Source organism: Hypanus sabinus, chromosome 26 (genome assembly GCF_030144855.1).
Source record: "Hypanus sabinus isolate sHypSab1 chromosome 26, sHypSab1.hap1, whole genome shotgun sequence".
NCBI classification, from domain to species: Eukaryota; Metazoa; Chordata; class Chondrichthyes; order Myliobatiformes; family Dasyatidae; genus Hypanus; species Hypanus sabinus.
Genome location: NC_082731.1, coordinates 13,835,391 through 14,123,748, shown reverse-complemented (window position 1 = coordinate 14,123,748; position 288,358 = coordinate 13,835,391). Strand labels below are relative to the sequence as shown.

General features: G+C 47.1%; 7 protein-coding genes and 2 pseudogenes across 20 annotated transcripts in view; 8 read left to right on the top strand and 1 right to left on the bottom strand.

Annotated features, from left to right (window-relative positions):
* Positions 1-37,538: 37,538 nt before the first annotated feature.
* LOC132381652 (zinc finger protein 239-like) lies at positions 37,539-44,237 on the top strand. 3 transcript variants are annotated; one of them, XM_059951251.1, is made up of 3 exons: positions 37,540-37,632; positions 42,586-42,728; positions 42,975-44,237. In XM_059951251.1, the coding sequence occupies exon 3, from the start codon at positions 43,437-43,439 to the stop codon at positions 44,034-44,036; it is 600 nt and encodes a 199-aa protein (XP_059807234.1). In that variant the 5' UTR covers positions 37,540-37,632; positions 42,586-42,728; positions 42,975-43,436; the 3' UTR covers positions 44,037-44,237. The 3 variants fall into 3 exon arrangements, with proteins under 3 accessions (XP_059807235.1, XP_059807234.1, XP_059807236.1); XM_059951253.1 differs by having other exon boundaries at positions 37,542-37,632; positions 42,583-42,728; XM_059951252.1 differs by lacking the exon at positions 42,586-42,728 and having other exon boundaries at positions 37,539-37,632.
* Positions 44,238-64,584: 20,347 nt separating this feature from the next.
* LOC132381656 (zinc finger protein 850-like) lies at positions 64,585-125,796 on the top strand. 4 transcript variants are annotated; one of them, XM_059951260.1, is made up of 3 exons: positions 75,989-77,535; positions 80,850-80,856; positions 87,137-89,705. In XM_059951260.1, exons 1-3 carry the CDS (start codon positions 76,268-76,270, stop codon positions 88,559-88,561), a joined length of 2,700 nt encoding a protein of 899 aa, XP_059807243.1. In that variant the 5' UTR covers positions 75,989-76,267; the 3' UTR covers positions 88,562-89,705. The 4 variants fall into 4 exon arrangements, with proteins under 4 accessions (XP_059807240.1, XP_059807242.1, XP_059807243.1 ...); XM_059951257.1 differs by lacking the exon at positions 87,137-89,705 and adding an exon at positions 64,585-66,154 and having other exon boundaries at positions 76,332-81,341; XM_059951259.1 differs by lacking the exon at positions 80,850-80,856 and having other exon boundaries at positions 75,988-77,599; positions 87,191-89,705.
* A 9,984-nt stretch (positions 125,797-135,780) lies between these two features.
* Positions 135,781-159,805, bottom strand: LOC132381662 (zinc finger protein 850-like; annotated as a pseudogene).
* On the top strand, positions 142,486-148,893 carry LOC132381600 (gastrula zinc finger protein XlCGF26.1-like). Its single transcript, XM_059951103.1, has one exon. The coding sequence runs from the start codon at positions 144,500-144,502 to the stop codon at positions 145,991-145,993; it is 1,494 nt and encodes a 497-aa protein (XP_059807086.1). The 5' UTR covers positions 142,486-144,499; the 3' UTR covers positions 145,994-148,893.
* A 9,225-nt stretch (positions 159,806-169,030) lies between the features above and the next one.
* Positions 169,031-172,554, top strand: LOC132381618 (gastrula zinc finger protein XlCGF8.2DB-like). The gene has a single exon (XM_059951143.1). The coding sequence runs from the start codon at positions 169,296-169,298 to the stop codon at positions 170,367-170,369; it is 1,074 nt and encodes a 357-aa protein (XP_059807126.1). The 5' UTR covers positions 169,031-169,295; the 3' UTR covers positions 170,370-172,554.
* A 1,064-nt stretch (positions 172,555-173,618) lies between these two features.
* LOC132381582 (zinc finger protein 583-like) lies at positions 173,619-175,744 on the top strand (annotated as a pseudogene).
* A 5,412-nt stretch (positions 175,745-181,156) lies between these two features.
* LOC132381660 (zinc finger protein 850-like) lies at positions 181,157-190,891 on the top strand. 2 transcript variants are annotated; one of them, XM_059951263.1, is made up of 2 exons: positions 181,157-182,904; positions 188,191-190,891. In XM_059951263.1, exons 1-2 carry the CDS (start codon positions 181,400-181,402, stop codon positions 189,353-189,355), a joined length of 2,670 nt encoding a protein of 889 aa, XP_059807246.1. In that variant the 5' UTR covers positions 181,157-181,399; the 3' UTR covers positions 189,356-190,891. The 2 variants fall into 2 exon arrangements, with proteins under 2 accessions (XP_059807246.1, XP_059807247.1); XM_059951264.1 differs by having other exon boundaries at positions 181,157-182,929; positions 188,300-190,891.
* A 23,676-nt stretch (positions 190,892-214,567) lies between these two features.
* LOC132381644 (zinc finger protein 239-like) lies at positions 214,568-263,421 on the top strand. Of its 8 annotated transcripts, XM_059951230.1 has the most exons (6): positions 214,568-214,929; positions 216,059-216,159; positions 219,503-219,728; positions 219,825-219,985; positions 238,326-238,457; positions 255,769-263,421. In XM_059951230.1, the coding sequence occupies exon 6, from the start codon at positions 256,354-256,356 to the stop codon at positions 257,092-257,094; it is 741 nt and encodes a 246-aa protein (XP_059807213.1). In that variant the 5' UTR covers positions 214,568-214,929; positions 216,059-216,159; positions 219,503-219,728; positions 219,825-219,985; positions 238,326-238,457; positions 255,769-256,353; the 3' UTR covers positions 257,095-263,421. The 8 variants fall into 8 exon arrangements, with proteins under 8 accessions (XP_059807213.1, XP_059807217.1, XP_059807216.1 ...); XM_059951234.1 differs by lacking the exons at positions 214,568-214,929; positions 216,059-216,159; positions 238,326-238,457 and adding an exon at positions 252,477-252,695 and having other exon boundaries at positions 219,589-219,728; positions 255,769-255,869; positions 256,295-263,421; XM_059951233.1 differs by lacking the exons at positions 214,568-214,929; positions 216,059-216,159 and having other exon boundaries at positions 219,589-219,728; positions 255,769-255,869; positions 256,295-263,421.
* A 23,600-nt stretch (positions 263,422-287,021) lies between these two features.
* Positions 287,022-288,358, top strand: part of LOC132381581 (uncharacterized) — a 206,082-nt gene continuing 204,745 nt past the window's right edge. The window contains exon 1 of the mRNA XM_059951077.1: positions 287,022-287,816. The gene's annotated coding sequence lies outside the window, so the exon portion shown is untranslated. The remainder of the gene's footprint in view (positions 287,817-288,358) is intronic.

Below are 288,358 nucleotides of genomic sequence, written 5' to 3'. Positions count from 1 at the left end.
AATTGTCTCGGCTTTGTTCCTGGCTCGACACTGACCAGAATCCAATCATGTGACCTCCCCACCACCCCCCCCCCCCCCCCACCACACCGTGCCTCTTAGTTTCTGGTTCCCAGCGGCTCTTCTGAGTCAGCAGGGGGTCCTCCCAGAGACTGATGGGATACTTGGCATCTCACTGGCAGCCACAACCTGGACATTACCTGGTGGAGAGCTCGAGTTATGGGGAGGGATTGGAAAGTGCGGGAATGTATTCCTGGAGAGAATGAGGCTGAGGGGTGACTGACAGAGGTATTTAAAATTATAAGAGGCACAGACAGTGAATATAGTCAGAATCTTTTACCCATGGTCGGAGTTTCAAAAGTAAGAGGAGATAGGATTAAGGTGGGAGGAAAGAAGATTAAAGATGATTTGTGGGGAGTTTTGTTTACACCTGATGGAAATATTTAAAATTCTGAGAGCCACGAACAGGATAGTTTGTCAGAGTTTTGCTTCCCGGACGGAAATATCTATTATTCGAAGGAATAGTTTAAATTCAGTGGGAGACATTTTAAGGGATTAATATTATTGTTTTTACACAAAGGGGCACAGAAGACACGGACTCCGGAAGTAGCATAGACCGACACGACAGCAACATTTAAAAGACATTTCCACAGACAGGCCGGGAACAGAGGGAGCCAGCCTCGTGCAGGGATCTGTTAAACGGGCACCATGTTCAGCACAGACACGATGGGCAGAAGGGCCTGTTCCTGTGCTGTACTGGTCTGTGTGCTTGATAATTGGGAATTAATGCAGTAGGAGGTAAAATCATTTAGAGTCACAGTTTGAGAGGCACTTCCATAATAGTTCTACAGCGGATGCAATCTTACTGGCTCTCCGCTCGGCCTCCGATTACTGGACAATAGCAATACTTACACCAGGCTGCTACTTACTGACTATAGCTCAGCTTCCTACACAGTCACACCCTCAGTTCTACTCAAACGACTCTTAAACCCGAGCTCCTGCACCTCCCTCTGCAACTGGATCCTTGACTTTCTCACCAGGAGATCACACCACATGCTGCATCGTCAAAGCAAACAGCATTACGAAGGACCCCACGCACCCCTCATACAAACTCCTCTCCCTCCTGCCATCTGGCAAAAGGCTCCAAAGCATTCAGGCTCTCACAACCAGACTATGTAACAGTTTCTTCCCCCAAGCTATCAGACTCCTCAATACCCAGAGCCTGGACTGACACCTTGCCCTATTGTCCTGTTTATTATTTATTGTAATGCCTGCACTGTTTTTGTGCACTTTATGGAGTCCTGGGTAGGTCTGTGGTCTAGTGTAGCTTTCTCTGTGTCTTTTTTTCATTACATAGTTCAGTCTAGTTTTTTGTACTGTGTCATATAAACCATGGTCCTGAAAAACACTGTCTCATTTTTACTGTGTACTGTACCAGCAAGTTATGGTCGAAATGACAACAAAAGTGACTTGACTTGACAGTCTGTGTGGATCGGAAATGACGTCTCCACCTCGCTGACGATCAACACTGGCGCAACTCAAGGACGCCCGCTCAGCCCACTGCTCGACTCCCTTCTACACCCACCACACAGCTCAAACACCGTCTGCAAATTTGCTGACGACGCAACTATTGCTGGCTGAATTTCCGATGGCAACAAGGAGGCGTACGCGAGTGAGATTGTTCAGAATGGCGTCAGCAGCAACAACTGAGCCCTCGATGTAAGACCAAAGAAGTGAATGTGAAGTCGAGGGAACACACACCAGTCCTCATCGAGGGATCAGAGGTGGAAGGGGTGAAGTTCCTGGATGTGAAGATCTCTGAGGATCTAGGTATCCTGGGAGCCAGCATATTGATGAAGGCTTGACAGTGCATACACTTCATGAGGAGCCAACTCTCACAATGTCAGCAAGGCCAAGGGACAGATTGTAGATTCAGGAGAGGGAAACCATTGGTCCAAGAGCCAGTCCTCATCGAGGGATTAGAGGTGGAGAGGGTCAGCAACTGTAAATTCCCAGGTGTCACTGTGTCAGAGGATCTGTCCTGGACCCAGCACACAGGAAAGAACATCAGCACCTCTACTTCGGCATGGCATCTAAAACTTTGACAAACTTTCAGAGACGGGTAGCAGAGAGTGTAATGACTGGAAACACCAACGCCCTTGAATGGAAAATCCTATGAAAGGTAGTGGATTCAGCCCAATTACATCACAGGTAAAGTCTCCCGGCCACTGGGCACAACTGTATGAAATGCTATAGAAAAGCAGCATCCTTCATCAGGGATAACCACCACTCAGGCCACGCTCTTTTCTCACTGCGTCTCAGAACTTGCACCACCTGGTTCAGGAACAGTTACCACCCCCTCAGCCATCAGGCTCTTGAACAAAGGGTTAAACTACACTCACTTGCCCATCCATTGAGAAGTTCCTACAACCAATGATCTCACCTTTATCTTGTTATCTCATGTTCTCATTAGTTATTACTATTTAAGACCATAAGGTACAGGAGCAGAATTAGGCCATTTGGCTCATTGGGTCTGCTCTGCCATTTCAACACAGCTGGTCCAAATTTCCTCTCAACTCTGATCTCCTGCCTTCGCCCCATATCTCATCATTCCTGACCAGTTAAAGAATCGATCAACCTCTGCCTTAAATATACATAAAGGCTCGGCCTCCTGAGTTGCCCGTGGCAACGAATTCCACAGGTTCACCACTCCCTGGCTAAAGAAATTCTCCTCGCTCCATTCTAAAAGGACGTATTGGAGCATAAAAATATTATGGAGTATAAAAGTTGTATTATTTGCTGTGTAACCAAAACTATGTAGTCAGCTTGCTATGGATGTAACCAAAATGAAATCCTAGGAATGTAGAAGACAATGGTGTGTTAAAGGTAGCTAAAGAGATGTAGTCAGCTTTGAAACTTGCTATTTGCTATGCATGTACTCAATTTAGCAGGAGAATGCAGTATTAAGAATGTAAACTTGCTATTTGCTAGAGAATGAAATCTTAGGAATGTAAAAGACAATGGTGTGTTAATGAGAGGTAGCTACGAGATGTAGAGAAGAACATAATAAAGTCAATGGGGCATACGTGTGGTACCTGTGAAACTAAACCAGGAGGTTGATATAAAAAATGCTATGTACAAGGATCGGTGGGCAATCAGCAACTAGCTCAATGACTGTCTCAGCTTTGATTTGCAAATTAAAGTTTAACGCTTCTTGAAGAATCTTCTGCGTCTCCTGGTCATTTGTGAGGCACGAAAAACCACGACAGATGCCCCTCCATTCTGAGGCTGTGTCCTCTGATCAGACTCTCCCACCACTGGAAACATCCTCTCCACATCCACTCTATCTGTGTCCTCTGGTCCTAGACTCCCCCACTATAGGAAACATCCTCTCCACATCCACTCTATCTGTGTCCTCTGGTCCTAGACTCCCCCACCACTGGAAACATCCTCTCCACATCCACTCTATCTGTGTCCTCTGGTCCTAGACTCCCCCAAAACTGGAAACATCCCCCCCACATTCACTCTGTCTGTGCCCTCTGGTCCTAGACTCTCCCACTGTAGGAACCATCCCCTCCACATCCACTCTATCTGTGTCCTGTGGTCCTAGACTCCCCCACTATAGGAAACATCCTCTCCACATCTACTCGATCTGTGTCCTCTGGTCCTAGACTCCCCCACTATAGGAAACATCCTCTCCACATCCACTCTATCTGCGCCCTCTGGTCCTAGACTCCCCCACTATAGGAAACATCCTCTCCACATCCACTCTATCTGTGTCCTCTGGTCCTAGACTCCCCCACTATAGGAAACATACTCTCCACAGCCACTCTATCTGTGTCCTCTAGTCCTAGACTCCCCCACTATAGGAAACATCCTCTCCGCATCTACCCTATCTGTGTCCTCTGGTCCTAGACGCCTCCAGTATAGGAAAGACCCTCTCCACATCCACTCTAACTGTGTCCTCTGGTCCCAGACTCCCCCACTATAGGAAACATCCTCTCCAGATCCACTCTATCTGTGTCCTCTGGTCCTAGACTCCCCACTATAGGAAACATCCTCTCCACATCCATTCTATCTGTGTCATCGGGTCCTAGACTCCCCCACTACAGGAAACATCCTCTCCACATCCACTCTAACTGTGTCCTCCGGTCCTCGACTCCCCCACTATAGGAAACATCCTCTCCACATCCACTCTATCTCTGTCCACTGGTCCTAGACTCCCCCACTATAGCAAACATCCCCTCCACATCCACTCTGTCTGTGCCCTCTGGTCCTAGACTCCCCCACTATAGGAAACATCCTCTCCACATCCACTCTATCTGTGTCCTGTGGTCCTAGACTCCCCCACTATAGGAAACATCCTCTCCACATCCACTCTATCTGTGTCCTCTGTTCCTCGACTCCCCCACTATAGGAAACATCCTCTCCACATCCACTCTATCTGTGTCCTCTGGTCCTAGACTCCCCCACGATAGGAAACATACTCTCCACATCCACTCTATCTGTGTCCTCTAGTCCTAGACTCCCCCACTATAGGAAACATCCTCTCCGCATCCACTCTATCTGTGTCCTCTGGTCCTAGACTCCCCCACTATAGGAAACATCCTCTCCGCATCCACTCTATCTGTGTCCTCTGGTCCTAGACTCCCACACTATAGGAAACATCCTCTCCGCATCCACTCTGTCTGTGTCCTCTGGTCCTAGACTCCCCCACTATAGGAAACATCCTCTCCGCATCCACTCTATTTGTGCCCTCTGATCCTAGACTCCCACACTATAGGAAACATCCTCTCCACATCCACTCTATCTGTGTCCTCTGGTCCTAGACTACCCCACTATAGGAAACATCCTCTCTGCATCCACTCTATCTGTGTCCTCTGATCCTAGACTCCCACACTATAGGAAACATCCTCTCCACATCCACTCTATCTGTGTCCTCTGGTCCTAGACTCCCCCACTATAGGAAACATCCTCTCCACATCCACTCTATCTGTGTCCTCTGGTCCTAGACTCCCCCACTATAGGAAACATCCTCTCCACATCCACTCTATCTGTGTCCTCTGGTCCTAGACTCCCCCACTATAGGAAACATCCTCTCCGCATCCACTCTATCTGTGTCCTCTGGTCCTAGACTCCCACACTATAGGAAACATCCTCTCCACATCCACTCTATCTGTGTACTCTGGTCCTAGACTCCCCCACTATAGGAAACATCCTCTCCACATCCACTCTATCTGTGTCCTCTGGTCCTAGACTCCCCCACTATAGGAAACATCCTCTCCACATCCACTCTATCTGTGTCCTCTGGTCCTAGACTCCCTCACTATAGGAAACATCCTCTCCACATCCACTCTATCTGTGTCCTCTGGTCCTAGACTCCCCCACTATAGGAAACATCCTCTCCACATCCACTCTATCTGTGTCCTCTGGTCCTAGACTCCCCCACTATAGGAAACATCCTCTCCACATCCACTCTATCTGTGCCCTCCGGTCCTAGACTCCCCCACTGTAGGAAACATCCTCTCCACATCCACTATCTGTGTCCTCTGGTCCTAGACTCCCCCACTATAGGAAACATCCTCTCCACATCCACTATCTGTGTCCTCTGGTCCTAGACTCCCCCACTATAGGAAACATCCTCTCCACATCCACTCTATCTGTGTCCTCTGGTCCCAGACTCCCCCACTACAGGAAACATCCTCTCCACATCCACTCTATCTGTGTCCTCTGGTCCCAGACTCCCCCACTACAGGAAACATCCTCTCCACATCCACTCTATCTGTGTACTCTGGTCCTAGACTCCCCCACTACAGGAAACATCCTCTCCACATCCACTCTATCACCATTCGATAGGTTTCAATGAGGTCACCCCTCATTCTCCTGAATTCCAGTGAATAAAGGCCATCAAAAACTCTCCGTAGGACAAGCTATTCAATCCCGAAATCATTTTTGTGAGCTTCCTTTGAACTCTCTCCAGTTTCAGCTCATCCTTTCTAAGATAAGGGGCTTAAACCTGCTCACAATACTCCGTGGAGCCTCACCAGTGTTTTATAAAGTTATGACATTACTTCCTTGTTTTTATATTCTAGTCCTCTCGAACTGAATGCTAACATCACATTTGTCTTCCTCACCACAGACTCAACCTGCAGATTAACCTTTCAGGCAGGCGGTGGCCAACCTTTTACATTCCATGCGTCAATTTTTTCGCGCACGAGTTCGGTTGCACTGTGCAACCCTTGTCCCCCCCCCCCCCCCCCATTCAATTCACAAACAATGCACTACGGTTTTCCTGCCGCTATAAGTAAGAACTCATTTTCCCACCGTTCATTGAATTCAAGCTTACTATCACTTTCTGCTTTCCTTTTGCATTGTGATGGGTAACTGAATGTAAAAACAAGGCTTCATTTTTTGAAAAAGTGCAAAATTGCAAATGTTCACAAAAGATGAGCAAAGCACAACTCCGTAGCGCAGGAGTGTCGGTTGTAAACTGACTGGTAAAAATCTGCGACGTACCGCTGGTACAGACGCCTGGCGCCTCAGGATCAAACAAATATCAAACGTGTATTGAACAGTTATGGAACGACCGCAGAGCAAAAGTCCGTCTTTCCTAGATTAACTCATCGAACATTTTTTAAAATAGAAAACAGATTAATGTGAAAGAAGATAACATTCGCCAAAAGATGGGCACGAAATAATAAAATCGCTACAGATTTATTCTCAGTAAAACCCATTTCTAGCTCTAAGCTACTTGAATTCCTGTTATAGGTTTTTTTCTACAAATCGGTTTTTGGTTCATACTTTTTGCAAGAGTAGGCTTACTTTTTTATTATTAACACTGGGGTGCAATGCGCCACCTTTGACGCATGCGCTATAGTTTGGCCATCCCTGCTTTAGGAAATCCTGCAGAAGGACTATCAAGTCCCTTTGCACTTCAATTTTGTTTGTATTTTCTCTCCATTTAGAAAATAGTCAACCCTTTCATTTCTTCTACCAAAGTGCATGACCGAACACTTCCCAACACTGTATTCCATCTGCCATTTCTTTGCCAATGCTTCCAAACTAACTCCTTCTGTAGTCTCTCTAAAACTACCGGCCCCTCCACCTATCTTCATATCATCTGCAAACTTTTCAACAAAGCCATCAATTCCATCATCCAAATCGCTCACATATGATGTAAAAAGAATCAGTCCCAACACAGACCCCTGTGGAACACCACCAGGCACGGACAGCCAGCCAGAGAAAGGCTCCCTTTATTCCCACACTTTGCCTACTGCCAGTCAGACACCACTTTGTCCACACTGGAATCTCTCCTGCAAACCACGGCTTGTAGCTTGTTAACCAGTCTCAAGTCAAGGCCTTCTGAAAATCCAAATACATAACATCAGCTGATTCTCCTTTTGTCTATCCTGCTTGTTATTTCTTCAAAGAATTCCATCAGGTTTGCCAGGCAAGATCTTTCCTTGACGAAACCATGCTGACTATGGTCTATTTTATCATGTTTTTACCCTGAGACCTCATCCTTAATAATCGATTCCAACATCTTCCCAACCACTGAGGTCAGACTATAGTATCCTTTCTTCTGCCTCTGTCCCTTCCTGAAGAGAGGGGTGACATTAGCAATTTTCCAGTCTTCCAGAACCATTCCAGAATCTAGTGCTTCTTGAAAGATCATCATTAATGCCTCCGTGATCTTTTCAGCCATCACTTTCGGAACCCTGGGGTGTAGTCCATCTGGTCCAGGTGACTTATCTACCTTCAGACCTTTCAATTTCCCAAGAACCTTCTCTCTAGTTGTGGTAACTTCACACACTTCATGCCCCCTGACACCAGGAACTTCCACCATACTGCAAGTGTCTTTCACAGTGATGATTGATGCAAAATACTTATTCAGTTCATCTGCCACTTCATTGTTTCGCATTACTACCTCTCCAGCATCGTTTTCTCGTCTCTCTTTTACACTTTATGTCTCTGAACAAACTTTTGGTTTCTGCTTTAATATTATTGGCTAATTTACTTTAGTATTCCATTTTTAACTTCTTAATGATTTTTTACTTGGCTTCTGTTGGTTTTTAAAAGCTTTCCAATCCTCTAACTTCCCAGTAATCTTTGCTCTATTATATGCCCTCGCTTTGGCTTTTACATTGGCTTTGACTTCTCTTGTTAGCCATGGTTGTGTCATTTTTCCTTTAGAATACTTCTTCTTCTTCTTTGGAATGTACATATCCTGTACCTTCTGAATTGCTTCCAGAAATTTCAGCCATTGCTGCTCTGCCGTCATCCCTGCCAGTGTTCTTTTCCAATCAATTTTGGCCAACTCCTCTCTCGTGCCTCTGTAATTCCCTTTACTCCACTGTAATACTGATACATATGACTTTAGCTTCTCCCTCTCAAATTTCAGGGTGAATTTAATCATATTATGATCACTTGTCCCTCAGGGTTCTTTTACTACTTAAGCTCTCTGATTAATTCTGGCTCATTAAATAACACCCAATCCAGAATAGCTGATCCTCTAGTGGGCTCAACCATGAGCTGCTCGAAAAATTCATCTTGTCGGCATTCTAGAAACTCCCCCTCCTGGAATCCAGTACCAATCTGATTTTCCCAATCTCCGTGCATATTGAAATCCCCCTTGACTACTGTGACATTGCCCCTTTGGCATGCATCTTCTATCCCCCGTTGTAATTTCTAGGCCACACCTTTACTACTGTTTGGGATACACATTCAACTCCTATCAGAGTCTTTTTACTCTTTCAGATCCTTAGCTCCATCCACAATGATTCAACACCTTCTGACCCTACGTCACCTTTTCTAATGATTTCAATTCATTTTTTACCAACACAACAATGGCATTCCCTCTGCCTTCCTGCCTATCCTTTCGATACTGTTACGAAATCCCGTAACTGGATCACTTACCAGCAAAGATAGAGAGGTCCGTTGAAGTCTGATGGCACTATTTTTTAAAGTCTTTATTTATGAAAGGGGCACAAACGTAAGATTAATACAAACACTCAGATAACATACGTAGTCACTACTTAATCTAAAAGCGCGGGTCTAATAATAACCATCAATAAGAAACAGCTCGATCGTTTGTCTAGGGGATAATATTTCCGATGGAAATATAAAAGTCACTCCAATTCCTGCAGGCTTCTGGCTTTCGGGGGGGGGGGGGTGCCGCTGGGTTTCCACTTGTTGGAGAGAGAGAGAGATTGGTGAAAAAAGAAAAACTTGCCCGGGTCTTTATGAAGCAAATCTGTTGAATCAGGGGAGCGGGCTTCCCCGTTGTTAGCGAAAAGCGTTTTTCCGGGATTCCAGCCACAGACTCCAGGCCCGGAATCTAACGCACGTGGCTTCCTTCAAAATGGCTTCCCGCTACGACGAGATCGCTAGAGTGTCCTCTGGTGCGTCTGAAGGGGTTGTTCCCCCCCCCCACAGACCCTCCTTTATACTTCCTCACGGGGTCTCTGATGTCAATCAGGTTGGGATGATGCAATCTCTCTCTCAACCAGCCCACTTTGCCCAAGGGCTTACATGTGGTCTCCATGAGACAATAGTCAATGTCGCCTTATTTGGCATCGCGGAGGAACGCGGTATTCAGCACGTCTCTCTCTCTCCCATTTCCTGGGTCTACTGACCCCCCCCCCCCCCAACTAGTGCTCTTGCGATTCTCACAAAGGAGGGGGCTGCAGACATAACAATACAATGAGTATCCTTGGACGTTAAGCTCCCAGCTATAACCTTCTTTCAGCCTTTATTCAGTGATGCCTATAACATCATGCATGCCAATCTTTAACTGCGCTACAAGTTCATCCACTTTATTCCATATACTGAGCACATTCAAATATAACACCTTCGGTCCTGTATTTACCCTTTTCAATTTTGTCCACTTTTTACGTCCCTGTTGACTGCAACTCTGTCCTGTCAATAGCCCCTCCTCACTACACATCGCCTCTGTTTGTAAACCAGCTACCTCATCTTCAGCACTCTCATCCACCTTCCCTACGATACTTTTTACATTGAAATATCCGCAGCTCAGGATTCATCGCACCGTGCTCAACCTTTTGATTCCTAACTTTGTCTGAGATCTTACCACCATCTGTCTCCACAACCTCTCCACTAACGATTCTGGCATTCTGGTTCCCATCCCCCTGTAACTCTAGTTTAAACCCCACATGCAACATTAGCAAACCTTCCCACTGGGATATTAGTTCCCCCCCCCCTTTCAGTTCAAGTGCAAACTGTCTCTTCTGTACAGGTCCCACCTCCCCTAGAAGAGAGCCCAATCATCCAAGAGTATTATGCCCTCCCTCCTATCCCAACTCCTCCTCCACCATGTATTAAACTGTATAATCTTCCTAGTTCTAGCCTCACTAGCACGTGGCATGTGTAGCAATTCTGAGATCACAACCCTGGAGGTCCTGCCCTTGGCACTGCACAGGATCAGAAAAAGTTGCAGGGAACTCAGCCAGCTCCATGATGGACACTACTCTCCCCAGCATTACCTGGAAGAGACAATGCCACAAATAGGCGATGTCCATCATGAAGGATCTCAATTACCCAGGACACGTCCTCTTCTCATTGCTACCATCAGGGAGGAGGTACAAGAACCTGAAGACACACACCCAGCATTTCAGGAACAGCTTCTTCCGCTCTATCGCCCGATTTCTGAATGGACTTTAAACCCATAAACATTTCCTCAGATTTTTCCCTCTCTTTTTGCACTAGTTAATCTACTTTTTTAAAATTTCAATGTAACTTACAGTTTTTCCGATTATGTATTGCAATGTTCAGCTGCCACGAAACAACTGATTTCATGGCATATGCCAGTGAGGTTAAACCTGCTTCTGACTCAGAGACGCAGAAACAGACGGGGTACAGAAGGGTGTGCGTCCCAGTCAGGCGAATGGTCAGAAATGTCCAAAGGACCTGTCTCCAGTCAGTATGTATCATTTGTCTCACCACGCCGAATTATTGGAAAGATGTCAACAAAATAGAGAGAGCACAGAGGAGATTTACTGGAATGTTACCTAAGTTACAGAGAAAGGTTGAAAAAGTTAGGTCTTTATTCTTTGGAGCGGAGAAGGTTGAGGGGGGACTTGATAGAGGTATTTAAAATTATGAGGGGGAATAGATAGAGTTGACGTGGATGGGCTTTTTTCATTGAGAGTGGGGAGATTCAAACAAGAGGATATGAGTTGAGAGTTAGGGAGCAAAAGTTTAGGGGTAACACGAGGGGGAACTTCTTTACTCGGAGAGTGGTAGCTGTGTGGAATGAGCTTCCAGTAGAAACGGTAGAGGCAGGCTCAATATTGTTATTTTTTAAAAATTGGACAGGTGTATGGACAGGAAAGGAATGGAGGGTTAAGGGCTGAGTGAAGGTCGGTGGGACTAGGTGAGAGTAAGCGTTTGGCATGGACTAGAAGGGCCGAGATGGCCTGTTTCCGTGCTGTAATTGTTAAATGCCTCTACACAGCAGCTGTGTGAAATGCTGGCAACGATGAAGGGAAACGCGTGGGAGAGACTGTGCATCCGTTTGAGGACCCCAACTCTCTGATAGAGTCTTAATCTGTGAGTGTCCCCAGCCCACTGCAGGGAGGTGGGAAGGGGTAGTCAGGGAGGTAAAACATACCAAGCCCAAGCACTGAGAACAGCCTTTCTGTGTCTGTCCTGAGGGGTCAGGCTGAAGTGGTGGGGGTGTGTACACCACAAACATCAGGGTGGAATTCCTCCCCGCCCTGCCTCAATGTTCATCCCAGGGGCCACCTCAGCCTATGTTTACGCAGGTGGGATGACTGTGTGAACCCTCTCCCGCAGTCAAAACAAGTGAACGGCCTTCTCCCTGGCGTGAACTCGCTTGTGTCCCACCAGCTGGACGGGAAGAGTAAATCCTTTCCTGCGCTCGGAACAGGTGAATTGTTTGTCCCCAGTGTGAAGTTTACTGGTGTCTTCAAAAGCTGGACGACTGAGTGGATGCCCGCCCTCACGCAGAGCAGATGAACTGCTTCTCGCTGGCGTGTCAGCAGGCAGGGTGATCAGTTCGAGCAGGCGAACGGTCCACAGGTCCCTCAAACCTGCGTCCTCACCGATTAACCGGACTCCGACAACCCACACTTGTTCCTCAATCACACTTCGCGTGTTCACCAGAACAGCTCAGTTCCTGTCATCGCACCGTTCTAAGCTTTGAACAAAGAAATGCCAGTTTTATATAACATTGTCTAGTTGGATAGAGTGATCCTTGCTACACTTCTGAACACAATCATCTGCATATTTAAGTACCAATCATAATACATATTTCAGGTGTAAGTAACCAATGAAATTCATGTGCTAAAGGCCAATAATACGAGAATTAGTTAAATAACGGTCCAGTAGTAAGTGTTTCAATGGAATCCTTGCCTCATCTTTGTCTCTTTTCCAATTTTTTATTGAACTTTTCAAAGACAAATACATAGCAGCATAAAGGAAGTGGGAGTATATCGTTGGCAATTAACACGTGTGAGTAGAAACTGTAAGTAACACCAATATAATTAACCTCCCAAACTCTTAATATAGACATGACACAAAGAAATAAAAAGATGAAAAAAAATACCCCAAACTGAAAAATCAAAAATAAAGTCGAGTCAAGTCGCTTTTATTGTCATTTCAACCACAACTGCTGGTCCAGTACACAGTAGAAACGAAACAACGTTCCTCCAGGACCCTGGTGCTACCTGAAACAACACAAAACTACACTAGACTTCAGAGCTACACGGACTACATAAAGTGCACAAAACAGTGCAAGACAGTACAATAATTAGTAAACACACACAGTAAAGGGAAAATTACAAAATAATAATAAATGATGTAAACAATGGTTTAGCAGGAACTGAGAAAGAAATGAGCAAAATTTGCAAAAGGAGTGGAGTGGTCTTCAGGTGTGTGTGTGTGTCTGTGTGTGAGTGTGGGATGTGTGTGTGTGTGTGTGAGTGTGTGTGTCTGTGTGTGTGAGTGCGGGATGTGTGTGTGTGTGTGTGTGTGTGTGTGTGTGTGTGTGTGTGTGTGTGTGTGTGTGTGTGTGTGTGATGTGTGTGTGTGTGTGTGAGTGTGGGATGTGTGTGTGTGTGTGTGTGTGTGTGGGATGTGTGTGTGTGTGTGTGTGTGTGTGTGTGTGAGTGTGAGTGTGTGTGTGTGTCTGTGTCTGTGTGTGTGTGTGTGTGTGTGAGTGTGTGTGTGTGTGTGTGTGTGAGTGTGGGATGTGTGTGTGTGTGAGTGTGAGTGTGTATGTGTGTGTGTGTGTGTTTGAGTGTGGGATGTGTGTGTGAGTGTGAGTGTGTGTGTGTGTGTGTCTGTGTGTGTGTGTGTGTGTGTGAGTGTGGGATGTGTGTGTGTGTGTGTGTGAGTGTGGGATGTGTGTGTGTGTGTGAGTGTGTGTGTGTGTATGTGTGTGTGTGTGTGTGCGTGAGTGTGGGATGTGTGTGTGTGTGAGTGTGTGTGTGTGTGTGAGAGTGTGGGATGTGTGTGTGTGTGTGTGTGTGTGTGTGTGTGTGTGTGTGTGTGTGTGTCTGTGTAGGTTGGTGTCAGTCCCGGCTCTGGGTATTGAGGAGTCTGATAGCTTGGGGGAAGAAACTGTTACATAGTCTGGTTGTGAGAGCCCGAATGCTTCGATGCCTTTTCCCAGACGGCAGGAGGGAGAAGAGTTTGTATGAGGGGTGCGTGGGGTCCTTCATAATGCTGCTTCCTTTGCGGATGCAGCGTGTAGTGTAAATGTCAGTGATGGCGGGAAGAGAGTCCCCGATGATCTTCTCAGTTGACCTCACTATCCGCTGCAGGGTCTTGCGATCCGAGATGATGCAATTTCCGAACCAGGCAGTGATGCAGCTGCTCAGGATGCTCTCAATACAACCCCTGTAGAATGTGATGAGGATGGGTGGTGGGAGATGGACTTTCCTCAGCCTTCGCAGGAAGTAGAGACGCTGCTGGGCTTTCTTTGCTGTGGAGCTGGTGTTGAGGGACCAGGTGAGATTCTCAGTCAGGTGAACACCAAGAAATCTGGTGCTCTTTACGATCTCTACCGAGGAGCCGTCGATGTCCAGCAGGGAGTGGTCGCTCCGTGCCCTCCTGAATGGTCAACAACCAACTCTTTTGTTTTGTTCACATTCAGAGACAGGTTGTTGGCTCTGCACCAGTCCGTTAGCCGCTGCACCTCCTCTCTGTAAGCTGACTCGTTGTTCTTGCTGATGAGACTCACCACGGTCATGTCATCAGCGAACTTGATGATATGGTTTGAACTGTGTGTTGCAGCACAGTCGTGGGTCAGCAGAGTGAACAGCAGTGGACTGAGCACACAGCCCTGGGGGACCCCCGTGAACTAAACTAAGAACTAAAAACTAAATAAAGCTGGGCTATTCTATTATATCGGATAAAATTGTTAATGTCATCAACTCCAATCCTCTACTCAAATTAATAAATAATATAAAGGAATTGGAAAAGGTCAAATTACATTCTGTGAAAGTATTGGATAAATGACCTCCAAGTTTCTTCAAATTTAACCAAGGGATCACTTCTAATTTTTTCCAAGTTTAAACAGGATATGGTTTGTGGAAACCATTGCGATGTCGACCTCATCTTTGTCTCGTCCTGGTCACCCTGGTCGCCAGGCTTGAGCAGAAAAGTTGCAGAGAGGAGAGTTCAGCCTTTAAGGGCCACGTTCAGCCTGGGTGAGTGCACTACGTCCGCACACTGCCCGTCAGCCCGGCTCTCAAGGGCTTGTTTCAGCTTCTGACCGTACGCTATTGGCTCTCTGTCCAGTCAGCACACCACCTTAACCCTGGTGTTTCTGCCACTTCCACAGCTCCTGCAGGGCTAGACAGTTGGTGAAGAAGGGTGGAGTTCCTGGAGTGAAGGAGGCAAAGGAGGTGATAGAGGTGTTGAACACACCCGATAGAAGCAGCTTAAATTAATAGACAGGGTAGAGAGCCAGAATATTTTTCCCGCGCTAGGGGACTGTACTTTTCCCCGTGCAGGAGGCCGTATGTTTAAGATGAGAAGGAGTTTTTAAAGAATCAGCTTTTGTCACCATATACATCCACACTCAGTGGCCTTTTCATTGGGTACACCTGCACACCTGCTCATTAATGCCAAGATATCATCAGCCAATCAGGTGGCAGCAAGTCAACACATAAAAGCATGGAGGCATGGTCAAGAGCTTCAGACATCAGAATGGGGAAGGAATATGATCTCAGTGACTTGGACTGAGGAATGACTGTTGGTGCCAGACGGGGTGGTTTAAGCGCCTCTGAAACGGCTGATCACCTGGGATCTACACGCACGGTATTCTCTGGAGCTTACAAAGAATCGAGCCAAAAGCAAGGAAGCAGAACGTCCAGCCAGCAGCAGTTCTGTGGGCGAAAATGGCTTGCTAATGAGAGAGGTCGGAGGAGAATGGCCCGACGGTTCCAAGCTGACGGGAAGGCGACTGCAGCTCAGCTAGCCACGCGTTCCAACGGTCGAGTGCAGAAGAGCATCCCTGAATGCGCGACACACCGACCCTTGACGGAGAAAGGGCCAGGGCAGCAGAAGACCACGAACACACTGGTTACTTTGGTAGACACAGGAGGTGCCCGGTAAAAGAGTGTAAATGCACTAGGAATTTGCTACGAGATGTTGGTCAGGACGCCAACATGTAGTGAATAGAGCATTCGAGAATTATAATGAATTTAAAAGGTTTAAAAGTTACAGGTTGAATTACAGATATGGATTAAAATATGCATGGATATCAGCAAGTATTTAAAGCGAGATAAAAGGGGGTTTGAAGTGAATTTCTTTCACACTTTATGGGAGTTATAGATAGGACAGTCCGAGCTTTTCAGAGGAGGGCACATTGCGTTCTGGAGGAACTCTGGTTAGGAGGCATCTGAGGATCCTCAGTTTTACAGGTGGAGGATCTCTATTAGGACCAGTTCGTCAGTCTGTCTCCCAGGGTGGAAAGGTCAAGTAGTGGAGGGCATGGGTTTGTGAAGGGGGGCAAAGGTTAAAGCTGAGACAGCGGGATCTCCCAGTGGCCACAGATTTTAATTCCACGTCGCATTCCCATTCTGATATGTCTATCCATGGCCTCCTCTACTGTCAAGATGAAGCCACACTCAGGTTGGAGGAACAACACCTTATATACTGGCTGGGTAGCCTCCAACCTGATGGCATGAACATTGACTTCTCTAACTTTTGTTAATGCCCCTCCTCCCCTTCTTACCCCATCCCTGACATATTTAGTTGTTTGTTTTTTCCTCTCTCTCTGCCCATCACTCTGCTTGTTCTCCACCTCCCTCTGGTGCTCCCCTCCCACTTTCTTTCTCCCAAGGCCTCCCGTCCCATGATCCTTTCCCTTCTCCAGCTCTGTATCCCTTTTGCCAATCACCTTTCCAGCTCTCAGCTTCACCCCACCCCCTCCGGTCCTCTCCTATCATTTCACATTTCCCCCTCCCCCTCCTGCTTTCAAATCTCTTACTATCTTTCCTTTCAGTTAGTCCTGACGAAGGGTCTCGGCCCGAAACGTCGACAGCGCTTCTCCCTATAGATGCTGCCTGGCCTGCTGTGTACCAATGGCATTTTGTGTGTGTTGTTTGAAGATGATGTTCTCTTTAAAAGAGTCAGTGGCAGGTGCCTGGTTTGTGCTGCCAGTGCAGGTGAGGAAGCATTGATGATAACGATACCGGAAAGGCCCGTGGACAGGCAGCGAACGATGGTATAAAGACCGCACGCAGGTGCTCGGAGAGGCCGGTGAGGACATGGGTAGCTGAAGAGCTCATTTCTGTGGCTCGATGCCGACCTCGGTGCTGCCCCCTCACCTTGCGCAGTTTCCTCCCGCATCCTGACGGTGCGCGATTACTTGCCTGCTGGAGGTTGCCCCATGTGTGGAGGCAGCGGCGAGTGGTGGAACCTGGGAAGGGCAATAAAATGGAGATCGGTGTAAAGGAATGGTCGCTGGTCAGCACAGCTGCTGGTTCCTGTCCTGCCATATGAGGTCCATGAGACATAGTGGGAAAGAATCAGGCCATTCAACCCATCAGGTGGATTCTACACTTGCTGATTTATTATCCCATTAACCTGTCCTCTCCCCATAACCTTTGTCCCCCTTACTAATCAAGAACCTAACAACCTCCGTTTAAATATACCTAAAGACTTGGCTGCCACAACCATCCATGGCAATGAATTTCACAGATCCACAACCCTCTGGCTGGAGAAATTGCTCCTCATTATCATCACTGAATAATTGAATGAACTCTGCCAGTTCACACTCATTCCTCAATCACACTTGTGCTGAAGGAGATCAGCTTGGACCCTATCATCAGATTGAGCTGATGTTTAAACAAAGAAATTACAGTTTCTTAATATAAAATTGCCTAGTTGCACTCAGATATTGATCCAAAAGAAACTTTGTACACTTCTGAATCCCATCATCTGCAAATTTAAGTACTAATTATAATAGATATTCCAGGTGTGAGTAACTATTTGAATTTGTGCGTTAAGGGCCAGTAACACTTTAGTTAAGTAACTGCCCAATAGGAAGTGTTGCCTGAGAATCCCTCACTTGGATTTTTGTCTTGTCCTGGTCACACTGCTTTGACCTGGCTTGAACAGCAAGGCTGTACAGCGGACAGTTCGGCTTTCAAGGGCCGCGCTCCGCCTGGGTGACGACACCACGTCAGCACGCTGTCTCCGTCAGCTTATCACCTTGACTGTTGCCCCAGCGTCCAAAGGCTCGGCTCAGCTTGACACCCTGTGCTGTCCGCGCTCTGTCCAGACAGCTCTCCGCTTTAACCCTTACCTTGCCTGAACTCCCACACTTCCCCACCGTTGTCCACCTCATTGAATTTCAATAGCACGCTCCCTAGTGACCTCGTTGGGAGAGGGTGGTGGTTGGATCATAATGGAGACGGCCTCTTCTAATGAATTAGAACCAGCAGGGATAAGCTTCCCATTTCCCACTGCCCATTCTGGCTACCAACAGGGAGAGGTGCCAGGCGCTGATGGGGTCCTAAGTAACTCCAGTCCAATCTTGTTGACTTCATCAGCTTCGAACTGCATCAGGGATTTACGTATAACCCTCCTGGCCAACAATGGCACAAGTACCACTCTTCTCAGACAGTGGGAAGCCAGGTGCCAACTGGTTCCGGAGGGCCACAGTGTGAATTGCAACCATCGCAGCTGAGATGTCTTTGACGGTGAAATGCAAGGCCAAGTGTGTCTCGGGCAACATGACTGTGCAGTCCAGGCCCTTCAGCCCACTATGTGTCAACCTTTAAAATCAACCTAACCCTTCCCTCCTACATAACCCTCAATTTTATTCTATCATCCCTGTGTCTATCTAAGAGTTGATTAACTGCCCCTTATCTGCCTCTACCACCACCCGTGGCAGGGCATCCATGCACCCAACACTCGCTCTGTTTAAAAAAAAAACTACCTCTGATGTTCCCAGCCCCCTATACTTTTTTCCAATAACTTCAACAAAACGCCTCCCCCCCCCCCCCCCACCATATTAGCCATTTCCGCTCTGCGGAGAAAGTCTCTGTTTGTCCATTCAGACTATGTCCCTTAACATTTGTACACCTTTATCAAGTCACCGGACATCTCCTACCTCACCCCTGCCCTGTGCATACTGGCTGTCTACACACTCAGTCCTCACAAGGGGTTCAGATCCAAAACATCCAGCATCTTCCTGACTCCGCAGATGGCACCTAATCTGCTAAAGTATCTCCAGATATTTGACTGTTCTGTTCCAATTTCTCCAATGTCTTTAGTCTCCAGAATGTTTATATACTTTCAAAGGCGTGAAATCACAATACCTCACTTTGCTGTATCTGTATTTCACACTACGTTCCTCAACTGTATTGACAATATTCTGTGAAGATAGCTGCAGAATTTTCATTATTCATCTTCCTCATATCTACCTCCCCCTCCACACATAGGTCGGTGTCTCAGTCCCACCTGACTCCTCTTGCTCTTTGTGTAATCTCAAAAGATCCTTATTTTTGCTTGCCATTATACTTTCACACTCTCAGTACTTTCCAAATTTCCCTTTAAATTTTACCCTGACACTTTCTAAACCCCTACAGGCGTCCTGCAATATTGAGCATTCAGTCTCTAATACAACCTTCCCACCTTCACTTTCTTCCATCCACTCTGCCTCTTGTCGTCCAGGTCTCTTTGGTTGAACATCTTTATCCTGGACCTGTTCCCTCTGCCTCCCAGTGCTCCAACACCCATTCAATTAACTGCTTCCTATTCATTTTCTGTAACTCACTGCTTCGTCTTGTAAAATTTGTTTCGCCTTAGTAAAGGAAATACAACTTCAATTTTATCTTCAGATGAATTTTACCTCCTGATGAAGGGTCTCAGCCCGAAACATCAGCTGTTTACTCTTTTCCTCAGATGCTGCCTGGTCTGCTGAGTTCCTCCAGTATTTTGTGCATCTTAGACCATCGGACATGGGAGCAGAATCAGGCCATTCAGCCCATCCAGTCTCCTCCACCATTCCATCATAGCTGATTCTAGATCCCACTCAACCCCTATACTTGCCTTCTTGCCATATCCTTTGATGCCCTCACCAATCAGGAAACTATCAACTTCCACTTTAAATATGCCAACGGACTTGACCTCCATCACAGTATGTGGCAGAGCATTCCACAGATTCGCTGCTCTCAGGCTAAAAAAATTCCTCCTTACCTCTGTTCTAAAAGGCCACCAGTCAATTTTTAGGCTGTGCCCTCTAGTTCTGGATACCCCCACCATTGGGAACATCCTCTCGACATCCACCCTATATAGTCCTTTCAACATTTGGTAGGTTTCAATGAGATCCTCCCCTTAATAATTGTAAAAAAAAATTGAAAATTTATTTAATAATTAATAATATTTTATATTAAATAAAATTTCCAATTTTTTAACGATTATTCTGAGGAGTTGTGGTTTTTTGATTATATTGTGTATATATAACGGCGCAACATTTTACCTAGTCTGATGAAGGGTCTCGGCCCGAAACGTCGACAGCGCTTCTCCCTATAGATGCTGCCTGGCCTGCTGTGTTCCACCAGCATTTTGTGTGTGTTATTGTTAATGTTGACAACGCTTCTCCCTGTAGATGCTGCCTGGCCTGCTGTGTTCCACCAGCATTTTGTGTGTGTTGTTGTTAATGTTGACAGTGCTTCTCCCTGTAGATGCTGCCTGGCCTGCTGTGTTCCACCAGCATTTTGTGTGTGTTGTTGTTAATGTTGACAGTGCTTCTCCCTATAGATGCTGCCTGGCCTGCTGTGTTCCACCAGCATTTTGTGTGTGTTGTTGTTAATGTCGACAGTGCTTCTCCCTATAGATGCTGCCTGGCCTGCTGTGTTCCACCAGCATTTTGTGTGTGTTGTTGTTAATGTCGACAGTGCTTCTCCCTATAGATGCTGCCTGGCCTGCTGTGTTCCACCAGCATTTTGTGTGTGTTGTTGTTAATGTCGACAGTGCTTCTCCCTATAGATGCTGCCTGGCCTGCTGTGTTCCACCAGCATTTTGTGTGTGTTGTTAACATTTTACCTAACTGATTCTGACAATATATACTTTTTTTTAAACTGCTGTTATATATGTCTTTTGTGTTATCTGTTTGTTGAACTTCTCCTCTGATTTGTATATTCTTTACTGGGAAATCAATAAAAAGATTGAAAAATGAAATGAGATCCTCCTGCATTCTTCTAAATTCCAGTGAGCACAGGTCCAAAGCCACCGAACGCTCCTCATATGTTAACTCTTCATTCTCAGAATCATCCTCATGAACCTCCTCTGGACTCTCTCCAATGACAAGACAACCTGTTTGAGATACCACGTCAAAACTATTAACAATACTCCAAGTGAAGCCTGACCAGTGCCTTACAAAGCCTCAGCATTATCTCCTTGCTTTTATATTCCATTCCCCTTGAAATAAATGCCGACATTGTATTTGCCTTCTTTACCAGACTCAACCTATAAATTAACCTTCTGGGATTCTTGCATGCAGATTCCTAAGTCCCTTTGTACCTCCGATATTTCAATGTTCTCCCCATTTAGGTAACAGTCCGCACTATTGTTCCTTTTACCAAAATGCATTATCGTACATTTCCCAACACGGTATTCCATCTGCACAAGTCCTGCTGCAATCGCATTGCTTCTGCAGCATTACCTGCCCCTCTTCATATCATCTGCAAACTTTGCCACAAAGCCATCAATTCTATTATCTGAATCACTGACAAACAATGTTAAAAGTAGCAGTCCCAATACTGAGGAACACCACTAGTCACTGGCAGCCAACCAGAAAAGGCCCGGCTTTATTCCTTTTCACTGCTTCCTGCCTGTCAGCCGTTCCTCTCTCCATGCCAGTATCTTTCCTGTAACACCATAGGATTTTATCTTGTTAAGCAGCCTCATGTGTGGCACTTTGTCAAATCCCTTCTTAAAATCCAAATAAATGACATCCACTGCTTCCTCTTTGTCCACCCTACTTGCTACTTCCTCGAAGAACTCTAATAGATTTGTCAGGCAAGATTTCCCCTGACAGCAACCATGTTGACTTTGACTTATTTTGTCATTAGACTAAGTACCTTGAAATCTCATTGTTAATAATACACTCCAACACTTTCCCAACCACTGAAGTTTGGCTAATTTCCATTATTTTGCTTTCCTCCCTTCTTAAAGAGTGGAGTGACAGTTTCAATTTTCCAGTCCTCCAGGACCATGCCAGAATCAAGTGAGTCTTGGAAAATCATGACCAATGCATCGGTTACCTCCTCAGCAACCTCCCTCAGGACTCTGGGATGTAGTCCATCTGGTCTAGGTAACTTAACAACCGTAAGACCTTTCAGTTTGCCCAGCACTTTTTCCTTTGTAATAGCATTGGCACTCACTCCTGCTCCCTGACACTCACGGACCTCTGGCACACTGCTTGTGTCTTCCACAGTGATGATTGATGCAAAGTATTCATTAGGTTCATCTGCCATTTATTACTATCCGACCAGCATTATTTTCCAGTGGTCCAATATTAACTCACACATCCTTTTTAACTCTTAATATAACTGAAAACTTTTAGTACCCTTCTTTATATTATTGGCTAGTTTGCCCTCATATTTTCTCATTCTCCTTCTTACAGCCTCTTTTTAGTTGCCCTTTGTTGGATTTTAAAAACTTCCCAATCATCCTACTTCCCTCTCACTTTTGCTACCCTATATGACCTTTCCTGGGCTCTTATGTAATCTTTAACTTCCCTTGTCAGTCACGGATGCCTAACCCTGCCATTTGCAAACAACTTTGTCTGTGGACACATCTATCCTGTGCCTTGTGAACTATTCCCAGTAAAATCAGCCACATCTGCTCTGCAGTCATCCCCACCAGCATTGTCTCCCAGTCCACCCGGGTAAGATCCTCGCTCATGACTCTGTAATTCCATTCTGATACATAAGAAACAGGAGCAGGAGTAGGCCATCCGGCCCATCAAGCCTGCTCCACCATTCAATAAGATCACGACCGATCTGACCATGGACTCATCTCCACCTACTTGCATTTTCCCCAGAACCCTGAATTCCCCATACTATGCAAAAATCTATCCAATCTTGTCTTAAATAAATTTACTGAGATAGCCTCCACTGCTTCATTGGGCAGAGAATTCCACAGATTCACCACTCTCTGGGAAAAGCAGTTCCCCCTCATCCCCGTCCTAAATCTACTTCCCCAGATCTTGAGGCTATGTCCCCTGGTTCTAGTCTCACCTACCAGTGGAAACAACTTACCTGCCTCTATCTTACAGACAATAGGTGCAGAAGTAGACCATTCGGCCCTTCGAGCCTGCACCGCCATTCTGAGATCATGGCTGATCATCTACTATCAATACCTGGTTCCTGCCTTGTCCCCATGTCCCTTGATTCCCCTATCCATAAGATACCTATCTAGCTCCTTCTTGAAAGCATCCAGAGAATTGGCCTCCACTACCTTCCAAGGCAGTGCATTCCAGACACCCACAACTCTCTGGGAGAAGAAGTTTTTCCTTAACTCTGTCCTAAATAACCTACCCCTTATTCTCAAACCATGCCCTCTGGTACTGGACTCTCCCAGCATCTGGAACATATTTCCTGCCTCTATCTTGTCCAATCCCTTAATAATCTTATATGTTTCAATCAGATCCCCTCTCAATCTCCTTAATTCCAGCATGTACAAGCCCAGTCTCTCTAACCTCTCTGCGTAAGACAGTCCAGACATCCCAGGAATTAACCTTGTGAATCTACGCTGCACTTCCTCTACAGCCAGGATGTCCTTCCTTAACCCTGGAGACAGCGTACAAGACAGCAGCAGAAGTGAACCCAAGTCACTGACACTGTAGATGCTACACTACCACGCCGCCCACTTTGATTTTGTCAAAGGCCTTGTTAAAGCCCATGGCTACTACCTGCATTCAATTTCATGAGTAACCCCCTCAAAGAAATCAAACTTATGAGATAGATTTCCACCTTTCGGAAGGTGATTCAAGAGCTTGAAGGCCCGGGCTTCCTGACCTAACAGCAGCTTCTCTCCACTGTCGGGCTTCTCATCCAATCACCAGTTTCACATCAACTCCCCGTTGTTTTTCAGCTCCTAGTTCGACCTCGCTCAGTAATTTCCTCATCACCACCTTAGCAGTTCTTCGAGATCCAAGCCCGTTCGTATCACAAACGATGCATCTCACTGCGTGTTCAAAACAGAAAGTGGGAACTCTTCCTGTGTGTTAGCAGCCAACAGGTGTACTGGGGGCAGCCCGCGAGTATCGCCATGCATTCCGGCGCCAACGTAGCTTGCCCGCAAAGCTCAGCGGGGCAACACAAACCACAGCAGCAGCAAAACAAATCCCACCCCCCCTCACCCCAGCCAGGACAGGCCGTCCACGTTGGCCTCCAACCCCCAGGGGATTCTGATTCCCAGACATCGCCTTCGGCTACCCCAGCAAACTCACAGACTTGGGCCTCAACTTCGGGGCTCCAATTCGCGCCCCCCCCCCGTGCCTCGATCCTTCAGGTTGCACTAGGATCAGCTCCATTCTGCTGTCGTTGGCTCATTATTGTAGTAAACAACTAAGACTCCTCTTCCTCAGAAAGCTGAAACAGGCCAAACTCCCACAAAAGCTGTTGCTTAACTTCTACAGAAGCACACTTGAAACCATCCTGACCGACAGCGCCACCGTGTGGTGTGCCCGCTGCACAGCCGCTGAGCGACAAGACCTGCATCGCGTGGTGAAGGCGGCCCAGCAAATTGTCAGGATGGAGCCCCCAGGACTGGACTCCATCTACTCCAGCAGACTCAGGAGGAAAGCAATCAGCGTAACCAGAGACACCACACACCTCAGCCACTCCCTGTTTGACTCCCTGCCATCCAGCAAAAGGTTCAGGACAGGAAAAGCCAGAACAAGTAGACTGAGGAACAGCTTCTACCCCAGAGCTGTGGTCTCCATCGCACCACTCCCACAGAACAATGACTGAAACTGTGAGCACACACATGCACACACAAGGACTCAAATACTTGCACCAACCGCACTTTGTGCATTACTGTGATATTCTGGTGCAACTTATTTTCTGCTATTTATCTATTTAATACCGTTTTTCTATTACTGTCTTGTTTTTATCTACCGTTTTGTTTGATTGCCTGAGAGGAAGCCAAACAGAGTTTCATTGTATCTGTGTACAATGACAATAAAGATCATTCATTCATTATATTATTGGTATGTATTCTGTTTTTCAAATTCAGATTCAATTATTTATCACATCAAAAGATACAGTTAAATGCTTAGTTTCCGTTCAAAGTAAGTTTATTTTGAAAGTACATAACGGCCCCCGTATATAACTTTCTTGCGGGCATTCATTCACAGTAAGTACCAAGAAACACAGTAGAATCAGTGCAACACACACACACACACACACACACACACACACACACACACACACACACACACACACACACAAGACGGACACACAGCCAGCGTGCAAACGACAACAAACTCTGCAAACACTAAAGAGAAAGATCCATAATAACCGATAAACAAGCAGCGAATATCGAGAACTCGAGATGGAGAGTCCCTGAAAGTGATTCTAGCTAGTTGTGGGAACAGTTTAGAGATGGGGTGAGTGAAGTTACCGCTCTGGTCAAGGTTGGGGGGTAATGACTGTTCCTGTGAATGTGGTGGAGAGAGTCCTGGGGCAGCAGTGAGAAAAGAGCATGGTGGGGGCCCTGGAAGAGGGAGGTTGCTTTCCTGCGACCGTGCTCCGTGTAGATGCGCTCAGTGTTGGGGGAGGGTTTCACCTACGATGGACCGGGCTGTCTCCGCTACATTTTGCGGGCTTTTCGTTCAAAGGCATTGGCGTTTCCACACCAGGCCACGATGCAACCAGTCAACATACTCTCCTCCGCGCATCTGTAGAGGTTTGTCAAAGTTTTAGTTTTGCAGACTTCTGAGAAAGTCCAGGTGCTGCCGTGCGTCCTTTGTCAAGGCGGTCACAGCACATGCCGGGCCCAGGACACGCCATCCAAAAATAATAATGCTGAGGAACTTAAATTTGCTGGCCCTCTCCAGCTCCGATCCCCCGACGAGGACCGACTCCAGATTCCTCCTCCTGAAGTCAATAATCATCTCCTTGGTCTTTTGCTGACGTCACTCAATCTCCTCCTACATGCTGATTTGTCACCACCTTTGATTCGGCCTACAACAGCGGCGTCGCCCGCAGGCTGAAGGATGGCACTGGGGCTGTGCTTAGCCTCACAGTCGAGCAGAGCGGGGGCTGAGCGCACAGATGGAGATTGGGGTGGAGATGTTGTTGCCGATCCAGACTGACCGGGAGCCGAAAGTGAGGAAACAGGGGATCCAATTGCACTAGGAGGGGTGGAGGTCGAGGTCATTTGCAAGGTGACGATGGTCTGGAGTACTGATCTGCAGCAGCCTGCTGTCCAGGGCTGAGTGAAGGGCCATTGGGGCCGCATCTGCTGCTGTGATGGGTAGGCACTGGAAGTTGGAGCTGACCTGAGTCAGGAGTTCATCACGGGCCTCTCAAAGCCCCCCATCCCAGTGGGTGTAAGTGCTACTGGGCGACTGGCGTTGAGGCACCCGTGTAGCGGAAACCTGCTGGGGGGGCAGGTGCGTATCTCAAACTGCTGAAAAGACATCAGTGAGGGACACCCGCGAAATGCTGGATGAACTCAGCCGGCCCGGCAGCATCTGTGGAAAGAGGGCGAACAGTCGAGGCTTTCCAGTCCTGATGACGGGCTGCTCGCTGACACCTCGACTCCTTACCCTTTTCCATCGACGCTGCCTAGCCGGTGTGATGGCATGAGCACCGGACTCCGAGGCGAATGGTCCCGAGTTCAAATCTGGCTAGAACAGTCGAGTTCTACGGACACAAGGAGCGGAATGGACCAACGACAAAAATGCTGGCTGGCCTGAGTTGCTTTGCATCTCCTGTTTTTTAACGATGTCGGTGAACACTCCGGACACAGTGCCCGGCCAGGTTACCATGTCTGGGCCGGACGCTTTCCGCAGGTTCACCCTCCCGCGGAATGCTCTCGCGTCGGCGTCCGACACTGAAATCACGGGGTTAGCGGGGGCTGTGAGAGTCCGTGAAGGTGCCTCCACACTTTGTCGGTCAAAGCGATCATTAAAGGCTTTTTGAGCTCACCCGGGAGCGAAACCTTGTCATCAGATATGCACCAGGATTTATTCCGCAGCAGGTGAAAGCATTCCAACCCTCCCACGTGTCTGCCGAACTTCCTCCGGCGCTTCCAGTTTGGTCCGAAGTCTCACTTCGTTTGGGAGGTGGCTTCTTGCATTCCGCTCCTTCGCCAGACCTAAATGCCCCGCAGACCCGGCCCGGCCGCAAGGCTGTGGGTCTCACGGTTCATCCTGGGCTTCTGGTCGGGGAAGGCCGAGTGATTTTGTGGGGAAAGACTCGTCTACGACTGTGTTTATAAAGTCTGTGGCAGCCTTGGCATGATTTGTCCAGATCCTGTGATAATTGCCCTGTCCCCTGGCTCAAAGCAATCCTCCAGCTGCTGCTCCGCCTGCCACCTCCACCTCCTCATTGTCCTCACCTCTGAGGCCCTGCTCTTTAGCCTCTGCCTGGAGGAGGTCGTATTTCAGTGCTGAGTGTGTTGGGACCCTGGTGCTGCCAGTGACTATATTGGTGATAAGCGGGCAGAGGTTTCTCAAAACAAGCTTGTTAAAAGTCCCCGGCAATGATTTGGAAGGCGGCGGGGAAGGCCGTTTCTGGTTTTGTTAATCGCAGCTTTCGATACACCGAGTGCCTGCGTACCGGATCGTGGCTGAGAACTCTCTCAACAGCGACGTTAACAGCCAATGTAACTTAGGGATGTGCTGGGAGTAGCCCACACGTTGTGGCTGCAACGTAACATACCCGCCTTGTCCACAGAACTAACTACACAACAACCAAACAACTATTACTGCCCCCCCCCCCATACACACACACACACACACACACACACACACACCGCTCCAACCCCAGGAGAGGGCATCTCCAGCTCCAGTGGACTCACGGATCTGCAGTAACGTTCCCTATAATTACCACCCTGCCTCATTCAACCCTTCCCCATTAAGCCTCAGAGCTGGCCACAGAGCCACGGCCTGGTGGGTCATTTCCCATCTCCCCCCCCCCCATTCCCAGCAGTACCCAAAGAGGTTGCTGAGAGTAATGGCTACAGGGGTAACCTGCACTGATTTCTTAATCCCCTTACCTCTCCTGGTGGGCACCCATCTGCTGTCTCCCATTTCTGTCACTTGCCCACCAACACTCCTTGAGATAAGGCCAAGGGCAGGCCCTTTCGCCCAAGGGACTCTCCACGATGCTTCAAAACACCCCCTGAACACATTTTACAAATTCCACCCATCTCACTAAAGCACGGGATCACAGTTCACCAACAAAACCTGAAGTACTTAATCCAAATATCTCCCGAGTTCATTGCGGACTTTTATAAGCTTCTGTCACGGGGCACCAGAGAAGCAGGTCGATGAATGGAAAGGTCAGACTGTCAAGATGTGACCCAGCATCTTATTTTTAGATACAAGACCAGAAGACACACACTCAGCAATTCAGGAACAGCTCCTTCCCCTCTGCCATCCGATTCCTAAATGGACACTGAAACTTCGGACACTACCTCACTTTAATATACAGTATTTCTGTTTTCGCATATTTAAAAAAAATCTATTCAATATACATAATTGATTTACTTGTTTATTTATTATTATTTTTTCTCTCTCTGCTAGATTATGTATTGCATTGAACTGCTGCTGCTAAGTTAACAAATTTCACATCACATGCTGATGATAATAAACCTGATTCTGATATGGGAGCCGAATTAGGCCATTCAGCCCATCGAGACTGCTCTGCCATTCGATCAGGGCTAATTTATTTTCCCTCTCAACCCCATTCTCCTCCCCTCTCCCATAATGTTTAACACCCTGACTAATCAAGAATCTACCAGCCTCCACTTTAAATAGACCCAATGACTTTGCCTCCACAATGGATTCCGCAGATTCCCCACCCTTTGGCTAAAGGGATCCTTGCACCAAGGCAGGGGTTCTCAACCTGGGGTGCCCACACCCCCAGGGGGTGCGACAAAGAGTGTCTTGTGTGCTTGAGTGACGAGTCACGAGTCATCACAAAGCCAGCTGCCAGTGTGCCTTGAGAAGTGGTAGTAACGTTTGTCCCAAGCACACTCCAGTCTCCCGCTGCCGAGTCAAGAGAGACATAAACTCACTCCAGTCTCCCGCTGCCCGAGTCGAGAGTGACTTCTTCATCTTCAAATGTGATATTACTTTTGTAGGGGGTGCGAACATTAATCAAACATTTCCTAGGGGTGTGGGGCATAGAAAAGGTTGGGAACCACTGCTCTAAACAGATGTCCTTGTATACTCAAACTGTGCTCCCTGGTCTTAACTAGGCCTTTCAATATTCAATAGTGCTCATTGAGACTCCCCCCTGGTATTTCTAAAATCCAGAGAGTACAGGCTCAGAAGAGGCAAAAATTCCTAATATGTTAACCCTTTGTGCCTGGAATCATTCTCATAAACCTCCTCGAGACCCTCTCCACCAGTACATTCTTTTCAAATCTTTTTATTATTATTATTAAAAAATAGCACAAGTACTTCGAAGTAACAACATTTTACAACGCTTCAAGGGAAAAAAATTATCTTGAAGATTGAAAATTTTGTGAATATAAAAACCTACTAAGGAAAAAAGTGGAGAAGAAACTGATTGGAGTACAACCCCGGAGCCATGCGTCATACAAAAAGCTTCTAAAAATAAACATCAAACCGCCAGCAGCCAGTACATTCTTTATGAAGCTTCCTTCATTCTCGCATCTTTCCTCTAAAACCATGTCTCTCATCTGGTTTAACAGCCTCACGTGCAGGACCATGTTAAAGGCCCTCTGAACATCCAAGTAAACAGCGCCCGCTGACTCTCTATTGCCTACGCTGTCTGCTATTTCCTCAAAGAATTCCAACAGATTAGTCGGGCAAGATTTCCCCGTGAGGAAACCATACCAACTTCGGCCTATTTTATCACGAGCCTCCAAGTACCCTGAAACCTCAGCCATTTGTAGCCAACTCCAACATCTTGCCAATCTCTGATGTCTGGCCTACAATTTGCCTCCCTCCCTTCTTAAAGAGTGTGGTGACATTTGCAATATTGCAGTTCTCTAGCACCCTTCCAGAACGTAGTAATTCTTGAAAGTTCATTACTGATGCCTCCACAGTCTCTTCAGAACCCTGGGGTGTCGCCCATCTGGTCCATGTGATTTATCAGTCTTTCCATCTTCCCAAGCACCTTCTCCTTCAGAACATTGACGACACTCAATTCTGCTCCCTGACATTCTCGAATTGTCGCCATGCTGCTGTGCAGACTGACACAAAGTATTTATTCAGTTCGTCTGTCTGTCTGTAATGTTAAAATTGTACAAGGCATTGGTGAGGCCAAATTTGGAATATTGTGTACAGTTCTGGTCACCGAATTATAGGAAAGATATCAATAAATTACAGACAGTGCAGAGACAATTTACTAGGATGTTACCTGGGTTTCAGCACTTAAGTTACAGAGAAAGGTTGAACAAGTTAGGTCTCTATTCATTGGAGCGTGGAAGGTTGAGGGGGGATTTGATTGAGGTATTTAAAATTTTGAGAGGGATAGATAGAGTTGGCGTGAATAGGCTGTTTCCATTGAAAGTAGGGGAGATTCAAACAAGAGGACATGATTTGAGAGTTAGGGGGCAGAAGTTTAAGGGAAACACGAGGGGGTATTTCTTTACTCAGAGAGTGATAGCTGTGTGGAATGAGCTTCCTGTAGAAGTAGTAGAGGCCAGTTCAGTTGTGTCATTTAAGGTAAAATTGGATAGGTATATGGACAGGAAAGGAGTGGAGGGTTATGGGCTGAGTGCGGGTAGGTGGGACTAGGTGAGATTAAGAGTTCGGCACGGACTAGGAGGGCCGAGATGGCCTGTTTCCATGCTGTGATTGTTATATGGTTACTCTGTCCACCCCCCCCCCCTCCGCTTTTGCCACCTCTTCAGCATAATTTTCCAGTTGTCCAATACCCACACTTGCTTCTCTTTATAGCTGAAAATCTTTTAGTAGCCTCTTTAATATTATTGGCTATTTTACCTTTAATCTTCTCAATTTTTTTAGTTGTCTTCTAAAAGCTTTGCAATCCCTCTAGCTTCTCACTAACTTTTGCTATGTTACATACCCTCTCTTTTATTTTTATGCTGCCTTTGACTTCCCTTGTCAGCCATGGTTGCCTCATCTTCTCTCTGGAATGTTTCTTCTTCTTGGGAATGAACTGATCCTGCATCTTTCAAATTGCCCCCAGAATCAGAATCAGGCTGGATCTGAATCACTGGCAAATGTTGCAAAATTTGTCGCCTTTACAGTGGTAGTACCATGTAATACCTAACGTTAGGAAAATGTCATCAGTTAGAGTAAATATATAAAATAATTAAATTCAATAAGTAGTACAAAAACAGAAATAAACAAAGTAGCGAGGCAGAGTTGATGGGCTCCATGTCCGTTCTGAAATCGAACGGCAGAGGAGAAGCAGTCCCTGAATCATTGAGTTTGTGCCTCCCTCCTGACGGTAGCAAGGAGAACAAGGCATGACCTGGGCGATGCGTGGTCCTTAATGATGGACGCTGCCTTTTTGAGGCATCGCTCCATGACGATGTCCCAGCTACTACAGAGGCCGATGCCCCGATGGAGATGACGAAGTTTACACTTCTTTGCACCCCCCTTCCCCCAATACCAGACAGTGATGAAGCCAGTTAGAATGCCCTCCACTGTACATCTGGAGAAATTTGCAAGCGTCATTGCTGACATGCCAAATCTCCTCAGACTCCAAATGAAGGCTTAAGATGGCTGCCTTGCCTTCCTTGCTGCATGGCTGTGCTGGATCCGGAGTAGAAACTCAGAGATGTTGACACCCAGGGACTTGAGGTTGCTCGCTCTCTCCGCTTCTGATCCCTCTACAACATATATGTCAAACTCAAGGCCCGCGGGCCAAATCCGGCCTGCAGTGGAATTATCTTTGGCCCGCGAGATAATATCTAATTACTATTAAAGCTGGCCCCAGTAATCGAAGCGCCTAAGGCGTATGATATGGCTAATGCTGAGTTTATTCAGGTACCAGGTTTTCAGGGTTTTTAGTATTTATTCGGTTTCCCTGGTTTATTTCCTGAATATCATTAATGAATAATTTTTTTCTCTATTAGAGCTGGCCCGCTGGTATGTTGCATGCACCACTAATACTACAAATCCCACAATGCACTGCCAGTGCATTGCTCACGCTTGCCTTACTCTCTCATCAGCATCCTTATGGCGCTAGTCACGTGTGGTCAACTTTCAGCTATCCCTCACCCCAAAAATGGCTGAACGAAAGGTGGACTTTGAAAACAGGGGTTTTCAAGGCAGGTGGGAGGCAGAGTGTATGTTCGCAGATATAAAGGGCAAACCTGTTTGTCTTGTGTGCGGAGACGGTGTGACTGTAATTAAAGAATATAACGTAAGACGACACTATGAAACGAAACACCACGACAAATACAAGCATCTGGACAAGAAGCAGAAGCCCGCGATGTGCGGTCAAAAGAGTGGATTGGTGGGCAGGATCCGGGAGGAAAACGGCGCAGGTGAGCTGACAGCTTATCACTGCATCAGACACCAGGAATCTTTGTGTGGCCAAGCCTTGAAAATGGAACATATAGTGAGCACCATAACACGAGCGGTTAACTTCATAAGAGCCAAAGGTTTAAATCACCGGGACTTCAAGTCGTTTCTGGAGGAGTTGGGTTCAGAATATAATGATTTGCCCTATCACACAGAGGTGCGATGGTTAAGCCAAGGAAAAGTGCTGAAAAGATGTTTCGAGTTGCGTGAGGAGATCTGTCAGTTCATGGAAAGCAAAGGGAAAGACACAACAGAGCTCCGAGATAAAAAGTTGCTTTGTGAAATGGCGTTTCTGTGTGACATCACGAGCCATCTCAATGCGCTCAACCTGCAGCTTCAGGGTTGGGGTCGTGTGGTCACAGACATGGACGCTGCAGTGAGGGCTTTTAAAACCAAGCTGCGCCTGTGGGAGACGCAGATGCTGCAAGAAAACTTGAGCCATTTTCCGTGTTGCCAAACTATGAAAGAGCAGGTTTCTACCGCAGTGTTCCCACGTGCAAAGTTTGCTGAAAAACTTAGCATACTTGGGGCCGACTTCACACGGCGATTTGCCGACTTTGAAGCTCAAAGAAGCAGGTTTGAACTGCTCAGTAATCCATTTGCAGCTGACGTGGAAAGCGCACCAACCAACATGCAAATGGAGCTGATTGAACTCCAATGTAGTGACACACTCAAGGCAAAGTATGACTCGGTGGGCGCTGCACAGTTTCTACGTTTCATTCCCGACACAATGCCCCAGCTGCGTACCCAAGCTGCTCAAATGCTCTCTATGTTTGGCAGCACATATCTGTGTGAACAACTGTTCTCTTTGATGAAGATAAACAAAACATCACACAGGAGTCGTCTTTCTGATGAACACCTTCACTCAATTCTGAGGATTTCCTCAGCTCAGAGCCTGACTCCAAACATTGATGAACTTGCATCCAAGATGAGATGCCAAGTATCTAGCTTAGACTAGTGTGAATCACAGAGTGTTGGCCTGTGGAAAAATGTTTTCATTAGAAATTACTCCGGAAAAGCTGCAGATAAAGCCATAAGAAATAAATGCAACTGATTTTTTATTTATTTAATGTTCAATGTTGTTTTTGTAGGCAATAACCTAAGCTTTGTTAGTTCCAGGTTAATATGTGTAATAAATTCATTTCAATAAGTTTTGCAATAAACGCTGAACCAGTCCTCGACTTGTACCGATTTTTAAATTTTGGCCCACTGTGTATTTGAGTTTGACACCCCTGCTCTACAAGGACTGGTGTGTGTACCCTCGTCTTACCCACAATCAGTTCTTTGGTCTTACTGACGTTGAGTACAAGGTTGTTGCTGCCACACCACTCAACCAGCTGGTATATCTCGCCCCTGTACGCCCTCTCGTCTCCGCCAACAATTATTGTGTCATCAGCAGATTTATAGATGGCATTTGAGCTGGTGCTGGCCACACAGTCGTGGGTGTCGGGAGAGTAGAGCAGTGGGCTAAGCTCTACAGTTATCGTTCCCTCCTCTCCCAAACCACAGTGGTTCCCTGTAATCATTGGCTTCATCAAGACCTGTGTGGATGAGTGTGTGCCTTCAAGAACACACCAGGCATACCAAATCAGAAGCTGTGGATGGACCAGGAGGCTTGGAGTCTGCTGAGAGATAGATCTGCGGCATTCAAGACCGTTGATATGGAACTCCGGGAGAGGTCCGGGTACGACCCGTGGAAAGCTAGATTAAAAGTGAAAAGGCAGCCCTGGGTAACGTTAGAGACAGAATTGGATGCATCTCTCACATGGGAGTGTTTTCAGGCCGTTACTTCCTACAAGACAAAAAGTAACGTCAGACCTAACGCAAGATGAACTGCTTTGAAGTACACCCTGAAAGGGAAAATAAAACTTTACTTATGCAGATTGCTGCAGCTTCCAGTGATCCTGTGATCTCTGTCTCAAAGGCCAATATCAGAACATCTTTCAAGAGGGTGAACAGTGGCTGGAGGAGGCATGGTAGGGTAGTGTTTGGCACAAAGGTTTACAGTACCAGCAACCTGGGTTCAATTCCCACTTCTGCCTGTAAGGAGTTCTCAAGTCCATGTGGATTTCCTCCAGGTGCTCTGGTTTCCTCCCACAGTCCAATGATGATTGGTTAATTGGTCTCAGTAAATTGGCCTGTGATTGGACTAGGATTACATCAGGGGACTACTGGGAGGAGTGGCTCAAAGGCACGGCCTATTCCACACTGCATCTCATTACTGAAATAAGATGTCGGGCCCTGATGGTTGACCTGGTGGGGCACTGAATGCCTTTACCAAGCAACTGGTTGGAATGTTCTTTATCTCTCGCAGCTGCTGCCAAAGGCTCCCACCTGCTTCAAAACTTATCAATGATACCCATGGCCAAGTTGAGCAGGGTGATATCGATCAGTAACACTCACATCTTCTGTGATGAAATGCTTTGAGAGGTTGGTCCTGGTTAGGGTTAACTCCCGTTTGAGCAAGAACCTGGTCCTGCTGCCATTTGTCTGTCTCCATAATGGGTCCACAGCGGATGCAACCTCATTGGCTCTCCATTCGGACTTGGATCGCCTGGACAACAGCAATGCTCTGCTCATTGACGGCAGGTCAGAGTTCAACACCATCAACCCTTGTAGGTATACAAGATATTAAGAGGAATAGACAGAGTGGACAGCCAGCGCCTCTTCCCCAGGGCACCACTGCTCAATACAAGAGGACATGGCTTTAAGGTAAGGGGTGGGAAGTTCAAGGGGGTTATTAGAGGAAGGTTTTTTACTCAGAGAGTGGCTGGTGTGTGGAATGCACTGCCTGAGTCAGTGGTGGAGGCAGACACACTAGTGAAATTTAAGAGACTACTAGACAGGTATACGGAGGAATTTAAGGTGGAGGGTTATATGGGAGGTAGGGTTTAAGGGTCGGCACAACATTGTGGGCCGAGTGGCCTGTACTGTGCTGTATTGTTCTTTGTTCAGTACTAATCAACAAGCAACCGGATTCTTGACTTCCTCACAGGGAGATCACAGTCTGTGTAGATCAGAAATAACATCTCCTCCTCAATGATAATCAATAGCAACACTCTTCAGGGGTGTGTGCTTAGCCCACTGCTCTACTCTCTCTACACCTACGACTGGACAACTAGGCACAGCTCAAACACCACCTGTAAATTTGATGATGACACCACTGCTTCGGCAGTGACCTTGAGGCACACAGGGGTGGGATCGATCAGCCGGTTGCGTGCTCTCGCAACCACAACCTCGCACTCAATATCAGGAGTACTGTGCTCAGTTCTGGTCACCTCACTACAGGGAGGATGTGGATACTATAGACAGGGTGCAGAGGAGATTTACAAGGATGTTGCCTGGATTGGGGAGCATGCCTTATGAGAATAGGTTGAGTGAACTCGGCCAGGGCTGAAATGAGGGGGCACAATTTTAAAGTGCTTGGAAGTAGGTACTGAGGAGATGTCAGGGGTACATTTTTCACACAGGGAGTGGTGGGAATGTGGAATGCACTGCCAGCGACAGTGGTAGAGGCAGATACAATAGGGTCTTTTAAGAGACTCTTAGATAGGTACATGGAGCTTAGAAAAATAGAGGGCCATGTGGTCGGGAAATTCTAGGCAGTTCCTAGAGTAGGTTACATGGTTAGCACAACATTGTGGGCCGAAGGGCCTGTAATGTGCTGCAGATTTTCTATGTTCTATCTGGTTTATCACCAATGACTGTAGCAAATTTCTACAGATGTACCGTGGAGAGTGTTCTAACTGGTTGCATCACCAGGCACCAATGCAAAAATCATAAAAGGCTGTAGAAGGTTGTAACTTAAGCCTGCTTCATCATAGAAAAATAGAAGGCTATTGGGCACTGGCCTCCCCACAATCCAGGACACTTTCAAAAGGTGGCATCCATCGCCCAGGAAATGTCCTCTTCCCATTAGTACTATCAGGTAAAGGAGCCCGAAGACCCAACTTCAGAAGCAGATTCTTCCCAACCTCCATCAGATCTCTGAATGGACCGTAAACCCATGGAAATACCTCATTATCCCACCAGACAAGACATGCCCAGGAAGATTGTTTCCGATGTTGGGGAAGTCCAGAATGAGGGGTCACAGTTTAAGGATAAAGGGGAAGCCTTTTAGGACCGAGATGAGGAAAAACTTCCTCACACAGAGAGTGGTGAATCTGTGGAATTCTCTGCCACAAAACAGTTGAGGCCGGTTCATTGGCTATATTTAAGAGAGAGTTAGATATGGCCCTTGTGGCTAAAGGGATCGGGGGGGGGGGGGGGGGGGGGGCGGGGTATGGAGAGAAAGCAGATACAGGGTTCTGAGTTGGATGATCAGCCATGATCATACTGAATGGCGGTGCAGGCTCGAAGGGCCGAATGGCCTACTCCTGCACCTATTTTCTATGTTTCTATGTTGCCTAAAGAAGGTCATCGAAACGTCAGTTATAACGGAAACCTGTACCCGGCTGGAGCCCGAGGGGAGTTTATCCATTACATCGTTGTAGCGCCATTTAGTTTTGTAGCTTATGGTAATTTTCCTGCTGCAAGAAGAGAAAAAATCGCAGTTCCCAGATCAGTTATAATAATAAATCTGAATGGGGGAAATCAGGACAGGTACCAGGGCTGCCAATCCATTTATCCTATTGTTATCAGACTACTGAATGGTTCCCGAATGGTCCCTTCACCTCACGATCTTCCCCGTTATTACTTCGCACTTTACTGCCTACCTGCTCCGCACCCTCTCTGAAGCTGTTGCACTTTATTCTGCATTATCGTTATATTTATGTACTCTATCAATGACTTGGCCTGTCTGAACAGGAACGCAGAGCAGGTTTTTCATTATACAGGCGGCAAGATGGCATATCAGTACGTGTAGTACATTACAGCTCCAGCAACAGGGTTCGACTGCGCCGTTGAATTTAAGCTTCCGATGCTCCAACGAATATCTGGGACACATCATGATCACGTGTTGCACTGTCTGTGGGAACTTATAAAAATCACACCACCCAGTCTCGTGCTTACTAGCAGGTATAAAAGTTAGGTAGAAATCCAGTCCACGTCCCCGTCTCGCCAAACACACATTTTCCCTGCCATTCCTTCCCAAAAGGCGCCTCCCCAGGACAGGTGAATCAGTCACAGGGATGTAATTTGATTTGTTGGTAGGCTGGAAGAGCCTGTTACGGTGCTGTAAAAGTATTACTAAATAAAATAAAAAGGAAAAATAAACCAATTTTCCCCCAACGAACAATGGGGACCTCCTTACCCACAGTCCCATGCGGCTCGGAAACCGCCCTGCGTGGAGCGGCTTCGCTGGTGCGCGTGTGAGCCGGGTGTGCGCGGTGCATCCTGGGTGGGGCCGGGCCGGGCCGACGCCGAGCTGGAGGTGGTGGAGGACGGTCCCGGGCACCGGCGGCCGGTGCGGGGCGAGGGGGGTAAGGTCCGGGCGCGGTTTCCGCGGCACGTCGGCTGGCACCTCGGGCTCGGCGTGGGGTCTTGGTCCCCGGCCTGCCGGTGCCGTCTGCCCTCCTTCCCGTCGCGGCCTTTCCGTGCAGCTGTTCACGGCGCCGGGACCCGAACCCAACGGGGAGGTCGCGCCGCAGCCGGCGGGGTTCGGAATCCCGGGGATTTCTTCCGCCGGCCGCACTTAAATGACACCAATGTACCCGCCCCTGGCATCCCCCGTGGGCTTTCCTCCAGTTAGTATTTTTGATATATAGATACGGCACGGAATAGGCCCATTAACTCGATTTAACCCTAACAGCACACACAAAATGCTGGGCGAACTCATCAGGCCACTGGCTTCTCGCACTTCCAGTTTAAATTCCATGCGGAATGTTTTGGAGGGCCAAGAACTGCTGCCTGACCTGCTGAGCTCCTGCCGCAATCTGCGTGTGTGTCGCTCGGATTTCCAGCGTCTGCAGACTTTCTCGTTCATCGATGTAACCCCAACCCATTCACAGGACTCTGCGACCGATTAAGCGGACATGCATTTCTCGGGGAAGACCTTTTTAAGGACTGCAGGGTTAAACTCCGGCACCCCGAGCTAACAGCTGATTATGCCCCTCTGTATTCGCCATTTCTACCCCGGGGGGGGGGGAGGGGAGGGGAGGGGAGGGGGAGTCTCTGAGCTGTACATCTTGTCACCTTGTACCCACCTCTGTGCCCGCCTGTGTCCCCATTTGGCCCAACTCTCTCTTGAACAGTCCAAACTCTGTACCGCTGCTTCTCCAAATGCCGGTTTCACTGTGCTGTTCGTTTTCGGCACCGTTCTGTGAGAGGTCCAGTCGTCGACCCTGTGCGATGTGTGGGGGTTTCTCTCGTCCCCCGCTTTGCTCCCACAGCCCATGAGGGCAATCTAATGGGGCTTTCAAATCGTGATTAGGTTTGTTGGCGGCTGGCCTGCCAGCTGTCGTATCATTAATGGACCCGCCTTGATCAGTTTCTCCGGCGGCCCCCAGTGCGCACCACCCTCTGCGTGATGTAGTTGACCCTCAGGCCCCTTCAAATCACCCAGAGCAGAGGCTCCCCGCCATGAACCAGTACCATTAAGCAAGTGGTCACCCCTGCCCTAAAGCTATAGACATCAAACGGTGTCCTGGGCTGCAACTCATGAAGTGAAGCATTCAGTTCTGCCGAAGTACTATAGTGAGCAGCGCTGCAGGCTCCCTCCCAGCACCCTGCTTTTGTGTGCCCCCCCCCCTTGTCTTGTTGCACCCAACTCCATTTCCCACCACTTGCACCTGGTTTCTCTGGGTGGGGGCCCAGATTGTCTGCGGCTATGACAACAAGAAATCAAGGCTATAATTGGACCTGATTGAGTTTCTCATTCAAATGGAGGGTGCAACAGTTCAATCTGGAACCAGTGTATTATGCCTAAACAATGGGGTGAGGGAGGGTTTGGCTCGCGTGGACTGGTACACGGCTGTACGGTGGGACGGTTGAGGAAGAGGGGAAGATTTTCAAAGAGATTTCTCACAGTGCTCAACAAACATATTCCAGTTAAAAGCAAGAACAGTAAGGGTGGGGAGTGCCAGACTTGGATAACTAAGGAAATAAAGGAAGGCATCAAATTAAAAGCTCATGCATACAAAATCACCAAGAGTAGTGGGAAACTGGAAGATTTGGGAAAACTTTTAAAAGCAACAAGGTACCATGAATCGAGCAGTGAAGTCCGTATGTCGACCCTTTGGGTTTTCTCTCGTCCTCTGCGTTCTTCCCACAGTCCATGAGGCCGACCGGGTAAACTAATAGGTCGTTCAAATTGTGATTATGAAAATAAACTAGCACAAAATATAAAAACGGATAGTAAAAGTTTTTCTAATTATATAAAGCGGAAAAGGATGGCCAAAGTGAGCCGAGATCCCTTGGCGGACAGGAAGGGGGGATTGATATTGGGTAATGAGGAAATGGCTGAGGGTTTGAATGACTATTTTGTGTCGTTATTCATGGTGGAGGACACGTCTAACATGCTGAAGAGAGATGATGCGATGGGAGGCAAGGAACTTGATAACAATAGCTATTACTAAAGAGGCAGTGCTGAGCAAACTTGTGGGCCTGAAGATAGACAAATCCCCTTGTCCTGATGGAATGTATCCCAGCAAGAAATGGCAGAGGTTGTAGTAGAGGCTTTGGTGATGATTTACCAAAATCCAGGCGGATTGGAAGAATGTCACGCCACTGTTCTAAAAAGGATGTAGGAAAAAGGCAGGTAACTATAGGTCAGTTAGTTTAACATCTGTAGTTGGGAAAATGCTTGAAGCTATCATTAAAGTTGAAGTAGTGAGGCATCTGGAAAGAAATGGATGCGTCAGGCAGATGTAGCCTGGATTCAGCAACGGCAGGTCCTGTTTGGCAAACTTACTGGAGTTCTTTGAGGATGTAACGAGTACAGAGGATGGAGGGGAACAGAGGGACGTTATTTACTTGGATTTCCAGAAAGCATCGACAAGGTGCCACATAAAAGACTTGTCCATAAGATAAGGATGCATAGAGTTGGGGGTGAAGTATTAGCATGGATAGAGAAATGGGTGTTTCTCGGGTTGGCAGTCAGTGGTGGGCGGTGTGCCACAGGGGTCGGTGCTGGGTCCGCAAATGTTCATGATACACATTACCAATCTGAAAGAGGGTGCCAAGTGTAGCGTATCTAAATTTGCTCATGACACTAAATTGAGTGGAAAAGCAAATTGTGCAGACGATACGGAGAGTCTGAGAGAGATATGGATAGGCTAGGTGAGTGGGCAAGGGTCTGGCAGATGATGGGAAATGTGAGGTCACCCACTTTGGAAGGAAACAGTTAAGGCCAGATTATTATTTAAATGGTAAAAGATTGCAGCATGCTGCTGTGCAGAGGGACTTGGGAGTGCTTGTGCATGAATCGCAAAAAGTTGGTTTTCAGGTGCAGCAGGCTGTTCTGAGGAGACTGAGGTCCTTTAACATCTGCCGGACGATGCTGAGGATGTTCTACGAGTCTGTGGTGGCCAGTGCTATCATGTTTGCTGTTGTGTGCTGGGGCAGCAGGCTGAGGGTAGCAGACACCAACAGAATCAACAAACTCATTCGTAAGGCCAGTAACGTGGGGGTGGAACTGGACTCTCTGATGGTGGTGTCTGAAAAGAGGATGCTGTCCAAATTGCATGCCATCTTGGACAATGTCTCCCATCCACTCCGTAATGTACTGGTTAGGCACAGGAGTACATTCAGCCAGAGACTCATTCCACCGAGATGTAACACTGAGCATCATAGGAAGTCATTCCTGCCTGTGGCCATCAAACTTTACAACTCCTCCCTCGGAGTGTCAGACACCCTGAGCCAATAGGCTGGTCCTGGACTTATTTCCACTTGGCATGATTAACATTATTATTATTTAATTATTTATGGTTTGATATTGCTATATTTCTTCACTGTTCTTGGTGCGACTGTAACAAAACCCAGTTTCCCCTCGGGATCAATAAAGTATGTCTGTATTAAGAAGGCAAATGGAATGTTGGCCTTCATTGCTGGAGGGATTGAATTTAAGAGCAGAGATGTTATGCTGCAACTATACAGGGTGCTGGTGAGGCCACACCTGGAGTACTGTGTGCAGTTCTGGCCTCTTTACTTGAGGAAGGATGTACTGGTTTTGGAGGTGGTGCAGAGGAGATTCATCAGGTTGATTCCAGAGATGAGGGGTTAGACTATGAGGAGAGATTGAGTCACCTGGGACTGTACTCTCTGGAATTCAGAAGGATGAGAAGAGATCTTTTAAAAACATATGAAATTATGAAAGGGACAGATAAGACAGAGGCAGGAAAGTTGTTTCCACTGGAAGGTGAGAAAAGAACTAAGGGATATAGACCGAAGATTTCGGGGAGTGGATTTAGGACGGGGATGAGGGGGAACTGCTTTTCCCAGTGAGTGGTGAATCTGTGGAATTCTCTGCCCAATGAGGCAACGGAGGCTACCTTAGTTAATATATTTAAGGCAAGGTTGGATAGATTTTTGCATAGTAGGAGAATTTAGAGTTCTGGGGAAAAGGCAGGTGGAGATGAGTCCATGGTCAGATCAGCCATGATCTTACTGAATGGCGGAGCAGACTCCACGGGCCGGATGGCCGACTCCTGCTCCTATTTATTAGGGTTTTATTATGTTTTTCTAGCTGGGGTTTGCATGCTATCATCCAGCCGGTGCTCCTTCACCTCCCCCACACCCACACTCACAGTCCAGCCGAAGGGACACGGTTCACAGTGCTGACTCCCTGTTCCCCTCTCTGGAAATTGCCCGGCTTGCTGAGATCGCCCAGCATTCTGTGCACGTTGGGCAGAGGCTTCTTGAATCACTTACCAGCCAGTGCAGGACTGTCCTCTGCCAGTCTCTGGGGAATTGCTTCCAGAATCACTAAGAATCAATTGCCACAACAGCTGGATAGATATTCTTCAGGGCCTTGGGATAAATCCTCAGCCCTTCCGCAAGTCAAGATTATTGTCATTTAACTATATTCAGGTCTATAATGTATATAGGAACGAGACAAAGTTCCTGGAATCAGGCTGCAAAGCACAAGCAGTGCACATAGCAAATGATAACTTGTGGAGATAAGGATAACACCCATAGAAGAATCAACACATAAATATCAAACCAGAGGTACAGAACAGATTAACCAGTGACACCGAATGCGATTGGGCAGGGAGTTGGAAACCTATTGGCCTGAGGAAACAAACTGTTTCCCATCCTGACCATTCGTGATTTTATGCATCAGAGTCTCCTGCCTGATGGTGGAAAGTCAAAGAGGATGCTGGATGGGAAATAAGATCGTAAGGCAGAGGAGCAGAATTAGGCCGTTAGAATTGGTCTGTTCCAACAAGGCAGATTTATTTTCCCTCTCAACCCTATTTTCTGCCTTCTCCCAGTAGGTTTTAACGCCCTTACTGTTAACGTCAGCTTTAAATAAACCCGAAGACTCTGCCTCCGTAACCTTCTGTGGCATGAATTCCACAGATTCCACAGAAACGTTTTCTCCATGTCCACTCTATCTGGACCTGTCTATATTTGATAGGTGAGTATGACAGAGGCTTTTTTATCTTATTCACGTAAGAGAACAGAAGGACCTCAGTTTAACGATGTTTTAATCTCAAACAGCAAAACCCTCAGTAAATGCATTGAATTTCCTGGCTGTCTTTTCATGGAGTTAGACTCGAGTGGCCGGATTTAGCTCCAGCTAACCCGTAGTTGACCAGAGAAGTAAAGGAAATAACCATTTGAACTGTTTTTTGGTGATGACCGTGATGAATTTCTCTTTCAGGGTTTTAAAGAGGGAGAATATGCTAGGAGGAATTTCAAACCGATCTGCAAGTCAGGATCTTGGAGGCTCTTTCGACTGGACGTTATGGGAGGAGGAACACTCGTTCTGCCCCGGGCACGATTTGCAGACCGAGGTGTGACGAGGGCCGTCAGTGATGCACCCCTGAGTGAGGGGCTACCAGAGCTCTCGCTGTAGGACGAGCTGTAGCCGGTCACGCACGGCCCGGGGAGAGCTGCGGTCACAGCGGGCGAGACACCGAGCACACGCTCCAAATGGACGGATTCCGGTTGGAAGCCCTGTAATTATCCTCCGGCAGTCCGAAAGTCCCTGACACAAGTGCTGTTCTGAGTTTGATGGCCGGAAGCAAAGCAGTCGCTGTGAACATTTGCATTTGTGCTGCGTGAGTGTGAAGGAGTTTATTAATTTCTCTTCCTGTTGAAAGCAAACACTGCCTTCACACTAATGAAACAGTTTCAGTGTTCCGACTGTGGGAAAAACTTTAAACGCTCTAATGCCCTGATAACGCACCAGTACATTCACACCGGAGAGCGGCCGTTCGTCTGCTCAGTGTGCGGGAAAGGATTCACCCACTCGTCCCACCTGGTGAACCACAAACGGGTCCACACCGGGGAGCGGCCGTTCATCTGCTCCATGTGCGGGAGGGGGTTCACTCAGTCGTCCAACCTGCTGACCCACCAGCGGGTCCACACCGGGGAGAGGCCGTACACCTGCCTGGAGTGCGGGAAAGGGTTCACTTACACGTCTCAGCTACTGAACCACCAGAGAGTGCACACCGTGGAGAGGCCGTTCACCTGCTCCGTGTGCGGGAAAGGGTTCAATCAGTCGTCCTCCCTGCTGAGACACCAGAGGGTGCACACCGGCGAGCGGCCGTTCACCTGCTCCGTGTGCGGGAAGGGCTTCGCCCACCCGGGCAATCTACTGACCCACCAACGGGTCCACACTGGCGAGAGGCCGTTCACCTGCTCTGTGTGCGAGAAGGGATTCACTCAGTCCTCCCACTTGCTGAGACACCAACGGCTTCACACTGGGGAGAGGTTCTGACCCTTAAACGTGAGGAAAATGTAAACATTGCAGAGGCTGGGAATTAGAATCTGCAATCGTTGCTGCTAACGTGTCCAGGATTGACTTGATGTGCAGTTGATCTCTTTAACGTTAAGAGTCAGATTAACCAGCCTGTAGTTTAATCTCCTTGAGTCCAAGTCAAATAAATTGGTTCTGTTTGAAGCAAACAATCTTGCCCCATCTATTCATGGTTTTGAATGCGGAGGTACAACAGGCCACCGAGGCTGGAATCTGGAGCAACAGGCGCTGGAGGAGCTCGGCAGGTCAGGCAGCATCTGTGGAGGGAAATGGATAGTCAGTCCTCTGGGGCGAGTCCCTTCACCTGGACAGGACAGAAAGAGGGGAGATAGCCAGCATACAAAGGGGAGGGAAGGGGTGGAACAAGAGCTGCAGGGTGATAGGTCGATCCAAGTGAGGTGGGGGGAGAGGGTGGAAGTGATACTCAATATATCTTTCAGGTCTCAACTCTTTGGTGCCATGGAGAATGTGGGGGTTTTCCGTATTAACTCTTTCTATTGCTGTCACACGAACCGCAGTGCAGCGGAATAAAACTTAAATCCTTCACAGTCAATTCAAGGCAAGAGCGCATTAAGCCAGTGCAAGGCACAATATTGAGAGATTGAAGTGTTACAGAGGAAATTCAGTGCAAGTACACAAAGGCATGCCGAGGTGGACTGAGATCCAAAGTCCATCTTATCACTCTCGGGGACCGTTCTATAGTCGTGTGACAGGGGCCCAGTCTGTCCTTGAGCATGGTGATGTCTATTCAGGCTTTGATATATTCTCCCCAAAGGGAGGGGCAGGAGGAGTCTTTGATTATGTTGGCTGCCTTACCGGGGGAGCAAGAAGTGTCCACAGGGGTTAGTGGGGGGCTGGCTTCCGTCATGTCCCCACAACTCGGTAGTTTCTTGCAGTGGTGGGCAGAGCTGCCAGCGGGCTCGGCATGGTGACTGGCAATGAAGCAGCCCTCAATCGTTGGCTCCTGCCCTCCTGGAACGCAGGGACAGAAGCCTGTCGAGCAGAAGCGCAAAAGGGTCACTCGCTCTCAATTCCTAGTGTGATTTACATTCTACTTGGTCTTGTTTTAAAATTCAACCATTTTGGATAAATTTAAGACTTTTATTGGAACAAATTGCTGGAGTACAACTCCCACATAGTCCAGTATTATTTTTATTAGGAGACATTGAAGGGACAATACCGAAACTTAAATTGAACAAGTATCAGAAAAAATTTATAAAAATTGCATTGGCAGTAGCCAAAAAAGTAATTGCAGTTAGTTGGAAATCTGATTTATATTTAATTGTGGATCGTTGGAATAATGAAATACATAGTTGTACTCCACTTGAAAAAATTACGTATAATTTAAGAAATGAATATGATATATTTTTGAAAATTTGGCTCCCATACTTACAAAAGATAGGATTAAATACATAGGTCCTTTGAAGATAAAATTATAGTAATTGGGGAAAGTAAACAATAAATACCAAATTTATTTTGAACTCCATGGAGCATGTGGGGATCCTCCGATATCCAAGCAATCTTTCTCTTCTTTCCTTTTTTTTCTTTAGATAAGGGTTAAAGGGGGGAGGGTTAATATTATCTTTCTTACTATTTTACTATTACATTTATTCTTTGTAATTTCTAAAATTAATTAAATAAGTAAATAAATAGAAATTCCTAGTGTGAGAAGTGGCTGGTACAATATATTAGCATTTTCCAAGTGGTACGGTCACGTCTGCATGTACCCAAATCTTCAGTTATACACAAATATAAAATTGTAGCAGCAGTTTATTATTCAGCTACAAGATTATGAATGGGGTCATAAATTTGGAAAGTCAAGCCGGCATTGACCTGCTCTATGGATGGTAGGATGGTGTGTAACGGGACAGGGCCACGGTCCAGTGAAAGTCGAATCGCACGTAGGCAGGTTGGTGGAAAAGCTGTTCAGCACACTGGCCCTCGTTCAGGACGTCGAGTACCGGGGCTGGCACATTAAGTTGCAGTCTTGGTGAGGCGGCGCTCGAGGTAGGTAATGCGTACAGTTTTTGTCACCCTGTCGTAGATAAGGTGATTCAGCTGGAAAGAACAGATGACGAGACTGTTGCCAGGACTAGAGGGTCTGAGCTACAGAGACGAGCTGCTCAAGTCATGGGAGAATGCGGGGCGGCCTTACAAAAATGGTTAAAATTACGAGATACATGGATAAGGTGGGTGTTAGCAATTTTCCCCAGGGTAGGGCAATCCAGAACTAGGATAGATTGATCAGGGGTGAGAGGGGAAAGATTTAACAGACCCAAAGGGCAGGGGGTGTAGTTGAGGTAGGGTCAGTTAAGGAGCACTTGGACTGGTACAGGGGAGTGGGGTGTGGCTTGGACAGACATGGGCCAATGCAGGACATTGGGACTAAATGACTAGGCTGACAGGCCTGTATTCTTACACGATTCTTAAAGCCTAAATATATTAATCGTAGCTCAAACTCAAAGGGAAATACAACAGTCGGCATTCTTTGTTCTACCCAGGATGTGCCAAGACCATGAGCAGAGTTAGGCCGTTTGGCCCAGTGGGTCTGCTCCATTATTCAATCAGAGTTGGTTTTTCCACCTTCTCATAACCCTTAACCCCCTCACCAATCAAGAACATGTCAATCTACACCTTAAATATGCCCAGTGACTTGCCCTCCACGGCCTCTGTGCCAACAGATTCACCATTCTCTGCCAGTTGAAATACCCCTCATTTCAGTTCCAAAGGGATGCCCCTTTATTCTGTGTCTATGTCCTTGGATCCCGTACTCTCCTGATAATAGAAACATCCTTTCCATGTCCGTATTCTCAAGTACCATACTAATAACATTCTTCGGTTTAACTTGTGAAGACTCCTCGTCAGCACACCTCTGTGCTCCCTCTTTGGCTTCATGCAGACGTGATATTTTGCCCCTCTGTCCTCTCGCAGTCAGAAAAATCTGAATGATTTCCAGTTCTGGCTCTCCCACCATGCCTGAAACACTTTTTGCCTGTCTGAGCCAAACCCAGCCCTGCGGGTAACACCATCTTTGGAACTCCACAGGTCCAAGACCTCCCTTGCTTGTGCCGTACAGCCCAGTCTGAGCTTGGTTCGATCCCCGCGCCGCAGAAGTCAGGTAGACAAGACAAGTCTCCCTCGATGGGCACATTAACTCTGGTTCAGAGTCCCATCGGTCCATCGCGCGGACACGCTAACGTGCAGTGAAATGCATTAATGACTGACGCACCGAAGGATGTGCTGCAGGGCAGACTGTAAGGGTCGCCACCCATGTCAGTGCCAACAGAGCATGCCCACAGTGCTTGGCAGAACACAGCCAGCAACAAAACAAAACAGCAGAACAAGTCTGTTTCCTCCCTCTCTACACCCCTCGCACGTGGACAGTCATCCAACTCCAGGACAGGCCTCCAGGCTTCACCCTCCATCTTCAGCATCGAAGTTCAAAGTAAATTGATTATCAAAGTACATAAATGTCACCATACGCAACGCCGAGATTCATTTCTTGCAGGCATAGCCATAACAGAATCAATGAAAGCCACACTAACTTGGGTGTTCAGCCAGTGTGCAGAAGACAACAACCACTGCAAATACAGAAAGAAATAATAATTAATAAATAAGTAGTGAGAACATGAGATGAAGAGTCCTTGAAGGTGAGTCCATAGGTTGAGGGGACAGTTCAACGATGGGGCGAGGGAAGTTTTCCCTTTGACAAATAAACCCTTCTCAGGCTCTAGCTGGGTACAGGTATTGATTGTCAGCAACGTTTCGATGACAAACTCTGTCATCTTCAAGTCAAGTCAAGTCACTTCTTATTGTCATTTCGACCATAACTGCTGGTACAGTACACGGTAAAAACGAGACAACGTTTTTCAGGACCATGGTGTTACATGACGCAGTACAAAAACTAAACTGAACTACGTAAAAAACAACAACACAGAGAAAGCTACACTAGACTACAGACCTACCCAGGACTGCATAAAGTGCACAAAACAGTGCAGGCATTACAATAAATAATAAACAGGACAATCGGACAGTAAGCTGGTGTCAGTCCAGGCTCAGGGTATTGAGGAGTCTGATAGCTTGGGGGAAGAAACTGTTACATAGTCTGGTCGTGAGAGCCCGAATGCTTTGGTGCCTTTTCCCAGATGGCAGGAGGGAGAAGAGTTTGTATGAGGGGTGCGTGGGGTCCTTCACAATGCTGTTTGCTTTGCGGATGCAGCGTGTAGTGTAAATGTCCGTGATGGCGGGAAGAGGGACCCCGATGATCTTCTCAGCTGACCTCACTATCCGCTGCAGGGTCCTGCGATCCAAGATGGTGCAATTTCTCAACCAGGCAGTGATGCAGCTGCTCAGGATGCTCTCAGTCTTCAGGGATGACGCCTGGTATGTCTAGATTGGTGGTATCTATACCCCATAGTCTGTCCCTTCTGATTGGTTAGTTCTTAGCCAATCAGGTTTCTGCTCTTCCACCTTTGGTTCAAGAGCCTTATGGTTAAGGCTTAATAACAGTGTCTGAACCTGGTGGTGTGAATCCTGAGAGGCTCCTGTACCTGTTTGACGGCAGCAGTGAGAAGAGGGTATATCTTGGGTCGTGGGGGTAGGAACAATCCCTGGAAAAGCCAATGGCCTGAACTCCATGCTGACATACACTCATCTTCCGTTCACATGAGCTTCCAATCCCAGGACCACTGTCCTTTGAGCCCAGAGCAGAGGTGCGGTCCGCGGCTGTCCTTTGTCACTTTGAGTGCTTTGTAGAGGCCCAGAATACAGTTGCCCTTTGTCACCTGTCCACGTTGCTGGAGCTAGAGTGCAGAGCAGGGCGCCCAAGTCCAAGGTCCCCACATCCCTGTCCTTAAACCATAACCCGACCCCTAGTTCCCCTCTCTGTCCCCAAAACCATCTCTATGAACTTCAAAAAAACACAGCGCTTGAGCCGTGACCTCAATGGACACCACAGCTTGGTGCTAACTTGAATGTGCCCATGGACTCCCCCCCCCCCGTTCTGTCCCCAGCTAACATGACCTATGACCTTGCTATGATATCCCATGCTAAGCATCTTACGGTTCAAGGTAAAGTTTATTATCGGAGTACATACATGTCACCACATACAATCCTGAAATTCTTTTTCTGCAGGCAGACTTAGCAAATCTCTAGAACAAAACTGTAGGCGACAAACTGCAAATGCAGATATAAACAAACAATAATAAATAACAAGCATGAGATAACAAGATAAAGGAGTCCTTAAATGAGTGTAGTTATCTATCCTCTTCTGTTCAAGAGCTTGATGGTTGAGGGGTAGTAACTTCTTGAACCTGGTGGTGCGAGTCCTGACACTCTTGTACCTTGTACCTGATGGCAGCAGCGAGAGAAGAGCCTGGCCTGGGTGCTGAGGGTCTTTGATAATTGGCCATGTTTCATGTAAATATGCTCAATGGTTGGGAGGCTTTTACCTTTTGATGTACTGGGCCAAATCCACCACCTTTTGCTGGATTTTCAGCTCAAAGGCATTGGTGTTCCCGGGTTGTGATGCAGCCGGTCACCACACATCGATAGAACTTCGCCAGGGTATTTGATGACATGCTGAACCTCCGCAGACTCCTGAGGAAGGAGAGGGGCTGTTGTGCCCTCTTCACAATTATATTTATATGATGGGTCCAGGACAGGTCCTCTGAGATAGTGACACCCAGGAATTTAAAGTTACTGATCTTCCAATGAGTACTGGCTCATGGACCTCTGGTTTCCCTCTCCTGAAGTCTACAATCAGCCCCTTGATCCTTTTGACTTTGAGTGAGAGGTCGATGTTATTCCACCACCCATTCAGGTGTCCAAACTCCCTCCTGTATGCTGATTCATCACCCAGAACAGTGGTGTCATCAGCAAATTTGGATATACTGTTGGATCTGTATTTAGCCTCACAGTCATAGGAGTGAAATGAGTACACAGGGGGCTAAGTACACATCCCAGTGGTGCTCCTGTTCTGATGGAGATTGTGGAGAAAATGTTTTTGCCAATCCGAACTGAATGGAGTCTGCAAGTGAGGGAATTAAGGGAGTATTGAGGCCCAGCTCTTGGAGTTTACTGATTAGCTTTGGGGGGATGATGGTGTTCAATGCCAAGCTGTACTCGATACAGAGCATCCTGATGTGTGCACCTTTGCCACCCAGATGTTCCAGAGGTGTGTGAAGAGCCAATGAAATAGAATCTACTGTAGACCTGTTGCTTTGGTAGATGAACGGGTGCCTCTCAGACAGGAGCCCCGTATCAGTGACTCCGACGCTCCGCCAATGGCTTCTCTGAAACCCGCTAAGCCAGCCCAACCTATAAGGATGCGAAAGTTCTCACTGCTTGAAAAGGAGGCCGGTCACCGTCCACATCACGCCCTGAAATATGGTTGCTCGGAACAGATTGTTGTCGGCGTTGGGGCGTCCGAGCCTTGTCTTAGTTTGTGGCTCTCCCCGAGCTGTAACTGCGCTTTTCCATCGCTTGGTTGACTCTGCAGATGTCTCCACTATGGGTGTCATCAGATGGAGTAGGTCGCAGGATGACACATTCTACTGGGCAACACGATACCGAAAACCATCCTGAATAGTCTCATAACAACCGAAAAGGTTGAAATTTTGTTAATATCAATATCTACTAATATCCTTAATAATAATGTAGTATTAATTATTTAAAATATTAATAACACACTTAGTCATTATCTAATAATATTGTCCAGCTGAGCATTGCGGGCATGCTGTGTCAGAATGTGTGGTGACAATTGCAGAATACCCCCAGCATGTACTTGGGTTGTGTCGGTTGTCAACACAAATGATACATTTCACTGTATGGTTCAATGTATGCACAATAAATAAATCTTAAATATCAATAATTTTATTGCAAACTCCTTGGTCTTTTATACTGACCACTCCTTGGTCAGTCTTTATTTTTATGGTTTTCCATCAATTCTATTGTATTTCCTGTAAATATCTCCAAAAAAAATTGATCTCAAGGTGCTAATCCCACAGTAATCCCTTACAACCCTTCACACTATCCAAAACACCTTCAACCTTTGTGTCATCAGCAAATTTCAGATTCCTCATTCAGATCATTTATAAAAATCACGAAGAGAAGGGGTCCCAGAACAGATCCCTGAGGCACCCCACTAGCGACCGACCTCCATGCAGAATATGACCCGTCATCAACCACTCTGCCTTCTGTGGGCAAGCCAGTTCTGGATCCACAAAGCAATGTCCCCTTGGATCCCATGCCTCCATACTTTCTCAATAAGCCTTGCATGGGGCACCTTATCAAATGCCTTGCTGAAATCCATATACACTACATCTACTGTTCTACCTTCATCAATGTGTTTAATCACATCCTCAAAAAATCCAATCAGGCTCGTAAGGCACAACCTGCCTTTGACAAAGCCATGCTGACTATTCCTAATCGTATTATGCCTCCCCAAATGTTCATAAATTCTGCTTCTCAGGATCTTTTCCATCAACTTACCAACCACTGAGGTAAGACTCACTGGTCTATAATTTCCTAGGCTATCTCTATTCCCTGTCTTGAATAAGGGAACAACATCTGCAACCCTCCAATCCTCCAGAACCTCCCCTGTCTCCATCAGTGATGGAAAGATCATCACCAGAGGCTCAGTAATCTCCTCCCTCATTTCACACAGTAGCCTGGGGTACATCTCATCCAGTCCCGGCAACTTATCCAACTTGACACTTTCCAAAAGCTCCAGCACACCCTCTTCCTTAAAGTCTACCTGCTCAAACTTTTCAATCCACTGTAAGTCATCCCTGCAATCACCAAGTAGTGAATACTGATGCAAAGTATTCATTAAGTACCTCAGCCATTAAGTGGTTCAGTACACACTCTAACTGTCACACTTGATTGGTCCTATTCTCTCAGGTCTCAACCAACAAGAGGGGAGGCATGAATAGATTTGATATTCTGTAACAATCAGGATATAATTTTGAGTAGGGAAGTTATTGAGCCTTTAGGAACAAGTGATTGTAACACAGTTAGTCTCGCAGTTTTTTGAGAGAGTATATCAGTGAAAACCAAAGCCATTGAATTGAAGTTCAGAACAGCAAACTTTCGGCAGATGCAGCAAAGGTAGACGGGAAGGAACTGCTTGACATTTAATCAGATGAGGAGCAATGGGATAGATTTAAAGGGGTAACACATGCAGTGCAGGAAATGTTCATGCCCATGGTCGTGAAAAGTAATTAAAAACAACAGATCAACTACATAGATGAATAAAGTTTTATATAAAAGTTATTGAAGAAAAGACAGTTATATAAGGGATACAGAAAAAACAGTAATGACACTAACTGTAGAGCATATGAAAATACGAAAGCTATAGGCAAGAGGCAGATTGTCAAAAGGCAGATATTGCTAAGATTGACCCCAAGAGATTTTTTCAATACTATAGTCATGAAAGAAAAGTCAAGGAGGAAATTAAAGTACTAGGAATAATAGTGGAGTGTTAAATTATGCAGAGAAGGACATAACTGATACTCTTAACTCATATTTTACTAACGTATTCACCTGCAAAGGCGTTCGCTTTATGCCAGTAAGTGTAGAGAAAAATAGGGTCATTTTAAGTGACTTAGGAAGTGAGGTTGTGCTTCAGCTGAAAAGGCAGAAAATTAATAAATCTCCAGGACCAGGCAACAGATATCCAAAGAGTATTTAATGAGCTCTGTGATTACATATACAAACCTCTCACGTGAATAGTCAGTGAAGACTAGTGAAATCCCTAAGGACTGAGTACCCCAAAGGCACATCTTTAGAAAGAGGTGACAGAGGGTCAGAGAATGTTCAATCTTTGTGGGCTGAGTTAAGAAACTGCAAGGGGAAAAAAATGGGGATCATACATCGGCCTCCAAATAGTAGCCAAGATGAGGGGTTGAGATTGCGAAGGGAGCTGGAAAGGGCATGTAATATGGGTAATGTCACAATTGTAATGACTACAATATGCAAGGGGATTGGGAAAATTAGGCTGGTGTCGGACTGCAAGAGAGGGAATTTGTCGAGTGCCTATGAGATGGCTTTTTAAAGCACCTTGTGCTTGAGGCTACTTAAGGAAAGCCTATCTTAGATTGGATGTTGTGTAATAATCCGGATCTTATTAGGGAGCTTAAGGTAAAGGAACCCTGAGGAGGCAGCAATCAGAATATGATTGAATTCCTACTGCAATTTGAGAGGGAGAAACACACGTCACATGTATCAGTGTCACAATGGAACAAAGGGAATTCCAGAGGCATAACAGAGGAGTTTTCCCACGTGGATTGGAGTGGGATACTAGCACGGATGATGGCAGAGCAGAGGTGGCTGAAGTTTCTAGGAGTCGTTCACAAGACGCAAGATAGATATGTCCTACAGAAAAAGAAGTTCTTAAATGGCAGGGTTAAGCAACTGTGGCTGACAAGGGAAGTAAAAGCCAAGGAAAAGGCATATAATGTAGCAAAAGTGAGTGGGAAGTTGACTGATTGGGAAGTTTATAAAATCCCACAAAAAGCAACTAAAAAAACCATAAGGAAAAGATGAATTATGAGGGCAAGCTACCCAATTATATAAAGCATGATACTTAAAGTTTTCAGTTATATAATGAGTAAAAGGGAGAGGACAGTTGATATTGAACCACTGGAAAATTATGCTGGTGAGATAGCAAAGGGGGACAAAGAAATAAGGGATGAACTTAATAAATACTTTGCATCAATCATCACTGAGGAAGACACTAGCAGTGTGCCAAAGGTCCGTGAGTGTCAGGGAGCAGGAGTGAGTGCCATCGCTATTACAGAGGAAAAAGTGCTGGGCAAACTGAAAGGTCTTATGGTGGATAAGTCACCCGGACCAGATGGACTGCATCCCAGAGACAGCAGATGCATTGGTCATGATCTTTCACGAATTATTTGATTCTGGCATGGTTCCAAAGGACTGGAAAATTGTGAATGTCTCTGCACATTAAGAAGGGAGGAAGGCAAAAGAAAGGAAATTACAGGCCAGTTAGTCTAACCTCGGTGGCTGGGTAAGTTTTGGAGTCTATTATTAAAGATGATGTTTCGAGATTCTTCGAGACTAATGAATAAATTAGTCTACTTGGAGACTACTTTCTGTGAAGGGAAATCTTGCCTGACAGACAAATCTGTTAGAGTTCTTCGAGGAAGTAACAAGCAGGGTGGACAAAGGAGAGGGACATTTATTTGGATTTTCAGAAGGGATTTAACGAAGTGCCAAACATGAGGTTGCTTGACAAGGTAAAATCCTATGGCATTACAGGAAAGATACTGGCATGGAGAGAGGAACGGCTGACAGGCAGGAGGCAGCAAATGGGGATACAGGGGGCCTTTTCTGGTTGGCTGCCAGTGACTAGTGGTGTTCCTCAGGGGTTCATATTGGGACCGCTACTTTTCCCATGGCCTGTTAATAATTTGGAAAAAAGTTAATGGCTTTGTGGCAAAGTTTACAGAAGTTATAAAGGTAGGTGGAGGCTCAGGGCTCAGTGCTGAGGAAGCACTGCGATTGCACCAGGACTTAGAGAAATTGGAAGAATGGGCAAAAAAGTGGCAGATGGAATACAGTGTTGGGAAATGTATGATAATGCATTTTGGTAAAAGGAACAAAAGTGCAGACTGTTATGTAAATGGGGAGAAAATTCAAACATCAGAGGGACAAAGGGACTTAGGTGCCCTCGTGCAAGACTCCCAGAAGGTTAACTTACAGGTTGAGTCTGTGGTAAAGGAGGCAAATGCAATGTTGGCATTAATTTCAAGGGGAATAGAATATAAAAGCAAGGAGATAATGCTGAGCCTTTACAAGACACCAGTCAGGCCACACTTGGAGTATTGTCAACAGTTTAGGCCCCGTATTTCAGAAAGGATGTGTTATCATTGGAGAGAGTCCAGAGGATGATTCCGGGAATGAAGGGGTTAACATATGAGGAGCATTTGGCGACTTTGGGCCTGTACTCGCTGGAATTTATAAGAACGCGGGCGGGTGGGGGGGTGGGGATCTCACTGAAACCTACTGAATGTTGAAAGGACTGGATATGGAGAGGATGTCTCCTTCGGTGGGGGTGTCCAGAACTATAGGACGCAGCCTCAAAGCTGAGGGGCAACACTTTAGAACAGAGGTAAGGAGGATATTTTTTAAACTAGAGATTAGTGAATCTGTGGAATGTCCGACCACAGAGAGCTTGTGGAGGCCAAGTCCGTGGGTATATTTAAGGTGAAAATTGAGTTTCCTCATCAGTCGGGGCATCAAAGATTATGGTGAGAAGGCAGGTTATGCAGTTGAGTGGGATACAGAATCAGCCACGATGGACTGGTGGAACAGATTCGATGGGCTCAATGCCCTAATTATGTCCTTATGTCTTATGCTCTCATGGACTGGAAATGGGTTAATGTTTCCCTGGTATATAAGAAGGGTGACTGCACTGACTATAGACCAGCAAGCTTAACGTGTATCATAGGCAAGATAATGGAAACATTAATAAGGAATGAGATGGAAAAGCAGATGAGAAGAACAGACATGTTACCAAAAAGCCAGGAAGGGGAAATCATGTTTTGTTAATACGCTGGGGTTCTTTGAAGACGCAACTAAAATTTATAACAGTTGATATAACTTACTTGGACTTCCTGAAGGCTTTCAACAAGGTACGCCACAAGAGATTATTAATCAAATTACAGGAGGTCGGGATTCAGAGTAAGGGTGCAGAATTGGCTTAAAAACAGAAAACAAAGAGTTATGGTGAAGAGGATCATTTTCACACCGAGAAGATGTTAAAAAGGCTATACTGCAGGTATCAGCTTTGGGGCCACTGCTGCTTTTAACTTACATGGATGATTTCGACAAGCACATAACAAATAAACTGGTAAAGTTTGCTGATGACATAAAATTAGGGAGACAGGCTGATAAAAAGTCATTGAAGCATTCGGGCTCTCACGACCAGACTACGTAACAGTTTCTTCCCCCAAGCCATCAGACTCTTCAATACCCAGAGCCTGGACTGACACCAACTTACTGCCCTCTACTGTGCCTATTGTCTTGTTTATTATTTATTGTAATGCCTGCACTGTTTTGTGCACTGTATGCAGTCCTGGGTAGGTCTGTAGTCTGAGCCCATCGAATCTGTTCCACCAGTCCATCATGGCTGATTCTGTAACCCACTGAACTGCGTAACCTACCTTCTCACCATAATCTTTGATGCCCCGACTGATGAGGAAGCTCAATTTTCACCTTAAATATACCCCCGGACTTGGCCTCCACAGCTCTCTGTGGTCGGACATTCCACAGTTTTTTCTGTGTTGTTTACACGTAGTTCAGTGTAGTTTTTGTATTGTTTTATATAACACCATGGTCCTGAAAAACGTTGTCTCATTTTTACTGTGTACTGTACCAGCAGTTATGGTCGAAATGACAATAAAAAGTGACGACTTGACATTCAGGAAGCAGAACCAATACAGTTAGATCTAAACAAGGAAATTAATGTAAATACCTTGAGTACTGTGTACAATTTCGGTCTCCATATTGTGTGAGAGATGTGAAGGCATTGGAAAGGATGATTAGACTCATCTCAGGTCTGTAGGGTATGAGCTGTGAAGAAAGGTTGAAAGAATTACATCTTTTTAGCCTAAGCAGATGTAGGATGAGAGGAGACAAGATAGAAGTGTTCAAAACCCATGAAGGTTATAAATACGGTGGACGCCAGCTGCTACTGCAAAATGAATCCAGCACTGAGGACATGAGATGACAGGTGGTTAAAGGGAGATTTCAGACTAACAGCAAGAAGAATTTCTTTACACAGCAAACTGTGGACATGTGAAACCAAAGACCTTGTTGTGTATTTGCAAGTAGTACCTTAATAGACTTTCAAATCTAAACTGGGTAGTTATTTCAATGCACGATGTGAGTAGGAATTTGGCGAGCTTTGGGCTGAACAGCCTGTTCCTGTCAAAAACTTTCCAATAGTTTCTAATTAGCATTAGGAGGAATCGCAGAGCGGACTGGGCTGTCTGCAGCAAGGTCAGTGAGTGAGTAGGCAACAAGAGATTGGTTCGGTCTGCCTTCCACTGATCTCTGTGTGTTATAATGGGCATAAAACGTGACGTAAAGGATGAAGTTACTGCAGTGGGGCCATCTGCCAGAAACGGCTAAACCGCCCAGAGGTGGCCTCGGCATCACTGGCACTTCCACTAAGCCCCTGATACTCACCACATTTTGAAAGGAAGTTCAGTTCGCTTCCTTGGTGAGCTCACACTCTATTTCCACTCAGAATTTGTCGACACTTATTTATTCATTCACTCAACTGTACAGTGCAGGCCCTTCTGCCCCTTTGAGTCATGCTGCCCCAACAACCCCGTTTAACTCTAACCTAATCACGAGGCAACTCACACTGACCAATTAGCCTACCCGGTAGGTGTTTGGGCGGTGCAGCCGGAGAAGGAGTCACAGGGAGGACATACAGAGATGCCGGAATTGAACCCAGAACTCCAACACCCCGAGCTGTAATAGACTCACGCTAACCACTGCGCTACAGCGGTGCCCTTTTTTATGACATGTGAGTAAGAGCTGCCTAAAAAGCCAGTATTATTTTATATATAAAGACGCGCACACTCACCAATGGTTATCGACGGGTAACACACACAAAATGCTGGTGGAACACAGCAGGCCAGGCAGCATCTATAGGGAGAAGCACTGTCAACATTAACAACAACACACACAAAATGCTGGTGGAACACAGCAGGCCAGGCAGCGTCTATAGGGAGAAGCACTGTCAACATTAACAACAACACACACAAAATGCTGGTGGAACACAGCAGGCCAGGCAGCATCTATAGGGAGAAACACTGTCAACATTAACAACAACACACACAAAATGCTGGTGGAACACAGCAGGCCAGGCAGCGTCTATAGGGAGAAGCACTGTCGACATTAACAAACAACACACACAAAATGCTGGTGGAACGCTGCAGGCCAGGCAGCATCTATAGGGAGAAGCACTGTCAACATTAACAAACAACACACACAAAATGCTGGTGGAACGCTGCAGGCCAGGAAGTATCTACAGGGAGAAGCACTGTCAACATTAACAAACAACACACACAAAATGCTGGTGGAACGCTGCAGGCCAGGCAGCATCTATAGGGAGAAGCACTGTCAACATTAACAAACAACACACACAAAATGCTGGTGGAACGCTGCAGGCCAGGAAGTATCTACAGGGAGAAGCGCTGTCAACAACAGGACCTGACGAAGGGTCTCGGCCCGAAATGTCGACAGTTCTTCTCCCTATAGATGCTGCCTGGCCTGCTGTGTTCCACCAGCATTTTGTGTGTGTTGCTTGAATTTCCAGCATCTGCAGATTTCCGCGTGTTTGTTATCGATGAGTAATTGTCTTCATTGCTTTGGTGCACTTTGGAGAATTCGGAGTATTGTAGCATTTCTAAGTGATAAGCAGCCTGGAGAACTAATTGCCTCTGCTAAGCCTGACATATTTCACCTGCCAGTCATACTTGAAAAACTGAATTTATAAACAAGATCAATTACTAGGAAAGGCCTGCAATCTCGTACCATAAAAAGTGGCTATTTCCACTTTCCCTGAAGAACCCAAACTTTTCAGCAGCAATTTTGGACATCGTGAGTTTACACCATTTCCCTTACTGGCCACTCTTACAGTAGAATCGCAAGATGGCGGTCTAATTGTCTATCTGGGCAATTTGAAACAACTGCTCCCTGATGGGGAATTTGGGTTCAGGGACCAACTGGAGATGCATTTGGTGTGAACATGAGTGACGTTGAATGTCTTATTGAGCTTCCGAGTGAAGTAAGAACTCAAGCAAAGCTCAAACGCGGCAGGTAAAAACTTATGAATAACTACTGATATTCAGAATAAGTTTCCACAGCTCTGGGAGAAAGCAAAATAGTTTTTAGATTAGATTCCCAGCCTATTGTCTAGTCAAACAGCGTTTTAGTCAAGTTCCTTGTCTGCTCATAACCATCTGGATTTTATGAAAAGAGGTGATCTTCGACTAATGTTAACTAGGTTGCAATCAGATATTCAAAAACTGGCTAGTTTGCTCCAGTTACAAAATATGAATACTCAGTAAAACCCAAAGTAACAATATAAGTTATCGGTGGTTTGAACTTGTTTTGTTTTTCATGTACGCCTGTAACTGTGATTAACACTAATAATAACCTGGTAAAATATAAATATTGACTGTACATTTGAGTAATTAGTCGAGTCCAGCAGAAACCAGGGAGGATGGCAGCCACAGAGGTAAATACAACTCGCGAGTGAGCCTTGAGTGGAAAACGGCCGAGAACCTCTGCTCGAGACAATCTGAAATGCCTGTTTTCATAGTTCTCAGAACTGAGAACAAATCAGAGAACAGAAATACCTACAACACACACAAAATGCTGTCAGAACGCAGCAGGCCGGGCAGCATCTTGCAGCAGAAGCGCTGTCGACGTTTCGGGCCGAGACCCTTCGTCGGGACAGAAATACATCATCACGGTGCACATCTTCGATCCAGCCCAAGGCTAAAGTGATAGCAATTATCTCAGATATGAAATATTGACACTTTGTCCGATAATCTTTTCTTAATACTCACCTGAAAGTTTGGAACATAAACAGAAACACCTGTACGAATCGTCACGGGATCTTCTGAACCGTCTGTGTAGAATCCATTATATCTGCCTTTCATACATTGCTGAATTACCTGTGTCACTGATAAACAATCACTCCTCAGCCTGATACTTCCCTGAGGGCCCAAATCAGCCACAAGCGAGGGGAAACACTATGGAGGAGTGACAGAAGGGGGAACACCGGGACCATTTTCCACATTAAGCCAGCCAAAGTTCTATGCCCATTCATTCCCACCCACCCAGAACTGGAGATCTTATGAATGAAATGCTCCCAACACTCCACCGATGTTGGCAACGTTGGACGGTCAACTTTACGTTCTCTGACTTTAACCCGGTAAGCCGTTGCTAACTATAAACTGCAGGTGTAAAGATATTTCACCCACCTCTACCAGTAATGCCAAAATCAGGGGTGATTTAATAGCACAACGTTATCATCTCAATGCTTGGGTTTGAACTTTATCATGGGGCTTTAAGACTGCCAGTGAGACTGACAGATGAACAACACATCCGTAATCACAGACAGATCTGATTAAAACAATATACGTTAATATAAGTGATGTCATACTCACCCACCTCCCAAATCACACCGAAATAAGCCATTCAGCACGTTAAGGGTGCTTTTACACTTCTCTAGAAATTTATTCCCATGCACCTTCCATGTCAGCCTTTTGTCCATCCACATACCTGGAAACTTTACCACTGATTCTTGTTTTAGAGATTTACCGTATAATCTGAGATCAATTGTGGGTGTAATGATCCTTTCAGAAAAGCAAATAACTTGAGTCTTTGCAACAGAAAATTTAGTCCCCTACGAACGTCCCCATTACTTCATTAATAACTGTCTGCATTTACATATAATTTATGTAAGTTATATATAAATGTATTTATATATCATTTACATAAGCTATATAATTTATATTCCTGCCTTTCTTCCACACTGCCACTCTCTTCATCACCATGTAATTACTTTGAAATGCTTGAGCCAAAAATTAGGAAAACATCATTAATCATACTATAAAAAGGAGTGGGCTACACACACACTCCCTCTGGAGTCCCATTCTCTATCTCATGCTCCTTAGAAAATGTTGTTCCCACCGTATCTTGTATCTGTCTGCCCCATAAAAAATTTTGAATCTAGTTGAACATTCTACAACTTATTCCCAGCTTTCCTACTTTAAGCAGCGACCCTTATGTCCATAAGATATAAAAGGTTTTTTTTCCTACATCAAAGAAACTATTGATTTGTTATTAACTCTGGGCCTTATGAATATCAGATTCCAAACTTATCACCGAGTCCAGTGTCATTCTCTAGACTGGTGTACAGCTAATTTTCCACAAAATAAGAAAGTTTTGCTATAACCATTCATTCCATGATCATACAGACATGTGGAGTTAGTGAAGTATTGTGAGTCTGTAACTGGATCGATCCTTGCCAGGGTTCAATACAGGGATAACAACCGATAATTCCCAGAACACAGGAAGCCGCCCTTCAACCCGTATTGTATTAAAGAATTCCAGGACCAATATGCTTCGAATCATGTGAGCACATTATCTTACCCAGGTGATGTCTGACCAGCGCTGTGAATGCAAGTAAGATTTGGAACATAAAGAAGATCTGCAGATGCTTGGAAACCAAGCAACACATCAGAAATGCTGGAGGAGCTCAGCAGGCCAGGCAGCGTCTACGGAAAGGAGCAGAGTGGACATTTCAGGCTGAGGCCTTTTGGCAGGACTGGAGAGGAAAAACACAAGGAGTCGAAGTAAAAAGGTGGGGCGGGCAGAGACAAGGCCAAGAGAGGAAAAGTGGGAATGGAGAATGGTGAGGTGTCGGGGGGGTGGGGGGGCAGCAGCATTACCAGAAGTTCGAGAGATATACGTTCGTGCGAAGAGATTGGAGGTTACCCAGACAGAATATAAGGTGCTGCTCCTCCAGCCTGAGTATGGTCTTGAAGTTTCGGGCTGAGAACCTTCATCAGGACTGGAGAAGAAGAAGGTGAGGAGTCAGAGTTAGAAGGTGGAGGAGGGGAGGAAGAAGCACAAGGTGAGAGGTGAAACTGGGAGAGGGGGAAGGATGAAGTAAAGAGCTGGGTCGTTGATTGGTGAAAGAGATACAGGGCTGAAGAAGGCGGAGTCTGATAGGAGAGGACAGAAGGTCATGAAAGAAAGGAGAGGGGGAAGGAGCACCAGAGGGAGGCAATGGGCAGGCAAGGAGATAAGGTGAGAGAGGGAAATGGGAATAGGGGATGGTAAAGGGGGGGCAGGCATTACAAGAAGTTAGATAAGTTGATGTTCATGTCAACAGGTTGCAGGCTACCCATGCAGAATATAAGGTGTTTCTCCAACCCGAGTGTAGCCTCTTTGTGACAGTAGAGGAGGCCATGGACTGAGATGTCGTAATGGGAATGGGAAGTGGAATTAAAATGGGTGGCCACTGGGGAGATGCCGGAAGACAGAGTGTAGGTGCTCAGTGAAGCTCAGTCTCCCAATCTGCGTCAGGTCTCACCGAAATACAGGAGGTCACACCAGGAGCACCGGACACAGTAGATGACCCCAACAGACTCACAGGTGAAGTGTCGCCTCAGCTGGACGGACTGCCTGGGGCTCTGAATGGTGGTGAGGGAGGAAGTGTAAGGGCAGGTGTAGCACTTGTTCCGCTTGCAAGGATAAGTGCCAGGAGGGAGATCAGTGGGGAGGTAAGAATGGACAAGCGAGTCACGTAGGGAGCGATCCCTGTGAAAAGCAGAAGGGGGGTGGTTGAGACGGTTGTGGACAGTGGTGGGATCCCATCGGAGATTTGGAATATTCTTTTTCTTTCCTCAGCAATCTGAGGATTCCTTGCCAAAACTGTTTCTCTACAAGACCTCTCCACTTAAATTAGTTGAACTACGTACACTGACATATGTTTTTGCGAATAACTCTGCCGTTTTCAGAGTCAGTAACTGCAACTTTCCCACAATACAAAGCCGGTAATGCATCAAGTTTTGTGACTCTCCCCATTTTCTGTATCATGTTCCAAGCTTCCCCAAACTGGATCTCTTTTCCAGGACTACCACAGTATGTTCTCCAATACATTCTCCTTCCCTTCTCACTACTTTTCTAACTACAGCTTGAGCTCTTTTACATCATATAAAAGCTGAACAGGAGTAACTCTGCCCAAATTTTCTAAAAGCTTCATTCCGCTCCTTCACTGCTCTTTTACATTTGTCTGTCCACCAGGGAACAGTTTTCCTTTTATTATCTCCCAATGATCCAGAATTCGCTTCCTTACCTCTGGAGTTCAGTACAGAGCACAAGGTATTACTACTCAACTCGATATCCTCCAAAACCAAATGATCAGGAAATCTACTTTCAAATAAATCATCAAATATATCCCAATGTTTTAAAATCCCACCAGGGATACGAGAACCATTCTCTGATACGCATCTATTCCCGTTATACAAACAATGGGGAAATGATTACTCCCCATTGTTGCATCGTTAATGACTTCAGAGTTAATTCTTCTATCGTTGTATGTTTTCTGCAGCTTTTAATATGTTATTTTTCTGTCCTACTTTTAGAATGACACACCTCTTCTGCCATGAAAGTAACAAATTTTTAGTTTATCAATAATCTACAAATCCTTTAATATAAAACTATGTGCTTTACACACTCACAAAATGCAGATGGAACACAGCAGGCCAGGCAGCATCTATAGGGAGAAGCACTGTCGACGTTTCAGGCCGGGACCCTTCGTCTGGACTAACTGAAAGGAAAGATAGTAAGAGATTTGAAAGCAGTGGGGGGAGGGGGAAATGCAAAATGATAGAAGAAGACCGGAGGGGGTGGGATGAAGCTAAGAGCTCACTTTCACCAATCACCTTTCTGGCTCTCAGCTTCATCCCACCCCCTCCAGTCTTCTCCTGTCATTTTGCATTTCCCCCTCCCCCTCCTACTTTCAAATCTCTTACTATCTTTCCTTTCAGTTAGTCCTGACAAAGGGTCTCGGCCTGAAACGTCGACACTGCTTCTCCTTATAGATGCTGCCTGGCCTGCTGTGTTCCACCAGCATTTTGTGTGTTGTTGTTTGAATTTCCAGCATCTGCAGATTTCCTCGTGTTTGCTTTACACACTGACACTAATATAACTGTATTTTGATGGTGATAGATATTGACACAGACTTCCGTACACACTTGCAAATTTCTACAGATGTACAGTATCATGGAGAACTTTCTGACCAGTTGCATCACTGTCCGGTATGGAGGGGCCACAACACAGGATCAGAAAAAGCTGTTGAAAATTGTAAACTCAGTCGGTTGCTTCATGGGCACTGGCCTCCCCGGCACCGAGGGACACATTCAAACGGTGATGTCTCAGAAAGGCGGCAACAATCACTGAGGATCCTTTCACCCTGGACTTGCCCTCTCTTCATTGCTACATCACGGAGGAGGTACTGGAGTCTGAAGATACTCACTCAACATTTCAGGAACAGCTTTCCCCCTCTGCCATCAGAATTCTGAATGGACACTGAACCCATGAATTTTCCTCTCTTTTTAATTCTTTTTTAGAAAATTTAATTACTGTAATTTATATTTTTATTATCATGTGTTGCAATGTCCTGCACCATGAATAGACCAGATTTCACGATTCTGCATTTTCTGCAGAGTGTCTGCATGTGAAACCATGAACACTACACCATAATTTCTTCCTCTTTTTAACTTTTTTGAAAAATATATACTTACTGAAATTCACGGTTTATTGCTGGAAAACAAATTTTCCGATGGGCATCCATCATTAACGACCCCATCATCCAGGCCATGCCTTTTTCTCATTGCTACCATCAAGATGAAGGTACAGAAGCCAGAAGGCACACACTCAACGACTCGGGAACAGCTTCTTCCCCTCTGCCATACAATTTATGTGAGTGACAATGAAATCAATGGTCGACCAGCTAACCATAATCCCTGGCGCGTCAGAAATAGCACCATCGATACAGGAGGGCCTGCCTGGTGTCGCAGTGCATCCTGGTCAGGGCATCGGCGGAAGTTCAGGCCCAGGTCTGGCGTCGAGGTCCATTTCGTCCGCATCCTGGGGCTCAGCTGCGGGCTTCCGGAGTCTCCAGTCAGTTTCAGCCGCAGTGTGTCCGGGAAGGAGGTAACAGATTTACAAACCTCCCCTCTGTCAGCCCCGCCGGTCGCACAGTCCTGTCTCCACAGCCATGAATCCCTATCAGTGTCCCACCTGCGGGAAATGCTTCAAGCAATCGGGCAGTCTGATCACACACCAGCGGGTTCACACCGGGGAGAAGCCGTTCACCTGCCCCGACTGCGGAAAGTGCTTCGCACACTTCTCCAACCTCGTGGCCCACCAGCGGATCCACACCGGAGAACGACCGTTCACCTGCTCGGAGTGCGGGAAGGGGTTCACACAGCCATCGGAACTGAAAAAGCACCAGCGGGTTCACACCGGGGAGAAGCCGTTCTCTTGCTCGGACTGTGGGAAGGGATTCAGCCGTTCATCTGCTCTGCAGATCCACCGGCGAGTTCACACGGGGGAGAAGCCGTTTACTTGCGCTGAGTGTGGAAAGGGGTTTATTGTATTATCAAACTTGGTCAGCCACACGCGAGTCCACACCGGGGAGAAACCGTACATCTGTTCTGAGTGCGGCAGAGGGTTCACACATATATCTAACATGTTTACACACCAGCGAATTCACAGCGAGGAGAGGCCCTTCACCTGCTCTGAATGTGGGGAGAGATTCACTCAGTCATCACACCTGACGACCCACCAGCGAATGCACACCGGGGAGAGGCCGTTCATTTGCCCTGAGTGTGGTCAGGCATTCACCAATTCCTCTTCCCTTTTGAGACACCGGAAAATCCACGCTGGGGTGAAGCCGTTCACCTGCCCCGACTGTGGGAAGGGTTTCACTTATTCGTGTGACCTGCTGAAACACCAGCGGGTCCACACCGAGGAGAGGCCGTTCACCTGCTCCGAGTGTGGGAAGGGCTTCATTAATTCATCTGAAGTTTTAAAGCACCAGCGGATCCATACCGGGGAGAAACCGTTCACCTGCTCCGAGTGTGGCAGAGGGTTTGCACATATATCCAACATGGTTAAACACCGGCGAGTTCACACTGGGGAGAGGCCTTTCACCTGCTCTGTGTGTGGGAAGGGATTCACTCAGCCATCTCGCCTCGTGAGTCACCAGCGAATGCACACCGGAGAGAGGCCATTCATCTGCTCCGAGTGCGGTAAGGGATTCACCAATTCCTCTTGCCTTTTAAGACACCAGAAAATACACACCGGGGTGAAGCCGTTCACTTGCCCCGACTGTGGGAAGGGCTTCACTAGTTCATCTGATGTGTTAAAGCACCAGCGGATTCACACCGGGGAGAAACCGTTCATCTGCTCCGAGTGTGGGAAGGGATTCACTCAGTCATCTCACCTGCTGAGACATCAACAAGGCTGTTCATCTGCTCCGACTGGGAGAAGGGATTCAGCGCTTCCTGTTAACTGTTGAGGGACAAGCCTGTTCTGTGTGTTTCATTCGGTCATCCAATCTGATGAGGCACCAGCGAATTCACACCAGGGACAAGATTTTAAAATGCCTCGTGCGGAATAAATATCCACACGCAGAGCGATTCTTACATGGTTATGGATTCTGCAGTTGCTACACCAGCTAATTCTCCGGGAATTGACTCTGGTGATTGGGGAAGATGCCTTTATTTAATAAACTCTAGAACTTGCTGAAGTTTGATATTCTGAAATCTGTGCCGTAAACAAGTTCTGTTTAAAATGCCGTTTCGTGTCTCCCCATGCGCAAAGACAAGTCGATGAACCCAGTGGGAGCCAGGCTGGGTACACCGGGGAAGCTCCTGCCAGTGTCGACACCCGCTCCCTCGCAGCGCCCTCTGCAGGAATATCATTGCAACTCACTCTGCCCGCTTGCGTCTCCGCTGCCCAGCTCAGCTTTTCCTGAACGGTCCAACACTACTGTAACTTTCTGATTGACAAACCATCTCACGGTTTTTCCACGGGTGCACATTCCGGGCCACACCATCTTCCCTCAGATACAGAAGCCTGAAGACCCACACCACAGGGTTCAGGTACAGCTGTTTCCCTTCAACCAGTCAGATCCTTAATGACGACTGCAGTACAGCAACGCTATAATGACTTTACACTGAAATTGTTGATATCGTTGTTTTTTTTTTGTGTTGTTTCTTGTAAAAATGTTTTCCTTGTGAATGCTGCTTATCTGATTCTATGAGCCTGTGATTCTGCTGCAAGTTTTTTATTGCACCCATGCATGCATGCACTGGTGCAGGTGACAATAATCTCGACTTGGTCTTTGACAAACCTGAGGAGAGGAAGAGCACAGGTTGGACAAGGACACAAAGGTCTGGGGACGGCACAACACAGGATGAGTGCCCCACGGGTACCGGCTGTGATTGGTGTGAAGCCTCAGAGCAGAGTGAGGACCCATTGGGTGTCTCCTCAGGGAAACAGGGTGAGGAGCAGGAGAGAGATCCGCAGAGGGGTAGAGTTTAGACAATGATTCCAAGCGAGTCCCCTGCCTGAGATCATCAGGTTCTGTGGGGTTAACATGTGGACAGGGGACGGGAATCGGACGCCAGCTCCCCTGTCATTCTCTTTCCAGAAGACACAGCACGGCGGTAGATTATGGGATGCGAAGACAGAGCGGGTGGAGATGGGAACATGGGAGAAAGAGTTCCGTTCAGATGGCATGTCTGGGAGGTAATTTCCCCAGAGTGTGCCGGGTGTCAGGTGAAATGAGGAACTTGCAGCAGCATCACTGGCACAAACCATCAGGTAAGCAGTGCTCACAATGTAAACAAAGACGGTGCACAATTTTTACCAGAATGCAGTCAGAACAAGAAATCCTTTGTAATGCAAAGTGGTCGTATAGCTGTTGTACTGAGGTAGTGATTAGCGTTGAGCTGGTTGTTTCATTCAAACCTATTGGAAATGGAAAGCCCTGAATAGGATGGACGTGGAGAAAATGTTTCTGATCGTGGGAGAGTCTTGGACCAGAGGGCACAGTCTCAGAATACAAGGGTGTCCCTTTAGAACGGAGACGAGGTGGAATTTCTTTAACCAGAGGGTGGGGAATCTGTGGAATTCATTGCCACAGACAGCTGTGGGGGCAAAGTCTTTGAGTATATTTAAAGCAGAGGTTGATAGTTTCTCAATTAGTAGGAGTGGCCACTGTCCTCCTCGCTCGAACCGGTCTAACAGTAATGTGAATGGCAGTTGGCGGGAGGGGGGGCATCATGGCCACGTACAGACCAGTTCAACCCCTTTTAAATTCCCCCACCTAGCTAAAATAATATCAAGAAGTCTAATGTTTTTCAGAAGGGCAAATGTGCACCAAGATGCAAAGTTCAAAGTAAGATTTATTCTCAGCGGACATGCCTCACACCACATATGGCCCTGAGATTCCTTTCCCTGCAGGTGTACACAGCAAATCTAGAGAACAGTAACTGTAAACAGGATCAGAGAGAGAGCGGAGAACTGTGAAAATGCAAAATCAAATAAATGGCCATAAGTAACAAATAACAACTGCATGCAACAACGAGATAAAGAATTCTTAAAGTGACCTCATTGGTTGTGGGAACATCTCCAATGATGGGTGCAATTATCCTCTTTTGTTCAAGAGCCTGATGGCTGAGGGATGGTGCGAGTCCTGATGGCAGTGGCGAGGAAGGAGCCTGGCCTGGGTGCTGACGATCTCTGATGATGGATGCTGCTTTTCTGAGACAGCATTTCATGTAGATGTGCTCAGTGGGTGGTTGTGAGGGTCTTACTGAGCCGAGCCCATGACCTTTTATAGGACTTTCTGCTCAAAGGCATCAGTGTTCCCATACCAGGCCACAATGCAGCCAGTCAATACACTTGTGATATACGTTAGATTATGTAATGTATATGCTTTTATATACAGGCAGTGATATACTAACAAGCTTTCCTTTTTAAACTATCTGCCGCAAAGATCTCAAATTAGCAATTAAATGTTTTGTTTGCACCATTACGTCTGCATTCAGACAATATATGCTGCACTGTTTTTTAAAAATATTACTCATATAAATAAAAAAAGGAATGAAAATATGGTATTTAATAGAACTCTGAGAGCAATGAATGGGAAAGCAGGCTAGATGATGCAAATGAGCCTGTGTGTGGGGGGGGGGAGGGGTGCAGCGTGTCAGACATTATCTCTGCTCCTGTTTGACCACACACAGGTCACCGTTCACACCCTACAGTGTGGCCCTGAGACCTGCTCCACATCCACCCCCCAGTTACGATTATACAGTGAGTAGGTGGGCGAGACCCAGCAACGTTCTCCGCCAGCTAGTGATTATAATTACTTTGTTATGGATAACTACATGTTAATGGAGAAGTATCCACGTCTAATTCAACATGAAGAGATTACTATGAAAAACCGGGCATGGCCTGTGCTGTAGTAATCTAACTGAAACAGTTATGAGTATTAAAGAATATTCTTTACCTAGGAAAGATCATCAAGGTGCAGGAGCAGCCTTATACATGGGAGAGAATTTAAACATGAGGTTGCTTATGACAGGAGGTGAATTGAGACGTAGTGAAGATATCTGGGTGAGAATTGAAAGCTATATGGATAAAGGAATAACATTGGGTGTATGTTATAGACCTACTAATTCTGATTGTGATTTTCATAAACAACTCTATCAGAATATTAGAAAAGCATGTTCTGGGAGTGATGTTATAGTTATGGGAGACTTCAATTTCCCAAATATTGAGTGGGAGAACCCAGTGACCAATAGACTAGAGGAAAGTGAATTCATTGAGTTATTGAATGATTGTTTTCTGATCCAATATGTAAATGCACCAACAGGAGGGGAGGTCTGAATAGAAATCAGGATAGGATTCTGAGTATCGAAGTTGTTGAGCTTTTAGGAGCAAGTGATCATAGCATTGTTAGACTCAAAGATTTTTGGGAGAATATATCAGTAAATACCAAAGCCATTAAATTGATTTTTAGAAAGGCAAAGTTTGTGCAAATATGGCAAAGACATCAGAAGCTAACCTGGAGGGAACTGTTTGATGTGGAGTCAGTCAAGGAACAATGGGGTCGATTTAAAGTACAGGAAATGTTCATACCCAAGGTCAACAGAAGTAATTAAAAATGATAGATCAATTGCATGGATAAATAAAGATATACATTAAAAATATTGAAGATAAGACAGCTATATAAGGAATACTTATATATTCCTTGTGCTTCAGCCTGTCTTAGATTGGGTGTTGTGTAATCATCCAGATCACATTTGGCAGCTTAAGGTGAAGGAACCCCTTGGGAGGTAGTGATCATAATATCATTGAATTTATACTGCAATTTGAGAGAGAGATGCATGTCAAGATGTATCAGTATCACAGTGGGATAAAGGGAATTAGAGAGGCATGGGGGAGGAGCTTGCCCAGGTGGACTAGAGGGGGATTCTGGTGGGGATGATGGCAGAGCAGAGGTGGCTGAAGTTTCTGGGAATAATTCACAAAGTGCAGGATGGATATGTTCCAAGAAGAAATAGTCCTCAAATGGCAGGGATAGGCAACCATGGCTGACAAAAGATGAAATACGAGGGCAAATTAACCAATAGTATATAGCAGGATATTAAAAGATTTTTTTAGTTATGTAAAGAGTAAAAGGCAGGTGAGAGTTGATATTAGACCACTGGAAAATGATGCTGGTGAGATTGTAATGGGGGACAAAGAAATGGCAGATGAACTTAATGAGTACTTTGCATCAGTCTTCACTGTTGAAGTTACTAGCAGTGCTAGCCAAACTAAAAGGTCTTAAAGTGGATAAGTCACCTGGACCAGATGGACTACACCCCAGGTTCTGAAAGAGGTTGCTGAAGAGATAGATGCAATGGTTATGATCTTTCAAGAATCACTTGATTCTGGCATGGTCCCGGAGGACTGGAAAATTGCAAATGTCACTCCACTCTTTCAGAAGGAAGGAAGGCCACAGAGAGGAAATTATAGGCCAGTTAGCCTCAGCTCAGAGTTTGCGAAAGTGGTGGAGTCAATTACTAAGGATGAGGTTTCATGGTGCTTGGAGAGTAGTGATAAATAAGTCAAAGTCAGCGTGATTTCTATTAAGGGAAAAGTTGCCTGACAAATCTGTTAGAGTTCTTTGAGGAAGTTACAAGCAGTGTGGACAAAGGAGAGGTCATTTATTTGGATTTTCAAAAGGCATTTGATAAGATGCTACACATGAGGCTGCTCAACAAGATAAACCCGATGGCATTACAGGAAAGACTCTGGCGTGGAGAGAGGAACGGCTGTAAAGCTGGAGGCAGTGAGTGGGGATAATCTGGTTGGTTGCCAGTGACTAGTGGTGTTCCTCAGGAGTCAGTATTGGGTCCGCTGCTTTTCACGTTGTTTGTCAATGATTCAGATAATGGAATGGATGGCTTTGTGGCAAAATTGCCTAGCACTTTTTCCTTTGAAATAGCAATGGCACTCTGACACTCACAGAGGATACAAAGACAGTAAGCAGTGCTGAGGAAGCAACGCGATTGCAGAATGACTGGGATGAAATGGAACAATGGGCAAAAAAATAGCAGGTGGAATACAGTGTTTGAAAATGTATGGAAATACATTTTGGTAAAAGGACCAATAGTGCAGACTATTATCTAACATCAGAGGTGCAGAGGGACTTGGGAGTCCTCGTGCAAGATTCACAGGTTCAGGCTATGGTAAAGAAAGCAAATGCAATGTCGGCATTCATTTCAAGGGGAATAGAATATAAAAACAAGGAGATAATGCTGAGGCTTTGTAAAACACTAGTCAGGCTGCGCTGGGACTATTGTCAACAGTTTTGGGCCCCACATCTCAGAAAGAATGTATTGTCATTGGGGAGAGTCCATAGGAGGTTCATGAGGATGATTCCAGGAACGAAGGGGTTAACAGATGAGGAGCTTTGGGCCTGCACTCAGTGGAGTTTATAAGACTGTGGGGTGGGGGGGGGGGGGATCTCATGGAAATGTTGAATGTTGAAAGGACTAGATAGGGTGGATATGGAGATGTTTCCTATGGTGGGGGTATCCAGAACTAGAGGGCACAGCTTGAAAATTGAGGGGTGACCCTTTAGAACAGAGGTAAGAATTTATTTTACCCAGCGAGTAGTGGATCTCTGGAATGTTGTGTCTCAGTGGAGGCCAAGACCATGGGTACATTTAAAGGAAATACTGGTACTTTCCTGATCAAAGGTTATGGTGAGAAGGCACTCGCTGTGACCTCAGATAGCAGCAAGCATCTACAGTCTTGTTAAAACAACACACACAAAATGCTGGTGGAACACAGCAGGCCAGGCAGCATCTACAGGGAGAAGCACTGTCAACATTAACAACAACACACACAAAATGCTGGTGGAACACAGCAGGCCAGGCAGCATCTACAGGGAGAAGCACTGTCAACATTAACAACAACACACACAAAATGCTGGTGGAACACAGCAGGCCAGGCAGCATCTACAGGGAGAAGCACTGTCAACATTAACAACAACACACACAAATTGCTGGTGGAACACAGCAGGCCAGGCAGCATCTACAGGGAGAAGCACTGTCGACATTAACAACAACACACACAAAATGCTGGTGGAACACAGCAGGCCCGGCAGCATCTATAGGGAGAAGCACTGTCGACATTAACAACAACACACACAAAATGCTGGTGGAACACAGCAGGCCAGGCAGCATCTACAGGGAGAAACACTGTTGATGTTTCGGGCCGAGACCCTTCATCAGGACTAACCGAAAGATAGTAAGAGATTTGAAAGTAGTGGGGGAAGGGGGAAACGCGAAATGATAGGAGAAGACCAGAGGGGGTGGGATGAAGCTAAGAGCTGGAAAGGTGATTGGCGAAAGTGATACAGAACTGGAGAAGGGAGAGGATCATGGGACAGGAGGCCTCGGGAGAAAGAAAGGAGGGGGGAAATAAATAAATCAGTATCAGTATTTCCTTTTAATGTACTTTCAAACCTCTTACTGTCTTTCCTTTCGATTAGTCCTGACGAAGGGTCTCGGCCTGAAGCTTCTCCTTATAGATGCTGCCTGGCCTGCTGTGTTCCACCAGCATTTTGTGGGTGTTATTGTTAATGTTGACAGTGCTTCTCCCTATAGATGCTGCCTGGCCTGCTGTGTTCCACCAGCATTTTGTGTGTGTTGTTGTTAATGTTGACAGTGCTTCTCCCTATAGATGCTGCCTGGCCTGCTGTGTTCCACCAGCATTTTGTGTGTGTTGTTGTTAATGTCGACAGCACTTCTCCCTATAGATGCTGCCTGGCCTGCTGTGTTCCACCAGCATTTTGTGTGTGTTGTTTGAATTCCCAGCATCTGCAGATTTCCTCGTGTTTACAGTGTTGTTAAGTAGATTTCTCCTTGTAATCCTGCCTCCATTCAATCACACCAAACACTCTTCTTCCAGAGCATCCTCCAGCACCATCCCATTGACATTTGTGACATTGACATTGTACTATGAACATCAAAATCCCCACACCATAGAGTCTTATCATTCCCATTTCCACCCTAATTTCCAATATATCAGGTTATATATATAACCTTTCACAACGATTATAATAATTTATTATCTTTACTATTCTTTCCACAACTCTCAAACACATAGACTCATAAACAGCTCCAATTTGCAAAGCTCAATGTGCTATCCCATTTTTAACGAAGGTAACCATTCCTCCTTTATACCCATTTTCCGATCACATCTGACATCAACATAACCTTGTGGCTTAAACCTTAGACAAGATTTCAACCAGGTTTTCAGTCAGCATAAAATACTTTGGTAAATCTTCATCAAATTTCTGAACTTCTTGGCCAATTGCTTACAAGCTTCTGGCATTCCATTGTAAGATTAGAAAGGCCATAAACAACATCCCTCTGAAGTCTAAGCATTATTAACCCTACTTGTAAGGCATTGTTAATGATTTTAGAGTTAACTCTTCTCCCTCTAACACAAGGAAATCTGCAGATGCTGGAAATTCAAGCAACACACACAAAATGCTGGTGGATCACAGCAGGCCGGGCAGCTTCTATAGGGAGAAGCGCTGTAGACACTTCACCTGTGAGTCGGCTGGTGTGGTATACTGCGTCCAGTGCTCCCGGTGTGGCCCTTTTTATATATTGGTGAGAGCTGACACAGACCAGGAAACCGTTTCGCTGAACACCTACGCTCTGTCCGCCAGAGAAAGCAGGATCTCCCAGTGGCCACACATTTTAATTCCACATCGCATTCCCATTCTGATATGTCTATCCATGGCCTCCTCTACTGTCAAGATGAAGCCACGCTCAGGTTGGAGGAACAACACCTTATATTCTGTCTGGGTAGCCTCCAACCTGATGGCATGAACATTGACTTCTCTAACTTCCGTTAATGCTCCTCCTCCCCTTCTTACCCCATCCCTGATTTATTTATTTTCCCTCCCCTCCCTTTATTTTCTCTCTCTGCCCATCACTCTTTGCCTGTCCTCCAACTCCCTCTGGTTCTCCCCTCCCCCTTTCTTTCTCCCTCGGCCTCCCGTCCCATGATCCTTTCCCATCTCCAGCTCTGTATCCTTTTTGCCAATCACCTTTCCAGCTCTCAACTTCATCCCACCCCCTCCGGTCTTCTCCTATCATTTCAGATCTCCCCCTCCCCCTCCTCCTTTCAAATCTCTTACTATCTTTCCTTTCAGTTAGTCCTGACGAAGGGTCTCGGCCTGAAACGTCGACAGCGCTTCTCCCTATAGATGCTGCCTGGCCTGCTGTGTTCCACCAGCATTTTGGGTGTCTTCTGTCTCTGTATGTTTTTTCTGTAGCTTTTAATATCATTTTATTTTTCTGTCCTACTTTTAGAATGATACACCACATCTGGCATGAAAGTAACACATTTTTGTTTATCATTAATCTATAAATCCTTTAAAAAGAAAGTCTTTACACACTGACACTAATATAAATGTATTTCGAAGGCAATTGACATTGACACAGTCTTCAGTGCATAGTCACAGATTTCTACAGGTGTACCATGGAGAGTATTCGAACTGGTTACACCACCATCTGGTATGAAGGGCACTGCATAGGATCAGAAAAGGCTGTAGAAAGTTATAAACTCAGTCAGCTGCTTCACGGGCACTGGCCTCCACAGCACAAAGGACACCTTCAAAAGGTGATACCTCAAAAAGACGGCATCCATCCTTAAGTATTACCCAGGACATGCCCTCTCTTCATTGCTACATCAAGGAGGAGTTGCTGGAGACAGAAGATACTCACTCAACATTTCAGGAACAGCTTCTTCCGCTCTGTCGTCAGAATTATGAATGGACAATAAAACATGAAATGCTTCGTAATTTTTCCTCTATTTTAATTGAAAATGTCTCAACGATTCAGGAGCAGCTCCTTCCCCTCTGCCATCAGATTTCTGAATGGACGTTGAACCCATGAACATGACCTCACTGATTTTTTTTAAAAACAAGAGAAAATCTGCAGATGCTGGAAATCCAAGCAAAATGCAGGAAGAACTGAACAGGCCAGGCAACATCTATGGAAAAGAGTACAGTTGACATTTCGGGCCAAGACACTTCAGCGAGACTGGAGGGAAAAAAAATGAGGAGTAGAGTTAAAAACCCCTCCCCCACCTTTTAACTCTACTGAGTTCCTGGCCTGCTGAATTCCTCCAGCATTTTGTGTGTGTCACTATTTTTAAATTTCTATTTTGCACTACTTATTTAATTTAACCTTTATATATACTATTTATATAACACAAAAGCACAAAGACATCTCTTAAAGGTCACGTGTCAGCAGTATCTCCTAATGTTTTTATCTGTTCCTTATTTTATTTAAATCCCGGATTCTGCCTTTATCACGGGACTATAAACCACCACAATCCTCAATTCAATACTTAATTTTTCCGTTTCCCTAAAAGCTGCTATTCTCGTCCCTCCTGTCACCCCATGTCCAGTCCATTCATTACCTCCGATTTTTTCCCCACTTCCTGTCACTTTTATTAACCCTCACAACTTTCCTGTCTGCAACACCAAATGAACTACTTTATTTCGACCCAAAAATTGACGGGGATGACATCGACATCAATGGCCGGTCAGCTACCCATAATCCCAGGCGTCTAAGAAACAGCAGCGCCCGCCGCAGCGCCATCGGTACGCGTGCGTCTTCCCGGTGACGCAGAACATCCTGGTCAGGGCATCGGCGGGAAGTGGAGGCTTCTCCCGGGTTCGGGTGCGGTAGGTGGTCGGGTGGGGGGGGGGGGGAGACGGTGGAATATCTACACTCTCCATAGCCGCGTTCCGCCGAGTCCCAGCCTGGTCCTATTCTCTCCAAGTCCGGGTTCGGGCCCAGGTCCAGTGTCGAGGTCGATCTCATCCGCAAACTGGGGCTCAGCTCCGAGCGTCCGGGAGTCTCCAGTCGGTTGAGGTTGGACTTTCAGCCGCAGTGTGTCCGGGAAGGAGGTAACAGATTTACAAACCTCCCCTCTGTCAGCCCCGCCGGTCACACACTCCTGTCTCCACAGCCATGAACCCCTATCAGTGTCCAATCTGCGGGAAACGCTTCAAGCAATCGGGCAATCTGATCGCACACCAGCGGGTTCACACCGGGGAGAAGCCGTTCACCTGCCCTGACTGCGGGAAACTGTTCGCCTACCGCTCCAACTTCGTGGTGCACCAGCGGATCCACACCGGAGAGAAACCGTTCACCTGCTCTGAGTGCGGGAAGGGGTTCACACAGTCATCGGAGCTGATGAAGCACCAGCGGGTTCACACCGGGGAGAAGCCGTTCTCCTGCTCGGAGTGTGGGAAGGAGTTCAGCCGTTCATCTGCTCTGCAGAGCCACCGGCGAGTTCACACCGGGGAGAAGCCGTTTACTTGCTCTGAGTGTGGGAAGGGATTCACGCAGTTATCAAACTTGGCCAACCACAAGCGAGTGCACACCGGGGAGAAACCGTACATCTGCTCTGAGTGCGGGAAGGGATTCACGCAGTTATCCAACATGTTTACACACCAGCGAGTCCACCGGGGGGAGAGGCCCTTTATCTGCTCTGAATGTGGGAAGGGATTCACTCAGTCATCCCACCTGACGACCCACCAGCGAATGCACACCGGGGAGAGGCCTTTCATCTGCTCCGAGTGTGGTAAGGCATTCACTGATTCCCGTTACCTGTTCAGACACCAGCAGATCCACAGCGGGGTGAAGCCGTTCACCTGCTCCGATTGTGGGAAGCGGTTCACTCATTCGTGTGACCTGCTAAAACACCAGCAGGTACACACGGAGGAGAGACCGTTCACCTGCTCCGAGTGTGGGAGGGGCTTCACTGAACAACATTACCTGAAGAGACACCAGCGAGTTCACACGGGGGAGAGACCGTACGTCTGCTCGGAGTGTGGGAAGAGTTTCGCTCAGATAAACAACCTGAAGTCCCACCAGCGAGTTCACACGGGGGTAAGGCCATTCACCTGCTCGGAGTGTGGGAAAGGATTCAATCAGCTGTCCAACCTGCGAACGCACCAGCGAATTCACAGCGGGGAGAAGCCGTTTATCTGCTCTGAGTGTGGGAAGGGATTCACTCAGCCATCTTCCCTGCTGACTCACCAGAGAGTTCACACCGGGGAGAAGCCGTTCATCTGCTCCGAGTGTGGGAAGGGATTCAGTAAACGACCTTACCTGCTGGCGCACCAGCGAATTCACACCGGGGAGAAACCATTCAAATGCTCGGCGTGCGGGAAGGGATTCAGTAAACGACCTTACCTGGTGGCGCACCAGCGAATTCACACCGGGGAGAAACCGTTCATCTGCTCCGAGTGCGGGAGGGGATTCAATCAGCGATGCAGCCTGAAGAAACACAAGCAAGTTCACACGGGGGAGAAGCTGTTCACCTGCTCCGAGTGTGGGAAGAGGTTCATTCGGCCATCCAACCTGGTGAAACACCAGCGAGTTCACACTAGGGACAAGGATTGAAAATGCTGTGTGTGGGATACATGTCCACATGCAGAGAGACCCTCTCGGGGTGATGGAATCCGTAGTTACTGCAGGGTTGGGTTAGACTGTATAATTGTTGCTTTTCTTTTAGTTGAACTTTCTTGTGCTTGTTCGTGCTCTCTATGTGTAATTGTTCTGGGGGTTGCCTCTGTATTGTTTTCTGGAAACTTTCAAGATCGAGTGGAAGCTATTGCCACTGGGCAGCTTGGCTTCTGGTACTGCGGTGCCACAGCCAGTACTGGAAGCCCGGAAGACGGCACAAGGCACAGCAGCTGACCTCTCCACTGATAGTGCAATTGTTCATGATTTGGAACCCAGTACAGGCAAAGGGGGTTTCCGGCGGCTGGTACAGGAACCCGTCAGCGTTGTCTAATTACTGTAAAAAAAAACACAAAATGACTAGAAGGAAAAACCATGGAACTGCATTTGTTGATGAAATTGTCAAAGAGGCCTCATGCGAATAGGTCAAAGAAGTATTTTTTAAAAAGTCAAAAAAAATTAAAAGAAGTAAAGAGAGCATCTGGAATGAACAAGACAGATGAAATTATGAAAACAAAGTTGAACTCTGTATCACAGGGAGACATACAGGCTGTTTGAGAGATGGAAATTCAATGCTCGAACAAAGAAAAGTTGTTCTGGATGGAGAATGCCGGGAGATTAAAGAGTGATGGAGCATGGGGTCGTAGATTACGTTGCTTTCCCCAGGACACATTAAAGTGGACACCTGGACTATTTTTGCATCTACAAATGAACTACATTACTTTACCAAGGTACTGATAATAGTGGGCAAGTTTTCAAACTATTCCCACGAGGAAAGCCACAGCCAGACACAGCAACAACTAATCGAGGACTGTGTTTAGAGATGGAGATTGCCTCCTCACACTGACTCTGACCAAGGAACACATTTCACTGGGAATGTTTATTGGGAATTATGACAACTGATGAACATTGAACGGTCTTTCCATTGTCCACAGCACCCAGAGTCATCAGGACAATCGAATGAATGATGGAATCACCAACAACGGCTGAGTGAGTATCATGAGGAAGGTTGTGCCAATGGCCTACGGCTCTTCCTGTCGTTCTGTGTGACATCAGAGCAACCCCAAACGAGATAAAGTCCATTGGAGGTGGTAACAGGGTGACCCACGTCACTGCCGGGAGCTCTCCACCTCAGAGAGGCTGATAAACATGTTATGGCAGAGAGTTTAACTATTTTGTGAAGTTAACCCAACATGTGTAGTCCACTTCCCAACAGGTTTCTGCTGCTCGGAGTGTTCAAACACCCGGATTCCTGCTGAGATTCCCGTACGGAACCACTGGGAGCTCCATGAGAGGGTCCTTAACGAACGTTGTTAATTACTAATTCGGATGTGAAAGTAAGTGAATTCACGCGAGTCGCTGCGAGTAAGCTGGAGTGGTTCCTGACGGTAGAGCAGCTCAAACTCAGATTAGTGTACCTATCTACATAGATAATCTACCTAACATTGACATAAGCATATCAATACTCAGGCTTCGATATGACAAGATATTCTTCTTGGAATTTCCGGAAGTAATAACCTGGGACGGTAGTGTCGTGGCTAGCACAACAATTTGCAGTCCCAGTGACCCTGATGATCTCCCGGGGGCCCCGGTCTGTAAGGAATGTGTCTTTTCTCCCCGTGACCACGCGATTTCCTCTGGATCTTCCAATTTCTTCCCAGTTCCAAAGTCGTACCGGTTGATAGATTAACTGGTCATTGTAAATCGTCCTGCGACTAGATGGGATTAAATCACGTGTCTTGAAATGCACATGGCTTGAAATGCTGGAATTCCACACTATATAGAACGGGGGGGGTGGGGGTGTTGGACTGGACTGTATAATGACTTTACACTAAAATTGATGATATTGTGCTAATTGTTTTCTTGTAAAAATGTTTTCCTTGTGAATGCTGCTTATCCGATTCTATGAGCCTGCAACACCGCTGCAAGTTTTTCATTGCACCCACGCATACATGCACTGGTGCAGCTGACAATAATCAGAACTTTGTCTTTGACAAACTTACTTTAGGAAGATATATATCTGTGTCTAACACATTTTTCTCAAACCTCTGGAGACAGGAGACAATGTGATGAATTCCCAAAGATTGATCAGTTTGCCACTCCCGACACCGAAAGACTGGACAAGGACACAAAGGTCTGGGGAATGCACAACACAGGATTAGTGTCACACAAGTACCGGCTGTGATTGGTGTGAAGTCTCAGAGCAGAGTGAGGACCCATTGGGTGTCTACTCTGTGAAACAGGGTGCGGAGGTGGGGTGTGGGGTGGATATAATCATTCCAAGCACACGATAATGAATATATACTTATACAGCAATTTGTATTGCCAACATAGACAAATAACGAGCTTACTGTCATATATCAGTAAGAGGAAGTGACAAGGCATCATAACATTGATCTCAATGAGGCATTAATACAAGTTAGCAACATAATGTCAAGTAGTATATACAACACATTACAGTGACAACTCTCCTTGACACAACTTTATGGAAATAACTGAGCTTGAAGGTTACATTACATTACAGCACGTGAGAACAAAACCTGGCACTGAAAGGGCAATACCCTGACTGCTGTGGGAGAACAAATGGTGTTGCCAGGAGATCCCAGAAGAGGAGCAGGGCTATATATTGCACTGTACCGCTGGCACAGAACAACACGTTTCACGATGTAATAATAATAAATACTTTATTGATACCGAATGGGAAATTCCTTCACTACAGCAGCGATAGTTAAAAACACACTTGGCAGTGTGCAGACTTAAACGTAACACAATAATAATTTACCGATGTGCAAAATAGTTAGGCAGAAAGTATTGCACTACGATGTGTGTTCTCCTGTATATTGTATTCCATCGGAAAGATTTTCTGTAACGATCCTTGTGACGGCAGAGCTGAGCGAGCCTGTTTGGAAGGGTGCTCCGTTGCTTATTCAGTCGGTAATGGAGAGGTTGTCCATATAGGACAATAAACAGCTTGCTTAGCGACCTCCTCTCCATCAACAACTCAAAAGAGTCCGAGTTGTATCCAGTGATAATGAACCTGATTCTGATCATGTCCTCTCCACTAGTGAGAACATTCCAACAGCCATTCTGTGACGCGGCAACCACCAGCTGCATGTCGTATTTATAAATAAGGTCACCCCCTCCTTGGAGACTCCGAGAAAAACGGACAAAAACTACTCGTACACTCTCGCTCGGAGGACCCGCTGAATGACAGTGAGGGAACATTCCGGTGACAACAGACATTGAGAAAAGATTGTAACAACAGCTTGCATTTTTCAGCGTTACCAGAACAATCACCCCATTAGCCTATCCCAACAACACTGGGACTGAATTCGCTTTTCAGTCGGGCGCTTACATGGAGCACGGTAGCATCAACAGGCATTGAAAAGGCATGTTAAGAAAATATTTTCATTTGTTACGGTTCTTAAATCAGAACTGAAGGCACTCCCACAGTATCTTGGGAACAACTGCTTCCCCTCTGCCACCAGATTCCTGACTTGCTCATGGAATCATGAACACTGTCTGGTTATTCCCCGTTTGCACTGTTTATTTAATGTAACTAACAGTATTTTTTATGTATTGCACTGTACTGCCTCAGTACGTCAGCGATAATAAACCTGATTCTGACACTGGCAGGCCGTTAGGTTAAATTGTTTTTTTAAAACCAGTCTGCAATGAAATATTTTGCTCACTGAGGCTGACGGAGTGAAGAGGTAATAGTAAACATAACAGAAAAGAGAATTGGGCATAAAACTGCAAAAAATAGAGTGAAGTCTGAACTATCACGAAAACAATTGCTGAAGTGACAATAACCGAGCGAGTTGTTTATTATCTTGACGGAAGGGTCTCGGCCGGAAACGTCGACGGTGCTTCTTCTTATAGATGCTGCCAGGCCTGCTGTGTTCCACCAGCATTTTGTGTGTGTTGTTTATTATTTTTCCTGTTTTGTTTTTTTCCCCATTGGTTGTTTGTTCTGTTGGTTGCGGTCTTTCATCGTTTCTATTATGTTTCTTGGATTTACTGAATATTCCCGCAGGAAACGACGCTCAGAGTTGTATATGGACTTTGATAGTAAATTTACTTTTGAACCGAATCCTCCCGCCTGCAGGTATGAGTGAAATCTCCAGCCCCGGAGCGGTCAGTACGCATGCGCCCTCTCGGTGCCGCAGTGCATCCTGGGTCAGGCCATTCAATCCCATCCGCGGTGAGCGGCGGGTCCGTGTCCGGGTGGAGACGGTCGAGTGTCGAGACTGTCCCGGAGACGCGTCCCGCCGAGTCGCTGCAGCTCGGCTCCGTTCGAGCCCAGCTCCAGACCCGAGGTCAGCTTCATCACCGATCCGAGTCACCGTCAAGCTTCTGGAGGCCGCGACCGCAGTGTGTTCGGGATGGAGGTAACAGATTCACAAACCCCGCCGTCACAAACTCCTGACTCCACAGACATCAACCCCTATCAGTGTCCACACTGCGGGAAACGCTTCAAACGATCGAGCAAGCTGATTGAGCACCAGCAGGTTCACACCGGGGAGAAGCCGTTCATCTGCCCGGACTGTGGGAAGGGAGTCGCCGATTCCCTTATGTGGTGAGCCTCCAATATTATCATAATCTTGTGTCTTAAAACTTGGACAGGATTTCAACCAGGTTTCCGGTAAGCATAATACATCAGGTTTGTCATCAATTTTTTTCAACTGTTGGCCTTGCTGACAAGCTTCTAGCATTTCATTGTAAGATCAGAAATACCATGAACAATCTTTCGCTGAAGTCTGAGCATTGAAAAGCATCATTAGTAACTTTAGAGTTAGCTCTTCCATCTCTGTATGTTTTCTGTAGCTTTTAATATCACGTTATTTTTGTGTCCTACTTTTAGAACGATACACCTCATCTGTCATGAAAGTAACAAATTTTAGTTTATCAATAATCTACGAATCCTTTAATATAAAACCATGTGCTTTACACACTGACACTAATATAACTGTATTTCGATGGTAATAGATATTGACACAGACTTCTGTACACATTTGCAAATTTCTACAGATGTACAGTATCATGGAGAACTTTCTAACCAGTTGCATCACTGGAGGGGCCACGACACAGGATCAGAAAAAGCTGTTGAAAATTGTAAACTCAGTCAGTTGCTTCATGGGCACTGGCCTCCCCGGCACCGAGGGACGCATTCAAACGGTGATGTCTCAGAAAGGCGGCAACAATCACTGAGGATCCATTCACCCTGGACTTGCCCTCTCTTCATTGCTACATCACGGAGGAGGTACTGGAGTCTGAAGATACTCACTCAACATTTCAGGAACAGCTTTCCCCCTCTGCTATCAGAATTCTGAATGGACAATGAAGACTGTGTCACAATTTTCCTGTCTTTTTAAATTATTTTTTAAAATATTCACTTACTGTAATTCATATTTTTACTATTATATGTTCAGAGTCCTGCTCCTGGGAAACACCAGATTTCACAATACATGGGTTCTGATTCTGCGCTTTCTGCAGAGCGTCTGCATGTGAAATGCCTGTTTCCACCTGAACTCATTGCAGTTCCAGAGCTTTCGAACACACAGGACACCCCCACCTAAGCAGAGCTGTGTTCTCCTCCACAATTACTACAATTTGGTCTAGTGCCATATTCATGTTCTCCACCACGTCTACTGCATCACTTTTTACCCCTACACACAACTGGGAGATCACCAAGCTTCTAGCATCTCAAAGGCACACACACTCGAAGGATATAACTCATATAAACTAAATTAACCCTATCCGGCAATTACTCTCCATCAAAGTTAATCTACACCAATGAGCAATCAGCTCTTGCTCCACCACAAAACACTTTTAAATGTTCGATGTCTGCAACTTTTCTCCCGTCTAAATTATTTTTATCATATTCCATGAATACGTCTAGAAGGCAAGATGGCGGCTACACGTCATTAGGAGTTTGAGGATATTTTGGTACGTTACCAGACACAGATTTCTACAGATGTACAGTGGAGAGCATTTTAATGTCTGCATCACCATCTGTTGTGGGGGGTGACCTGCACAGGATTGAAATAAGCTGCAGAGAGTTGAAAACCCAGCTCCGTCATGGGAACTAGCCTCCATAATGTCCAGGACATTTTCAAGGAGTGATGCCACAAACAGGCAGCACCTACCATTAAGGACTCCATCGCCCAGGTCATGCCTTGTTCTCATTGCTGCCATCAGGAAGGAGGTACAGAAGCCTGAAGGCACACACTCAATGACTCGGGAACAGCTTCTTCCCCTCTGCCATCTGATTTCTGAATGGGCGTGGAACCCATGAACACAACCTCACTACTTTTTTATTTCTATTTTTGCACTACTTATTTAATTTAACTATTTATAAGACCAAAAGATGTAGGAGCAGAATTAGGCCATTTGGCCCATTGAATCTGCTCTGCCATTACATCATGGCTGATCTATTTTTCATCTCAGTCCCAATCTCCTGCTTTCTTCCTGTATCCTTTCATGCCCTGACTAATCAACCTCTGCCTTAAATATACGCAAAGACTTGGCCTCCACAGCTGCCTGTACCAACAGATTCCACAGATTCACCACTCCCTGGATAGAGACATTACTCATTTTCCTTCTCCTAGACTCTGTCACCACAGGAAACATCTTTTCCACATCCACTCTATCAAGCCCTTTCATGATTCGATAAGTTTCAACAAGGTCACACCTCATTCTTCCGTGTTCCAGTGAATCCAGGCCCAGAGCCGTTAAACGCCCTTGATCCTCGAGGCCTTCCAATCCTCGACCTTCTATGAATCTTCTGCAATATCAACATATTCTTTCTAAGATAAGGGGCCCAAAACCACCCACAATATTCCGTGTGAGTTCTCACCAGTGGTTCATTTCATCCTTGAAATGAATGCCAACATTGCATTGGCCTTCCTCACCACCGACTCAACCTGCCGGTTAACCTTCATGAAATCCTGCACCTTTTGATCCTTATGATTTTGAATTTTCTCTCCATTTAGAAAATAGTCTGCCTTTTATTTCTTTGACCAAAGTGCTTTACCATACACTTTCCGACACAGTATTCCATCTGCCGCTTCTTTGCCAATTCTCCTAACCTGTTTAAGTCCTGTAGCTTCTCTACTTCCTCTAAACTACCTGTCCCTCCACCTATCCTTGTATCATCCGCAAACTTTGCAAAAAAGCCATCAATTCCGTTATCCATGCAGACACGAGGAAATCTGCAGATGCTGGAACTTCAAGCAACACACACAAAATGCTGGTGGAACGCAGCAGGCCAGGCAGCATCTATAGGGAGAAGTGCTGTCGACGTTTCGGGCCGAGACCCTTCGTCAGGACTAACTGAAAGGAAAGATAGTAAGAGATTTGAAAGTGGGAGGGGGAGGGGGAGATCCAAAATGAAAGGAGAAGACCGGAGGGGGTGAGGTGAAGCTAAGAGCTGGAAAGGTGATTGGCAAAAGGGATACAGAGCTGGAGAAGGGTGAGGATCATGGGACGAGAGGCCTCGGGAGAAAGAAAGGAGGAGGGAAGCACCAGAGGGAGATGGAGAACAGGCTGGGTGATGGGCAGAGAGAGAAAGAAAGGGAGGGGGGAATAAATAAATCAGGAATGGGGTAAGAAGAGGAGGAGGGGTATTAACAGAAGTGAGAGAAATCAATATTCATGCCATCAGGTTGGAGGCTAGCCAGACTGAATATAAGGTTGTTCCTCCAACCTCCAGTCTTGACAGTAGAGGAGGCCATGGATAGACATAGCAGAATGGGAAAGGAATGTGGAACCTGGATCCGTTATCCAGGTCATTGACATATAACGTAAAAAGAAGCAGTCCCAACACAGACCCTTGTGGAACACCACTAGTCACTGGTTGCCAACCAAAAAAGGCTCCCTTGATTCCCACTCTTTGCCTCCTACCAATCAGCTAGTGTTCTATCCATGCTAGTATCTTTCCTGTAATACCATGGCTCTTGTTAAGCAGTTAAAAGTACACAATATCAACCAATGTACACAGCAAAATTTGCTTAACTTACACAACAAAAATCCCAGAACACAACATCCACTGATTCTCCTTTGTCGATCTTGCTTGTTATTTCTTTACAGAATTCCAACATATTTATCAGGTAAGATTTTCCCAAGCTGACAATGGCCTATTTTATCGTGTGCCTGCAAGTAACCTGAAGCCACACCCTTCAGAATTGACTCCAACATCTTCCCAACTTCTGAGGTAGATCAACTGGCCTATAGTTTCCTTTCTGCTGCCTCTCTCCCTTCTTGGAGTGTGGGAAGGCATTTGCAATTCCAGAATCCAGTGTTCATTGAAAGATTATTACTAGTGCCTCCACATTCTCTTCAGCCACCTCTTTTAGTATATTAAGTACATGTACTCCCTGTAATGTACATTTTTCTGTATAATGTATTGCATTGCACTGCTATTGCAGAGACAGCACATTTTAACGACATGCCAGTGATATTAAACCTGATTCTGATTCCTATGATTACTATCTAAAGCCACTGTTATCCACTGTCCTTGTTATTTTCCTTCTTCCCCCAATTTTTAATCGCACAACTTACTCGCACTGCTTATTATCTGTGAAAACACAAAGACTATCCCATATCTTAAAGATAATGCGTCAACAGTGTCTCCTAACATTTTCATCTGTAGTTATCCTAAACGAAATAATATCAGAAATAGGTCCACGTTCAAAACTCTGTAGGACATCAAGCTGTTCCGTATTTTACTTAAATCTACTTTTATCACGAGACTATAAAGCACTATAATCCTCAGTTCAATACTTAGTTTTTAATTTCCCGGAAAGCTGTAATTCAGCTTCGCCCAATACATTCTCCAGTTTGTTACCTGCCTCTGATTTTATTTTTTAAAACATTTCCTAATACACCTTCTCCTCCTCCACACCCTTTCCGACCGTAATTCGAACTGATCAACTTCCTTTCAACCCAATGGCAGGCTAGTTACCCATAATTCCTGGTTCATTAGAAACCGCTCCATCCGCCGCACTGGCGTCGGCACGCGTGCGCCGTCCTGGTGCTGCAGTGCATCCTGGTCAGGGCATCGGCGGGAAGTGGAGGATTATCCCGGGTTGGGGTGCGGTAGGTGGTCGGTGGGGGGAGGGGGGGGGAAAGACGGTGGAATATCGACACTCTCCGGAGCCGTGAGGCTGGGCCCTGGTCCTATCCTCTTCAAGACAGGGTTCGGGCCCAGGTCCCGTGTCGGGGTCGATTTCATCCGCAATCCGAGCGGCCCTGGTTGGACTTTCAGCCGCAGTGTGTCCGGGAAGGAGGTAACAGATTTACAGACCTCCCCTCTGTCAGCCCCGCCGGTCACACAGTCCTGTCTCCACAGCCATGAACCCCTATCAGTGTCCAATCTGCGGGAAACGCTTCAAGCAATCGGGCAATCTGATCGCACACCAGCGGGTTCACACCGGGGAGAAGCCGTTCACCTGCCCTGACTGCGGGAAACTGTTCGCCTACCGCTCCAACTTCGTGGTGCACCAGCGGATCCACACCGGAGAGAAACCGTTCACCTGCTCTGAGTGCGGGAAGGGGTTCACACAGTCATCGGAGCTGATGAAGCACCAGCGGGTTCACACCGGGGAGAAGCCGTTCTCCTGCTCGGAGTGTGGGAAGGAGTTCAGCCGTTCATCCGATCTGCAGAGCCACCGGCGAGTTCACACCGGGGAGAAGCCGTTTACTTGCTCTGAGTGTGGGAAGGGATTCACGCAGTTATCAAACTTGGCCAACCACAAGCGAGTGCACACCGGGGAGAAACCGTACATCTGCTCTGAGTGCGGGAAGGGATTCACGCAGTTATCCAACATGTTTACACACCAGCGAGTCCACCGGGGGGAGAGGCCCTTTATCTGCTCTGAATGTGGGAAGGGATTCACTCAGTCATCCCACCTGACGACCCACCAGCGAATGCACACCGGGGAGAGGCCTTTCATCTGCTCCGAGTGTGGTAAGGCATTCACTGATTCCCGTTACCTGTTCAGACACCAGCAGATCCACAGCGGGGTGAAGCCGTTCACCTGCTCCGACTGTGGGAAGCGGTTCACTCATTCGTGTGACCTACTGAATCACCAGCGGATCCACACTGAGGAGAGACCGTTCACCTGCTCCGAGTGTGGGAAGGGCTTCACCCGTTCGTCTGAAATGTTAAAGCACCAGCGGATCCACACCGGGGAGAAACCGTTCATCTGCTCCGAGTGTGGGAAGGGATTCACTGAGCAATCTTACTTACTGATACACCAGCGACTTCACACTGGGGAGAAACCTTTCATCTGCTCGGAGTGTGGGAAAGGATTCACTCAGCTGTCCAACCTGCGAACACACCAGCGAGTTCACACCGGGGAGAAGCCATTCATCTGCTTAGCCTGTGGGAAGGGTTTCACTCAACCATCTTCCCTGCTGACTCACCAGAGAGTTCACAGTGGGGAGAAACCGTTCATCTGCTCCGAGTGTGGGAAGGGATTTGCTCAGCTGTCTAACCTGCGGACACACCAGCGAGTTCACACCGGGGAGAAGCCATTCGCCTGCTCCAAGTGTGGGAAGGGGTTCACCCAGTCATGTCACCTGGTGACTCATCTGCAAACTCATACCGGGGAGAAGCCGTTCGTCTGCTCGGAGTGTGGGAAGGGGTTCAGCAATTCCTGTTACCTGTCCAGGCACCGGCAAGTTCACAGGGCTGTGAAGCTCTTCCCGTGTTCTGAGTGTGGGAAGGGCTTCACTCGTTCGTCCAACCTGGTAAAACACCAGCAAGTTCACACTGGGGTCAAAGTATAATAAACCACTTGGGGCACTTGTATCTGCATGTAGAGAGATCTTCCCAATTGCCCCGGTGCCAGTGAGATCCAAAGTTCGGTTCTCAAGCTCAACAATAAGTTTGAAAAGCACATGGGATTTGCCAAGTGCCTAGCACAATTAGGTACCCACGCCCAACTTGATCCATTTCTGCATTTGAAGAAGGAGCTTGGGAAGTTGATAATTAATTAATTTTCAAATTAATTCTATTAATTTTATTCCCATGCTGTGGTGTTACAGGAAGTAAAAGAGAGATTAAAATATTACTGCAGGTTTAGAAAGAGTAAGCAATGGCATCCTTGCTCCCTTGACATAGTTGCCACGTGTAGAATGGTTCTTCAAAATCATATGACATCAGATCTCTGAACACCCAGGGTGGGGGAGCGTTGAGTTCTAGGCAAGGAGTCCTGTCCTTACATCCTGTATCTGACAGATCTGACAAAACTGATTTGGCTGGTCACATACATACAGAAAGAGCTACAATCCATCAGTCTGGTGGGTGGGACTTCTTTAACTATATTCAATTTCATTTAGGAGGCTGGGGTATTGAAAGTCCTAATACGCCTTAACATGATTTAGATATTTTACTTGTAAAAGGGCAATCATTACTAGAGCAGCTTAAACTCACATTAGCGTACCTGTTTACAAATATAATCTACCTAGCACTGACATAATTGTATGAATACCCAATTGCATTTACATAACAAATGATTTTTTGATTATTTTATACCTCTGTACTTCTGCCTCCAAAGTTTCAGATGTAATAATTTTAAATGGGTGGTTTAAAATTGGGGTCAGGGTGTTGAATTGGACTATATAATAGCTATTTTCCTTGTGGTTTAACCTTCTTATGGTTGTGAGTATTATTATGTAATTACCTCTGTGTAGTACATAGTTGTTCAGTGTGTTTTCTAGTGATTGCAGTTTTTCTGGAAAGTTTTTAGTTCCAGTGGTGGGTATCGCATTATTTGAATAGGTGCTAGCTAATTGGTTAATTTAAGCAATGGAATTTAGATGAAATGCTGACCATCACCAGGCTGGTATAAGAAAATCATATCACTTCTTTTTTAAGCCAAGTCTATTGTCATTTCACTATGTACATTGCATTAAACATATATAACCATATAATGTATATAGAAATGAGACAACATTTCTTTGAACCAGTTTGCGAGGCACTGTAGAACACAGAACACACAACAACTGATGAAATTAAGGATAAAATCTGCAGATGAATTACACATAAATAACAATCTAAATTGCACTAATATTAACCATTGGAAGGTACGGAACAGATTAACCAATGACACCTCGAATACCACGTGGCAAGAAGTTCAGGAGCCTAAAGGCTTGGGGAACAAAACTACTTCCCACCCTAACCATTCTTGTTTTGATGCTTCGGTGTCTCCTGCCTGATGGTAGAAAGTCAAAAGAGGATGCTGTATGGGTGGGTAGGAACCTTAATGATAATAGGCAACACTCCTGATAAATACCCCTGATGGATGGTAGGGAGACCCCTATGATCCTCCCAGCTGTTCTCACAATCCTTTGCAGGGGCTTCTGGTCTGATGCTAGACAGCTCCCATACCAGGTGGAGATGCAATTGGTCAGGACTCTCAATCTCTTATCGTGCTATTTATTTATTTAGAGATTCCGCACAGATTATGACATTCTGGCTCTTTGAGCCTCGATGCCAGCGACCCACTGCCCGAACCCTGACCCAATCCCAGGACAATTTACGACGACCAATTGACCGACTGTGGGAGGAAACCAGAGGACCCGGGGGAACCCCTCATATTCCATGGGAGACGTGTAAACTCCTCACCGGGGAGACGGGGATTGAACTTGGAACTCCCACACCCGGAACTGAAACAGCATCGAGCTGACTGTGACAATACCCCGGTTTAATCCCCTCATTTTTGTGACCCTTAATAAAACGATAGTAAGGAATTGTTTTATGCCTCGTTCCCGACTTCCAAAGAAACTGGATTGCAAAATCCAGGATCCGACAGCAATTTCTTATTACCTGGGAAAGACCTTGGTGATAGGGGGAAATGATGGTTAATTACACCCTATATCTGGAGTGGGGTTTGATATTCTGAAATCGATGCCATGTAAAAAAGGTCTGTTTAAAATGCCTTTGTCTCTGAAGTGTTTAATGTCTCCCCAATGCAGACCACGTACGCTGCAAAGACCTGCCTTTCAGCCCGATGGGAACCACATTGGGAAAACTCCCAGCAACAGCACAGCAGCCAGTGTTTCTTCTCCACACATAGCTCCCCCTGCTGGAATATTACTGCAACTCATTCTGCTCTCTCAGTTGATCTGACTTCTGTTTAAATGCCTATCTGCTGCTCATCTCATCTTTTCTTCCCCAGTTTATGATTGTTGTAACTTTCTGATTTACAATCTCCCTCACGAATTTCCAACAGATGAAAATCCCCGCTTTCCAGGCCACACCGTCCTCTCTCAGTTACTGTTGGAGAGGAGGTGCAGAAGTCTGAAGACCCACACTACCAGGTTATTCCCTTCAACCAGTCAGGTCCTGATCCAACCAGCACAGGCTGAATGACGACCCCAACATTGACGATATCGTTGTTCTCATTGTGTTGTTTCTTGTAAAAATGTTTTCCTTGTGAATGCTGCTTATCCGATTCTATGAGCCTGCTGCAAGTTTTTTTTATTGTACCTATGCACACATGCACTTGTGCAGGTGACAATCATCTCGACTTTGTCTTTGACAAACTTGAGGTTAGGAAGAGCACAGATGGATGTATGTTTCTGGATTTTTTTTTTCTCAAACATCTGGAGTCAGGAGACAGTGTGGTGAAATCCCAAACGTTTGTCAGTTTGCCACTCCCGACACTGAAAGGCTGGACAAGGACACAAAGGTCTGGGGACGGCACAACACGGGATTAGTGCCCCACGGGTAGCGGCTGTGATTGGTGTGAAGTCTCAGAGCAGAGTGAGGACCCATTGGGTGTCTCCTCAGGGAAACAGGGTGAGGAGTGTCATGCACCTTTCGCTATGTCTTATAAGAAAGAACCAAAAGAAAAAGACTGTAGATCTGTCCAAAAGCATATTTATTACTTGCAAGGAGAACACCACCCCCACTCCTCAGGTGGCTACTGTTTTACAGTACTGTTTACAAAATTCTTATTTTTAAACAAGTTTTCAGGTTATTCGTTGGCTGTTGGCTGTTCTGGGAGTCGGCCCTTAGCAGCTGTAGTACTGTCGCACCCAACTTGATTTTTTTTCACTCTCTGCCGTTTTCACACTCACTCCTTACCTGCTCTCATCTCCCTCTGGTTCTCCCCTCCCCCTTTCTTTCTCCCGAGGACTCCCGTCCCATGATTCTTTCCCTTCTCCAGCTCTGTATCCCTTTTGCCAATCACCTTTCCAGCTCTTAGCTTCACCTCACCCCCTCCGGTCTCCTATCATTTTGGATCTCCCCCTCCCCCTCCCACTTTCTATCTTTCCTTTCAGTTAGTCCTGACAAAGGGTCTCAGCCCGAAACGTCGACAGTGCTTCTCCCTATAGATGCTGCCTGGCCTGCTGTGTACCACCAGCATTTTGTGTGTGTTGCTTGAAGTTCCAGCATCTGCAGATTTCCTCGTGTCTGCATGGATAACGGAATTGATGGCTTTTTTGCAAAGTTTGTGGATGTTACAAGGATAGGTGGAGGGACAGGTAGTTTAGAGGAAGTAGAGAAGCTACAGAAGGACTTAAACAGGTTAGGAGAATTGGCAAAGAAGCGGCAGATGGAATACTGTGTCAGAAAGTGTATGGTAAAGCACTTTGGTCAAAGAAATAAAAGGTAGACTATTTTCTAAATGGAGAGAAAATTCAAAATCATAAGGTGCAAAAGGTGCAGGATTTCCTGAAGGTTAACCGGCAGGTTGAGTCGGTGGTGAGGAAGGCCAATGCAATGTTGGCATTCATTTCAAGGATGAAATGAACCACTGGTGAGAACTCACACGGAATATTGTGGGTGGTTTTGGGCCCCTTATCTTAGAAAGAATGTGTTGATATTGCAGAAGATTCATAGAAGGTCGAGGATTGGAAGGCCTCGAGGATCAAGGGCGTTTAACGGCTCTGGGCTGGATTCACTGGAACACGGAAGAATGAGGTGTGACCTTGTTGAAACTTATCGAATCATAAAGGGCTTGATAGAGTGGATTTGGAAAAGATGCTTCCTGTGGTGACAGAGTCTAGGAGAAGGAAAATGAGTAATGTCTCTATCCAGGGAGTGGTGAATCTGTGGAATTTGTTGGTGCAGGCAGCTCTGGAGACCAAGTCTTTGCGTATATTTAAGGCAGAGGTTGATTAGTCAGGGCATGAAAGGATACAGGAAGAAAGCAGGAGATTGGGACTGAGATGAAAAATAGATCAGCCATGATGTAATGGCAGAGCAGATTCAATGGGCCAAATGGCCTAATTCTGCTCCTACATCTTTTGGTCTTATAAATAGTTAAATTAAATAAGTAGTGCAAAAATAGAAATAAAAAAGTAGTGAGGTTGTGTTCATGGGTTCCACGCCCATTCAGAAATCAGATGGCAGAGGGGAAGAAGCTGTTCCTGAACCTTCAGGAGTGTGAGCCTTCAGGCTTCTGTTCTCAAACTCCTAATGACGTATAGCCGCCATCTTGCCTTCTAGACGTATTCATGGAATATGATAAAAATAATCTAGATGGGAGAAAAGTTGCAGACATCGAACATTTAAAAGTGTTTTGTGGTGGAGCAAGAGCTGATTGCTCATTGGTGTAGATTAACTTTGATGGAGAGTAATTGCCGGATAGGGTTAATTTAGTTTATATGAGTTATATCCTTCGAGTGTGTGTGCCTTTGAGATGCTAGAAACTTGGTGATCTCCCAGTTGTGTGTAGGGGTAAAAAGTGATGCAGTACAGTGACATTGCAAATCCGAACGGATTTCTTTGCCCGAAAAAGGGGGCACGCATGTCCTGTTTGGACAAGTACCCCTTTGTAAATCACATTTTCATACCAGATAAACAAATACTATAATTTTTTAAAATCCGCCAATTTATGCAAAGATACAGCTTCAGAGCCTTAATCAAGCATTTCCCCTGTCTCGCTCTTCCGGGTCGAAACACCTGATACAAAATTGGCAAGAGGATGACTGCCAATGTTGTGATGGCAATAATCAGTCCATCCCACCTTGCTCCCATCCTCCCAAACGGCCAATGGTTTCCTGTGGGACTATAATTGTGAAATTGGGCTCCTACCTCCCCAGTCTTTAGTTGGCCCCCTCGGATGTGATCTTTCCAGTAGGTTATATTCTCCTGATTTATCTCGCATGTAAATGCAACATACTTGTCCAATCAGGACATGCGTGCCCCCTTTCCGTTCGGATTTGCAATGTCACTGTATGGACAGTTCACCTCTGTTTCTTGAAGGACACGGGTAAAAGAGTAACGCCTATTTCTACGCGTACCGGGACGTCCATACAGTGAAACACAGCGCAACACAGGCCGTTCGGCCCACAATGCTGTGCCGAACACATGCGTACTTTAGAAATCACCCAGGATTACACTCTATTTTTCTGAGCTCCCTGTACCTGTCCAGGAGTCTCTTAAAAGACCCTATCGTATCCGCCTCCACCACCGTCACTGGCAGCCCATTCCACGCACTCACCACTCTCTGAGTGAAAAACGTACCCCTGACATCTCCTCTGCACCTACTACCAAGCACTTTAAACCTGTGTCCTCTCACAGCCCAGCGGCCTGAGAGTTCAGAGCAATCACATCTGTCAGGGGAAGGACATGAGCTATTCCAACAGGCGTCATTAGGACTCTCCGTTTTCTTCCTTTTTCTCACCTTGCTGGACGCCTTTTCCCTGTTGATGACGTTTAGTGATGATTTTTTGGTCAAGGCGATACAATAATTCAACATGCCCTCACCAGGTCCTGCACCTCCCTTTGATGACCGCTTAGCGGCGCTGCGGATGGCAGGCGCTGGGTCCGGTTGCGATTCACGTGGGGACCGGCCAAGGCTCGAACACTCATCAGAACCAAAGGCAGCAGCTCTTTCCACTTTAGTCCAGTTTCCTCACCCCCTTTGCGGTTTATTATTAACTGATCTGTTCATCATTGCCACTGTGAGGATGGTCGTTACCATGGAAATGTTGATCCACCTGCAAGGCTTAGCAAACTCTTCATTATTTACCAGTGAGTTAGCTGGGTGACGTTGTCACTAGATAGTTTCCAGGGGATGCCAAATCGCCGGATTATTTCCTTTAACAAATATTTCGCCGCTGTAACTGCACTATTCTCTCTACAAAGAAAGCCCATCATGAGGACACATCGACAATGCCTAATCCATACCGACGCCCTGCCCTGAGGCGATTTAATATAGAAACATAGAAAATAGGTGCCGGAGTAGGCCATTCGGCCCTTCGAGCCTGCACCGCCATTCAGTATGATCATGACTGATCATCCAACTCAGAACCCTGTACCTGCTTTCTCTCCATACCCCCTGATCCCTTTAGCCACAAGGGCCATATCTAACTCCCTCTTAAATAGAGCCAATAAACCGGCCTCAACTGTTTCCTGTGGCAGAAAATTCCACAGATTCATCACTCTCTGTGTGAAGAAGTTTTTCCTCATCTCGGTCCTAAAAGACTTCCCCTTTATCCTTAAACTGTGACCCCTCGTTCTGGACTTCCCCAACATCGGGAACAATCTTCCTGCATCTAGCCTGTCCAATCCCTTTAGAATTTTATACGTTGCAATAAGACCCCCCTCAATCTTCTAAATTCCAGTGAATAAAGCCCATCTGTAAATGTCCGAAGGGGCCGTCGTACGGCGGGGTAACCTGTACCCGTTTCCCCGGATTCCATAAGGCACATATCATACCTTGTCTTCAGACCTGTTCTACAACTTGTGGGATACCAGGGACAAGCCAAGTCTGGTTTATCTGATCAACCATTCCCCTCTTGCCCTTCTGAGTGAACTTGGGAACACATCGGGCAATCCACGGGACCAACTTACCTGGGGCCACAATGCGTCCGCGGGGGTGCAAACACGAACCACTGAAAACCGAGCTTTTCCCACTTTACCCGATGGAGCAGTGGTCTGATAGGTCCTCCCTAGTGGGAGACGTCACCGGGGCCAAGGCGTGGGGCGCTTGCTTCTGCCGCAGCAAGGGTGGGCCTGATTGCAGCCTCTGTTGCAGTGTACTCTATCTTAGCGCGAATGAAGCCGCCGGAGAGAAGTACCGGGCAGGTACAAAGCAGCTTCTTTATTCGACAAACCAAGGTCCAGCAGGCATCGCACGGAGACGCTTTCGGTGAAAGGCCTCGCTGCCCCAACGTGGGGGTCGATGTTTTATGTGCTGAACATGAAAGGACAATTCCACATTTACCAAGTATGGACAATTCTTTCTTTGAAACTACACAGAAACTGCACACTTCCCTATTCGCACACACTCCGCAGATTCCGTCTGGGTACCCTCCAACCTGATGCTATGAACATTTATTTCTCTAACTTCCATTAGTGCCCCTTACCCTATCCCTTGTTCATTTATTTGTTTGTTTGTTTCCCTCTTTTTCTTTTCTCTCTTTTTCCTCTCTCCTTTCTTCTTCCATCACTCCTTTCCTGTTCTCCATCTCCCTCTGGTGCTCTCCTCCCCCTTTCTATCTCCCTAGGCCTCCCGTCCCAAGATCCTCTCCCTTCTTCACCTCTGCATCCCTTTTGCCAATCACCTTTCCGGCACTTAGCTTCACCCCACCCCCTCCTGTCGTCTTCTATCATTTCGGATCTCCCCCTCCCCCTCCTACTTTCAAATCTCTTACTATCTTTCCTTTCAGTTAGTCCTGACGAAGTGTCTCGGCCCGAAACGTCGACAGTGCTTCTCCCTACAGATGCTGCCTGGCCTGCTGTGTTCCACCAGCATTTTGTGTGTGTTGTTGTTAATGTTGACAGTGCTTCTCCCTGTAGATGCTGCCTGGGCTGCAGTGTTCCACCAGCATTTTGTGTGTGTTGTTGTTAATGTTGACAGTGCTTCTCCCTGTAGATGCTGCCTGGCCTGCTGTGTTCCACCAGCATTTTGTGTGTGTTGTTGTTAATGTTGACAGTGCTTCTCCCTGTAGATGCTGCCTGGGCTGCAGTGTTCCACCAGCATTTTGTGTGTGTTGTTGTTAATGTTGACAGTGCTTCTCCCTGTAGATGCTGCCTGGCCTGCTGTGTTCCACCAGCATTTTGTGTGTGTTGTTGTTAATGTTGACAGTGCTTCTCCCTGTAGATGCTGCCTGGCCTGCAGTGTTCCACCAGCATTTTGTGTGTGTTGTTGTTAATGTTGACAGTGCTTCTCCCTGTAGATGCTGCCTGGGCTGCAGTGTTCCACCAGCATTTTGTGTGTGTTGTTGTTAATGTCGACAGTGCTTCTCCCTATAGATGCTGCCTGGCCTGCTGTGTTCCACCAGCATTTTGTGTGTGTTGTTGTTAATGTCGACAGTGCTTCTCCCTATAGATGCTGCCTGGCCTGTTGTGTTCCACCAGCATTTTGTGTGTGTTGTTGTTAATGTTGACAGTGCTTCTCCCTGTAGATGCTGCCTGGCCTGCTGTGTTCCACCAGCATTTTGTGTGTGTTGTTGTTAATGTTGACAGTGCTTCTCCCTGTAGATGCTGCCTGGCCTGCTGTGTTCCACCAGCATTTTGTGTGTGTTGTTGTTAATGTTGACAGTGCTTCTCCCTATAGATGCTGCCTGGCCTGCTGTGTTCCACCAGCATTTTGTGTGTGTTGTTGTTAATGTTGACAGTGCTTCTCCCTGTAGATGCTGCCTGGCCTGCTGTGTTCCACCAGCATTTTGTGTGTGTTGTTGTTAATGTCGACAGTGCTTCTCCCTATAGATGCTGCCTGGCCTGCTGTGTTCCACCAGCATTTTGTGTGTGTTTTGGACGTGGTTTCTTATTTTATTTCTAATGACTAGATCTCGTTGCTGAATAGTAAGTTTACAACTGTTGATCAGTTTTTAAACAATCTGCTTTCATCATCAAGACAGCCATTTATATTGTTTGAACATTTCATTTAGCCACTAGTAGGTAGAAAAATTCTGTTGGAAGGCGAAGGAATTTCAATGAATATTTGAATCTACCTTTCATGAGAACGCCAAAAAGTGCTGACTTTTTATTATCAGCTCCTTGTGGACTGTACCACGTTGCTGAATAATAAAACCACTGTCAATGTATAACTACACGGGACTGAAGTTTGCCCATCTGTCTAAGAAATCAAGGAAATTCTTGAGCGAGGGCAGAATAGGCAGTTTTATTCAAGGCCACACAATGTGCCGAACTCCCCTTAGTTAAACAATGAAGAATGATCAGAACTTTACATGTCCCCCACTGCATACACATGTAGCATAGAACTAAACACTCTGGGATTATACAGATTTCAGTTTGCTACCTTACAAGATTAAATGCATAACAATCTCAAAGTTTCGAATACTTTGTCACATTCCCTCCTTTTTGTCAATAAACGACAACGACATGTTCTGCTTTAGAATACTATAATTTTTTAAAATCCGCCAATTTATGCAATGAAACAGCTTCAGAGCCTTTATCAAGCATTTCCCCTGTCTCGCTCTTCCGGGTCGAAACTCCTTATACAAAATTGGCAAGAGGATGACTGCCAATGTTGTGATGGCAATAATCAGTCCATCCCACCTTGCTCCCATCCTCCCAAACGGCCAATGGTTTCCTGTGGGACTACAATTGTGAAATTGGTCTCCTACTTCCCCAGTCTTCAGTTGGCCCCCTCGGATGTGATCTTTCAAGTAGGTTATATTCTCCTGATTTATCTGCTTTGTAAATATGATTTACAAGGGGGTACTTGTCCAAACAGGTCAAGCGTGCCCCCTTTCTCGGGCCAAGAAGTCCGTTCGGATTTGCAATCTCACTGTATGGACAGTTCACCTCTGGTTCTTGAAGGACACGGGTAAAAGAGTAACGCCTATTTCTACGCGTACCGGGACATCCATACAGAGAAACACAGCGCAACACAGGCCTTTCGGCCCACAATGCTGTGCCGAACACATGCGTACTTTAGAAATCACCCAGGATTACACTCTATTCTTCTGAGCTCCCTGTACCTGTCCAGGAGTCTCTTAAAAGACCCTATCGTATCCGCCTCCACCACCGTCACTGGCAGCCTATTCCACACACTCACCACTCTCTGAGTGAAAAACGTACCCCTGACATCTCCTCTGCACCTACTACCAAGCACTTTAAACCTGTGTCCTCTCACAGCCCAGCGGCCTGAGAGTTCAGAGCAATCACATCTGTCAGGGGAAGGACATGAGCTATTCCAACAGGCGTCATTAGGACTCTCCGTTTTGTTCCTTTTTCTCACCTTGCCGGACGCCTTTTCCCTGTTGATGACGTTTAGTGATGATTTTTTGGTCAAGGCGATACAATAATTCAACATGCCCTCACCAGGTCCTGCACCTCCCTTTGATGACCGCTTAGCGGCGCTGCGGATGGCAGGCGCTGGGTCCGGTTGCGATTCACGTGGGGACCGGCCAAGGCTCGAACACTCATCAGAACCAAAGGCAGCAGCTCTTTCCACTTTAGTCCAGTTTCCTCAACCCCTTTGCGGTTTATTATTAACTGATCTGTTCATCATTGCCACTGTGAGGATGGTCGTTACCATGGAAATGTTGATCCACCTGCAAGGCTTAGCAAACTCTTCATTATTTACCAGTGAGTTAGCTGGGTGACGTTGTCACTAGATAGTTTCCAGGGGATGCCAAATCGCCGGATTATTTCCTTTAACAAATATTTCGCCGCTGTAACTGCACTATTCTCTCTACAAAGAAATGCTTCAGCCCATCATGAGGACACATCGACAATGCCTAATCCATACCGACGCCCTTCACTGAGGCGATTTAATATAGAAACATAGAAAATAGGTGCCGGAGTAGGCCATTCGGCCCTTCGAGCCTGCACCGCCATTCAGTATGATCATGGCTGATCATCCAACTCAGAACCCTGTACCTGCTTTCTCTCCATACCCCCGATCCCTTTAGCCACAAGGGCCATATCTAACTCCCTCTTAAATATAGCCAATAAACCGGCCTCAACTGTTTCCTGTGGCAGAAAATTCCACAGATTCATCACTCTCTGTGTGAAGAAGTTTTTCCTCATCTCGGTCCTAAAAGACTTCCCCTTTATCCTTAAACTGTGACCCCTCGTTCTGGACTTCCCCAACATCGGGAACAATCTTCCTGCATCTAGCCTGTCCAATCCCTTTAGAATTTTATACGTTTCAATAAGACCCCCCTCAATCTTCTAAATTCCAGTGAATAAAGCCCATCTGTAAATGTCCGAAGGGGCCGTCGTACGGCGGGGTAACCTGTACCCGTTTCCCCGGATTCCATAAGGCACATATCATACCTTGTCTTCAGACCTGTTCTACAACTTGTGGGATACCAGGGACAAGCCAAGTCTGGTTTATCTGATCAACCATTCCCCTCTTGCCCTTCTGAGTGAACTTGGGAACACATCGGGCAATCCACGGTACCAACTTACCTGGGGCCACAATGCGTCCGCGGGGGTGCTAACACGAACCACTGAAAACCGAGCTTTTCCCACTTTACCCGATGGAGCAGTGGTCTGATAGGTCCTCCCTACTGGGAGATGTCACCGGGGCCAAGGCGTGGGGCGATTGCTTCTGCCGCAGCAAGGGTGGGCCTGATTGCAGCCTCTGTTGCAGTGTACTCTACCTTAGCGCGAATGAAGCCGCCGGAGAGAAGTACCGGGCAGGTACAAAGCAGCTTCTTTATTCGACAAACCAAGGTCCAGCAGGCATCGCACGGAGACGCTTTCGGTGAAAGGACTCGCTGCCCCAACGTGGGGGTCGATGTTTTATGTGCTGAACATGAAAGGACAATTCCACATTTACCAAATATCGACAATTCTTTCTTTGAAACTACACAGAAACTGCACACTTCCCTATTCGCACACACTCCGCAGATTCCGTCTGGGTACCCTCCAACCTGATGCTATGAACATTTATTTCTCTAACTTCCATTAGTGCCCCTTACCCTATCCCTTGTTTATTTATTTGTTTGTTTGTTTCCCTCTTTTTCTTTTCTCTCTTTTTCCTCTCTCCTTTCTTCTTCCATCACTCCTTTCCTGTTCTCCATCTCCCTCTGGTGCTCTCCTCCCCCTTTCTATCTCCCTAGGCCTCCCGTCCCAAGATCCTCTCCCTTCTTCACCTCTGCATCCCTTTTGCCAATCACCTTTCCGGCACTTAGCTTCACCCCACCCCCTCCTGTCGTCTTCTATCATTTCGGATCTCCCCCTCCCCCTCCTACTTTCAAATCTCTTACTATCTTTCCTTTCAGTTAGTCCTGACGAAGTGTCTCGGCCCGAAACGTCGACAGTGCTTCTCCCTACAGATGCTGCCTGGCCTGCTGTGTTCCACCAGCATTTTGTGTGTGTTGTTGTTAATGTTGACAGTGCTTCTCCCTGTAGATGCTGCCTGGCCTGCTGTGTTCCACCAGCATTTTGTGTGTGTTGTTGTTAATGTTGACAGTGCTTCTCCCTGTAGATGCTGCCTGGCCTGCTGTGTTCCACCAGCATTTTGTGTGTGTTGTTGTTAATGTTGACAGTGCTTCTCCCTATAGATGCTGCCTGGCCTGCTGTGTTCCACCAGCATTTTGTGTGTGTTTTGGACGTGGTTTCTTATTTTATTTCTAATGACTAGATCTCGTTGCTGAATAGTAAGTTTACAACTGTTGATCAGTTTTTAAACAATCTGCTTTCATCATCAAGACAGCCATTTATATTGTTTGAACATTTCATTTAGCCACTAGTAGGTAGAAAAATTCTGTTGGAAGGCGAAGGAATTTCAATGAATATTTGAATCTACCTTTCATGAGAACGCCAAAAAGTGCTGACTTTTTATTATCAGCTCCTTGTGGACTGTACCACGTTGCTGAATAATAAAACCACTGTCAATGTATAACTACACGGGACTGAAGTTTGCCCATCTGTCTAAGAAATCAAGGAAATTCTTGAGCGAGGGCAGAATAGGCAGTTTTATTCAAGGCCACACAATGTGCCGAACTCCCCTTAGTTAAACAATGAAGAATGATCAGAACTTTACATGTCCCCCACTGCATACACATGTAGCATAGAACTAAACACTCTGGGATTATACAGATTTCAGTTTGCTACCTTACAAGATTAAATGCATAACAATCTCAAAGTTTCGAATACTTTGTCACATTCCCTCCTTTTTGTCAATAAACGACAACGACATGTTCTGCTTTAGAATACTATAATTTTTTAAAATCCGCCAATTTATGCAATGAAACAGCTTCAGAGCCTTTATCAAGCATTTCCCCTGTCTCGCTCTTCCGGGTCGAAACTCCTTATACAAAATTGGCAAGAGGATGACTGCCAATGTTGTGATGGCAATAATCAGTCCATCCCACCTTGCTCCCATCCTCCCAAACGGCCAATGGTTTCCTGTGGGACTACAATTGCGAAATTGGTCTCCTACTTCCCCAGTCTTCAGTTGGCACCCTCGGATGTGATCTTTCAAGTAGGTTATATTCTCCTGATTTATCTGCTTTGTAAATATGATTTACAAGGGGGTACTTGTCCAAACAGGTCAAGCGTGCCCCCTTTCTCGGGCCAAGAAGTCCGTTCGGATTTGCAATCTCACTGTATGGACAGTTCACCTCTGGTTCTTGAAGGACACGGGTAAAAGAGTAACGCCTATTTCTACGCGTACCGGGACATCCATACAGAGAAACACAGCGCAACACAGGCCTTTCGGCCCACAATGCTGTGCCGAACACATGCGTACTTTAGAAATCACCCAGGATTACACTCTATTCTTCTGAGCTCCCTGTACCTGTCCAGGAGTCTCTTAAAAGACCCTATCGTATCCGCCTCCACCACCGTCACTGGCAGCCTATTCCACACACTCACCACTCTCTGAGTGAAAAACGTACCCCTGACATCTCCTCTGCACCTACTACCAAGCACTTTAAACCTGTGTCCTCTCACAGCCCAGCGGCCTGAGAGTTCAGAGCAATCACATCTGTCAGGGGAAGGACATGAGCTATTCCAACAGGCGTCATTAGGACTCTCCGTTTTCTTCCTTTTTCTCACCTTGCTGGACGCCTTTTCCCTGTTGATGACGTTTAGTGATGATTTTTTGGTCAAGGCGATACAATAATTCAACATGCCCTCACCAGGTCCTGCACCTCCCTTTGATGACCGCTTAGCGGCGCTGCGGATGGCAGGCGCTGGGTCCGGTTGCGATTCACGTGGGGACCGGCCAAGGCTCGAACACTCATCAGAACCAAAGGCAGCAGCTCTTTCCACTTTAGTCCAGTTTCCTCACCCCCTTTGCGGTTTATTATTAACTGATCTGTTCATCATTGCCACTGTGAGGATGGTCGTTACCATGGAAATGTTGATCCACCTGCAAGGCTTAGCAAACTCTTCATTATTTACCAGTGAGTTAGCTGGGTGACGTTGTCACTAGATAGTTTCCAGGGGATGCCAAATCGCCGGATTATTTCCTTTAACAAATATTTCGCCGCTGTAACTGCACTATTCTCTCTACAAAGAAAGCCCATCATGAGGACACATCGACAATGCCTAATCCATACCGACGCCCTGCCCTGAGGCGATTTAATATAGAAACATAGAAAATAGGTGCCGGAGTAGGCCATTCGGCCCTTCGAGCCTGCACCGCCATTCAGTATGATCATGACTGATCATCCAACTCAGAACCCTGTACCTGCTTTCTCTCCATACCCCCTGATCCCTTTAGCCACAAGGGCCATATCTAACTCCCTCTTAAATAGAGCCAATAAACCCGCCTCAACTGTTTCCTGTGGCAGAAAATTCCACAGATTCATCACTCTCTGTGTGAAGAAGTTTTTCCTCATCTCGGTCCTAAAAGGCTTCCCCTTTATCCTTAAACTGTGACCCCTCGTTCTGGACTTCCCCAACATCGGGAACAATCTTCCTGCATCTAGCCTGTCCAATCCCTTTAGAATTTTATACGTTTCATTAAGACCCCCCTCAATCTTCTAAATTCCAGTGAATAAAGCCCATCTGTAAATGTCCGAAGGGGCCGTCGTACGGCGGGGTAACCTGTACCCGTTTCCCCGGATTCCATAAGGCACATATCATACCTTGTCTTCAGACCTGTTCTACAACTTGTGGGATACCAGGGACAAGCCAAGTCTGGTTTATCTGATCAACCATTCCCCTCTTGTCCTTCTGAGTGAACTTGGGAACACATCGGGCAATCCACGGGACCAACTTACCTGGGGCCACAATGCGTCCGCGGGGGTGCAAACACGAACCTTTGAAAACCGAGCTTTTCCCACTTTACCCGATGGAGCAGTGGTCTGATAGGTCCTCCCTAGTGGGAGATGTCACCGGGGCCAAGGCGTGGGGCGCTTGCTTCTGCCGCAGCAAGGGTGGGGCTGATTGCAGCCTCTGTTGCAGTGTACTCTATCTTAGCGCGAATGAAGCCGCCGGAGAGAAGTACCGGGCAGGTACAAAGCAGCTTCTTTATTCGACAAACCAAGGTCCAGCAGGCATCGCACGGAGACGCTTTCGGTGAAAGGCCTCGCTGCCCCAACGTGGGGGTCGATGTTTTAAGTGCTGAACATGAAAGGACAATTCCACATTTACCAAGTATGGACAATTCTTTCTTTGAAACTACACAGAAACTGCACACTTCCCTATTCGCACACACTCCGCAGATTCCGTCTGGGTACCCTCCAACCTGATGCTATGAACATTTATTTCTCTAACTTCCGTTAGTGCCCCTCCCCTTCTTACCCTATCCCTTGTTTATTTATTTGTTTGTTTGTTTATGTATTATTTTCCCTCTTTTTCTTTTCTCTCTTTTTCCTCTCTCCTTTCTTCTTCCATCACTCCTTTCCTGTTCTCCATCTCCCTCTGGTGCTCTCCTCCCCCTTTCTATCTCCCTAGGCCTCCCGTCCCAAGATCCTCTCCCTTCTCCAGCTCTGCATCCCTTTTGCCAATCACCTTTCCGGCACTTAGCTTCACCCCACCCCCTCCTGTCGTCTTCTATCATTTCGGATCTCCCCCTCCCCCTCCTACTTTCAAATCTCTTACTATCTTTCCTTTCAGTTAGTCCTGACGAAGGGTCTCGGCCCGAAATGTCGACAGTGCTTCTCCCTATAGATGCTGCCTGGCCTGCTGTGTTCCACCAGCATTTTGTGTGTGTTGTTGTTAATGTTGACAGTGCTTCTCCCTGTAGATGCTGCCTGGCCTGCTGTGTTCCACCAGCATTTTGTGTGTGTTGTTGTTAATGTTGACAGTGCTTCTCCCTGTAGATGCTGCCTGGCCTGCTGTGTTCCACCAGCATTTTGTGTGTGTTTTGGACGTGGTTTCTTATTTTATTTCTAATGACTAGATCTCGTTGCTGAATAGTAAGTTTACAACTGTTGATCAGTTTTTAAACAATCTGCTTTCATCATCAAGACAGCCATTTATATTGTTTGAACATTTCATTTAGCCACTAGTAGGTAGAAAAATTCTGTTGGAAGGCGAAGGAATTTCAATGAATATTTGAATCTACCTTTCATGAGAACGCCAAAAAGTGCTGACTTTTTATTATCAGCTCCTTGTGGACTGTACCACGTTGCTGAATAATAAAACCACTGTCAATGTATAACTACACGGGACTGAAGTTTGCCCATCTGTCTAAGAAATCAAGGAAATTCTTGAGCGAGGGCAGAATAGGCAGTTTTATTCAAGGCCACACAATGTGCCGAACTCCCCTTAGTTAAACAATGAAGAATGATCAGAACTTTACATGTCCCCCACTGCATACACATGTAGCATAGAACTAAACACTCTGGGATTATACAGATTTCAGTTTGCTACCTTACAAGATTAAATGCATAACAATCTCAAAGTTTCGAATACTTTGTCACATTCCCTCCTTTTTGTCAATAAACGACAACGACATGTTCTGCTTTAGAATACTATAATTTTTTAAAATCCGCCAATTTATGCAATGAAACAGCTTCAGAGCCTTTATCAAGCATTTCCCCTGTCTCGCTCTTCCGGGTCGAAACTCCTTATACAAAATTGGCAAGAGGATGACTGCCAATGTTGTGATGGCAATAATCAGTCCATCCCACCTTGCTCCCATCCTCCCAAACGGCCAATGGTTTCCTGTGGGACTACAATTGTGAAATTGGTCTCCTACTTCCCCAGTCTTCAGTTGGCCCCCTCGGATGTGATCTTTCAAGTAGGTTATATTCTCCTGATTTATCTGCTTTGTAAATATGATTTACAAGGGGGTACTTGTCCAAACAGGTCAAGCGTGCCCCCTTTCTCGGGCCAAGAAGTCCGTTCGGATTTGCAATCTCACTGTATGGACAGTTCACCTCGGTTTCTTGAAGGACACGGGTAAAAGAGTAACGCCTATTTCTACGCGTACCGGGACATCCATACAGAGAAACACAGCGCAACACAGGCCTTTCGGCCCACAATGCTGTGCCGAACACATGCGTACTTTAGAAATCACCCAGGATTACACTCTATTCTTCTGAGCTCCCTGTACCTGTCCAGGAGTCTCTTAAAAGACCCTATCGTATCCGCCTCCACCACCGTCACTGGCAGCCTATTCCACGCACTCACCACTCTCTGAGTGAAAAACGTACCCCTGACATCTCCTCTGCACCTACTACCAAGCACTTTAAACCTGTGTCCTCTCACAGCCCAGCGGCCTGAGAGTTCAGAGCAATCACATCTGTCAGGGGAAGGACATGAGCTATTCCAACAGGCGTCATTAGGACTCTCCGTTTTCTTCCTTTTTCTCACCTTGCTGGACGCCTTTTCCCTGTTGATGACGTTTAGTGATGATTTTTTGGTCAAGGCGATACAATAATTCAACATGCCCTCACCAGGTCCTGCACCTCCCTTTGATGACCGCTTAGCGGCGCTGCGGATGGCAGGCGCTGGGTCCGGTTGCGATTCCCGTGGGGACCGGCCAAGGCTCGAACACTCATCAGAACCAAAGGCAGCAGCTCTTTCCACTTTAGTCCAGTTTCCTCACCCCCTTTGCGGTTTATTATTAACTGATCTGTTCATCATTGCCACTGTGAGGATGGTCGTTACCATGGAAATGTTGATCCACCTGCAAGGCTTAGCAAACTCTTCATTATTTACCAGTGAGTTAGCTGGGTGACGTTGTCACTAGATAGTTTCCAGGGGATGCCAAATCGCCGGATTATTTCCTTTAACAAATATTTCGCCGCTGTAACTGCACTATTCTCTCTACAAAGAAAGCCCATCATGAGGACACATCGACAATGCCTAATCCATACCGACGCCCTGCACTGAGGCGATTTAATATAGAAACATAGAAAATAGGTGCCGGAGTAGGCCATTCGGCCCTTCGAGCCTGCACCGCCATTCAGTATGATCATGACTGATCATCCAACTCAGAACCCTGTACCTGCTTTCTCTCCATACCCCCTGATCCCTTTAGCCACAAGGGCCATATCTAACTCCCTCTTAAATAGAGCCAATAAACCCGCCTCAACTGTTTCCTGTGGCAGAAAATTCCACAGATTCATCACTCTCTGTGTGAAGAAGTTTTTCCTCATCTCGGTCCTAAAAGGCTTCCCCTTTATCCTTAAACTGTGACCCCTCGTTCTGGACTTCCCCAACATCGGGAACAATCTTCCTGCATCTAGCCTGTCCAATCCCTTTAGAATTTTATACGTTTCATTAAGACCCCCCTCAATCTTCTAAATTCCAGTGAATAAAGCCCATCTGTAAATGTCCGAAGGGGCCGTCGTACGGCGGGGTAACCTGTACCCGTTTCCCCGGATTCCATAAGGCACATATTGTAGCGGTGTGCTACAAACAGCGCTAAAATTACGACACGGAGTCGGTAACTGCAGTCGAAGGAAAACTTTATTCGAAAACTTCAGCCTCACTTTTAAGCCTCTGTCAACCGGCCCCCCATGGCGAAGAGGCTCCAAAGCTCTGTGCTCGCAAACCCCCGTAGGCTATCTAATTGTGAGTCGGTTCGCATACGCTAGGAAATGAGCCGCCACATAACCCCCCCCCAGAACCGGCGATACACCCCCCAATGTCCACAGCCTGGGCCAGAACCTGCTTGGGAGGTCGGCCTCTGCGCCGAGGCGCCGGAAACTCGGCCGGTTGCGCCAGGTCCACATGGGCCGGCTTGAGGCGGTCCACCGTGAAAACCTCCTCCTTCCCCCCAACGTCCAGCACGAACGTGGACCCGTTGTTCCGGAGCACCGTAAACGGCCCCTCGTATGGCCGCTGCAGCGGTGGCCGATGCCCGCCCCTTCGTACAAACACAAACTTACAGTTCCGTAGGTCTTTGGGTACGCAGGTCGGGTGCCGCCCATGCTGTGAAGTGGGTATGGGGGCCAGGTTACCGAGCTTCTCGCGAAGTCTGCCCAGGACTGCAGCGGGTTCTTCCTCTTGCCCCCTCGGGGCTGGTAGGAACTCCCCGGGGACGGCCAGGGGCGCGCCGTATACCAACTCGGCCGACGAGGCGTGCAGGTCGTCCTTGGGCGCTGTGCGGATGCCGAGAAGGACCCAGGGAAGCTCGTCCGCCCAGTTGGCTCCTCGCAGGCGGGCCATGAGGGCCGACTTCAGGTGACGGTGGAAACGCTCCACTAGCCCGTTCGACTGTGGGTGGTAGGCAGTGGTGTGGTGCAGCTGAGTCCCCAAAAGGCTGGCCATAGCTGACCACAGGCTGGAGGTGAACTGGGCGCCTCTGTCGGAGGTAATGTGGGCTGGTACACCAAAGCGGGATATCCAGGTGGCGATCAGGGCTCGGGCGCAAGATTCGGAGGTGGTGTCGGTGAGCGGGACCGCCTCTGGCCATCTTGTGAACCGGTCCACGATAGTCAGGAGGTAACGCGCTCCGCGCGACACTGGCAGGGGGCCCACGATATCCACATGAATGTGGTCGAAACGCCGGTGGGTGGGATGGAACTGCTGCGGTGGGGCTTTGGTGTGCCGCTGAACCTTGGCCGTCTGGCAGTGCATGCACGTCCTGGCCCATTCACTGACCTGTTTGCGGAGTCCGTGCCAAACGAACCTGCTGGAAACCATCCGGACAGTTGTCCGGATGGAGGGATGCGCCAAGTTATGAATGGAGTCGAAAACACGTCGCCGCCAGGCTGCGGGGACGACCGGACGGGGCTGGTTGGTGGCGACGTCACAGAGTAGGGTCCTCTCACCTGGGCCCACGGGGAGGTCCTGGAGCTGCAAACCAGAGACTGCAGTCCTGTAACTCGGAATCTCCTCATCTACCTGCTGTGCCTCTGCCAGTGCCTCAAAGTCTACCCCTTGGGAAAGGGCATGAACGGTAGGGCGAGAGAGCGCATCCGCCACGACATTGTCCTTACCCGAGACGTGCCGGACATCCGTTGTGTATTCAGAGATGTAGGACAGGTGGCGTTGCCGGCGGGATGACCAGGGGTCGGATGCTTTCGTAAACGCAAAGGTAAGCGGTTTGTGGTCCGTGAACGCGGTGAAGGGCCGACCTTCTAGGAAGTACCTGAAATGCCGGATTGCCAGGTAAAGCGCCAACAGTTCCCGGTCAAAAGCACTGTACTTGAGCTCGGGTGGCCGCAGGTGTTTGCTGAAAAACGCCAGGGGTTGCCAGCGACCTGCGATGAGCTGCTCCAGCACCCCACCGACTGCCGTGTTTGATGCGTCCACTGTGAGGGCGGTAGGGGTGTCCATTCTGGGATGTACTAGCATTGCGGCGTCAGCCAAAGCTTCCTTCGTTTGAACGAAAGCGGCGGCGGACTCCTCGTCCCAGGTAATGTCCTTGCTCGGACCCGACATCAGGGCGAACAGGGGGCGCATGATCCGGGCAGCTGAAGGGAGGAAGCGGCGGTAGAAATTGACCATACCTACGAATTCCTGAAGGCCTTTGACCGTGGTGGGTCGGGGGAAGTGGCGGACCGCATCTACCTTAGCGGGCAGAGGGGTTGCCCCGTCTTTAGTAATCCTGTGGCCCAGGAAGTCAATGGTATCAAGTCCGAACTGGCATTTGGCAGGGTTGATTGTAAGACCGTACTCACTCAGTCGGGCGCAGAGTTGACGGAGGTGGGACAGATGCTCCTGACGACTGCCGCTGGCTATGAGGATGTCATCCAAATAGATGAACGCGAAGTCCAGGTCCCGTCCCACCGCGTCCATTAACCGCTGGAACGTCTGTGCGGCATTCTTCAGGCCGAACGGCATGCGGAGGAACTCGAAGAGGCCAAACGGGGTGATGAGAGCCGTCTTGGGGACGTCGTCAGGATGCATCGGGATTTGATGGTACCCTCGGACAAGGTCGACCTTGGAGAAGATCCGGGCGCCGTGCAGGTTTGCCGCAAAGTCCTGAATGTGCGGCACAGGGTAGCGGTCCGGTGTGGTAGCCTCGTTCAGCCTGCGGTAGTCGCCGCACGGTCTCCAGCCCCCCGTCGCTTTGGGCACCATGTGCAGGGGGGAAGCCCAGGGGCTGTCGGACCGCCGGATGATCCCCAATTCCTCCATTCTCTGGAACTCCTCCTTCGCCAGTCGGAGCTTGTCCGGGGGAAGCCGCCGAGCACGGGCATGGAGGGGTGGTCCCTGTGTCGGGATGTGGTGCTGTACGCCGTGCCTGGGCATGGCTGCTGTGAACTGCGGTGCCAGAACCGATGGGAACTCCGCCAGGACCCTGGTGAAGTCGTTGTCGGACAGCATGATGGAGCCGAGGTGAGGGGCTGGCAACTGGGCCGCGCCCAGGGAGAACGTCTGAAAGGTCTCGGCGTGTACCAGTCTCTTCCTGGGCAGGTCAACCAGCAGGCTGTGAGCTCGCAAAAAATCCGCACCCAGAAGCGGTTGGGCTACGGCGGCCAGTGTGAAGTCCCACGTGAACTGGCTGGGGCCGAACTGTAGCTGCACCTGACGGGTGCCATAGGTCCTTACTGTGCTGCCATTCACGGCCCTCAGGGGGGGACCCGGTGCCCTGCTGCGAGTGTCGTAACTTGTCGGAGGTAAAACGCTGACCTCAGCCCCAGTATCGACCAAAAAGCGGCGTCCCGACCTGCTATCCCACACATACAGGAGGCTATCCCGATGGCCAGCCGCCGTAGCCATCAGCGGCGGCTGGCCCTGGCGTTTCCCGGGAACTTGCAGGGCGGGCGGCAACGGCGGGCTTCTGCGCCCCACCGCTGGTGGTAGAAGCACCAGTGGTCATTGGGCCGGGGGTTAGTGGGCTCTGCGGCCGGGCCTGGACTGGTTTGCTGCCGGGAGCGTGGCTGGGAGATCTGTGCGATGGACGCCCCGCTCACCTTTTTGGCGTTCCACAGCAAGTCCGCCCGGGCTGCCACCTTCCGGGGGTCACTGAAATCCGCGTCGGACAGCAGCAGGCGTATGTCCTCGGGCAGCTGCTCCAGGAATGCCTGCTCAAACATGAGGCCTGTGTGTCCCTCGGCCAGAGACAACATCTCGTTCATTAAAGCCGATGGAGGTCTGTCGCCCAAGCCATCCAGGTGCAGTAAACGGGCAGCCCGCTCGCGCCGTGAGAGTCCGAAAATCCTGAGGAGCAGGGCTTTGAATTCCGTGTACTTGCCGTCTGCCGGGGGCGACTGTACGAACTCCGCGACCTGGGCCGCTGTGTCCTGGTCGAGGGAGCCCACCACGTAGTAGTAGCGGGTGTCTTCTGAGGTGATCCGGCGAACGTGGAATTGGGCTTCGGCTTACTGGAACCATAGGTCCGGGCGCTGTGTCCAGAAACCCGGCAGTGTCAACGAAACCGCATGAACAGAGGCGGCGTCGGTCATTTCTGGTCCAAAAATCGTTTGGACCGTCGGGGTCACCAATTGTAGCGGTGTGCTACAAACAGCGCTAAAATTACGACACGGAGTCGGTAACTGCAGTCGAAGGAAAACTTTATTCGAAAACTTCAGCCTCACTTTTAAGCCTCTGTCAACCGGCCCCCCATGGCGAAGAGGCTCCAAAGCTCTGTGCTCGCAAACCCCCGTAGGCTATCTAATTGTGAGTCGGTTCGCATACGCTAGGAAATGAGCCGCCACAATATCATACCTTGTCTTCAGACCTGTTCTACAACTTGTGGGATACCAGGGACAAGCCAAGTCTGGTTTATCTGATCAACCATTCCCCTCTTGTCCTTCTGAGTGAACTTGGGAACACATCGGGCAATCCACGGGACCAACTTACCTGGGGCCACAATGCGTCCGCGGGGGTGCAAACACGAACCTTTGAAAACCGAGCTTTTCCCACTTTACCCGATGGAGCAGTGGTCTGATAGGTCCTCCCTAGTGGGAGATGTCACCGGGGCCAAGGCGTGGGGCGCTTGCTTCTGCCGCAGTAAGGGTGGGCCTGATTGCAGCCTCTGTTGCAGTGTACTCTATCTTAGCGTGAATGAAGCCGCCGGAGAGAAGTACCGGGCAGGTACAAAGCAGCTTCTTTATTCGACAAACCAAGGTCCAGCAGGCATCGCACGGAGACGCTTTCGGTGAAAGGCCTCGCTGCCCCAACGTGGGGGTCGATGTTTTATGTGCTGAACATGAAAGGACAATTCCACATTTACCAAGTATGGACAATTCTTTCTTTGAAACTACACCGAAACTGCACACTTCCCTATTCGCACACACTCCGCAGATTCCGTCTGGGTACCCTCCAACCTGATGCTATGAACATTTATTTCTCTAACTTCCGTTAGTGCCCCTCCCCTTCTTACCCTATCCCTTGTTTATTTATTTGTTTGTTTGTTTATGTATTATTTTCCCTCTTTTTCTTTTCTCTCTTTTTCCTCTCTCCTTTCTTCTTCCATCACTCCTTTCCTGTTCTCCATATCCCTCTGGTGTTTCCCCTCCCCCTTTCTATCTCCCGAGGCCTCCCGTCCCAAGATCCTCTCCCTTCTTCACCTCTGCATCCCTTTTGCCAATCATCTTTCCGGCTCTCAGCTTCACCCCACCCCCTCCTGTCTTCTTCTATCATTTCGGATCTCCCCCTCCCCCTCCCGCTCTCAAATCTCTTACTATCTTTCCTTTCAGTTAGTCCTGACGAAAGGTCTCGGCCCGAAACATCGACAGTGCTTCTCCCTATAGATGCTGCCTGGCCTGCTGTGTTCCACCAGCATTTTGTGTGTGTTGTTGCTTGAATTTCCAGCATCTGCAGATTTCCTCGTGCAGGCATCCAAATGCATTTTAATCGGCGCTGTCTGGTCTGGGATTCACGTCTTTTAGGAACCCATTGTTCAGAGCTGCAACTCCAGATTAAATCCATAGTACATGTTGAGATGTGAAGACTGGGTGCCGAAGTCATTTGCTAAATCTAAACGTGCTAAACCACCCCCCCCCCAAAAAAAAACCTAAAACACACTGCCGCCTGATTATCCAAATCCGTGTATGGTTTCCCCATATCGTTACGTTAAAGCGAGTCGTCAACAAATGAAATGAAACCGCCGTTGCAGTAAGAGTCCTCACGGGGTTTAGTTACTTCTTGTCTAACACTTGCACAGTAGCGTGGAAAGTGTTGCGTGGCACAGCGAGCCAGCGTCTCTACTGAATGTGGGACAGGGACGTGAGTAAGACGATAGAGGGTCGGAGACTGCGCAGTAAGAGGCTGCCACAGCCGGAGGACAACCCAGAAGACCCTCGGTCGTTGTCCAGCTGAGCTCTGAAATAAGCAAACACGAGGAAATCTGCAGATGCTGGAAATTCAAGCAACACACACAAAATGCTGGTGGAACACAGCAGGCCAGGCAGCACCTATAGGGAGAAGCACTGTCAACATTAACAACAACACACACAAAATGCTGGTGGAACACAGCAGGCCAGGCAGCATCTATAGGGAGAAGCACTGTCAACATTAACAACAACACACACAAAATGCTGGTGGAACACAGCAGGCCAGGCAGCATCTATAGGGAGAAGCACTGTCAACATTAACAACAACACACACAAAATGCTGGTGGAACACAGCAGGCCAGGCAGCATCTATAGGGAGAAGCACTGTCAACATTAACAACAACACACACAAAATGCTGGTGGAACACAGCAGGCCAGGCAGCATCTATAGGGAGAAGCACTGTCGACATTAACAACAACACACACAAAATGCTGGAGGAACACAGCAGGCCAGGCAGCATCTACAGGGAGAAGCACTGTCGACATTAACAACAACACACACAAAATGCTGGTGGAACACAGCAGGCCAGGCAGCATCTATAGGGAGAAGCACTGTCAACATTAACAACACACACAAAATGCTGGTGGAACACAGCAGGCCAGGCAGCGTCTACAGGGAGAAGCACTGTCGACCTTTTGGGCCGAGACCCTTCATGTCTCCCACCGTGATCCCGAGTCAAAACGGCCGGGGTAAAACCATTCTCATGGTAAACGAAAAGATGAAAATTATAATCTGGGAGGCCCGGAGCTGGGGCGGATTACATTGCCGCTTTTATATATTCAAATACTTCCTCTGCTTCGGATAGGGTGACCGGGAGGGGCCTAACAAAAGCCGCATCATCTAAAATCTGATATCTACAACACTCAGTTATCCCCAGAAAATGCTTCCTTTCCCCATGAAGGCTACGGGGCTTTAACTATGACATTTTATCCTGGAGTAGGGTACGTTCTGGGCGAGTAACTTGTGTTTATACAAACTGTGGATGCTGTTTTGATACTTTCTTAGCTAGTTTATTAACCAGCTTTTAACGATGTAACCGAGTCTGATGCACCATACTCGTCCGTACCTATAAATCAGTAAGTTTCTCTTTCTGCAACAGGGAAAGACGCACCCTGTCCCGTCTCTCACTCACCCTTATAATTCATTTACCATTGAGTCCTTAATCAGTGCGGTCTATTCCCTCTCCACTACAACGTCCTGTAGGGTTCAAACCTTGTTTAAAGTTACTTATTATAATTTTTATGTACTTTTGTTCATCCAGGGGTAATCATTTACCACCGCGACTCTTTGCCTGGCAGTAATTTAGTGGCGGGATTGACCCTTCCTTGCTCCCCTTACACTATCCTTCAACTTTTACCGATTCCAGCCGAGCGTCTCCGACGCTGGGTCGCTCGCCCTGACACTGAATCATCCAGTTCGTTCGCGCGTGTCTCTCACAGCCTCGGTCGTTTTAGCATCTCTGTCACCATGCCGACTGCAAATCGGTTCACTCAAGATCAAAGTCCAGACCACAGTGTAAAGAGTGACAGCGAACGAGAAAGCCGAGGTTCACCTCCGAGAGCAAAGATCCCTAGGGGCGGAAAGAAACTTGCTTTTTGGTGAGTGCTGCCGCCAGGGAATCTCCCCCAGGCAGCCCAGGCACCAGGAATCTCCCGCACTTCACCTGGACAAGCGACAAGAGCCTCCAAATTCTGTCGTCTGCTGGGTCTTACAACAAAGGGTAGTTCTATTCAGAAACATTTTATTAATTGCAAGTAGAAGGCTGCGTCCTCTCCTCAGTGGATGGTAGGCGGCTTCTGCGTTACAGTTTACAAAGGTTATGTTATGATTAACCAGGCTGATCTTTGCCCGTTATCTGGCAGCTCGCCCACTCAGCAACTTTTATTCAATGCCGCAGAATTTACCGACCTTCCCCGAGTTACAGAAGCGAACAATGATCTGAACGTTACATGCCTCCTGTCTCTCACACACACATACACACACACACACACACACACACACACACTCACACAGACACACACACACACACTCACACAGACACACAGACACACACACACACACACACTCACACACTCACACAGACACACACACACACACACTCACACAGACACACACACACTCACACAGACACACACACACACACACACACTCACACAGACACAGACACACACACACACACACACTCACACAGACACAGACACACACACACACTCACACAGACACACACACACACACTCACACAGACACAGACACACACACACACACTCACACACTCACACAGACACACACACACACACACTCACACACGCACACTCACACAGACACACACACACTCACACAGACACACACACACACACACACACACTCACACAGACATAGACACACACACACACTCACACAGACACACACACACACACACACTCACACAGACACAGACACACACACACACTCACATAGACACACACACACACACACACACTCACATAGACACACACACACACACACACACGCACACTCACACAGACACACACACACTCACACAGACACACACACACACACACACACTCACACAGACATAGACACACACACACACTCACACAGACACACACACACACACACACTCACACAGACACAGACACACACACACACTCACATAGACACACACACACACACACACACACTCACATAGACACACACACACACACACACACACACACACACACTCACACACACTTAGCATATAGCAAAGCATTCTGCCGTTCCATCGTTCCATTTTGTCACATTATAGGACCAAATACATAAAAATCTCAAAGTTTCGAATATATTTCCACAGAAGCTAAAGAGACCGCCACAGGGGTGGAGTGGATATAATCACTCCAAGCACATGACCATGAATAGATATTTCCACAGCAATTTGAATTGCCAAAGTAGACAAATCACAAGCTTACTGAAATATAACAGTAACAGGAGGTACCGATGCTGCTCCCCCAACATAAAACAGCAAAGAAGACTGCATAGGCTGCAGCAGACTGATCAAAGATTCCCAACATCCTGCTGCACACTGCAGGATCTCAACTTCTTTAGAGTCTGCTCGTCCCCTTTTTATGAACAGCTAAACTACAGACCCAAAATACTTAACCTCTCTGTCTCGGAGAATCTGGGACTGAATGATAATGAGGAAAGATTCCACTGACAGCAGACATTGATAGAACGTTGTAACAACAATTTCCAATTTTCTGCGCTAACAGAACATTATTAGCCTATCTCAACAGCACCTGGACTGAATTTGCATTTCAACAGAGAGCACAGAGGTAACAACAGCCATTGAAATGGCATTTTAAGAAAATATTTGCATTTGTTACAATTATGAAACAGAAACGGAACACACACCCTCTGCATTTTAGGAAAGGCCGTTTCCCCTCTGCCATCAGATTTCAGAACGGCTCATGGAGTCATGCACACTATCCAGCTTCGAGCCGGAGCAACTTTGGGTGCACCTGGATTAGAGTGGAGCACCATCACAGAGGCTGTGTACAAGAAGGGCCAGCGTCGCCTCCACTTCCTGAGCAGGCTGAGGTCCTTGGGAGCGTGCAGGCCTCTCCGTCACACGTTCCACCAGTCTGTTGGCGTCGCCTCCACTTCCTGAGCAGGCTGAGGTCCTTGGGAGCGTGCAGGCCTCTCCGTCACACGTTCCACCAGTCTGTTGGCGTCGCCTCCACTTCCTGAGCAGGCTGAGGTCCTTGGGAGCGTGCAGGCCTCTCCGTCACACGTTCCACCAGTCTGTTGTTGCCCGAGCGGTCTTCTTTGCTGTTATATTTCGGAGTAAATCTTCCATGCGGTGGTATGCCGCCAGGCCCAATATACTGATTAGAAAGGCTGGTTGTTATAGGAGGCAAACTGGACACACTGGGGGCTGTGGTAGGACAAAGGACCCTATGGAAAATCCTGGCAATTCTGGACAATGTTTCTCACCCTCCGCATGCCTCCTTGGCTGAACCGAGGAGCCCTTTCAGTGACAGACTGAGACAACTGCGCTGCTCCAAAGAGCGCGGTACGACTTCATTAGGCTCTATAATGAGTCAATCGATAGCCGCGGAAATGATGACCCCTTTCTGTTAATCTGTTTGTGGTAACTTGTTTTTTTATTCTTTCTACTTCTCTTCTCATATTTATATCCGTGCACTTGTGATGCTACTGTGACACTGTGTTACCTTTGGGATCAATAAAGTATCGATCGATCTATCAATCCTTCTGTCCAGCTATTCCCTGTTTCAAGTCAAGTCACTTTTATTGTCATTTCGACCACAACTGCTGGTCAGGTACACAGTAAAAACGAGACAATGTTTTTTTCAGGACCGTGGTGTTACATGACACAGTACAAAAACTAGACTGAGCTACGTAAAAAACAACACAGAGAAAAAAAAAATACACCAGACTACAGACCTACCCAGGACTGCAAAAAGTGCACAAAACAGTGCAGGCATTACAACAAGACAATAGGGCAGTAAGGTGTCAGTCCAAGCTCTGGGTATTGAGGAGTCTGATAGCTTGGGGGAAGAAACTGTTACATAGTCCGGTCATAGTCTGGTTTGCACTATTTCATCAATGTAACTTACAGTGTTTTATGTATTGCATTGTACTGCTGCCTCAAAACAATAAATTTCACCACTCATGTCAGCGATAATAAACCGGATTCTGACGTGGGCAGATCATTAGGTTAAATGGGTTGATTGTTTTCATTTCAATGAAATTCTTTGCTCACTGACGCTCCCGGAGTGAAGAGGTAAATAGAACAGCAAAGAGAGATAGGGACAAACAACAACAGAAAGGAGTGAATCCTGAACTATCTCTAAAACAGTTACTGAAGTGACAATAGCCGAGGTGTTGCTGATTATTTCTCCTTTTTTGTCTTTTTTCCCATTGGTTTGTTCTGTTGGTTGTCGTCTCTCAGCGTTTCTATTATGTTTCTCGGACTTACTGATGATGCCCGCAGGAAAACGACTCTCAGCGTTGTATATGGACTTTGACAATCAGTTTACTTTGAACTCAATGCTCCCTCCCGCTTGGAGATCCGACAGTGAAATCCCCAGCCTGGGAGCGGTCAGTGCGCATGCGCCCTCTCGGTGCCGCAGTGCATCCTGGGTCAGGCCAGAGTCCGTGTCCGGGTGGAGACGGTCGAGTGTCGAGACTGTCCCGGAGACGCGTCCCGCCGAGTCGCTGCAGCTCGGCCCCGTTCGAGGTCAGCTTCATCACCGATCCGAGTCACCGTCAGGCTTCTGGAGGCCGCGACCGCAGTGTGTTCGGGATGGAGGTAACAGATTCACAAACCTCCACCCCTGCTCCAGCCCCGCCGTCACAAACTCCTGACTCCACAGCCGTGAACCCCTATCAGTGCCCCACCTGCGGGAAACGCTTCAAACGATTGACCAATCTGATTGAGCACCAGCGGGTTCACACCGGGGAGAAGCCGTTCAACTGCCCGGACTGCGGGAAGGGATTCACGCAGTTGTCCAACATGCTCACGCACCAGCGAGTTCACAGCGGGGAGAAGCCTTTCACCTGCTCCGATTGCGGGAAGAGCTTCGCCTTCCACTCCAACTTCGTGGTGCACCAGCGGATCCACACCGGAGAGAAACCGTTCACCTGCTCTGAGTGCGGGAAGGGATTCACACAGTCATCGGAGCTGATGAAGCACCAGCGGGTTCACACCGGGGAGAAGCCGTTCTCTTGTACCGAGTGTAAGAAGGAGTTCCGTCGTTTATCCGCTCTGCAGAGCCACCGGAGGGTTCACACAGGGGAGAAGCCGTTCATCTGCATGGAGTGTGGCAAGGGATTCACTCAGTCATCTCACCTGAAGAGACACCATCGAGTTCACACTGGGGAGAGACCGTTCACCTGCTCTGAGTGCGGGATGGCGTTCACGCAGTTATCCAACATGTTTACACACCAGCGAGTTCACAGCGGGGAGAGGCCTTTCATCTGCCCTGTGTGTGGGAAGGGATTCACTCAGTCATCTCACCTAATGACCCACCAGCGAAAGCACAGCGATGAGAAGCCGTTCATCTGCTCCGAGTGTGGTAAGGGATTCACTGATTCCTGTTACCTGTTGAGCCATCAGCTGATCCACACCGGGATGAAGCCGTTCACCTGCCCCGACTGTGGGAAGAGATTCACTTATTCATGTGACCTGCTGAAACACCAGCGGAACCACACCGACGAGAGACCGTTCACCTGCTCCCAGTGTGGGAAGGGATTCACCCGTTCGTCTGAATTGTTAAAACACGAGCGGATTCACATGGCGGAGAAACCGTTCTCCTGCTCCGAGTGTGGGAAGGGATTCACTCAACCATCTTACCTTTACAGACACCAGCGAGTTCACACAGGGGAGAAGCCGTTCGTCTGCTCTGAGTGTGGGAAGAGTTTTACTGTTATATATAACCTGCAGGCTCACCAGCGAGTTCACACGGGGGAGAAGCCTTACACTTGCACTGAGTGTGGGAAGAGTTTTACTGTTGTAAACAACCTGCAGCGACATCAGCGAGTTCACACCGGGGAGAGGCCGTTCACCTGCTCCGAGTGTGGGAAGAGCTTTGCTCAATCCTGTCACCTGATGATGCACCAGCGAACTCACACTGCGGAGAAACCGTTCAAATGCTCGGCGTGCGGGAAGGGATTCAGTCAACGATCTTACCTGGTGGCGCACCAGCGAATTCACACCGGGGAGAAACCGTTCATCTGCTCCGAGTGCGGGAAGGGATTTAATCAACAGATCAGCCTGAAGAAACACCAACAAGTCCACACGGGGGAGAAGCAGTTCACCTGTTCCGAGTGTGGGAAGGGGTTCACTCGGTCATCAGACCTGGAGAAACACCAGCGAGCTCACACTCCGGACAGGGATTGAAAATGCCGTGTGTGGGGTATATATCCACATGCAGAGAGACCCTCTCCGGGTGATGGAATCTGTCTAATTGTTACTATTCTCATAGTTTAACTTTCTTATGCTTGTTTGTATTTTTCATATATTTATCTCTACGTGTAATTGCTCTGTTGGTTACAGTTGCCTCCATGTTGTTTTCTGGAAACTTCTATTGGTGGCTACTGTGGTACTTGAAGTTGGGTACCACAGTGCCGGAGCCACTGCCGGAGCCGGAAGTCTGGAAGATGGCAGAAGGAAGATCAGCTGATCTCTCCACTGATTCTCAGTAAGCTTTTGGAATTTTTCGCGATTTGGAGGCAAAGGGGATTTCTTACTGCTGTAGAACTAGTACAGGAACTCAGGAGGACCATTAAGGCCTAAAGCTATTCCCACGAGGAAAGCCACAGCCAGACACAGCAACAACTAACCGAGGACTGTGTTTAGAGATGGAGATTGCCTCCTCACACTGACTCTGACCAAGGAACACATTTCACTGGGAATGTTTGTTGGGAATTATTGACAACTGATGAACATTGAACGGTCTTTCCATTGTCCACAGCACCCAGAGTCATCAGGACAGTCGAATGAATGATGGAATCACCAACAACGGCTGAGTGAGTATCATGAGGAAGGTTGTGCCAATGGCCTACGGCTCTTCCTGTCGTTCTGTGTGACATCAGAGCAACCCCAAACGAGATAAAGTCCATTGGAGGTGGTAACAGGGTGACCCACGTCACCGCCGGGAGCTCTCCACCTCAGAGAGGCTGATAAACATGTTATGGCAGAGAGTTTAATTAACTATTTTGTGAAGTTAACCCAAGATGTGCCGTCCACTTCCCAACAGGTTTCTGCTGCTCGGAGTGATCAAACACCCGGATTCCTGCTGAGATTCCCGTACGGAACCACTGGGAGCTCAATGAGAGGGTCCTTAACGAACGTTGTTAATTACTAATTTGGATGTGAAAGTAAGTGAATTCACGCGAGTCACTGCGAGTAAGCTGGAGTGGCTCCTGACAAAGACAACAAGTGCTGTGGTGAATGTGCTGCCGCCTCTGCTGGGCAACAGTGGGGAAATCAGTGACCGGCCAGAAGACTTGGTACAGAGTCGATAACTACAGCTTATTATGGTGTTTATTCGAATATTATTTGTTGTTCTTACATCTTTACCAAGTTTCCCTGCTCACAATGTGCCAATTCTCATGACGCAATGTGTACTTACGGGAATTTGCAATAATATGCTGAGACTTAATGTCTCTAGTTGTTGGGTTTGCCGATACCTTCCACAGATTTCAAAATATTCACTGATGCAAGGCATTGCAGCAGATCCAGAACAGATATGCAAAATGTCCTGTTGTAACGGGATGGCGGTAGGCCCACGGCCAACCCTGCTCCGTTCACAGCCGCCCTCGTGTCCGTCCACAGAGGAGTTGGGATATCTCTACAGCTGTATCCAAAGTTCATGATAAAGCTATGAAACCTTTTCATGTGTTTACTACAAAAGCTACCTTTAACTTGAGTTCAGACAGTACCATTCCAGTAGGGCTGAGTTTTATGCAACCAGCTGCTATCCCTCTCCGATGTAAATGGCTCACATCTTGTTATTTGGGTTCTGTCTCTCCTTCAGACACTTTATCGTTACATCCTGACTCTAGAATAAACAAGATCTTTCAGAAAAAAATCATTTTCTATTAATTTTAGTCCCATAATGTGCTGTTACAGGAAATATAAGACAGGTTCAAAATATTGCCACAGTTTTAGAAAGAGTAAGCAATGACATCACTGGGCCCTTGCAGAAAGTAACAACTGACATAGTTGCCCCGTGAAGAATGGTTCTTCAAAAACACATGGCATCAGATCTCTGAACGGTCAACGTGGGGTAACGTGCAGTTCTAGGCAAGGAGTGCTGGCCTTACATCCTGTACCCGACAGATCTGACAAAACTGATTTGGCTGATTGAATGCATTAAGAAACAGCTACAATCCATCAGTCTGATGGGTGGGATTGTTTAACTGCATACAATTAAATTTAGGAGACTGGTGGGTTACTCAATATTTTATCAAATGACCTGATATGCCAAAACATGATTTAAATAATTTTTATTTGTAAAATGACAATCAATAATAGAGGAGCACAAACTCATATAAGTGTACTTTTTTTACAAAGATAATCAACTTATCACTGAGATGAATACCCTTTTATATTTATAGAAAGGGTGATTTTTAAAAAAATACGTACTTAGGTTTCACATCTTTTTCAGCCTCTGAATTTCCAGAAGTAATAATTTGGCACGGTAGTGTTGTGGCTAGCACAATGCGTTCTGTACCAGTGACCTGAGTTCAATTCCCGCCACAGTCTCTATGGAATTTATATGTTCTCCCATCACCGTGTGGGTTTTCTCACACACTCTAAAGATGTACCGGTTGATAGGTTATTTGGTTATTGTTAACTGTCCTGTGATTGGGCCAGGGTTAAATTGGGGGTTGCTGTGTGGCATGGCTCAATGGATCAATGTAAAATTGGGGAATTTAGAACAGGGGTTTGGGGGAGTTGGGTTGGGCCGTATTTTCATGTAGTTTTAAATTTTTATGTTTGTTTGCATTCTTGTATAGTTTCCAATAACATAGTTGTTCGGTGTATTTCTAGTCTTTACAGTTGCCTCTTTATATTTTCTGGAAAGTTTTTAGTTCCAATGGTGGGAATCGCATTATTTGGATAGGTGCCAGCTTATTGATTAAGCAATGGAATTTAGATGAAATGCACACTATCGGTAGTCTGGATAGAAGAAAACCACACCACCTTTTGTTATTTTTTCCTTTTCCCTTCTTTGCCTTTCATAGTCAGCACAGAAACAGGCCATTCAGCCCATCTAGCCCATGCCACAGCCATTTAAACTGCCTACTCCCATCAACCTGCACTGTGACCATACCCATCAATACCCCAGTTATCCAGGTACCTATCCAAACTTTGCTTAAACGTTGAAATCGAGCTCACATGCACCACTTGTGCTGGCAGCTCATTCCACGCTCTCACAAACCTCTGACTGAAGAAGTTTGCCATCATGTCCCCCTTAAACTTCTCACCTTTTACCCTTAAAATTTTTTTTTATAGAATTTTCAAATAGGTTACAGAAAGAAAAAAAATATCAACCCTTCCCCACCTCCCCTTAACCCCTCCCCCCTAACATATCCCTGTAGGAAAAAAAAGAAGAAAAAAGAAAGAAAGAAAGAGTGCCTGGATATCGGAAGATCCCCACATGCTCCATGGAGTTCGTAACAGCTTTAATATATATATTTCTTTCTTTCCCCAGAAAACCAATAATTTTATCTTCGGAGCACCTATATATTTAATCCTATTTTTTGTAAATAAGGGTGCCAAATTTTCAGAAATATTTCATATTTGTCTCTTAAATTATAAGTAATTTTTTCAAGTGGAATGCAGCTAAAAACTCCATTCTTTTAGCAATCTATACTTAAGTATGACTCAGATTTCCAAGTAACTGCAATAGCCTTTTTGGCTACTGCCAATGCAATTTTTATGAATTCTTTCTGATATTTATTCAATTTGGATTTATCCTTTCAATATCGCCTAGTAAAAATAATATTGGATTATGTGGAAGTTGTATTCCAATAATTTGTTCCAGTTAAAAACTCTTAAATTTGTCCAAAAAGGTTGAATTTTAGAACAAGACCAAGTACAGTGTAAAAAAGTACCAATTTCTTGATTACATCGAAAACATTGATCAGATAAATTTGAATTTAATCTATTTACTTTTTGTGGTGTAATATATATTTGATGTAAAAAGTTATATTGTACTAATCTTAGTCAAACATTTATTGTATTTGTCATACTGTCAAGACATAAACTTGACCAACTTGTTTCATCAATTTTAATATTCAAATCAGTTTCCCATTTTTGTCTTGACTTATGAATTCCTTGTTTAATTGCCTGTTTTTGAATCAAATTATACATACCAGAAATATTTTGTTTAGTTTTTCCTTTATGAATTAAAGTTTCTATTTCATTAGGTTTTAGCAATAACATGGTTTGACCCAGTTTATCTCTTAAATAAGCCCTTAATTGGAAATAACAGAAAATGGGGTTATTTGATATTTTATATTTATTCCTTAATTGATCAAATAACATTACTATATCTCCTTCAAAACAGTCTCTTATATATCTAATCCCTTTGTGAAACCAGTTATATAAAAGTTGATTATCCATTGTAAAAGGGATAAATTTATTTTGAATTAAAGGTCTCTTTGCTAATAAAGATTTCTTTATCTCATCATCAACATTTATCTTATTCCATAAATCAATCAAATATTTTAGTATAGGAGATTCATTCTTTTCCTGTATCCATTTAGATTCCCATTTATATATAAAATTTTCTGGTATATTTTCTCCTATTTTGCCTAATTCTATTCTAATCCATGCTGGTTTATCTTCATCAAAAAAACTTGCAATAAATCTAAGTTGATTTGCTTTGTAATAATTCTTAAAATTTGGTAATTGTAATAGGTCAAATTTCCATGTCAATTTTTCCAACGATATTCTTGACATCTTACCTTTCCAAAGGAACTTCCTCACACATTTATTTAACTCTTGAAAAAATTTCTGCGGTAATTGTATTGGTAATGTTTGGAATAAATATTGTAATCTGGGGAATATATTCATTTTTATAGCATTGACTCTACCTATTAATGTTGTTGGTAACATCATCCATTTATCAAGATCCTCTTGAATTTTTTTTCAATAATGGCAAATAATTTAATTTATATAAATTCTTTATATCATTATCAACTCTTATACCTAAATACTTTATACCATTTATCGGCCATCTAAATTCAGTTATTAATCGACATTGACTATAATCTCCTTTAGTAAGGGGTAGAATTTCACTTTTATCCCAATTTACTTTGTACCCTGATATTTTCCCATATTCTTCCAATCTAGAAGATAATTTAAACAACGAATGTAATGGGTTAGTTAAATAAATCAGATCATCAGCAAATAAGTTAATCTTATATTCCTCCTGATTAACTCTGAAACCCCTAATATGAGTCAATTCTAATTAATTCAGCTAATGGTTCTATCGCCAACACAAATAAAGCAGGTGATAAAGGTCAACCTTGTCTAGTTAACCTTGTTAACTGAAATGATGTTGAAATTTGGCCATTTGTCATCACTTTAGCTTTGGGGTTAGTATTTAAGGTTTTAATCCATTTTATAAAAGATACCCCTAATCCATATTTTTCCAATACCTTAAATTAAAAAATCCCATTCCAATCTATCAAATGTTTTTTCTGCATCCAAAGCAACTGCCACACTCATTTCTTCCCTCTTTTGTGCCAAATGAATTATGCTCAGTAACTGAGTTACATTATCTGCCGATTGTCTATTTTTAATAAATCCTGTTTGGTCCATGTGTATTAATTTTGGTAAGTATTTAGATAATCTGTTAAATCAAATCTTTGCTATTATTTTATAATCCATGTTCAACAAAGAAATAGGTCTATATGATGTTGGCTTTAAAAGATCTCTGTCTTTTTTTGGCAATACTATTAAAATAGCTGTCGAAAAAGATTCTGGAAGTTTATGCATTCTTTCCGCTTGGTGTATTAGTTCCATAAAAGGAGGAATTACTAAATCTTTAAACGTTTTGTAAAATTCAGGCGGAAAACCATCTTCTCCTGGGTATTTATTATTCTGAAGTGATCCTAGAGCTTCTTCGACCTCTTTTAATGTAAAAGACATATCTAATCCCTTCTGTCCTTCCGAATTCAATTTTGGGAGAGTTATTTGTGATAAAAACCTTTCTATCTCAACAATATCGTTTTGTGATTCTGATTGATACAATTCAAAATAAAAAAAATTAAAAGTTTCATTGATTTCTAAAGGTTTATAAGTAATTTTATTTACACTTGTTCTAATTGCATTTATTATTTTGGAAGCCTGGTCTGTTTTTAACTGTCAAGCAAGAATCTTGTGTGATCTTTCACCTAGTTCGTAATATCTTTGTTTAGTTCTCATAATTGCTTTTTCTGTTCGGTATGTCTAAAGTGTATTATATTGTAGCTTCTTATTAATAAGTTGTCTTTGTTTTTCTTCTGTCATATATCTTTCAGATTCTTTTTCTAATTTTGTAATCTCTTTTTCCAATTGATCCATTTCTACTATATATTCCTTAATTTTAGAAGTATAACTTATTATTTGGCCTCTCAAATATGCCTTCATTGCTTCCCATAATATAAATTTATCATCAACTGAATGTGAGTTTGTATCTAAAAAAAACTCAATCTGTTTTTTCATAAAATCACAAAAATCTTGATGTTTTAATAATATTGAATTAAATCTCCATCTGTAAATTGATTCTTCCTTATCCATCATTATCATTGTCATTATCAAGGGGGAATGATCTGACAATATTCTTGCTTTATATTCCATATTTTTCACTCTGTCTTGAATATTCGCTAATAGTAAGAAAAAAATCTATCCTTGAATAAGTTTTATGTCTATTTGAATAAAATGAATAATCTTTTTTTCTTGGGTTAATTCTTCTCCATGTATCAATCAAATTTAAATCTTTCATCAATGATAAATTTAATTTTGCTACTTTTGGTTTTGTAACAACCTTTGTTGATCTATCTAAAACTGGGTCTAAACAAAAGTTAAAGTCTCCACCTATTAGTATTTTATTGTGTGCATCAGCCAAATTCAGAAAAGCCTCCTGTATAAATTTTACATCGTTTTCATTTGGTGCATAAATATTCATAAGAGTCCATAGTTCTGAAAAGATTTGGCAATGTATAATTACATATCTTCCCGCAGAATCAATTAATACATTTTGTATTTTAATTGGTAAAGTTTTGTTGGCCAAAATTGCAACTCCCCTCGCTTTTGAATTAAATGAAGCTGCTATAACATTTCTGACCCAATCTCTCTTTAATTTCTGATGTTCTATCTGTTAAATGTGTTTCTTGTATAAAAGCTATATCTATTTTCATTTTCTTAGTGTATGTTAAAATTCTTTTTCTTTTCACCGGTCCATTAAGCCCATTAACATTAAAATTTTAAAAATTCAGTAAATTAGTCATTATTTTTAACGGGGTTACTCCAGTCTATAATAATACATAATATTTCAACTCTCATAGTACCTTGGGGAATTATTTTAAAATTCTCCATGTTGCTATGTGTCTCCCCTCCGATCATCCAGGCAAAGAAAGACAGATAAAAGAAAAATAGATTATAAAAAAAAACAAAAACCCCCACTGCTAATGTTGTGAATGAAAAAAAACACAACATTACCCTCCTCCGTTGTGCGGATCATGGCATACGCCATGATTACACACATGAATCCCGTAACGATCGATCCAAAGACCCCCCAGCTCTCCTGTAAATGTAAATTTATAACCCTTTTTCGCTGGGTTAAATTCCTTCTTTCTCTTCAAAAGGTCATAACTTATATCAGGATAGAAAAGAACTGCTTTCCCTTCTATCATCAATGGCTCATTTTTCTTTCTGGCACGTTGGGCAGCCGCCTTCAGGATCTTTTCTTTATCTTGATATCTTAAGCATTTTATCAAGATTGGTCGTGGGTTTTGATCAGGTTGAGGTTTTGATCTTAAAGCCCTGTGGACCCTTTCGATTTCAATCAACTGGGTTCCCTCTTCCATTTCCAAATTTTCCGGGATCCATTTTTGAAAATATTTTATTGGATCCTCTCCCTCTATCCCTTCCTTAAGACCAACAATTTTAATATTATTTCGTCTACTAAGATTTTCAAGCACGTCTATTTTTTCCAACAGTCGTTTTCTTTCTGATGTCCAGGCAAGAATATTATCTTCCATTGTATTCACTCTCTCAGTAGTGTCTCCCGTTATTTCTTCCAACTTTTTAACTTTCTTGTCCTTCACCATTTTATCATAGCCTTCATATCTTTAATATATTCTTGTATTATTTTTAATGTTTTTAGTTCTTTTGATTTATGCATTATTTGCGCCAAAGCTTCTCTTATGTATCCAGAAGATCTTCCACCTCCAACCTCTTCCTGTTTTTCTTCTTTTACCTCCTCATCTTCATCTGTATGTTCCAGAGAATCCGAATCCTCCGCGGGTTAATTGTCACTTCCGCTTCCAATCGTAGCTGGGATTTGTAGTTCAAATTGTTCATGTTGGCGCACGCGCAGTTCCTGTTGTTCCTTCTTGGAGACTGTTGATGCTGCGGGCGATTTCTGTTCCGTATCGCCGGAGGTGAGATGCACTTGAGTTGGAAGCCTCTTCATGGTGGCCGGCTCAACTTGTACCGCCCGCAAAGTAGAAGTTTTCTTCTTTGTCTGTTTAGGAGGGATATCTAAGGAAAATCCTGAGTAGTTTAGACGTAGTTTTTAGAAAATATTTACTAACTTTTCTTCATTTAAACATTAATTTATTAGTTTTTTTACGGGACAGCTGGATATCCACGTCTCGATCCTGCGTCATCACGTGACTTACCCCACCTTTTACCCTTAACCCTTCACCTCTGGTTATAATTGCACCTAACCTCACAATTTTGTAAACTATCAAATCTACGTTCTAAAGAATACAGACCTATGCTATTCCATCTTTCCTAATAACTCATAACCCCCAAGACCTGGCAGCATCCTTATAAATTTCCCGTGCATTCTTTCAATTTTCTTTACATCTTTGCTGTAGGTGGGTGACCAAAACTTCACTCAGTCCTCCAAATTAGGCCTCACTAACATCTAATACGATTTCAATATAACATGTAGAAGCCATTGAAAGGGTGCAGAGGAGATTTACAAGGATGTTGCCTGGATTGGGGAGCATGCCTTATAAAAATAGGTTGAGTGAACTCGGCCTTTTCTCCTTGGAGCGACAGAGAATGAGAGGTGACCTGATAGAGGAGTTTAGAATGATGAGAGGCATTGATTGTGCGGTTAGTCAGAAGCTTTTCCCCAGGGCTGAAATGGCTGCCACAAGAGGGCACAGGTAAGTTGCTTGGGAGTAGATACAGAGGAGATGTCAGGGGTAAGTTTTTCACTCAGAGAGTGGTGAGTGTGTGGAATGGGCTGCCGGCAACGGTGGTGGAGGTGGATACGATTGGGTCTTTTAAGAGACTTTTGGAGATGTACGTGGAGCTCAGTAAAATAGAGGGCTATGGGTAGGCCTAGTAATTTCTATGGTAGGAACATGTTCTGCACAACTCTGTGGGCCGAAGGGCCTGTATTGTGCTGTAGGTTTTCTATGTTTCTACCCCTGGGTCACTCACTTCCACTGCCCCGGGTCACACAGTCCCACTACCCATGGTTCACATAGTCCCTTTACCCCAGGGTCACAAAGTCTGTCTACCTCTGGGTCACAAAGTTTCACTACCGCCTGCGTCCATAGTCAAACTACCCCTGGATAAAGCTCTCACTGCCCCTGGGTCATACAGTCCAACTACCCCTCAGTCACACATTCCCACTACCCATCAATCACAAAGACCCTGCATCACACAGCCTGTCTTCCGCAGGGTCACACGGTCTGTCTCCCCCTGAGTCACTCAGTCCATCTACCCCTGAGTCACTGAGACTCACAACCCCTGGGTCACTCAGTCTGCCTACCCCTGAGTCACACAGTCTCTCTACCCCTGGGTCACTCAGTTTGTCTACCCCTGGGTCACACAGTCTCACTACCCCTGGGTCACTCTGTCTCACTACCCTGGGTCACACAGTCTCACTAACCCTGGATCACACAGTCTCACTACCCCTGGGTCACACAGTCTCACTAACCCTGGGTCACACAGTCTCACTACCCCTGGGTCACTCAGTCTCATTACCCTGGGTCACACAGTCTCACTACCCCTGAGTCACACAGTCTCTCTACCCCTGGGTCACTCAGTTTGTCTACCCCTGGGTCACACAGTCTCACTACCCCTGGGTCACTCTGTCTCACTACCCTGGGTCACACAGTCTCACTACCCTGGGTCACACAGTCTCACTAACCCCTGGGTCACACAGTCTCACTACCCTGGGTCACACAGTCTCACTACCCCTGGGTCACTCTGTCTCACTACCCTGGGTCACACAGTCTCACTACCCTGGGTCACACAGTCAAACTACCCCTGGGTCACATAGTCCGTCTACCTGGTCAGATCCCACTTGGAGTACTGTGCTCAGTTCTGGTCACCTCACTACAGGAAGGATGTGGAAACTATAGAAAGGGTGCAGAGGAGATTTACAAGGATGTTGCCTGGATTGGGGAACATGCCTTATGAAAACAGGTTGAGTGAACTCGGCCTTTTCTCCTTGGAGCGACGGAGGATGAGAGGTGACCTGATAGAGGTGTATAAGATGATGAGAGGCATTGATCGTGTGGACAGTCAGAGGCTTTTCCCCAGGGCTGAAATGGCTGCCACAAGAGGGCACAGGTAAGTTGCTTGTGAGTAGATACAGAGGAGATGTCAGGGGTAAGTTTTTCATGCAGAGAGTGGTGAGTGCGTGGAATGGGCTGCCAGTAACGATGGTGGAGGCGGATACGATATAGGGTCTGTTAAGAGACTTTTGGATAGGTACATGGAGCTTAGAAAACTAGAGGGCTATGGGTAACCCTGGGTATTTTCTAAAGTAGGGACATGTTTGGCACAGCTTTGTGGGCTGCAGGGTCTGTATTGTGCTGTAGGTTTTCTATGTTTCTATCCCATCTCCTGTGCTCCTGTACAAAAATACATTGATTTTTGCAGGCCAATGTGCCAAAAACTTTCTTTACAACACTATCTACCTGTGATACCACCATTAATGAATTAAAAATCTCTGTTCTACCGTACTCCTCGGTGCCCTCCCACTCCCCTACCGTGGTTGGTCCTACCGAAGTGCACAGTCTCACACTTGTCTGCATTAAAATCCGTTTGCCACCCTTTCCCCCTCGTTTCCTTTGTTCATGTAACACTTTACAAAACAATCGTAAGCAACTAGTTTCATGCCTCGTTCTCCACCTCTGAAGAACCCGGATTGCAGAAGCACCAGTGTCCGGATGGCAGGTAGAGTTTACCCTGGAATGAACCCTGTTGATTAGAAAAGAACCATTCCCTTCAATTAAACCCTATAACTGTGATGGGGTTTGATATCCTGAAATCTGCACCAACCAGAGAAGTTCTGTTTAAAGTATTTTTGTCTCTGAAGTGTTTCACGTCTCCCCGGTACAGGACGTGTACAGTGCAAAGACCAGCCATTCAACCCGGTGTGAAAAACCTGGGACCTCACTTCCTGCCAGAATTTCTTCCCCATAAATGTCCCCTAGCGTCTCCTTCCACTGGAATGTTATTGCATCTTCTGCTACATTGTTGCAGCTTCCTAATGGACAAACAACCTCACGATATTCCTGAATAAATATCTGACAAAGATCCCCACCTTCAGGGCTTCACCATCATCTCCCAGTTACTGTTGGGCAGGAGATACCAGAAAGCTGAAGTCCCACCAGTATAGCAACACAAGAACCACTTTACACTAAAATCGACCAGATTGTGCTAATTGTGTTGTTTCTTGTAAAAATGTTTTCCATGTGAATGCTGCTTATCCGATTCTATGTGCCTGCGATGCTGCTGCAAGTTTTTTTTTGCACCCATGCATGCATGCACTGGTGCAGGTGACAATAATTTCGACTTTGTCTTTGACAAACGTAAGGATTGGAAGAGCACAGATTGATGTCCATTTCTGGATCATTTTTCTCAAACATTTGAAGTCAGGAGAGAATGTGATGAATTTCCAGACATTTCTCAATTTACCACTCCAAACACCGAAAGACAGGAGAAAGACACAAAGGTCTGGGGAACGTACAACACAGGATTAGTGCCCCATGGGTACCGGCTGTGATTGGTGTGAAGTCTCAGAGCAGAATGAGGACCCATTGGGTGTCTACTCAGGGAAACAGGGTGAGGAGCCGGAAAGAGATCAGTACAGCGGTGGGGTGGAGCCTGGCCAGTTGTCTGACCATTCAGACAGACAGACTTTATTGATCCCGAGGGAAACTGGATTTCGTTACAGTCGCACCAACCAAGAATAGAGTAGAAATATAGCAATATAAAACCATAAATAATTAAACAATAATAAGTAAATTAGTCCAAGTGGAAATAAGTCCAGGACCGGCCTATTGGCTCAGGGTGTCTGACCCTCCGAGGGAGGAGTTGTAAAGTTTGATGGCCACAGGCAGGAATGACTTCCTATGATGCTCAGTGTTACATCTCGGTGGAATGAGTCTCTGGCTGAATGTACTCCTGTGCCTAACCAGTACATTATGGAGTGGATGGGAGACATTGTCCAAGATGGCATGCAACTTGGACAGCATCCTCTTTTCTGACACCACCGTCAGAGAGTCCAGTTCCATCCCAACAACATAACTGGCCTCACGAATGAGTTTGTTGATTCTGTTGGCGTCTGCTATCCTCAGCCTGCTGCCCCAGCACACAACAGCAAACATGATAGCACTGGCCACCACAGACTCGTAGAACATCCTCAGCATCATCCGGCAGATGTTAAAGGACCTCCCTCACACTCCACAGGAAGTAGAGAAGAGTATAGTGACCACAACTCCTTAACTTTCAGGATAAGGTAGTCTTTATGGGAGGGTTTCAAATTGAAGAAGGGCAAAATATGAGGCCATTAGGCAGGAACTAAGAAGTGTTAAATGGGAACGTCTTTCTTTTAGCAAGTTTACATCAGACAAGCATTTAAACATCAATTGCACAGAGCATAGGAAAGGCATGTTCCTGTTAGAAGGAAGGACGGGAATGGAAAAATAAAATAACCTTGGATGTCCAGAGAGGTGATGAATTTAGTCGAGAAAGGAAAAATATATCAAGGTTTGGAAATCAGGATCAATCAAAACAACTGAGAAGTATAAGGGAACAAGCAAAGAACTAAAGAAGGGAGATGGGAGAGCCAGAAACGGCCAGAAAAAGGCCTTGGCTCGTAGAGTTAATTTGAAACCCAATTCGTCCAACTATACATCGAGAGTAAAAGGATACGTAGGGAGAGGGTGGACCTCTCAAGCATTAAGAGGAGAACATTTGCTCTGATACAGAGAATTTGAGTGAGATACTTAAATGAGTACTTTGTTTCAATGTGTAATAAGGTAAATGATGTGGTGGACCAGAAGATCAGTGATCTCTTCACATTTATGAGTGTGTTAATATGTTAGGACGTTTAGAGGTCAAGGAGGAGGAAGCATTGGGTTTTCTAATGAGTATTAAGTGGATAAGTCTCCAGGGCTTGATTGGATATAGCCCAGGTTATTGAATAAAACAGGAGACGAGATTTTCTGGGCCCTTGACTATTAACTTTGTGCCCTCTCTAGGTGCAGGAGAGGTTCCAGAGGACTGGCAAGTGGCTAATATTTTACCTCTGTTTCAGAAGGGAACAAGGGAAAATCCTGGGAGCTATAGACCGGTGATCTCACGTCAGCTGCTGGGAAATTCCTGGAGAAGGTTCTCGGGGAGAGGTTATAGAGAGAGTCTGCATGGATTTTAGTGATTGTAAAACCCCTGATGGGAGGCTAATCCAGAAGATTGAGATCCATGAGGTCTGCGGTGAATGGGCTGTTTGGATTCTGATCTCGCTTCTACATAGAAAGCAGAGGGTATTGATTGAAGGGACTTATTCAGGCTGGAGGTCTGTAATTAGTGGTGTTCCGCAGGGATCTGTGCTGGGACCCCTGCTGCTTGTGACGTATATACAATGATTGATAAGTTTGTGGTGTGAGGTAGAAAGAGTCAATTTTAGAAAGCCTAGCACATTTATTTTTCAACATAGACCCCTCCTACATGTACACACTTAGGCCAGCTTGTAGAAGTGGTCCACAGCAGGGGTTTATTGATAAGTTTGCGGCCTAAGGTAGAAAGACATGGGTTATTAACTTCAAACTTTTTGCATTATCACTCAAAAAGTTTAACTACACGTGCATGTAATGATAGTTTCTCAGAACTCCAGTTGATCCACAGCAGGGGTGATTGATAAGTTTGTGGTCAAAGGTGGAAGGAGATATACAGCTCTGGTTACATGTACATGCAGTTCAACACTTTGAGTGATGGTGCAGAAAGTTTGAAGTTAATAACTCACCTCCTTCTGCCTTAGGCCACAAACTTATTAATCACCCCGATGAGTTATTAACTTCAATCTTTCATTCTGGACTGACTAGGGTTGCGGTCCTTGTGGATGATACCAAGATTGGGGGAGTTGTGCACAGCGTAGAAAACTGGCAAAGAATACAGTCTGATATACTTCAGTTGCAGGTCTGGGTTGAGAAATGGCCGCTGGGTAAATGTGAGCTGGTGCACCTTGGTAGGGAAAATGCAGGGTCACTGTAAACTGTAAAGGGCAAGATTGTTAACACCATTGCTGAGCTGAGAGATCTTGGGATCCAAGCACATACCTCCTTGAAAGTGACTACAAAGGTTAAGGTGGTTCAGAATGCTTATGGAATGCTTGTTTTTATTCACTGAGGCGTGGTGTTCAAAAGTCAGTGAGTTTTGTCGCAACTTTATAAAACTTTGGCTGGGCCACGTCTGGATTATTGCATACAGCAATAGTGGCCCCAGGATAGGAAGGATGTCGAGGCTTTGGCGGGGGTGCAGAACAGGTTGCTGTTTGCTTTAGAGTACGTGTGCTGTCACGAGATGCTGGATAAACTTCGATTGCTTTCTCCGGAGTGCCGGAGGCTGAGGAGAGATCTGGTAGAGGTTTGCAAGATCATGAGAGGACAGGAAGTATTTGTTTCCCAGGTGTGTCAGATACCAGAGGGCATGCACTGAGGGTGAGAGAGGAATGTGGGGGTTAATTTTTTACTCAGAGTCATGGATGCCTGGATTTCGCATCCTGATACAGCGGTAGACACAAATACATGAGAGGCTTTTAAGAGTTGTTGAGATAAGCCAATGGGTGTGAGGAAGATGGAGGGATGTGGACAGGGTGCAGGTAGGAGAGAGGCCTGTTTGGGGGTTTCTGATTGGCTTTGTAGCCGGTTTGGCCCAACATTGTGGGCCGAACGGCCTGTTCCTGGGCTGTACTGTTCTGTGTTTTATGAATTGATATTTCTACAGAAATTTGTATTGCCAGTGTAGACAAATAACGAGCTTGTTGACATATAACAATGAGAGGAAGTGACAAGAGATCAGTGAGGCATTAAACACACGCCGGCAACAAGAGTTGACAGAATGACAAACAGTGTATAGCACACGTTACAGCAGGGGTGTCAAACTCAAATACACAGTGGGCCAAAATTTAAAAATCGGTACAAGTCGAGGGCCGGACTGGTTCAGCGTTTATTGCAAAACTTATTGAAATGAATTTATTACACATATTAACCTGGAACTAACAAAGCTTAGGTTATTGCCTACAAAAACAACATTGAACATTAAATAAATAAAAAATCAGTTGCATTTATTTCTTATGGCTTTATCTGCAGCTTTTCCGGAGTAATTTCTAATGAAAACATTTTTCCACAGGCCAACACTCTGTGATTCACACTAGTCTAAGCTAGATACTTGGCATCTCATCTTGGATGCAAGTTCATCAATGTTTGGAGTCAGGCACTGAGCTGAGGAAATCCTCAGAATTGAGTGAAGGTGTTCATCAGAAAGACGACTCCTGTGTGATGTTTTGTTTATCTTCATCAAAGAGAACAGTTGTTCACACAGATATGTGCTGCCAAACATAGAGAGCATTTGAGCAGCTTGGGTACGCAGCTGGGGCATTGTGTCGGGAACGAAACGTAGAAACTGTGCAGCGCCCACCGAGTCATACTTTGCCTTGAGTGTGTCACTACTTTGGAGTTCAATCAGCTCCATTTGTATGCTGGTTGGTGCGCTTTCCACGTCAGCTGCAAATGGCTTACTGAGCAGTTCAAACCTGCTTCTTTGAGCTTCAAAGTCGGCAAATCGCCGTGTGAAGTCGGCCCCAAGTATGCTAAGTTTTTCAGCAAACTTTGCACGTGGGAACACTGCGGTAGAAACCTGCTCTTTCATAGTTTGGCAACACGGAAAATGGCTCAAGTTTTCTTGCAGCATCTGCGTCTCCCACAGGCGCAGCTTGGTTTTAAAAGCCCTCACTGCAGCGTCCATGTATGTGACCACACGACCCCGCCCCTGAAGCTGCAGGTTGAGCGCATTGAGATGGCTCGTGATGTCACACAGAAACGCCATTTCACAAAGCAACTTTTTATCCCGGAGCTCTGTTGTGTCTTTCCCTTTGCTTTCCATGAACTGACAGATCTCCTCACGCAACTCGAAACATCTTTTCAGCACTTTTCCTTGGCTTAACCATCGCACCTCTGTGTGATAGGGCAAATCATTATATTCTGAACCCCAACTCCTCCAGAAACGACTTGAACTCGCGGTGATTTAAACCTTTGGCTCTTATGAAGTTAACTGCTCGTGTTATGGTGCTCATTATATGTTCCATTTTCAAGGCTTTACCACACAACGATTCCTGGTGTATGATGGAGTGATAAGCTGTCAGCTCACCTGCGCCGTTTTCCTCCCGGATCCTGCCCACCAATCCACTCTTTTGACCGCACATCGCGGGCTTCTGTTTCTTGTCCAGATGCTTGTATTTGTCGTGGTGTTTCGTTTCATAGTGTCGTCTTACGTTATATTCTTTAATTACAGTCACACCGTCTCCGCACACAAGACAAACAGGTTTGCCCTTTATATCTGCGAACATACACTCTGCCTCCCACCTGCCTTGAAAACCCCTGTTTTCAAAGTCCACCTTTCGCTCAGCCATTTTTGGGGTGAGGGATAGCTGAAAGTTGACCACACGTGACTAGCGCCATAAGGATGCTGATGAGAGAGTAAGGCAAGCGTGAGCAAAGCACTGGCAGTGCATTGTGGGATTTGTAGTATTAGTGGTGCATGCAATATACCGGCGGGCCAGCTCTGATAGAGAAAAAAATTATTCATTAATGATATTCAGGAAATAAACCAGGGAAACCGAATAAATACTAAAAACCCTGAAAACCTGGTACCTGAATAAACTCAGCATTAGCCATATCATACGCCATAGGCGCTTCGATTACTGGGGCCAGCTTTAATAGTAATTAGATATTATCTCGCGGGCCAAAGATAATTCCACCGTGGGCCGGATTTGGCCCGCGGGCCTTAAGTTTGACATATATGCGTCAGAGTGACAACTCTCCTTCACAGAGCATTATGGAAACGACTGGGCATTGAAGGACATGACAACAGCTTCTTACAACACGTGAGAACAAAACCTGGCACTGAAAGGGCAATACCCTGACTGTAGCGGGAGAACAAATGGTGTTGCCAGGAGATCCCACAAGAGGAGCAGGTGTCAGCCACCCTCCTCCACCGTTCGGTATGATCACAGCTGATCTCCCTCACTCCTTTTCGCCTCCCCTCTCTCAGACCCCCATCGCCTTCCTTCCCCGTATCTTCCAGTTTTCCACCTCCACCTTGAATCCAACCCCACGAAACCCCCAGGGACAGCGAATTCTGCTGATCCAGCACCCTCGGTGAGTAGAGATTGCTGTGCGTCGTCGCTGGGATCTCCGCCACCCAGGACATAAACTCTTCTCATTTGTACCATTTGGGAGAAGCTACAGGAGCCTGAAGACCCACCATCAACGTTTTGGGGACAGTTTCTATCCCTTCACCATCGGATTTCTGAGTAGTGTGTGATTTTCGCTCTTCTTGCAGTACTTATCGAATTTAAATCCCGTGTATCTATTTCATGTTGTAACACGGATTATAACTTCATGTACTTCTGCCACAAAACAACACATTTCACTACCTATATAAATGATAATAAACCTGATTCAGACTTTGCAAATTTATTTGGGAATATCGTGACGTAGTTTGTCAATCAGAAAGTTGCAACAATGTAGCATCCAATCCAGTAACGTCCTCGCGGGAGGAGCCGCTAGGGAACAGTTTTGCACTACAAACTCTTGCACAAAGTGAGGTCCCATGTTTTTCCCACGGGCTGAATGGCTGGTCTTTGCACTGTACACGTTCTGTACCGGGGAGACGTTAAACACTTCAGAGACAAAAATACTTCAAACGGAACTTCTTTGGTTGGTGCAGATTTCAGGATATCAAACCCCATCACAGTTATAGGGTTTAATTGAAGGGAATGGTTCTTTTCTAATCAACAGGGTTCATTCCAGGGTAAACTCTACCTGCCATCCGGACGCTGGTGCTTCTGCAATCCGGGTTCTTCAGAGGTGGAGAACGAGGCATGAAACTAGTTGCTTACGATTGTTTTGTAAAGTGTTACATGAACAAAGGAAACGAGGGGGAAAGGGTGGCAAACGGATTTTAATGCAGACAAGTGTGAGACTGTGCACTTCGGTAGGACCAACCACGGTAGGGGAGTGGGAGGGCACCGAGGAGTACGGTAGAACAGAGAGATCTGGGAAGACAGGTGTTCCATTCATTAACGGTGGCATCACAGATAGAGAGCGTGGTAAAGAAAGTTTTTGGCACATTGGCCTGCAAAAATCAATGTATTGAGTACAGAAGATGGGATGTTATATTGAAGTCATATTAGATGTTAGTGAGGCCTAATTTGGAGGACTGAGTGAAGTTTTGGTCACCCACCTACAGCAAAGATTTGAAGAAAGTTGAAAGAGTGCAGGGGAAATTTACAAGGATGCTGTCAGGTCTGGGGGTTATGAGTTATAAGTAAAGATGGAATAGCACAGGACTGTATTCTTTAGAACATAGATTTGATAGAGGTTTACAAAATTGTGAGGTTAGGTGCAATTATAACCAGAGGTCAGGGGTTAAGGGTAAAAGGTGAGAAGTTTAAGGGGGACATGATGGCAAACTTCTTCAGTCAGAGGTTTGTGAGAGCGTGGAATGAGCTGCCAGCACAAGTGGTGCATGTGAGCTCGATTTCAACGTTTAAGCAAAGTTTGGATAGGTACCTGGATAACTGGGGTATTGATGGGTATGGTCACAGTGTAGGTTGATGGGACTAGGCAGTTTAAATGGCTGTGGCATGGGCTAGATGGGCTGAATGGCCTGTTTCTGCGCTGACTATGAAAGACATAGAAGGGAAAAGAGAAGAAAAGGTGATGTGGTTTTCTTATATCAGACTACCGATAGTGAGCATTTCATCTAGATTCCATTGCTTAAATTAATCAATAAGCTAGCGCTTATTGAAATAATGCAAAACCCACCATTGGAACTAAAAACTTTAGAGAAATATAAAGAGGCAACTGCAAAGACTAGAAATACACTGGACAACTATGTGTATCAGAAACTGTATGAAAAAACAAACATAAAAATTTAAAACTACATGAAAATATGGCACAACCCAACTCCCCCAAACCCCTGTTCTAAATTCCCCAATTTAACATTGATCCATGCCACACAGCAACCCCCAATTTAACCCTGGACCAATCACAGGACAGTTTACAATAACCAATTAACGTATCAACTGGTACATCTTTAGAGTGTGGGAGGAAATCCACATGGTCACGGGAGAACAGACTGTGGCAGGAATTGAACCCAGGTCGCTGGTACAGAACGCGTTGTGCCAGCCACTGCACTACCGTGCCAAATTATTACTTCTGGAGATTCAGAGGCTGAAAAACATGTGAAACCTAAGTATATATTTTTTAAATTACCCATTATGTTAAGATAAAAGGGCAATCAAAGGATTATCTCAGTGTTAAGCTGATTATCTTTGTAAACAGGTACACTTAAATGAGTTTGTGCTCCTCTATTCATGATTGTCCTTTTACAAGTAAAATTTATTTAAATTATGGTTAGGCATATCAATCAGGACATTTGATGAAATATTGAGTAACAGCCTGGCCTGCTAAATTTAATTGAACGCAGTTTTAAAAAACCCCCACCCACCAGTCTGATGGATTGTAGCTGTCTCTTTATGTATATGACCAGCCAAATCAGTTTTGTCAGATCTGTCGGGTACAGGATGTAAGGCCAGCACTCCTTGCCTAGAACTGCACGTTACCCCACGTTGACCGTTCAGAGATCTGATGCCATGTGTTTTTGAAGAACCATTCTTCACGGGGCAACTATGTCAGTTGTTACTTTCTGCAAGGGCCCAGTGATGTCATTGCTTACTCTTTCTAAAACTGTGGCAATATTTTGAACCTGTCTTATATTTCCTGTAACAGCACATTATGGGACGAAAAGTAATAGAAAATGATTTTTTTCTGAAAGATCTTGTTTATTCTATAGTCAGAATGTAACGATAAAGTGTCTGAAGGAGAGACAGAACCCAAATAACAAGATGTGAGCCATTTACATCGGAGAGGGATAGCAGCTGGTTGCATAAAACTCGGCCCTACTGGAATGGTACTGTCTGAACTCAAGTTAAAGGTGGCTTTGTAGTAAACACATGAAAAGGTTTCATAGCTTTATCATGAACATTGGATACAGGTGTAGAGATATCCCAACTCCTCTGTGGACGGACACGAGGGCGGCTGTGAACGGAGCAGGGTTGGCCGTGGGCCTACCGCCATCCCGTTACAACAGGACATTTTAATAAGGGTTGCATATCTGTTCTGGATCTGCTGCAATGCCTTGCATCAGTGAATATTTTGAAATCTGTGGAAGGTATCGGCAAACCCAACAACTAGAGACATTAAGTCTCAGCATATTATTGCAAATTCCCGTAAGTACACATTGCATCATGAGAATTGGCACATTGTGAGCAGGGAAACTTGGTAAAGATGTAAGAACAACAAATAATATTCGAATAAACACCATAATAAGCTGTAGTTATCGACTCTGTACCAAGTCTTCTGGCCGGTCACTGATTTCCCCACTGTTGCCCAGCAGAGGCGGCAGCACATTCACCACAGCACTTGTTGTCTTTGTCAGGAGCCACTCCAGCTTACTCGCAGTGACTCGCGTGAATTCACCTCCTTTCACATCTGAATTAGTAATTAACAACGTTCGTTAAGGACCCTCTCATTGAGCTCCCAGTGGTTCCGTACGGGAATCTCAGCAGGAATCCGGGTGCTTGATCACTCCGAGCAGCAGAAACCTGTTGTAAAGCGGCGGCACATCTTGGGTTAACTTCACAAAATAGTTAATTAAACTCTCTGCCACAACATGTTTATCAGCCTCTCTGAGGTGGAGAGCTCCCGGCAGTCTCACCCTGCAGATTCCATCACCCCGAGAGGGTCTCTCTGCATGTGGATATATACCCCACACACGGCATTTTCAATCCTTGTCCGGAGTGTGAACTCGCTGGTGTTTCACCAGGTCTGATGACCGAATGTACCTCTTCCCACACACGGAACAGGTGAACTGCTTCTCCCCCGTGTGAACTTGCTTGTGTTTCTTCAGGCTGATCTGTTGATTGAATCCCTTCCCGCACTCGGAGCAGATGAACGGTTTCTCCCCGGTGTGAATTCGCTGGTGCGCCACCAGGTACGATCTTTGACTGAATCTCTTCCCGCACGCCGAGCATTTGAACGGTTTCTCCGCAGTGTGAATTCGCTGGTGCATCATCAGGTAACAGGATTGAGCAAATCTCTTCCCACACTCGGAGCAGGTGAACGGCCTCTCCCCGGTGTGAACTCGCTGGTGACGCTGCAGGTTGTTTACAACAGTAAAACTCTTCCCACACTCAGAGCAAGTGTAAGGCTTCTCCCCCGTGTGAACTCGCTGGTGAGCCTGCAGGTTATATATAACAGTAAAACTCTTCCCACACTCAGAGCAGACGAACGGCTTCTCCCCTGTGTGAACTCGCTGGTGTCTGTAAAGGTAAGATGGTTGAGTGAATCCCTTGCCACACTCGGAGCAGATGAACGGCTTCTCCCCTGTGTGAACCCTCCGGTGGCTCTGCAGAGCGGATAAACGACGGAACTCCTTCTTACACTCGGTACAAGAGAACGGCTTCTCCCCGGTGTGAACCCGCTGGTGCTTCATCAGCTCCGATGACTGTGTGAACCCCTTCCCGCACTCAGAGCAGGTGAACGGTTTCTCTCCGGTGTGGATCCGCTGGTGCACCACGAAGTTGGAGTGGAAGGCGAAGCTCTTCCCGCAATCGGGGCAGGTGAAAGGCCTCTCCCCGCTGTGAACTCTCTGGTGTGTGAGCATGTTGGATAACTGCGTGAATCCCTTCCCGCAGTCCGGGCAGTTGAACGGCTTCTCCCCGGTGTGAACCCGCTGGTGCTCAATCAGCTTGCTCGATCGTTTGAAGCGTTTCCCGCAGTGTGGACACTGATAGGGGTTGATGTCTGTGGAGTCAGGAGTTTGTGACGGCGGGGTTTGTGAATCTGTTACCTCCATCCCGAACACACTGCGGTCGCGGCCTCCAGAAGCTTGACGGTGACTCGGATCGGTGATGAAGCTGACCTCGGGGCTGGAGCTGGGCTCGAACGGGGCCGAGCTGCAGCGACTCGGCGGGACGCGTCTCCGGGACAGTCTCGACACTCGACCGTCTCCACCCGGACACGGACCCGCCGCTCACCGCGGATGGGATTGAATGGCCTGACCCAGGATGCACTGCGGCACCGAGAGGGCGCATGCGCACTGACCGCTCCGGGGCTGGGGATTTCACTCATACCTGCAGGCGGGTGGATTCAGTTCAAAAGTAAATTTACTATCAAAGTCCATATACAACTCAGAGAGTCGTTTTCTTGCGGGCATCGGCAGTAAATCCAAGAAACATAATGGAAACAATGAAACACCGCACCCAACAGAACAAACAACCAATGGGGAAAAGACAACAATCTCTGCAAAGACAAAAGGGAAGAAATAAAAAGAACAGCCGCTCATTAGTTTAAAACGATTCATCGTTTCCTCTCAGTCAGTGGCCCCCACCAATGAGAAAATCTCAGCATGCATTTTGTTATGTAGCAGCCACCGTCCCATAGCTTAATAAGGTCACCCCCTCCTTGTAGACTCCGAAGAACGCAGACGCAAACTACTTGTCCACTCGCACTAGGACTACCTGATTACTCCGAAACTGAATGATAAAGAGGAAATAATCCCGTGGCAACAGACATTGAGAAAAGATTCTAACAATTTTGCATTTTACAGGGTTACCAGAACATTCACACCATTAGCCTATCCCAACAACACCTTTAAGGGTATAGCAATGCATGAATGTCGCAGAGGTAATGAGAGGGCCATGAGTCTTATCTTTGCACGAATGGAGGTGTGAACTGTTGCAGTGACGCCGGGGTAAAGATGTTAGGACTGCATTGTCAGTAGCTGATAGTTGGCGACGTCCCCCACCTCCTCTGTTCAGCGACGGGTTTGACAAAGATTCTGCAAATTACGTTGGATAAACCGTGCAAAAGTGGAATAGCTAGTTATGTCTGTGAAGGGACATTAACCTCTCTTTCAAGCCTCTTCTTTCTACCCCGGTGTCTGCACACCCCCATTCATGCAAAGGCACGACTAATGACCTCTACGACTGTTAACGATCCTATGCCTTTCATAAGCCGGAAAACTACCTACCGCGCATCAGAACTGAAGACGAGTGGCGAACCGTTTTCCAGACAACACAGCAAATCCAGTTGCCTTGATTAACTCTTGCTTTCCATATGACGAGCACTGTTTATTGTATGTAATAAGCGGTATATCTATATATTGCACTGTACAGCGCCACAAAACAACAAATTTCAACGCCTATGTCAGTGATTATAAGCCTGATTCTGACATTGGCAGCGCATCAGGTTAAGCTGATTTTAAAGAGCAAACACGAGGAAGTATGCAGATGCTGGAAATTCAAAAAACACACACGACGAAGGGTCTCGGCCCGAAACGTCGACCACGCTTCTCCCTATAGATGCTGTCTGGCCTGCTGTGTTCCACCAGCATTTTGTGTGTGAGGTTAAGTTGATTCATTATTTCGCAGTTTGTTGTATTTTTCCCATTGGTTGTTTGTTCTGTTGGGTGCGGTGTTTCATTGTTTCCATTATGTTTCTTGGATTTACTGCCGATGCCCGCAAGAAAACGACTCTCAGAGTTGTATATGGACTTTGATAGTAAATTTACTTTTGAACCGAATCCACCCGCCTGCAGGTATGAGTGAAATCCCCAGCCCCGGAGCGGTCAGTGCGCATGCGCCCTCTCGGTGCCGCAGTGCATCCTGGGTCAGGCCATTCAATCCCATCCGCGGTGAGCGGCGGGTCCGTGTCCGGGTGGAGACGGTCGAGTGTCGAGACTGTCCCGGAGACGCGTCCCGCCGAGTCGCTGCAGCTCGGCCCCGTTCGAGCCCAGCTCCAGCCCCGAGGTCAGCTTCATCACCGATCCGAGTCACCGTCAAGCTTCTGGAGGCCGTGACCGCAGTGTGTTCGGGATGGAGGTAACAGATTCACAAACCCCGCCGTCACAAACTCCTGACTCCACAGACATCAACCCCTATCAGTGTCCACACTGCGGGAAACGCTTCAAACGATCGAGCAATCTGATTGAACACCAGCGGGTTCACACCGGGGAGAAGCCGTTCAACTGCCCGGACTGCGGGAAGGGATTCACGCAGTTATCCAACATGCTCACACACCAGCGAGTTCACAGCGGGGAGAAGCCTTTCACCTGCTCCGATTGCGGGAAGAGCTTCGCCTTCCACTCCAACTTCGTGGTGCACCAGCGGATCCACACCGGAGAGAAACCGTTCACCTGCTCTGAGTGCGGGAAGGGGTTCACACAGTCATCGGAGCTGATGAAGCACCAGCGGGTTCACACCGGGGAGAAGCCGTTCTCTTGTACCGAGTGTAAGAAGGAGTTCCGTCGTTTATCCGCTCTGCAGAGCCACCGGAGGGTTCACACAGGGGAGAAGCCGTTCATCTGCATGGAGTGTGGCAAGGGATTCACTCAGTCATCTCACCTGAAGAGACACCATCGAGTTCACACTGGGGAGAGACCGTTCACCTGCTCTGAGTGCGGGATGGCGTTCACGCAGTTATCCAACATGCTCACACACCAGCGAGTTCACAGCGGGGAGAGGCCTTTCATCTGCCCTGTGTGTGGGAAGGGATTCACTCAGTCATCTCACCTAATGACCCACCAGCGAATGCACACCGGGGAGAAGACATTCATCTGCTCCGAGTGTGGTAAGGGATTCAGCGATTCCTGTTACCTGTTGAGTCACCAGCTGATCCACACCGGGGTGAAGCCGTTCACCTGCTCCGACTGTGGGAAGAGATTCACTTATTCATGTGACCTGCTGAAGCACCAGCGGAACCACACTGAGGAGAGACCGTTCACCTGCTCCGAGTGTGGGAAGGGATTCACTCAACCATCTTACCTTTACAGACACCAGCGAGTTCACACAGGGGAGAAGCCGTTCGTCTGCTCTGAGTGTGGGAAGAGTTTTACTGTTATATATAACCTGCAGGCTCACCAGCGAGTTCACACGGGGGAGAAGCCTTACACTTGCTCTGAGTGTGGGAAGAGTTTTACTGTTGTAAACAACCTGCAGCGTCACCAGCGAGTTCACACCGGGGAGAGGCCGTTCACCTGCTCCGAGTGTGGGAAGAGATTTGCTCAGTCCTGTCACCTGATGATGCACCAGCGAATTCACACTGCGGAGAAACCGTTCAAATGCTCGGCGTGCGGGAAGAGATTCAGTCAACCATCTTACCTGGTGGCGCACCGGCAAAGTCACACCGGGGAGAAACCGTTCATCTGCTCCGAGTGCGGGAAGGGATTCAATCAACAGATCAGCCTGAAGAAACACCACCAAATCCACACGGGGGAGAAGCTGTTCACCTGTTCCGAGTGTGGGAAGAGGTTCACTCGGTCATCAGACCTGGTGAAACACCAGCGAGCTCACACTCCGGACAGGGATTGAAAATGCCGTGTGTGGGGTATATATCCACATGCAGAGAGACCCTCTCCAGGTGATGGAATCTGGAGTACTGAAGTGCTGGGTTGGACTGTATTATTGTTATTTATCTTGTAGTGTAATTTTCTTATGCTTGAATATATTTTTTAATATATTTAATTCTCTAGATGTAATTGTTCTGTTGTTTTCTGGAAACTTCTAAAAATTTATTGGTGGCTAATGTGTTACTTGACATCCAGAAGCTCAGGCAACAGCCAGTACCGGAAGCCTATAAGATGGCAGAAGAAAGATCAGCTGATCTCTCCACTGATTCTCAGTAAGCTTTTGGAATTGTTTACGATTTGGAAACTTATTGAGACAAAAGGGATTTCTTACGGTTGTATGAAACACAATGCAGAATGGCCAACTGGTATGGAACTCATGTTGCTGAGTTCAATCAAGGACTATATTCCCTTGATCATAACACATATATACACATAGCACTGTTAACTTTTGTTTATCTTGGTTTAAGTTACTATAGTAGGTAGTTACTAATAAAGATAGTGGTTTTAACCTCAAAACCAGAGTCCATGTATAGTCTATTGCTGCTGGTTCGTTTCTAAAATGTTACAATTCATAACAAAATTAGAGGCTCATCCGGGACCTCTTGCAGTAACTCTCTTAAAGTGACAGGACAATAAAAGAAACCTGCAGGTTAGTAACAAGACATTAAACACTTCAGAGAGAAAAGCACTTTAAACAAATTTTTTTAACTGGCACAAATTTCAGAATATCAAACTCCATCACAGTTATAGGGTTTAATTTAAATAAAACATAATTTTCCCTAATCACCGGAGTTCATTCCGGGGTAACTATTACCTTCTGTCAGATCCTGATGTTTTTGCCTGACAAGTACTTCAGAAGTTTAAGAATAAGGCATAAAACTTGTAGCTTATGATTTTTTAAATAAAGTGTTACAAAGTTTTATAAAGTTTTATGAAGTGTTTTTTATAAAGTGGATTAAAAGTATATATGAATGCACAAAGTGTAAGAAATAATGTGGATGAGCTTGAAACTCAGTTGGAAGTTGGGAAGTATGATGTTGTAGGAATTACAGAGACATGGCTGCAAGAGGACCAGGTCTGGGAAATGGATATTCAAGGATATACATCCTATTGAAAGGACAGACAGGTGGGCAGAGGGGGTGGGGTGGTTCTGCTGGTGAGGAATGAAATTCAGTCCCTTGCGAGGGGTGACATAGAATCAGGAGATGTAGAATCAGTATGGATAGAACTGAGAAATTGTAAGAGCAAAAAGACCCTAATGGGAGTTATCTACAGGCCCCCAAATAGTCTGGATAGCCTGGATATAGGGTGCAAGTTGAATCAAGAGCTAAAATTAGCATGTCACAAAGGTAATACTACGGTTGTAATGGGCTATTTCAACATGCAGGTAGACTGGGAAAATCAGGTTGGTACCGGACCCCAAGAAAGGGAGTTTGTGGAGTGCCTCCGAGATGGATTCTTCGAACAGCTTGTACTGGAGCCTACCAGGGAGAAGGCAATTCTAGATCTAGTGTTGTGTAATGAACCGGATTTGATAAGGGAATTCGAGGTAAAGGAGCCACTGGGAGGTAGTGACCAGAAGCTTTAATCTACAATTTGAGAGGGAGAAGGGAAAATCGGAAGTGTCAGTATTACAGTTGAACAAAGGGGACGTGGAGCCATGAGGGAGGAGCTGGCCAAAGTTGACTGGAAGGATACCCTAGCAGGGAAGACAGTGGAACTACAATGGCAGGTATTTCTGGGAATAATACAGAAGGTGCAGGATCAGTTCATTCCAAAGAGGAAGAAAGATTCTAAGGGGAGTAGGTGGCGACCGTGGCTGACAAGGGAAGTCAAGGAGAGTTTAAAAATAAAAGAGGAGAAGTATAACAAAGCAAAGATGAGCGGGAAGCCAGAGGGTTGGGAAACATTTAAAGAGCAACAGAAGATTCTAAAAAGGCAATATGGAGAGAAAAGATGAGGTACAAAGGTAAGCTAGCCAATAATATAGAGGAGGATAGTAAAAGCTTCTTTAGATATGTGAAGAGGAAAAAATTAGTTAAGACCAAAGATGGGCCCTTGAAGACAGAAACAGGTGAATTTATTATGGGGAACAAGGAAATGGCAGATGAGTTGAACAGGTACTTTGAATCTCTCTTCACTGGGGAAGACACAAACAATCTCCCAGATGTAATAGTGGCCAAACGATCTAGGGTAAAGGAGGAACTGAAGGAAATTTATATTAAGCAAGAAACGGTGTTGGATAGACTGTTGAGTCTGAAGGCTGATAAGTCCCCGGGACCTGATGGTCTGCATCCCAGGGTACTTAAAGAGGTGGCTCTAGAAATCATGGACGCATTGGTAATCATTTTCCAATGTTCTATAGATTCAGGAACAGTTCCTGCTGATTGGAGGGTGGCTAATGTTGTCCCACATTTCAAGAAAGGAGGGAGAGAGAAAACAGGGAATTATAGACCGGTTAGCCTGACGTCACTGGTGGGAATGATGCTGGAGTCAATTATAAAAGAGGAAATTACGACACATTTGGATAGCAGTAGAAGGATCAGTCCGAGTCAGCATGGGTTTATGAAGGGAAAATCATACTTGACTAATCTTCTGGAGTTTTTTGAGGATGTAACTATGAAAATGGACAAGGGAGAGCCAGTGGATGTAGTGTACCTGGACTTCCAGAAAGCTTTTGATAAAGTCCCACAAAGGAGATTAGTGGGCAAAATTAGGGCACATGGTATTGGGGGCAGAGTACTGACATGGATTGAAAATTGGCTGGCTGACAGGAAACAAAGAGTAGCGATTAACGGGTCTCTTTTGGAATGGCAGGCTGTGACTGGTGGGGTACTGTAAGGTTCGGTGCTGGGACCGCAGCTGTTTACAATATACATTAATGATTTAGATGAAGGGATTAAAAGTAACACTAGCAAATTTGCTGATGACATAAAGCTGGCTGGCAGTGTGAAATGTCAGGAGGATGTTATGAGAATGCAAGGTGACTTGTACAGGTTGGGTGAGTGGGCAAATGTACGGCAGATGAAGTTTAATGTGGATAAATGTGAGGTTATCCACTTTGGTGGCAAGAACAGGAAGGCAGATTACTATCTAAATGGAGTCAAGTTAGGAAAAGGGGAAGCACAACGAGATCTAGGTGTTCTTGTACATCAGTCAATGAAAGCAAGCATGCAGGTACAGCAGGCCGTGAAGAAAGCTAATGGCATGCTGGCTTTTATAACAAGAGGAATTGAGTATAGGAGTAAAGAGGTCCTTCTGCAGCTGTACAGGGCCCTGGTGAGACCCCACCTGGAGTATTGTGTGCAGTTTTTGTCTCCAAATTTGAGGAAGGACATTCTTGCTATTGAGGGAGTGCAGCGTAGGTTCGCGAGGTTAATTCCCGGGATGGCAGGACTGTCATATGTTGAAAGATTGGAGCGACTGGGCTTGTATACACTGGAATTTAGAAGGATGAGAGGGGATCTGATTGAAACATATAAGATTATTAAGGGATTGGACACACTGGAGGCAGGAAGCATGTTCCCGCTGATGGGAGAGTCCAGAACTAGAGGCCGCAGTTTAAGAATAAGGGGTAGGCCATTTAGAACAGAGGTGCTGAAAAACATTTTCACCCAGAGAGTGGTGGATATGTGTACTGCTCGGCCCCAGAAGGCAGTGGAGGCCAAGAGAGAGTTAGATAGAGCTCTTATAGATAGCGGGGTCAAGGGATATGGGGAGAGGGCAGGAACGGGGTACTGATTATATATGATCACAGAGAATGGCGGTGCTGGCTAGAAGGGCCGAATAGCCTACTCCTGCACCTACTGTCTATTGTCTATTATTGCAGACTTATGTAAATTCATGTAGACATATTTCACCGATCTAACACCAGTGAAATTCAAGGGTCTCGACCCATTATGCCGACTGTACATTTTCCTCCAGCAGTTTGCTTGTTCCAATTAAAGTAAATCTGGTCTTTTAGAATTTCTCCCAGTACACTCAGTACCACCAATGTAAAGCCCCATCCTGCAGCTATCTGGATTCTGGGGCCCCAGTATCACTCCCCCCACCCCGGTTCCCCGGCAGCCAGGAATACACCTTTGCAGGTCCAGGGAAATTATCCACCTTTATCTGTTCCAATGATGTCTCGCCTCTCTCCTTTCTTCATGCTGATATACCCTAGAATATCACAGTCCCGGTCCACTCCTGTGTCCTCGGTGAATACTGATGAGAAGTATTTAGTTAGGACATCACCTACGTCCCCTGGCTCTCTTCCTATGCTCGCTAAGGGACAGTAATCCTTCCTTCCTCTCTTTTTTCACGCAGGAAGAAACATCGGGGGCACTACCCCCCCCCCCCAGCAAGCTGCCCTTCCCAAAAACTCCTCCTGAAAAGCGCGGTCGGGTTATTAAAACAAAACTGCACGCCACCTCTGGGCAGTTAATCTGATCAGCCTTTCTAGTTAGCCATCCCAAACCTCCCCCCGCCCCCCCCCCCCCCAATATCTATTACTTGTCAGTGCAAGGTAACAGCTTTTTGTAAGGTTTATGTTGTCAATACACTGGTATTTATTGCACATACCTGTACTTTAACCTGTAACTTTATTTTCTTTAAATTCCTCATTATAATTGCTGAATGTTGCTGTTAATTGTTGCATCCTGTCCCAACACACCACAGCACAATCTGAATACGTGTGAATATACATGGCGGTGCAGGCTCGAAGGGCCGAATGGCCTACTCCTGCACCTATTTTCTATGTTTCTATCTATCCACGACAGACCGTTTCCCTGCCTATTGTTGCGGGTAAATATTTCTCCCTGGTGCTGCTCCAATGTCATTCTGCAACCACGTTTTATGTGGGTGTGTTGATGTTCTGCAATGATACTCTGGAGCTTTTTCAGTTACAAATTATATTTGGAATATATTAAAAACAGGCATTATTCAAAATAAAAGCTACAAAAGAACTGAACATGACGTCCCTGGACAGACCGGGCTCATCGCCGGGACAGCCCCCTTACCCCGCCCACTCGCTGTCCTCTCCCCGTGAAGCCCCACCCATTGACATATCCACCAATGAAACGCCGAAGGCATCGTGACATCATAACGTGGCCCCGACCACCATTCCCCGCTCCGGAACGAACCCATTCAGAATCAGTGCGCATGCGCTCACCACCCGTGAAACTGTCTCAGTTGCGAGTGATAACGTGGAGCGGTCTCCCTGGTCGAGGATGGTCGTCGCCGAGTTCCCAGTCCCCGTGCTGACGGACACTACGAGTCTGTGTTTCCTGACCCCCCCCGGATCCGGGGTCACAGTGACCAGCCGGGCCTGGGCTCTGCCTTCCATGCCAGCATGCAATGCCACCTTATGCCATGTCATGCCACCACTGGGATATGTTTTGGGGTAGGGATGAATTGTACAAAAGGGACGGGTTGCATCTTAATAGGCGGGGGACCAGCATTCTGGCAGACAGGTTTGCCACTGCAACACGGATGTGTTTAAACTAAGTAGTGGGGGGGGGGGGGGGGGGGGGGGGGGGGAGGGGATGAACTAGAAATATAAGGATGGAGTTAAAGGGAAAGTTAAAATAAGAAAAGTTAAAAAGGACAACAGAATCAATGGAGTAGAAAGCTCAAGAAGGGATCATATAGTATGGCCAAGTGAAATAGGAATTGGTATGAAAGGTGAGGGGAATAACGGATTAAAAGTATTGTATATGAATGCACGAAGTATAAGGAATAAAGTAGATGAGCTTGAGGCTCAGTTGGAAATTGGCAAGTACGATGTTGTGGGAATAACTGAGACAAGGCTTCAAGTGGACAGGGCCTGGAAAATGAATATTCAAGGATATACATCTTATCGAAAGGACAGACTGACTGGCAGAGGGGGTGGGGTGGCTCTGTTGGTGAGGAATGATTTTCAGTCCCTTGCGAGGGGGGACATAGAATCTGGGGATGTAGAGTCAGTATGGTTAGAACTGAGAAATTCTAAGGGTAGAAAGACCCTAATGGGAGTTAACAACAGGCCCCCAAACAGCAGTCTGGATGAAGGGTGAAAGTTGAATAAAGAGTTAAAATTGGCATGTTGCAAAGGTAATGATACTGTTGTCATGGGGGATTGCAACATGCAGGTAGTCTGAATGGACTGAGAATCAGAATGGTACTGGACTCCAAGAAAGGGAGTTTGTGGAGTGCCTCCGAGATGGATTCTTAGAACAGCTTGTACTGGAGCCTACCAGGGAGAAGGCAATTCTAGATTTAGTGTTGTGCAATGAACTGAATTTGATCAGGGACCTCGAGGTAAAGGAACCATTAGGAGATAGTGACCATAATATAATATGTTTTAACCTACAATTTGAGAAGGAGAAGGGAAAATTGGTTGTGTCAGTATTACAGTTGAACAAAGGGAACTATGGAGCTATGAGGGAGGAGCTGGCCAAAGTTCAACGGAACAATACCCTAGCAGGGAAGACAGTGGAACAACAATGGCAGGTATTTCTGGGAATAATGCAGAAGGTGCAGGATCAGTTCATTCCAAAGAGGAAGAAAGATCCTAAGGGGAGTAAGGGGCGGCTGTGGCTGACGAGGGAAGTAAAGGGCAGTATAAAAATAAAAGAGAAGAAGTATAACATAGCAAAGATGAGTGGGAAACCGGAGGACTGGGAAGCTTTTAAAGAGCAACAGAAGATAATAAAAAAGGCAATACACCAAGAAAAATGAGGTATGAAGGTAAACTAGCCAAGAATATAAAGGAGGATAGTAAAAGCTTCTTTAGGCATGTGAATAGCAAAAAAATAAAGTTAAGACTAAAATTGGGCCATTGAAGGCAGAAACAGGTGAATTTATTATGGGAAACAAGGAAATGACAGACGAGTTGAACAGCTACTTTGGATCTGTCTTCACTAAGAAGACACAGGCAATCTCCCAGATGTAATAGTGGCCAAAGGACCTGGGGTAACGGAGGAACTGAAGGAAATTCACATTAGGCAGAATATGGTATTGGGTAGACTGATGGGACTGAAGGCCGATAAATCCCCAGGGCCTGATGGTCTGCATCCCAGGGTACTAAAGGAGGTGGCTCTAGAAATCGTGGAAGCATTGGTAATAGTTTTCCAATGTTCTATAGATTCAGGATCAGTTCCTGAGGATTGGAGGGTAGCTAATGTCATCCCACTTTTTAAGAAAGGAGGGAGAGAGAAAACAGGGAATTATAGACCAGTTAGCCTGACATCAATGGTGGAGAAGATGCTGGAGTCAATTATAAAAGATGAAATAACGGCACATTTGGATAGTGGTAACAGGATCGGTCCAAGTCAGCATGGATTTACAAAGGGGAAATCATGCTTGACTAATCTTCTGGAATTTTTTGAGGAAGTAACTATGAAAATAGACAAGGGAGAGCCAGTGGATGTAGTGTGCCTGGACTTCCAAAAAGCTTTTGGTAAGGTCCCACATAGGAGATTAGTGGGCAAAACTAGAGCACATGGTATTGGGGGTAGGGTACTCACATGGATAGCAAATTGGTAGACAGGAAACAGAGTGGGGATTAAGGGGTCCTTTTCAGAATGGCAGGCAGTGACTATGGGGGTACCGCAAGGCTCGGTGCTGGGACCGCAGCTGTTTACAATATACATTAATGATTTAGATGAAGGGATTAAAAGTAACATTAGCAAATTTGCAGATGACACAAAGCTGGTTAGTAGGGTGACATATGAGCTGGATGTTATGGGAATGCAGGGTGACTTGGGCAGGTTGGGTGAGTGGGCAGATGCATGGCAGATGCAGTTTAATGTGGATAAATGTGAGGGTATCCACTTTGGCGGCAAGAACAGGAAGGCAGATTACTATCTAAATGGTGTCAAGTTAGGAAAAGGGGAAGCACAACGAGATCCAGGTGTTCTTGTACATCAGTCAATGAAAGTAAGCATGCAGGTACAGCAGGCAGTGAAGAAAGCTAATGGCATGCTGGCCTTCATAACAAGGGGAGTTGAGTACAGGAGCAAAGAGGTCCTTCTGCAGTTGTGCAGGGCGCTAGTGAGACCACAGCTGGAGTATTGTGCTCAGTTTTGGTCTCCAACTTTGAGGAAGGACATTCTTGCTATTGAGGGAGTGCAGCGTAGGTTCACGAGATTAATTCCCGGGATGGCGGGACTATCATATGTTGAAAGATTGGAGCGACTGGGCTTGTATACACTGGAATTTAGAAAGATGAGAGGGGATCTGATTGAAACATATAAGATTATTAAGGGATTGGACACGCTGGAGGCAGGGAACATATTCCTAATGTTGGGAGAGTCCAGAACCAGAAGCCACAGTTTAAGAATAAGGGGTAGGCCATTCAGAATGGAGTTGAGGAAAAACTTTTTCACCCAGAGAGTGGTGGATATGTGGAATGCTCTGCCCCAGAAGGCAGTGGAGGCCAATTCTCTGGATTCTTTCGAGAAAGAGTTAGATAGAGCTCTTAAAGATAGTGGAGTCAAGAGGTATGGGGAGAAGGCAGGAACGGGGTACTGATTGTGGATGATCAGCCATGATCACATTGAATGGCGGTGCTGGCTCGAAGGGCTGAATGACCTACTCCTGAACCTATTGTCTATTGTTACAATAACAAAGGAAACAACGGGAAAAGTGTTGGTAGGTGGAACTTAGAGCAAACAAGTGTGAGGATTTGCTCTTTGGTAGGACCAACCATGGTAGGCCTAACACAGTGAAAAGTATCTGGTAGAACCAAGGGACCTGGGAAATCAGGTCCACCCTTTGTAAAATGTGGTGTTACATGAAGGTACGGTTGCAAAGAAAGTTCTTGGCACACTGTCCCCCAAATATCAATTCACTGAGTACAGGAGATGGGCTGTGATGTTGAAGCTGTATAAGACATTGGTGGGGCCTAATTTGGAGTATTGTGTGTAGCTTTGGTCACTTACCTACAGGAAAGATGTAAACAAGTTTGAAAGAGTGCAGAGGAAATTTACAAGGGTGTTGCTGGGTCTGGAGGACCTGAATTCGAAAGAAAGATTGAATGGCTGAGGACGGTTTTCTTCAGAACGTAGAGGTTTGAATACAATATTATGAGGGTTACAGATGGGGTAAATGCAAGCAACCTTTTCCAATGAAGCAGGGTCACCTAAAGACATGTGTTAAAGGTAAAAGGTGAGAAATTTAAGGGGAACAGAAGGAGAAACCTCTTCACTCAGAGAGTGATGAGAGTGTGGAATGAGCTACTGGCACGTGTGGTAGATGCAAGATTGATTTCAATGTTTAAAGGAAGTTTGGATAGGTACATGGACAGTTGGGGTATTGATGGCTATGGTCTGGGTGCAGGTGGATGGGAGTAAGAATTTAGACCGTTACAGCATGGACGAGATGGGCCGACTTCTCTATGACACTATGAAAGGTGAAGAAGGGAAAAGAAGGCAAATGGTGGTGCAGTTTTCTTACACCAGACTACTGATAGCGAGTATTTCATCTACATTCCATTGCTTAAAACAACCAATAGGCTAGCACCTGTTCAAATAATGCGTTACCCACCGCAGGAACTAAAAACCTTCCACTCAATAAAGAAGCAACTGCAAACACTAGCAATACACTGAACAAGTGCATCAGCAATTGTACAAAAATACAAACGTCGCCAAAATTAAACCACGTGTGTATAAACAATTATACATTCCAACCCAGATCTAAATTCCCCAGTTTTACATTAGAGTTATTGCGATACAGTGTAGAATTGGCCCTTTTGACCCGTGGCACACAGCAACTCCCAATTTGCACACGAAGTGCACTGCAGATGCTGTGGTCAAATCAACACGTACAAACACGCTGGAGGAACTCAGCAGGTCGGGCAGCATCCGTGGAAATGACGAAGGGTCTCGGCCTGAAACACTGGCTGTTCATTTCAACGGACGCTGCCCGACCTGCTGAGTACACTCAGCGTGTTTGTACGTTTTGATTTGAACTCCCAATTTAACCTTGGCCTAATCACAGGACAGTTTACAAGGGCCAATTAACCTATCAACCGGTACATCTTTAGAGTGTGGGAGGAAACTGGATCATCTGGATGAAACCCACATGGTCACAGGGAAAGCATATAAGCAATTACATCAGTGTCAGGTAGATTATCTTTGTAAACAGGTACTCTTACTCTTACTGAGCTCCTCCATCAATGATTGCCCTTTTACAAGTAAGAAGCATTTAAATTATGTTCAGACATATCAAGACATTCGATAATAGGGAGACCCCAGCCTCCTAAACATAACTGAATACAGTTAAAGAAATCCCACCCACCAGACTGATGGATTGTAGCTCTTTCTGTATGTACATGACCAGCCAAATCAGTTTTGTCAGATCTGTCAGGTACAGGATGTAAGGACAGGACTCCTTGCCTAGAACTCAACGCTCCCCCACCCTGGGTGTTGAGAGATCTGATGTCATGTGATTTTGAAGAACCATTCTACACGTGGCAACTAAGTCTGTTGTTACTTTCTGCAGGGGAGCAGAGATGTCGTTCTAAACCTGCAGCAATATTTTGAATCTCTCTTGTATGTGCAGCAGCACATTATGGGAATAAAGTTAATGGAAAACAACTCCTTCCAAACTGTCTTGTTTATTCTAGACTCGGGATGTAACAACAAAGTCTGTGAAAGAAAGACTGACAGGGATGCAAGCTGATTGCATTAAACCCTGCCCTACTAGAATGGGACCATCTGAACTCAAGCCAAATATAGCTTTGTAGTAAACACATGAAAAGGTTTCATAGCTTGATCATGAACATTGGATACAGGTGTAGAGATATCCCAACTCCACTGTGGACGGACACGAGGGCGGCTGTGTAAGGAGGAGGGTTGGCCATGGGGCTACCACCATCCCGTTACAACAGGACATTTTAAAGAGGGTTGCATATCTGTTCTGTATCTGCTAGAATGCCTTGAATATTTTGAAGTGTGTGGAAGTTATCGGCAAACGCAACAGCTGGAGACATTAACAGTCTCAGCATATTATTGCAAATACCCGTATGTACACATTGCGTCATGAGAATTGGCACATTGTGAGCAGGGAAACTTGGTAAAGATGTAAGAACAACAAATAATATTTGAGTAAACACTATAATAAGCTGTAGTTATCGACTCTGTACCAAGTCTTCTGGCCAGTCACTGATTTCCCCACTGTTGCCCAGCAGAGGCGCCAGCACATTCACCACAGCACTTGTTGTCTTCATCAGGAACCACTCCAGCTTACTCACAGTGACTCGCGTGAATTCACTTACTTTCACATCTGAATTAGTAATTAACAACGTTCGTTAAGGACCCTCTCATTGAGCTCCCAGTGGTTCCGTACGGGAATCTCAGCAGGAATCCGGGTGCTTGATCACTCCGAGCAGCAGAAACCTGTTGGGAAGCGGACGGCACATCTTGGGTTAACTTCACAAAATAGTTAATTAAACTCTCTGCCATAACATGTTTATCAGCCTCTCTGAGGTGGAGAGCTCCCGGCAGTGACGTGGGTCACCCTGTTACCACCTCCAATGGACTTTATCTCGTTTGGGGTTGCTCTGATGTCACACAGAACGACAGGAAGAGCCATAGGCCATTGGCACAACCTTCCTCATGATACTCACTCAGCCGTTGTTCGTGATTCCATCATTCATTCGATTGTCCTGATGACTCTGGGTGCTGTGGACAATGGAAAGACCGTTCAATGTTCATCAGTTGTCAATAATTCCCAATAAACATTCCCAGTGAAATGTGTTCCTTGGTCAGAGTCAGTGTGAGGAGGCAATCTCCATCTCTAAACACAGTCCTCGGTTAGTTGTTGCTGTGTCTGGCTGTGGCTTTCCTTGCTGAAATAGTTTGAAAACTTGCCCACTATTATCAGTACATTGGGTATCCCCGACACTGTGGTTAAGTAATGTAGTCCACTTGTAGATGCAAAAATGGACCGGGGGTGGGGGGCAGCAGAATCCATTGATCATGCTGTCCACTCCATTGTTTATCTGCAGTCAGATAGTTGGAGTTATTAGTCTGTCACTGTTTAATCTCCCACCACTCTCCAACCAGAGCAACTTTTCTTTGTTAGAACATTGAGTTTGCATCTCTCAAGTACCCTGTATGTTTGCCTATGATAGTGTTCAACTCTGTTTCCATAATTTCCATCTGTCAAGTTCTCTCCAGATGCTCTCTGTACTTCATTTCATTTTTTGAATTTTTAAAATTTCTTTTACCAATTCACCTGCTGCTTTTTTTTTGCAATTTCATTCACGAATGTAACCGTGATCCCCAGAACAATTACACGTACAGAGGTAATTACATAAAAATAAAAACAAGCATAAAAATTAAACTACAGGAAAAGTAACAACCATACAGCCCACGTCAACTTTGCATTAACTGCAGATTCCATCACCCCGAGAGGGTCTCTCTGCATGTGGATATATACCCCACACACGGCATTTTCAATCCTTGTCCGGAGTGTGAGCTCGCTGGTGTTTCACCAGGTCTGATGACCGAGTGAACCCCTTCCCACACTCGGAACAGGTGAACTGCTTCTCCCCCGTGTGAACTTGTTGGTGTTTCTTCAGGCTGATCTGTTGATTGAATCCCCTCCCGCACTCGGAGCAGATGAACGGTTTCTCCCCGGTGTGAATTCGCTGGTGCGTTACCAGGTAAATTCGTTGACTAAATCCCTTCCCACACACAGTGCATTTGAACGGTTTCTCCCCCGTGTGAATTCGCTGGTGTGTCAACAGGGAAGATGTTTGGTTGAATGCCTTCCCACACTCGGAGCATTTGAACGGTTTCTCCGCAGTATGAGTTCGCTGGTGCGTCATCAGGTGACAGGACTGAATAAATCTCTTCCCACACTCCGAGCAGGTGAATGGCCTCTCCCCCGTGTGAACTCGCTGGTGGGACTTCAGGTTGCTAATCTGAGTGAAACTCTTCCCGCACTCAGAGCAGACGTACGGTCTCTCCCCGGTGTGAACTCGCTGGTGTCTCTTCAGGTGAACGAGTTGAGTGAACCCCTTCCCACACTCAGAGCAGGTGAACCGTTTCTCCTCGCTGTGAACACGCTGGTGCGTTAACACTTCAGACGAACGGGTGAATCCCTTCCCACAGTCGGAGCAGGTGAACGGTCTCTCCTCGGTGTGGATTCGTTGGTGTTTCAGCAGATCACACGAATAAGTGAATCTCTTCCCACAGTCGGAGCAGGTGAACGGCTTCACCCCGGTGTGGATCTGCTGGTGGCTCAGCAGGTAACAGGAATCAGTGAATCCCTTACCACACTCGGAGCAGATGAACGGCCTCTCCCCGGTGTGCTTTCGCTGGTGGGTCATCAGGTGAGATGACTGAGTGAATCCCTTCCCACACACAGGGCAGATGAAAGGCCTCTCCCCGCTGTGAACTCGCTGGTGTGTGAGCATGTTGGATAACCGTGTGAATCCCTTCCCGCAGTCCGGGCAGATGAACGGCTTCTCTCCGCTGTGAACCCGCTGGTGTTCAATCAGCTTGCTCGATCGTTTGAAGCGTTTCCCGCAGTGTGGACACTGATAGGGGTTGATGTCTGTGGAGTCAGGAGTTTGTGACGGCGGGGTTTGTGAATCTGTTACCTCCATCCCGAACACACTGCGGTCGCGGCCTCCAGAAGCTTGACGGTGACTCGGATCGGTGATGAAGCTGACCTCGAGGCTGGAGCTGGGCTCGAACGGGGCCGAGCTGCAGCGACTCGGCGGGACGCGTCTCCGGGACAGTCTCGACACTCGACCGTCTCCACCAGGACACGGACCCGCCGCTCACCGCGGATGGGATTGAATGGCCTGACCCAGGATGCACTGCGGCACCGAGAGGGCGCATGCGTACTGACCGCTCCGGGGCTGGAGATTTCACTCATAACTGCAGGCGGGAGGATTCGGTTCAAAAGTAAATTTACTATCAAAGTCCATATACAACTCTGAGCGTCGTTTCCTGTGGGAATATTCAGTAAATCCAAGAAACATAATAGAAACGATGAAAGACCGCAACCAACAGAACAAACAACCAATGGGGAAAAAAACAAAACAGGAAAAATAATAAATAACTCGCTCGGTTATTGTCACTTCAGCAATTGTTTTAGAGATAGTTCAGACTTCACTCTAAGTCTTTTGTTGTTTTGTGCCCAAATCATTATTGTTATATTTATTGTTATATTGTACAATTCATTATTGTTATATTGTTATATTTATTACTACCTCGTCACTCCGTGAGCCTCAGTGAGCAAATAATTTCATTGCAATGAAGACAATGAACCCATTTAACCTAACGGTCTGCCAATGTCAGAATCAGGTTTATTATCGCTGACATACGTGGTGAAATTTGTCACATTGAGGCAGCAGTACAGTGCATTACATAAAAATACTGTTAATTACATTAAGTAAACAGTGCAAACGGAGAATAGCCAGACAATGTTCATGGTTACATGAGCAGGTCAGGAATCTTATGGCAGAGGGGAAGAAGCGGAGTCGAAAATGTTGAGGGGGTATCTTCAGTTTTTGTTCTAAATTCATGAGAAATTATCATTACCTTTCCGTTACTTGTATTTTTTCAAATGGCATTTGAACGCCAATTGTTGTCACTGGGTCTTTGAGTGAACCCTGTTGCAAAGTGAGTTCAATGTCAGGTGTTGTCGACATTATTCCCGGAACGCTGAAAAAATGGGAGTTGCTGATACAATCTTTTCCCAATGTCTGTTGTCACTGGAAACTTCCCTCATTTTCATTCAGTTTCAGAGTAAGCAGGTAGTCCTAGCGAGAGTGGACAATAGTTCGGGTCTGTGCTGTTCGGAATCTACAAGGGGGGGGAGCTGGAAGGAAGGCGATGGGGGTCTGAGACAGGGGAGGCAAAAAGGAGTGAGGGAGATCAGCTGTGATCATACCGAACGGTGGAGGAGGGTGGCTGACACCTGCTCCTCTTGTGGGATCTCCATTTGTTCTCCCGCTACGGTCAGGGTATTGCCCTTTCAGTGCCAGGTTTTGTTCTCACGTGTTGTAAGAAGCTGTTGTCATGTCCTTCAATGCCCAGTCGTTTCCATAATGCTCTGTGAAGGAGAGTTGTCACTGTAACGTGTCCTATACACTGTTTGTCATTCTGTCAACTCTTGTTGCCGGCGTGTGTTTAATGCCTCACTGATCTCTTGTCACTTCCTCTCATTGTTATATGTCAACAAGCTCGTTATTTGTCTACACTGGCAATACAAATTTCTGTAGAAATATCAATTCATAAAACACAGTACAGTACAGCCCAGGAACAGGCCGTTCGGCCCACAATGTTGGGCCAAACCGGCTACAAAGCCAATCAGAAACCCCCAAACAGGCCTCTCTCCTACCTGCACCCTGTCCACATCCCTCCATCTTCCTCACACCCATTGGCTTATCTCAACAACTCTTAAAAGCCTCTCATGTATTTGTGTCTACCGCCGTATCAGGATGTGAAATCCAGGCATCCATGACTCTGAGTAAAAAAATATCCCCCACATCCCTCTCTCACCCTCAGTGCATGCCCTCTGGTATCTGACACACCTGGGAAACAAATACTTCCTGTCCTCTCATGATCTTGCAAACCTCTACCAGATCTCTCCTCAGCCTCCGGCACTCCGGAGAAAGCAATCGAAGTTTATCCAGCATCTCGTGACAGCACACGTACTCTAAAGCAGACAGCAACCTGTTCTGCACCCCCGCCAAAGCCTCGACATCCTTCCTATCCTGGGGCCACTATTGCTGTATGCAATAATCCAGACGTGGCCCAGCCAAAGTTTTGTAAAGTTGCGACAAAACTCACTGACTTTTGAACACGACGCCTCAGTGAATAAAAACAAGCATTCCATAAGCATTCTGAACCACCTTGTCGACCTGTGTAGTGTGAAGTCATTCTGGTGTTGCTAAACTGGTAACTGAGAGATCAGTAATCCACGAAATAAATGATGGGAGAGGTATTTGTAACCCAGGGTAAATGTAGAGAGAAGGCAATTACGTCGTGTTCCATAGGTTCCACCATGGGAAGACTAAATATCAGCTGTCGACGATCCTCCGTCCAGCCGTTCCGAATCCCCACACGAATTATCACCGACAGTGACCTGTCACAGGGACACCACACTACACACCCAGGCAAGGGTTGACACAGAAGTGGGCTCCACAGGATATCCCAAAAAATCCAATCCGATAGATGATAGGAGGTGACAGCCAGACATTCGATGTGCTCTGGATCGATAATCAACCCACCCTTGTGGGCAGAGGAGAGTTCCAGACCCCAGCTGCGACAAGCTGAAGCGACCGGCGTTTCCAGTCTCTCTCTCCCTCTCTCTCTCTCTTTCCCCCCTCTCTCTCTCTCTTGCTCTCTCTATATATCTCTCTTGCTCGCTCTCTCTATATATCTCTCTCCCTCTCTCTCTCTCTCCCCTCTCTCTCTCTCGCTCTGTCACTCCCCCTCTCTCCCTCTCTTTCTCTCTCGCTCGCTCTCTCTCTCTCGCGCGCTCTGTCTCTGCTTCTCTCTCTCCCCCTCGCTCTCTCTCCCTCTCCCGTTCTCTATCTCCCTCTCTTTCTCCCTCTCCCTCTCTCTCTCCCTCTCCCTCTCGCTCTCCCTCTCTCTCTCTCGCTGAAGCAAACCATTTCAGCCTGCGACTGACGTCATAGCCCCGCCTCACTTACACATTCTCTTAAAGTGACAGTCCACAGTGAAGGAAACCTGCGCGTTCGTAACCGTCTCCCCAGTGCAGAACATGTACGGTGGAAAGTCCAGCCATTCAGCCCAGCGGTAGTCTGGGACCTCACTTCCTGCCAGAGTTTCTGCTCCACAACTGTCCCCTCGCAGCTCCTCCCGCTGGAATGCCATTGCATCATGTGTCACATTGCTGCAACTTTCTAATTGACAGACTACCTCACGATATTTCAGAATAAATCTGTGACCAAAATCCCCACCTTCTCTCAGTTACCAGTTTAGCAACACCAGAATGACTTCACATTAAAATGTACTCTATTGTGCTAATTGTGTTGTTTCTTGTAAAAAATGTTTTCCTTGTGAATGCTGCTTATCCGATTCTATGAGCCTGCTGCAAGTTTTTTTATTGTACCTATGCACACATGCACTTGTGCAGGTGGCAATAATCTCGACTTCGTCTTTGACAAACTTGAGGATAGGAAGAGCACAGATTGATGTCCATTTCTGGATCATTTTTCTCAAACATCCGAAGTCAGGAGAGAATGTGATGAATTTCCAGACATTTCTCAATTTACCACTCCTAACACCGAAAGACAGGACAAGGACACAAAGGTCTGGGGACGGCACAACACAGGATTAGTGCCCCACGGGTACCGGCTGTGATTGGTGTGAAGTCTCAGAGCAGAGTGAGGACCCATTGGGTGTCTCCTCAGGGAAACAGGGTGAGGAGCCGGAGAGGGGTGGGGCGGATGCAATCATTCCAAGTGCACGCTGAAGCTTTGGAAAAGATAGACAAAGAGGTAAATGTGGGGGAGGGGGAGTGGAGGTTGAACTACTAATCGGGAGCAATATTACAACTCACCTCTGGCAAGACAACGGAGGGTATGACAGTGGGTGGAACTCAGGAACGAGAAAGGTGCAATCGCAATGACGGGATTGTACTTCCGTCTCTCTAATATCCATCGAGAAGCAGATATGTAACCAGATTAAGGAAATGTTGAAAAATTATAGAGTTGCCTTTATGGGGGATTGCAACATCCATAATGCAAACTGGAGCCTTCTTACTGTAAGGGGTTTGAGATGTGGCCAGTAGACCTCATCTCTGACGGTGACGGTGGTGTCTGAAAAGAGGATGCTGTCCAAGTTGCATGCCATCTTGGGCAATGTCTCCCATCCGCTCCATAATGTACTGGTTAGGCACAGGAGTTCATTCAGCCAGAGACTCATTCCACCGAGATGTTACACTGAGCGTCATAGGAAGTCATTCCTGCCTGTGGCCATCAAACTTTACAACTCCTCCCTCGGAGTGTCAGACACTCTGAGTCAATAGGCTGGTCCTGGACTTATTTCCACTTGCAATGATTAACTTATTATTATTTAATTATATATGGTTTTATATTGCGATATTTCTTCACTATTCTTGGTTGGTGCGACTGTAACGAAACCCAGTTTCCCTCGGGATCAATAAAGTATGTCTGTCTGTCTGTATGAGTGAAGTGAATCCAGGAAATTTGGTTAAATTAATATGTGGACGGTCCAACAAGAGGAGGGGCCATACTGGACCCGTTGGTGGGTAATGAGCTTGGCCAGATGACTGAGCTTTCAGTGGGTGAGCGGTTAGGGGACAGTGACCACAACTCCTTAACTTTCAGGATAGTAGAGATAAGGACAGGTATGAATTGTGTGGGAGAGTTTTAAAATTTTTTTATTAAACAAGTTAGGTCTCTATTCATTGGAGCGTAGAATGTTGAGGGGGGATTTGATCGAGGTATTTAAAATTTTGAGAGGGATAGATAGAGTTGACGTGAATAGGCTGTTTCCATTGAGAGTAGGGGAGATTCAAACGAGAGGACATGATTTGAGAGTTAGGGGGAAAAAGTTTAAGGGAAACACGAGGGGGTATTTCTTTACTCAGAGAGTGATAGCTGTGTGGAATGAGCTTCCTGTAGCAGTAGTAGAGGCCAGTTCAGTTGTGTCATTTAAGGTAAAATTGGATAGGTATATGGACAGGAAAGGAGTGGAGGGTTATGGGCTGAGTGCGGGTAGGTGGGACTAGGTGAGATTAAGAGTTCGGCACGGACTAGGTGGGCCGAGATGGCCTGTTTCCGTGCTGTGATTGTTATATGTTATATGTTATACTTTATTCCAAAATAAAATTATATACAATAACCATTCAAAGACTTTCAATTCTTTACAATTGGTACCATTACTGGCTTTACATTTTCAAAGTTGTGATGTTTTGCCACCCACATGGCACTTTGTTCTTTCATATTTACATTCGGGGGTATATCCCCAACCCCCCACCCCTCAACTCCCAAGGGAGAAGGAGTAGAATAAATTACGAGCGCAATGGACAGGACCTAAGAAGCATTAATAAGGAACACCTTTTCCTCTGGCAGGTCCACATCAGGCATGTGGAGGGTGTTTAACGATTAGTTGAACAGGGTCCAGGAAATGTATTTTCCTGTTAGAAGGACGGACGGGGATGGAAGGCAAAAGAACTTTGGATGTCCAGAGAGCTGATGGATTTAGTCAAGAAGAAAGAGGACTTAAATGAAAGGAGTCTACCCCTCCTACACATCTTCAATGGCTACGTGATATCATGTCTTATTTAAATTTAGAAAAGATCCGCGGCTCAGTCTTAAATTCGAAACAATCTTTTTATGATATCTGGGGACCTTTCCTAAATTACTTTTCCAATTTATAAAGTTTAACAGTACACAGACTTATATATATACATTTCTATCTTCCCTTCTTAAGCGAATATTTTTTTTTCTAATTATCCATTGTCATCCATCAGCTTTTTTCTTTGGTAGTTGTAGGGGGCTGACATTTTTATATAAAACATTTATTTTATGATGTATGACCTATCTTTAAATTTTTGATTACAGAGTGGTATACCTTTATGTGATATGCTATAACATTTTGATCAATTTTATCACAATATATGAATGTAAACAATTTATGTTGAGATGTATCTATGTGTTGCACTCTGTAAATCTTGTTTTTTTCTTCTGAATAAAAATATTATAAAAAGAAAGAAAGAAGAAAGAGGAAAAGTACAGAAAGCTATGGAAATTAGGATCGAACAAAATAACTAAGGAGTATTAGAAAGGCAGAAAAGAACTAAAGGAGAGAATTAGAGCCAAATAGATCATGAAAAGCCTTTGGCAGGTAAAGTTATATTTGTGAGGGGTTTCTTATTTTATGTTACTGCGTATGTTAATCAAAATGCTTCTTTGTTATGGTAACCGGTGAGAGAGAGCTTTCTCTTGCAGCTTGTTTCGGTTATAATTACTGATAACGAGAATTGTATTCGTTTGTTAACCCATTGGGATAGGTGTTATTCTTTCCTGTGGGTTTGTAAGCTAGTGTTCGGCGGGGCTTTTGGGGGGACGGCGCGAGGGGGTTAGAGGGAAAAGACGCGTTGTTGTAAACTGGGCGACGGAACGGACCCCCAGCGGGGGTCCGAGGCCCAGGGTTTTCGGCGAGGAGAGGAGACGAGGACAGATTAGTGTGGAGTGTCTGGTCGACCCGTGCTGTTGGTCCCAGGCGGCGGGTCGAGGAGGTCGGAGGGGATCGCTTGGTGGCAAGAAGACGTCGTTAACTGAGCTCCAACGGTTGAGCACGAAGTGGTTGGACTTTGATAAGCTTGGCACCTTTTACTTTTCCTTTTATATTGTATCTCTATTAAGTACATAGTTCCAGTAAGATCTATAAAGTGTAATCATTTAATCGCATATGGGATACTGTCTGTTGTTGGGCGTGTTGGGGACATCACACAGCGTCTACACAAGCTGATTACCCGGCTTGGCGGGGCCAAAGGCTGCTTCCCCTAGACGGAAGCGAGCTGAGCGAGCCTGAGGCCTACGGGGGGGGGGGGCACCTAATGAATCACAAGGCATCCTATACATGCATCGAGAAAAAGAGGTTAACTAGGGAGACCACTCATGAACAAAGGAGGGGAACATGGGCTTTGATACAGTGAATGTGAGTGAGGTATGTATTTACCAGGGAAAAGGATATGGAGGACCAGGAGATCAGTGCTGAGTGTTTAAATACAATAGGGCATTTAGAGGTCAAGGAGGGGGAAGTGTTGGGCCTTCTAATGAGTATTAAGTTGGATAAATAAAAAGTTGGACGCCTCCAGAAGACACAGTACATCATTAAAGACCCCTCACACCCTCTCCATGAACTGTTTGTTCTTCTGCCATCAGGTAAACGTTACAGGAGCATCAAAACTAAAACCACAAGGCTACTAAACAGCTTCCTCCCACAGGCAGTCTGACTGCCAAATAGCTGCTCTACCCGACTCTGCTTTGGACACTTTTAACTTGCACTGGACACTTATAATTTGTTTTTAACTGACATGTGGCTGTTGTGTTTTTTCTATTTATTGTTTAGTGTTGCATTTGTTATGTTATGATTGCACTGCTCCTTGGAAATGCTGTCTCATTCTGCCCTGCAGAGCTGATGTACGGTTAGAATGACAATAAAGTTTTTGAATCTTGATAAGTCCCCAGGACCTGATGGGATCTACACCAGATTGTTGGAGAAAGCAGGAGAGGAGATTGCTGGGCCATTGTCTAGTATTCTTGTGTCCTCTGTTAGCACAGGTGGAGTCCCACAGGACTGCTGGGTGCCTAATATTGTACCTCTATTTGAGAAAGGAACAAGGGAGAATCCTGGGAACTATAGACAGGTGAGTGTCACAACAGTTGTTGGGAAATCGCTGGAGCAGGTTCTCAGAGTTAGCATATCTGAGCATTTGGGAACCGATGGCCTAATTCAGCAGAACCAGCCTGGCTCTATCTCTGACGGGCCATGCTTTAGGGATGTGAGTGTTGTCTATATGTATTTTAGTGAGGCATTTGACAAAATCCCCCGTGGGAGGCTATTACAGAAGATTAAGATGCATGGAGTCCGTGGCAAATCGGCTGTTTGAGGCCAGATCTACATAGAAGACAGAGAGGAGTGGTTGAAGGGAATTATTCCAGCTGAGGTCTCTGATTAGCGGTGTTCCACAGGGATCTGTGCTGAGACCTCTGCTGTTTGCAATGCATATAAATGCTCTGGATGAAAATATGGATAGGTGGGTTAGTAAGTTTGCAGATGAGACCTAGATTGGTGCACTTGTGGATCGTGTGGAAGAATAGCAAAAAAAAACACAGCACAATATAGATCAGTTGCCGATCTGGGCTGAGAAATAGTACATGCATTTTAACTCAGAGAAATGCGAGATATTGCACCTTGGTAGGGAAATGCGGGGAGACTGTGCACTGTTAAAGGCAAGGTCCTTAACAGCGTTGCTGAGCTGAGAGATCTTGTGATCCAAGTTCATTGCTCCTTAAAAGTGGCTACACAGGTCGACAAGGTGGTTCAGAATGCTTATGGAATGCTTGTTTTTATTCACTGAGGCGTCGTGTTCAAAAGTCAGTGAGTTTCGTCGCAACTTTATAAAACTTTGCCTGGGCCACAACTGCATTGTTACATACGTTTCTAGTGGCTCCACCATAGGAAGGATGTCGAGGCTTCGGCGCGGGTGCAGAGTACATGTGCTGTCACGAGAGGCTGGATAAACCTGGGTTGTCTTGTCTGGAACGTCAGAGGCTGATGGGAGATCCTGATAGAGGACAGGAAGTATCTGTTTCCCGGGTTTGCAACAGGGTTCACTCAAAGACCCAGTGACAACAATTGGCGTTCAAATGCCATTTGAAAAAATACAAGTAACGGAAAGGTAATGATAATTTCTCATGAATTTGGAACAAAAACTGAAGATACCCCCTCAACATTTTCGACTCCGCTTCTTCCCCTCTGCCATAAGATTCCTGACCTGCTCATGTAACCATGAACACTGTCTGGCTATTCCCCGTTTGCACTGTTTACTTAATGTAATTAACAGTATTTTTATGTAATGCACTGTACTGCTGCCTCAATGTGACAAATTTCACCACGTATGTCAGCGATAATAAACCTGATTCTGACATTGGCAGACCGTTAGGTTAAATGGGTTCATTGTCTTCATTGCAATGAAATTATTTGCTCACTGAGGCTCACGGAGTGAAGAGGTTGTAATAAATATAACAGTAAAGAGATTTGGGCACAAAACAACAAAAGACTAGAGTGAAGTCTGAACTATCTCTAAAACAATTGCTGAAGTGACAATAACCGAGCGAGTTGTTTATTATTTTTCCTGTTTTGTTTTTTTCCCATTGGTTGTTTGTTCTGTTGGTTGCGGTCTTTCATCGTTTCTATTATGTTTCTTGGATTTACTGAATATTCGCGCAGGAAAACGACTCTCACAGTTGGATATGGACTTTGACTTTGGACTCGATCCTCCAGTGAAATCCCCAGCCCCGGAGCGGTCAGTGCGCATGCGCCCTCTCGGTGCCGCAGTGCATCCTGGGTCAGGCCATTCAATCCCATCCGCGGTGAGCGGCGGGTCCGTGTCCGGGTGGAGACGGTCGAGTGTCGAGACTGTCCCGGAGACGCGTCCCGCCGAGTCGCTGCAGCTCGGCCCCGTTCGAGCCCAGCTCCAGCCCCGAGGTCAGCTTCATCACCGATCCGAGTCACCGTCAAGCTTCTGGAGGCCGCGACCGCAGTGTGTTCGGGATGGAGGTAACAGATTCACAAACCCCGCCGTCACAAACTCCTGACTCCACAGACATCAACCCCTATCAGTGTCCACACTGCGGGAAACGCTTCAAACGGTCGTGTAACCTTATTGAACACCAGCGGGTTCACACCGGGGAGAAGCTGTTCAACTGCCCGGACTGCGGGAAGCGGTTTTCACGGTTATCCACCATGTTTACACACCAGAGAGTTCACAGCGGGGAGAGGCCTTTCATCTGCTCTGAGTGTGGGAAGGAATTCACTCAGTCATCTCACCTAATGAACCACCAGCGAAAGCACACCGGGGTGATGCCGTTCACCTGCCCCGACAGTGGGAAGGGATTCACCCGTTCACCTGAAGTGTTAACGCATCAGCGTGTTCACAGCGAGGAGAAACGGTACGTCTGCTCTGAGTGTGAGAAGACTTTCACTCAGATTAGTAACCTGAAGTCCCACCAGCGAGTTCACACTGGGGAGAGGCCGTTCACCTGCTCGGAGTGTGGGAAGAGATTTATTCAGTCCTGTCACCTGACAACGCACCAGCGAACTCACACCGCGGAGAAACCGTTCAAATGCTCCGAGTGTGGGAAGGCCTTCAACCAAACATCTTCCCTGTTGACACACCAGCGAATTCACACGGGGGAAAGGCCATTCACTTGCTCGGAGTGTGGGAAGAGATTTAGTCAGTCCTGTCACCTGATGACGCACCAGCGAACTCATACTGCGGAGAAACCGTTCAAATGCTCCGAGTGTGGGAAGGCATTCAACCAAACATCTTCCCTGTTGACGCACCAGCGAATTCACACGGGGGAGAAACCGTTCAAATGCACTGTGTGTGGGAAGGGATTTAGTCGACGAATTTACCTGGTAACGCACCAGCGAATTCACACGGGGGAGAAACCGTTCATCTGCTCCGAGTGCGGGAGGGGATTCAATCAACAGATCAGCCTGAAGAAACACCAACAAGTTCACACGGGGGAGAAGCAGTTCACCTGTTCCGAGTGTGGGAAGGGGTTCACTCGGTCATCAGACCTGGTGAAACACCAGCGAGCTCACACTCCGGACAAGGATTGAAAATGCCGTGTGTGGGGTATATATCCACATGCAGAGAGACCCTCTCGGGGTGATGGAATCTGCAGTTAATGCAAAGTTGACGTGGGCTGTATGGTTGTTACTTTTCCTGTAGTTTAATTTTTATGCTTGTTTTTATTTTTATGTAATTACCTCTGTACGTGTAATTGTTCTGGGGATCACGGTTACATTCGTGAATGAAATTGCAAAAAAAAAGCAGCAGGTGAATTGGTAAAAGAAATTTTAAAAATTCAAAAAAATGAAATGAAGTACAGAGAGCATCTGGAGAGAACTTGACAGATGGAAATTATGGAAATAGAGTTGAACACTATCATAGGCAAACATACAGGGTACTTGAGAGATGCAACCTCAATGTTCCAACAAAGAAAAGTTGCTCTGGTTGGAGAGTGGTGGGAGATTAAACAGTGACAGACTAATAACTCCAACTATCTGACTGCAGATAAACAATGGAGTGGACAGCATGATCAATGGATTCTGCTGCCCCCCACCCCCGGTCCATTTTTGCATCTACAAGTGGACTACGTTACCAAGGTATCAACATAGTGAACAAATTTTCAAAGTATTCCCACGAGGAAAGCCACAGCCAGACACAGCAACAACTAACCGAGGACTGTGTTTAGAGATGGAGATTGCCTCCTCACACTGACTCTGACCAAGGAACACATTTCACTGGGAATGTTTATTGGGAATTATTGACAACTGATGAACATTGAACGGTCTTTCCATTGTCCACAGCACCCAGAGTCATCAGGACAATCGAATGAATGATGGAATCACCAACAACGGCTGAGTGAGTATCATGAGGAAGGTTGAACCAATAGCCTACGGCTCTTCCTGTCGTTCTGTGTGACATCAGAGCAACCCCAAACGAGATAAAGTCCATTGGAGGTGGTAACAGGGTGACCCACGTCACTGCCGGGAGCTCTCCACCTCAGAGAGGCTGATAAACATGTTATGGCAGAGAGTTTAACTATTTTGTGAAGTTAACCCAAGATGTGCCGTCCGCTTCCCAAAAGGTTTCTGCTGCTCGGAGTGATCAAGCACCCAGGTTCCTGCTGAGATTCCCGTACGGAACCACTGGGAGCTCAATGAGAGGGTCCTTAACGAACGTTGTTAATTACTAATTTGGATGTGAAAGTAAGTGAATTCACGCGAGTCACTGCGAGTAAGCTGGAGTGGCTCCTGACAAAGACAACAAGTGCTGTGGTGAATGTGCTGCCGCCTCTGCTGGGCAACAGTGGGGAAATCAGTGACCGGCCAGAAGACTTGGTACAGAGTCGATAACTACAGCTTATTATGGTGTTTATTCGAATATTATTTGTTGTTCTTACATCTTTACCAAGTTTCCCTGCTCACAATGTGCCAATTCTCATGACGCAATGTGTACTTACGGGAATTTGCAATAATATGCTGAGACTTAATGTCTCTAGTTGTTGGGTTTGCCAATACCTTCCACAGATTTCAAAATGCAAATACAAATACTTTATTGTCACCAAACAATTGATGCTAGAGCGTACAATCAACACAGTGATATTTGTTTCTGTGCTTCGCACTCCCTGAAGTACAAATCGAAGTAAATATAATAAAAATTTAAATAATAATTAGAAAATAGAAAAGGGAAAGTAAGGTAGTGCAAGTCAGGTCCGGATATTTGGAAGGTACGGCCCAGATCTGGGTCAGGATCTGTTCAGCAGACTTATCACAGTTGGAAAGAAGCTGTTCCCAAATCTGGCCGTACGATTATTCATGCTCCTGAACCTTCTCCCGGAGGGATAAATATTCACTGATGCTAGGCATTCCAGCAGTCCAGACAGTATGCAACCCTTATTAAAATGTCCTGTTGTAACGGGATGGTGGTAACCCCACGGCCAACCCTCCTCCGTTCACAGCCGCCCTCGTGTCCATCCACAGTGGAGTTGGGATATCTCCACACCTGTATCCAATGTTCATGATAAAGCTATGAAACCTTTCCATGTGTTTACTACAAAGTTACCTTTGGCTTGAGTTTTAACAGTACCATCCCAGTAGGGCCGAGTTTTATGAAACCAGCTGCTATCCCTCTCCGATGTTATTGGCTCACATCTTGTTATCTGGGTTCTGTTTTTTCTTCTATGAAACAGACTTTATCGTTACATCCCGAGTCTAGAATAAACGACATGTTTCAGAAGCAGCTCGTTTTCCGTGAATTTTAATCCCATGCTACGGTGTTAAAGGCTTTTCCAGTCATTTCCTTTGTTCTTGTAACGCTGAATGAAATGATGGTAAGCAACAAGTTTGATACCTCATTTCTGACTTCCAAAGGACCCGGATCAGGAAAGCATCAGGATTCGACAAGAGGGAATAATTACCCGGAATTAACTCTGGTGATTCAGGAAAATCATGTTCCTTTATGATGGGATTGAGTTTAATATTCTCAGAATCAAAACCAGGTTAATTATCACCAGCATGTGATGTGAAATTTGTTATTTTAGCAGCAGCAGTTCAATGCAATACATAGTCTAGCAGAGAGAAAAAATAATTAAATCAATTACTGTATACATCTATTGAACAGATTTTTTAATGTGTAAAAACAGAAATACTGTATATTAAAAAAAGTGAGGTCGTGTCCAAAGCTTCAGTGTCCATTGAGGAACTGGATGGCAGAGGGGAGGAAGTTGTTCCTGAATCACTGAGTGTGTGCCTTCAGGATTCTGTACCTCCTACCTGATGGTAACAGTGAGAAAAGGGCATGCCCTGGGTGCTGGAGGTCCTTAATACTGTACGCTGCCTTTCTAAGGCTCTCTCCACTTCAGACCCCTCTATGAGGATCAGTATGTGTTCCTTCATCTTACCCTTCCTGAAGTCCGCAATCAACTCTTTCGTCTTACTGACACTGAGTGCCAGGTTGTCGCTGCGGCATCATTCCACCATCTCACTCCTGTACGCCCTCTCATCACCACTTGAAATCTATACTAACCAAAGGACTTCTGTTTAATGTCCTTTTGTCTCTGAAGTGTTTAATGTCTCCCCAGTACAGAACAGGTATACTGCAGATGCCGGCCATTTTCCACAATGGGGAAACCTAGCAAATTCCATCCTGCCAGTGTTTCCTTTTCTCAGCTGTCCGCTCTTGTAAAAATGTTTCCCTTGTGAATGCTGCTTATCTGATTCTATGAGCCTGCGATGCTGCTGCAAGTTTTTCATTGCACCCATACATGCACTGACAATAATCTCGACTTTGTCTTGAAGGACATGACAGCAGCTTCTCGCATTAACACGCATGAGCAAAGCCTGGCACTGAAAAGGTGTTACCCTTATCCCTATGAGGGGACGACTGGTTTTGCGAGGCAATCCCACAAGAGGAACAGGAGTTCACTACTCTGCTCCACCGTCCCATATGATCACAGCTGATCTGCTTCAGATCTTATATCCTCCCCCATGTCTGACCCCCATCACCCTCCTCCCCTGTATCTTCTAAACAATTCTAACCACTTAACAATTACAGCATGGAAACAGGCCACCTCAGCCCTTCTAGTCCGTGCCGAACGCTTACTCTCACCTAGTCCCACCGACCCGCACTCAGCCCATAACCCTCCATTCCTTTCCTGTCCATATACCTATCCAATTTTACTTTAAATGACAATACCGAATCTGCCTCTACCACTTCTACTGGAAGCTCGTTCCACACAGCTACCACTCTCCGATTAAAGAAATTCCCCCTTGTGTTACCCCAAAACTTTTGCTCCCTAACTCTCAACTTATGTCCTCTTGTCCGAATCTCCCCTACTCTCACTGGAAAAAGCCTATCCATGTCAACTTTATCTATACCACTCATTTTTTAAATACCTCCATCAATCCCCCCCCCCCAACCTTCTCCGCTCCAAAGAATAAAGACCTAACTTGTTCAACCTTTCCCTGTAACTTAGGTGCTGAAACCCAGGTAACATTCTAGTAAATCTTCTCTGTGCTCTCTCTACTTTGTTGCATCTTTCCTATAATTCGGTGACCGGAACTGCACACAATACTCCAAATTTGGCCTTACCAATGCCTTGTACAATTTTAACATTACATCCCAACTCCTATACTCAATACTCTGATTTATAAAGGCCAGCATACCAAAAGCTTTCTTCACCGCCCTATCCACATTAGATTCCACTTTCAGGGAACTATGCCCCATTATTCCTAGATCACTCTGTTCTACTGCATTCCTCAATGCCCTACCATTTATCATGTATCATGTAATGTACCCATGTAATTTTCTTCCTCCACCTTATATCCAGAGAGTTAACCACCATCAGTGAAAAGAGGATTCTGTGCACGTTCGATAGGATTGCCGCCACCCAGGACATAAACTCTTTTGATTTGCACCATCAGGGAGCAGGTACATGAGCTTGAAGACCCACCCTCAATGTTTTAGGAACAGTTCCTTGCCCTTCACAGTGGGGAAAGGTTATTTGCCTGTCCTGACTGTAGAAGTGGTTCACCCGGTTATCCAACACGCTTTCACGCTAGTGAGTTCCCAGCAGAGGGAGGCCTTTCATCTGCTCTGAATGTCGGAAGGGATTCACTCAGTCGTCTCCCCTGATGAGACACCAGCGAAAGCAGAATGGGGAGAAGCCGTTCATATGCTCTGAGTGTGAGAAGGGTTTTGCTTAATTAGCTTACCTGAATAGACACCAGCGAGTTCACACAGGGGAGAAACCGTACAGTTGCTCTGAGTGTGGGAAGAGTTTTACTGTTTTATATATAACCTGCAGGCTCACCAGCGAGTTGACACAGGGGAGAAATCGTACACTTGCTCTGAGTGTGGGATGAGTTTTAATGTTATAAACAACCTGCAGCGTCAGCAGTGAGTTCACACCGGGGAGAGGCCGTTCACCTGCCCTGTGTGGGAAGAGCTTTGCTCAGTCCGACCACCCGATGAAGCATCAGCGAATTCGCCGTTCAGATTCTCAGCGTGTGGGGAGGGATTCAGTCAACAATCTAACCTGGGAGCGCCTGCTCAGAAAGTGGCAGGGGATTCAATCAGCAAGTCAGCCTAAAGAAACACAGACAATTTCACACCCGGGAGTTGCTGTTCACCTGTTCTGAGTGTGGGAAGACTCATTCACTTGGTCATCCAGCCCGGTGAAACACCGGCGTGATCACGTGAGAGGCAAGAGTTGGATATGCCATGTGTGAAATATATTTCCACACACAGACAGACCCTCTCAGTGTGGTGCATTCTGCAGTTACTGCAGTATTAGGTATTCCCAAACAGAATAAATTGCAGATGCTGTAACTCCAAAGTAAAACACACAAAATGCTGGAGGAATTCAGCGGTCTAGGCATTCCGTTTTGAGTACTGTTGAGGGGGAGGGGTGTGGAAGCGACCTCCCTGAGGGAAGCATCAGCGGCCGCGCTTCTGCCCCTGTAGCTCAGAGGGGGAGGGACCGGACGAGGATGGCAGCGGCAACAGGGGACTCTACAGGTAGGGGGGCAGATAGGCAACTATGTGGGCACGAGAAAGAAACATGGTTGGTACTTTGCCTCCCAGATGCCAGGGGTCATGGTGATTCTGAACACATCCACAATCTGGAGGGCGAGCAGCCAGAGGTCGTGGTACATATTGGTACCTATGATGTAAGCAGAAAAAGAGAGGAGGTCTTGAAAACAGAATACAGGGAAGCTGAGAAGCAGGACCTCAAGGGTAGCAATTTCGGGATTGCTGCCTGTGCCACGCAACGCCGAGGATAGGAGTAGAATGAGGTGGAGGATAAATGAATGGCTGGAGCAGGGGGCAGGGATTCAGACTTCTGGATAATTGGGACCTCTTCTGGGGCAGGTGTGACCTGTACAAAAAGAACGGGTTGCACTTGAATCCGAGGGGGACCAATATCCTGGCGAGGAAGTTTGCTAAGGCTATTGGGGAGGGTTTAAACTAGATTTGCAGGGGTGGTGTGAACCAAGGTGAAGAGGCAGAGGATGGGGTGGTTGTCTCATGAGTAGAGAAAGGTTGGAGGGAGTTTGTGAGGAAGGGTAGGCAGATAATAGAGCAGAGATGATGCACTCAGCCAGTTGGTTTGAGATGTGTCTATTTTAATGGAAGGAGTGTCATAAACAAGGCAGATGAACTGAGGGCATGGATTAATACAGGGAATCAGAATCAGAATCAGACTTCAATCGCCAAGTCCCTGTGCACATACAAGGAATTTACTTCCGGCAGATGTTGTCTCTCTGCTCATGACAATAATAATGATAAATATAAATGAAAATATAGATTATACATACAGGTAGTGCAATCCAAGTAATAGTTAGCCGACAGTTAACCGGCAGTTAACTGTTCAGCAAAGTGACCGCAGTAGGGAAAAAACTTCTCCAGTGCCTATTAGTCTTAGTCTGGAGGGATCTGAAGCGCCTACCAGACGGAAGCAGTTCAAACAGTCCGTGCGCAGGATGGGAGGAGTCCTTTATGATGTTCCCCGCCCTCTTCTTCAACCTGGAAGAGTACAGGTCCACAATAGAGGGCAGGGAGGCTCCAATGATGCGCTCGGCAGTCTTCACTGTGCGCTGTAGTCTGGTTCTGTCCTGCTTGGTGGCGGCTCCAAACCACACAGTGATGGAGGTGCACAGGACAGACTCAATGACTGCAGTGTAGAACTGCAGCAGCAATTCCTGAGGCAGACCATATTTCCTCAAGAGCCGCAGGAAGTACATCCGCTGCTGGGCCTTCTTCAGGATGGAGCTGATGTTCTGCTCCCACTTCAGATCCTGAGAGATGGTGGTTCCCAGGAACCTGGAGTTCTGACATTACGACATTGTGGCCATTACAGAGTCTTGGATGTCTCAAGGGCAGGAATAGCTGCTGAGTGTGCCAGGCTTTAGATGTTTCAAAAAGGACAGGGAAGGAGGCAAAAGAGGTGGGGGCGTGGCACTGCTAATTAGAGATAGTGTCACGGCTGCGGAAAAGGAGGAAATCAAGTGGGGGAGGGGCTGGTCTGCTGAGTCATTGCGGGTAGAAATTAGAAATAGGAAAGGTATTTTTATAGACCCCCTCCCAATAGTAACAGGGATATCAAGGAGCAGATAGGGAGGCAAATTCTGGAACGGTGCAATAATAATAGGGTTGTTATGATGGGAGATATTAACTTTCCTAATATTGACTGGCATCCCCTTAACGCAAGGGGATTAGATGGGGTGGAGTTTGTTAGGTGTGTTCAGGAAGGTTTCCTGACACAATATGTAGATAGGCCTACATATGCAGATATGTAGACAATATGTAGATATGTAGAGGAGAGGTTGCACTTGATCTGGTATTGGGAAATGAACCTGGTCAGGTGTCAGGTCTCTCGGAGGGAGTGCATTTTAGAGGTAGTGACCACAACTCTATCTCCGTCACCATCGCGCTGGAGAGGGATAGGAGCAGAGAATTTGGAAAAACATTTAATTGGGGTAGGGGGAAATATGATGCTATTAGGTAGGAACTTGGGAGCTGATGTTCTCAGGGAAATGCACGGCAGAAATGTGGCAGATGTTCAAGGACCATTTGCATGGAGTTCTGCACAGTTATGTTCCATCGAGGCAGGGAAAAGATGGTAGAGTAAAAGAACCACGGTGTAAAAGGATGTAGAGAATCTAGTTCAGAAGACAAGAAAAGTTTACGAAAGGTTCAAGAAACTAGGTACTGATAGAGTTCTAGAAAACTACAAGGTTGCCAGGAAGGAACTGAAGAATGAAACTATGAGAGCTAGAAGGGGCCGTGAGAAGGCCAGGAAAACCCAAGGCATTCTACAAGTACGTGAAGAGCAAGAGGATGAGCCGAGTGAGAATAGGACCAATCAGGTGCGACAGTGGAAACGTGTGCATCGAGTTGGAGGAAGTTGTGGAGCTAGTAAATGAATACTTCGTTTCAGTATTCAACAGAGAAAAGGACCTTGGCGATTGAGGGGATGACTTACAATGGACTGAGACACTTGAGCATACAGACATTAAGAAAGAGGATGTGCTGGAGCTTTTGAAACGCATCAAGTTGGATAAATCACCAGGACTGGATGAGATGTACCACAGGTTACGTGGGAAGCGAGGGAGGAGATTGCCGAGCCTCTGACGATGATCTTTGCGTCATCAATAAGGACAGGAGAAGTACTGGATTGGAGGGTTACAAATGTTGTTCCCTTGTTCAAAAAGGAAGTAGAGTTAATCCATGAAAGTATAGACTAGGGAGTCTTACTTCAGTGGTGGGCAAGTTGTTGGAGAAGATCCTGAGGGGCAGGGTTTATGATCATTTGGAGAGGCATAATCTCATTAGGGGTAGTCAGCATGTCTTTGTCAAGGGCAGGCCGTGCCTTACGAGCCTGATTGAATTATTTGATGATGTAACAAAACACATTGAGAAGTGGATGTACTGGATGTGAAGGCACTTGATAAGGTACCCCATGCAAAGCTCATTCAGAAAGTAAACAGGCATGAGATGCAAGGAGACCTTACTTTGTGCATCCAGAATTGGCGTATTCACAGAACGAAAAGGGTGGTTGTGGATGATTTATTTGATCAATCCTTCCCCTCTTGCCTACCTGTGTGAACTCGTGAACACATCGAGCAATCCACAGCGCCAATTTGCCCGGGGCCACAATGCGTCCATCGAGGTAAAAGCTGCTTACTGTCCGATGGAGCAGTGGTCTGATAGGTCCTCCCTAGTGGGAGATGTCACCGGGGCCAAGGCGTGGGGCGCTTGCTTCTGCCGCAGCAAGGGTGGGCCTGATTGCAGCCTCTGTTGTAATATACTCTGCTGCTTGATTATCCGCAAAGACCTCATCCAAATCCGTGTATGGTTTCCCCATATCGTTACGTTAAAGCGAGTCGTCAACAAATGAAATGAAACCGCCGTTGCAGTAAGAGTGCCAGCAAGGTCCTCACGGGGTTTAGTTACTTCTTGTCTACCACTTGCACAGTAGCGTGGAAAGTGTTGCGTGGCACAGCGAGCCAGCGTCTCTACTGAATGTGGGACAGGGACGTGAGTAAGAGGCAGAGACGGAGACTGCGCAGTAAGAGGCTGTCGCCGATGGAGGACAGTCCATTAGTCTTCCGGCCAACTCTAAACTAGATATCTACAACAGATATCTCCAGAAAATGTTTAATTTCCCTGTGAGCCGTTGGTTGCAGGGCTTTTATTCTGACCCTGCATCCTGGGATAGGGAGTGCCAAATGTGTTGGAGTTACGGTGAAAGAAACTGATTTACTCAAGACCACAGTGTATAGGGTGACAGCGAGACAGAAACCCGAGGTCCGCCTCCTAGGGGCGAAAAGAAACTTACTTTTCGGTGACTGCTACTACCAGGGAATCTTCCTCGGGCAGCCCAGTCCCACAACACCACAGCGCTTAGACAAACACTCTCAGTGCAACCTCTGTTGTGTGCCTTTCACTAGGTCTTACAACAAAGAGCAGAAAAAAAAACAGAGTAAATCTGTTCAAAAACATGCTCATTACTTGCAAGCAGAAGACTGCCTCCACGCCTCCATGGATGTTATCCATGTTTTACAATACACTGTTTTACAGTGTACAAAATTTGATTTTTTTATACTATTTTCAACCTATTATTTGGCTATTATCTGTTCTGGGAGTCAACTCCTCCACTTAGCAGCTGCAGTAATTTTATTCAAGGCAACACAATTTACTGACCTTCCCTTAGATGCACAAATGAACAATCGTCACACACATGCTTAGCATATGGCAAAGCACTCTGGGATTATATGGGTTCTATTTTGTCACATTACAAGACTAAATACATAAAAATCCGAAAGTCTGGAAAACACTTGAACTTAATTTCGGTTTTATTGTCATTTAGAAACCACAACTGCAATGCAGTTAAAAAAAATGAGACAACGTTCCTTCAGAATGATATCACAAAAGCATATGACAAAACAGACTACACCAGAAAATCCACATAAAGTTTGGCAATCCCCAATCCAGAGTCCGGAGAGGCTGCTGCGTATTAATATCGCGCCACCATCTTAGCACGTTCCCCGGAAAGGAGCTCCAACTCCACCAGACAAAACAAGACTACCCAGACACATCAAGTCAGGAGACCAACTCTACCACCCAACAAACCAAAAACTAAAGCTACAAGACCTACACAAACCACATAGTTACATATAGTTATAGTTAACAAATAGTTTCAACAGTGCAAACAATTACATAATTGATAAAAAAAACCGACCATGGTCACAGTAAAAATAGTCCAAAGATGTTAAAAGACTATAAGTTCGAAAGAAACCACTACACGGTTTCCACAAGTCCTCAGGGTCCCGATAGATTTCCACAGACGCTAGAGAGGGATTACCACAGGGGTGGAGTGGATATAATCATTCCATACACATGACCATGAATGGATATTTCTACAGCAATTTGTATTGCCAATGCAGACAAATCACAAGCTTACTGTCATATATTAGTAAGAGGAAGTGACGAAGGATCATAACATTGATCTCAATGAGGCATTAAACACAAGTTAGCAACAAAAGTTTGACATAATGACGAGTAGTATATGAGACACGTTACAGTGACAACTCTCCTTGACACAACGTCATCGAAATAACTGGGCTTGAAGGTTACAACAACTTATTACATTAATGCACGTGAGAACAAAAACTGGCACTGAAAGGGCGTTACCCTAATTGCTTTCGTTTCTATTGTGTTTTTTTAACCGAGAATGCCCGCAGGAAAACGACTCTCACCGTTGTATATGGACTTTGATAATACATTTACTTTGGACTCGATCCTCCAGTGAAATCCCCAGCCGCAGGACCGTCAGTGCGCATGCACCCTCTCGGTGCCGCAGTGCATCCTGGATCAGGCCATTCAATCCCATCCGCGGTGAGCGGCGGGTCCGTGTCCGGGTGGAGACGGTCGAGTGTCGAGACTGTCCCGGAGACGCGTCCCGCCGAGTCGCTGCAGCTCGGCCCCGTTCGAGCCCAGCTCCAGCCTCGAGGTCAGCTTCATCACCGATCCGAGTCACCGTCAAGCTTCTGGAGGCCGCGACCGCAGTGTGTTCGGGATGGAGGTAACAAATTCACAAACCCCGCCGTCACAAACTCCTGACTCCACAGACATCAACCCCTATCAGTGTCCACACTGCGGGAAACGCTTCAAACGGTCGTGTAACCTTATTGAACACCAGCGGGTTCACACCGGGGAGAAGCCGTTCAACTGCCCGGACTGCGGGAAGGGATTCACGCAGTTATCCAACATGCTCACACACCAGCGAGTTCACAGCGGGGAGAAGCCTTTCACCTGCTCCGATTGCGGGAAGAGCTTCGCCTTCCACTCCAACTTCGTGGTGCACCTACGCTTCCACACTGGGGAGAAACCGTTCACCTGCTCTGAGTGCGGGAAGGGGTTCACACAGTCATCGGAGCTGATGAAGCACCAGCGAGTTCACACCGGGGAGAAGCCGTTCTCCTGCCCGGAGTGTGGGAAGGGGTTCACACAATTATCCAACATGATTACACACCAGCGGGTTCACACCGGGGAGAAGCCGTTCACCTGCCCGGACTGTGGGAAGGGGTTCACACAGTTATCCAACATGTATTCACACCAGCGACTTCACAGCGGAGAGAAGCCGTTCATCTGCCCGGACTGCGGAAAGGGGTTCACACGGTTATCCAACATGCTCACACACCAGCGAGTTCACAGCGGGGAGAGGCCTTTCATCTGCCCTGAGTGTGGGAAGGGATTCACTCAGTCATCTCACCTGATGACCCACCAGCGAAAGCACACCGGGGAGAAACCATTCAGCTGCTCCGAGTGTGGTAAGGGATTCAGCGATTCCTGTTACCTGTTGAGCCATCAGCTGATCCACACCGGGGTGAAGCCGTTCACCTGCTCCGACTGTGGGAAGGGCTTCACCCTCTCGTGTGACCTGCTGAAACACCAGCGGATCCACACCGAGGAGAGGCCGTTCACCTGCTCCGAGTGTGGGAAGGGATTCACTCGTTCATCTGAAGTTTTAAAGCACCAGCGGATCCACACCGGGGAGAAACCGTTCATCTGCGCCGAGTGTGGGAAGGGATTCACTGAGCAATCTTACCTACTGATACACCAGCGTGTCCACAGCGAGGAGAAACTGTTTACCTGCTCGGAGTGTGGGAAGGGATTCACTCAAATATTTTACCTGAAGAGACACCAGCGAGTTCACACGGGGGAGAGACCGTACGTCTGCTCGGAGTGTGGGAAGAGTTTCGCTCAGATAAACAACCTGAAGTCCCACCAGCGAGTTCACACGGGGGAAAGGCCGTTCACCTGCTCTGAGTGTGGGAAGAGATTTATTCAGTCCTGTCACCTGACAACGCACCAGCGAACTCACACCGCAGAGAAACCGTTCAAATGCTCCGAGTGTGGGAAGGCCTTCAACCAAACATCTTCCCTGGTCGCACACCAGCGAATTCACACGGGGGAGAAACCTTTCAAATGCACTGTGTGTGGGAAGGGATTCAGTCAAAGATCGTACCTGGTAACGCACCAGCGAATTCACACCGGGGAGAAACCATTCATCTGCTCCGAGTGCGGGAGGGGATTCAATCAACAGATCAGCCTGAAGAAACACAAGCAAGTTCACACGGGGAAGAAGCTGTTCACCTGTTTGGAGTGTGGGAAGAGGTTCACTCGGTCATCAGACCTGGTGAAACACCAGCGAGTTCACACCCCGGACAGGGATTGAAAATACCGTGTGTGGGGTATATATCCACATGCAGAGAGACCCTCTCGGGGTGATGGGTTCCACAGTTACTGCAGGGTTGGCGTGGGCTGTATCGTTGTTACTTTTCCTGTAGTTTAACTTTCTTGTGCTTGTTTTTATTTTAATGTATTTACCTGTATACGGGTTCCAGTGGTTACAGTTGCATTCATGGATAAAATTGCAGAAAAGACAGCATGGAGATTGCTAAAAGAAGTTGAAAAAAGTCAACATAATTAAAAGAAGTACAGAAAGCATCTGGAGTGAAATTATGGCAACAAAGTTGAACACTGTATCACAGACAAACATTCAGGGTATTTGAGAGGTGCAAGCTCAGTGCTGTGAGAAAGAAATGTTGTCCTGGATGGAGCAGACGGGGAGTGGTGGAGCATTGAATCGTAGACCAGTAGCTCCAACTATGTTGCTTCCTTACGTGGCCCTGCAGACGTACTCCCCAGACAACATGATCAGCAGCTTCTCCTGCACCCCTACTCCATCCAGCTGAACTTCGTTACAAAGGTGTTGAGGTGCTCGATGTGCTGATGATAGTGGACAAAATTAACTGTTTTGTGAAGTTAACTCAAGATGTGCCGTCCGCTTCCCAACAGTTTTCTGCTGCTCGGAGTGATCAAACACCCGGATTCCTGCTGAGATTCCCGTACGGAACCACTGGGAGCTCCATGAGAGGGTCCTTAACGAACGTTGTTAATTACTAATTCAGATGTGAAAGTAAGTGAATTCACGGGAGTCACTGCGAGTAAGCTAGAGTGGTTCCTGACAAAGACAACAAGTGCTGTGGTGAATGTGCTGGAACAGTTAACAGGTGACACCTCGAAGGCCTGGGGAAAGAAACTGTTTCTTATCCTGACCGTTCTTGTTTTGATGCATTGTACAGTAATCTCCTGCCTGATGGTAGAAAGTCAAAAGAGGATGCTGTATGGGTGGGTAGGAACCTTAATGATAATAGACAACACTCCTGATAAATACCCCTGATGGATGGTAGGGAGACCCCTATGATCCTCCCAGCTGTTCTCACAATCCTTTGCAGGGGCTTCTGGTCTGATGCTAGACAGCTCCCATACCAGGTGGAGATGCAATTGGTCAGGACTCTCAATCTCTTATCGTGCTATTTATTTATTTAGAGATTCCGCACAGATTATGACATTCTGGCTCTTTGAGCCTCGATGCCAGCGACCCACTGCCCGAACCCTGACCCAATCCCAGGACAATTTACGACGACCAATTGACTGACTGTGGGAGGAAACCAGAGGACCCGGGGGAACCCCTCACATTCCATGGGAGACGTGTAAACTCCTCACCGGGGGAGACGGGGATTGAACTTGGAACTCCCACACCCGGAACTGAAACAGCATCGAGCTGACTGTGACAATACCCTGGTTTAATCCCCTCATTTTTGTAACCCTTAATAAAACGATCGTAAAAAATTGTTTTATGCTTTGTTCTTGACTTCCAAAGAAACTGGATTGCAAAATCCAGGATCCGACAGCAATTTCTTATTACCTGGGAAAGACCTTGGTGATAGGGGGAAATGATGGTTAATTACACCCTATATCTGGAGTGGGGTTCGATGTTCTGAAATCGATGCCATGTAAAAAAGGTCTATTTAAAATGCCTTTGTCTCTGAAGTATTTAATGTCTCCCCAATGCAGACCACGTTCGCTGCAAAGACCTGCCTTTCAGCCCGGAGGGAACCACATTGGGAAAACTCCCAGGAACAGCACAGCAGCCAGTGTTTCTTCTCCACACATAGCTCCCCCTGCTGGAATATTACTGCAACTCATTCTGCTCTCTCAGTTGATCTGACTTCTGTTTAAATGCCTATCTGCTGCTCATCTCATCTTTTCTTCCCCAGTTTATGATTGTTGTAACTTTCTGTTGGACAAACCACCTCACCAATTTCCCAACTGTATTGGTGATGAAGATCCACACTTTCCAGGCCCCACCATTTTCTCTCAGTTACTGTTGGGCAGGAGGTACAGAAGCCTGAAGACCCACACCATGCCGTTCGTGTACAGCTACTTCCCTTTAACCAGACAGTTCGTGAAACAACCAGCATGACCTTAATGACGACCCCAGTAGAGCAACATTCTCCCTATAAATGCTGCCTGGCCTGCTGCGTTCTGCCAGCATTTTGTGTGTGTTGTTGTTAACGTCGACAGTGCTTCTCCCTATAGATGCTGCCTGGCCTGCTGTGTTCCACCAGCATTTTGTGTGTGTTCCTTAGATTTCCAGCATCGGCAGATTTCCTCGTCTTTCCTCGTGGTCCTTCTGGGAAGCCTCCAACTTGATTTCTAGAATATTGATTTCTCCCTCCAGTAAAGTTTTCCCTCCTCCTATCTTGTTTTATCCTCCACTCTGTCCTCTTACCTCATCTCACCTGCCTGCGGTGCCCCTCCTCCTTCCCTTTCTTCCATGGCTGCCTGTCCTCTCCTATCAGATTTCCCCTCCTCCAGCCCTGTGTCTCTCTCACCAATCGACTTTCTGGCTCTTTGCTCCACCCCTCCCCTTCTCGCAGTTTCACCTGCCGCCTTGTGCTATTCCACCCCCCCCCCCCCGCCTTCCTGATCTGTCTTCTCATCTTTTTTTTCTGGTCCTGATGAAGGGTCTTGGCCTAAAACGTCGACTGTTCGTTCATGAGGAAAAACTCCTTCTCCCAGAGAGTTGTGGAGGTGTGGAATGCACTGCCTCGGAAGGCAGTGGAGGCCAATTCTCTGGATGCTTTCAAGAAGGAGCTAGATAGATATCTGATGGATAGGGGAATCAAGGGATATGGGGACAGGGCAGGGACGGGGTATTGATAGTGAATGATCAGCCATGATCTCAGAATGGCGGTGCAGACTCGAGGGGCCGAATGGTCTACTTCTGCACCTATTGTCTATTGTTTCCATTGACGCTGCCTGGCCCGCTGAGTTGCTCCACCGTTGCTCCGTGCAGAATCTCATTTGTTGCAGATTTATGTCTGGAGTCAGTCGGCAATCTAGTGAATTTCCAACCACGATCAACGTTGAAAGATGGGACAACTTGAGACAAAGGGCTAGGGACTGCACGCTACAGGATTAGTGGCTGTGATTGGCGTGAAGTCTCAGAGCAGAGGTTGGGGGTCTTGCTCATTGGAAGAGCATCAGACAGGGGTGAAGAGGGGCAATAATTCCAATGGGATCACTATGTGGACAGAGGACCGGGAGCGGACACCAGTGACTCTGGCATCTCAGAGTAATGGACAGCCCGGCAGTAAGTTATGGGACGTGAACACGAGGGTGGATGGAGATGGGATCGTGGGAGAAACACTGCTTTGCTGAGATGCCACAATCTCTGGGAGACAACTAACCCTCTTTTAGGGTGTTAGAAACAGAAAACCTACAGCACAATACAGGCCCTTCGGCCCACAAAGCTGTACCAGACATGTCCTTACCTTAGAACTAACAAAGCTTACCCATAGCCCTCTATTTTTCTAAGCTCCATGTACCTGTCCAGGAATCTCTTAAAAGACCTTGCGGAATCAAGGGATATGGGGACAAGGCAGGAACAAGGTATTGATAGTGATTGATCAGCCGTGATCTCAAAATGGTGGTGCAGGCTCGAAGGGCCGAATGGCCCACTTCTGCACCTATTGTCTATTGACCCTATCGTTTCCGCCTCCACCACTTGTGTTCCTGGCACTGTTTATATAACTAGATGCTCTGCCAATTTTCCAGTCTCAAAGACAGGAGGAATTCGGCAGCCACTGGGAATCCAATAACAGAGTCATGTTGATAATCAGAAGCACAGGTCCATGTCGGAACAAACTGAATGGGAACATCAGGTAAACAACATTCACGATGCACGCACAGATTATGCACAATCGGTGCATGGGCACAGTTGGAATCGCAATGCACAGTGATCATGGTGTCGTGCTGAGGCCGTGTCCATCGTTCTGCCCATTGTTTCCAGAACCGAATGTCTCACTGAAACCCATTGGATATGGGAAGTTCTGGATAGAGTGGACATGAAGAGGATGTTTCCGAGAGCAGTTGAGCCAAAGACCAGAGGACGGTCACAGAATAAAAGGACGTTACCTTTATAACCATATAACAATTACAGCACGGAAACAGGCCATCTCGGCCCTTCTAGTCCGTGCCGAACGCTTACTCTCACCTAGTCCCACCAACCTACACTTAGCACATAACCCTCCATTCCTTTCCTGTCCATATACCTGTCCAATTTTACTTTAAATGACAATATCGAACCTGCCTCTACCACTTCTACTGGAAGCTCGTTCCACACAGCTACCACTCTCTGAGTAAAGAAATTCCCCCTCATGTTACCCCTAAACTTTTGCCCCCTAACTCTCAACTCATGTCCTCTTGTTTGAATCTCCCCTACTCTCAATGGAAAAAGCCTATCCACGTCAACTCTATCCCCCTCATAATTTTAAATACCTCTATCAAGCCCCCCACCCCAACCTTCTACGCTCCAAAGATGTGGACGTAACAGAGATGTGGAGGAATTTGTTTAGCCAGCGGCTGGGCATTTGGGTATATATGAAGCAAAATTTGTCAGGTTCTTGATTAACAGGGGTGTCAAATGTTCCGGGGAGAAGGCAGGAGAATGGGGTTGAGAGGGTTAATAAATCCGCCATAAACGTGGAGAGCACTGGAAGGGGCGATTGATCGAATTCTGGTCAAATGGGTGATGGGGCAGAGCTGGTGTTCAGCCTGGGCAAGTGGGATTTCAGACTCCCAGTCCTGTCTGAACGGCGGCACGGTTGTCAGTGCGCATGCGCCCCGCACTGCATCCTGAGTCGGGCCGCCCGATTGGACCATTAGCGGCGAGTGGAGATTCTTCCGTGTCCGGGTGGAGACGGTGGCCTGTCGCGACCGTCCCGACGTGTCGCTGCAGCCCGGTTCCTGTCTGTCCCAGCTTGGGTCTAGGCCCAGCCAGAGCCTCGAGGTCGATTTCACCCGCGGCACGGTTCGAGTCGCCGCAGAAGTCCAGGGGGGCGCTGCGGGCTGGGGTGGGACTTCCAGCCGCCGTGAGTCCGGGAAGGAGGCAGCTGACTTCAGCCGTGAGCAAACTTCGCTCTCCACGACCATGAGCTCCCTTCAGTGCCCCAGCTGCGGGAAACAGTGCAAGCAATCCAGCGAGTTGATCGAGCACCAGCGGGTTCACACCGGGGAGAAGCCGTTCACCTGCCCCGACTGTGGGAAGTGCTTCGCCGCCCGCTCCAACCTCATGGTCCACCTGCTGATCCACACGGGGGAGAAACCGTTCATCTGCTCTGAGTGCGGGAAGGGGTTCGCTCAACCATCTTACCTGTCGACCCACCAACGAATTCACAGGGGAGAAAAACCGTTCGTCTGCTCCCAGTGTGGTAAAGGGTTCACCTATTCCTCCTGCCTGTTGAGACACCAGCTGATCCACACCGGGGTGAAGCCGTTCACCTGCTCCGACTGTGGGAAGGGCTTCACCCTCTCGTGTGACCTGCTGAAACACCAGCGGATCCACACCGAGGAGAGGCCGTTCACCTGCTCCGAGTGTGGGAAGGGCTTCACTCGTTCCTCCGAAGTCTTAAAGCACCAGCGGATCCACACCGGGGAGAAACCGTTCATCTGCGCCGAGTGTGGGAAGGGATTCACTGAGCAATCTTACCTACTGATACACCAGCGTGTCCACAGCGAGGAGAAACCGTTCACCTGCTCGGAGTGTGGGAAGGGATTCACTCAATCCTGTCACCTACTGAACCATCAGCGAGTTCACACGGGGGAGAAACCGTACGTCTGCTCGGAGTGCGGCAAGGCTTATACTCAGATCAACAACCTGCAGGCCCACCAGCGAGTTCACACCGGGGAGAGGCCGTTCGCCTGCTCTCAGTGCGGGAAGAGATTCATAAGGTCAAGTCACCTTTTGATGCACCAGCGGATTCACAGCGGGGAGAAGCCGTTTATTTGCCCAGAGTGTGGGAAGGGGTTCGCAGTACCCTATTACCTGTTGACGCACCAGCGAATTCACACCGGGGAGAAGCCATTCAAATGCTCGGCGTGCGGGAAGGGATTCAATCAAAGATCGTACCTGGTGGCGCACCAGCGAATTCACACCGGGGAGAAACCGTTCATCTGCTCCGAGTGCGGGAGGGGATTCAATCAGCGATGCAGCCTGAAGAAACACAAGCAAGTTCACACGGGGGAGAAGCTGTTCACCTGCTCCGAGTGTGGGAAGAGGTTCATTCGGCCATCCAACCTGGTGAAACACCAGCGAGTTCACAGTAGGGACAAGGATTGAAAATGCTGTGTGTGGGATATATATCCAGATGCAGAGACCCTCTCGGGGTGATGGAATCTGTATAATCGTCACTTTTCTCATAGTTTAACTTTCTTATGCTTCTCTGTATTTTTCATATATTTATCTCTACACATGTGATTGTTCTGGCTGCAGTTGCCTCCGTATTGTATTGTGGAGACTTCTAACATCCATTGGTTCAGCAGAGTCCAGCAGAGTCGGCACTGGGTCGGGGATGAGCAGCACGTTAACCACAACTTGGCTGCTGGTACCACAGTGCCGGAGCCACTGCCGGAGCCGGAAGTCTGGAAGATGGCAGAAGGAAGGTCAGCTGATCTCTCCACTGATTCTCAGTAAGCTTTTGGAATTGTTCGCGATTTGGAGGCAAAGGGGATTTCTTACCCCAGTACTGGATCTCGGGAGTGTTATCGAATTGCTGTGGAGGAGACTGCATCATGACTACGAGGGAAAACCGTGGCCGTGCATTAGTGGATGAACTGACAAAAAGGCAGCTTGGGATGGGTCAAAGAAGTTTTTTTTTAAAAAAACACCTCAAAAAGTTAAAAGAAGTGCAGGGAGCAGCTGGGGTGAACCCGAGAAATGAAATTCAGGAAACAAATTCAGTTCACAAGCAGGGTATTTCAGAGATGCAATGTACTGACAAAGAAAGGTTGTCTGGGATGGAGGATGCTGGGAGATCACTGAGCGATGAAGCATGGGGTCGTGGACCATTCCCACGAGGAAAGCCACAGCCAGACACAGCAACAACTAACCGAGGACTGTGTTTAGAGATGGAGATTGCCTCCTCACACTGACTCTGACCAAGGAACACATTTCACTGGGAATGTTTGCTGGGAATTTTGACAACTGATGAACATTGAACGGTCTTTCCATTGTCCACAGCACCCAGAGTCATCAGGACAGTCGAATGAATGATGGAATCACCAACAACGACTGAGTGAGTATCATGAGGAAGGTTGAACCAATGGCCTACGGCTCTTCCTGTCGTTCTGTGTGACATCAGAGCAACCCCAAACGAGATAAAGTCCATTGGAGGTGGTAACAGGGTGACCCACGTCACCGCCGGGAGCTCTCCACCTCAGAGAGGCTGATAAACATGTTATGGCAGAGAGTTTAATTAACTATTTCGTGAAGTTAACCCAAGATGTGCCGTCCGCTTCCCAACAGGTTTCTGCTGCTCGGAGTGATCAAACACCCGGATTCCTGCTGAGATTCCCGTACGGAACCACTGGGAGCTCAATGAGAGGGTCCTTAACGAACGTTGTTAATTACTAATTCGGATGTGAAAGGAGGTGAAAGTGAACAGACGCGAACATGAGGAAATCTGCAGATGCTGGAAATTCAAGCAAAACACACACAGAATCTGAATACAGGCGAGTCACTGCGAGTAAGCCGAAGTGGTTGCTGACAAAGACAAGTGCTGTGGTTAACGTGCTGCTAATCCCCGACCCAGTGCCTACTCTGCTGGACGACATGAACGGTGTCGATAACTACAGCTTATTAAAGTGTTTATTCTAATATTTTTCATTGTTCTTACATCTTTACCAAGTTTCCCTATAAACGCTACCTTTGGTCCCATTCCAGTAGGGCAGGGTTTTATGCGAACAGCTACAGTTTCTCCCTCTGATGTAGTTCGTTGAGATGTGTCCCCGTGCTGTGGTGATTCAGGACAAACACAGGATGCTGTGGTGTGGTGTTAAGTTTAAAAAAAGTGTGTGCAGTTTTAGAAAGATGGATGGGATTTCTTTAACTGGATTTAATTTAGGAAGCTGGCGTCACTCTATTATTGAATGTCCTAATACGCCTGAACATGATTTAGATGTTTTACTTGTAAAAGGACAAACTCACATTAGCGTACCTGTTTACAAGTATAATCTACCTAACACTGACATGATTGTATGAATACCCAATTATATTTACATCACTTTGGTGGATCTTTGTTTCCTTTTTACTCAGTAGGTTCCACAAGTTTTGCAGCCTCAGAATTTCCGGAAGTAATAATTTGGCACGGTGGTGTAGAGACTGGCACAACGCGTTCTGTACCAGTGACCTGGGTTCAATGCCCGTCACAGTCTGAAAGGAGGTTATATTGTTGTCCCTGTGACCTATGGGTTTCCTCCGGCACTCCAAAGGTGCGCTAGTTGTTAGGTAAATTGGTTATTGTAAATTGTCCCGTGATGAGACGTGGTTAAATGGGGGGGGGGGGAGGGTGGTGTTGCTGTGTGGCACATTTCAAAAGGCCGGAAGGGGCCTATTCTGCAATGTACAGGTGTCTCAATAAATTAATGTAAAATTGGGTCAGTTGGATCAGGGTTGGGCTGGTGGATTGGACTGTATATTGTTATTTTTCATCTGGTTTAAGTTTTGTTATGTCTGTTTGTGTTTCTGTATAATTGCCCATATACACGTAGTTCCCTGCTTTCTGGTGATTGCAGTTGCCTCTTTACCTTTTGTGGAAACTTCTTAGTTCCAGCGGTGGGTGTCGCATTATTTGAATAGGTGCTAGCTTATTGGTTAATTTAAGCAATGGAATTTAAATAAAATGTTCACTATCAGTAGTACCTTTTGCTCTCATCTTTCCCCCTCGTTTCCTTTGTTCTTGTAACGCTAATAAAATGATCGTAAGCAACAAGTTTTATGCCTCACTCTTGCCTTCTGAAGAAACCAGGTCACGAAAATATTAGCATCTGAAAGGCAGGTGTGAATTACCCCGGAATGAATTCTGGTGATGAGGGGAAACTGTTTCTTTTAATTAAACTCCACCGCAGTTATAGGGTTTGGTATTCGGAGATCTACACTAACTAAAGAAGTTCAGTTTAAAGGTTTTTTCGTCTCTGAAGTGTTTAATGTCTCCCCGGTACGGAACATGTACAGTGCAAAGACCAGCCATTCGGCCCGGTGGGGAAACGCGGGACCTCACTTCCTGCCCGTTTCTTCTGCACAGCGCCCCCTGCTGGAATATTATTGCACCTCCTTCTGCTATCTCTGTTGGCTTCTGTTGAAAAGCATCTCGGCCGCTCAACTGAACTTTATTTCCCAGTTCAATTTTCTTGCAACCTTCTGATTGACAAACAGCCTGATGAATTTCCTGTATGTATTTGTGGGCTACGCTATCTTCTCTCTGTCACTGCCAATGAGCAGGTAGAGAAGCCGGAGGGCCCACCAGTATGGTAACACTGTAATGGTTTTACACTAGAATTGTCTGCATTGTTGTTCCAGCTCTGTTGTTCCTTGTAAAGAAAAAATCCTTGTGAATGCTGCTTATGTGACTCTATGAGCCTGTGATGCTGCAGCAAGTTTTTCATTGCACCCGTGCATGCATGCACATATTGCACTGCACTGCTGACAGATTTCACCATCTGATAATAAAGCTGATTCTGACATTGGCAGGGCATTGGAGTAAATTGGTTCAACGTCTTATATCAATGTGCGATGAATGTGCCCACTGAGTAAACCGTAAGATATTGGAGCAGAATTAGGCCATTTGGCCCATCTGGAGTCTGCTCCACCATTTTATCATGGCTGACTCAATTTTCCTCTCATCCCCCATCTCCTGCCTTCTCCCATATCCCTTTATGCCCTGACTAATCAAGAATCTGTCAAACTCTGCCTTAAATATACCCAACACACACAAAATGCTGGTGGAACACAGCTGGCCAGGCAGCATCTATAGGGAGAAGCACTGTCGACGTTTGGGGCCGAGACCCTTCGTCAGGACTAACCGAAAGGAAAGATAGTAAGAGATTCGAAAGTAGGAGGGGGAGGGGGAGATCCGAAATGAAAGGAGAAGACCGGAGGGGGTGGGGTGAAGCTGAGAGCCGGAAAGGTGATTGGCAAAAGGGATGCAGAGCTGGAGAAGGGAGAGGATCATGGGACGGGAGGCCTGGGGAGAAAGAAAGGGGGAGGGGAGCACCAGAGGGAGATGGAGAACAGGCAGAGTGATGGGCAGAGAGAAAGAGATTAAAAAAAGGGAAGGGGGAAAAATAAATAAATCAGGGATGGGGTAAGAAGGGGAGGAGGGGCATTATCGGAAGTTAGAGAAGTCAATGTTCACCCCATCAGGATGGAGGCTACCCAGACGGAATATAAGGTTGTTTTTCCAATCTGAGTGTGGCTTCATCTTCATCAATTCCGTCATCCAAATCATTGACATACTGTAAAAAGCTGTCCCAAAAGAGACCCCTGTGCAACACCAGTATTCACAGACAGCCACCCAGAAAAGACTCAATTTATTCCTGACTCCCGATGAAGGATTTCAGCCCGAAACGTCGTCACTACCTCCTCCCAGATATGCTGTCTGGCCTGCTGAGTTCTGCCGGCATTTTGTGTTTCGTACTCAATTTATTCCCACTCTCTGCCTCCTGCCAATCAGCCAATGTTCTGTCCATGCTGGTATCTTCCCTGTAATACCACGGGCTCTTAACCGAAGCAGCCTCGTGTGTGGCGCCTTGTGAAAGGCCTTCTGAAAATCCAACAACATCACCAGTTCTCCTTAGTCTATCCTACTTGTTAATTCTTCAACAGATTTGTCAGGCAAGATTTTCCCTTAATGAAGCCATGCTGAAAGTGCCTCAAAACCACATTGCTAACAGTCAACTCCAACATCTTCCCAGCAACCTAGGTCAGAATAACTGCCCTATGTTACGTACCCAGCAGCAACAGAATTACACGTGGAGTCTGGTTTGGATTTTAAAACCATTATCTTTATTAGTAACTGCTTATAGTATCGTAACTTAAACATGATAAACTAAAGTGAACAGTGTTATGTCGGTATATATGTGTGTGGCTTCCACGGTGACAAACCTAGAGTCTTACAAGGGTAAAATAAGAAAGTTCAGTTGTCCACGGAGTGAATGATGGGAGTGAATGATGGGAGTGAATGACGGGAGTGAATGATGGGAGAGAATGTCAGGAGTGAATGACGGGAGAGAAGGATGGGAGTGAATGATGGGAGTGAATGACGGGAGTGAATGATGGGAGAGAATGATGGGAGTGAATGATGGGAGAGAATGATGGGAGTGAATGATGGGAGAGAAGGATGGGAGTGAATGATGGGAGTGAATGACGGGAGTGAATGATGGGAGAGAATGATGGGAGTGAATGATGGGAGAGAATGATGGGAGAGAAGGATGGGAGTAAATGACGGGAGTGAATGACGGGAGTGAATGACAGGAGAGTGTGACAGGAGTGAATGACGGGAGAGAAGGATGGGAGTGAATGATGGGAGTGAATGACTGGAGTGAATGATGGGAGAGAATGACGGGAGTGAATGACAGGAGAGTGTGACAGGAGTGAATGACGGGAGAGAAGGATGGGAGTGAATGATGGGAGTGAATGACTGGAGTGAATGACGGGAGTGAATGATGGGAGTGAATGACGGGAGTGAATGACGGGAGAGAAGGATGGGAGTGAATGACGGGAGTGAATGACGGGAGAGAAGGATGGGAGAGAATGACGGGAGTGAATGACTGAAGTGAATGACGGGAGTGAATGATGGGAGAGAAGGATGGGAGTGAATGATGGGAGTGAATGAATGGAGGGCAAATGTAGAGAGAAGGCAATTACATCGAGTTCCACAGGTAAACGAATTAGCCGTCATCGACATTTGTGTCCGTTGAGTCGTTCCAAAGTCTACTTAGATACATCGCCAAAGTGACCTGTCACTTTGGTCAAATTGGATAGGTAAAATTGGATAGGTATATGGACAGGAAAGGAATGGAGGTTTATGGGCTGAGTGCGGGTCGGTGGGACTAGGTGAGAGTAAGCGTTCGGCACGGACTAGAAGGGCCGAGATGGCCTGTTTCCGTGCTGTAACTGTTATGTGGTTATGTATGGTCACAGGAATGTCGTCTTCAAGGGGTTACCACATAACATACCCAGGCAAGGGTTAACTTCGAATGGGCCCACAAGACGTTTCCAAATCTCTCTCTCTCTCAAAGCCGAGAAAGCTGGCGGCTGACGTCATAGTCCCGCCTCACTCCGACACTCTTAAAGTGACAGTCCACCACAGGCTCGCAGCACCTATAATTTCTTCTGCCTCTCTTCCTTCTTAAAGAGTGGAATGGCATTTGCAATTTTCCGTTCCTGCAAAGCCATGCCAGAATCAATTGGTTCCTGGAAGATCATTATCAATGCCTCGAAAATCTTTTCAACCATCTCTTTCAGAACCCTAAGGAGTGGAGCATCTAGTCCAACTCACTTATCTACCTTTAGACCTGTCAATTTTCCATGAACCTTCTCCCTATTAATGGCAACTTTACACACGTCTGCCCCCCACTCTCAAACTTCCAGCAGACTGCTTAGTGTCTTTCACAGTGAAGACTGATACAAAATACTTATTCAGCTCATCTGCCATTTCCTTGCCCCCCATTACTACCCCTCCAGCATCATTTCCCAGTGATGCAATATCCATTTTCACCTCTCTTTCACACTTTATGTATCTGAAGAAACTTGTGGTATCCTCTTTACCGGCTAGCTTACCTTTGTATTCCATCTTTTCCTTCTTCATGATCTTTTAGTTGCCTTCTGTTGGGCTTTAAAAGCTTCCCAATCCTCTAACTTCCCACTGATGTTTTGCTCTAGTATATGCCCTCTCTTTGGTTTTTATGTTGGGCTTTGACTTCCCTTGTCAGCCAGGGTTGCATCTTCCTGCCTTCAGAATACTACTTCTTTGGGATGTACCTATCCCCTCAGAAATTCCAGCCATTGCTGTTGTGCCATCACCCCTGCCATTGTTCTTTCCCAATCAATTATGCAAACTCCTCTCTCATACTTCTGTAATTCCCCTTTCTCCTCCAGAGTACTGATACAGCTGGCTTCAGCCTCTCCTTCTCAAACTGCAGGGTGAATTCTATGGTGTTATAATCACCGGCCTTCAGTGTCCCTTTTACCTGGAGCTCTCGGATCAATTCCGGTTCATTGCATAATACCCAATCCAGAATAGCTGACTCCCTAGTTGGCTCAACCAAGAGTTGCGCTAAAAAGCCATCTCGTGGGAATTCTAGAAAATCCCCCTCTTGAGATCCAGCACCAACCTGATATTCCCAGTCTACCTGCATATTGGAATTCCCATTACTATAGTAACTTTGCCCTCTTGACATGCATTTCTATGTCCTGTTGCAATACGTAGGCCACATTTTTTTTTAAATTACCGTTTGTATATAACTCTCATCAGGGTTTTTTTTTACCCTCAGCTCTACCCACAACCACTCAAGACCTTCCAAACCCATGTCACCTCTTTCTAAGGATTTGAACTCATTTTTTACCAACAGAGCCACGCCACCCCCCCCCTCCCCCACCCCCGTCTACCTGCCTGTCCTTTCGATAGAATGAACAGGGCGCGGTCTTTCGCTGATGTTCTTAACCCGGAAGAGGGAACGGCCGGGGTACCGGGTATCCCTGACGCTGCTGTTAGCCCTCCTGAAGGAGGGCACAAGCTTGTAATGGACTGGGCAGCGTTTAATGCCCTCTGCAGGAACAACCAAAGTGACACGCTGCAACAGCACAAGGCAACGTTACTGCCCACTATGATGGGTGTTGCACCGTCCGGAAAATACACTGAGTCGGCATGGGAAGGTCACCATAAAACATGACAATGACACAGTGTTGCAACGACGGCTGTCCCTGACCAGGTAACAGGGGAAGAACGCTCGCTGATACGAGTCTGCTGTAATCACAGGAGGACGTGGCGGTCACAGCAGGGGAGGCGTATAGCATCTCTGAAGCCAATTTGCTCCCTCCGGCCCTCCAGATTCCATCCCTGCAGATAATTCCCTTCTAAATGATAGACTTACGTCTGTAAACTGCAACGCAGGCCCGCAGGATCACAAGGGGCCGCAGAGGGTTCTAGAATCAGCCTGCTCCTTCACGGGCACCACCCTCCCTACCATCCAGGACGTGCCTCAAGAAGGTGACAACCAATACTAAGGCCTCACACTGTCCGGCTCATGCCCCCGTTTGCCCTCCATTGCGGAGGAGATACCAGAGCCTGAAGGTTTACACTTCACAAATCAGAATATGCTTTTCCCCTCCACCATCAGACTTGTGAAAGGCCTGTGCTCATTATTCCTGTCCTGGTGTACTATTTATACTAACTGGCTGTCTTTGCAGACTACTGCTGTAAGTCAACATGTTTCATCTAATTGAAGTTAGTGACAAGGAAGGTAAATGCAATGTTTGCATTCATTTCAAGAGCAAACACGAGGAAATCTGCAGATGCTGGAAATTCAAGCAACACACACAAAATGCTGATGGAACACAGCAGGCCGGGCAGCATCTACAGGGAGAAGCGCTGTCGACATTAACAACAACACACACAAAATGCTGGTGGAACGCAGCAGGCCAGGCAGCATCTATAGGGAGAAGCACTGTCGACATTAACAGCAACACACACAAAATGCTGGTGGAACACAGCAGGCCAGGCAGCATCTATAGGGAGAAGCACTGTCAACATTAACAACAACACACACAAAATGCTGGTGGAACACAGCAGGCCCGGCAGCATCTATAGGGAGAAGCACTGTCGACGTTAACAACAACACACACAAAATGCTGGTGGAACACAGCAGGCCAGGCAGCATCTATAGGGAGAAGCACTGTCAACATTAACAACAACACACACAAAATGCTGGTGGAACACAGTAGGCCAGGCAGCATCTACAGGGAGAAGCACTGTCAACATTAACAACAACACACACAAAATGCTGGTGGAACACAGCAGGCCAGGCAGCATCTATAGGGAGAAGCGCTGTCAACATTAACAGCAACACACACAAAATGCTGGTGGAACACAGCAGGCCAGGCAGCATCTATAGGGAGAAGCGCTGTCAACATTAACAGCAACACACACAAAATGCTGGTGGAACACAGCAGGCCAGGCAGCATCTATAGGGAGAAGCGTTGTCAACATTAACAGCAACACACACAAAATGCTGGTGGAACACAGCAGGCCAGGCAGCATCTATAGGGAGAAGCACTGTCAACATTAACAACACACACAAAATGCTGGTGGAACACAGCAGGCCCGGCAGCATCTACAGGGAGAAGCGCTGTCGACGTTTCGTGCCGAGACGTTCCACCAGCATTTTGTGTGTGTTGCTTGAATTTCAAGCGGTCTAGAATCCAAAAGCAGGGATGTGATGCTGAGGCTTTATAAAGCTGGCGCGGCCTGACCTTGAGTGTTGTGAACAGTTTCGAGCCCCTCATCGAAGATGTGCTGGCATTGGAGAGGGTCCAGAGGAGGCTCACAAGGTTCGTTCTGGGAATGAAAGGGTTAACATACGAGGAATATTTGATAGTTCTAGGTCTGTACTTGCTGGAATTTAGAAGGATGCAGGTGGGGGGGGGGGAATCTCATTGAAACCTTTCGAATGTCGGAAGGCCTAGACAGAGTAGATGTGGAAAGGATGTTTCCCATGGTGGGAGAGTCTAGGACAAGAGGGCACAGCCTCAGGGTAGAGGGGTGACAATTTAAAACAGAGACGCAGAAAAAGTTCTTTAGCCAGAGGGTGGTGAAATGTGGCGGTAATGCACCATTAAGCTGGGTGCCAACCGCCGTAAAACAAGACGGAGAGAGAGAGAGAAGGGGGTGAACTTGTGGATTTTATTATCACAGCCATTCACGGAGCCCAGGTCGTTGGGTGTATTTAAGGCAGAGCTTGATAGGTCTTGAATAAACACGCCATCAGAGGTCACGGGGAGAAGGTGGGGGTGAGGAGGGGAAAAATGGATCAGCCATGATTGAATGACGGAACAGACTCGATGGGCCAAATGGCCTGATTCTGCTCCTGTGGTGTCGGTGACAGGGTACTTATGAAACACCGTGCGTATTTATTTGTATGTAGCAGGATTCACTGAGCTGGATAAGGGCTGAAAAGGTTCACGGGGCTACTCCCGGGACTGGAGGGCTTGTTATGGGAGAGATTAGGTAGGCTGGAGTGGAGGAAGCTGATCAGTCTGCACACATCATGAGGTGCTTGGTCAGAGTCGTTTCCCAGGACAGGGGAGCTGAATGTAGGGAAATGTACGGTCATTTACCCCTCAGGATCCTGTTTCTGTTTATGGTTGCGTGCGTACAGTTTCTGACCTTAATCCCGACAGTAAAGCAACGAGGAAGCCGGATGGTGGTGAAAAGCAGACAGAACATCTGCAGCCGCTGGAGATCAAAGTAATGCATACGAAACGGAAAAGGGAGGCGCGGAGGGCAGCCGGACCTTGCCCCAGGGCGCATGTGCAGACGGCCCCTGTGACGTCACAAATCTAGTGACGTTTGCTGGTGACTGGCATTGGGCGAATAACCGCTATCTACTGGGATGGAGTGTGGGGCAAAGAGGCAGGAAATATACCCTCCAGAAATACTTCAATGGCATCGAAGAGTCTAATGCGTTTCAGGAACAAGAGGAAAGCTGCAAATCTGAGCAATACGCACAAAATGCTGGAGGAACTCTTCCCTTCCTCCATCAACACTGCCCTCAACTACATCTCTTCCATTTCACGCACGTTTGCCCTCACCCCACCCTCCCGCCACCACACCAGGATGGGGTTCCTCTCGTCCCCACCTAACACTCCACCAGCCTCCCTGTCCAGCACCTAATTCTCCGAAACTTCCGTCATCTCCAACGGGACCCCACCACCAAACACATCTTCCCCCCCCCCATTGTCTGCTACACGACTCCCTTTTCCATTCTCCCTCCCCACTGATCTCCCTCCTTGCAAGACCAACAAGTGCTACACCTACCCCTACACCTCCTCCCTCACTACCACCCAGGGCCCTAAATAGTCCTTCCAGGTGAGGGGACTCTTCACCTGCGGGTCTGTCGGGGTCATTTACTGTGTCCGGTTCTCCCAGTGTGACCTCCTGCATCTCTCACCTCATTTCCTCGCCCGCCCATCACCTCCCTCTGGTGTTCCTTCCCCTCTTTCTTCCATGGCCTCCTGCCTCTTTCACCCATCAACCTCCCAGCTCTTTGCCTCACGCCTCCCTCTCCGAGTTTCACCCTATCACCTGGAGTTTCCCTTCCCACCCCCACCTTTAAATCGACTCCTCAGCTTTTTCTTCCCAGTCCTGCCAAAGGGTCTCGGCCCGAAACGTCGACTGTACTTTTTCCCATAGACGCTGCCTGGCCTGCTGAATTCCCCCAGCATTTTGTGTGTGTTGCGATGTTTTTCAGTAAGTCAGATAGGCACGCATACACTATGCTGGCAGTGATATCCGAACAAACTTTCCACGTTAAACCACGTCCGTCCCAAAGATCTCAATTTATCAATTGGATGTTTCCTTTGGACCTCTTAGCTTCATAATTCAAACGATATATCCTCCACTGCTCTGGACAAGTTCACTCCCTACAAATGCCCGTATCATGCATATTAATTTCTGAACAAGTAACCTTTCCCGGTGCCGAGGAAAAGCAAGGGGGCGTGCCTGAATGACGACCGACCTGCGGCTCTGACATCAATTGCTATGAAGCGCTTCGAGCGATTGGTTATGGCACACATCAACCATAACCTACCGGTCAACCTTGACGCTTTGCAATTTGTCTACCGGAGCAACAGGTCAACGGCAGATGCCATCTCTCTACCACTACATTCCTCCTTAGAATACCTGGAGAATAAAGTCGCATATGTAAGGCTCCTTTTCATCAACTACAGCTCGGCCTTTAATACCATCATTCCGAATAAACTGATTCCTCAGCTCCGGAACCTGGGTCTTAGCACTCAGATCTGCAGCTGGATCTTCAACTTCCTCACAGACAGGACCCAGGCTGTAAAAATAGGGGACAAGCTCTCCTCTACAATCACTCTGAGCACCGGTGCCCCACAAGGCTGTGTACTCAGCCCCCTGCTGTACTCACTGTACACCCATGATTGTGTAGCCAAGTTTCCATCGAACTCAAATATATAAGTTTGCTGATGACACCACAATTGTAGGCCGTATCTTGGGTAATGATGAGTCTGAGTACAGAGAGGAAATTAAAAACCTGGTGGCATGGTGCGAAGACAATAACCTATCCCTCAACGTCAGCAAGACGAAGGAATTGGTTGTTGACTTCAGAAGGAGAAGCGGACCACACGACCCCATCTACATTGGTGGTGCACAGGTGGAACAGGTCAAAAGCTTTAAGTTCCTCGGGGTGGATATCACAAGTGACCTGACTTGGTCTAATCAAGCAGAGTCCACTGCCAAGAAGGCCCACCAGCACCTTTACTTCCTGAGAAAGCTGAAGAAATTTGGCCTGTCCCCTAAAACCCTCACTAATTTTTATAGGTGCACCGTAGAAAGCATTCTTCTAGGGTGCATCACAACCTGGTATGGAAGTTGTCCTGTCCAAGACCGGAAGAAGCTGCAGAAGATCGTGAACATAGCTCAGCACATCACACAAACCAATCTTCCATCCTTGGACTCACTTCACACCACACGCTGTCGGAGCAGTGCTGCCAGGGTAATCAAGGACACGACCCACCCAGCCAACACACATTTTGTCCCTCTTCCCTCAGGGAGAAGGTTCAGGAGCTTGAAGATTCGTACGGCCAGATTTGGGAACAGCATCTTTCCAACTGTGATAAGACTGCTGAACGGATCCTGACCCGGATCTGGGCCGTACCTTCCAAATATCCGGACCTGACTTGCACTACCTTACTTTCCCTTTTCTACTTTCTAATTATGATTTATAATTTAAAATTTTATTATATTTACTTTGATTTGTATTTCAGGGAGCGCGAAGCACAGAAACAAATATCGCTGTGATGATTGTACACTCCAGTATCAATTGCTTGGTGACAATAAAGTATTTGTATTTGTAGTATGTCCAATACGTCAATGTGTAAGTATAGTCTCCATTCTCAATAGACAATAGACAATAGGTGCAGAAGTAGACCATTCGGCCCTTCGAGCCTGCACCGCCATTCTGAGATCATGGCTGATCATCTACTATCAATACCCGGTTCCTGCCTTGTCCCCATATCCCTTGATTCCCCTATCCATAAGATACCTATCTAGCTCCTTCTTGAAAGCATCCGGAGAATTGGCCTCCACTACCTTCCGAGGCAGTGCATTCCAGACCCCCACAACTCTCTGGGAGAAGAAGTTTTTCCTTAACTCTGTCCTAAATGACCTACCCCTTATTCTCAAACCATGCCCTCTGGTACTGGACTCTCACAGCATCTGGAACATATTTCCCGCCTCTATCTTGTCCAATCCCTTAATAATCTTATATGTTTCAATCAGATCCCCTCCTGTTAGACCCATCTCCCAGCTGAGCTCCCACCATCCTCTGAATTTTATACATGAAGTCCAGTTTTCCTTATGCCAACTTTGTTGTCCCTGAGCCATCCAAGTCTCTGTCATGGCCACAACATCATAGCTCCGATAACCGGTCCACGCTCTAAGCTCTGTTCATGATGCTCCTTTGCATTGAAATAGACACGTCGGCCATACTTTCTTTGTTTTGCGGCTGCCTCTGTAAGGAGAGAAATCTCAATATTGCGCAATGTTTGAGAATAAATGTGTTTTGAACTTTGAAGCTCTGGGACCTAAACAGAAACTGCAGAATGGTCTGCCGCTGGAGCTTTTGAACCATCTGTATAGATACGTTAAAAAAATGAAACACCTGCATTGTATATTCAGCTGATCTTCCCGTGCCGCTGATAAATCTTCATCCTGATCGTTCTTGAAGGCTGAAATCAACGACAGGCAAGTGGAGGAACCACGGAAAGAGCACACCGGGATCATATTCCACATCAGAGCCAGCGATTTTCTGTGTGGCATTATGGATAGAGGCAGCCGTTGATCCAACTTGGCCCAGCCAACAGGTGGACAAATCGGGAGCAGAGAGCTACCAGGCCACCTGAGTTTCGATATCTAAATGTGGAGAGGCAGCACCTCGAGTAAGTATTCAATTGGAAAAGTGAAACGGAGTTACACCCCCAGTAAATGTTTGTCTACTTACCTTAACCATATTTTCTGTGGTAGATTAAATCACCCACAAAGCATATATCACACGTAGACTGAAAGATTACCATAAATAAGTTAATAACATACAATTCAGAATCCACAGTGTGTGCAGCCAGCTATCAGGAGAGTAAACTGTCCTATGATGACACCTCGGTGGTGCAGGGTATTCTGGAGTCTGTCGGCCTGAGGGAAGCAGCTGACGGTAGTGGGTCAAAGAGATTGTGAGATCGGTGGTAAGAATCCTCAACAGTTCTTCAGACCTTTTGTCTACAACGCTCCTGGTAAATGCCATTAATATAGTGGAGAGGCAGACCTGAGTGATTGTCTCCTGATTTTTACTCTCCTATGTAGGGAATCTTGCAACTTCTGGACCACGGAATGATCCTGTCAGACGGGACACTCCCACTGGCGCTACTGTAGAAAGTTGTGAGGATGGGGGCAGGGTGACTTGCATACCTCAGTCTCCTCAGCAAGTGTAGAAGCTGCCGTGCCTTCTTGACCAGTGAGGAGGCGTTGAGTATCCAGGTTAGATTGACCGTACGTCTGCTCTTCGCTCTCTCCACCTGATGTGCATTGAGTCTCCACCATCAGGCTCCTGAACCAGTGTGGATAACTTCACTCACCCCAACACTGAACTGATTCCACACATCAGGCTCCTGAACCAGTGTGGGAAACATCACTCACCCCAACACTGAACTGATTCCACACATCAGGCTCCTGAACCAGTGAGGATAACTTCACTCACCCCAACACTGAACTGATTCCACACATCAGGCTCCTGAACCAGTGTGGGAAACATCACTCACCCCAACACTGAACTGATTCCACACATCAGGCTCCTGAACCAGTGTGGGAAACTTCACTCACCTCAACACTGAACTGATTCCACACATCAGGCTCCTGAACCAGTGTGGATAACTTCACTCACCCCAACACTGAACTGATTCCACACATCAGGCTCCTGAAACAGTGTGGATAACTTCACTCACCCCAACACGGAACTGATTCCACACATCAGGCTCCTGAACCAGTGAGGATAACTTCACTCACCCCAACACTGAACTGATTCGACACATCAGGCTCCTGAACCAGTGTGGATAACTTCACTCACCCCAACACTGAACTGATTCCACACATCAGGCTCCTGAACCAGTGTGGATAACTTCACTTACCCCAACACTGAACTGATTCCACACATCAGGCACCTGAACCAGTGTGGGTAACTTCACTCACCCCAACACGGAACTGATTCCACACATCAGGCTCCTGAACCAGTGTGGATAACTTCACTCACCCCAACACTGAACTGATTGCACACATCAGGCTCATGAACCAGTGTGGATAACTTCACGTACCCCAACACTGAACTGATTCCACACATCAGGCTCCTGAAACAGTGTGGATCACTGACCCCAATACTGAACTGATTCCACACATCAGGCTCCTGAACCAGTTTGGATAACTTCACTCACATCAGGCTCCTGAACCAGTGAGGATAACTTCACTCACCCCAACACTGAACTGATTCGACACATCAGGCTCCTGAACCAGTGTGGATAACTTCACTCACCCCAACACTGAACTGATTCCACACATCAGGCTCCTGAACCAGTGTGGATAACTTCACTCACCCCAACACTGAACTGATTCCACACATCAGGCTCCTGAACCAGTGTGGGTAACTTCACTCACCCCAACACTGAACTGATTCCACACATCAGGCTCCTGAACCAGTGTGGATAACTTCACTCACCCCAACACTGAACTGGTTCCACACATCAGGCTCCTGAACCAGTGTGGATAACTTCACTCACCTCAACACTGAACTGATTCCACACAACAGGCTCCTGAACCAGTGTGGATAACTTCACTCATCCCAAAACTGAACTGATTCAACACATCAGGCTCCAGAACCAGTGTGGATAACTTCACTCATCCCAAAACTGAACTGATTCCACACATCAGGCTCCTGAACCAGTGTGGATAACTTCAGTCACCCCAACACTGAACTGATTCCACACATCAGGCTCCTGAACCAGTGTGGATAACTTCACTCACCCCAACACTGAACTGATTCCACACATCAGGCTCCTGAACCAGTGTGGATAACTTCACTCATCCCAAAACTGAACTGATTCCACACATCAGGCTCCTGAACCAGTGTGGATAACTTCACTCACCGCAACACTGAACTGATTCCACAACCTGTGGACTCACTTTCAAGGACCTTACAACTCATGTTGTTAGTATTTATTTATCTGTTATAATTTTTCTTTTTTGTATCTGCACAATGTATTGTCTTTTGCACATTGGTTGTCCGTCTTTGTGTGCAGTTTTCCATCAATTCTGTTTCTTTGTATATGAAAATGAATCTCAGGGTTGTATATGGTGACATAAATGTACTTTGATAATCAACTTACTGTGAACTCTGAAAGTTAATGAATAGTGAAGTCAGAGGGTGATGTAGGACTTAATTATTTCAACTTTTTGGATAGGCTTGCTCTGCCCTAAATCCTGTTACCCCCATCCATTCCAGTCACAAGAATACCCTGTCCAGGAGTCAATCCTGGTCCCAAGGTATTTTTCCCTCTAAATGACCCTAACCCTAATTGTTAAATCGCCGAGCAGTGGCTGACTATAAAAGAATAGATTTTATTCTTGCACGGTAAATGGAATCCTGCAGGCTTATTGAGAGTCCCCTGAAGACCAGTGTTCTTGCAAAATCTTTCAAGTATCATGTTTTCAGACAGTCCGTTAGAAAAGTTATTCCTTTTTATTTGTTGAACAAAGTATTCAAGTGGGGCATGTCATCAGCAGCAATCAAAGCTGTGTGGAATTTATCGTCACCACCAATGAACTGGATTCTGAAAACTCTCATTTGCTCCTCAGTCACACTTTATTTACTACAGTTGTGCACAAAGAGCACACACACACTGAACTGTTGTGAAGTTTACGTGAAGAAAAGCCGCTTGTTCCAGAACTGACTGGGAGTTATGGATATTGACCAGTCGGTAATCTTGTGGGTGTTCAGACCCCTTACTTGCCTGATCACCGCCAGTCACCAATCACAATACAGCTGGTAATAGTTAATGAAAGCTACCAACCGATGGTGCTTTGATACTTAGTTAAGTGATGGCCCCTTAAGTGTCCTGTCCCCTTCGTGTACGTCCTTATCTGGTCTCCGTCTGCCAGATGGCGCCGGATGGGGAGTTCCGCTCTTCAACTGCCTCTCTTGCCTGGGCTGACTGCGCTCGATCTGTGAGCCTGGACGTTACCTAACCCTTGCCTTGCTGCAACTTCCACAATACATATTCTGCTGCATGTCCAAGCCAGACCCATCTCTAGCTCATAAAATGTCTATAACAGCATTGAATAAAATGGGAGAAGCTGGGCTTCCCTGCATAACTTGCTCTCCCCACCCCACCTTAAAATAGGAGCCCCTGCTCTCGTAGCCTTTGCACTCTCCACACGAGAGCAGAAATCTGTCTACGTATCTGCAATGAGGAAATCAAACACCCTCCGGCCCGAAGCTTCGACTGAGTAAACAGTTTTAGACAAATCAACAAATACAGCCGCCAGACTTCTATAACCATTCATAGCTGTGTTTCCATAACTCTCGGGGGTGGCTGCGACAAGTCTTTTGACAACTATTTAGCACAGTCACGTTCATTAACATTTTGGCCAATTTTTTTTGGGGGGGGGGGATCTCAACAAAAGGGAACCAGTGGTAAGGGGATCACAGGTTACAGGGAGCATGCGGGAGAGTGGGGTTGAGAGGGGAAATAAATCAGCCGCGATGGAATGGTGGAGAGAGTCAGAATCACAGTCAGGTTAACACCGCCGGCTTATGTCATTACATTCGCCGTTTCGCAGCAGCAGTGCATTACCATACATAATCGTTTTTAAGAATCTATAAGTTACAATTCAAATACATAAGTAAGTAATGCAAGATGAGAGAAAAAGTATTGAGGTAGCATTCGTGGGTTCATTGTCCATCCAGAAATGTGATGACGGAAGTGAAGAAGCTGTCAACACGTTGGGCCCGGGATGGACCTTGCGACATGTCGACACGCAGGAACTTGAAGCTGCTCAGTGTCGATGAGGACCGGTGCGGGTCCCCTCGACCTCCCCTTCCCGAAGCCCACAATCAGTTCTTGGGTTGACCCATCTCGCTCCTGTATGCCCTCTCGTCACCGTTTGAAATTCTGCCGACAATAAGTGAGCATGAGACATTCTGCAGATGCTGAAAATCCAAAGCCAACACCCTTCTTCAGGACCGGAATGGAAGCGGGAAGACGCCAGGTGGGATGGGGAGGGGAAGGAGGATAGCTAGAGGGAGATAGGTGGAGCCAGGTGGATAGGAAAGGTAAAGAGCTGGAGAGGGAGGAATCTAAAGAGCAAACACGAGGAAATCTGCAGATGCTGGAAATTCAAACAACAACACACAAAATGCTGGTGGAACACAGCAGGCCAGGCAGCATCTATAGGGAGAAGCGCTGTCAACATTAACAACAACACACACAAAATGCTGGTGGAACACAGCAGGCCAGGCAGCATCTATAGGGAGAAGCACTGTCAACATTAACAACAACACACACAAAATGCTGGTGGAACACAGCAGGCCAGGCAGCATCTATAGGGAGAAGCACTGTCAACATTAACAACAACACACACAAAATGCTGGTGGAACGCAGCAGGCCAGGCAGCATCTACAGGGAGAATCACTGTCGACGTTTCGGGCCGAGACCCTTCTCAAAGTAGTGGGGGGGGGGAGGGGGGAAAGCGAAATGATAGGAGACCGGAGGGGGTGGGATGAAGCTAAGAGCCGGAAAGGTGATTGGCGAAAGTGATACAGAGCTGGAGAAGGGAAAGGATCATGGGACGGGAGGCCGAGGGAGAAAGAAAGGGGGAGGGGGGGAGCACCAGAGGGAGATGGAGAACAGGCAGAGTGATGGGCAGAGAGAGAGAAAAAAACAACTAAATACATCAGGGATGGGGTAAGAAGGGAAGGGGGGGCATTAACGGAAGTTAGAGAAGTCAATGTTCATGCCATCAGGTTGGAGGCTACCCAGCCAGTATATAAGGTGTTGTTCCTCCAACCTGAGTGTGGCTTCATCTTGAGAGTAGAGGAGGCCACGGACAGACATATCAGAATGAGAATGGGACGTGGAATTAAAATGTGTGGCCACTGGGAGATCCTGCTTTCTCTGGCGGACCGAGCGTAGATGTTCAGCGAAACGGTCTCCCAGTCTGCGTCGGGTCTCACCAATATATAAAAGGCCACACCCGGAGCACCGGACACCGTATACCACACCAGCCGACTCACAGGTGAAGTGTCGCCTCACCTGGACGGACTGTCTGGGGCCCTGAATGGTGGTGAGGGAGGAAGTGTAAGGGCAGGTGTAGCACTTGTTCCGCTTGCAAGGGTAAGTGCCAGGAGGGAGATCGGTGGGAAGGGATGGGGGGGACGAGTGGACAAGGGAGTCGCGTAGGGAGCGATCCCTGTGGAAAGCAGAAAGAGAGGGGGAAGGGAAAGATGTGCTTGGTGGTGGGATCCCGTTGGAGGTGGCGGAAGTTACGGAGAATTATACGTTGGACCCGGAGGCTGGTGGGGTGGTAGGTGAGGACAAGGGGAACCCTATCCTGAGTGGGGTGGCGGGCGGATGGGGTGAGGGCAGATGTGCGGGAAATGGGAGAGATGTGTTTGAGAGCAGAGTTGATGGTGGAGGAAGGGAAGCCCCTATCTTTAAAAAAGGAGGACATCTCCTTCGTCCTGGAATGAAAAGCCTCATCCTGAGAGCAGATGCGGCAGAAATCTGATAGGAGAGGACAGCGGAGCAGAGGAGAAAGGGAAGCAGATGCGGACCCAGAGGGAGGAGACAGGCCCAAAATTTCGACTGTTTATCCATTTCCATAGACGCTGCCTGACTTGCTGAGCTCCTCCAGCATTCTGTGTGTGTTGCTTCTACCGACAGGAGTTGTATCGTTGGTGTTGGAGCTGTGTGGGGAGAGTAGAGCGGTGGGTTAAGTATTCACCCTTGATTGTCAGCGAGGAGATGTCAGTTCCAGTTCACACTGACCATGGCCTCTTGGGGAAGAAGTTAAGGATCCATTTGCAGGGGGGGGGGGGGGTACGGAGGCCCGGGCTTTGGGGGTTGTTGATTCGAACTGAAGGAATTATGAATGAATAGCTGAATGGACTAATTCTGCTCCCGTGGTATTTGGATGCCAATTCTCCATTGATTACAATTCCTTTGTGAGCGGATTTTGATTCGGTTTCCTGAAGGGAAACATTGCCTGACAAATCTGTTGGAATTCTCTGAGGAAATCACAGACAGGACAGACAAAGGAGAGGCGGGGGGGGGGCGTTATTCATTTGTTTTTTCAGGGGGTCTTTGACAACGTGCCGCAGCACAGCCTGGGTGGGAATAAAGGGGGCCCGTTCTGGTTGGCCGCCGGTGACTGGTTGTGTTTGACAGGTGTCGGTGTTTGGTCCGGTTCTTTCCAAGTCTGAGTCAGTGATCTGGACGATGAAGTTGACAGCTTTGTGGCCGAGTTTGTGGACGGCACAGGAGGGGCAGGTAGTGTTGAGGAAGCTGGGAATTTTCAGAAGGAGCGATAAGGAGAATGAGAAAGAAGGAAGATGGTGTAGGGAAGTGTTTGGTCATGAAGGAATAATTCTGCTCCTATGAATGATGGCATGAGGCTTATTTGGTTGCCTTTCATCAAGGTAGGTATTTTACAGAAAACCTGCTGGCTGATACGCTGACTTGCATCTTTCAGACCTCAGCCAGACGAAGGCTGTTTGGACTGGCTACTGTGTCTCTGTTAAATCTACTAATACCGCTTGAAATCCGGGTTGCTGTAAAATTTCCTAATAAATCAATATCTGCCCCATCTGAACTTGGGAAGGAAGTACCAATATCTGCCTTACTTACTGTTGGCAAAAGCAAATCAAAATTTGAAAGGGAACCCTGCGTCTTCGGTGTTGATGGGACTCACTGCCCCTGCAGCCGGTGCAGACTCGAGGGGCCGAATGGTCTACTTCTGCACCTATTGTCACCTCCCACCACTATCTCGTCATCTGTTCTTGCCCTTAGCATTCTTCTATTGCCACAGAGCTCTTGACAGCATCAGAATTCAAACCCTGCTTCTTATGGTTCTTAAAGATCCCTGACCTTCTTTTAACATCGTTATCTTCTTTTAGCTAACAAGAGGCTTCTGACTAACAAGACACTTTTCTCAAATTCTTCAGTGTTTAACCTTGGCTCCATGATCACCCCTTGCATAGAAGAACATCTTCCTCCCTCAAAAGCTGGATAAAGGATATTCAATTCTCACTAAATCATTGCCATCTTAGATCACTACCAGGAACCTCCTCATTGATATTCTGAACATTTATACTTGCTTTTGGGTAGATGGAGCTCGTCAGCCTGGGAAGGCAGCCCATCTACGAGAGGGAAAACTCTGATTTCAAACCTCCGCTGCCTTGAGGCCATACCCACTCATGGGAGAGGCTTCGGGAGTAAACCCCAAGGGCAAATCCGGAGCTGGAGTCCCTAAGGCAGTCCGACATTGCCTTCAACCTCACTCTGGCAACTCCCGCGACGACACCGGCGCCAAACTGTATCAGCCCTTGCCCTTCCCTTGGACAACATCAGTGGCGTGGAGAGGGGAGACCTGCAGCATGGGCAACTGCCAGTCTCCCATACAACTCTGCCCAAGCCTGCGCCCCGGAGACCATTCCAGGCCCAGATCCATGGTCTCGCAGGACTAACGGATGCCATCACCACTCCAGCATCAACATTATCAACAGGAACCATCTCTAACTTACCTCAAAGCTCAAAGTAATTTTTTTTAATCAACGTATATGTGTCACCATACATCCTGTACCTAAGCAAGTGGCCTCTGTGGTCACGATGCTTGTGGTCTCCTGTTACTGTAGTCCATCTATTTCAAGATTTGACATGTTGTACCCTGTGAGATATGGTTCTGCACACCACTGTAGTAATGAAGTTACTGTCGCCTTCCTGTCAGTTTGACCTGGTCTGACCCTTCTCCTCTGACCTCTCTTTGAGTACAGGAGCAGGGAGGTTCTACTGCAGTTGTACAAGGCCTTGGTGAGACCGCACCTGGAATATTGTGTGCAGTTCTGGTCCCCTAATCTGAGGAAAGGCGTTCTTGCCATAGAGGGAGTACAAAGAAGGTTCACCAGATTGATTCCTGGGATGGCAGGACTTTCATATGAAGAAAGACTGGATCGACTGGGCTTATACTCACTGGAATTTAGAAGAAGAGAGCTGACGGGGCATTTTTGGCCACAGAACTGAATGTTTTTTCTGTTTCTTGCACCATCCGCTGTAAATTCTGGAGACTGTTGTGCGTGAAAATCTCAGGGATCATCAGTTTCTGAGATATTCAAATCACCCATTTGGCTCCAACAATCATTGCATGGTCAAAGTCACTTCGATCACATTTCTGGTATTTGAGCTGAACGATATCTGAGCCTCTTGGCCAGGCCCAGATGCTTTGCATTGGGTTGCTGCGGCATGATTGGCCGGTTGGCCATTTTCGTTAACAAACAGGTGTAGAGATGTACCTACTAGAGTATCCACTGGGCATATTGCAAGTTAACGGGATCAATCGTCTGACCAATGGGAAATCCCCTACTGCGGTATGGTAAGTGGGAGAAGTCGTTTGAGTGAGTTCTGATAGTAAAAAGAGACTTTATGAAGCTCTGGTGAGGACTCACTGAGGGATTGCGAGCAATTTTGGGCCCCTTATCTTAGAAAGGATTTGCTGACCCTGGGGAGGGTTCAAAGGAGGTTCACAAAAATATCAGGATTGAGGGCTTTGTCATATAAAGAGCGTCTGATGGCTCTGGGCCTGTACTCACCGGGATTCAGAAGAATGAGGGGTGACCTCATTGAAACCTATCAAATGGTGAAAGGCCCTGATAGAGTGGATGTGGAGAGGATGTTTCCTGTGGTGGAGGAGTTTAAGATCAGAGGGCACATCCTCAGAATAGAAGGTTGTCTTTTTATAATGGAGATGACGAAAAATTTCTTCAGCCAGAGAGTGGTGAATCTGGGGAGTTCTGTGGAGGTCAACTCATTAAGTATATTTAAGGCAGAATTTGATAGATTCTTGATTAGTCAGGTCTTGAAGAGATACAGGGAGATTACGGCTGAGAGGGAATGGCAGAACAGACTTGATGGACCAAATGGCGTAATTCTGCTTCTATCGCTTATGATTTTGAAAGGGCCAATAGCTTTCAGGAATTGTTGATCTGGGATCAGTGTACATGTAGATTTGCATTGATACAGTACGGTAGCGAGTGTTGAATTAACTACAGTCCATCTGGTCATTTGTCTAACCTCAGTCAGCTGACTGGCAAGGACGAACAAATTGAAGTTAAAGGTTGGATCAAAAATGAGAAAAAGCAAGTGTCACATGTGGGCCTTTGATAACGTGTGAGCCCTCTGGGGTTTAAAGAGGACGTAGGAGAGACTTTGTCTTCAAAAACCAGACAGAAAGTTTGAGCAGAATCCCCAAACCAGGGAGCAAACTGGATGCGATCCTGATGTTAAGAGGCAGAGGATAGTGGGTAAGCGGTGCTTTTCCAAATGATGGTTTGTAACTAAGGGTGTCACAGAGGTCTGTCATGTAGAAATAGATGGGAGGGGCTTACAGCGCAAAATGTGAAGAAAGCTGTGGTTGGAAAGTTGGGCAAACTGGGATTTAATCTGGACGTGTTAAATCATTTTGAGATGTTAAATGCTAACAGGATTAATGTAGCAAATGAGATTAATGTAGATAAACCTTATGGCACGAGTTGGGTGTTGGGCTGATGCACCATCAATAACTGTGAGACGTCAGCAGGGGGCGTGTCCAGGAGCAGCCAGCAGGGGGCGTGTCCAGGAGCACCCAGCAGGGGGGCGTGTCCAGGATCACCCAGCAGGGGGCGTGTCCAGGAGCACCCAGCAGGGGGCGTGTCCAGGATCACCCAGCAGGGGGCATGTCCAGGAGCACCCAGCAGGGGGCGTGCCCAGGAGCACCCAGCAGGGGGCGTGTCCAGACAGGTATATGTAGTTCACCACAAGGGCATTTGCAGTAATCCTGACAAAGGACGGTAGTGCCTCTATTTCTTTAAGATTCGGCATGACATCTAAAACTTTGAAAAACTCCTACGAGATAGCTGGTGGAGTGTATGTTGACTGGCTGTGTCACAGCCTGTATGGAACACCAAGAGCCTTTGAATGGAAAATTTTACAAGAAATAGAGGACGCGGCCCAGTCCATCATAGGTAAAGCCCTCCCTACCATTGAGAACATCTGCAGAAATGGTGTTACAGGAAAGCAGCATCCTTCGTCAGGGACTCCCACCACCCAGAACACTGCTTCTATATAGGAGAAGGTCCAGGAACCTCAGGACTCACACCACCAGGGTCAGCAACAGTTATTACCCCTCAACCATCAGGCTCTTGAACCAAAGCGGGTAATTTCACTTGCTCCATCACTGAACTGTCCCCACAAACTATGGACTCACTTTCAAGTACTCTTCATCTCTTGTTCTCAATATTTATTGCTTATTTATTGTTATTATTTCTTTCTTGTGTGGTTTGTTGTCTTCTGCATTCTGAACACCCAAGTTGGTGCGGTCATTCATTGATTCTGTTACAGTTATTGAGTATGCCCACAAGAAAATGAATTTCAGGGTTGTGCATGGTAACATTTATGCACTTTGATAATGAATTCACCTTGAATCAGATTTAATCTCACTGCCAGATGAACGTTGTTAATTTTATGGCAGCAGTACAATAAAATATATGACAAATAGATATAGACGGAAAACTGAGTTACATTAAATATATATATATATATATATATATATATATGTGTGTGTGTGTGTGTCTATTAAATATATATGTGTCTATTAAATAGCTAAGTTAAAATAAGTAGTGAGGTAGTGGGTACAATGTCCATTTAGAGATGGCTGAGGGGAAGAAGCTTTGAACTTTGAACGTTGACATTGTCAGGGTTCTGATTCAGGACTGCAGTGATGAATTGCCACACTGTTAGAGGCAGCTGAACACAGGAGATGCCCTCCAGTTCTCCAAGGGACTGGAGAATTATTCCCAAATATTACACAATGAAGCAGGGACAGGCGCTAGCTCAATGCAAGTTTCCCGGTTCACAAAGGAGGACGTCATCCAAAATGGCAAAACAACCCCAGCGCGCAGGCGCTGGAAGTGACGACATGAACCTTGTTGTTCGGTGAAGTTTCCGCAAGTTGGGCCCCCGGGTGGCGTGTTGAACAAAGCCCGGGCCAGGAGCCGTACCCTACCGAGAGGCGGACAGCACAAACCCCCGGCGACCACCCGAGGCTTTCCGCTCGGAGGCCCGAAGGCACGGGCGGCGCATGCGTGCTGCGGAGATAGAGCGGTTTCGCGCTCGGTTGACACTGTGGGTAGAGAGGCGGCCATTGCCCAGTCCGCGGGCCGGCTGGTGGCCCTGCCGGATTCCAGTGAGGTAACGATTACCTCTGGAAGAGAGATTCTCAGTCCCGGCCCGAAACGTGGGAGGAACCGATGGAAATATTGTTGAGGGTGAGAACTAGTTCTACCAGACAGAGGGGGTGGGACACTTTTTGTTCTGTATTTCTGTGTTCATGAATATAATCCCAGCATTTGCTAAGCAATTTTACTGTAACCTTTGAAACATTTTTAGCGTTTCGTTGACTTGATTTTCGTTGATTAACATTGTCAGCGTTTAAAGTTACAACACTGCTACAAATTGTAACAATAAGCGCTGAATGGGAGTCAGTAGCTCGTTATCGGCAAACCACTGGCCTGCTGAGTGCCGGCGCTGTTCGAAGTTTTTGGGTCGGGTGAACCCCTGCTCAGAGCAATGGTTGGCCTGTGCAGTACAGGGTGACATATGTGTACTTTGATTATAAATTTACTTTGAATTTTGTTAGCTCTTGATGAATCAGGACATCTAAGGATCTGTGGAGAAGACGAGAATGGGGTTGAGAGGGATAATGAATTAGTCATGCTGGGAATAGACGCAAAGGGTCAAAGGCCTAATTCTTTTCCTTTGTCTTGTGAAGCAGTTGACTGCCATCATATTGCGTTGACTGTGGTGGAAACACTGAGAACACCAGAGTGACTTTGAGTTCTGTTTCAAGAGTCTCCACCGCCACCAGAACTCCGATTTTTAGGTTATTCAGAGCTCGTATTTATACAGCAAGACAAACAACTTCACATAATTTTGTTCGGCATCCCACGGTCAGTGCGAGACCAATCGTTTAAAAGACATGTCAATTTTTCTCCCAGCGCGAGTCTAACAGTCTTTGTTCCCTTTTACCAGGGCTCATAAATTACTCCCAAACACATCCTCCCTCCTGGTTACAGGGGCTTGTTATCTTGTTGTTGGAGTTCTTGGTACTGCGCTTATTCCGGATACGCACCAGCAGGCTTAAGCCCAGCTGCTCCAGAATGGTCAAGTATCCCAGCATGCACTAGTTTTAACCATTTCTAACCCACTCACGTTGTATGTGTAGAACTGATATTCCCTCCTAATCAATGACCATGGATCTGTGGTTTAAGCACACTGACCACTCTGCCAAGTCTTGTGCTCAAGTCTCCAGACTTGGATACGAAGTCAGGAGAGCTCTCAACTGACCAGGGGGGATCAAAGTGATTTGTTCTGAATTTGGATTTTGTTATTTCACAGGATATTGAAGGTGGAGGAATTGCAGATGGGAATCTCGGGTGCAATATCACGTCGGATCGGCAGTCTCACTCAGTTCACCAGAACCTGAAAACCAGCCGCCGGTAAATATGGAAGAAGATCTGCCTGTGCGTTTCACTTCCGAGCTCAGGGTGTCCGATCGCAGGCAGTGAGACGCTCGCTGTTGCAGGGCACCGACTGGGACACAGCTGGAGAGACGCCACCCTGTTTAACCTGGGCAAAGAGAAAACTCGCTTATTCATGGATTTTTCATGTGCAGAGAGGCTGTGTAATTTTTCTTCGAACGCCTGAGGGGGGGGGGGGGGATGCAGTGATCTCTTCAGTGCAGATTGGAAAAGGAATGCCCACAACTGGAGAAGTTGGGCTGGGGGGAGGAAATGACTTCAGCTGATCTGTGACTGGGAATATGTTCACATCATCCTTGTGTCTGCACCAGTGAAATGACCTGAGGAAGTCCTCAACCGATCTGCTGCCTACACGTTCCAGCACTTTAACTTGTTCCTTCTGAGCAGAATAATTCACTTAATCGCCGTCGACTGACAGAGAATCCTCAGTAATCGACCAGATGGTTCACTCTGGGGAGAGACCTTTCGCCCGCTCAGAGTGTGGGAAGGGCTTCAGTCGGTCGACACACCTGACATTACATCGGCTGACACTCACTGGGGAGAGACCTTTCGCCGGCTCAGTGTGGGAAGGGCTTCAGTCGGTCGACATACATGACATTACACCGGCTGACGCTCACTGGGGAGAGACCTTTCGCCGGCTCAGAGTGTGGGAAGGGGTTCGCTCAGCCCAGCAGCCTGCTGACGCCCCGGCAAATGCACTCGGGACAGAAGCCGTTCACCTGCTTCGAATGTGCGAAGGCATTCTCCGACTTGACGGCCTGACTGCGACGCCAGCAGACTCTCGGTGGTGTCTCAGCAACCGACTTGACCGACTGAACCTTTTGCGGGAAGGGATTCGCAGAGGCGGGCAATCTGACGACGCACCAGCGGATGCATTTGGAAGAGAGGCCTCTCGCCTGCTCAGAGTGTGGCAAGAGGTTCAGTCGGTCAAGTCGGTTGCTGAGACACCAGCGGCTCCACACCGGGGAGAGGCCGTTCACCCGTTCCATGTGCGGGAAGGGCTTCGCCCACCCGGGCAATCTACTGACCCACCAGCAGGTCCACACCGCGGAGAGGCCGTTCACCCGCTCCGTGAGCGGGAAGGGCTTCGCCCACCCGGGCAATCTACTGACCCACCAGCAGGTCCACACCGCGGAGAGGCCGTTCACCCGCTCCGTGTGCGGGAAGGGCTTCGCCCACCCGGGCAATCTACTGACCCACCAGCAGGTCCACACCGCGGAGAGGCCGTTCACCCGCTCCGTGTGCGGGAAGGGATCCACTCGGTCATTTTACCTGTTGACACACCGGCCGGTTCACAGGGAGGGGAAGTGATTCACCCGCTCTGGGTGTGGAGAGGGATTCTGTCCGTCCAATGAACTGATGAGGCAACAGCAAGTTCATGCCAGGGAGGGGTTGTTCACCCAATCTGCCTGCAAGAGGGGCAACACCAATTCTCCCAACCAGCAAGTTCATTCTTGAGAGAAACTATTCGGCTGCTCTGGATGTGGGAAGAAGTTTACTCTGTTGCCTCTGCTCTTGCAACTGTGAGCACCACCGGTGAGAATGTAGGGGGGCATTTAAACACGGCAGGTGCTGGCTGAGCCAGCTATGAGTTCACAAGTGACTGCAGGAACTGATTCTACGGTTATTGCTGCTGTTGATCACATCCAGGTTTGGACCCTGGTCACTGGACACATTTGGGTTGTTTCCCCTGGAACTGCAGGTACATTTGTGTTCTGCATCGATTATAAATAAATCTGTTCTTGTGTGAATGAACTGGGCTTGAGGACGATGTGCAGGGACTTCGAGGGGATGCGGACAGGCTGAAGGGATGGGGCAAGGACAAGGCAGATGGAGTCAAATGTGGGGAGACGGGAGGTCATCAGCCTCAACAGGAAACAACAACAACCTATATAATCCCATCATCCTGCAGAGGGTCTGCCTCTCTCTGTTCCAGGCTGTTCGTGTGTCAGTGTAAACACTTGTTAAACGCTGCTGTTGTCTGTTTGCACCATCTGCAGTGTCTGTGTTCCACACACCTCACAAATCCTAAAAGTTGTCCTTTCTTCAATTGTGCCTTCTAGTGCTTGGCATTTTCATTTTAATGTTAACTATTCTATCTGTGCTTCTCAAAAAAAAAACGTATTGTCCTTACCTACCACCCCACCAGCCTCCAGGTCCAACATATAATTCTCCGTAACTTCCTCCACCTCCAATGGGATCCCACTACCAAGCACATTTTTCCCTCTCCCTCGGCCCCCCTTTCTGCGTTCCGCAGGGATCGCTCCCTACGCGACTCCCTTGTCCACTCGTCCCCCCCATCCCTTCCCACCGATCTCCCTCCTGGCACTTATCCTTGTAAGCGGAACAAGTGCTACACCTGCCCTTACACTTCCTCCCTCACCACCATTCAGGGCCCCAGACAGTCCTTCCAGGTGAGGCGACACTTCACCTGTGAGTCGGCTGGTGTGGTATACGGTGTCCGGTGCTCCGGGTGTGGCCTTTTATATATTGGTGAGACCCGACGCAGACTGGGAGACCGTTTCGCTGAACACCTATGCTCGGTCCGCCAGAAAAAGCAGGATCTCCCAGTGGCCACACATTTCAATTCCACATCCCATTCCCATTTTGATATGTCTATCAATGGCCTCCTCTACTGTCAAGATGAAGCCACACTCAGGTTGGAGGAATAACACCTTATATACCGGCTGGGTAGCCTCCAACCTGATGGCATGAACATTGACTTCTCTAACTTCTGTTAATGCCCCTCCTCCCCTTCTTACCCCATCCCTGACATATTTAGTTGTTTGCCTGTTCTCCATCTCCCTCTGGTGCTCTCCCCTCCCCTCCTTTCTTTCTCCCGAGGCCTCCCGTCCCATGATCCTTTCCCTTCTCCAGCTCTGTATCACTTTCGCCAATCACCTTTCCAGCTCTTAGCTTCATCCCACCCCCTCCGGTCTTCTCCTATCATTTCACATTTCCCCCTCCCCCCCCACTACTTTCTAATCTCTTACTATCTTTCCTTTCAGTTAGTCCTGATGAAGGGTCTCGGCCCGAAACGTCGACATCGCTTCTCCCTGTAGATGCTGCCTAACCTGCTGTGTTCCACCAGCATTTTGTGTGTGTTGCTATATATATTTTTGTTGGTTTGAAAAGAAACATTTGGCCAAATTATTTCCTGTAAAATTTCTTCCTCCCACCTTAAACCGAACACCTCTTGTTGTTAAAATACTGAATCATTGGTAAAAGATTCTAGCTGCCTATTCTGTCTATGCTTATTGTAATTGTAAATACCTCTGTCATTCACCCTCATTCTCTCCAGGAAAACATCCCCGCACTTTCCGATCTCTCCACCAGGTAATGTCCAGGTTGTGGCTGCCAGTGAGATGCCAAGTATCCCATCAGCCTCTGGGTGGACCCCCTGCTGACTCGAGATGATTCACTATCCTGGAGGAGAGGACGAGAGATGAGGACCTTTTGAAAACTTGAGGAAGGGACAGTCTGATCAAGTGTAAATGCACAAGCTAACTAAGGAACAGATCATTGAGGTAATTGTGGGATGGTGCCAGCAGGAATTAAAGCAGTTAATGAAACGTGTGGATAAGGACTGAGCCCACAGCTGATTAATTGGTTATATCTTCCAGACGTTGCTTGGGTCTGTACGTGGAGATGTATAAAAGGAGTTTTACAAGATTACCGGCAGCAGTGGCTCCAGAGGACAGAGCTGAAGAAGACGATGCTGAGCCGGGGACTCGGGGAAAAGAATTCACCAAGATTGAATGCCGGCCAGGTTCATCGGGAGCAGGTAATATCTGAAAACAGGTTGTGGTTTCAGGGGCTGGGGATATAAACTGAAGATGTAATTGAATCTTTGAGATGTCTGAGATTAACAAAGGAGTGGGGTTGTTGGGTAAAGTCACAGTCTGGTGTGTTCGATCAGGTGCTGTAGTTAATTGACTCCATTTGGCGTCTGGGTGGGCCGATGAGGTGGTTTGGAGCTGAACTGCCTGTGCATGTTATCTATATTTGTACCAAAGACTGGGTCAGTTGTCACACGGTTACTCACCCAGCGGTCCCTTTACACCCACTGGCTCGGAATCATCTCATCACACTCGAGTCTGTTGTTTAAGAAAGGGGGGAGTCAGCAAAAAGAAAATTACAGACCTATTAGTCTGACATCAGTAGTTGGAAAGTTATTGGAGTCGATCCTCAAGGACAAGGTTATGAAATACCTCGAGGTGCATGACAAGATAGGTCCAAGCCAGCACGGTTTCATGAAGGGAAGGTCCTGCCTCACCAACCAATTGGAATTTTCTGAGATAATCTCAAATAAGATTGACAAGGGAGAGGCTGTGGATGTTGTGTATTTGGATTTTCAAAAGGCCTTTGATAAGGTGCCACATAAGAGGCTGCTTAATCAGATGAGGGCCCATGGAATTACAGGAAGGATATTGGAATGGGTGGAGCATTGGCTGATGGGCAGAAAGCAAAGAGTGGGAACGAAGGGATCCTATTCTGGTTGGTCACCGGTTACTAGTGGTGTTCCGCAGGGGTCGGTGTTGGGGCCTCTTCTTTTTACACTATATATCGACGATGTAGATTATGGAGTAAATGGTTTTGTGGCTAAGTTTGCGGATGACACCAAGATAGGTGGAGGAGCAGGAAGTGTTGAAGAAACGGAAAGGTTGCAGAGAGACTTGGTCAGTTTAGGAGAGTGGGCAAAGAACTGGCAGATGAGATACAATGTTGAGAAATGTACGGTTGTACATTTTGGAAGAAGAAACAATCGGGCAGATTATTATTTAGATGGGGAGAAAATTCAAAAATCAGAAGGGCAAAGGGACTTGGGGCCCTCGTGCAGGATACCCTAAAGGTTAACCACCAGGCTGGATCGGCAGTAAGGAAAGCGAATGCTGTGTTGGCATTCATTTCAAGAGGAATAGTGTCTAAGAGTAGGGAGGTGTTGATGAGGCTCTATGGGGCACTGGTAAGACCTCATTTGGAATAAATACTGTGTGCAGTTTTGGGCCCCCTGCCTTAGAAAGGATGTGCTGATGTTGGAAAGAGTTAAGAAAAGATTCACGAGGATGATTCCCGGAATGCAGCGACTAACATATGAGGAGCATTTGTCAGCTCTTGGACTGTATTCATTATAGAAGAATGAGAGGGGATCTCATAGAAACATTTCGAATGTTGAAAGGGTTGGACAGAGTAGATGTGGAAAGGCTGTTTCCCTTGGTGGGTGAGTCCAGGACAAGAGGTCACAGTCTTAGAATTAGAGGGTACCCATTCAAAACAGAGATGAGGAGAAACTTTTATAGCCAGAGGGTCATTGATTTATGGAATTCATTGCCACATACAGCTGTGGAGGCCCGATCATTGAGGGTTTTTAAGGAGGAGATTGATAGGTATTTAATTAGTCAGGATATCAAGGGATATAGGGAAAAAAGCTGGAATTGGAACTAGATGGGAAAATAGTTTAGCTCATGGTGGAGTGGCGGAGCGGACTTGATGGGCCGAATGGCCTGCTTCTGCTCCTTTGTCTCTTGATCTCGTGAAGTCACAAACATCTGACAGTGAGGGAAGCCCAGTGATTGTGGAGGGTCGTCCCGTGACAGCGCTTCAATAAAAACCGGCGTGAGGGTCCGGGATGTGCTCCCACTGGCTCGAGTCACAAACATCTGACAGTGAGGGAAGCCCAGTGATTTTGGAGGGTCGTCCCGTGACAGCGCTTCATTAAAAACCGGCGTGAGGGTCCGGGATGTGCTCCCACTGGCTCGAGTCACAAACATCTGACAGTGAGGGAAGCCCAGTGATTGTGGAGGGTCGTCCCGTGACAGCGCTTCATTAAAAACCGGCGTGAGGGTCCGGGTTGGGGTCCCTCAGGAATGGGGTATCTGCCCAGAGCACTGTCCAGGTGAAATATCTGAACAAAGCAACAGACGGGGGACATCCTGGCAGTCTAATTAGTTTCAAAATCACAGAAGAAGCGATTGTTAAAGTCACTGGGAGGGGTAAACTTGTACCTGTCTGGATAAGGAAGTGTGGGATCCTAATGATGAAAGTGGTAGATGGGAAAGTGCATGCAAGTATAAATCTAAATGCCAGCAAGTTCGGCAGGTGGGCGCTAATCACAGCGTGAGGGAAGGATTTTTTTAGATACGGTGTGAAACAGGCCTTTCCTTCTTTTTGAGTCACACAACGGCCCACCAATTTAACCCCAGCCAGGACAATTTGCAATGACCAATCGACCTACCAACCAGTACAGGGAGGAACCTGGAGCACCCAGAGGATGGGTCACGGGGAGAATGCACAGTCTCCTTGCGGACAGCAATGGGAATTGAATGCGGGGTGCCTGTATTGTAAAGTGTTGTGCTAGCCATTGCCCTGCTGAGCAACCCCATTATTTTTGTTGCTCAGCAAATGAAGCCATTCAGCCCATCAATTGCTCCACCATTCCATCATGGCTGATTTACTACCCCTCTCAACTCCATTCTCCAGCCTTCTCGTAGGCATTGATACTAATCAAGAACCCCGAGTCTTCTGCCAGATATTCCCTCCCGTCCCCTCTCCTGTTGGGGCAGAGGATACAGAAGCCTGAGAGCCTGTGCCCCGGGCTTCGACTGTGCTGTTACCAAACTCTTGAACGGACCTCTTGTGTGCTCAGATAGATTCTTAAGTTCACAGCCTCCTTGGGGATGATTCTGCTCTGTTCACCTGCGTTCCTCTTTCTCCTTGGCTTTGACACTTGATATTCTCCATCGGTTTACCATGCTTCTGCCTCAATGCACCGTGTAATTGGATCTGTATCAACAGTAGGCAAGGCAAACTTTTAACTGTCTGTGGGGTATCTGTGACTATAGAGATCCAGTTCCAAAAGTCCCCATTTGGGGCAAGGCAGGTTTGAAAGCATTAGAGAGGAACTTGCAAAGCATGGTTAAGAGAAACTCTTTGTCGGTAAAGAGATTAGTGGATTTTTAATGTGAGACGTGGAGAGAATTCAGGGACGCCATCTTCCTGCTAGAGTGAAGGGCAGGACGGGCAGAATTAGGGGTATCCTGGATGACAATGGACAGTGAGGCTGAGGACCAAGGAGGACTGGGGGAGAGTGTGGGGAATCCCTTGAGGAGCATCTATTTATGAGGGGGACTCAGGAGGGAATGAGGTACAAAGAACTGAATAGTTGTGTATTGGAACTTACCGTTGAGGGTTGATACCATTGAGGTGGATCTGTTTCTGCGGTCTGACCACCAGAAACTTTCACAACTTTCAGAATCGGCTTTAATATCACTGGCAGATGTCATGAAATTTGTTGTCTTTGTAACAGCAGCACAATGTATTATTAATAATAGAGAAAAAATGTGAATTACAGTAAATATAAATATATACAGTGGCATGCAATAGTTTGGGCACCCCGGTCAAAATTCCTGTTACTGTGAATAGCCAAGCGAGTAAAAGATGACCTGATTTCCAAAAGGCATAAAGTTAAAGATGACACATTTCTTTAATATTTTAAACAAGATTACTTTTTTATTTCCATCTTTTACAGTTTCAAAGTAACAAAAAAGGAAAATGGCCCGAAGCAAAAGTTTGGGCACCCTGCATGGTCAGTACTTAGTAACACCCCCTTTGGCAAGTATCACAGCTTGTAAATGCTTTCTGTAGTCAGCTAAGAGTCTTTCAATTCTTGTTTGGGGGATTTTCACCCATTCTTCCTTACAAAAGGCTTATAGTTCTGTGAGATTCTTGGGCCGTCTTGCATACACTGCTCTTTTGAGGTCTATCCAGATTTTCAATGATGTTTAGGTCGGGGGACTGTGAGGGCCATAGCAAAAACTTCAGCTTACGCCTCTTGAGGTAGTCCATTGTGGATTTTGAGGTGTGTTTAGGATCATTATCCTGTTGGAGAAGACATCCTTTTTTCATCATCAGCTTTTTTACAGACGGTGTGATGTTTGCTTCCAGAATTTGCTGGTATTTAATTGAATTCATTCTTCCCTCTACCAGTGAAATGTTCCGCATGCCACTGGCTGCAACACAAGCCCAAAGTATGATCAATCCACCCCCGTGCTTAACAGTTGGAGATATATTCTTTTCATGAAATTCTTCACTCTTTTTTCTCCAAACACACCTTTGCTCATTGCAGCCAAAAAGTTCTATTTTTTTGCTATTATTTTATAATCGGTGTTTAATAAAGAAATAGGTCTATATGATGCTGGTTTTAAAAGGTCTCTGTCTTTTTTTGGCAATACTATTAAAATAGCTGTTGAAAAAGATTCTGGAAGTTTATGCGTTCTTTCCGCCTGATATATTAACTCCATAAAAGGAGGAATTAATAAATCTTTAAACTTTTTATAAAATTCAGGTGGAAAACCATCTTCTCCTGGAGATTTATTACTTTGAAGTGATCCCAAAGCTTCTTCAACTTCTTTCAATGTAAAAGACATACCTAATCCCTTCTATCCTTCTGTATTTAATTTTGGAAGAGTTATTTGTGATAAAAATTCTTCTATCTTAACGTCATCATTCTTTGATTCTGATTTATACAACTCAGAATAAAAATTCTTAAAAGCCTCATTAATTTCTAGAGGTTTATAAGTAATTTCATTCACTTTTGTTCGAATTGCATTTATTGTTTTAGAAATCTGATCTGTTTTTAACTGCCATGCAAGAACTTTATGTGATCTTTCACCTAATTCATAATATCTCTGTTTAGTTCTCATAATTGCTTTTTCTGTTCGATATGTCTGGAGTGTATTATATTTTAACTTATTAATAAGTTGTCTTCGTTTTTCTTCTGTCATATTTCTTTGAGATTCTTTTTCTAATTTTATAATCTCTTTTTCCAATTGATCTATTTCTATCATATATTCCTTCTTAATTTTAGAAGTATAACTTATTATCTGACCTCTCAAATATGCTTTCATTGCTTCCCACAATATAAATTTATCATCAACTGAATGTAAATTTGTATCTAAAAAGAACTGAATCTGATTTTTCATAAAATCACAAAAATCTTGACGTTTTAGTAAAATTGAATTAAATCTCCATCTATAAATTGATTCCTCTTTATCTATCATTATCATTGTCATTATTAAAGGAGAGTGATCAGACAATATTCTTGCTTTATATTCCATGTTTTTCACTCTATCTTGAGTATTTGTTGATAATAGGAAAAAATCTATCCTTGAATATGTTTTATGTCTATTTGAATAGAATGAATAATCCCTTTCTTTTGGATTGATTCTTCTCCATATATCAATCAAATTTAAATCTTTCATCAATGATAGAGTTAATTTTGCTACTTTTGATTTTGTAATAGCCTTTGTTGATCTATCTAAAACTGGATCTAAACAAAAATTAAAATCTCCACCTATTAATATTTTATCATGTGCATTAGCCAAATTCAAAAAGACCTCCTGTATAAATTTTACATCATTTTCATTTGGTGCATAAATATTCATAAGAGTCCATAGTTCTGAAAAAATTTGACAATGTATAATTAAATATCTTCCTGCCGAATCAATTAATACATTTTGTATTTTAATTGGTAAATTTTTATTAACCAAAATTGCAACTCTTCTTGCCTTTGAGTTAAATGAAGCTGCAATAACATTTCCAACCCAGTCTCTTTTTAATTTCTGATGTTCTATATCCGTTAAATGAGTTTCTTGTAAGAAAGCTATATCTGTTTTCATTTTTTTAATGTATGTTAAAATTCTTTTTCTTTTTATTGGTCCATTAAGCCCATTAACATTAAAACTTAAAAAAATCAATAAATTAGTCATTATTTTTATTTATGTTACTCCAATCTATAATAATACCTAATCTTTCAATTTTCATTGTATCCTGGGAAATCTTTTTAGAAGTCTCCATGTTGCTATGTGTGTCCCCACCAATCATCCAGGCAAAAGAATAGAAGAAAAATAGAAAATAAAGAAAAAAACAAAATACCCCCCTACTAATGTTGTGAAAGAAAGGAAACACAACATTACCCCCCTCTATTGTACGGGTCATGGCAATCGCCATGATTACACATGTGAATCCCGTAGTAACCGATCCAAAGCTCCCCAGCCCCCCCGCAACATAAAAAATATATATATTAAAAAAACATACTATTCTCAATTAATATTTCTAAAATATTACTTTTCTCCCTTATATCGTCCTTAAATGTCCATCAGTTCCATTTGCTTTCTCTGTCTTCGTCTTTAACCATTACATTTAGAAATCTCTGCTTTTAATTAACGAAGAGGTGAAAGTTTTTGTGCAAACACCTCCGCATCTTGATAATCAGAAAAAAATCTTTTTCCTTCCTCCAAAAAAATTATCAGTGTTGCTGGGTGACGCATTAAAAACTTATAACCTTTTTCCCACAAAACCTTTTTAACTGGATTAAATTCTTTCTTTCTCTTCAAAAGGTTATAACTTATATCAGGATAAAAAAGAACTGGTTTCTCAGCTATCATCAACGGACCTTTTCTTCTTTTAGCACCCTGGGCAGCTGCCCTCAAAATCTTTTCTTTATCCTGGTATCTTAAACATCTTATCAAAATTGATCGCGGATTTTGATCATCTTGAGATCTTGGTCTTAAGGCTCTGTGCACCCTTTCAATCTCAATTAAAGTTTATTCTCCCATTTCCAATTTTTCAGGAATCCATTTTTGAAAAAAATTTATTGGGTCTTCTCCTTCGGTACCTTCTTTAAGTCCAACAATTTTAATATTGTTGCGTCTACTAAAATTTTCAAGTTTATCAATTTTTCCCACGAGTTGTTTTCTTTCTGATGTCCAGGCATCATTATCATCTTCCATCCTCTTCATTCTTCCCTCCATTTCTTCCATTTTGACGTCCAAATCTATAATTTTCTTTTCCATTTTTTCCTGTTTCTTTGTCATTTTATCAAATATAGCCTCCATATTTGTTATTTTTTCTGTAATTACTTTTTGGTTACTTTTAATTACTTTTTCTAATTTTAGTAATCTATGCATTATTTGCCTCAAAGTCTTTTTTGTATTTTCAGAGGAACTTTCATCTTCTCCATCTTCGTCTGATTTTTCCAGAGAGTCCGGCTCTCTCTCAGACTCACTTTCACTGTCGGTTTCAGTCGTTGCTGGGTTTTGTAGTTCTGGTTGCTCTCTTTTGCGCATGCTCGTTCCTTTACGCTTGCGCAGTTCTCGTTGATCTTTCCCTTTAGAAATGGCCGATGCTGCCGCAGTCTCCTTTTCTGTTTCACCGGTGGTGTGTTGTACCTGAGTCCGCGGTTCTTCGGTAGAAGTAGGCCTTGATTCTGTTCCAACTTGAGCGGTCTTCGCGGTAGCAGTTTTCTTCGTCCTCTGTTTATGAGGCATAGCTTAAAACAATCCGGAGTAGTTTATAAGTAACCTTAAAAAAGTATTAATTAACTTTTCTTCACTTAAACATTAATTTATTAACTTTTTTACGGGAGGGCTGGGTTCCAGCGTCTCAATCCTACGTCATCTTATGACCTTATCTTGCAAACTTATGATGCTGAATTTTGTGGTGAGGACACAGGAAAGGTTTTCTTCTGATGACTCTTCCATGAAGGTCATATTTGTGCAAGTGTCACTGCACAGTAGAACAGTGCAACAGCACTCCAGAGTCTGCTAAATCTTCCTGAAGGTCTTTTGCAGTCAAACGGGGGTTTTGATTTGTCTTTCTAGCAATCCTACGAACAGTTCTCTCAGAAAGTTTTCTTGGTCTTCTAGACCTCAATTTGACCTCCACCGTTCTTGGTAACTGCCATTTCTTAATTACATTACAAACTGAGGAAACGGCTACCTGAAAACACTTGGCTATCTTCTTGTAGCCTTCTCCTGCTTTGTAGACATTTATTTTAATTTTCAGAGTGCTAGGCAGCTTCTTAGAGGAGTCCATGGCTGCTGATGGTTGGGACAAGGTTTGAGGAGTCAGGGTATTTATAAAGCTTTGAAATTTGTATCACCTGACCTTTCCTAACAATGACTGTGAACAAGCCATAGCCCTAACAAGCTAATTAAGGTCTGAGACCTTGGTAAAAGTTATCAGAGAACTCAAAACTCTTGGAAGCCCAAACTTTTGCACGATGCTCCTTTCCTTTTATTTCCTGCAACTCTAAAATTGTACAAAACAAAAGTAATACACTAATCTTGCTTAAAATGTTGAAAAGAATGTTTCATCTTTAACTTCATGACTTTTGGAGATCAGTTCATCTACTCACTTAACTATTCACGGTAACAGAAATTTTGATCCGGGATGCCCAAACTTGTGTGTGTGCGCGTGCGTGTGTGTGTGTCCAAGGGTTCAATGTCCATTTAGGAATGTGATGGCGGACGGGAAGAAGCTGCTCCTGAATCACTGAGTGTGTGTCTTCAGGCTTCTGTCCCTCCCACCTGATGGTAACAGTAAGAAGAAGGCATGACCTGGGTGATGGGGGCCCTTAATGATGGGTGCTGCCTTTCTGAGGCGCAGCTCCCTGAAGATGTCCTGGATACTCTGGAGGCTAGTGACCACAATGGAGCTGAATTAAGTTTACAACTTTCTGGAGCTTATTTCAATCCTGTTCAGTACCCACGCCCCCCCCACCCCATATCAGACAATGATGCAGCCAGTTAGAACGCTGTCTGTGGTACATCAGTAGAAATTTGCGAGTGTCTTAGGTGACGTACCATCTTCTGGGGGTGGGGGGGGGTGAAATTGATTGCTGGGTCCCTTGCAGAGATACTTCTATCATCGTTAGACCCAGGTGACATACCAGAGTGGATATTGTGCCTTTATTTGAGAAGTGTTGCCAGGATAACCAGGAATCTACAGGTTAGGAAATTTACTGAGTGGGGGGGGGGGGGGCGGTAGATTTTGAAGGAGACAATCTACCCCCTTTCTGGAAAGGCAAGGACTAAGCTTTCAACATGGACTATAAGGGCCGAGATGGCTTGTTTCCGTGCTGTAATTGTTATATGGTTACATGATTCGGGATGGTATGAATTTTTGTGTGGGAAACCAATTTTTTTCTTGAAGCTGTGACAGAGTTTTGTTGAAGACAGTGTGATTGACGATCTCTATGTTGACTTTAGCAATACCTTTGACAAGATCCTGTACAGTAGGCTGGGCTGGAGATTAGATCACACAGGGTCCAGGGTGAATGAGCTGGGCTGGAGGTTACATCACACAGAGTCCAGGGTGAATGAGCTGGGCTGGAAGTTACATCACACAGGGTCCAGGGTGAATGAGCTGGGCTGGAGGTTACATCACACAGGGTCCAGGGTGAATGAGCTGGGCTGGTTACATCACACAGGGTCCAGGGTGAATGAGCTGGGCTGGAGATTACATCACACAGGGTCCAGGGTGAATGAGCTGGGCTGGAGATTAGATCACACAGGGTCCAGGGTGAATGAGCTGGGCTGGAGATTACATCACACAGGGTCCAGGGTGAATGAGCTGGGCTGGAGATTACATCACACAGGGTCCAGGGTGAATGAGCTGGGCTGGAGATTACATCACACAGGGTCCAGGGTGAATGAGCTGGGCTGGAGATTACATCACACAGGGTCCAGGGTGAATGAGCTGGGCTGGAGATTACATCACACAGGGTCCAGGGTGAATGAGCTGGGCTGGAGGTTACATCACACAGGGTCCAGGGTGAATGAGCTGGGCTGGAGGTTACATCACACAGGGTCCAGGGTGAATGAGCTGGGCTGGTTACATCACACAGGGTCCAGGGTGAATGAGCTGGGCTGGAGATTACATCACACAGGGTCCAGGGTGAATGAGCTGGGCTGGAGATTAGATCACACAGGGTCCAGGGTGAATGAGCTGGGCTGGAGATTACATCACACAGGGTCCAGGGTGAATGAGCTGGGCTGGAGATTACATCACACAGGGTCCAGGGTGAATGAGCTGGGCTGGAGATTACATCACACAGGGTCCAGGGTGAATGAGCTGGGCTGGAGATTACATCACACAGGGTCCAGGGTGAATGAGCTGGGCTGGAGATTACATCACACAGGGTCCAGGGTGAATGAGCTGGGCTGGAGATTACATCACACAGGGTCCAGGGTGAATGAGCTGGGCTGGTTAGATCACACAGGGTCCAGGGTGAATGAGCTGGGCTGGAGATTACATCACACAGGGTCCAGGGTGAATGAGCTGGGCTGGAGATTACATCACACAGGGTCCAGGGTGAATGAGCTGGGCTGGTTAGATCACACAGGGTCCAGGGTGAATGAGCTGGGCTGGTTAGATCACACAGGGTCCAGGGTGAATGAGCTGGGCTGGAGATTACATCACACAGGGTCCAGGGTGAATGAGCTGGGCTGGAGATTACATCACACAGGGTCCAGGATGAGTGAACTAATTAGATACAAAATTGACTTTGTACTTGGAGCCAGAGACCATAAGACAGGAGCAGAGTTAGGCCATTTGGCCAGGGCTGATGTATTATCTCCCACTCTCCTGCCTCCCCCCCTCCCATAATCTTTAACCCCGTTATTATTGAAGAGAGTGGTGTGTTATTTCCAGGTTGGAGCCCTGTGACTGGCGGTGTGCCAACTCATTGATGCTTTGTCATTGTCATTGTCATTTAGATTAACTGCTTGGATACAACAGGATTAGCAAGTTTGCAGATCGTACTGGTGGCGATGTGGACAGTGAAGAGGTTATCTAAGATGACGACAGGATCTAAACTAACTGGGAAAGTTTGCAAGGAATGGCGAGTGGAATTTGATTTGGACATCTGCAAAGCGTTGCATTCTGGAAAGTTAGACCAAAAGAGTTGTATAGTAAATGGCAAGGGCATAGGGAGTGTGGTGGAACAGACAGACAGTGGGCTGTAAGTGGATAGTTACTGCTGTCAGGATGGTGAAGCAGCCATTTGACCTGCTTTCTTCACCAGTTGTGTACAGGAAGGCATGCAATGTTACAAACGTCGGTGAGCCCACACGGTGCATTTCCGATTGCTTTGCTGTCGGATGTTGTTAGGCTGATAAGGGTGTCAAAACATGATTGAGACTGAGGGGTTTGAGTTGTAGGGAGACACTGGATAGACTGGGGCTTTTTGCCCCGAGTTTAGGAAGCTGACAAGTGACTTCTATAAACTGAGGGGCATAAATAACATGATTTTCCCAGAGTAGTAGAGTCTAAAACTAAAGCGCACAGGTTAAGGTGAGAATAGAAAGAATTTAACAGCAACACGCACAAACCGCTGGAGGAGCTCAGCAGGTCAGACAGCATCAACGGAATGGAACGAGCAGACAAGGTTTCAGGCCGAAGGCTGGAAAGGAAGGGGACAGAAGCCAGAATGAGGTGGGGAGGGGGCAAGGAGGAGTACAGCTAGCAGATGGTAGATGAAACAAGGTGAGGCGAGTGGCCGATGAAGTGTGAGGCTGGGGCAATGAAGAGGTAAAGGGTTGAAGAAGAAGGAATCTGATAGGGGAGGAGAGAGGACCATGGGAGAAAGAGGAGGGGCACCAGACGGAGGTAATAGACAGGGGAGGAGAAGGGGTATGAGGGGAACAAGAGTGGGGAAAGGAAGTGGGGGTGGGGGAGGAGAAATCACTGGACGTTAGAGAAATCGATGTTCACCATTAGGCTGGAGGCTACCCAGACAGAACGCGAATGTTGCTGCTCCAACCTGAGTGGCCTCATCGTGTCAGAATGGGAAGGAGATTTAAAATGGGTGGCCACGGCTGTGGCAGACGGAGGAAGTGGAGATGCAATATGTGAAAGGCATGTAGATTTGATTCTCGGTGAGAGGGGCAAATGAGGGGAGCTGAGCTGGCATGGACACGTTTTGGGCCGAAGAGCCGGTTTCTGCGCTGATTAACTCTTTGATTGGAGTTTGAAGAAGTGATTCACCCGGATATTGTGTGGAATGGAGGACTTTACCTAGAAAGGATAAACGGGTTCATTGTCACTGGAATACCGGAGGCTGAGGGATGAAGTTCATATCATCATGATGGCCGTAGACAATGTAGGTAGTCGGTCTTTTTTCTTGTGGGTGGGGAAATGTCTATAGAGATGAGATTAGCTGTAGCTTTTTCTGTCACATGTATCTCGAAGCGTACAGTGGAATGCGTTGTTTTTCTCGATGACCAGCACAGTCTGAGGGTCTGCTGGGGTGGGGGGCGGGGGGCAGCCGTAGTACCTGCCGTGCTTCTGGCCCCAACGTAGCCTGCGCACAACCGACGACTCCCACGCAACAGGTTTCCAGCATCCGCAGATTTTCTTGTGCTTGCCTTACCAGTCCCAACCCGTATACTTTGGAATGTGTGATGAAAACCGGACTTTGTGATCAAGGGCAGAGCCCAGAAGCTCCGTACAGATGGTGGAAGGAATTGAACCCAGGTCGCTAACTCTTACCACTGTGCTGCTGGCCGGCTGCCCCTGGGTATGCCTATAAAAGGGTGTAGGGTTAGAGGGCAGTGAGGAGAAATCGGAAGATATGAGGGCCAGCTGGTCGAGCTGGAGATCTTTACAGCATTTAAAAGGTATTCACGAGGTGCATGGATACAAAGGGAGGGACTGTGGATAAACATTATGGTCAGTATGAGTTGGTCCTGTGAGTCTGACATTGTCAGGGTGTTTGGTCATAAGATTTAGGAGCAGATTTAAGGCCATTTGGCCCATCGAGTCTGCTCCAGCATGTCATCATGGCTGATCCAGTTTTCCTTCTCCCTGTATCCCATCATGCCCTGACTAAATAAAAATCTGTCAACCTCTGCCTTAAATGCACCCAATGACTTGGCCTCCACGGCCGCCTGTGGCGGTGAATTCCACAGATTCGCCACCCTCTGGCTAAAGAAATTCCTCCGCATCTCCATTCTAAAAAGACATCCCTCTATTCTGAGGCTGCGTCCTCTGGTCTCAGACACCCCCACCATCCTCTCCACATCCACTCTATCCCGGCCCTCAACATTCAGTAGGTTTGAGTGAGGCCACTCCTCATACTTCTGCATTCCAGTGAGCCGTCAAACGCTCCTCATTTGATAGATCTTTCAATCCCGTAATCATTTTCCCAGAACCCTCTTTGAACCCTTTCAGCATATCCTTTCTTAGATACTCCTCAGCCGCTGTTACTAATCCTGTCGTCTTGTTGCTTGTGGGAATTTGTCAAGCGCGTACTTTCTCAGCTTACGACAACCGTGAAGTAGGAAGCAACGAGGAGGTCGGAAAGCAGAGAAAGGCAATGACACAGAATGCTGGAGGGATTCAGCAAGACGAGCATCTTCCGGAGAGGAGACTCTATAGAGGCTGCCTAACTTGCAGAGTTCCTCCAACATTTTGCGTATTGCTCAAGATTTCCATAAGACCATAAGATATAGGAGTAGAAGTGGGCCACTTGGCCCAGCTCCACCATTCAATCAGGGGCTGATCCAATTCTTCCAGTCATCCCCACTCCCCTGCTTTCACCCCATGCCCTTTGATGCCCTGGCTAATCAAGAACCTATCTATCTCTGCCTTAAATACACCCAATGACTTGGCCTCCACAACTGCTCGTGGCAACAGATTCCACAAATTTAGCACCCTCTGACTAAAGTGAGTTCTCGGCATCTCTGTTCTAAAAAGACGCCCTTCAATCCTGAGGTCGTGCCCTCTTGTCCTAGAATCCCCTACCATGGGAAATCACTTTACCATATCTCATCTGTTCAGGCTTTTTAACATTCGGAATGTTTCTATGAGATCCCCCCTCATTCTCCTGAACTCCAGGGAATACAGCCCAAGAGCTGCCAGACGTTCCTCGTACGGTAACCCTTTCATTCCTGGAATCATTCTTGTGAATCTTCTCTGAACCTTCTCCAATGTCAGTACATTCTTTCTAAAATAAGGAGCCCAAAACTGCACACAATACTCCAAGTGTGGTCACACGAGTGCCTCAATGTCACTTCCCTGCTCTTATACTCTATACCTCTAGAAATGAATACCAACATTGCATTCGCCTTCTTCACCACTGAATCAACTTGCAGATTATCTTGCACAAGGACTCCCAAGTCTCTTTGCATCTCTGCATTTTGAATTCTCTCCACATCTAAATAATAGCCTGTCCATTTATTTCTTCCACAAAACTGCATACACTTTCCAACATTGTATTTCACTTGCCACTTCTTTGCCCATTCCCATAATCTACCTGAGTCTCTGCAGGCTTTCTGTTCTCTCAACACTACCGGATTCCCCACCTATCTTTGTATCATCGGCAAATCTAGTCACAAATCCTTTAATACCGTCGTCCAAATCATTGACATACATCGCGAAAAGCAACAGTCCCAACACCAACTCCTGTGGAACTCCACTGGTAACCGGCAGCCAGCCAGAATAGGATCCCTTTATTTCCACTCTGTTTTCTGCCGATCAGCCAATGCTCCACCCATGCTAGTAACTCCCCTGTAATTCCATGGGCTCTGATCTTGCTGAGCAGCCTCATGTGCGGCACCTTGTCAAAGGTCTCCTGAAAATCCAAGTACACCACGTCTACTGCATCTCCTTTTTCTACCCTGCTTATAATTTCCTCAAAGAATTGCAGTAGGTTTGTCAGGCAGGATTTTCCCTTCAGGAAACCATGCTGGCTTTGGCCTGTCTTGTCACGTGCCTCCAGGTACGCTGTAATCTCATCCCTAGCGATCAATTCCAACAAACTCCCAACCACTGATGTCAGGCCAACAGGTCTATAGTTTCCTTTCTGCTGCCTCCCACCCTTCTTAAATAGCAGAGTAACATTTGCAATTTTCTAGTCATCCGGTATAATGTCAGAATCTATTGATTCTTGAAAGATCATCGTTAATGCCTCTGCAATCTCTCTAGTTACTTCCTTCAGAACCCGAGGGTGCATTCCATCAGGTCCAGGAGATTTATCCACCCTCAGACCACTAAGCTTCCTGAGTACCTTCTCAGTCGTAATTTTCACTGCACAAACTTCACTTCCCTGACACTATTGAATGTCTGGTATACTGCAGATGTCTTCCACTGTAAAGACTGATGCAAAATACTCATTCAGTTTCTCTGCCATCTCTGTATCTCTCATTAAAATATCTCCATTGTCATTTTGTATTGATCCTATTCCTACCCTTGAGTCTCTTTTACTCTTTATGTACTTAAAAATGCTTTTAGTATCTTCTTTGATATTAGTCGCCAGCTTTCTCTCATAATTCATATTTTGCTTTGGCTCTGACTTCACTTGTCAGCCACGGTAGTGTCCTTTTTCCCTTTGAAAATTTCTTCTAATTTGGAATATATCTGTCTTATTTTTTGCAGAAACTCCAGCCATTGCTGCTCTGCTGTCCTTCCTGCAAATGTCCCTTTCCAGTCAACTTCGGCCAGTTCCCCTCTCATGCCATCATCATTTCCTTTATTCCACTGAAATACTGACACACTATTTTTTCCCTCTCAAATTTTAATGTGAACATGATCATATTGTGATCACTGTTCCTTAAGGGTTAGGAACATAGAAAACCTACAGCACAATACAGGCCCTTTGGCCCACAAAGCTGTGCCAAACATGTCCCTACCTTAGAAATACCTAGGGTTACCCATAGCCCTCTATTTTTCTAAGCTCCATGTATCCATCCAGGAGTCTCTTAAAAGACCCTATCGTTTTCACCTCCACCACCGCTGCCGGCAGCCCATTCCACACACTCACCATTCTCTGAGTAAAAAACTTACCCCTGACATCTCTGTACCTACTTCCAAGCTCCTTAACACTATGCCCTCTCGTGCTAGCCACTTCAGCCCTGGGAAAAAGCCTTTGACTATCCTCATGATCAATTCCTCTCATCATCTTATACACCTCTATCAGGTCACCTCTCATCCTCCGTCGCTCCAAGGAGAAAAGGCCGACTTCACTCAACCTGTTCTCATAAGGCATGCTCCCCAATCCAGGCAACATCCTTGTAAATCTCCTCCGCACCCTTTCTTCCACATCCTTCCTGTAGTGAGGTGACCAGAACTGAGCACAGTACTCCAAGTGGGGTCTGACCAGGGTCCTATATGGCTGCAACATCACCTCTCAGCTCTTAAACTCAATCCCACGATTGATGCACCATGTGCCTTCTTAACTGGAGTCAACCTGAGTAACAGCTTTGAGTGTCCTATGGACTCGGACCCCAAGATCCCTCTGATCCTCCACACTGCCAAGAACCTTGTCATTAATGCTATATTCTGCCATCATATTTGACCTACCAAAATGAACTACCTCACACTTATCTGGGTTGAATTCCATCTGCCACTTCTCAGCCCAGTTTTGCATCCTATTGATGTCCCACTGTAACCTCTGACAGCCCTCCACACTATCCACAACACCTCCAACCTTTGTGTCATCAGCAAACTTACTAACCTATCTGTCTACTTCCTCATCCAGGTCATTTATAAAAATCACAAAGAGTAAGGGTCCCAGAACAGATCCCTGAGGCACGCCATTGGTCACTGGCCTCCATGCAGAATATGACCCGTCTACAACCACTCTTTGCCTTCTGTGGGCAAGCCAGTTCTGGATCCACAAAGCAATGTCCCCTAACCGTAAGCTCTCTTATCACCTCTGGATTGGGTGTTGTGCAATGATCCAGCACAGCTGATCCCCTAGTGGGCTCAACAAGTTGACCTAAAAAGCCATCCCTTAGACATTCTACAAATTCTCTCACGAGGTCCAGTACTGGCCTGGAGGATCTCTTGTGTTGATGAAACAGTGAAGGGTGTTCCTCACCATTTGGCACAGTTACAAGGAGTGCAGCCACATGAGAGTGGCACCCTTCATCGAGGACTCCCGCCATCTCGGCCCTGCCGTCTTATCACTGCCTCCATCAGTGGGCCTTCACTGGGTTCCGGAACAGTTAACGGCCTTGAGACTTGAGGCTCATGACCCAGTGTGGTTAACTTCACTAGGCTCCACACTTATAAGGAGTCATCAACTCGTTATCAGTATTGTTTCCTAATTTATTTATTTTGTATTTACAAAGTTTGTCTTAATTAGTTGTTCGTCAGTCTTTTTATTGATTCTATTGTATTTCTTAGTTCCACTGTGAATGACTGCAAGAAAATAAATAGTACAGCGCCTATAAAAAGTATTCACCCCACTTGGAAGTTTTCATGTTTTATCGTTTTACATCATCGTATCACAGTGGATTTAATTTGGTTTTTTTGACACTGATCGACAGAAAAAGACTTTGTGTCAAAATGAACTCTACAAGTTGTTCTAAACATTACAATTATTAAACACAGAATAATTGATTGCATAAGTATTCAGCCCCTTCAAGTCAGTATTTAGTAGATGTACATTTGGCAGTAATTACAACCTTGAGTTTGTGTGAATAGATGTCTGTCAGCTTTGTATATCAGGGCTTTGCTATTCTTCTCCATTCTTCTTTATAAAACTGTTCAAGCTCTGTCAGATTGCATGGGGATCATGAGTGAACTTGTAACTCCTCCAGGGTTGTCATAGGCCTCTTGGCAGCCTCCCTCACTAGTCCCCTTCTTGCACAGTCTCTCAGGTTTTGAGGACGGCCTACTCTAGGCAGATTTACATCTGTGCCATAGCATTTCTGGATGATTGACATACCTGTATTCCAAGGGATATGACTTGGAAATGTTCTTGTATCCGTCTCCTGATTTGTGCTTTTCAATAACCTTTTCACGGAGTACTTGGGAGTCTGCTTTTGTCTCCATGGTGTAGTCGTTGGCAGGATACTGACTCACCAGCAGTTGGACCTTCCAGATACAGGTGTATTTTTACTACAATCAATTGAAACACAGTGACTGTACACAGGTCTCCAAACACAGATCTCTGTTTAACTAATTATGTAACTTCTAAAATCAAATGGCTGCACCAGTGATGATTTGGTGTGTCATATTAAGGGCTGGTGGTTGGGGGGGGGGGGGGGTGGAGGTTATATCAATGCAGTCATGTTGTGTTTTATATTTGTAATTAATTTGGATCACTTGATAGAAACTCTGTTTTCACTTCGACGCAAGTATTTTTCTGCTGAGCAGTGTCAAAAAAAGGCCAAATTAAGTCCACTGTGATTCTATGTTGTAGGACAATAAAACATGAATACTTTTTTTTAAGCACAGTATCTGGTGACAATACTTTGATAATAAATTGACTTTGAACATTAAATGCAAATCTGCTCAAAAGGACTTTGACCAGAAATAATTGATCCATGGTGCAGGTGCCAGACACCGGACGTGACGTCACACACCGCTCGTTTGCTCCCCGAAGGAGGACGTTTCCGCAAGTTGAGCGCCAGTTTAATTCGCACCGAGGCCGCGACCGAGGAGCAGACCCGATCGGGGGAGAGTCGGTACGAGTGTTACGATCAGCGGCGGTCCGTCTTATTGGCGACAAACCCTCCGCGGCTCCGCTCCCTCACCGCCCATCCGAGAGCCCGGTCCAACTCGACGGGGGCCCGAAAACAAGGGCTGCGCATGCGTATTGGGGTGGGGTCAGTACGGTTGCCAACGGGCGCGGGATGCTGGGTAAAAAGACGGCCATTGATTGCAGTGCTCTGTGATGCCGGTGGATAGACTGCGACATGGTAGTGAGACGTCCAGACCCTGCCGAGCTCTCAGAGACCAAAGCAACAATTATTCTGCTGGAGGAACTCAGCAGGCCGGTTGGAGGAAACGCTTACGTCTGCGCAAACGGACGTTTCTCCACCTGCTGAGTTTTTCCAAGAGATTGTTCCTCCAGATTCCAGCATCTGTGGTCTTTAGACTGGCTCTGACTAAGAAAGAGTAACTGAGCTACGCACCTAGCACATAAAGAAATCAACTTATCCAAGTACCGGGTAATTATACCGGATAATGGGATTGTGGATTTTCGCTGCTTTGTGGTAATTTATTGACCAGTCAGCAGGGTAAGTGGTAGAAACTGGGAGGACTCGGTAAGATTGTGTCAGAATACAGTGCAGGATTAATGTTAAATTAGTGTATATGGGTGTTGATGGTCGTGAACAGCGGCTTGAAAGACTTATTTTCTTGCTGCATTCCTCCATGACATGGATTTATGGGAAGTAGATGATGGGTGACTTCTTTTTTTGTAGATGCGCCTGGAGTAGCTAGAGTAATTGAAAAGAGAAAGGTGGATATAGTCTATCTGGGCTTTGAAAGGTGTTATGCACCAGGAATTGCATGTAGTGTGCTGGTGAGAACTGATTTGGTGGAAGGAGACTAACCAACTGAAGCATAGTTGACCAGGGAGATCAGAGTGATCTCTTATGCCCATCTTCCTGATGTTCTCAGTATCATTTTACAGGATATCTAAGGTGGAGGAGTTGTGAACAGAAACCTTGTGTGTAATTTCAGGTCTGTGGGCTCACTCATTTCCCCAGCACCGAATACCATCGTCCATTGATTACGGAAAAACAGATGCTTGTTTGCTTCACTATGAACCACAGGCAATGAGAGGCCCAGATACAGTTCAGTTGCATACTTGATGACCAGTGAGTTCACGGGGAAATAGAGGTACCCCCTGCTTTACGAAAGTTCGCTTTACGCCGCTTCGCTTGCACGAAAGACCTACATTAGTACCTGTTTCCGCTAACCAAAAGAAATCCGGAAGACTTTCACTTTTATGAAAGAAGGTGAAAAGCGAAAATAGTTTTCAGTGTTTGTTTTGCAGTGAGCCGTTACTGTATAGAGGCAGCGCGCACCCCGAGCAGTGAGAGTGGCGCCCCCAAGCTCCTTCCCCGGGAACTGCACTCAGCTCCAAGCCGCCATAGCTTTGAACTGTGTCTGCGAGCATCTGTGCTTTATCCCGATTTGTCTTGTGCATCCGTTAGCAAGCTGTGTCCAAAGGTATCAGAAAAGCCCAAGAGAGCTCGTGAGGGTGTTGCGCTTAGCGTAAAACTGGGTGCAATTAAGCTTTTCGATCGTGGTGAACGAAATAAAGCCATCGCCTGCACGTTAAACTTGCCTGCGTCCACCATTCGCACTATTTACACGCAGAGAGAAAGAATCTTGAAAGCTGCCGATGTTACTGTTGGTTCTGCTCGTAGCAAGGTGGTCTCTCTTATCCAGTAATGGATAAAATGGCAAGTGTATTGCTTGAGTGGGTTGATGGGTGTAATAGTGATCGGCCCAAAAGTGAAGTCGTAAGTGAAACTACACTGTACATAAATTATTTCTACTTTATATAGGCTGTGTATTTATCATATCATTCCTGCTTTTACCATATGTTAGTGTTTTTTCAGGTTTTATGTGTTATTTGGTTTGATTTGGTAGGTTATTTTTCGGGTCTGGGATCGCTCCAAAATCTTCCCCATATAAATTAATGGTAATTGCTTCTTCGCTTCACGCCATTTCGGCTTACGACAGGTTTTACAGGAACACTCTACTTTCGGATAGCGGAGGAACCCTGCAGCATCCCCTATTGTCCTGCCATTTGAAGAGATTAATTCAGTGATCAGATCAAATGAGTCAGCAGTGAATTGGCTCCAACCCCCTGATAAGTGTGTGGGAGATGATTCACTTGGTGATCCAAGTTGAGGTGGTAAACTGGATCAGCATTGGCTTTGCAGAAGAAACCGCGGAGTGGCAGGAAGTAGATGGCTCCCTCTCTGACAGTTGGCCTGGGGCTAGCGGTGTCCGTTATTACTTGTCAGCTACATCAATGAACTGCATGATCATGCGATTAACTGGATCAGCATATTCAGATAATGTGGTGAATCCATCAGCAATTTTGCAATGACACCGAGATTGGGAGTGTAATGGAAAGTGAGGAAGGCTCTGAAAGCTTCTGGGATTAGGACCAGCTGGAAAAAAAACGGCTGAATTTAATGCAGTCAAGTGTGAAATGTTGCGATGTTTCAATGTCAGGGAAGTTTGGATAGGTACGTGCATTGGACGTAGTGAGCTGTGGCCTGGCTGGAGGATAATGGGATTAGGCAGAAGGTGGATCGATCTGAGCTGGATGGGCCAAAGGGCCTTTTCTGTGTTGCCGTTCAGTGAATTCACAGAGGAGAAAAGGCCATTCAGTTTCATTGTCCGTGGTACACAGTGCAGAGAAGCCATTCAGTTGAATTAGAAACCGAGAAAACCTACAACACAGTGCAGGCCCCTCGCCCACAATACTGTGCTGAACATTTACTTTCAAAATTACTAGGGTTACCCATAGCTCTCTATTTTTCTAAGCTCCATGTACCTATTCAGCGGTCTCTTAAAAGGACCTATTGTAATCCTCCTCCACCACCCATTCCACTCTCTGCGTAAAAAAAAAACTTAACCCTGGCATCTCTGTACCTACTTCCAAGCACCTTAAAACTGTGTCCTCTCGTGCTAGCCATTTCAGCCCTGGGGAAAAGCCTCTGACTTTCCACTCGATCAGTGCCTCTCATTATCTTATACACCTCTATCAGGTCACCTCTCATCCTCCGTCGCTCCAAGAGAAAAGGCCGAGTTCACTCATCCTATCCTCATAAGTTGCGCTCCCCAATCCAGGCAACATCCTTGTAAATCTCCTCTGCACCCTTTCAATGGCTTCCACATCCTTCCTGTAGTGAGGCGACCAGAACTGAGCACAGTTCTCCAAGTGGGGTCTGACCAGGGTCCTGTATAGCTACAACATTACCTTTCGGCTCCTAAACTCAATCCCACGGTTGATGAAGGCCAATGCACCGTATGCCTTCTTAACCACAGAGTCAACCTGCGCAGCAGCTTTGAGTGTCCTATGGACTCGGACCCCAAGATCCCTCCGACCCTCCACACTGCCAGGAGTCTTACCATTAATACTATATTCTGCCATCGCATTTGACCTACCAAGTCTATCTGGGTTGAACTCCATCTGTCACTTCTCAGCCCAGTTTTGCATCCTATTGATGTGCCACTGTAACCTCTGACAGCCCTCCACACTATCCACAACACCTCCAACCTTTGTGTCATCAGCAAATTTCCTAACCAATCCCTCCACTTCCTATTGCAGGTCATTTATAAAAATCATGAAGAGACAGATCCCAGAACAGATCCCTGAGGCACACCACTAGTCACCTACCTCCATGCAGAATGTGACCCATCTACAACCATTCTTTGCCTTCTGTGGGCAAGCCAGTTCTGGATCCACAAAGCAATGTCCCCTTGGATCCCATGCCTCCTTACTTTCTCTTTAAGCCTTGCATGGGTACCTTATCAAATGCCTTGCTGAAATCTATATACGCTATGTCTACTGCTCTTCCTTCATCAATATGTTTTGTCACATCCTCAAGAAATTCAGTCAGGCTTGTAAGGCATGAGCTGCCTTTGACAAATCCATGCTTACTATTCCTAATCATATTATGCTTCTACAAATGTTCATAAATCTTGCCTGTCAGGATCTTCTCCATCAATTTACCAGCCACTGAAGTAAGACTCACTGGTCTGTAATTCCCTGGGCTATCTCTACTCCCTTTCTTGAATAAGGGAACAACATCTGCAACCCCCGCCCCCCATCTTCTGGAACCTCTCCCATCCCCATTGATGATGCAAAGATCATTGTCAGAGGCTCAGTGAATATTGAAGCAATATTAAATCCCTCTGCAATCTCCTCCAGTTCCATACACACTTTTCCACTGTCACACTTGATTGGTCTTATTCTTTCACATCTTATCCTCTTGCCCTTCGTATACTTGTATAATGCCTTGGGGTTTTCCTTAATCCTGCTCGCCAAGGCCTTCTCATGGCCTCTTCTAGCTCTCCTAATTTCATTCTTAAGCTCCTTCCTGCTAGCCTTATAATTTCTAGATCTCTATTGTTACCTAGTTTTTTGAACCTTTTTTATGTTTTTCTTTTCGACTAGATTTTCAACAGCCTTTGTACACCACGGTTCCTGTACCCTACCATCCTTTCCCTGTCTCATTGGAACGTACCTATGTAGAACCCCACACAAATATCCCCTGAACATTTGCAATATTTCTACTGTACATTTCCCTGAGACATCTGTTTCCAATTTATGCTTCCAAGTTCCTGCCTGATAGCCTCATATTTCCCCTTACTCCAATTAAACACTTTCCTAACATGTCTGCTGCTATCCCTCTCCAATGCTATGGTAAAGGATATAGAATTGTGATCACTATCTCCAATATGTTCTCCCACTGAGAGACCTGACACCTGACGAGATTCATTTCCCAAAACCAGATAAAGTACAGCCTCTCCTCTTCTGGGCTTATCTACATAATGTGTCAGGAAACCTTCATGAACACACCTAACAAACCCCAACCCATCTATACCCCTTACTCTAGGGAGATGCCAATCAATATTTGGGAAATTAAAATCTCCCATCATGACAACTGTTGTTATTACACCTTCCAGAATCTGTCTCCTTATCCATTCCTCTCTGTTCCTGTTACTATTGGATGGTCTGTATAAAAAAAAACACCCAATAGAGTTGTTAACCCCTTCCTGTTCCTGACTTCCACCCACAGAGACTCTGTAGACCATCCCTCCATGACTTCCTCCTCTTCTGCAGCCGTGACACTATCTCTGATCAACAGTGCCACGTCCCCACCTCTTCTGCCTCCCTCCCTGTCCTTTCTGGTACTCTAAGTAACCATTCCTGCCCCTGAGTCATCCAAGTCTCTGTTATGGCCACAACGCTCTAAACTCATCCGCTTTGTCTGTGGTACTCCTTGCATTAAAATAGACCAATCTCAGACCATCGGTCTGAGCTCTATCACCTGCCTATCCTCCCTCTCACGCTGTCTAAAGCTTTCTCAATTTGTGAGCCAACCGCCTCTTCCTCTGTCTGTGGTTCACTTTGGATCGAGGCAATTCAGCCTCATTGTGGGTCACTGTGGTCAGAAGCCATTCAGAAACAGAATCAGGTTTATTATCACCAGCACGTTTGTTAACTTAGCAGCAGCAGTTCAAAGCAAACCATAATCTAGTAGAGAAAAATAAATAAAATAATTAATAATAACTAATAAACAAGTGAATCAATTACATATATTGAAGAGATTATTAAAAACATGCAAAAACAAAAATACTGTAGATTTTTTTAACAAGTGAGATAGTGCCCAAAGATTTAATGTCCATTTAGGAATTGGGTGGCAGAGGGGAAGAAGCTGTTCCTGAATCACTGAGTGTGTGCCTTCAGGCTTTTGTATCTCCTACCTGATGGTAACAGTGAGAAAAGGGCATGCCCTGGGTGCTGGGGGTCCTTAATAATGGACACTGCCTTTCTGAGACACCGCTCCCTAAAGATGTCCTGGGTACTTTGTAGGCTGGTGCCCAAGGTGGAGCTGACTAGATTTACAACCCTCTGCAGCTTCTTTCGGTCCTGTGCAGTAGACCCTCCATACCAGACAGTGATGTCAGCCTGTCAGAATGCTCTCCATGGTACATCTATAGAAGTTTTTGAGTGTATTTGTTGACATGCCAAATCGCTTCAAACTCCTAATGAAGTATAGCCGCTGTCTTGCCTTCTTTATGACTACATTGATATGTTGGGACCAGGTTAGATCCTCAGAGATCTTGACACCCAGGAACTCTCTACTTCTGATCCCTCTCTGATGATTCGTATTGTTCCTTCAACTTACCCTTCCCTGAAGTCCGTAATCAGCTCTTTCGTCTTACTGACATTGAGTGCCAGGTTGTTGCTGCAGCACCATTCCACCATCTCACTCCTGTACGCCCTCTCGTCACCACCTGAGATTGTACCAACAATGGTTGTATCATCAGCAAACTTATAGATGGTATTTGAGCTATGCCTAGCCACACAGTCAAGGGTATAGAGAGAGTAGAGCAGTGGGCTAAGCACACACCCCTGAGGTACGTCAGTGTTGATCATCAGCGAGGAGGGTATGTTATCACCAATCTGCACAGATTGTGGTCTTCCGGTTAGGAAGTCAAGGATCCAATTGCAGAGGGAGGTACAGAGGCCCAGGTTCTGCAACTTCTCAATCAGGATTGTGGGAATGATGGTGTTAAATGCTGAGCTATAGTTGCTGAACAGCATCCTGTGTTTGTGTTGTCCAAGTGGTCTAAAGCCGTGTGGAGAGCCATTGAGATTGCGTCTGCCATTGACCTATTGTGGCGATAGGCAAATTGCAATGGGTCCAGGTCCTTGCTGAGGCAGGAGTTCAGTCTAGTCATAACCAACCTCTCAAAGCATTTCATCACTGTCGATGTGAGTGCTACCGGGCAATAATAGTTAAGGCAGCCCACGTTATTCTTCTTGGGCACTGGTATAATTGTTACATTTTTTAAGCAAGTGGGAACTTCCGCCTGTAGCAGTGAGAGGTTGAAAATGTCCTTGAATACTCCCGCTGGTTGGTTGGCAGAGGTTTTCGGAGCCTTACCAGGTACTCCATCAGGACCTTCCGCCTTGCGAGGGTTCACTTTCTTTAAAGACAGTCTAACATTGGCCTCTGAGACAGAGATCACAGGGTCATCAGGTGCAGCAGTGATCTTCACAGCTGCAGTTGTGTTCCTCTTTAAAAGCAAATATAGATGTTGTTGAGTTCATCAGGTAGCGAAGCATTGTGGCCATTCGTGCTATTGGGTTTCGCTTCGTAGGAAGTAATGTCTTGCAGGCCCTGCTGGAGTTGCCGTGCATCCGGTGTCACTTCTAACCTTATTGGAAATTGTCTCTTCGCCCTTGAAATAGCCATCCAGAAATCTTGCCTGGTTTTCTGGTACAGGCCTGGGTTGCCGGACTTGAATGGCACAGATCTACCCCTCAGCAGACGACGTACCTCCTGGTCCATCCACGGCTTTTGGTTTGGGAATGTACTGCAAGTTTTCGTAGGCACACTCTCATCCGCACAGGTTTGAATGAAGTCGGTAACAACTGCAGTATAGTTATCCAGGTTCAAAGATGAATCCCTGAATACAGTCCAGTCCACCGATTCAAAGCAGTCCTGTACGTTCCTGTGCTTCTACTGTCCAAACCTTCTTGGTCCTCACTGCTGGTGCTGCAGTCTTCAGTCTCTGCCTGTACTCAGGGAGTAGAAGTACAGCCAGGTGATCAGACTTCCTGAAGTGAGGGCGTGGAAAAGCACGGTAGGCATTCTTGATGGTGGTGTAGCAATGGTCCAGTGTATTGTTTCCTTTGGTATTGCAAGTGCTCTGTTGATGGTAGTTGCTTAGTGATTTTTTTTTCAGACTGGTCTGGTTAAAATCTCTCAAGATGATGGTGAAAGCGTTAGTGTGCTCTGTTTCGTGTGTGTTGATCCCATTGCTCAGATTATTTAAACCCTGCTTGACGTTGGCCTGAGGTGGAATGTAAACTGCTACCAGAATGACCCCAGAGAACTCCTGTGCTAGGTACAAAGGACAGCACTTTACTGCTAGATATTCCAGGTCTGGTGAGTAGAATTGGGACAGCACCGATATATTTGTGCACCAGGAAGAGTTGATTATGAGGCATACTCCTCCACCTCTGCTTTTGAGAGACCCAATAGATCTATCCTGACAGTGTATAGTAAACCCGTCGATCTGAATCGCTGCATCTGGTATGGAAGGGGATAACAAGGATTCTGTTTAAAAAAAGAGAACACACGTGGTCCTAATATACCTCTGATTCAGCACCCGAGCTTTGAGAGCATCAATTTTATTCACCAGAGTCTGCACGTTCGCCAGAAAGATAGTCGGTACAGGGAGTTTAAAAACTCTCGTTTCCTTAAACACACTTGTCACGCCGATCTCCGTGTCCTCCGTGGGCCCATCTGACCACAATCAGTGTTGTTTCCGTTGGTTTTAAGCACCGATAGTTTTTGTTGACTGTTCTAAACTTGGAAGCAGTTGTGCTTTTAGAATGTGTCATGTCCATTGCGAGTCGAGTCACGCTGAGGTGCCCTGGAAGTAAATTCGCCTGCATTGTCCGTGGTTGACAGCAGAGAGAGGGCATTGTGGATGATTCTCAGTGCAGAGGCCATTCAGTTACATTGTCCGTGGTTCACAGCGGAGAGAGGGCATTGTTGGTGATTATCAGTGCAAAGGCCATTCAGTTGCATTGTCCGTGGTTCACAGCAGATACAGGGCATTGTTGGTGATTCTCAGTGCAGAGGCCATTCAGTTCCATTGTCCGTGGTTCACAGTGGAGACAGGGCATTGTTGGTGATTATCAGTGCAGAAGCCAGTCAGTTACATTGTCTGTGGTTCACAGCGGAGACTGGGCATTGTTGGTGATTCTCAGTGCAGAGGTCATTCAGTTACATTGTCCGTGGTTCACAGCAGATACAGGGCATTGTTGGTGATTCTCAGTGCAGAGGTCATTCAGTTACATTGTCTGTGGTTCACAGCGGAGACTGGGCATTGTTGGTGATTCTCAGTGCAGAGGTCATTCAGTTACATTGTCCGTGGTTCACAGCAGATACAGGGCATTGTTGGTGATTCTCAGTGCAGAAGCCAGTCAGTTACATTGTCTGTGGTTCACAGCGGAGACAGGGCATTGTTGGTGATTCTCAGTGCAGAGGCCATTCAGTTACATTGTCGATGGTTCACAGCGGAGACAGGGCAGTGTTGGTGATTCTGAATGCAGAGGCCATTCAGTTACATTTTCTCTGGTTCACAGCGGAGACTGGGGATTGTTGGTGATTCTCAATTCAGAAGCCATTCAGTTACATTTTCTCTGGTTCACAGCGGAGTCTGGACATTGTTGGTGATTCTCAGTGCAGAAGCCATTCAGTTACATTTTCTCTGGTTCACAGCGGAGTCTGGACATTGTTGGTGATTCTCAGTGCAGAAGCCATTCAGTTACATTTTCTCTGGTTCACAGCGGAGACAGGGGATTGTTGGTGATTCTCAATTCAGAAGCCATTCAGTTACATTGTCTCTGGTTCACAGCGGACACTGGACATTGTTCGTGATTGTCAGTGCAGAAGCCATTCAGTTACATTGTCTCTGGTTCACTCCGGAGACAGGGCATTGTTGGTGATTCTCAGTGCAGAGGCCATTCAGTTACATTGTCCGTGGTTCACAGCGGAGACAGGGCATTGTTGGTGATTCTCAGTGCAGAAGCCATTCAGTTACATTGTCGATGGTTCACAGCGGAGACAGGGCATTGTTTGTGATTCTCAGTGCTTCGTGGAGAGAGGCCCTTCAGCTGAATTTTCTTGTGTGAGTTCACAGTTGAGAGAGATTCAAGGTAAGTGTGGCATTCAAATATGATGTCAGAATACAGTATTAATGGGAATATTCTTGGCAGTGTGTAGGATCAAAGGGATTTTGGGGTCCGAGTCCATTGCACACTCAAAGCTGCTGCTGCGCAGGTTTTTTCTGTGGTTGAGAAGGCATGCGGTGTTTTGGCATTCATCAATCGTGGGGTTGAGTTTAGGAGCCGAGAGTTAATGTTGCAGTTATATAGGACCCTGGTCAGACCCCATTTGGAATACTGCGCTCACTTCTGCTCACCTCACTACAGGAAGGATGTGGAAACCAGAGAAAGGGTGCAGAGGGGATTTACAAGGATGTTGCCTGGATTGGGGAGCATGCCTTATGATAATAGGATGTGCGACAGAGGAGGAGAGGTGACCTGGTAGAGGTGTATAAGATGGTGAGAGACATTGGTCGTGTGGATAGTCAGAGGCTTTTCCCCAGGTCTGAAATAGCTAGCATGAGAGGGCACAGTTTTAAGTCGCTTGGATGCAGGTGCAGAGGAGATGTCAGGGGTAAATTTTTTTACGCAGAGAGTGGTGAGTGTGTGGAATGGGCTGCTGGTAGCGGTGGTGGAAGTGGATACGATAGAGTCTTTTAGGAGACTCCTGGACAGGTACACGGAGCTTAGAAAAACAGAGCCTATGGGTAACCCAAGGTAATGGCAAAGGACCTGTCTTGTGCTGTTGGGTTACTGTGACACTGAGATAGAGTGGCGGGTGTGAATGGACTCAGTCGGTAAGTCGCAGATTGGTGAAAGTGGCTGTTAGTAAAACGATCCCCTTCATAGGCTGAGACATCGAACCAAAGATGTGGGCTCTCCAGTTGCAGCAGGCTACCCCTGGGGCATTGTGCGGCATTCCAAATGCTCGCAAATACAGCAGTCCGGGAGCAGTTCACTCGATTTCCCTTCTCACCAGAGTGCTGTGAGTATTTCAACCAACATTACAAATCCCGGAAGGAGAAAACAATGTCGTTTATTGTCGGATGAGCTGGTAAAGTGGAAAACCTGATACAGAATATTCACAAAGAAATAACCCAATTGCTAAAAAAAAGACATGCTGTTGTCGGGTCGGGATGAGAGCTGCCATGGCCGGTTCTCTGTGGCAATTTGCAGTGCCGAGCGCTGTTGAACTGTGAAGCCCCGCGGGTCTGTCCCGCCTCCCCGCACACGGATGCCGGAAAAGCCCCGTAGGTCGGTGCCACCCCCCCCCCCCGCACACGGATGCCGGAAAAGCCCCGTGGGTCGGTGCCACCCCCCCCCCCCGCACACGGATGCCGGAAAAGCCCCGTGGGTCGGTGCCAACCCCCCCCCCCCCGCACACGGATGCCGGAAAAGCCCCGTGGGTCGGTGCCACCCCCCCCCCCCCCCCGCACACGGATGCCGGAAAAGCCCCGTGGGTCGGTGCCACCCCCCCCCCCCGCACACGGATGCCGGAAAAGCCCCGTGGGTCGGTGCCACCCCCCCCCTCCCTCCCCGCACACGGATGCCGGAAAAGCCCCGTGGGTCGGTGCCACCCCCCCCCTCCCTCCCCGCACACGGATGCCGGAAAAGCCCCGTGGGTCGGTGCCACCCCCCCTCCCTCCCCGCACACGGATGCCGGAAAAGCCCCGTGGGTCGGTGCCACCCCCCCTCCCTCCCCGCACACGGATGCCGGAAAAGCCCCGTGGGTCGGTGCCACCCCCCCCCTCCCTCCCCGCACACGGATGCCGGAAAAGCCCCGTGGGTCGGTGCCACCCCCCCCTCCCTCCCCGCACACGGATGCCGGAAAAGCCCCGTGGGTCGGTGCCACCCCCCCCCCCCCCCCCCGCACACGGATGCCGGAAAAGCCCCGTGGGTCGGTGCCACCCCCCCCCCCGCACACGGATGCCGGAAAAGCCCCGTGGGTCGGTGCCACCCCCCCCCCCCTCCCCGCACACGGATGCCGGAAAAGCCCCGTGGGTCGGTGCCACCCCCCCCCCGCACACGGATGCCGGAAAAGCCCCGTGGGTCGGTGCCACCCCCCCCCCCTCCCCGCACACGGATGCCGGAAAAGCCCCGTGGGTCGGTGCCACCGCTGCGGGTTTCCAGCACCTGCAGTCACGTGTCGCCGGATGACGCAGCGTGTCCGGACCGGAGGCGGGCGCAGGGCGCAGGCGCGGGCGCGGGCGCCGGACAGCGGGCATGGCGCCCCGAGTGTCTCCGCGTCCGGGAGCCCATCGGCTGAGCGGCGGGCGGCGCAGCCGGGACCAAGGAGCAGTTCCCAGCGGGGGGAGAGCCGGTACGGGCGTCAGAAAGAGCGCGGGCGGCCGCGGCGAGGACGAGCCGAGCCCCTCCCCCCCCTCACCTTCCACCCGGGACCCCGGGGACGTTCCGGTCGGGCGCCGTGGAGGCCCGAATGCGCATGCGCGCTGGTGGAGTAGTGCGGTTGCTGTCGCGTTTGGAATTGTGGTTAAAGAGACGGCCATTGATTCCCCCTGCAACCCGGATTCGGAGCTGGCGGTGGGTGCTTCCAGACCCCGCCGAGCTATCCATACACCAAGGAGAAGTAACGACTGGAACTCTTGCATCAGTCTGGCTATTAAAAAAAAGTTATATTTCCGACCCACTGAACTCGCGCCTATACACCTCCACACGATTTTCTCCCCCCTTGGTTCAGTCCTTTCCCACCTCCATCTGTGACCCTTCACACACTCTCGATTTCTTCAATTCATCCCCTGGCCCTGATCACCTCGTTTTCACCATGCATGTCTAGTCCCTATATACTTCCACCCCTTCAGGAAGATCCAAAAGCTCTCTGCTTCTTTCTAGACAACAGACCTAACCACTTCCTCTACACACCACCACCAATCTCCTCCATCTGCTGGAACTGGTCCTCAACCATTTCTTTTTACCCCTCCCATTTTCTCCAAACCTAAGGCATAGTCACAGGCATCTGCATGCTTGTTTTTTCATTGGTTACATGATACAGTCAGTTTTCCTGTCCGACACTGGCAACACTCCCCAAATCTTTCTGCACTATAGTGACGACTACTGCTTTCTGCACAATGTCAATTTCATCAGCTTTACTCCCCAACTTCCACCCATCTCTGACTCCTGTCTCCCCTTTCTCAATCCTTCTGTCTCCACGTCTACTGACTCTCACAGCTAACAATTATACGGCTTTCCAACATGCCACTTTCAAAAATGCTGTTCCCTTTCCTCAGTACCTCCATCTCTGCTGCATCTGTTCTCAGGATGCCTTCCTTTTCTGAGAGGTCCTCTTTCGTCAAAGAATGAGGTTCCTTTCCTCTGTCATTGATGGTAACCTCACTTACATCTCCTCCATTTCCTGGACATCTGCCCTCACCCCACTTTCCCGCGCAGTAGCAGAGGTTGAGTTCCTCAAGTCCTCCCCCACCACGCCATGAGCCTCTGCATCCAGAACATCATTCTCCATAACATCCACACCTTCACAGGATCCTACCACTAAACCTGTCTTTCTTCCCCCCCCCCCCCCACCCTTGCTTTCTTTAGGGATTGCTCTCCCCTTGTTCACTTGAATTTCTAGTAACTTCTCCCCCTTCTCGCTTCCATTCCCCATTCTGATCCCCTCTGATCCCTTCTCTTCTCTCTTGCCTATCACCTTACCCTGCTGCCCCTCTTCCTTCCATTTCTGCCATGGTCCACACTCCTATCAGATTCCTCCTTATTCACCTTCCTGTTTACCCTTTACCTTTTCCACCTATCCCCCCCCTCAGCTTCTCACTTCATCCCTTGCTCACCCACCTTCCCCCTCGCATGGCCTAACCCATCACCTGCCAGCTCGTACTCCTCCTCCTCCTTTTTAGTCTGACTTCTTCCCCCTTCCTTTCCAGTCCTGACGAAGGCTCGGCCCGAAATGTTTACTCCCCTCCGCAATTCTGCCTGACCTGCCGAGATCCTTCAGCGTTTTGTCTGTGTTGCTCTAGGTTTTCAGCATCTGTAGAATCTCTTGTGTTTAAGAGGAACTGAATTATACTCCCAGTCAGTAAAGAAATCTCTGTCTTCTGCATACCAAGTTATTAGTGGTACCAGAAGATGTGAGAATAATTGTGAACTGGAACTTTAATAATTGTTTTCTTCAGTTGGAATTACACCCAGAGTAGAGGTGAGGGGTTATCTGAGAGAGGTAGATGAGAATGTGGGGAGAATAGTTAATGGTACATTTTGTATCAATAGATGGTGATGGTCAGTATGATAAAAAACCATCAAAGGACCTATTTCCATCCCGTATCTCCCTATGATTCTATAACAGATTTTTGATCTTGCAAACTGAAGAATAGAAATCACTGGATTTCGGCGGTTGGGCGGACTTTGAAAGGAGACTATTAACGGAACTGGAATCGGAGGTGGTATACTGGTGTGAATTGAGGTCTGTGGGACAGACAGAGATCAGGAGAGCAGGGACAACTGGGTCACCAGTCGCTCTTCATTTACAACAAACTGCAGTGTTTCTGTTGCTCACAGTACAGAGGTGAGTGAAAGAGGATTGCACGGGTTAAAACTGGCCCTCTGGAAGATCAGAATGGTAATCCGTGAGCGTAGCTAAAAAGATGGGGGAGCTCTTTAATGAATTTTTGGCATCTTTATTTACTCAGAAGGCTGACACAGAATCTTATCAAAGTGAGGCAAAGCAACATCGATCTCATGGATGTGAAACAGATTACAGAGGAGATGTTTGCTGTCTTGAGGCAGATTAGGGTGGATAAATCCCCAGGGCCTGACAAGGTGTTCCCTTGAACCCTGAGGGAAGCAAAGTGCAGAAAATGCAGGGGCCCAGCAGAGATATTTAAATTATCATTAGTGACAGGTGAGGTACTGGTGGATTGGGGGACAGCCAATGTTGTTCCACTGTTTAAAAAAAGGCTCTAAAAGTATACCAAGAGATTATAGGTTGGTGAGCCTGACATCAGTCATGGGGAAAGTTCTGAAGGACCAGATATCAAAGTGTGTGGATAGACGTGTCTACCCAATCTTGAAGAGTTTTTCAAGGAAGTGACCAGGGAAGTGGATGAAGGCAGGCGGTGGATGTTGCCTACACGGATTTAGCAAGGCCTTTGACGAGGTCCCGCTTGTGGGGTTGGTCAAGAAGGTTCAGTCTCAGCATTCGAGATGGGGTGGTAAATTGGATTGGACATTGGTTTCGTGGGAGAAGCCAGAGGGTGGTAGTAGATGGTTGAAGCAGGGACTGCGGGAGTGCTGTGTTACGTAATCCCGTAACTGGATCACTTATCAGCAAAGAGAGAGAGGTACGTTGAAGTCTGATGGTACTATTTTTAAAAGTATTTATTGACAAAGGGGAACAAAAGTAAGATTAATGCAAACATACAGATAATATACGTCGTCAATACTAAATCTAAAGCGCAGGTATGATCATAACCAATAAAACATATCTCTATCGTTGTCTAGGGGATAATGTATTGTCCGATGGAAATATAGAAGTCATTAGCTTGTTCAGGCTGCAGCGTTTTGGGTTTAAGAGAGGGAGGCGTTTAAATTTGCCCAGGTCTTTTATGATGCCAATCCGTTGAGTCAGGGGAGCGGGTTTGTTGGCTAAAAAGCCGTTTTCCGTGGTTTCAGCCACCAATTCCAGCCACGGAATTGAACGCACGTGGCTTGGTTTCCGATGACCGTCTGCTGTTAAGTGGTCACTGAACGTTTCTTCTGGTGCGTCTGAGGGGTTGTTCCTGCAGCCCCTCTTTTATTCTGACTTGCAGGGTCGTAGATGTCAATCAGGTTGGGGGTGATGCAATCTCTCCCTCAACCAGCCTGCTTTGCCCGAGGGCATTCACGTAGCAGAGCATCTCAATCCACAAATCTGTCTCCAAGAGACAATAGCCATGTCCCGTAGCTTTACATTGCTATGGGGGGGAGGGAGAAACGTGACATCCTGCACGTCTCCCCCTCATGTCTTGGGGCCCCCCCTTTTGACTCAACCCAACAGTGATCTGGCGATTCTCACAAAGGAGGGTCTACGGACGTAACAGCTGAGTCTGTCGTTGTCATCAATATCGTTGATCTGGATTATAATGTGGTTACTGGATCAGCAAGTTTGTGGATGACACCAAGATCGGGGTGTAATGGACAGCGAGGTTACAGTAGGGTCTGGACCAGCTGGAAAAACGCAGACAAATGTGAGGTGTTACACCAACCAGGGTAGGTCCTACACAGTGAACGGTTGGGCACTGATGAGTGTGGTAGAATACAGATCCATAATTCATTGAAGGTGGCATCGCAGGTTGACAGGGTCGGAAAGAAAGCTTGGCCTTCATAAATCAAGGTATTGAGTACAGGTTGTTATGCTGAAGTTGTATGAGGCATTGTTGAAGCCTAATCTGGAGTATTGTGAGCAATTTTGGTCACCTACCTACAAGAAAGATGTAAATGAGGTTGAAAGATTATATGGAAAATTTACAGGGATATTTCCAGACCTGGAGGAACTGAGTTATGAGGAAAGGTTGAATAGGATAGGACTTTATTCCTTGGAATGTAGAAGAGTGAGGGATGTTTGATAGAGGTATACAAGGGGTATAGATAGGGTAAATGCAAGCAGGCTTTCACCATCAAGTTTGGGTGAGACTACAACTAGAGGTCATGGGTTAAGGGGAAAGGGGAGGTTCAAGGGGAACATGAGGGGAAACCTCTTCACTCAGAGAGTCGTGAGTGTTGAACAAGCTGCCAGCACATGGTGCATGCAAGCTCGATTTCAACATTTAAGAGCAGTTTGGATAGGTACATAGATGGTAGGGTTTGGGGGTGGGGGGTGGGTTTATGGTCCCGGTAGTCAATGGGATGAGGCAGTTTAAATGGTTTTGGCATGGACTAGATGGGCTAAAGGGCCTGTTTCTGTGCTGTAATTTTCTGTGACTATGCATCGAACCTTCAGGGACCGAGGGGCAAGATATTTTTGTAGGTGAACATGAGTGTGCTATGGACTCGGACCCCAAAATCCCTTTGATCCTCCACACTGCCAAGAATATTACCGATTGACCCTGCAGCGGATAGTGAGGTCAGCTGAGAAGATCAACGGGGTCTCTCTTCCCGCCATCACAGACATTTACACCACACGCTGCATCCGCAAAGCAAACAGCATTATGAAAGACCCCACGCACCCCTCATACAATCTCCACTCTGTCCTGCCGTCTGGGAAAAGGCACCGAAGCATTCGGGCTCTCACGACCAGACTATGTAACAGTTTCTTCCCCCAAGCCATCAGACTCCTCAATACCCTGAGTCTGGACCAACACCTTGCCCTATTGTCTTGTTTATTATTTATTGTAATGCCTGCACTCTTTTGTGCTCTTTATGCAGTCCTGGGTAGGTCTGTAGTCCAGTGTAGCTTTTTCTGTGTTGTTTTTTTACGTATTTCAGTCTAGTTTTTCTACAGTGTCATGTAGCACCATGGTCCTGAAAAACGTTGTCTCATTTTTACTGTGTACTGTACCAGCAGTTATGGTTGAAATGACAATAAAAGTGACCTGAATTGGCTTGAATTGTTCTGAATTACTGCCCTGTAACCATTGACAAATATTTTTGTTATTTCACAGGATATTGAAGGTGGAGGAATTGCAGATGGGAATTTCGGGTGCAATATCACGTCGGATCGGCAGTCTCACTCAGTTCACCAGAACCTGAAAACCAGCCGCCGGTAAATATGGAAGAAGATCTGCCTGTGCGTTTCACTTCCGAGCTCAGGGTGTCCGATCGCAGGCAGTGAGACGCTCGCTGTTGCAGGGCACCGACTGGGACACAGCTGCAGAGACGCCACCCTGATTAACCTGGGCAAAGAGAAAACTCGCTTATTCATGGATTTTTCATGAACCTGTTTGCAAAGAAAGCGCATGATTTTTCTGTAAGTCTCTGAAGGGGGCAGCGGGTCATCTAGTGCTGATTGCAAATAGAGTGTCCGGTACGACCGGAGACCGTGTGTGACACACTTGGTGGGGCTTCAGCTGATCTGTGAACGGGGATGTGTTAGCCAGTGAAACTATTTCATTGCTCGGACTGCATATTATGATGTGATCCATTGCCCCGGAAAGATCGGAGGCTTACGCCTGCTTTTTTTTTCCCCAGCGTTCTGTCATCATTTTCACTGAGTTCCTGGGGAAACATTGTCGCCCTGTTCAAGACGCATGGAGGGATTCGCGCATTCCTCCTTCCTGATCAGGCACCGGCGGGTTCGCTCTGGGGAGAGGCTGTTCTCCTGCTTTGAGTGCGGGAAAGGATTCACTCAATCATCTCACTTACTGTTGCACCAGATAGTTCACACTAGGGAGAGGCCGTTCATCTGCTCTGTCTGCGGGAGGGGATTCACCCAGTCGTCCAACCTGCTGACGCATCAGCGAATACACACCGGGGAGAGGCCCTTCGGCTGCTCCGAGTGCGGGAAGCAGTTCAGTCGGTCGTCCAGTCTGCAGTCACACCAGCGAGTTCACACCGGTGAGAGACCGTTCACCTGCTCTGAGTGCGGGAAGGGATTCACTCGGTCATCAAACCTGCTGACGCACCAGCAGATTCACACCGGGGAGCGGCCGTTCACCTGCTCCGAGTGTGGGAAGGGATTTACACAATCTTCCAAACTGCTGAGTCACCAGCGAGTTCACACCGGGGAGAGGCCGTTCACCTGCTCAGAGTGTGGGAAGGGATTCACTCAATCGTCTGACCTTCTGTCACACCAACGAATTCACACTGGGGAGAGACCCTACACCTGCTCTGAGTGTGGGAAGGGATTCTGTCGATCTTCTGACCTCCTGACGCACCAACGGATTCACACCGGGGAGCGGCCGTACACCTGCGCCAAGTGCGGGAAGAAATTCACTCAGTCATCTCACCTCTGGAGACACCAACGAGCTCACACTGAAGGGAAAGTTTAAACGTTCGATATGTATGTGGGACATTTAAACATGGCAGCTACTGAGCCAGCAGTGCGTTCACAAGTGACTGCAGGAACTGATTCTGCAGTTATTGCTGCTGTTGATCACATCCAGGTTTGGACCCTGGTCACTGGACACATTTGGGTTGTTTCCCCTGGAACTGCAGGTACATTTGTATTCTGCATCGATTATAAATAAATCTGTTCGGTGTGAATGAACTGGGCTTGAGGAGGATGTAGAGAGACTTTGAGGGGATGCGGACAGGCTGAGGGACGGGGAAGAGCACGGCAGGTGGAGTCAAATGTAGGGAAATGGGAGGTCATCAGCCTCGACAGGAAGCTCCCGATGTTAAAGGGATTGTCAGGTGGGAGCTGTGAGCTGTCAGCTCTGACCTTGTTGGCTGGTGGCACAGGTGGGTTGGCTGAGAGCTGCCCGTTGCGGGTTCAGCAGCGTCCATGTGGGCAGAAGATGTGAGGCAGGACTGGGATAGTCTTTACCTCAGTGTCAGTGTGCTACACTCGCCAATGCATACCCTCGGGTCTCCTTCCGAGCTTCTTCATTTCACTTTGATTCCATGCCTTCTTGTTTTCGATTCCTCTATCTCGGGATAAAGATTCAGACCGCTGACAATGAGCAAGCCTCTTATATCACTCCTCCGTCACGTCACACTTCAGCACCGTTTTGCTCCAGATATCCCAGTCTATCCATCTCTCCTCGGAAATGAATATTTCTAGCCCAGGCAACATCCTGGTGAATCTCCTCTGCACACTCTCCAGCTTAATCACGTTCTTACCATAGTCTAGCAATCCAGAATTGCACAGAATATAGCGAGTGCAGACTTCGCAGTGTTTTGTGAAGTTACAATGTAATGTCCCAACTCTTCTCCTAAATGCCCCGACCTAGGAAAGCAAAGTGTGGAAACTGTGGACTTGAATTGTTCTCTGTCCATCTGTGTTCCTTAGCACCCTACCATTTACTGTCCACATTCTGTCCCTCGTTGCCTGCACTAATCAGCACTAAATTCCCTCTGCCTGTACTCCACACAACTTGTCAGCAGTCTTTGCCCTGCCTAAGAGAAACTTCACTATCCACACCACCACCAATTTTTGTGTCATCCTCAAACTTGCTTACTTGCCAACTCCATCAGAATCTCACCACTAAGTACACCGTTCCCTATCCCACTTTCTGCAGGATCACTCCCTTGTCCACTCGTCCCCTCCCCACTGATATCCCTCCTGGCACTTACCTCTGCAGGTGGGACATTCTACACCTGCCAGTCAGGGCTCCAAACTGTCCTTCCTTCACCTGTGAGCCTGTTGGGGTCATCTACTGTACCTGGTGCTCCAAGTGTGGCCTCCTGTATGTCGGTGAGACCCGACACAGATTGGGAGGCCGCTTCGCTGAGCGCCTCACTCTGTCTGCCAGAAAAAGCAAGATCTCCCTCGATCTTAATTCCACTTCCCATTGGCATTCCGATCCATGGGCACCTTCACTGTGACGATGAGGCCACACTCAGGTTGGAGGAGCAACACCTTGTATTCTGTCTGGGTAGCCTCCAACCTGATGGCATGAACATTGACTTCTAGAGCTTCTGGTAATTGACCCTTTTCCTTCAGCATTTCCCTTCTCTCACCTTTATCTCCTTACCTGCCCATCACCTCCCTCTGGTGCTCCTTCCCCCTCCCCTTTCTTCCAAGGTCTTCTGTCCTGTGAGATTCTTCCGTCTCCAGCCCTTTATCTCTTTCATGAATCAACCTCCCAGCTCTTTACTTCACCCCCCTCTTCCTCTCCCAGTTTCACCTATACCACGTTGTACTTCTTTCTCCCCTCTCCCCCCAGCTTCTTACCCTGACTTAATCTTTTTTTGCCAGTCCTGATGAAGGGCCTCAGGCCATAACGTCGACTGTTTAAGCTTTTCCGTAGATGCTGCCTGTCCTGCTGAGTTCCTCTCGCACTTGCTATTTGTTGCTCAGAAAGTGCCTGGGCCATTGGAGCCTTGAGGCAGCGACACTACCAGCTGTGGCTCTGCTGTGTCACAACGGTCATGGGGGAGTTTCAGTATGCAGGTAGATTGGGAAAATCAGGCTGCTGTCACTTTGCTTGTGGTTGAGTCCGCTAGGAAAAGCCAGTTTAAAAAATTAGGGTTTTGTAATGAGTCAGATTTGATTAGGGAGCTTAAGGCAAAGGAACCCCTAGGAGACGGTGATCGTAATATGACAGAATGCACCCTGCGGTTTGAGAGGGAGAAGATAAAGTATGTATCAGTATTATAGTGGAGTAAAGGGAATTACAGAGGTGAAAGAAGAGCTGGAAGGGGACTCTAGCAGGGATGACAGCAGAACAGCAACAGCTGGTGGTTCTGGGAACAATTTGGAAAGTGCACCATAGATATATTTCCCAGTGAGGAAGTATTCTAAAGGGTGGATGAGGTAACCAAGGCTGACAAGGAAATCAAAGACAGTATGAGAGCTAATAATAGAGCAAACATTAGCGGGAAGACAAAAGATTGAGCAGCGTTTAAAAACCAACAAGACAAAATTTTTAAAAAAGCAATGAGAGAAAAGATGAAGGTAAGCTAGCCAATAAGAAGAGAGGGTACCAAAAGTGTTTTCAGATATAAGGGAGAGTAAAAGACAGTGGTGAGAGTGGTATATCGGACTGCTGGAAAATGACACTAGAGAGGTAGTAATGCGGGACAGAGAAATGGCAAAGAAGCTTAAAAAGTATTTTGCATCAGTCTTCACAGTGGAAGACACTAGCAGTGTGCCAGAAATTCCAGAGAGTCAGGAGGCAGCAGTGAGTATAATTGCTATTATGAAGGAGAAGGCACTTAGGAAGCTGAAAGATCTAAAGCTGGATAATTCACCTGGACCAGATGGAGATACTGAAGAGATTGTGAAGACAGTATCTTGCAAGAATCTGGAATGTTTCTGGACATCCCACTCTTTAGGAAGTGATGGTGGCAGAAGACAAATTATGAGCCAGTTAGGAAAACTTCAGTGGCTGTGAAGACGTGGAGTCATTTGTTAGGGATGAGGTCTCGGGACACTTGGAGGCACATGACAGGCCAAAATCAGCATGGTTTCTTTGAGGAAATAATAAGCAGGATTATCAAAAGGAATTGGAGACTGCTGTGTACTTGGCCGAATAAGATAGGAGCCCATGGCTTGACAGGAAATATACTAGTATGGGTACAAGGTTGGCTGACTGGCAGGAGCCAGTGGGTGTAAAGGGAGCCTATTCTGGTTGGCTGCTGGCGACTAGTGGTGTTCTGCAGGGGTTGGTGATGGGAGTCCTTGAAGTTAACTTGCAGGTTGAGTTGGTGGGTAAGGAAGGTATATGCCATGTTAACATTTATTTCAAGAGGACTAGAATATAAAAGCAAGGATGTAATAATGAGGCTTTATAAGGCATTGGTCAGACTGCATTGAGAGAATTATGAACAAGAGGAAATCTGTAGATGCTGGAAATTCGAGCAACACACACAAAATGCTGGAGGAACTCAGCAGGTCAGGCAGCATCTGTGGGGGGGAGAAAGTACATTTGATGTTGTGGGCCGAAACACCGACTGTACTTTTTTGCATAGACGCTGGCTAGCCTGATGATTTCCTCCAGCATTTCGTGTGTGTTGCGGGGAGAATTATGAGCAGTTTTGGGCCCGTTATCTTGGAGAGCATGTGCTGGCAATGGAGAGTCACAAGAATCATCCTTGGCCTGATAGGGTTAATGTACTAGGTGCATTTGGTGACTCTGGAGTTTAGAAGAATGAGGCTGGATTTCAGTAAAACCTATGAATATTGAAAGAGCTAGTTAGAGTGGATGTGGAGAGGATGTTTCCTACGGTGGGGGAGTCTAGGACCAGAGGACACAGATAGAGTGGATGTGGAGAGGATGTTTCCTATAGTGGGGGAGTCTGGGACCAGAGGGCACAGATAGAGTGGATGTGGAGAGGATGTTTCCTGCGGTGGGAGAGTCTAGGACCAGAGGACACAGATAGAGTGGATGTGGAGAGGATGTTTCCTATAGTGGAGGAGTCTAGGATCAGAGGGCAGAGCCTCAGAATAGATGGACGTTGCTCTGGAATGAAGATGAGGAGGAATTACTTTAGGCAGAGGGTGCTGAATCCATGGAGGCCATTGCTTCATTCTGAGACCAAGTCACTGGGTGATTTATGCACCCATGCAGAGCTTGTCAATTTTATCAACTTTTTCTCCGACCTTCCCTGCCCTTAAATACACTTGGTCCATCTCTGACACCTCACCCCCTCTCTCCATCTCAGGAGAAAAACTGTCAACTGACATCTTTTGCAACCCTGCTGATTCTTACAGTTAACTCGACTTCACCTCTTCCCACTCTATGTCCTGTAAAAGATCCCTTTTCTCAGTTTCTTCACCTCCTATTCCCAGGATGCAGCTATCCGTTCCAGGACATCTGAGAACGGGAGTTTTCCGCCCTCCACTATTGATGCAGCCCTCACCTACTTCTCCTCCATTTCCCATTTATCTGCGCTCACCCCACCTTCCTACCATCACAATAGTGATAGAGTTCCTCTTGTCCTTACCTCCCCCCCCATGAGCCCCAGTCATCTTCCACTTCCGCCATCTCCAAAAGGTTCCCACAGCTAAACCTCTTCCTCCATCTGCTTTCCACAGGGATCACTTCCTCCGCAATTTCCTTGACCATTCATCCCTCCACACTAATCTCTCTGATCTCTTTAATAGCACTTACCCCCTCCAAGTGACCTAAGTGCTACACCTACCCGTGCATGTCCTCACCTCACCTCCCAGACCGTCCTTCCGGGTGAGGCAACACTTCACCTGCAAATCTGCCGGGGCTGTCTGTCGCTCCCAGTGCTCCTGACACGGCCGTCTCTACGTTGGGAAGACCCATGGTAAATTGGGGGGCTGCCCCTAAACCATCTGCCACGTGCAGGAGTTCCCTGTGACCGAGCATTTTAATTCCGATAATTCTCATTCCGGCTTGTCGGTCCATGGCCGCCTCCTTTGCCGAGATGACGCCACCCTCAGGGTGGAGGAGAACCCTGGATTGTTATGGATGCTCCATCTGGATTGCCTCCAACCTGATGGTATGAATATTGATTTCTTCTGCTAAGCAAATTACACCCCCCTTCCCCACTCCTCCATTCCCCACTCTAATTGTTCACTTCCCCCTGGGTCCCCTCTTCCTCCCCCTTCTCCCGTGGTCCTCTCTCCTCTCCTGTCAGATTCCTCCTTCAACAGCCCTGGACCTTTCCCACCCACCAGGCTTCACCTATCGCTTTCCAGCTAGCCTCCTCCTCCTTTCCCCCCCCCCCACATCTTTGTTTTGGCATCTTGCCCCTTCCTTCTCAGTCCTGAAGAAGGGTCTTGGCCGGAAACGTCGACCGTTTATTCTTTTCCATTGATGCTGTCTGACCTGCTGAGTTCCTCAAGAATTTTGTGTGTGTGTGTGTGTGTTATATTCAAAACAGAGGTCGATTGGTTCTTGATTAGTAAGGGTGTCAAACGTTGTGGGAGAAGGCAGGAGGAGGGGGTTGAGAGGGATACATAAATCAGCCGTGATGGAATGGCAGAGCAAACTCGATGGGCTGAATGGCCTAATTCTGCTCCTGTGTCTTACGGGCTTTCACACATTGCTGGTCAGCCTGTTAATGTGTAGTTTTTTCATAAATTCCACCATATTTCTTTATTTTTCTGTAAATGCCTCCGAAAGAAGAAGCATCTCACAGAAGCACCTACACGTACTTCGATAACAAATTTTCTTCGACTCCCCACTGCAATGTGGTGGAGCCTCAGCTTCTGAGAGTCTGTGTTCAGGACCTGGATGTAGTGATCAGCTGTATCGCAGCAGATACAGAGCAGTTTGAGAACACAAAACGTGAAGAGGATAGAGACAGGTTAAGGGAGTGGGCAGGTGATAAGGTGTGAGGCTTGGGATGGGAAATCAAAGCAAACATCCTGTGTTGGATCCTGATGCTTTTGTGATTCAAAGATTCATCGGAAGTCGAGCGCGAGGCTTTAAACCTCAGTGGCGTTGTGGTTAGTGCCCTGTTACTGCAAGCTTGGGGCGTCGGAGTTTAACTCTGGCTCCATCGGTAAGGGGTTTGTATGTTCTCCCCGTGATTGTGCGCGTTCCCTCCATGTGTTCCAGTCTCCTCCATGTCCTCCATTTTCCTCCCAAAGACGTAGCGGTTAGTCGGTGAGTTGGTCATCGTAAATTGTCCTGTGATTAGGCTAGTGGTGGGTTGCTGGGTGGCATACCTTGCTGGGCTGGAAGGGCCTGTTTTGTGCTGTAACTCTCAATAAAAGTTAATCAATTAATGTGTCAGTCAGTGTCATCATTACCTTGTTGACTCTCCTGTCCAATAGGATCGCAGACTGAGCACACGCAGATACGCAGAGTATATTGTCCATGTGCAGAGCTACACTGCAAGTGTCTGGGGAGGAAGGAGCGGAGGGTGGATGGTAAAGTGTGTGTTACAGGGTTTTGTTCCTTGAAAACACAGTATTACACTTTCCACATAATACGAAAATGCCTTATCATTTGCCAGGAAATGTACATTGAATATATTATAATTCTAAAGTTTAAAATTTTTTCCCGCCCAAATTTCTTATGGGTGAATTTTATTCCATATCGCCTTCTATCTATCTCTCTCTCTCCCCTCCTCGTTATCCCTCTCTCTCCTCCTCGTTATCCCTCTCTCCCCTCCTCGTTATCCCCCTCTCCCCTCCTCATTATCCCCTCTCCCCTCCTCGTTATCCCCCTCTCCCCTCCTCCTTATCCCCCTCTCCCCTCCTCCTTATCCCCCTCTCCCCTCCTCCTTATCCCTCTCTCCCCTCCTCCTTACCCTCCCCCTCTCTCCCTACTCCTTATCCCTCCCTCTCTCTCCCTCTCCCTTCCCCCCCCCCCCCCCCCGGTCCCACTCACATGTGCTCTGTGTCTCTGCCCCCTTACCTACACCTACGTTCTCTGGTTTGACCCATCTGCTATGGGTTCTATGGTGGTATACCCTATCCTTACTCCAGATTACTTGCTACCTGTTGAAAGTATGGTTTGCTCCGGCAATTCAAATGCACAGGAATGTCGGGAGCTGTGAGCAGTTGCGGACTCTGCCCAACGCATCCGTCCCATATTGCCACCTTACAGGTGGTATGTCATCGGGTTTCACCGAGATTGCCTGGAATTGAGAGTTTTATTTATCAGGCACAATGGGACGGGGTGTCTCTTCCTCACTCAACATTATGGGGAAATTTGCAGCTGCTGGAAATCCAAGCAACACCCACAAAACGCTGGAGGAACTCGGCAAGCCAGGCAGCATCTGTGGAAACAAGTAAACAGATGATGTTTTGGGCCGAGGCCCTTCAGCAGGACTGCTGTACGTATTCTGTTGTTTGTGGGAGCTTGTGTGTGTCTGACCTTCTTCATTCATTATGTGCCGTGGACAATCATGGTGTTGGCATGATTGTTCTTGGAAAATGTTTCTACAGTGGCGGTTTGCAATTGCCGCAGCCACCTTGTTTTATGGTGGTTGGCACCCAGAATGAAGCTGCATTACCACCACCTTCTGCTCCGGACTGTGGATCAGACGGTAGACCCCTCCCTCCTACACTTTATCCTTCCTTCCTAGTACCCTAACCTAGTCCACACAGTTTCCACTGCCTACCTTAGTACCTGTAACACTCTTTTGTATTTGATATAAGTGCCTCCCTTTCCCCTCTCTGTCCCATCTTTCTTGCCACATTTGAATGATTTTTCCCTGATTACACACTTAGCCTCTGCTTTACTGATACTAATGTGCATTTCTATATTTTATTTAACACCCTCTTTGCCAACTCATCCACCCTCTCATTCCCCTTCACCCCGACATGAGCTGGAACCCATAGAAATTTAACCTGACCTCCCTGATTTGCAACTCTTGTGACTGACTGAAGGACTTCATGAAGTACATCTTGCCGGCTGTTTGAGTGAAAAGACCTTAAACTTGCTAGAACGGAGGATGAATCTGAGCACATCAACACTTTGACTAGTCTAGCTTTCTCCACCCATCGCAACGCAACCAACACTGTCAACGTCTCCCCTGTATACACCCCTGACTTATTAGATGTTCTTTTGCTGGTATAGACACCCCAAACTCTGTCACTCCTGTTTCAGGTTCCTTAGCACCATCCGTATAGATCTGAGTATAATCACTATACTTTTCCGTCACATGACAGTTAAATGCACTTACCAAATCAGTTTTATATTTTTCTTTCCTTTTTACCTCTAACAAATGCCAGTCTATGTCAGGCCATACGATCTTCCATGGAGCTACAACCGGATAAACTACTGAAGGACTTATTCTTAGATCAAACACTCCACATTCTTTATCAATATCATTCCCTACCCAACTAAAGTTATCCCTCTGAAACCTCCCGTTCTCCCAGCACTCCTGCAACACTCCTTTTGCAGGGTGAGAATCATTGAGCCCCGTAAATTAACCCAGTAGTTTGCCATCAATTGCTTCCTTTTTAGCTCCAAATGCATTACTCCCAATTCTACCTGTAGGTCTGATATTGGTGATGTTTTAAAAGCCCCACTGCATGCTCTGAAAACCTGAGCCTGGATCACATCCAGCGTCCTTATAAGAGACCAAGCTGCTGATCTATATGCTACACTTCCATAACCCAACACAGACCTTACTAAAGCCACATGCATTCTCTTCAACACTGAACAACTTGCTCCCCATCTCATCACATTTATTACTTTTATACATTTCTCCTCAACTTTCCTGATATGGTCTTCCCATGTTAACCGTGAATCAAATATAACTCCCAGAAATTTAAATAATCCAACCCTTTCTAATTCAATCCCATACATCCTTAACTTCTTCCCTACCTTAATTCTTTTCCTGGTGAAACATAACAGTTTGAGTTTTTTCTACCGAAAATCTTCGTCCCCAATCATAATCCCACTCTACCACTTCATCAATTGCTCCTTGTAGTTTCCTGATTATATGCTCCATGTTCCTGCCTCTTTTCCACAAGGCCCCTTCATCCGCAAACAGTGACCTACCTATATCCACTGGTACCTTTCTGAAGACATCATTGATCATGATGATGAAAAGTAACGGGCTAATCACACTACCCTGAGGTGTGCCATTTCCCACTATGTACTGTTTTGATAATTCTCATTCCAATCCGAACTTGAAATTTCCTACAAAAAAAAAATCAAACCAAACAAAAAAATCTTTTATCCAATTAAAAACTCTCCCACCAACCCCCATCTTGTGCAGTTTAATTAATAATCCTTCCTTCCACATCACATCATTGGCTTTTTCTATGTCAAAAAACACTGTAACTACTGACTTTTTATTTGTCTGGGCCTTTCTTATTTCAGTCTCTAACCTTATCACCGAGTCCACAGAATTCCTTCCCTTCCTAAAACAACTGATAACTTGCCAGTATTCCTCTCTTCTCAAGCTCATACGATAACCTTTCTGTTATCATCCTTTCCATTATCTTGCATATATTTGATGTTAGTGCTATTGGCCTGTAGCTAGTGGGTTTTGATGGATCCTTGCCAGGTTTCCTTATTGGAATTACTGCTGCTTCTTTCCACGCACTTGGTAATCTTCCCTCCTCCCACACTCTGTTATAAAAATGCGGTAACTTCAAGAGCGCTCCTTCTGGATTTTTTTGCATAACGTAGCATATCAGATCTTTTCCTGGGAAGGTTGGTCTCGATCTCTTTATTGCTCTCACCATTTCTGCCGAAGTAAATGGATCATCAATTATATCGTAAGTTTCTTCCCTCCTGTTTAACACACCGGTTTTACAACCATTTTTTTAATAAACTGCTTGAATTCCTGGCTGTTGGCCAGTACACTCCTTGCATTCCATTGCAAAAGAATCACCATAATGAGTATTAACCAACCCATGACACTTCCTGGTTTGACTGATTAGTGAGGTTCTCCCTCACTTCTTCCCATGTCAGTCCTACTAACCCTAAATGGTTCATTGCTGCTTTGACCACCAGCTGAATTTTTTCACTTATTGGCTTTACCTCAGCCGTACTATTCATCACTCCTGCAATGAATGTTACTAGAGCCCTTTTGTCTGCATAAATCCTGTCATTTGTTCTTTGCTGCATCTCTCACATCCCTATTGCTCCCTGTTCATTAGGAGCATTATTTTGTTCTCTTGACATTCTTACAGCTTCTCGGATAACATAGATTCACAATAAAAAATTATCTATCTGACCATTTTAAAGGTATTTTTAATATACAGTAGCTGGAGGAACAGAGGAGGGGGGATAAGGCAAGTTTGGACACCAGATTATGAAAGCACACTGGAGCACAAGTGATCAGAGGTAAAATATTGGTGTGAATTAAGAATTGTGTAATGCATATCGGTCATGTTATGCAAATTTATGCAAATGTTATGCAAATTTTGGGTCAGGAAGCCGTAACTATTGAGGAGGTGTAAGATTTGGTGCTGGGGCCTCAGCTGTTCACATGAGATTTGGGATTAAGGGCAATGTTTCAGTGTTTGCTGGTGGTACAGATGTGCATGAAAATGCATGCTGTGAGGATGCAAGGAGGCTTGACGGGTGGAGAGACATTGGGGGGGTGGGTGGGGGGATCCATGGTAGCATAGAGGTTAGTATGGTACTATCAAATCTATCCAATGCCGTCTAGAAGACGTTTGTACCTTCTCCCTGTAACTGCGAGGGCTTCCTCCCAGATTCCAAAGACATACCGATTAATTCATCACTGTGAATTGTCCTATGATTGGGCTGGGGTTGAGTAGGTAGCTTGTTGGGATAGCAGGGCCTATTCTGCGATCTATCTCTAAATGAAATAATATGTGTTTGGAGAGAGCATGACAAGTGGAATACACCGGGGGAAGTGAGCATATCCACCCTGGCTTTAATAGACCGAGCACTGGGTTGCATTTCAAATGGCTTGAGATTTTAAAAGTCTGAGCTTTTAAGCATGGCCTGGCATTTACTGCATGTGAGTCACTGAAAGGGACGGCCTAGAACAGCCGGTGGTTCAGATGATAGGACAGAAGGTGAATGCCTAGCTGAAGAGTTGCTTCAGGCACTGGGGGTTTCCATTTGTGGACCATTGGAATCTCTTCTCAGACAGAAGTGACCTGCACGAGAGGGGTAGCTTGCTCCCGGACTGGAGGGGGTCCCAATACCCTCGTGGTTAACTTGTAGTGTAGCTCACAGGGGTTTAAACTAGATTGGGACCTAAGGCAGACGTGAGGCTGGAAGCTGTTGATGAGTTCAGTCGTCAGAGTGGGCAGCAGCGGGGCAGTGATGAGGAAAGACCAAATTTAAAGTAAATTTATTACCAAAGTACGTAATATGTTACCAAGAGATTCATTTTCTTGTGGACATACTCAGTAAATCTATAGAATAGCAACTACAACAGGGTCAGTGAAAGTTAGGGTGATCAGTCAGACTGCTGAAGTGAACAAACTGGGCAAATGCAAATATAAATAAATAACAAGAACATGAAATGAAGAGTCCTTGAAAGTGAGTCCATTAGCTGTGCGAACATTTCATTGATGGGGGAGGTGACGTTGAGTGTAGATCATCCTCTTTATTTCAAGAGCCCGATGGTTGTGGGATAGTAACTGTCCTTGAACCTCCTAGCTAACGGCAGCAGCGAGAAGGGAGCACGTCCTGGGTGATGGGGTCCCTGATGATGGACGCTGCTTTCCTATGACAGTGTTCCGTGTAGATGTGCTCAATGAATGGGGGAGCTTCGCCCTTGATGGACTGGGCCAACTGACCATTGGATTAAATTGTACCGATTTCAGTGCAAGAGGCCGGACTGGGAAGGTGGATGGATTCGGGACTTGGATAGCTATATTGGACTGGGATATCACAGACACTGCACAAGCACAGCCAAAGGACTGGCGGTGGAATGTTCTGGGGAATGGACGAAGCTGAGAAGCCAGAAGGGGATGATGGTCTTGTTGAGATCGTACTGCAGGCCCCCAGATAGCGGGAATTACAGCAACAGTAAGGCGACTGCTGAAAGCTGCGCGGATAATAGGATGGTCACAGTACCCGAAGTGCAAACTTCACAACTTTGCCGTCGTGTTGCGGGCTGAGGTGGTTTGGGATCCAAAGGGAAGTATGCAGATATGTTCAGGAACGTTTCCTGCCACAATATATTAAAGGGTCCACCAGGAAGAGGGCAAAGTTTGACCTACTCCAGGGCAAGAGACTGAAATGTCAGTGGGGCAACACTGTGGCACCCCAGACAAAAAGGAGTTTGTACATTCAACTCTTGACCTCGTGGGTTTCTCCATATGCCATTAGTGGATTAATTGTAAATTGCCCTGGGAGTAAATCAGTGGCTGCTGAGTGGTGCAGCTCGTTGGGCTGGAAGGGCCTGTTCCACTTCATATCTCCAAATAAACAAATAGTTCTAATACTCCTAAATTACATAATTATGGAAAGGGACAGAATGGCACACAAATTAGGGAGAGAAATAGAAAAGACAGTATTAGATAGGAGATTGCAGGGGTTGTTTGTAGACAATGCGATGTCTGGCAAGCGGGAGGCTTTTAAAAGTGAGAATGGGAGAGTTCAAGATCTGCATGTACCTGTGAGAGTAATGGGCGAGGCTGGCAGGAATAGGAACCCCGGACGATGAAGGATATTCGGGATTTAGTCAAGAAATAAGAGGGGTGGGATGAATCCTGTGAGGATGCAGGAGAATTCTCAGGAAATCGGAGATCAAAAAGGGGGCATGGTTTCATGATCTATCCAGAAGATGCTGAAGTGTTGTAAACACTTCCTGTGTTTCATGTAGATGTGCTCAATGAGCGGGGGAGCTTCACCCGTGATGGTCTGGGCACACAAAGGAGTGTTGTATGCAGGTGATGATAAAGACCAAGGTGGACCTGTACAGGAGACAGGTGATGTCCTCAATAAGTATTTCACCTCTGTTTTTACCACGGAGAAGGACTTCAGATCTTGAGATGGTTAAAGCCGAGGACTTGGGGGTAGTCTGAGGAATCCAATACCTGATGATGATAGGCAAATCTCCGGGGCCTGATCAGGTATATCCATGAACACTGCAGGAAACTAGGGAAAATTTGTGAGAGCCCTGGCTGAGATATGCGTGTCACTGTTAGCGACAGCTGGCGTTTTTGAAGACTGAATGATAGCCAATGCTGAGCCTTTATTTAAGAAAGCCTGGGACCTTAAGACCAGTAAGCCTCAGAAAGGTGTTAGACATTGCCTGAGGGGATTCTCAGGGATAAGAGAGACAGGCTGATTAGGGACGGTCAGCACAGGTTTGTGTGTTGGGGGGGGGGGGCTTTGCACTCACCCCATCACCTTCTTCAGCCTGACTCCTCAGGACAGTCACAGACCGGCTCTCTCCCCAGCGATCAGGCTGAGTTCGTTCTACCTCCCTGACTGTCCCCTGCTGTGAGCTCCCCATCACCTCCCTGCAGTGGGGTGGGGATATCACAGATCAGGACACACACACACAGTCATCGTGTCCCACCCCCCACCTTCCCCATCACCTCCCTGCAGTGGTGGGGCCACTCACAGATCAGGACAACCAGGACACACACACTCACACACACAGTCATCGTGTCTCACCCCCCACCTTCCCCATCACCTCCCTGCAGGGGTGGGGCCACTCACAGATCAGGACAACCAGGACACACACACTCACACACACAGTCATCGTGTCTCACCCCCCACCTTCCTCATCACCTCCCTGCAGTGGGGTGGGGATATCACAGATCAGGACACACACACACACACACACACACACACACACACACACACACACACACACACACACACACACACACACACACACACAGTCATCGTGTCTCACCCCCCACCTTCCCCATCACCTCCCTGCAGCGGGGTGGGGCCACTCACAGATCAGGACCCTGTCACCGTCTACACGAATCCCATTCACCTGGCCTGTCTGTACCCTGTCTATTTCTGTTTCTCTCTGAATCAGAATCAGGTTTAATCTCACTGGCATATGTCAGGAAATTTGCCCCTGCCATGCCTTGTCTGTTTCTGTTTCTCGCTGAAAGCCTCTCAAACTGTGACTCTAAATGATTTTACCTCCTACTGCATTAATTCCCAATTATCAAGCACACAGACCAGGACAGCACAGGAACAGGCCCTTCTGCCCATCGTGTCTGTGCTGAGCATGGTGCCAGTTTAACTGATCCCTGCACGTGGCTGTCTCCCTCTGTTCCCGGCCTGTCTGTGGAAATGTCTTTTAAATGTTGCTGTCGTGTCGGTCTATGCTACTTCCGGGGTCCGTGTCTTTTGTGCCCCTTTGTGTAAAAACAATAATATTAATCCCTTAAAATGTCTCCCACTGAATTTAAACTATTCCTTCGAGTAATAGATATTTCCGTCCGGGAAGCAAAACTCTGACAAACTATCCTGTTCGTGGCTCTCAGAATTTTAAATATTTCCATCAGGTGTAAACAAAACTCCCCACAGAGCCCTAAAACAGCCAGAGGAAGGGAATTGGGAAAGCTGGGGGGGGGGGGTGTAAAATTCTTGGGAAGTAGGGTCACAGAGAATCTTAACACATTCTACACATACATCAGGAGCAAGAGGATAGCAAGAGAGAGGGTAGGGCCACTCGAGGATAAAGGGGAGAACATTGACTTGGATGCAGAGCATGTGGGTGAGGTTCTAGGTCAGTACTTATCATGGGAATGCAGAGGATGGAGAGGTCAGTCTGCTCGGACGTTTACATGGACGAGGTCCCTCATGGTAGGCTCAGCCAGAAGATTAAGATGCATGGGATCCATGGTGAATTGGTCATCTGGATTTAGAATCATCTTGCCTATAGAAGACAGAGGGCCTGCGATTAGTGGAGTTCTGCAGGGAACCTCTGCTCTTTGCATGATCTGGTGAAGATGCAGTTGGGTGAGTTTGCAGGTGATGCGGTGATGCTGTGCATGGCGCAGATGACTGGCAAAGTCTGCAGTGGGATCTAGACCAGTTGCAGATAGGGACGGAGAAATGACAGCCAAATGTGACAAATGGCCTACCTGTCTATACCTTTAAAATGTTAAATAGCTCTATCAATCACCCCTCAGCCTCACTCTCTCCAGGAATACATTCCCGCACTTTCCAATCCCTCCCCATAACTCGAGCTCTCCACCAGGTAATGTCCAGGTTGTGGCTGCCAGTGAGATGCCAAGTATCCCATCAGCCTCTGGGAGGACCCCCTGCTGACTCAGAAGAGACGCTGGGAACCAGAAACTAAGAGGCACAGTGGGGGGGTGGGGGGGGGGGAGGTCACATGATTGGATTCTGCTCAGAGTCAAGGTGAGAACAAAGCTGGGACAATTTTACAGCCCTGTGAACTTCCCCACTATTCTGGAGAAGAGGACAAGAGATGATGTGTTGGGGAAGGAGAGTCTGATCAAATATAAACTCATGGGCTAACTAAGGAAAGGATGGTTGTGATGATGTTTGGATGGTGCCAGCTGGAATTCGAAGCAGTTAAAGAAACGTGTCCTTGTGTGGATAAGGACTGAGCCCACAGCTGAAACACTGGTGATACAATGTCTGGAAGATATGTGAAGATGTATAAAAGGTGCTTTACAAGGTAACCAGCAACAGTGACTCTGGAGTTTCAGAAGTTGGGGAAATAAACTGAAGCTGTAAATGTCTGAAACTACATAGTGGATCTTTGAGATGTCTGTGATTAATAAAGGAGTGTAGTTGTTGGGTAAAGTCACTGTCTGGTGTGTTCGATTAGGTGCTGTAGTTCATTGACTCCATTTGGCGTCCGGGTGGGCCGATGAGGTGGTTTGGAGCTGAACTGCCTGTGCATGTTATCTATATTTGTACCAAAGACTGGGTCAGTTGTCACACGGTTACTCACCCAGCGGTCCCGTTACACCCACTGGCTCGGAATCATCTCATCATACTCGAGTCACAAACATCTGACAGTGAGGGAAGCCCAGTGATTGTGGAGGGTCGTCCCGTGACAGCGCTTCAATAAAAACCAGCGTGAGGGTTCGGGATGTGCTCAGTTCCATCAGGACAAAAGAGCACCGGGATTGAATGTATCATGGGCAGTCCGGTGTGTGTTACACGGATTGGAAGCTGCAGAGGAGGAGATCAGGGACTGAAATGACATCTGCGGGGACGTAGGAATGTAATTGTCAAACACAAATATTAGGAACAGGAGAAAAGTAATGGGAAATGAATAAATTACATGAGTCAGTTTCATCATCGCGGTGAGAGAGATTCAACAGTTGATGACAAAGCAAAAGGAAATACTTTGCCAAAACAAATGAATTATCCCCTCTTTCTTTCAAGTTCAAGTTTAATTGTTGTTCAGTCATACCCATGAATACAGCCAAATGAAACAGCGTTCCTCTGTGGCCAAGGTACAAAATATGGCACCAACAGTCACACACAGCACACTGTACATAAGGCTATGATACAGTTTCAAAAAATAATTTAAAACGTAGCTCAAGTCCCTGAGTCTCATTGCCTGTAGATAGAGGGTGAATGGGATGTTGTCCTGGAGCCATGGTTCTGCAAGAATAAGCCTAAAGCAGTTCCTGAACTCAAGCAAATGCAGCCGCAGACGAACGCAGTCCAGGATGTCTTCTACTGAGCAAACACTGGAGGGCAGCACCAGCCCCCAATCCAGTGGCACACAGCTGGCTCCAGAGTCTCCTTCCACAGCAGCCTCAAAGCACGGGGTCTCTCCTGTGCAGAACCAAGGCCATGCAGGTCCCCCCTTTTCCATCTTCAATCCAGATGAAAGGTCTTCACCCAAAACATCGACAGTGCATTACCGTTGTTTGTCTTTGTTTTATGTATAGTTTTCATGAAATTCTATTCTATTTCTTTTTCCCTGTGATGCACCATCAATAACTCACTCTGAGACGTGAAGGCGAGATATCGGCTTTTAATCACTGGAAGAAGGAACAAGCAGTGGTTGACCACCCTTCTACATCCTGGAGACTGAGAGGCCGGGCTCAGGCCTCGATCGCCTTTATGCCGGGGTCTGTGGGGCAGTCAGCAGGGGGCGTGTCCAGACAGGTATATGTAGTTCACCACAGGGAGACAGTGTGGGAGGAGCCACGGTCAGTGGGAGGAGCCACAGGGGCAGTCAGCAGGGGGCGTGTCCAGACAGGTATATGTAGTTCACCACAGGGAGACAGTGTGGGAGGAGCCACGGTCAGTGGGAGGAGCCACAGGGGCAGTCAGCAGGGGGCGTGTCCAGACAGGTATATATAGTTCACCACAGGGAGACAGTGTGGGAGGAGCCACGGTCAGTGGGAGGGGCCACAGGGGCAGTCAGCAGGGGGCGTGTCCAGACAGGTATATGTAGTTCACCACAGGGAGACAGTGTGGGAGGAGCCACGGTCAGTGGGAGGAGCCACGGTCAGTGGGAGGAGCCACAGGGGCAGTCAGCAGGGGGCGTGTCCAGACAGGTATATATAGTTCACCACAGGGAGACAGTGTGGGAGGAGCCACGGTCAGTGGGAGGGGCCACAGGGGCAGTCAGCAGGGGGCGTGTCCAGACAGGTATATGTAGTTCACCACAGGGAGACAGTGTGGGAGGAGCCACGGTCAGTGGGAGGAGCCACGGTCAGTGGGAGGAGCCACAGGGGCAGTCAGCAGGGTGCGTGTCCAGACAGGTATATATAGTTCACCACAGGGAGACAGTGTGGGAGGAGCCACGGTCAGTGGGAGGGGCCACAGGGGCAGTCAGCAGGGGGCGTGTCCAGACAGGTATATGTAGTTCACCACAGGGAGACAGTGTGGGAGGAGCCACGGTCAGTGGGAGGAGCCACGGTCAGTGGGAGGAGCCACAGGGGCAGTCAGCAGGGGGCGTGTCCAGACAGGTATATGTAGTTCACCACAGGGAGACAGTGTGGGAGGAGCCACGATCGGTGGGAGGGGCCACAGGGGCAGTCAGCAGGGGGCGTGTGCAGACAGGTATATGTAGTTCACCACAGGGAGACAGTGTGGGAGGAGCCACGGTCAGTGGGAGGAGCCACGGTCAGTGGGAGGAGCCACAGGGGCAGTCAGCAGGGGGCGTGTCCAGACAGGTATATGTAGTTCACCACAGGGAGACAGTGTGGGAGGAGCCACGGTCAGTGGGAGGAGCCACAGGGGCAGTCAGCAGGGGGCGTGTCCAGACAGGTATATGTAGTTCACCACAGGGAGACAGTGTGGGAGGAGCCACGGTCAGTGGGAGGAGCCACAGGGGCAGTCAGCAGGGGGCGTGTCCAGACAGGTATATATAGTTCACCACAGGGAGACAGTGTGGGAGGAGCCACGGTCAGTGGGAGGGGCCACAGGGGCAGTCAGCAGGGGGCGTGTCCAGACAGGTATATGTAGTTCACCACAGGGAGACAGTGTGGGAGGAGCCACGGTCAGTGGGAGGAGCCACGGTCAGTGGGAGGAGCCACAGGGGCAGTCAGCAGGGGGCGTGTCCAGACAGGTATATATAGTTCACCACAGGGAGACAGTGTGGGAGGAGCCACGGTCAGTGGGAGGGGCCACAGGGGCAGTCAGCAGGGGGCGTGTCCAGACAGGTATATGTAGTTCACCACAGGGAGACAGTGTGGGAGGAGCCACGGTCAGTGGGAGGAGCCACGGTCAGTGGGAGGAGCCACAGGGGCAGTCAGCAGGGGGCGTGTCCAGACAGGTATATATAGTTCACCACAGGGAGACAGTGTGGGAGGAGCCACGGTCAGTGGGAGGGGCCACAGGGGCAGTCAGCAGGGGGCGTGTCCAGACAGGTATATGTAGTTCACCACAGGGAGACAGTGTGGGAGGAGCCACGGTCAGTGGGAGGAGCCACGGTCAGTGGGAGGAGCCACAGGGGCAGTCAGCAGGGGGCGTGTCCAGACAGGTATATGTAGTTCACCACAGGGAGACAGTGTGGGAGGAGCCACGATCGGTGGGAGGGGCCACAGGGGCAGTCAGCAGGGGGCGTGTGCAGACAGGTATATGTAGTTCACCACAGGGAGACAGTGTGGGAGGAGCCACGGTCAGTGGGAGGGGCCACAGGGGCAGTCAGCAGGGGGCGTGTCCAGACAGGTATATGTAGTTCACCACAGGGAGACAGTGTGGGAGGAGCCACGGTCAGTGGGAGGAGCCACAGGGGCAGTCAGCAGGGGGCGTGTCCAGACAGGTATATGTAGTTCACCACAGGGAGACAGTGTGGGAGGAGCCACGGTCAGTGGGAGGGGCCACAGGGGCAGTCAGCAGGGGGCGTGTCCAGACAGGTATATGTAGTTCACCACAGGGAGACAGTGTGGGAGGAGCCACGGTCAGTGGGAGGAGCCACAGGAACAGTCAGCAGGGGGCGTGTCCAGACAGGTATATGTAGTTCACCACAGAGAGACAGTGTGGGAGGAGCCACGGTCGGGAGGAGCCACAGGGGCAGTCAGCAGGGGGCGTGTCCAGACAGGTATATGTAGTTCACCACAGGGAGACAGTGTGGGAGGAGCCACAGGGGCAGTCAGGAGGGGGCGTGTCCAGACAGGTATATGTAGTTCACCACAGGGAGACAGTGTGGGAGGAGCCACAGGGGCAGTCAGGAGGGGGCGTGTCCAGACAGGTGTATGTAGTTCACCACACCCTGTAAACGCCTGCAAACGAAAAGAATCTCAAGGTATATGGTAACATCCACATTCTTTGATAATAAATGTTCTTCGGACTTTGTGTCCCTTCTGGATGTCTGTGAAGAGTTAGACTTTCAGGTTGTGCTCTGTATACATTCTCTGATATGAAATCGAACTGTTTGAACCTTCTGTATTTTGTGCGTTACCTGAGATTCCAGCATCTGCAGTCCACCCACCCCCCCCCCCCCACACACCCCCGTCTCCTTAAGGGGCGGGAAAAATCGAGATTAAATGAATGATTTTTGAGCAGTCGATCGAGGGCTCGGCAAGAACAGTCTGACACAGCCACTGGGAAACTGAAATGCTGAAATGGCAGCTCGGTGTTCAGACGGGATTCTGTGAGATTTTGTAACAAAGGCAGCATATGATCAGCACTGGGAAGATTCATATTGGGCCTCGTTAAATGAAGCAGCCAGTGGATATAATTCCTTCAGGGCCACAGTCCGACACATTCCCGCAGCCGGTGGATATAATTCCTTCAGGGCCACAGTCCGACACATTCCCGCAGCCGGTGGATATAATTCCTTCAGGGCCACAGTCCGACACATTCCCGCAGCCGGTGGATATAATTCCTTCAGGGTCACAGTCCGACACATTCCCGCAGCCGGTGGATATAATTCCTTCAGGGTCACAGTCCGACACATTCCCGCAGCCGGTGGATATAATTCCTTCAGGGTCACAGTCCGACACATTCCCGCAGCCGGTGGATATAATTCCTTCAGGGCCACAGTCCGACACATTCCCGCAGCCGGTGGATATAATTCCTTCAGGGTCACAGTCCGACACATTCCCGCAGCCGGTGGATATAATTCCTTCAGGGCCACAGTCCGAGACATTCCCGCAGCCGGTGGATATAATTCCTTCAGGGTCACAGTCCGACACATTCCCGCAGCCGGTGGATATAATTCCTTCAGGGCCACAGTCCGAGACATTCCCGCAGCCGGTGGATATAATTCCTTCAGGGCCACAGTCCGAGACATTCCCGCAGCCGGTGGATATAATTCCTTCAGGGCCACAGTCCGAGACATTCCCGCAGCCGGTGGATATAATTCCTTCAGGGTCACAGTCCGAGACATTCCCGCAGCCGGTGGATATAATTCCTTCAGGGCCACAGTCCGACACATTCCCGCAGCCGGTGAAGCCACCAGGACGTTCCCTGATGAGTGAAACTGTGGCGACCCATTTCCTGGCACATCCGAACCGACTCACAATTAGATAGCCTAAGGGGGTTTGCGAGCACAGAGCTTTGGAGCCTCTGCGCCACGGGGGTCAGGTTGAGGGAGGCTTAAAAGTGAGGCTGAGGATTTCGAATAAAGTTTTTTCCTTCGACTGCAGTTACCGACTCCGTGTCGTAATTTTAGCGCTGCGTGTATCACACCGCTACAATTGGTGACCCCGACGGTCCAAACGATTTTTGGACCAGAAATGACCGACGCCGCCTCTGTTCATGCGGTTTCGTTGAAACTGCCAGGTTTCTGGACACAGCGCCCGGACCTATGGTTCCAGCAAGCCGAAGCCCAATTCCACGTTCGCCAGATCACCTCAGAAGACACCCGCTACTACTACGTGGTGAGCTCCCTCGACCAGGACACAGCGGCCCAGGTCGCGGAGTTCGTACAGTCGCCCCCGGCAGACGGCAAGTACACAGAATTCAAAGCCCTGCTCCTCAGGATTTTCGGACTCTCACGGCGCGAGCGGGCTGCCCGTTTACTGCACCTGGATGGCTTGGGCGACAGACCTCCATCGGCTTTAATGAATGAGATGTTGTCCCTGGCCGACGGACACACATGCCTCATGTTTGAGCAGGCATTCCTGGAGCAGCTGCCGGAAGGTGGCAGCCCGGGCGGACTTGCTGTGGGACGCCAAAAAGGTGAGCGGGGCGTCCATCGCACAGATCTCCCAGCCACGCTCCCGGCAGCAAACCAGTCCAGGCCCGGCCGCAGAGCCCGCCAACCCCCGGCCCAATGAACACTGGTGCTTCTACCACCAGCGGTGGGGCGCAGAAGCCCGCCGTTGTTGCCCGCCCTGCAAGTTCCCGGGAAACGCCAGGGCCAGCCGCTGCTGATGGCTACGGCGGCTGGCCATCGGGATAGCCTCCTGTATGTGTGGGACAGAAGGTCGGGACGCCGGTTTTTGGTCGATACTGGGGCTGAGATCAGCGTTTTACCTCCGACGAGTTACGACACCCGCAGCAGGGCACCGGGTCCCCCCCTGAGGGCCGTGAATGGCAGCACAGTAAGGACCTATGGCACCCGTCAGGTGCAGCTACTGTTCGGCTCCAGCCAGTTCACGTGGGACTTCACACTGGCCGCCGTAGCCCAACCGCTTCTGGGTGCGGATTTTTTGCGGGCTCACAGCCTACTGGTCGACCTGCCCAGGAAGAGACTGGTACACGCCGAGACCTTTCAGACGTTCTCCCTGGGTGCAGCCCAGTTGCCAGCCCCTCACCTCGGCTCCATCACGCTGTCCGACAACGACTTCACCAGGGTCCTGGCGGATTTCCCATCGGTTCTGGCACCGCAGTTCACAGCGGCTATGCCCAGGCACGGCGTACAGCACCACATCCCGACCCAGGGACCACCCCTCCACGCCCGCGCTCGGCGGCTTCCCCCGGACAAGCTCCGACTGGCGAAGGAGGAGTTCCAGAGGATGGAGGAATTGGGGATCATCCGGCGGTCCGACAGCCCATGGGCCTCCCCCCTGCACACGGTGCCCAAAGCGACGGGAGGCTGGAGACCGTGCGGCGACTACCGCAGGCTGAACGAGGCTACCACACCGGACCGCTACCCTGTGCCGCACATTCAGGACTTTGCAGCAAACCTGCACGGCGCCCGGATCTTCTCCAAGGTAGACCTCGTCCGAGGGTACCATCAAATCCCGATGCATCCTGACGACGTCCCCAAAACGGCTCTCATCACCCCGTTTGGCCTTTTCGAGTTCCTCCGCATGCCGTTTGGCCTGAAGAATGCCGCACAGACGTTCCAGCGGTTAATGGACGCGGTGGGACGGGACCTGGACTTCGCGTTCATCTATTTGGACGACATCCTCATAGCCAGCAGCAGTCGTCAGGAGCATCTGTCCCACCTCCGTCAACTCTGCGCCCGACTGAGTGAGTACGGTCTTACAATCAACCCCGCCAAATGCCAGTTCGGACTCGATACCATTGACTTCCTGGGCCACAGGATTACTAAAGACGGGGCAACCCCTCTGCCCGCTAAGGTAGATGCGGTCCGCCACTTTCCCCGACCCACCACGATCAAAGGCCTTCAGGAATTCGTAGGTATGGTCAATTTCTACCGCCGCTTCCTCCCTTCAGCTGCCCGGATCATGCGCCCCCTGTTTGCCCTGATGTCGGGTCCGAGCAAGGACATTACCTGGGACGAGGAGTCCGCCGCCGCTTTCGTTCAAACGAAGGAAGCTTTGGCGAACGCCGCAATGCTACTACATCCCAGAATGGACGCCCCTACCGCCCTCACAGTGAACGCATCTAACACGGCAGTCGGTGGGGTGCTGGAGCAGCTCATCGCAGGTCGCTGGCAACCCCTGGTGTTTTTCAGCAAACACCTGCGGCCACCCGAGCTCAAGTACAGTGCTTTCGACCGGGAACTGTTGGCGCTCTACCTGGCAATCCGGCATTTCAGGTACTTCCTAGAAGGTCGGCCCTTCACCGCGTTCACGGACCACAAACCGCTTACCTTTGCGTTTACGAAAGCGTCCGACCCCTGGTCGTCCTGCCAGCAACGCCACCTGTCCTACATCTCTGAATACACGACGGATGTCCGGCAGGTCTCGGGTAAGGACAATGTCGTGGCGGATGCGCTCTCTCGCCCTACCGTTCATGCCCTTTCCCAAGGGGTAGACTTTGAGGCGCTGGCAGAGGCGCAGCAGGCAGATGAGGAGATTCCGAGTTACAGAACCGCAGTCTCCGGTTTGCAGCTCCAGGACCTCCCCGTAGGCCCAGGTGAGAGGACCCTACTCTGTGACGTCGCCACCGGCCAACCCCATCCCGTCGTCCCGACAGCCTGGCGGCGCCGCGTTTTCGACTCCATTCATAACTTGGCGCATCCCTCCATCCGGACAATTGTCCGGATGGTTTCCAGCAGGTTCGTTTGGCACGGACTCCGCAAACAGGTCAGTGAATGGACCAAAACGTGCATGCACTGCCAGACGGCCAAGGTGCAGCGGCACACCAAAGCCCCACCGCAGCAGTTCCATCCCGCCCACCGGCGTTTCGACCACATTCATGTGGATATCGTGGGCCCCCTGCCAGTGTCGCGCGGAGCGCGTTACCTCCTGACTATCGTGGACCGGTTCACAAGATGGCCAGAGGCGGTCCCGCTCACCGACACCACCTCCGAATCTTGCGCCCGAGCCCTGATCGCCACCTGGATATCTCGCTTTGGTGTACCGGCCCACATTACCTCCGACAGAGGCGCCCAGTTCACCTCCAGCCTGTGATCAGCTATGGCCAGCCTTTTGGGGACTCAGCTGCACCACACAACTGCCTACCACCCACAGTCGAACGGGCTATTGGAGCGTTTCCACCGTCACCTGAAGTCGGCCCTCATGGCCCGCCTGCGGGGAGCCAACTGGGCGGACGAGCTTCCCTGGGTCCTACTCGGCATCCGCACAGCGCCCAAGGACGACCTGAACGCCTCGTCGGCCGAGTTGGTAGACGGCGCGCCCCTGGTCGTCCCCGGGGAGTTCCTACCAGCCCCAAGGGGGCAAGAGGAAGATCCCGCAGCAGTCCTGGGCAGACTAAGCGAGAAGGTCGGTAACCTGGCCCCCATACCCACTTCACAGCACGGGCGGCACCCGACCTGCGTACCCAAAGACCTACAGAACTGTAAGTTTGTGTTTGTACGAAGGGGCGGGCATCGGCCACCGCTGCAGCGGCCATACGAGGGGCCGTTTATGGTGCTCCGGAACAACGGGTCCACGTTCGTGCTGGACGTTGGGGGGAGAGAGGAGGTTTTCACGGTGGACCGCCTCAAACCGGCCCATGTGGACCTGGCGCAACCGGCCGAGTTTCCGGCACCTCGGCGCAGAGGTCGACCTCCCAAGCAGGTTCTGGCCCAGACTGCCAGACTGTGGACATTGGGGGGTGTATCGCCGGTTCTGGGGGGGGGGGGTTATGTGGCGACCCATTTCCTGGCACATCCGAACCGGCTCACAATTAGATAGCCTACGGGGATTTGCGAGCACAGAGCTTTGGAGCCTCTGCGCCACGGGGGGGGGGGGGCAGGTTGAGGGAGGCTTAAAAGTGAGGCTGAGGATTTCGAATAAAGTTTTTTTCCTTTGACTGCAGTTACCGACTCCGTGTCGTAATTTTAGCGCTGCGTGTAGCACACCGCTACAAAACTCCCTTTTAGTCAGACGTCTGGCGAAGATCATTCTGACCTCTGACCCACATGAATTATCCCCTAACAGTGACCCTGTGAACTCACCGACAACGAGGCAGTAAAACTGTTAACGGCTTGTCTTGGTTCGGCTGAGCTTTCAGCCCGAAACCAGGGCCGGAGCCCCCTTGGGCGGTATGAAAAATGTGATTTTAGTGGGTGTGGGATTTGACAGAGGAGACCCTGTCGAAGGGTTAAATAAATGTAAGGAACAGAGCTGAAAACACCCCAGTGTTTGCAAGTTGCGTCTTGGAGGGGTTTATGATCCAAAATAGGCGAATTCTATCAGAGATAGAGGCAATGTGGGTATGGACATCACTCTCACGTTCAACTGAAATGTCCCCAGTTGATAATTTTGACCCCCCTGAGACCCACAGCGAGCCGTGGGTGTTGTGTGGAATAAGCCGAGTGTGGGAGACGGAGGTGCAGGAGTCGGGAGAGGCTTCAGGAGCAATGTACAGGACCCCGCGTGAGGCGATGAAGGTCGAGGGAGGGGACGGCAGAGGGGCTGCTGGAGGGACGCGATGGCCGAGGCGAAACACAAATTCAGTTTCACCCGGAGTAACGTGGCCCGGGACCGTACAACAGACAGGAAGTTTGTAAAGTGATGAATGACGCAGCGAGGGTGGACACTCAGAATCTTTCTCCCAGTGAACTATCAAATCTAGAGGTCACGCTTTTAATAGAGCCACGTGACCCCATGTCCAATAGGATCGCAGTCCGATGGCACGTGACGCACAGGACACGGCAATTGGAAGGAGGGGCGGGATGAGGGTGCCGTGTCCAGGTGACTCCTTGCGTCACAGGGAGTTGCTCCCAGGAAACCATTGTTTGCACTTTTACAGAAAGCAAAGTGCGCGCAGCGAGAAATACGAGTTGAAAATAAAATACTGTATTTATTTATTTAGAATTTTCACACATAAATTTCTTTAAGGTGCATTTTATATCCTTCCTCAAATTTTGAATACTGATTTGTCAGTTCCACAAAAATGAACAGTGTTAACGTCAGGTACTTTTTATGAGATAAGTCTTGCAACAGGATACGCTGGGAATAACATTTGCTCATCTCTCAATCCAATCGGTGCACTGTGTGTTCTCACGGCATCATCTGCTTGGGGTAGAACGGAACCAGGGGCAGCCTGCAGGGTGAGGACGTTCTCTGGACGGTGGAGGACTGAGTCGGGAAATAAGACCGCCGTGTCAGCAACTCGGAGCTCGAGGAGGTGCAAGCCCAACCAGCGGAGTGCCGCACAGACTGCGTCTTATCACGTCCATAAAAGAGTGCCGATCGGAAAAATTGCTGACGACGCCAAAATTAGTTGAGTAGAGGGAAAGGGTGCGGAAAGAGCGACTTAGTTAGAAAGTTTGGTGGAGCGGCGGATGATGGAATTAAATCATTTTGAGACATCAGATACCGACAGGAAAAGCCAGTAAATCACAGCGACTCCGGGAGAGGCCGTGGACAGAGGTGCGCTGGGGTGCAGGTTCTTGAACCGGGGCAGGTTTTGGATTTATTGGTATTGGTCATGTGCAAAGATCAGTGAAAAGGTTATTTTGCATACTGTCCAATCAGATTACACAGTTCATTGACGTGGAACAAGGTAAAACAGTAACAATGCAGAATCTCACTTGATCCCTCAACACCAGCTCCATAGCAAAGAGAGCCCAGCAGCGTCTCTACTTCCTGTGAAGGCTGAGGAAAGTCCATCTCCCACCCCCCCATCCTCATCACATTCTACAGGGGTTGTATTGAGAGCATCCTGAGCAGCTGCATCACTGCCTGGTTCGGAAATTGCATCATCTCGGATCGCAAGACCCTGCAGCGGATAGTGAGGTCGGCTGAGAAGATCATCGGGGTCCCTCTTCCCGCCATTACAAACATTTACATTACACGCTGCATCCGCAAAGCAAACAGCATTATGAAGGACCCCACGCACCCCTCATACAAACTCTTTGCCCTCCTGCTGTCTGGGAAAAGGCTCCGAAACATTCGGGCTCTCATGACCAGACTGTGTAACAGTTTCTTCCCCCAAGCTATCAGACTCCTCAATACCCAGAGCCTCGACTGACACCTTGCCCTACTGTCCTGTTTATTATTTATTGTAATGCCTGCACTGTTTTTGTACACTTTATGCAGTCCTGGGTAGGTATACAGTCTAGTGTAGCTTTCTCTGTGTTGTTTTTTATGCAGTTCAGTCTAGTTTTTGTACTGTGTCATGTAACACCATGGTCCTGAAAAACGTTGTCAAATTTTTACTGTGTTCTGTACCTAGCAGTTATGGTCGAAATTACAATAAAAGTGACTTGACTTGACTCCTAAAGTGTAACGGCTGCAGAGAAAGTGCAGTGCAGATATACAATAACCTGGTTATTATCCAATAACGAGGTAAATTGTGGGGTCTTATTGCACAAGAAGTCCATTAGGAGTCTGATTGATCCTCAGCAACCGGGACAGCAGCAAGACCTCAAATAGATCAGCAAATGGTCTTTACTTTAGAGAAGAGCCAGGCAATGGAACCACCCCCTTCCGGCTTCCTTTAAAATTCCGGAGTCACTATGGACTGGAAACTCAACTAGAGTGGTCATATCAACACTGTGGCTGCAAGAGCGGGTATCATCTGAAAAGAGACTCATCCCCTGGGACCCTGATGCCCCTTCCACTCTCGCTTTATAATCTACCGAGATCCCCCTGCACTCACCTGCCCATCAACCTGCCACTGTTCCCCGCCTTCCTCTCCAATCACCCCTTCAGCTCCGAGCTTCTGTCACTATCTCCACTTTGCCCTTTGCTGTTCTGGATCCAGTCCTCTACCAGGTGAAGGTTGTCAACCCTGATCATTTCTCCGTGGATGCTGCCTGGCCCACTGACAACCGTTCAGCTTTCACCCACCCAGGGTGAGAACAGACCCTTCCTACTGTGAACCAGCTGACGTGAACTGGTGAACCCTTTCTCACACACTGAGCAGTCGAGTCACACAGAAGATACTGGAGGAACTCAGCGTCTGTGAGGAGTGAGTGGCCCCTTCCCTCACGTGAACCCAGCAACCTAGTTTCAGTTTCCGCTCTGTTCCACCGATCAGCTTGACCATGCTGATCACCCAGTTCAGTTCCTGGTTCAATTCCTATCCCTTGTTCATATATCTATCTTCACCGTCTTCTGCGAGAGAGAATTCCAAGGTTTCACTACCCTCTGAAAAAAGGAATTTACTACGATTTCAGATCTAAAGGGCAGACTTCGTACCTCAAGGCTGTGGCCCCTGTTCTGGACTGGAGTTACAGGAAGCATCTACCCAGCATTTAGTCTGCCCAGTCCAGGAGAAATGTACAAGTTTCTATACCATACTTTAGAGGTTTTAAACATGAAGGGTCTCAACCCAAAATCAAAGCGTACACTGTCAAGTTCCCTCCGCAGATGGTGTCTAGCCTACTCAGTCCTATTTATCTTCTGTTCCAGATTCCAGCATCTGTAGTCCCGTGTCTCCATTTTACCTTCTCCACAGCTACTTCAAGTTATGCCTTCAAGCCCACACCAATAACATTCCCAACCCTTTCCTCCACCACGTTGCCCACTGCATTGGTGCTGCTTCATGCTGAGTGCGTTCATCAACTTGGTCAACTTTGTTTCCAACTTCCACTCCGCCTTTATATTCCCTTGGTCCGTTTCTGACAATCCTCTCGTCTTTCTCTCTCTCTCCTTCCATCTCCACAGATACCTTCGTACAAACCAATCAACTCTCACAGTTACCTTGGCTCTTCCCACCCTCACTTGCAAAATGCAATTCCATTTTCATAGTTCCTCCGTCTCTGTCACATCAGTTCTCAGGATGAGGTTTTCCATTCTAGAGCTTTTTTCCCAAGAATTGGATTTCCCTTCCACCACCATCAATGCTACCCTCACCCACACCTCCATATCTCACACATCAATCCTCACCCACATGTCCATATCTCACACATCAATCCTCACCCACATGTCCATATCTCACACATCTACCCTCACCCACATCTCCATTTCCCACACATCAATCCTCACCCACATCTCCATTACCCACATGTCTATCCTCACCCACATCTCCATTTCCCACACATCTACCCTCACCCGCATCTCCATTTCCCACACATCAATCCTCACCCACATCATTTCCCACACGTCTACCCTCACCCACATCTCCATTTCCCACACATCTACCCTCACCCACATCTCCATTTTTCACACATCTACCCTCACCCACATCTCCATTTCCCACACATCTACCCTCACCCACATCTCCATTTTTCACACATCTACCCTCACCCACATCTCCATTTCCCACACATCAATCCTCACCCACATCATTTCCCACACGTCTACCCTCACCCACATCTCCATTTCCCACACATCTACCCTCACCCACATCTCCATTTCCCACACATCAATCCTCACCCACATCTCCATTACCCACATGTCTATCCTCACCCACATCTCCATTTCCCACACATCTACCCTCACCCGCATCTCCATTTCCCACACATCAATCCTCACCCACATCATTTCCCACACGTCTACCCTCACCCACATCTCCATTTCCCACACATCTACCCTCACCCACATCTCCATTTTTCACACATCTACCCTCACCCACATCTCCATTTCCCACACATCTACCCTCACCCACATCTCCATTTCCCACACATCTACCCTATCCACATCTCCATTTCGCACACGTCTGCCCTCACCCACATCCCCATTTCCCGCATATCTACCCTCACCCTCATCACCATTTCCCGCATATCTACCCTCACCCTCATCCCCATTTCCCACACTTCTACCCTATCCACATCTCCATTTCCCACACATCCACCCTATCCACATCTCCATTTCCCACACATCCACTCTATCCACATCTCCATTTCCCACACATCTACCCTCCCCACCGACCCTCCCTCGCCTATCATCTGCAATTTGTACCTCCCGCACCTTATTCTGGTTTCTGCTCGCTTTCTGTCCAGTCCCGATTAGGTGTCTCGTCCCAGGCTGCAGGCTCCACAGATGCTGCCGGACCTGCGGAGTTCCTCTGGCGTTCTGTGTGCGCGTCTCCAGTTACGCTCACTTTGAAGTGTTCTTCCTACACTGTTTAACGTGGTGTAAGGCCCTTTCTCTCACTGCTCACCTCCGTGCTGTCCATCCAACATCTCGCACAGACTTCACAGTCTCCGCCTGAAACATGAACTGTCCACTTCCCTATACAGATCTCCCCAGCAGTCAGGGTTCTCTGTCCACCAGGTTCGGCCATCTCTTCCCCCCTCAATTCTCTGTGAGGCCACTTTTGAACCGCAGTGAGGAGGTCGAACCCACCCCCGTCACTCCCATCTCATAAACACAGGAGTTTCTGCAGGTGCTGGAGGAACTCAGCCCGCCCGGCAGCATGTATGGAGAGGAATAAGCAGTGGGCGTTTCGGCCGGGACACTTCAACTCCGCTCTCCTGGTGCGATGCCTCCGCTGGCTGAGGGACACCTCCCCGCTTTGCGATCGTTCCCACCTCCCACACTGCTGGGCGGGGTGGGGGGTGGGGGGGTCCCAATGGAACGACAGTTCGGTGTGCCAGACACCGGAAATGACGCCCCAAACATGCGCACTGCCCACCCTGGACACAGAAGCTTCGAGAAGCTTGGCCGCAGGTAGGAGCAGTAGCCGAGGACTGGGCTGTGTGTTAATCCACACCAGGACGGGCAGCTGCCCTCCCCGATTGGTGGGGAGGAACCGATAGGGACTCCGGGAACAGCGAGGCCCGGCCCGCTGAGCAGTCCCTGTCCTTATCGGCACCCCCTCCCCTCGGCGCACACTCCGCATCCCGGGGATTGACGCCCCTTACCCCCGTTCTCCCGCAGCAGCCCAGCCCACTCTTGCGCATGCGCGATGGGGGCTTCCTGATCGTGTAGAGTGGTTTTTGGAACGTGGGGATTCTGGGTAAAGAGGCAGCCATCGATCCTTTTGAGATTGGTGTTCTGTCGCCTTCTCCAGTGGAATCTGGAAACCCCGATCGCGCTGTCATTGTCCCAGTCTAGAGAGGGTCGAGTTGGAGGCTGAGATGGAAAGGAAAGAAAATCTGCTGTGGTTCATGCAGTCTAACGCCGATCAAATCTGGCAGCATCCGGGGAGCTAGAAACAAGTTCACTGTAACGTAAAATGAAGAGTAATTGACTGGAATGTTAAAGTTATT

Bases quoted from the DNA above. Each gene is read 5' to 3' on its own strand.
- LOC132381656 (XM_059951258.1), top strand. From the start codon at position 87,122: ATGAACCCCTATCAGTGTCCAATCTGCGGGAAACGCTTCAAGCAATCG. The intron at 88,425-118,717 runs ATTCCTGTTACC...AACGCTTCAAAC, and splicing joins GTGTGGGAAGGGGTTCAGCA to GATTGACCAATCTGATTGAG.
- LOC132381644 (XM_059951230.1), top strand. From the start codon at position 256,354: ATGGAGGGATTCGCGCATTCCTCCTTCCTGATCAGGCACCGGCGGGTT.
- LOC132381618 (XM_059951143.1), top strand. From the start codon at position 169,296: ATGGAGGTAACAGATTCACAAACCCCGCCGTCACAAACTCCTGACTCC.
- LOC132381660 (XM_059951263.1), top strand. From the start codon at position 181,400: ATGGAGGTAACAAATTCACAAACCCCGCCGTCACAAACTCCTGACTCC. The intron at 182,905-188,190 runs GTGCGGGAGGGG...TCAGTGCCCCAG, and splicing joins AAACCATTCATCTGCTCCGA to CTGCGGGAAACAGTGCAAGC.
- LOC132381600 (XM_059951103.1), top strand. From the start codon at position 144,500: ATGGAGGTAACAGATTCACAAACCCCGCCGTCACAAACTCCTGACTCC.
- LOC132381652 (XM_059951252.1), top strand. From the start codon at position 43,437: ATGAAACAGTTTCAGTGTTCCGACTGTGGGAAAAACTTTAAACGCTCT.